The sequence below is a fragment of the Aristolochia californica genome, unplaced genomic scaffold (genome assembly GCF_029961685.1).
Source record: "Aristolochia californica isolate CCGP_79_NKW_82.1479 unplaced genomic scaffold, dmAriCali1.0.hap1 SCAF_14, whole genome shotgun sequence".
Classification (NCBI taxonomy): Eukaryota; Viridiplantae; Streptophyta; class Magnoliopsida; order Piperales; family Aristolochiaceae; genus Aristolochia; species Aristolochia californica.
In genome coordinates, this window is record NW_027181815.1 from 436,234 (window position 1) to 705,000 (window position 268,767).

At 38.3% G+C, this 268,767-nt stretch overlaps 35 protein-coding genes, 2 long non-coding RNA genes and 1 pseudogene across 63 annotated transcripts in view; 18 read left to right on the forward strand and 20 right to left on the reverse strand.

The window, feature by feature from the left end:
- The first annotated feature begins 6,930 nt into the window (after positions 1 to 6,930).
- LOC137949739 (uncharacterized) lies at positions 6,931 to 8,707 on the forward strand. Its single transcript, XR_011111886.1, has 3 exons — positions 6,931 to 7,271; positions 8,209 to 8,303; positions 8,620 to 8,707. It is a non-coding gene; the product is annotated as an uncharacterized lncRNA (long non-coding RNA).
- A 1,944-nt stretch (positions 8,708 to 10,651) lies between these two features.
- On the forward strand, positions 10,652 to 14,126 carry LOC137949737 (vacuolar-processing enzyme-like; annotated as a pseudogene).
- A 1,592-nt stretch (positions 14,127 to 15,718) lies between these two features.
- On the reverse strand, positions 15,719 to 23,115 carry LOC137950707 (phosphopantetheine adenylyltransferase 1). The gene is made up of 7 exons (XM_068797308.1): positions 22,891 to 23,115; positions 22,197 to 22,329; positions 21,991 to 22,062; positions 21,805 to 21,864; positions 18,019 to 18,113; positions 16,996 to 17,065; positions 15,719 to 16,171 (listed from the first exon to the last, which is right to left on the reverse strand). The coding sequence occupies exons 1-7, from the start codon at positions 22,917 to 22,919 to the stop codon at positions 16,076 to 16,078; spliced, it is 555 nt and encodes a 184-aa protein (XP_068653409.1). The 5' UTR covers positions 22,920 to 23,115; the 3' UTR covers positions 15,719 to 16,075.
- A 1,075-nt stretch (positions 23,116 to 24,190) lies between these two features.
- On the reverse strand, positions 24,191 to 28,657 carry LOC137950130 (vacuolar-processing enzyme-like). Its single transcript, XM_068796510.1, has 13 exons — positions 28,331 to 28,657; positions 27,975 to 28,124; positions 27,813 to 27,932; positions 27,619 to 27,745; positions 27,395 to 27,504; positions 26,373 to 26,537; positions 26,119 to 26,275; positions 25,764 to 25,849; positions 25,479 to 25,678; positions 25,280 to 25,332; positions 24,980 to 25,185; positions 24,679 to 24,885; positions 24,191 to 24,582 (listed from the first exon to the last, which is right to left on the reverse strand). Exons 1-13 carry the CDS (start codon positions 28,655 to 28,657, stop codon positions 24,400 to 24,402), a joined length of 2,091 nt encoding a protein of 696 aa, XP_068652611.1. The 3' UTR covers positions 24,191 to 24,399.
- A 1,309-nt stretch (positions 28,658 to 29,966) lies between these two features.
- On the forward strand, positions 29,967 to 32,033 carry LOC137950923 (uncharacterized). Its single transcript, XR_011112021.1, has 4 exons — positions 29,967 to 30,324; positions 30,987 to 31,105; positions 31,483 to 31,549; positions 31,644 to 32,033. It is a non-coding gene; the product is annotated as an uncharacterized lncRNA (long non-coding RNA).
- A 2,006-nt stretch (positions 32,034 to 34,039) lies between these two features.
- On the forward strand, positions 34,040 to 36,732 carry LOC137950565 (uncharacterized). Its single transcript, XM_068797110.1, has 3 exons — positions 34,040 to 34,352; positions 35,019 to 35,177; positions 36,212 to 36,732. Exons 1-3 carry the CDS (start codon positions 34,095 to 34,097, stop codon positions 36,560 to 36,562), a joined length of 768 nt encoding a protein of 255 aa, XP_068653211.1. The 5' UTR covers positions 34,040 to 34,094; the 3' UTR covers positions 36,563 to 36,732.
- Positions 36,733 to 38,189: 1,457 nt separating this feature from the next.
- LOC137950131 (probable protein phosphatase 2C 12) lies at positions 38,190 to 39,674 on the forward strand. Its single transcript, XM_068796511.1, has 5 exons — positions 38,190 to 38,363; positions 38,598 to 38,900; positions 39,010 to 39,127; positions 39,199 to 39,422; positions 39,492 to 39,674. The coding sequence occupies exons 1-5, from the start codon at positions 38,190 to 38,192 to the stop codon at positions 39,672 to 39,674; spliced, it is 1,002 nt and encodes a 333-aa protein (XP_068652612.1).
- A 176-nt stretch (positions 39,675 to 39,850) lies between these two features.
- Positions 39,851 to 41,975, reverse strand: LOC137949951 (large ribosomal subunit protein eL31-like). Of its 6 annotated transcripts, none has more exons than XM_068796228.1 (3): positions 41,902 to 41,975; positions 40,982 to 41,083; positions 39,851 to 40,273 (listed from the first exon to the last, which is right to left on the reverse strand). In XM_068796228.1, the coding sequence occupies exons 2-3, from the start codon at positions 41,062 to 41,064 to the stop codon at positions 39,994 to 39,996; spliced, it is 363 nt and encodes a 120-aa protein (XP_068652329.1). In that variant the 5' UTR covers positions 41,065 to 41,083; positions 41,902 to 41,975; the 3' UTR covers positions 39,851 to 39,993. The 6 variants fall into 6 exon arrangements, with proteins under 6 accessions (XP_068652329.1, XP_068652331.1, XP_068652330.1 ...); XM_068796230.1 differs by having other exon boundaries at positions 40,982 to 41,080; positions 41,902 to 41,965; XM_068796229.1 differs by having other exon boundaries at positions 40,982 to 41,089; positions 41,902 to 41,957.
- Positions 41,976 to 43,026: 1,051 nt separating this feature from the next.
- Positions 43,027 to 45,027, reverse strand: LOC137950721 (uncharacterized). Its single transcript, XM_068797327.1, has 7 exons — positions 44,862 to 45,027; positions 44,589 to 44,650; positions 44,413 to 44,496; positions 44,174 to 44,228; positions 43,689 to 43,827; positions 43,457 to 43,507; positions 43,027 to 43,351 (listed from the first exon to the last, which is right to left on the reverse strand). Exons 1-7 carry the CDS (start codon positions 44,992 to 44,994, stop codon positions 43,252 to 43,254), a joined length of 624 nt encoding a protein of 207 aa, XP_068653428.1. The 5' UTR covers positions 44,995 to 45,027; the 3' UTR covers positions 43,027 to 43,251.
- A 1,474-nt stretch (positions 45,028 to 46,501) lies between these two features.
- LOC137950880 (uncharacterized) lies at positions 46,502 to 49,297 on the reverse strand. Its single transcript, XM_068797537.1, has 4 exons — positions 49,023 to 49,297; positions 48,138 to 48,243; positions 47,139 to 47,282; positions 46,502 to 47,040 (listed from the first exon to the last, which is right to left on the reverse strand). Exons 1-4 carry the CDS (start codon positions 49,283 to 49,285, stop codon positions 46,777 to 46,779), a joined length of 777 nt encoding a protein of 258 aa, XP_068653638.1. The 5' UTR covers positions 49,286 to 49,297; the 3' UTR covers positions 46,502 to 46,776.
- Positions 49,298 to 50,387: 1,090 nt separating this feature from the next.
- On the reverse strand, positions 50,388 to 55,041 carry LOC137950092 (phosphoribosylformylglycinamidine cyclo-ligase, chloroplastic/mitochondrial-like). The gene is made up of 9 exons (XM_068796465.1): positions 54,874 to 55,041; positions 53,335 to 53,789; positions 52,527 to 52,621; positions 52,345 to 52,446; positions 52,134 to 52,193; positions 51,484 to 51,656; positions 51,264 to 51,375; positions 50,958 to 51,116; positions 50,388 to 50,670 (listed from the first exon to the last, which is right to left on the reverse strand). The coding sequence occupies exons 2-9, from the start codon at positions 53,660 to 53,662 to the stop codon at positions 50,500 to 50,502; spliced, it is 1,200 nt and encodes a 399-aa protein (XP_068652566.1). The 5' UTR covers positions 53,663 to 53,789; positions 54,874 to 55,041; the 3' UTR covers positions 50,388 to 50,499.
- Positions 55,042 to 59,630: 4,589 nt separating this feature from the next.
- LOC137949829 (IAA-amino acid hydrolase ILR1-like 1) lies at positions 59,631 to 63,650 on the reverse strand. Its single transcript, XM_068796027.1, has 5 exons — positions 63,145 to 63,650; positions 62,904 to 63,029; positions 61,000 to 61,314; positions 60,256 to 60,384; positions 59,631 to 60,169 (listed from the first exon to the last, which is right to left on the reverse strand). Exons 1-5 carry the CDS (start codon positions 63,490 to 63,492, stop codon positions 59,762 to 59,764), a joined length of 1,326 nt encoding a protein of 441 aa, XP_068652128.1. The 5' UTR covers positions 63,493 to 63,650; the 3' UTR covers positions 59,631 to 59,761.
- A 6,596-nt stretch (positions 63,651 to 70,246) lies between these two features.
- Positions 70,247 to 75,135, reverse strand: LOC137950772 (uncharacterized). Of its 3 annotated transcripts, none has more exons than XM_068797388.1 (7): positions 74,760 to 75,129; positions 74,439 to 74,519; positions 74,232 to 74,353; positions 73,117 to 73,388; positions 71,339 to 71,642; positions 70,785 to 70,862; positions 70,247 to 70,655 (listed from the first exon to the last, which is right to left on the reverse strand). In XM_068797388.1, the coding sequence occupies exons 4-7, from the start codon at positions 73,350 to 73,352 to the stop codon at positions 70,605 to 70,607; spliced, it is 669 nt and encodes a 222-aa protein (XP_068653489.1). In that variant the 5' UTR covers positions 73,353 to 73,388; positions 74,232 to 74,353; positions 74,439 to 74,519; positions 74,760 to 75,129; the 3' UTR covers positions 70,247 to 70,604. The 3 variants fall into 3 exon arrangements, with proteins under 3 accessions (XP_068653489.1, XP_068653490.1, XP_068653491.1); XM_068797389.1 differs by having other exon boundaries at positions 74,756 to 75,129; XM_068797390.1 differs by lacking the exon at positions 70,247 to 70,655 and adding an exon at positions 71,051 to 71,121 and having other exon boundaries at positions 74,760 to 75,135.
- Positions 75,136 to 75,761: 626 nt separating this feature from the next.
- On the reverse strand, positions 75,762 to 82,435 carry LOC137950389 (glycosyltransferase BC10-like). 2 transcript variants are annotated; one of them, XR_011111940.1, is made up of 3 exons: positions 81,219 to 82,435; positions 76,057 to 76,842; positions 75,762 to 75,909 (listed from the first exon to the last, which is right to left on the reverse strand). XR_011111940.1 is itself a non-coding variant. In XM_068796831.1 (2 exons), exons 1-2 carry the CDS (start codon positions 81,726 to 81,728, stop codon positions 76,180 to 76,182), a joined length of 1,173 nt encoding a protein of 390 aa, XP_068652932.1. In that variant the 5' UTR covers positions 81,729 to 82,435; the 3' UTR covers positions 75,939 to 76,179. The 2 variants fall into 2 exon arrangements, 1 of the variants encoding a protein (XP_068652932.1); XM_068796831.1 differs by lacking the exon at positions 75,762 to 75,909 and having other exon boundaries at positions 75,939 to 76,842.
- Positions 82,436 to 83,208: 773 nt separating this feature from the next.
- Positions 83,209 to 84,090, reverse strand: LOC137950586 (small ribosomal subunit protein eS30z/eS30y/eS30x). Its single transcript, XM_068797143.1, has 3 exons — positions 84,003 to 84,090; positions 83,743 to 83,880; positions 83,209 to 83,399 (listed from the first exon to the last, which is right to left on the reverse strand). The coding sequence occupies exons 1-3, from the start codon at positions 84,004 to 84,006 to the stop codon at positions 83,353 to 83,355; spliced, it is 189 nt and encodes a 62-aa protein (XP_068653244.1). The 5' UTR covers positions 84,007 to 84,090; the 3' UTR covers positions 83,209 to 83,352.
- Positions 84,091 to 94,450: 10,360 nt separating this feature from the next.
- Positions 94,451 to 103,344, forward strand: LOC137949969 (uncharacterized). Of its 2 annotated transcripts, none has more exons than XM_068796260.1 (12): positions 94,451 to 94,882; positions 94,972 to 95,214; positions 95,362 to 95,526; positions 95,789 to 95,898; positions 96,252 to 96,360; positions 96,672 to 96,827; positions 101,350 to 101,465; positions 101,577 to 101,743; positions 102,402 to 102,532; positions 102,618 to 102,765; positions 102,862 to 102,949; positions 103,044 to 103,344. In XM_068796260.1, exons 1-10 carry the CDS (start codon positions 94,574 to 94,576, stop codon positions 102,723 to 102,725), a joined length of 1,614 nt encoding a protein of 537 aa, XP_068652361.1. In that variant the 5' UTR covers positions 94,451 to 94,573; the 3' UTR covers positions 102,726 to 102,765; positions 102,862 to 102,949; positions 103,044 to 103,344. The 2 variants fall into 2 exon arrangements, with proteins under 2 accessions (XP_068652361.1, XP_068652362.1); XM_068796261.1 differs by having other exon boundaries at positions 102,869 to 102,949.
- A 1,448-nt stretch (positions 103,345 to 104,792) lies between these two features.
- On the forward strand, positions 104,793 to 106,113 carry LOC137950655 (protein transport protein Sec61 subunit beta-like). 3 transcript variants are annotated; one of them, XM_068797238.1, is made up of 3 exons: positions 104,793 to 104,936; positions 105,448 to 105,538; positions 105,664 to 106,113. In XM_068797238.1, exon 3 carries the CDS (start codon positions 105,681 to 105,683, stop codon positions 105,921 to 105,923), a length of 243 nt encoding a protein of 80 aa, XP_068653339.1. In that variant the 5' UTR covers positions 104,793 to 104,936; positions 105,448 to 105,538; positions 105,664 to 105,680; the 3' UTR covers positions 105,924 to 106,113. The 3 variants fall into 3 exon arrangements, with proteins under 3 accessions (XP_068653339.1, XP_068653338.1, XP_068653337.1); XM_068797237.1 differs by lacking the exon at positions 105,448 to 105,538 and having other exon boundaries at positions 105,661 to 106,113; XM_068797236.1 differs by lacking the exon at positions 105,448 to 105,538.
- Positions 106,114 to 107,152: 1,039 nt separating this feature from the next.
- LOC137950132 (protein neprosin-like) lies at positions 107,153 to 109,524 on the forward strand. Its single transcript, XM_068796512.1, has 8 exons — positions 107,153 to 107,206; positions 107,324 to 107,584; positions 107,711 to 107,797; positions 107,966 to 108,208; positions 108,289 to 108,450; positions 108,545 to 108,598; positions 108,682 to 108,828; positions 109,034 to 109,524. Exons 2-8 carry the CDS (start codon positions 107,399 to 107,401, stop codon positions 109,400 to 109,402), a joined length of 1,248 nt encoding a protein of 415 aa, XP_068652613.1. The 5' UTR covers positions 107,153 to 107,206; positions 107,324 to 107,398; the 3' UTR covers positions 109,403 to 109,524.
- Positions 109,525 to 109,993: 469 nt separating this feature from the next.
- On the forward strand, positions 109,994 to 112,223 carry LOC137950827 (protein neprosin-like). The gene is made up of 8 exons (XM_068797455.1): positions 109,994 to 110,070; positions 110,195 to 110,382; positions 110,484 to 110,570; positions 110,655 to 110,879; positions 110,970 to 111,137; positions 111,276 to 111,329; positions 111,432 to 111,578; positions 111,705 to 112,223. Exons 1-8 carry the CDS (start codon positions 110,052 to 110,054, stop codon positions 112,083 to 112,085), a joined length of 1,269 nt encoding a protein of 422 aa, XP_068653556.1. The 5' UTR covers positions 109,994 to 110,051; the 3' UTR covers positions 112,086 to 112,223.
- Positions 112,224 to 113,042: 819 nt separating this feature from the next.
- LOC137949581 (protein neprosin-like) lies at positions 113,043 to 115,393 on the forward strand. Its single transcript, XM_068795662.1, has 8 exons — positions 113,043 to 113,147; positions 113,285 to 113,472; positions 113,582 to 113,668; positions 113,773 to 114,000; positions 114,096 to 114,266; positions 114,385 to 114,438; positions 114,557 to 114,700; positions 114,839 to 115,393. The coding sequence occupies exons 2-8, from the start codon at positions 113,293 to 113,295 to the stop codon at positions 115,217 to 115,219; spliced, it is 1,245 nt and encodes a 414-aa protein (XP_068651763.1). The 5' UTR covers positions 113,043 to 113,147; positions 113,285 to 113,292; the 3' UTR covers positions 115,220 to 115,393.
- A 97-nt stretch (positions 115,394 to 115,490) lies between these two features.
- LOC137949579 (protein HEADING DATE 3B-like) lies at positions 115,491 to 123,766 on the reverse strand. Its single transcript, XM_068795661.1, has 4 exons — positions 122,504 to 123,766; positions 121,015 to 121,991; positions 117,047 to 117,098; positions 115,491 to 116,938 (listed from the first exon to the last, which is right to left on the reverse strand). The coding sequence occupies exons 1-4, from the start codon at positions 122,723 to 122,725 to the stop codon at positions 115,904 to 115,906; spliced, it is 2,286 nt and encodes a 761-aa protein (XP_068651762.1). The 5' UTR covers positions 122,726 to 123,766; the 3' UTR covers positions 115,491 to 115,903.
- Positions 123,767 to 124,276: 510 nt separating this feature from the next.
- Positions 124,277 to 128,895, reverse strand: LOC137949996 (single myb histone 3-like). 3 transcript variants are annotated; one of them, XM_068796316.1, is made up of 7 exons: positions 128,679 to 128,895; positions 127,853 to 128,052; positions 126,671 to 126,755; positions 125,398 to 125,481; positions 124,994 to 125,255; positions 124,836 to 124,906; positions 124,277 to 124,741 (listed from the first exon to the last, which is right to left on the reverse strand). In XM_068796316.1, the coding sequence occupies exons 1-6, from the start codon at positions 128,826 to 128,828 to the stop codon at positions 124,875 to 124,877; spliced, it is 813 nt and encodes a 270-aa protein (XP_068652417.1). In that variant the 5' UTR covers positions 128,829 to 128,895; the 3' UTR covers positions 124,277 to 124,741; positions 124,836 to 124,874. The 3 variants fall into 3 exon arrangements, with proteins under 3 accessions (XP_068652417.1, XP_068652418.1, XP_068652419.1); XM_068796317.1 differs by having other exon boundaries at positions 124,828 to 124,906; XM_068796318.1 differs by lacking the exons at positions 124,277 to 124,741; positions 125,398 to 125,481 and having other exon boundaries at positions 124,748 to 124,906.
- A 235-nt stretch (positions 128,896 to 129,130) lies between these two features.
- Positions 129,131 to 140,551, forward strand: LOC137950269 (THO complex subunit 6). Its single transcript, XM_068796657.1, has 13 exons — positions 129,131 to 129,430; positions 129,627 to 129,658; positions 129,744 to 129,854; positions 130,405 to 130,481; positions 130,767 to 130,812; positions 132,169 to 132,229; positions 133,369 to 133,422; positions 133,611 to 133,691; positions 134,160 to 134,199; positions 136,024 to 136,136; positions 138,197 to 138,307; positions 139,312 to 139,428; positions 140,155 to 140,551. The coding sequence occupies exons 1-13, from the start codon at positions 129,230 to 129,232 to the stop codon at positions 140,242 to 140,244; spliced, it is 1,134 nt and encodes a 377-aa protein (XP_068652758.1). The 5' UTR covers positions 129,131 to 129,229; the 3' UTR covers positions 140,245 to 140,551.
- A 1,669-nt stretch (positions 140,552 to 142,220) lies between these two features.
- LOC137950494 (transcription factor bHLH87) lies at positions 142,221 to 144,252 on the reverse strand. 2 transcript variants are annotated; one of them, XM_068796985.1, is made up of 3 exons: positions 143,991 to 144,252; positions 143,493 to 143,868; positions 142,221 to 143,396 (listed from the first exon to the last, which is right to left on the reverse strand). In XM_068796985.1, exons 2-3 carry the CDS (start codon positions 143,816 to 143,818, stop codon positions 142,412 to 142,414), a joined length of 1,311 nt encoding a protein of 436 aa, XP_068653086.1. In that variant the 5' UTR covers positions 143,819 to 143,868; positions 143,991 to 144,252; the 3' UTR covers positions 142,221 to 142,411. The 2 variants fall into 2 exon arrangements, with proteins under 2 accessions (XP_068653086.1, XP_068653085.1); XM_068796984.1 differs by having other exon boundaries at positions 142,221 to 143,868.
- A 2,561-nt stretch (positions 144,253 to 146,813) lies between these two features.
- On the reverse strand, positions 146,814 to 154,771 carry LOC137950037 (uncharacterized). The gene is made up of 10 exons (XM_068796382.1): positions 154,495 to 154,771; positions 152,998 to 153,173; positions 152,036 to 152,167; positions 151,895 to 151,945; positions 151,701 to 151,797; positions 150,082 to 150,128; positions 148,743 to 148,959; positions 147,925 to 148,054; positions 147,764 to 147,806; positions 146,814 to 147,086 (listed from the first exon to the last, which is right to left on the reverse strand). The coding sequence occupies exons 1-10, from the start codon at positions 154,550 to 154,552 to the stop codon at positions 147,012 to 147,014; spliced, it is 1,026 nt and encodes a 341-aa protein (XP_068652483.1). The 5' UTR covers positions 154,553 to 154,771; the 3' UTR covers positions 146,814 to 147,011.
- Positions 154,772 to 155,181: 410 nt separating this feature from the next.
- Positions 155,182 to 157,687, reverse strand: LOC137950541 (mitochondrial dicarboxylate/tricarboxylate transporter DTC-like). The gene is made up of 6 exons (XM_068797073.1): positions 157,243 to 157,687; positions 156,911 to 156,994; positions 156,758 to 156,819; positions 156,331 to 156,692; positions 155,564 to 155,778; positions 155,182 to 155,479 (listed from the first exon to the last, which is right to left on the reverse strand). The coding sequence occupies exons 1-6, from the start codon at positions 157,357 to 157,359 to the stop codon at positions 155,423 to 155,425; spliced, it is 897 nt and encodes a 298-aa protein (XP_068653174.1). The 5' UTR covers positions 157,360 to 157,687; the 3' UTR covers positions 155,182 to 155,422.
- Positions 157,688 to 158,288: 601 nt separating this feature from the next.
- Positions 158,289 to 165,701, reverse strand: LOC137949778 (glutenin, high molecular weight subunit 12-like). Its single transcript, XM_068795961.1, has 7 exons — positions 165,241 to 165,701; positions 164,136 to 164,533; positions 163,846 to 164,031; positions 163,171 to 163,266; positions 162,878 to 162,949; positions 162,679 to 162,795; positions 158,289 to 159,826 (listed from the first exon to the last, which is right to left on the reverse strand). The coding sequence occupies exons 1-7, from the start codon at positions 165,488 to 165,490 to the stop codon at positions 158,585 to 158,587; spliced, it is 2,361 nt and encodes a 786-aa protein (XP_068652062.1). The 5' UTR covers positions 165,491 to 165,701; the 3' UTR covers positions 158,289 to 158,584.
- A 1,452-nt stretch (positions 165,702 to 167,153) lies between these two features.
- Positions 167,154 to 168,143, forward strand: LOC137950696 (uncharacterized). 3 transcript variants are annotated; one of them, XM_068797295.1, is made up of 2 exons: positions 167,154 to 167,438; positions 167,590 to 168,143. In XM_068797295.1, the coding sequence occupies exon 2, from the start codon at positions 167,612 to 167,614 to the stop codon at positions 167,939 to 167,941; it is 330 nt and encodes a 109-aa protein (XP_068653396.1). In that variant the 5' UTR covers positions 167,154 to 167,438; positions 167,590 to 167,611; the 3' UTR covers positions 167,942 to 168,143. The 3 variants fall into 3 exon arrangements, with proteins under 3 accessions (XP_068653396.1, XP_068653395.1, XP_068653397.1); XM_068797294.1 differs by having other exon boundaries at positions 167,154 to 167,369; XM_068797296.1 differs by having other exon boundaries at positions 167,414 to 167,493.
- A 1,736-nt stretch (positions 168,144 to 169,879) lies between these two features.
- Positions 169,880 to 189,775, reverse strand: LOC137949583 (diacylglycerol O-acyltransferase 1-like). 5 transcript variants are annotated; one of them, XR_011111876.1, is made up of 17 exons: positions 189,278 to 189,775; positions 188,282 to 188,362; positions 188,117 to 188,190; positions 187,935 to 188,010; positions 187,223 to 187,293; positions 186,710 to 186,833; positions 175,960 to 176,058; positions 173,107 to 173,208; positions 172,878 to 173,014; positions 172,627 to 172,708; positions 172,458 to 172,478; positions 171,236 to 171,298; positions 170,929 to 170,976; positions 170,766 to 170,828; positions 170,582 to 170,639; positions 170,334 to 170,466; positions 169,880 to 170,254 (listed from the first exon to the last, which is right to left on the reverse strand). XR_011111876.1 is itself a non-coding variant. In XM_068795668.1 (16 exons), the coding sequence occupies exons 1-16, from the start codon at positions 189,695 to 189,697 to the stop codon at positions 170,384 to 170,386; spliced, it is 1,599 nt and encodes a 532-aa protein (XP_068651769.1). In that variant the 5' UTR covers positions 189,698 to 189,775; the 3' UTR covers positions 169,881 to 170,383. The 5 variants fall into 5 exon arrangements, 4 of the variants coding, with proteins under 4 accessions (XP_068651769.1, XP_068651770.1, XP_068651768.1 ...); XM_068795668.1 differs by having other exon boundaries at positions 169,881 to 170,466; positions 187,223 to 187,290; XM_068795669.1 differs by having other exon boundaries at positions 169,881 to 170,466; positions 173,107 to 173,175.
- A 1,113-nt stretch (positions 189,776 to 190,888) lies between these two features.
- On the forward strand, positions 190,889 to 197,907 carry LOC137949867 (probable plastidic glucose transporter 2). 5 transcript variants are annotated; one of them, XM_068796092.1, is made up of 16 exons: positions 190,889 to 190,998; positions 191,746 to 191,897; positions 192,210 to 192,318; positions 192,451 to 192,518; positions 192,613 to 192,745; positions 193,372 to 193,471; positions 193,570 to 193,682; positions 193,776 to 193,869; positions 194,721 to 194,874; positions 194,983 to 195,126; positions 195,370 to 195,443; positions 195,560 to 195,648; positions 196,395 to 196,509; positions 196,980 to 197,166; positions 197,440 to 197,465; positions 197,594 to 197,907. In XM_068796092.1, exons 2-14 carry the CDS (start codon positions 191,804 to 191,806, stop codon positions 197,160 to 197,162), a joined length of 1,470 nt encoding a protein of 489 aa, XP_068652193.1. In that variant the 5' UTR covers positions 190,889 to 190,998; positions 191,746 to 191,803; the 3' UTR covers positions 197,163 to 197,166; positions 197,440 to 197,465; positions 197,594 to 197,907. The 5 variants fall into 5 exon arrangements, with proteins under 5 accessions (XP_068652193.1, XP_068652189.1, XP_068652192.1 ...); XM_068796088.1 differs by having other exon boundaries at positions 197,440 to 197,907; XM_068796091.1 differs by lacking the exon at positions 197,440 to 197,465.
- Positions 197,908 to 199,010: 1,103 nt separating this feature from the next.
- On the reverse strand, positions 199,011 to 200,807 carry LOC137950703 (extensin-like). Its single transcript, XM_068797303.1, has one exon. It carries the CDS (start codon positions 200,555 to 200,557, stop codon positions 199,220 to 199,222), a length of 1,338 nt encoding a protein of 445 aa, XP_068653404.1. The 5' UTR covers positions 200,558 to 200,807; the 3' UTR covers positions 199,011 to 199,219.
- A 9,047-nt stretch (positions 200,808 to 209,854) lies between these two features.
- Positions 209,855 to 216,866, forward strand: LOC137950003 (protein EMBRYONIC FLOWER 1-like). Of its 2 annotated transcripts, none has more exons than XM_068796330.1 (4): positions 209,855 to 210,242; positions 211,610 to 211,772; positions 212,199 to 213,663; positions 214,701 to 216,866. In XM_068796330.1, the coding sequence occupies exons 2-4, from the start codon at positions 211,618 to 211,620 to the stop codon at positions 216,216 to 216,218; spliced, it is 3,138 nt and encodes a 1,045-aa protein (XP_068652431.1). In that variant the 5' UTR covers positions 209,855 to 210,242; positions 211,610 to 211,617; the 3' UTR covers positions 216,219 to 216,866. The 2 variants fall into 2 exon arrangements, with proteins under 2 accessions (XP_068652431.1, XP_068652429.1); XM_068796328.1 differs by having other exon boundaries at positions 211,613 to 211,772.
- A 622-nt stretch (positions 216,867 to 217,488) lies between these two features.
- LOC137950107 (cyclin-dependent kinase F-1) lies at positions 217,489 to 220,991 on the reverse strand. The gene is made up of 2 exons (XM_068796489.1): positions 220,345 to 220,991; positions 217,489 to 218,949 (listed from the first exon to the last, which is right to left on the reverse strand). The coding sequence occupies exons 1-2, from the start codon at positions 220,837 to 220,839 to the stop codon at positions 218,002 to 218,004; spliced, it is 1,443 nt and encodes a 480-aa protein (XP_068652590.1). The 5' UTR covers positions 220,840 to 220,991; the 3' UTR covers positions 217,489 to 218,001.
- Positions 220,992 to 222,721: 1,730 nt separating this feature from the next.
- On the forward strand, positions 222,722 to 227,399 carry LOC137950788 (cytochrome c-type biogenesis CcmH-like mitochondrial protein). Of its 2 annotated transcripts, none has more exons than XM_068797407.1 (4): positions 222,722 to 222,915; positions 225,433 to 225,606; positions 226,459 to 226,590; positions 227,019 to 227,399. In XM_068797407.1, exons 2-4 carry the CDS (start codon positions 225,463 to 225,465, stop codon positions 227,199 to 227,201), a joined length of 459 nt encoding a protein of 152 aa, XP_068653508.1. In that variant the 5' UTR covers positions 222,722 to 222,915; positions 225,433 to 225,462; the 3' UTR covers positions 227,202 to 227,399. The 2 variants fall into 2 exon arrangements, with proteins under 2 accessions (XP_068653508.1, XP_068653509.1); XM_068797408.1 differs by lacking the exon at positions 222,722 to 222,915 and adding an exon at positions 224,387 to 224,397.
- A 378-nt stretch (positions 227,400 to 227,777) lies between these two features.
- On the reverse strand, positions 227,778 to 230,182 carry LOC137949666 (rac-like GTP-binding protein ARAC7). The gene is made up of 8 exons (XM_068795789.1): positions 229,838 to 230,182; positions 229,358 to 229,445; positions 229,117 to 229,226; positions 228,861 to 228,924; positions 228,695 to 228,759; positions 228,530 to 228,595; positions 228,234 to 228,334; positions 227,778 to 228,002 (listed from the first exon to the last, which is right to left on the reverse strand). The coding sequence occupies exons 1-8, from the start codon at positions 229,934 to 229,936 to the stop codon at positions 227,969 to 227,971; spliced, it is 627 nt and encodes a 208-aa protein (XP_068651890.1). The 5' UTR covers positions 229,937 to 230,182; the 3' UTR covers positions 227,778 to 227,968.
- Positions 230,183 to 237,721: 7,539 nt separating this feature from the next.
- LOC137949736 (probable CoA ligase CCL8) lies at positions 237,722 to 245,714 on the forward strand. The gene is made up of 17 exons (XM_068795901.1): positions 237,722 to 238,041; positions 238,696 to 238,865; positions 239,098 to 239,310; positions 240,517 to 240,685; positions 240,782 to 240,870; positions 241,608 to 241,676; positions 241,756 to 241,809; positions 241,945 to 242,052; positions 242,149 to 242,247; positions 242,533 to 242,625; positions 242,782 to 242,859; positions 243,067 to 243,171; positions 243,390 to 243,480; positions 243,899 to 243,972; positions 244,234 to 244,413; positions 245,278 to 245,331; positions 245,413 to 245,714. The coding sequence occupies exons 1-17, from the start codon at positions 237,876 to 237,878 to the stop codon at positions 245,449 to 245,451; spliced, it is 1,851 nt and encodes a 616-aa protein (XP_068652002.1). The 5' UTR covers positions 237,722 to 237,875; the 3' UTR covers positions 245,452 to 245,714.
- A 14,529-nt stretch (positions 245,715 to 260,243) lies between these two features.
- LOC137949749 (lipoyl synthase 2, mitochondrial) lies at positions 260,244 to 263,395 on the forward strand. The gene is made up of 4 exons (XM_068795922.1): positions 260,244 to 260,793; positions 261,671 to 261,882; positions 262,677 to 263,056; positions 263,279 to 263,395. Exons 1-4 carry the CDS (start codon positions 260,342 to 260,344, stop codon positions 263,393 to 263,395), a joined length of 1,161 nt encoding a protein of 386 aa, XP_068652023.1. The 5' UTR covers positions 260,244 to 260,341.
- Positions 263,396 to 263,665: 270 nt separating this feature from the next.
- LOC137949748 (probable CoA ligase CCL8) overlaps positions 263,666 to 268,767 on the forward strand; it is a 7,968-nt gene continuing 2,866 nt past the window's right edge. The window contains exons 1-10 of the mRNA XM_068795921.1: positions 263,666 to 263,753; positions 264,721 to 264,890; positions 265,123 to 265,335; positions 266,538 to 266,706; positions 266,803 to 266,891; positions 267,629 to 267,697; positions 267,777 to 267,830; positions 267,966 to 268,073; positions 268,170 to 268,268; positions 268,554 to 268,646. Of these exons, the coding sequence (XP_068652022.1) occupies positions 263,729 to 263,753; positions 264,721 to 264,890; positions 265,123 to 265,335; positions 266,538 to 266,706; positions 266,803 to 266,891; positions 267,629 to 267,697; positions 267,777 to 267,830; positions 267,966 to 268,073; positions 268,170 to 268,268; positions 268,554 to 268,646 (1,089 nt within the window). The 5' untranslated portion in view covers positions 263,666 to 263,728. The remainder of the gene's footprint in view (positions 263,754 to 264,720; positions 264,891 to 265,122; positions 265,336 to 266,537; positions 266,707 to 266,802; positions 266,892 to 267,628; positions 267,698 to 267,776; positions 267,831 to 267,965; positions 268,074 to 268,169; positions 268,269 to 268,553; positions 268,647 to 268,767) is intronic.

A 268,767-nucleotide genomic window follows, 5' to 3' on the forward strand; every position in this document is an offset into this window, starting at 1 on the left:
TTACTTCAGATTGTAGGTGGGAATCTTACTGCCGTTTGCGTCTTTTAAGTATCATTCGAGATGACTTAAAAAGCCTGACTCATGCAACCATTGATGGTAAATTCTATAGAGGAAGTGGAAGATGAGAGCGGGAGAACAATAGTTTCCTATTTTATGTTAGAATTTTCCTAATCATCTCCTTTTTTTTTTAACGAGAACGCATCTTTCCTATCTCGAAATCTTCCTTATTCTAATTAATTTTAAAATATTTTAAATACTCAATTCCATTGTACGAATTGCTGGTCGATGGTATAATTTTTTAATAATATTAAATAAATTTATTAACTATGTTGTCATCTTATTATTAATTTTTTTTATTATCAAATAGATTATTTGGATTATTATAAATTTCTTTCTATCAGTCTACAATACGATCTAATAAATAAGAGATTAGTTGGGAGTTGATGGAGGTTCACACACGCGTCTCACCTTATCCAGTCTTCTGGTAACATCGCCTTCGGGAGAGTTGATCGGGCCTGCTCCTTATTTCTCCGCCCTGTCAGACGAATTTACTTCGCTGCAACTCCTAATCTGAGATTTTTCACTTAATACAACAGAACGACTCTAATTTGTATTGTTTATTTTAGTCGTAAGCGTGTTGTTTGTCTTTTGCTAATTTTACTTCTCGGTTAAGGCCTCGTAAAGAGGGATTTTTTTTATAAAATTTCTTGGTTAAATAGAGGTTAGAGGTGTTGAAATTCGAGATTTTTTCGTCTAAGTTAATAGTATGATTTTAGCTAACTTGGGAATTTCAGTTTGCATGAGTTATAATTCTTCCTTTTCACTGAATTCATTTTGTTTGAACCTCGTAAAGAGGGGTTTCTACTTTTGATTTGATGGAGGTTAGAGTGGCTTAAAATTGAGGTCTTTCATCTAATTCAGTAGGATGATTTTGAGCCTATGTTGGGATTTTTAATTTGCGTGGATTGAAATTCTTCCTTTTTGCTGAATTGATCTTTGTTTAATGGATTAACGCCAACGTGGATGCTCATCTGAGCAGAACCAACTGATAATCAGGGCTGGATCACCATCTGCCTCTAAAGGACCTGAAAAGAACTACGGAAAAAATTTATAACCACGAAGGAGAGCACAGAGCTCAGCCCCAGTATCGTCACAGTGTCCAAAAGGAGCAGAAAATACACAAATAACATTATGCAGAAGAATCTCTGGAAAACCCCTTCCCCTGAGAGGGCCTGGATTTCCTGTTGAGATTCCATTAAAATTGAATTTTGAATTAACGGAGATTCCATTGGGATAAAGGCACATAGCCATGTTTCTCCTGTCAGCTGCATTTAACTTTTTTCTTTAAAAGAATATTTACAAAAGTATTTATTCTATATTACTAAATAATATTTTTATTAAATAATAAATATATAAGTAAAATAAATATAAAATTTTGAAAACCAAATTTTAAGTTATTTTAATTTTATTTTATATTTTAATTAAAATTAAATGTATCTAATTCAAGTTTGATCCAAATTCAAACCTGCTTGATCTGAATACTTCAAAGCTGTATTCTATTTCACTTGTCCGTTTTCTCATCTCTATGAAATGCGTTTTTGTTCTCTTCGTTTTTCTGTTCTGCGTGCCATTTGCTAGTAACTGCGCTTCAGGTTGGTCTCCTTACAAGCGCATAGATCTATCTTATGTGTATTTCTCTAGTCTTTGTGTTCTCTTCCTTGTTCCGTGCATCGTGTCGTTTTTTCTATGAAAATGCAGTAGTCTAATGTTTTTGTAATACAGTACCAATTGTTACGAGTTAGGATGAGCGAATGTGTTTGACATCGATTTGGGGCATTCGGAATAATTAGATCGTCAATTTTATTGTCTTGATGTTTATGTCACTCTGCATTTATGAAATTTTGATCTCCAGTCGTTTCCAATGAATTCCTTGTGTTTATTGATGAGAATGTGCAAGAGCCTGATGATATAAGCAGTTCCGACCCTATTTTGTTTTGAGTAGAGGTCCGTTCTTCTGCATTGCTGTGTTTTCAAGGTGGGCTTCTGTTGTATGAGTATTTACTGCATGCAAAACTGAGTTAGGAGTTGCTTGATGAAACTTCGTATATGATCTTACAGGAAATATTACCTGTTCTCCATGATCTTCATTTCTATTTTTGCAATTCAATAAAGGACACATCTCAATAAATGCGATAAGTAAGTTTCTGCATATTTATATGTGTCTCTTCACCATTAAAATTTGTCTATATCAATCCCTGTTTTCTTGTGACAGGGGAATAAATCAGCATTGCTCTTGAAACGTAAGAAGCTCGTCAAGACTCCAGACTCCAGCAAGAGACATATAAGCCATTCCAACAAAAGAGGCTCTCTTATTTTAAATATAATAAATAAGGAAGAAAAATGTAAGTTGGCTGAACCCGGACTCCAGACTCCAGACTCCAGACTCCCGACTCCCGACTCCAGCCGAGACCTCTCGGCTTTAAATTATAAACAGATCTGCGAAACCTCGTCGGTTGGTTAACAGACTCTAAGATCCGACTTCCAAGGGCGGTCGCGAATCAAATTGCAGGAGCTAGTTTCATATTTCGCGTCTGCGGTACCGTCTCTCGTCTGTGGGGATTTCAACTGGAAACGGAGGTCCTGCCCCTGAAAAAAACTTTCAAGGAGAGGAGTCGATGAGTAATAATCCAGAGGAAGAGGTTGCTGGTTCCTTCAACCCCCGGCATTCATTGTCTTGCACCAAATGCTTCGATGCTCTGTGGTTTTGTTATTGTAGGCATCTCTCCTCCTTTCTCTCTACCTGTCTTTTCTTCACTATTGCAGCTTAATCGAAAACGTGAATCCTGCTTTCCTTAGTTTATTTCGGGAAAGAAAAAATGTGAGTCTGGCATTGTATATCAGGACCCTAACTTGTCCATTGCCTTTTTCCTGTCCTAATATTTATCTGCCTTCGGCTATTTTATTTTGCATATTTAGTTCTCCACTATTAATTCAAAAGGTTTAACTGGAATTCGAAGTTCCTGATGAGTTCTAAGCAAAAAATCACTTTTCCTTATTTGAAAGAACGGAGCTTTTGGAGCTTGGTTGGCGTATTATGTACTTCTGCCACATTAGGCATATTTCTGATGAAATATCCCACCCCGGAACGTAGATCGCTGCCAATATTGGTGTGGGAATTTGGCTTCCCCGAGACAATTGCATATTTGGTGTGATGGCAGATACAAACCAACACAAAAGCTTCCATCAACCAGTGCAGATGATGCAATTTGGAATTATGATGCAAATACTTGGAAGGAAGAAAATTTGAAAATAAAGTCTGCTGAATTCCGATATCTATTGATATTATTTCATTCATATAGGGAGATTGCATAATAGCCCGCCTAACTTCTCATTCCTCATATGTTTGTCAAACTTCTTGAGGAACTATGGCTTCAAATTGATGCATGATGCTCATGTTGCAGCTCCTGTACACCAGATGCAGCAATATTATAGACATGGATTACTTGACAACTGTAATGCTAAGTGGAGCGCTCTTTTTGACTGTTTGAATTTGAAGACCAAAAGATCATCTGAGTTGCAGGTAAGGTTTCTTTGCTTTTGTATTTATCTTTAGCATGTTACGTAATTGAGTATTATTTTTAACAAATTTTATCTTGATAAGTATGTCTAAATTTTTGGGCAATTATTTTGTTGTTTCTGCGATGTTTTAAGGTTATTTAAAGTACAATAGCTGCTTTGAGCCTTTCCTACTTGCTTACTAGATTGACTTAGGTTAGCCAACTGGTAAGATAATAGATTTTCAGAAACCCTGTAACGGAAGAACGAGATTTTGGTTTTAAGTTCTGAATAATGCATTCTCAGATAACAACATTGAGATATTTGTGCAGTACTTTGTTGGCTTATTTGTGCTGTACCTGTCTTCTACTATTACTCGATGATTAATGGTGCGTCTCAGTGATTTGTCACAGTGAGAAAATGCTGGCATTGGGCAAAAACGTTGCTTTAATGTCTTTCTAACCATAGAAGAGAGAAAAAGTAAGCAAATTCTCTGTTTAGTTAACATTTCAAATAGTGGATGGTATACTATTGTCATGAAAGGGGATTCTCATGCTGCTGAGGCTTTAGATAGGTATTTTCTGGAATAAGATCTTAAATAGGTATGTTGTGATACAAACACAGCAGAAGATGATCCATATCTGGAGCATTCTGTGAAAGAAATAACAGGCATATCCACCTTTAATGTTGGCTCTTGCTGAAGACATTCTTTTGTGCCTGCCTCTGTGAGCATTATTAGCATCCGATGGCCATCACTTCACTTAGAAGATCTTTCACGAAAGTGAGTTACGAATAGACAGCTATTATTTTAGGTTTTTACTTGGGAAGTTATACCCTTAAATTCTCACTTGATCTGTTATATCTTCTGTCAATTCGCACAAGCTACTTGGGTGCTCATGGAGGTGGGAAAAGAATGCCATTTTCCTAGATAGTTTAATATCCTGCTTTAGTCTGCATGAGTACAAGCCAGAAGTAAATCATTCAGTTACAATAGATAGCTCCTCACATTCCCTTTTGGATAGGAAGTTGAATACTCTTTATAACTATTGGTATTTCACCCTCCATTGTAAGTGTATATTGTGACATGACTACCTCAGTAATCATGGTTTGCTTAGAAGTTTCTATAGTCTCACATTTTTTATCTTTGTGTCCTTAAAATTAAAATTAATGTGTATGAGGGACGTAAATCACATTGAATGAACTATCCACTTTTCAAGGACATTTACATTCTTGGGCACTAACGAGTCCATATGCTAATTTGTTTGTTAAATATAGGATGGCTCAATGGTTAGATTGAAGTGTTCAAGTAGGAGGTCCTGGATAAAAGTGTTATAGGTGTCTAGGACCCTGGGTATTTTGCTGGGGAGGGGGGACTTAGGGCTGCAAACAGGTCAGAAATGGAACTGGTAAGGGGTATTTTTTTGTTGATTTACCTGATTACATATAATATATGAAATGGATAAGTTAAAGGTTTAAATTATAATTTATAAAACTAAAAGATATTTCAACAAAACTTAAGAAATAGCATTAGAAGTTATAAGAAATATGAAAAATGCCAATGAGGTGCATTATTAAGTTATCTTCCACTATACATTATTTTTTATTTTTTTATTATTTTATTTTGAAAAGCGAGTGTCAATTGTAAGTTATTTGTCATCAAGTCATGCATTATTAGAAAAAAAGCTTTTTTTTACACTTGCAGGGAGAAGGTTGAAAATTAGAAAACTGGCACACTGTTTATATCTGGGTACAAAATGACCTTTATCCATTTCATTTCATAAGTAGTATTAGGGTAAATAAGTAAGCTTGACTGCATTCTTATGTTTGTTAGGATTTTTATTTCATAAACATTTCTAAGCGGCTGTGTAGGATGGTAGAATGTATATTCAGGTAAATTTGTCAACCTTTTTTGGAAGGTTTGGGGTGGTGGGGGAAGGAGGCTTGTATTAGCAAGTACTAATAGATATAATTAAGTCTGGAAGGAGATAGATGATGAACTGGACAATCGAGTAGTGATGGCTGAACTGGATTTGGATGGTAATCTGCCAAATTCAGAGGCAGGAAAGAAAAATCACTTCAGTAAGTGCAGGTCATCATTAATCCTAGTTAGAGATGTTGTGAAGATCTTTACCTTGAAGCTTGGAGTGACTAATGATTTCTGTCCCTAAATTGGTTTCAGTAAACAAAAGACAAATGTTTTAGATATTTTTATTTTGTGCTCAGGAAAACTACAGCTTTCAGGTTTCATTAATATCACTGCTTTTTAAAACGAGTATATTCATTTGTTAAAGCATTACTAGTAGCTGTTCCCTTGCACGTTTTAGGATCTATTATTTGTAATTGAATTGGTATGAAGATCTCTAAGTTGCTACGTCCATCTAGGGGTTTTAACCATGGTTCACCAATTCACAGGGTCCACCCGGATTTGGGAGGGGACTTGTTGGATCAGGGGCTGGAATGTTCCCTCTTATTTTCCCGTGAGCCCCCCAACCTTGATTTTCACCGGTTTTGGGGTGATCTGGCTCGGATTTCACTAGGTCCTGAGTTGGATCCCAAGCCTGGGTCACAGAACCCCAGTTTTAAGTATGATTTAGCAGATTGAAGTCTCAAAATCATGGGAAAATCAAGCTAAATTATCTGCTGAAGTTAGCAGAACTGTTCAGTTTTTGGGACCCTGATTGGGGTACATAAACCACATTTAAAACCATGTTAATGGTAACTTTTAAGTTAATGACAACCGATTGCTTTCCTCCCTCTGTAGTTGTAGACATTCAATAAGTGGACACCTTTCATTTTCACTATCTTTTTTGAATTTTCATCCAAGTTATATTGAAGTTAAAAGTCAACATTTGTGTTGTTCATAATTATGTGCCAAAAATCAAGACGATGATGCCGTGAAACCAAAAGAAGAAAAGGGAAAAAGGAAAACAGCTCATAGAAAGATGAATGAATATTTTCACTTTTTAGGTAGGTGTATACTAGTTGTTATCTACCAGAAAACTTAAAAAAAGAAAAGGGTAAGGAAAAAAAAGGTAGGCCTACTTGAGAGGTATTCCTTGGGTTTCAAAGCTAGTTCCCTTTCAACGACAGGATAGTGGCATTAGTTTTGTTTAAAAGTACAATCTTTTGCTTTTTGAGAAAAAGAGGGACTTACCAGCTCATTTAAGATTTGATTATCCTGATACAGCTTTTGATTATTCCGTCGTTTATGCTGTTTTCAAGTTGATTTTTGGAGATACCCAACTCGTTTTTAGATAAAAGCAAGTTGTTACGACACTAAATCATTTTCAGGCATTTTGCTCTTGTTGAATGCAACGCCTTATTGTAGACATTTATTTATTCTTCTCCTCCCATCTTACTTCTTCTGATGCAGGAAATTCTACATGCTCGCGAGAAAAGCAAGAATCATATTTGGTCTTTCAGAACCGTGGAAGAAGCTTCTGCTCACTGGGAGGAACTCTTCGGTCACGTCAACAACGAATAATCTCTTTAATCTTTTCTTTCTGTCAGAAATTTCTCCATCATTCCATCTCTCGGAGCTTGTAAAAGTCAATACTTCGATAATTAATCCCCAAATGGAGCAACTATGAAGAGAAGCGACGGAAAATACGACTATGGTTTCCGAATATAAGGAAAAACTGGGTTTTGATTCATCCAGTTCAGAGTGTTTTTGCTGTGTCATTGCAGATGAATGATGGCTTTATGTCCTCATATCGGTACCGTAACATCCGATTTGGACTTTTTAGTGTATCGGTGTTATACTATACTCATTGTGCAAGCAATCTAATATAAAAGGGGATTTGTGGGCTCATTAGATAAAAAAATTGATATTTTCTCTGATCCAAAATTTCGGTAGTCTGATTCAAGATGAATTTGAGGGTTTTGTTGGTTTCATTCACTTGAAAGCATCCAATAGTTGTTTTAAATGTTTTTTTAATCTTGAAATATGTTATTGTAGGAAAGGGTCTGGATAAGGCATGCTGACTAATTCTGGCACATAATAAAACTTTCTCTTTGGTTCATGTGGACATTAAGACTTCATATGACCATCACATAACGCTTTCCTAATAGCACATAAAACTCCACATAGTAAAGCATCTAATATGAATCTCACAGTTAGCACACTTTACAATTTGTGATCAAGTTGTCTCCTTCTTAAGTGAAACACCCTGTTGCTTGCATCTTACGGAGTCTGATGATCATGTTTGGTATCCTCATAGTCATAATCCCTGGAATCAGTGTATGTGTGGGAGCATGTAAGCTTTTGCTGCATGACATATATTGAAGGACTCTGAAGCATCCAATTGCTAAGAGCAACTGAATAGAGGAGTTTGACTCTTGCACAAATTTAGTGCTTAGGGGTATCTGTCTTATTTGAAGTGTGGTGCATGACTTATATACGTTCTATTGAATCTTCTGTTCAATATGCATGTGGTAGCTTTATATATATGTTTTATGTTATATTTGTGCTTGGAATATATGATACTTAGGATCTGAAAAGCTCTTCCTGTAGAGTTTGATCGCTTCCAGTGTGTTGGACAAGTTATATGAAGATTTGCATGCTTAAAGCATACAGCAAGATTTCCTTTGAAATAAACAACATTTATTTTTTACATTGTTATCATTATGGTTTTTTCTTTGGACTGTCCCTAGTCCATCAAACCAGGACTTACGGTGCATGTGGAGCCTATTACTGATCCTTATGGCCCTTCGATTGTCGATGACAAGTTGGATGCCATTGTTGTCAGGTAGAATTGCACTTCTTGTTCAAGTCCAAGGGCCTCATTTTAGCTGATTATTTTCCTTGGATGCTGAAGGCACCTTCGAGATATACACTCTTAGCTGCTTTGTCGTTTTAAAACTTCACTTGTACATTAGGTGGAAACACACCAAAGGATGAAAGTCTTTTAAGTTTGTTTTTCTTATCGAAGTTTGTACTATTTAATTATTCCACATGAAAAATAAACTAATTTTCTGTGAGTAGTTTTACTGTTGGTGCCCACCTTTTTTTTCTTTCTCTTCTTCATTTATTTCTCACATGTTTTTCTCAATTTAAAAATGCAGCGTGTCATTAGACCAAGGGGAGGAATAAATGAATGGCTCCTATGGCTTCCAGTGTCGCTCCATAAAAGGGTAGATTACATCATTAAGTGGGTCTTTGGCCATCCTCTGCATCAAAGGACATTTGGGGGTCAGAAACCGGTTCCTCTTCCTGCTGAAAATGGTAGGAGCATTGGCTTGTCATCAGTTCTGGAGCCCGACTCCAAACACATTGCAACATTGGCCCGTGAGACATTCGATAAGTACGATAATGATTTCATTTTCCATAAACCCTATGTTAACTTCTTTCTTTGACATTCATTATGTGTAAACGGGGAATTTTTCTTTCCTTCAGGGAAGGCCCATTACTGGTGGTTGCATCTGGTTGGGACACCGTATCTCTTGCAAGTTTGATAAAACGTTTGGCTCCCCAAAACGTCTTTGTTGTTCAGGTTTGTGTTTGATAGCTTTCTTCTAATTATGGTAAACTTCTGTCCTATTAAACTTGATCATGTTGAGTAGCTGGTGCTCTTATATCCGCTTGGATCCTTGCCAAAGTGTTGCTTTACGCCATCACCCATTCCCATTATTTATCTTTGTATGATTCAGCTGTTAGTACCTTAATGTTTTATTTTATTTCAAATTTAATCTGGGAATTAGGTTGGATGGGTAGTTTAGTCTCTATTTAATTAAATGCTAGAATAAACATGTAAGTTTGAGAAAGACACATCCATTACTGGGGAGCAGGATTATTACAGGTATGTTTTTCATTACCCGCTAGATTTAATTTGTCGAGGGGATGGCCACTGACTTGTGGGATCCACTAAATTGTAAAAACTCATGGGAAGTATAATACTAAGCATATCAGTGGGAAGTATTGAACGCCCAACCTTTTTTTTCTTCTCTTTCTTGTGTATTTTATGGCAAACCATAAATCCTAGCCTATACCCACACCAAACTCACCATTATTCATGCCAAGACTTGAGCTTGAGTTTGGATATTTTGCACTGAGCTTAGGTTCATAACACGATGTTACTTGTGGAAAATTTCATCTATGTGCATGAACAAATTGTTAACAGTTGCTAACATGTTCCAATCATCAAAAATAGGATTTCTTTTTTGGATAAATTGAATATTCTTGTTGACTGGTTTAGTAGACTCGTGAAATTTTGATAGGACACGAAAGAGTGTATGCTATGTTAGTGGCAGACAGTTATACATAAGATAGGTGGATGGATTCCCTTTATTGGCTATTCAAAGTGTTTTCTTTTATAACTTGTAATAGGTTAAATTTTCTTTAACTAGGTCTTGGGTTCATGTCTCAGGGGGACTAACTTTTTTTTTTTTTTTTGTATGCGTATCCAATATTCAGAAAAAAAAAAGAGGTACTGTTATTTATCCGCAAGCTGTATAAAATTGATTAATGTAGCTGTTTCTCTAAAGATTTGTCTCATCATCAAAATTTAGATTTTATTTTCCCAAGTAGAAGAAAGGGAGCTGTCGGTTTGTTCTTCTTGCTGTTTAATTATGACATATGCATTTCTCATCCAGTGTTCAGATTGGTATCATCTTTTGTTATTGTTTTTACAGATACAGCATCCAAGAACACATCTAAACAGGTTTAACTTGGTAGTCGCTCCTAAGCATGACTACTACCCATCGACTCCTCAGGGACAGCAAGAGACCTCTCAGTTCTTGCGCTGCTGGATCACTCCAAGAGAACCACCTGAGAGGCATGTGGTATGTTTATATGTTGTTCTGAACATTTTCACCTGGATGTTGGATTCATTGTTGGCTGATCAAATTGAAATTAATGCATATGAAATTGAGACCATAGGAAGTGTGGATGTAGAGTTTCATCTATTAGAATCAAAGCAAAAGTTTGAACATGCCCTAGTACTATTTCACCCATTGAATTGGTTGTCATTTACTAATTTTTATTAGCATTCACACACTGCTGACAGATTTTAAAATTTGGAATGTCAGGTCCTCACAACTGGAGCATTGCATCAGGCAGATGCGACTGCTCTTCGAGTTGCTGCAACAACTTGGCATGATGAGTTGGCCCCACTCCCAAAGCCCTTGCTTGTGGTTAACATAGGGGGTCCTAAAAGTAAGTCGCTACACTGACTTATTTCTTTATATTTTTTATTTTGTGTATAGAAAATATCTCTAAGAGAGGGAAACTAAAATATTGAGCGAAAGATCCTGAAAGGAAAATGCCGAGTTTTTGATCGAGATGTGATCAGAATGCCATGGGATGGAGCGGATGCAGCCGGGACGAGGTGGGCAGTCCTTGTCACTGGCTCGTCTGTTTATTGGAATTATAGGCACCAGGTGGATATTTGTTTAGTTGAAGTTTTGAATTTTTCTGTTTAGGCATTTTCTTTTCGCTGTTAAATTCTTCTGTTTTGAATTCTTTTGCGATCTCTGCGTTCTACTGAGCTTATGTTGGTATTAGTAGACTTTTGTGTTTTGTTCCTCCTCTGTTCAAATCCTGGAGTGCCTTTGTACGCTTATTCTCTTGGTTGATAGAGATTGCTTATTTGTTTTCTATTTACAGCTATAATTGGCTTGTAGTGGTTTCTCTGCATCTATATAGTGTTCATAACTCAGATTTAGTTAAGACTTGCAGTGGACATTCTTCAAGCTCTAGATACGTTATTCTTATCAAAATATCTTTGGAGGCAAGTTACTCTTTCAATTTGAGGAAACCATGCTGTCTATCTTGCATGCTTTTGTTGTGTAATACTTTTGATTATTATTGATCTTACAGTTCTTCCTTTAAAGATTATTTCAGGTCTTTTAAAACTTAGGACTACTCATACTCTTCCATTAACAGGGTAGTGTCACTTGTCTAGTGCTAACGATTTTAAGTCTAATTTTCATTAGTCGATAATGCTCTTCTGCAAAAAAATTTAAAATATCTCAATCGCTGTCTACTAATCATTGGTGAAGTTCGCAATAGTTGAGGTTCTTATGTGTGTATCGCTTGAAGATAACAGTGTCTTGTCAAGTCTAAATACTCTTTCAACCTTGGAAGCTTTCTAAATCGTAGTTAATTATGGAATTCCTGCCTTTGTTGACATGATATGTTAGATCACTTTTCCTTGTTGAATTGTGTCTGTTCTAAGATGTAGATTTAATTCTGGCTGATTTTAAAATTTTACAATTTACTATTGAAACATATACAGGCCGATGTGTGCCACGCATACCAGATCATGAAGAAAGGTGGTGTGAAAGATGAAAACATCATAGTTTTCCTGTATGATGATATTGCTTACAATGTGGAGAATCCTCATCCTGGCATCATAATAAATCACCCACAGGGTTTATGCCGGAGTTCCCAAGGTTAAACTTTCACATTCCAAAGCCTCTTTTTGTTGATGCATGTCATGTATTACTGTGTTTCACTTGTGTTCTCAAGCTTAAGGATATCCAATTGCAGGATTATGTAGGAGATGAGGTAACTGTTAACAACTTTATAGCTGTTCTCCTTGGGAATAAAACGGCTCTTACTGGTGGCAGTGGGAAAGTTGTTGATAGTGGTCCCAATGACCATATTTTTGTGTTTTATTCCGATCATGGTGGTCCCGGTGTCCTTGGTTAGTAGTCCTTCTACTCTCATCATTGGAAGTTTGAGTTACGTTTACATCTCTATTCAGATTCTTGCTCAAATCCACTTCGACTAAAAAAATTGAATAAAGAGCATGAATATCTGTAGTAAATTAATTTACCATATCTTAATCAGCATCACACTTCCAGGTTAACTTTCGAGTTTGACCTTGACCCAAAGCTCATTTTCATGAAAAGAGGAAAAACATATTACTGATTTGAAATGCTTTTCTCTAAAAAATATTTAAAAATTTTCAGGGATGCCCACCTATCCTTATCTTTATGCTGATGATATTATTGGGGCATTAAAGAAAAAGCTTACTTCAAAGTCTTACGAGAGCTTGGTGAGCAACATTTCTTATCTAGGTTTATTGCTTCCACTCTTGATTTCATGAAAAGAAAAAAAAGTTATGATTCAACAATGTTACAGGTTTTCTACCTTGAAGCTTGCGAGTCGGGGAGTATCTTTGAAGGCCTTCTCCCTGAAGGCTTAAACATTTATGCAACCACAGCTTCAAATGCTGAAGAAAGCAGCTGGGGAACTTACTGTCCTGGGGAGATCCAAGGCTCACCTCCCCTCCGGAGTATGATACTTGTCTGGGAGACTTGTACAGTATTTCTTGGATGGAAGATAGGTTTGTCATGTTATAATCTTCTTTTATTGTAAGCAATTGTTTCCTGTTGTACATGTATTTTTTCTTGGTACAATTCTTTTTTTAGTTGAAGTTAGTTCAACGCATTTTGGTCATATGTTGGCAGTGATGTACATAACTTGCAGACAGAGTCTTTGAAGCAGCAGTACGATCTGGTGAGTGTTCAACTTTGTCTTCCTTTTCTCGTTGTTTTGGTGGAATCAATTTCAGGATCTGAGAGAGCTCTAATTCCCTTACCCTATGTAGGTCAAAGCCAGGACCTCAAGCATGACGTACGACTTGGGATCCCATGTTATGCAATATGGGGATTTGGATCTTAACACGAAGCACCTATTCTTGTACATTGGTACAAATCCTGAAAATGAAAATTTTACTTTCATCGATGACAATGCGCTAACCTTACCGCTAACCTTACCTTCAAAGGTCGTGAACCAACGGGATGCTGATCTTGTTTATTTCTGGAATAAGGTTAGTTTGATTTGCTTGATTTTTGGGCTCTCCACTTTCAACACGCCAATTGATTTTCTTAATCTGTACCTTCTATTTTCTTTTTTATGTTAAGTTCCGGAGAGCCCCTGAAGGTTCTCCAAAGAAAGTGGATGCTCAAAGGGAGCTGCTTGATATGATGTCACATAGAATGCATATTGATAGAAGCATCCAGCTCATCGGAAAGTTACTATTTGGATCTGTTAAGGGCTCGGAGGTGTTGAATGGTGTTCGACCAGCGGGCCAGCCTTTGGTAGATGATTGGTCCTGCCCTAAGACGATGGTAAGTGGCCAACACCCATCCTTCTTCAACTCCAGTTGTGAAATACTACCCTATGTACCTGAATTGAATTCTGATGTGTATGAATTCCTGGTCCAGGTACGATCTTTTGAAACTCATTGTGGTTCCTTGTCTCAGTATGGCATGAAACACATGCGGTCCATTGCAAACATTTGTAATGCAGGAATCAATCAAGAGATGATGGCTAAAGTCTCGAAAGAAGCATGCGACAAGATTCCATTGAGCCCTTACAGTTCTCTTACAAAGGGATTTTCTGCGTGATAGTCATATTCATTGAATCTTAGCAGCCATAGGTGTGCTCAAGGTTATTGGTCATTCTCTATTACCCCAGTAAAAAAATAGCTTGGGAAACGACAAACAGGTTGATGAGGCAGTTGATTTGTGTTTAGTCTCTGTGGTTATATATATATATATATATATATGTGTAAATACATGGATCCCACTAGCCATAGTGAATACAATATTTATTCCTGTTTTGTTGTTATTTACTTTTATGTTGATTAGTTTTTACCTGCATGAAGGCTATTAGACCGTCTCGTTTATTTGGCACTGGCAGATTCCCTTTCCAAAGCTCAAAGCTCAAATCTATTATCTTTGGCATAAAATGAAAATGGTATTAATTAATGAATTAAGGAAGTTAGCCTCTGGGGAGTTGGTTTTTTTTTAAACCAGTTAAATAGTAGATTCCAACAGCAACAAGTATTGAAGCCATAGTCATATATTACTCACATAAAATATGGCCAAGCAGTTTGCTATCAATATAAATTTCTGATAAACCAAAGTTCTAGCTATATAAAAATCTACATCCAGTTTATGAATCAATGTAATTTGCGTGTTACTTCAGATTGTAGGGGGGAATCTTACTGCCCTCTCTCATATCTACAAGGGTCATACTTTGTCTTTTGTCTAAGATTGTCCAAGTTCTATGAGTTTGACTCAAGAAAAAATATGAGATAGTTTTTTCACCCCATTAAATCTTCATCAATTTGTTATCGAGCTCGAGCTGAAACATACATTTAAAAATTTTCAAAAAATATATATTAAATAAATTATATTTAAAATTATACATATATTTTACATAAAATTAGGTACGACCTCTACATACAATTAGGCATAACCTATATATATAATACATGTATAAGATTGAGGCGTAACTCTTCTTAAAATTGAGTATAATTTATGCATATAATACCTGTATAAAATTCGGTATAACCTCTACTTAAAATTGGGCATAATCAATATACATAATACCTGTATAAAATTCGGCATAACCTTTACTTAAAATTAAGCATAATCAATATACATAATACCTGTATAAAATTCGGCATAACCTCTACTTAAAATTGGGCATAATCAATATACATAATACCTGTATAAACACTCCATAAACACTCCATAAAATACCTGTATAAACATTCCATAAACACTCTATGAAATTATTTATACACTCCATACACTGCATAACATTATAAATAAACTCCATACAATAATCAAACACAACAAAATTAAATGAAATATCACTATCAATTTACAATCACCCAAATAAAAACTATAAATCCATTATAAAATTACAAACTATAATTGTTTCTCTTAATGCTAGAAAATAATATACGTCCCTGCATGAGCAAAATCTACACCTTTGATAGGTTTTTCACCCCTTAATCTTCATCAATTTGTTTTTATTTGATCTTCTTTAAGTGCATCAGTCTAAGCTAGTTCATTAACTTGTCTCGTCTATTTTCTTCCGTAGGATCTTCATTTCAGTTCTCTCTCTGTTGGTCTAAAGAGGGAAAGCAAAGGTATCCTTTTGACAATCTCTCCCTTGAAAATGATCCTACTTAGGTAAACAGTTTTACCAAAAAATGACCACTAATACTCTTATTATCAATTTGCTAGAAATAACACGCCACCCTATAGATTATCAAAAACTGAATATCCAGTTCCTACTTCATCAGATACTTATCCCAATTCCAATAATGAATCCAAAAACCTGACTAACCAATCGTGACGAATTGAATAAACTTAATGAAAGAGTAGCACAAAAACAAAAAAAAGAAACCCTCTTGAATTACACAAATTCTTTTTATTAAAACAAATATAGAAGAATAAAGAGAAGTGGAAAAACAGAATAGAGCTTACCATTTTAACCAATATCCACTAAGGGATACACATTCAAGGAAAGAAATTTCAATAAAAATATCCCAATATCTACTCCGGGACTTGTGATTCCAGCCTTGTCGGATTCCTTTCTGGAAAAAAATTATTTTTAATCTTTTATTGTCAACCTTGGATGATCAATTGGTTTTATTCACTTTGTCCCTCTCAAGGGAATCAACTTAATGCGAGCAGTCTCACCATGCATAAGCATAATTGTGTGATACATAACTTGTCATTGGCTTTCATGGTAGTTGAGAGTGGTCTGCTGTTACAATTGCTCTTTTTCTGCCTCAGCTCTTCTGAGAGCAGATGAACTTAGTTTTTCGCCATTGCCCCCTTCTATTAAAAGATCAATCACCTCAACCTGGGAAAGCATTCACATTACGGAAAGAGAGATAAGCAGAACTTCAAAGCCAAACTTCTGATAGGACAAAAGACAAGTAAGTTCATAACAGTTTGAGCAGTAGCTTTGCAGGTTACGGGAAAAGAAAGTCACTGAATGCCAAATATATACTCCTTTTCCTTTTCATCCATCTTCTAGAGGAAGTCAAATATTGAGGCTGATACTAGTAAAACAGAAGTTCCTCATAATATATATAATGCTAGACAAAGCATACAAGTCAGTTTCAAAAAGATTCAAAAGAGAAGCTCATCAAATATTGTACAGATTCGGAACAGATTTCATGCCTCTGACTTTTCTTTGTTTTTTCCTTATTGATTTTTTTTAGAACAATCTAGAATTTAATAAGAAAGAGTATTCAAGGTATGGGGAAAATGCAGCTCAGAATTCCCAGCCATCCTCTTCATTACCCAGTTGGTACCATCATTTCCTAAGAGCTCCACACTCACTCGGCCTCTCTCATACAGGACCTCCCTCCACCACCAACTTTGTTACAAGATAGTGATCTGATAATTTCCACCCACATATATTTTTAGTTCTGTTAAGGTTGCACAAAGGAGATGTCAATTTGCCCTCCCCAACAAATAAATCTGGTTAGTGCTACAATATCTAAAATTGGAGGTCTAATTTAAGGTAAAACCTCTTATATTTGGAAGAGCAATGCTTGCATGAATACCTTCGTTACACGTGCAAAGAATTCTAATCAAAAAATAAAAATAAAATAAAAAAACTTTCAGGAAATTAAATCTTGTGATGAAATAAAAGAAGAAAATTAAGCAACATTGAACCTTCAATTGCGGTAGACCTCTCTCAGCTCTCTTCTTGTTGACTGACAGTCCACCACCCAAAGTTTCTTTACTGAAATTTAGGGCCAAATGACACATCATTAGTAAGTAAAATATAACATAAACCACCAATAAGTAACTTTTAAGCCTTTCAGCCAAACACTAGTAATGAACCTCTGCGAACAATCAAACTGGCTTTATTAATCGACTAAGTTTGTATCTTAGCAACATAAACAAGGGCTACCCAACATAAACAGGGGAGTGGAAGAAAAATATGGATATTAATTAATGCAACTAGGGTATGTTTACATGGATGCTCCTCTGAATATACACATATTTTACAGTGAAAGCATCTCAAAGAAAAAGTTTTTTTTTTTTATTTTCTTTTTTTGTCATTACCAATTAAAAGCACATTATTGGATTATAGAATGAAAATATCTAAGTTTATCCAGAAATTTAGTGTGCTGATCTTTGTAGTCTGAAGCATATGCATCCCACTGCAATGTTGGACATCTGTGGAGTCCCAGCATATGCTTCAGTGTCAGCCAGTATTCAATTGAAAAGTAACCCTGCACATCTATTCAGAGACGCACAAAGGGCACAGAAAACTAAACCTGCTAGCTGGAGGAAACATAAACACATGGCAAGATAACAAGCTGTATCTTCCTCTCCATGTAAAGAAAGGAAAACTGGCAGCATACAAGCTAGCTGAATCATCAAATCATATCTTTCACTTTCCAGACAAACTATTTTTTTTTTTTCTTTCTTTTGAATTGACATTCCAGTAAAACTACCCACAGAAAATTAGTTTATTCTTCATGTGGAATAATTAAATAGTACAAACTTCGATAAGAAAAACAAACTTAAAAGACTTTCATCCTTTGGTGTGTTTCCACCTAATGTACAAGTGAAGTTTTAAAACGACGAAGCAGCTAAGAGTGTATATCTCGAAGGTGCCTTCAGCATCCAAGGAAAATAATCAGCTAAAATGAGGCCCTTGGACTTGAACAAGAAGTGCAATTCTACCTGACAACAATGGCATGCAACTTGTCATCGACAATCGAAGGGCCATAAGGATCAGTAATAGGCTCCACATACACCGTAAGTCCTGGTTTGATGGACTAGGGACAGTCCAAAGAAAAAACCATAATGATAACAATGTAAAAAATAAATGTTGTTCATTTCAAAGGAAATCTTGCTGTATGCTTTATGCATGCAAATCTTCATATAACTTGTCCAACACACTGGAAGCGATCAAACTCCACAGGAAGAGCTTTTCAGATCCTAAGTATCATATATTCCAAGCACAAATATAACATAAAACATATATATAAAGCTACCACATGCCTATTGAACAGAAGATTTAATAGAACGTATATAAGTCATGCACCACACTTCAAATAAGACAGATACCCCTAAGCACTAAATTTGTGCAAGAGTCAAACTTCTCTATTCAGTTGCTCTTAGCAATTGGATGCTTCAGAGTCCTTCAATATATGTCATGCAGCAAAAGCTTACATGCTCCCACACATACACTGATTCCAGGGATTATGACTATGAGGATACCAAACATGATCATCAGACTCCGTAAGATGCAAGCAACAGGGTGTCTCACTTAAGGAGACAACTTGATCACAAATTGTAAAGTGTGCTAACTGTGAAATTCATATTAGATGCTTTACTATGTGGAGTTTTATGTGCTATTAGGAAAGCATTATGTGATGGTCATATGAAGTCTTAATGTCCACATGAACCAAAGAGAAAGTTTTATTATGTGCCAGAATTAGTCAGCATGCCTTATCCAGACCCTCTCCTACAATAACATATTTCAAGATTAAAAAAACATTTAAAACAACTATAGGATGCTTTCAAGTGAATGAAACCAACAAAACCCTCAAATTCATCTTGAATCAGACTACGGAAATTTTGGATCAGAGAAAATATCAATTTTTTTATCTAATGAGCCCACAAATCCCCTTTTTTATTAGATTGCTTGCACAATTAGTGTAGAATAATTCAATCAAATGGTATTGAGCTGCGGCCATCTGATTCTTATTCTCGAGGGCAACTCCCTAGTTGTCTATTTTGGTGCTGTTACCTTAGGTAATGGCTAAAGTAAATGCCTATTGATAAAAATAAAAAAAAAATTGTTCTTTTGTGCCTACTTACCTTCTCCATGATCATTAGAAGCCCTTGAGAAGGTTTTTCTATCTTAAATATGTCTCCTTTATAACCTTTGACTACCAACATCAGTTATTTTGTGATTGATGTTATATTGGTCTGTTGAAAACCCGGTGCCTGTCTGTGTGTCGGTGCATATTAGACATTTGACATAATTCTGAAGTGAGATAGTAGTTGCTATGGCTGAGCCAAGTGATATTGTACTTGCGAAGATTGATGAGAATGATAGCCATATTACTCAAAGTACTTCATTTAAATTTGTTAAATTTATGGAAAAGAGAAAAACTTCATTGACTTTTTGTAATCAGAGTACATGAACCCCTATTTATAACAGAGGAAAGTAGTAGAGTCCAATTACAATTAAACCACCTTGTCCCAATTACACCCAAATTCTATCACTTAAAGATAAGTCCCAACATGAGTCATGTAAGAGGCCTTCATATATTTTCTTCAACAAAATTGAATAAAAAAAACTACATAGATGGGCATAGATTGTTCAAATCTTTCTTGGCTCAAAGAGAACACTAAGGTTTGTAAGAAAGGATCCTCCTGAACTCAAACAGAATGAGAGCCTGAAGATTACACTATATTGTCATGGTTATTAAATAGTATAGAAGCTCAATTGGTCAAAATAAGATTGCTAGAGGGATATGGACTACTTAATGGGGTTTTGGAAAGATGGGAACATGTCAAGGATCTATGACCTGTACATCAAGGCCTTCACTATGCAACATGGCAAGAAATCTTTGACAGAGTACATCAGTGATTTATATAGAGTGTTGAACTCTTGATATATCATCTGCTGGTGGGGAAAGCCCTTTGAGCAGCAAAGAGAGGCACTTCAAGTTGTCAGTATTTTGCGAGGAATCAAACCAGAATATGATGATGTGCGATCTCAAATTCTGGTCAGTGTCACTTCCAAGTCCTTTGAATAAACATGTGCAAGCTTGTTAAGGGCTGAATCTACAGTAGTTCCAATTCTTGATGCACCCAAAGAAGATAACTCTTAAACACTTAATACCAATCTAGATAATCATCAACTTCGTGGCCACCATTGGATTCAGAAATCTCCACTTTAAAACTAGAAACCCATTTGGTATTTGAAGTATCTTGGACTCCTTTTCAGCAAATTATAATCATGACTTTGCAGATAAAGTGCTCTTTTTGGTCACGGTGGCTGGGATCAAGTGGCTAAGGGGTCATGAACTCCACTGCATTATCTCGAACTTGAGCACTACGAGTTCCGTTAAGTTTTGAAAATTGTTGAAGAATTAAGTCAAACTTGCTGGCCATTTTCGCTTGTAATTTCTCTTGAACGTTCTAGAACTCGTGATTGTATTTTGACTCGCCTCCATATTTTCAATTCAAGTATGCCTTGAATCTGACCCAAAGCACGAGCCTTAGCTCTGAAACCAATTGACACAGCACATTGATTTTGATTCAAGCAATGAGAAGGCAAATGCCTCCAATAAAGTCTGGGTGACCTTGATTCTAAAAACAAGTAAAAATCTACAACCTCGATTCAAGTGTAATAGGCAAAACTTGAAGGACAGAAAGTAGGGTTTTTGTGGCTATTAAGAGAATAGCAAACAGAGAAAATAACACAAAGGATAAGTTTATCCTGAGTGAAAGAAAAAAAAGAATTTTATTCAATTGCAAAAGAGACTTCTGTGTTACATATGAAGGCTTTTTATAGGCATACAAATTAACAAAAACAAGAAATTACCACTCTGGCCACCTTAGGAGATAGACTCCAATTAGGACTTTCTAAGTCTATATCTACTAGCTGGAAAAGAAATCAAAACAGGAAACAGTTTCTAGCTTAATGACTTGTTAACCTTAGACTACACTAATTTGGAAACAAGGTCCAAAGCTAAAATAGCAAATTATTACTTGAAAAACTCTGAAACTGAAGGCTATAACTAAAACAAAAAGTTGCTTGTCTAGTTAGAATTTCTAATTTCAGCATGCTTGAAATAGGAAATTGCAACTTAGATAAAATTTCCAATTTAGGACATTTTATATTGGAACTTATCCTAAAGAGGAAATTCAAACCTCTTACATTAACTATTTATATTTTTTTCCTCTTCTTTCACAAACATGAGTGACTTTGGGGTGATTTCTTGTGCTTACATATTCCTCAACTAGATCATCTACATTAATAATATACTACACCACCTACTCAAAACAGACAGTGGCCTGAGATATAAACAACACAAATAGGTAATAAATTAAATGCAGAAAAAATTAAGCCCAACAAGGCCGACATGCGAAACAGAATCCTCAAGTAGAATTTTTTTAATAATGATGAGAATGAATTTCACTGAAGGGAAACTAAACTACAGCTACTCCCAAAATAGAAATCCCGAAGCAGATAGGCTAAATGAGACCTAATTGCAATATGCAATAACAAAAAAGCAATACAAAAGGAACAATGCTCAAGTGAAATTGTATAATACAAAGTTACACCAAGTAGTCATCTCTATGACTAATCTCATTATTTCATCTTTTTTTTTTTTTTGGCATGGCATATTATTCTATCCTTTGACCATCCAATATTTTCTCTTTCATGTCATTCAGTAAAACCAATTCCATCTTTGGATTAAAAAAAAAAAGAACTTGGAGATATACCTTGATGTACTCTTCAACAGCCTTCATTCTGGTCTCAATAGGCTGAATTATATCAGCTAGCTGCAGAAATTTTGATTTTATAAATCTTTAATTCTTTAATACCCAAATTAGCATTTTGCCAAATAAGTGAGCGAGAGAAAGAGAGAGAGCGAGCAAAACTATAAGAGTAAAACTAAAATATTGTACCTCCTTCTTTGCTAACATAGGTCCTGTACATACACCAACCACGATCCTATCTCTAGCCAACTTCGTTGAAGCCTAAAACTCCACCAAACATTGATGATAAGAGATATGAAAATAAAAAAATCAAAGAACATGAGGATCTCTTTTTGAATGGAAAATGACTTCTGCAATGTAAGAAAAAAATCCAAAAAAGAATAAAATGAAAAAACCTCTAAAAGCTGACGGTGGCCATCATGGAGCCGATCAAAAGTTCCTCCAAGCACAACTGCACCATATGGTTCAGAACCTAATCCTGGCTTGAAGGATTCACGTGAAGCAGATGGCTCCTCAATCATTGCCATTCTATGACAGAAAGAAAGCCCAAAATCAACTTATAAATATGACTATGGCTTCAATACTTCCTGCTGTTGGAATCTACTATGTAACTGGTTTAAAAAAAACCAACTCCCCAGAGGCTAACTTCCTTAATTCATTAATTAATACCATTTTCATTTGATGCCAAAGATAATAGATTTGAGTTTGGTCCCTTTGAGCTTTGGAAAGAGAATCTGCCAGTGCCAAATACACGAGACGGTCTAATAGCCTTCATGCAGGTAAAGACTAATCAACATAAAAGTAAATAACAACAACAAAACAGGAATAAATATTGTATTCACTATGGCTTGTGGGATCCATGTATTTACATGGAAACCCCACTTTACGAGGATAAAAAAAAAATGAATTCAGTGCACATGCCCAACGTAAGCTAAAATCATACTATTAACTTAGACAAAAAAATATCGAATTTCAATACCTCTAACCTCTATTTAACCCAGAAAAAAAAATCCGTCTTTACGAGGTCTTAACCGAAGAAGAAGAAAAATACGATTCGGAAAGGAACAAAAAGGAAGGGGGAAGGCTTACCTCTTTTCCTCCACTTCCTCCGTTACCATCACAGCTCCCTCTTCCGCTCGCTCTCTCTCTCTGATTTCCCGTTCTCTCCGAAACCGACGCCTCCTTTACTTCGATTTTCTTCACAGCTCCCTCTTCCGCTCGCTCTCTCTCTGATTTCCCGTTCTCTCCGAAACCGACACCTCCTTTACTTCGATTTTCTTCCCTATTTACCCTTTCTTCTGGACGTTACCAAAATGTCCCTCTCGTTTCTCTCTTATCGTACACGTACCCTTAAGCAGGGAGGGTATGACACAAGTAAGGAAGAAGGCAAGGAGATAAATGAGATGCAGGGCGGAGAAATAAGGAGTAGGCCAGAACGACTCTCCCGAAAGGATGTTTACCATAAGACTGGATAAGGTGAGACGCGGGTGTGAACCTCTATGAGCTCCCAACTAATCTCTTATTTATTAGATAGTATTGTAAATTGATAGAAAGAAATTTATAATAATCCAAATAATCTATTCGATAATAAAAAAATTAATAATAAGATGACAACATAGTTAATAAATTTATTTAATATTATTAAAAACCAATAGACCAGCATTTCGGACAATGGAATTGAGTATTTAAACATTTTTAAATTAATTATAATAAGGAAAGATCATCTCGTTCAATCAGACATGCTTTCTCGTTCAACAAAAAAGAGATGATTAGGAAAATTCTAACATGAAATAGGATACTATAGTTAAGTCACATCTTTGAAGCTTTGTTTTTCTCTGGAGTAAGTTCTCCCGCTCTCATCTTCCACTTCCTCTAGGCTTATGTTGTTATGCCCTAGAATTACCATCAATGGTTGCATGAGTCAGGCTTTTAAAGTCATCTTGAATGATACTTGAAGATGCAAACGGCAGTAAGATTCCCACCTACAATCTGAAGTAACACCCCAACAGCAAATTACATTGATTTATAAACTGGACGTAGATTTTTATATAACTAGAACTTTGGTTTATCAGAAATTTATATTGATAGCAAACTGCTTGGGCACTTGTCTCCATGGCCATATTTTATGCTAGTAAATATGACTATGGCTTCAATACTTCCTGCTGTTGGAATCTACTATGTAACTGGTTTCAAAAAATCCAACTCCCCAGAGGCTAACTTCCTTAATCCATTAATTAATACCATTTTCATTTGATGCCAAAGATAATAGATTTGAGTTTGGTCCCTTTGAGCTTTGGAAAGAGAATCTGCCAGTGCCAAATAAACGAGACGGTCTAATAGCCTTCATGCAGGTAAAGACTAATCAACATAAAAGTAAATAACAACAACAAAACAGGAATAAATATTGTATTCACTATGGCTTGTGGGATCCATGTATTTACACATATATATATATATATAACCACAGAGACTAAACACAAATCAACTGCCTCATCAACCTGCTTGTCGTTTCCCAAGCTATATTTTTACTGGGGTAATAGAGAATGACCAATAAACTTGAGCACACCTATGGCTGCTAAGATTCAATGAATATGACTATCACGCAGAAAATCCCTTTGTAAGAGAACTGTAAGGGTTCAATGGAATCTTGTCGCATGCTTCTTTGGAGACTTTAGCCATCATCTCTTGATTGATTCCTGCATTACAAATGTTTGCAATGGACCGCATGTGTTTCATGCCATACTGAGACAAGGAACCACAATGAGTTTCAAAAGATCGTACCTGGACCAGGAATTCATACACATCAGTATTCAATTCAGGTACATAGGGTAGTATTTCACAACAGGAGTTAAAGAAGGATGGGTGTTGGCCACTTACCATCGTCTTAAGGCAAGACCAATCATCTACCAAAGGCTGGCCCACTGGTCGAACAGCATTCAACACCTCGGAGCCCTTAACAGAACCAAATAGTAACTTTCCGATGAGCTGGATGCTTCTATCAATATGCATTCTATGTGACATCATATCAAGCAGCTCCCTTTGAGCATCCACTTTCTTTGGAGAACCTTCAGGGGCTTTCCGGAACTTAACATAAAAAAGAAAATAGAAGGTACAGATTAAGAAAATCAATTGGCGTGTTGAAAGTGGAGAGCCCAAAAATCAAGCAAATCAAACTAACCTTATTCCAGAAATAAACAAGATCAGCATCCCGTTGGTTCACGACCTTTGAAGGTAAGGTTAGCGCATTGTCATCGATGAAAGTAAAATTTCCATTTTCAGGATTTGTACCAATGTACAAGAATAGGTGCTTCATGTTAAGATCCAAATCCCCATATTGCATAACATGGGATCCCAAGTCGTACGTGCCATGCTTTGAGGTCCTGGCTTTGACCCACATAGGGTAAGGGAATGAGATCTCTCTCAGATCCTGAAATTGATTCCACCAAAACAACGAGAAAAGGAAGAGAAAGATGAACACTCACCAGATCGTACTGCTGCTTCAAAGACTCTGTCTGCAAGTTGTGTACATCACTGCCAACATATGACCAAAATGTGTTGAACTAACTTCAACTAAAAAAGGAATTGTACCAAGAAAAAATACATGTACAACAGTAAACAATACTTATTGCTTACAATAAAAGAAGATTATATATCATTTGATGCAGAACATGACAAACCTGTCTTCCATCCAAGAAATACTGTACAAGTCTCCCAGACAAGTATCATACTCCGGAGGTGAGCCTTGGATCTCCCCAGGACAGTAAGTTCCCCAGCTGCTTTCTTCACCATTTGAACCTGTGGTTGCATAAATGTTTAAGCCTTCAGGGAGAAGGCCTTCAAAGACACTCCCCGACTCGCAAGCTTCAAGGTAGAAAACCTGTAACATTGTTGAATCATAACTTTTTTTCTTTTCATGAAATCAAGAATGGAAGCAATAAACCTAGATAAGAAATGCTGCTCACCAAGCTCTCGTAAGACTTTGAAGCATGCTTTTTCTTTAATGCCCCAATAATATCATCAGCATAAAGATAAGGAGAGGTGGGCATCCCTGAAAATTTTTAAATATTATTTAGAGAAAAACATTTCAAATCAGTAATATGTTTTTCCTCTTTTCAAGAAAATGAACTTTGGGTCAAGGTCAAACTCGAAAGTTAACCTGGAAGTGTGATGCTGATTAAGATATGGTAAATTAATTTACTACAGATATTCATGCTCTTTATTCAATTTTTTTAGTCGAAGTGGATTTCAGCAAGAACTTGAATAGAGATGTAAAAGTAACTCAAAACTTCCAATGATGAGAGTAGAAGGACTACTAACCAAGGACACCGGGACCACCATGATCGGAATAAAACACAAAAATATGGTCATTGGGACCACTATCAACAACTTTCCCAATGCCAACAGTAAGAGCCGTTTTATTCCCAAGGAGAACAGCTATAAAGTTGTTAACAGTTACCTCATCTCCAACATAATCCTGCAATTGGATATCCTTAAGCTTGAGAACACAAGTGAAACACAGTAATACATGACATGCATCAACGAAAAGAGGCTTTGGAATGTGAAAGTTTAACCTTGGGAACTCCGGCATAAACATCCTCACCCTGTGGGTGATTTATTATGATGCCAGGATGAGGATTCTCCACATTGTAAGCAATATCATCATACATGAAAACTACGATGTTTTCATCTTTCAGACCACCTTTCTTCATGATCTGGTATGCGTGGCACACATCGGCCTGTATATGTTTCAATAGTAAATTGTAAACTTTTAAAATCAGCCAGAATTAAATCTACATTTTAGAACACACAAAATTAAACAAGGAAAATCGATCAAACATATCATGTCAACAGAGGCAGGAATTCCATAATTAACTACGATTTAGAAAGCTTCCAAGGTTGAAAGAGTATTTAGACTTGACAAGACACTGTGATCTTCAAGCGATACATACATAAGAAACCTCAACTATTGCAAACTTCACCAATGATTAGTAGACAGCGATTGAGATATTTTAAAAATCTTTGCAGAAGAGCATTATCGACTAATGAAATTAGACTTAAAATCGTTAGCACTAGACAAGTGACACTACCCTGTTAATGGAAGAGTATGAGTAGTCCTAAGTTTTAAAAGACCTGAAATAATCTTTAAAGGAAGAACTGTAAGATCAATAATAATCAAAAGTATTACACAAGAAAAGCGTGGAAGATAGACAGCACGATTTCCTCAAATTGAAAGAGTAACTTGCCTCCAAAGATATTTTGATAAGAATAACGTATCTAGAGTTTGAAGAATGTCCACAGCAAGTCTTAACTAAATCTGAGTTATGAACACTATATAGATGCAGAGAAACCACCACAAGCCAATTATAGCTGTAAATAGAAAACGAATAAGCAATCTCTATCAACCAAGAGAACAAGCGTACAAAGGCACTCCAGGATTTGAACAGAGGAGGAACAAAACACGAAAGTCTACTAATACCAACATAAGCTCAGTAGAACACAGAGATCGCAAAAGAATTCAAAACAGAAGAATTTAACAGCAAAAAGAAAATGCCGAAACAGAAGAATTCAAAACTTCAACTAAACAAATATCCACCTGGTGCCTATAATTCCAATAACCAGACGAGCTGGCGACAAGGACCGCCCACCTCGTCCCGGCTGCATCCGCTCCGTCCGACAGCATTCTGATCACATCTCGATAAAAAACTCAGCATTTTCCTTTCAGGATCTTTCGCTCAATATTTTAGTTTCCCTCTCTTAGAGATATTTTCTATAAACAAAATAAAAAATATAAACAAATAAATCAGTGTAGCGACTTACTTTTAGGACCCCCTATGTTAACCACAAGCAAGGTCTTTGGGAGTGGGGCCAACTCATCATGCCAAGTTGTTGCAGCAACTCGAAGAGCAGTCACATCTGCCTGATGCAATGCTCCAGTTGTGAGGACCTGACATTCCAAATTTTAAAATCTGTCAGCAGTGTGTGAATGCTAATAAAAATTAGTAAATGACAACCAATTCAATGGCATGTTCAAACTTTTGCTTTGATTCTAATAGATGAAACTCTACATCCACACTTCCTATGGTCTCAATTTCATATGCATTAATTTCAATTTGATCAGCCGACAATGAATCCTACATCCAGGTGACAATGTTCAGAACAACATATAAACATACCACATGCCTCTCAGGTGGTTCTCTTGGAGTGATCCAGCGGCGCAAGAACTGAGAGGTCTCTTGCTGTCCCTGAGGAGTCAATGGGTAGTAGTCATGCTTAGGAGTGACTACCAAGTCAAACCTGTTTAGATGTGTTCTTGGATGCTGTATCTGTAAAAACAATAACAAAAGATGATACCAATCTGAACACTGGATGAGAAATGCATATGTCATAATTAAACAGCAAGAAGAACAAACCGACAGCTCCCTTTCTTCTATTTGGGAAAAAAAAAATCTCAATTTTGATGATGAGACCAATCTTTAGAGAAACAGCTACATTAATCAATTTTATACAGCCTGCGGAAAAATAACAGTACCTCTTTTTGTTCTGAATATTGGATACGCATACAAAAAAAGAAGTTAACATAGGGTTTATGGAAAATGAAATCATTATCATACTTATCGAATGTCTCACGGGCCAATGTTGCAATGTGTTTGGAGTCAGGCTCCAGGACTGATGACAAGCCAATGCTCCTACCATTTTCAGCAGGAAGAGGAACCAGTTTCTGACCCTCAAATGTCCTTTGATGCAGAGGATGGCCAAAGACCCACTTAATGATGTAATCTACCCTTTTAAGGAGCGACACTGGAAGCCATAGGAGCCATTCATTTATTCCTCCCCTTGGTCTAATGACACGCTGCATTTTTAAATTGAGAAAAACATGTGACAAATAAATGAAGAAGAGAAAGAAAAAAAAAGGTTGGCACCAATTCTTATAGCCTATCAGAGTTTAACAAAACAAGTACCAATTTTCCAAATACGATTAAATGTGGTGCACATGGAAAGTAGCATACCCAATTTACAAACAAGAATAGTTCCCAGCACAACAGAACCAAAGCAATGGCAGTATACAGCTTATCAAGCAAGTAGCAGCTCCAAAATATAGCACAAAGCAAAAGGAGGTGGTTCTTGAAGTCAATAAATGAGAACAAGAAACTTTGTGACAGAATTATTGTACAATGGGTGGCTTGTGGGGATGAAACGTGAGTGAGTATTTTTGCCACTTAACCATTTGAAAAGCCCACCAATACAAGCTATCATACAGGCTTTGATGCACTTCAATCTCTCCCTCTGTATTATGTATTAGCCTTTTAATGCCCACACCTACTTTCTTTTAATTTGACTACTCTTTTGTCACTTTACAATACATATCTTTCAGCCTAGAAGATTGAGCCTTCTGTGTTTCGTTATACATTGTAACCACAGATGTCAGCATGTTAAATATTGAAGAAACCAGATCAGCTTGGACTTGGACATGGTATCAATTTGGCAACTCATGAACAAAAACAAGAGAAAAATATGTTATCGATATCTAAATAGATCTTGTAGGGATACGTAGGAGGCATTTTCAAGGCCTAGTAATCCACCGAAGCCTGCAAATTACATAAATTAATGAACAAAACCCGACACTGAGCATCCCTCAGTTCGATAATGAATTGTCAAATTTCTATGACTCACAAAACTTGGGCACTTTCCCTTTCCAAAGTTGCAGACTCGGATACTTCAAGTAATAGCTGGAGTAAACAACTTGGATTACCCACAAAAACGGATAACGAGGAAAATCATTTAAATACATTCAATTAGCCCTAAAGTTCTTCGACGAAATTAAGAAAACACGGATAGTTCCTTAGTCAAAAAATCTTTAAAACGGTATAAAAATCTACTCACATAAAACGAAAATCGATTAGCAAGCCCAAGCGCGCGAACCAACCCGATACATTAATTTCCCCCCTTTTCCATTTTACTAATTTACCTCCTTGATTTTAAGTGGAACAAAAATTCTTATGAAATGAACTATGAAGGTAAGGAAGATTGCCATTCCAACAAAAGAGGCTCTGTTATTTTAAATATAATAAATTTTAAAAACAACGTTCAAATAAGGAAGAAAAACCTAAGTCTGTTATTTTCAAATAAGGAAGAAAAACCCGGACTCCATACTCCAGACTCCCGACTCTAGCCTCTCGGCATACTCCCGACTCCCGACTCCAGCCTGTGAAACCTCGTCGCTATTTGTGACTCTAGCCTCTCGGCTTTAAATTCGTCGCTATTTGTTGGTTAACAGACTCTCAGATCCGACTTCCAAGGGCGGTCGCGAATCAAATTGCAGGAGATTGTTTTATATTTCGCGTATGCGGTACCGTGTCTTATCTGTGGGGATTTCAATTGGAAACGGAGGTCCTGCCCCTAAAAAAAACTTTCAAGGAGACGAGTCGATGAGTAATAATCCCGAGGAAGAGGGTGCTGGTTCCTTCAACCCTCTACATTCATTGTCTTGCACCAAATGGTTCGATGCTCTGTGGTTTTTTTATTGTAGGCATCTCTCCTCCTTTCTCTCTACCTGTCCTTTCTTCACTATTGCAGCTTAATCGAAAACGTGAATCCTGCTTTCCTTAGTTTATTTCGGGAAAGAAAAAATGTGAGTCTGGCATTGTATATCAAGACCCTAACTTGTCCATTGCCTTTTTCCTGTCCTAATATTTATTTGCCTTCGGCTATTTTCTTTTGCATATTTAGTTCTCCACTATTAATTCAAAAGGTTTAACTGGAATTCGAAGTTCCTGATGAGTTCTAAGAAAAAATCACTTTTCCACGGGGCTTTTGGAGCTTGGTTGGCGTATTATGTACTTTTGCCACATTAGGCATCTTTCTGATGAAATATCCCACCCCGGAATGTAGATCGCTGCCAATATTGGTGTGGGAATTTGGCTTCCCCGAGACAATTGCATATTTGGTGTGATGGTTGATACAAACCAACACAAAAGCTTCCATCAACCAGTGCGGATGATGCAAATACTTGGAAGCATCCCCTGGAAGAAAATTCTAAAATAAAGTGTTCTGAAATATCTATTGATATTATTTCATTCATATAGGGAGATTGCATAATAGCCCGCCTAACTTCTCGTTCCTCATATGTTTGTCAAACTTCTTGAGGAACTATGGCTTCAAATTGATGCATGATGCTCATGTTGCAGCTCCTGTACACCAGATGCAGCAATATTATAGACATGGATAACTTGACAACTGTAACGCTGAGTGGAGCGCTCTTTTTGACTGTTTGAATTTGATGACCAAAAGATCATCTGAGTTGCAGGTAAGGTTTCGTTGCTTTTGTATTCTTTAGCATGTTAAGTAATTGAGTATTATTTTTAACAAATTTTATCTTGATAAGTATGTCTAACTTTTTGGGCAATTATTTTGTTGTTTCTGCGATGTTTTAAGGTTATTTAAAGTACAATAGCTGCTTTGAGCCTTTCCTACTTGCTTACTAGATTGACTTAGGTTAGCCAACTAATAGATTTTCAGAAACCCTGTAACGGAAGAACGAGATTTTGGTTTTTAGTTCTGAATAATGCATTCGCAAATAACAACATTGAGATATTTGTACAGTAGTTTGTTGGCTTATTTGTGTTGTACCTGTCTTCTACTATTACTCGATGATTAATGGTGCGTCTCAATGATTTGTCACAGTGAGAAAATGCTGGCATTGGGCAAAAACGATGCTTTAATGTCTTTCTAACCATAGAAGAGAGAAAAAGTAAGCAAATTCTCTGTTTAGTTAACATTTCAAATAGTGGATGGTATACTATTGTCATGAAAGGAGATTCTCATGCTGCTGAGGCTTTTGATAGGTATTTTCTGGAATAAGATCTTAAATAGGTATGTTGTGATACAAACACAGCAGAAGATGATCCATATCTGGAGCATTCTGTGAAAGAAATAACAGGCATATCCACCTTTAATGTTGTCTCTTGCTGAAGACATTCTTTTCTGCCTGCTTCTGTGAGCATTATTAGCATCCGATGGCCATCACTTCACTTAGAAGATCTTTCATGAAAGTGAGTTACGAATAGACAGCTATTATTTTAGGTTTTTACTTGGGAAGTTATACCCTTAAATTCTCACTTGATCTGTTATATCTTCTGTCAAGTCGCACAAGCTACTTGGGTGCTCATGGAGGTGGGAAAAGAATGCCATTTTCCTAGATAGTTTAATATCCTGCTTTAGTCTGCATGAGGACAAGCCAGAAGTAAATCATTCAGTTACAATAGATAGCTCCTCACATTCCCTTTTGGGATAGGAAGTTGAATTTTCTTTATAACTATTGGTATTTCACATTCCCTTATGCATGGTGAGACTGCTCGCATTAAGTTGATTCCCTTTGAGAGGGACAAAGTGAATAAAACCAATTGATCGTCCAAGGTTGACAATAAAAGATTAAAAATAATTTTTTTCATAAAGGAATCCGACAAGGCTGGAATCACAAGTCCCGGAGTAGATATTGGGATATTTTTATTGAAATTTTTTTCCTTGAATGTGTATCCCTCAGTGGATATTGGTTAAAACGGTAAGCTCTATTCTGTTTTTCCACTTCTCTTTATTCTTCTATATTGTTTTAATAAAAGGAATTTGTGTAATTCAAGAGGGTTTCTTTTTTTTGTTTGTTTTTGTGCTACTCTTTCATTAAGTTTATTCAATTCGTCACAATTGGTTAGTCAGGTTTTTGGATTCATTATTGGAATTGGGATAAGTATCTGATGAAGTAGGAACTGGATATTCAGTTTTTGATAATCTATAGGGTGGCGTGTTATTTCCAGCAAATTGATAATAAGAGTATTAGTGGTCATTATTTGGTAAAACTGTCTACCTAAGTAGGATCATTTTCAAGGGAGAGATCGTCAAAAGGATACCTTTGCTTTCCCTCTTTAGACCAACAGAGAGAGAACTGAAATGAAGATCCTATGGAAGAAAACAGACGAGACAAGTTAATGAACTAGCTTAGACTGATGCACTTAAAAGAAGATTAAATAAAAACAAATTGATGAAGATTAAGGGGTGGGTGAAAAACCTATCTCATAGTTTTTCTGAGTTTATTGAGTCAACTCACAGAACTTAGACAATCTTAGACAAAAGACGAAGTATGACCCTCGTAGATATGAGAGAGGGCATATATGATATTCTTGACGAGCTTCTTACGTTTTAAGAGCAATGCTAATTTAATTCCCTTGTCACAAGAAAACAGGGATTGATATAGACAAGTTTTTGGAGAGAATTTTTTTTTTTAATGGTGAAGAGACACATATAAATATGCAGAAACTTACTTATCGCATTTATTGAGATGTGTCCTTTATTGAATTGCAAAAATAGAAATGAAGATCATGGAGAACAGGTAATATTTCCTGTAAGATCATATACGAAGTTTCATCAAGCAACTCCTAACTCAGTTTTGCATGCAGTAAATACTCATACAACAGAAGCCCACCTTGAAAACACAGCAATGCAGAAGAACGGACCTCTACTCAAAACAAAATAGGGTCGGAACTGCTTATATCATCAGGCTCTTGCACATTCTCATCAATAAACACAAGGAATTCATTGGAAACGACTGGAGATCAAAATTTCATAAATGCAGAGTGACATAAACATCAAGACAATAAAATTGACGATCTAATTATTCCGAATGCCCCAAATCGATGTCAAACACATTCGCTCATCCTAACTCGTAACAATTGGTACTGTATTACAAAAACATTAGACTACTGCATTTTCATAGAAAAAACGACACGATGCACGGAACAAGGAAGAGAACACAAAGACTAGAGAAATACACATAAGATAGATCTATGCGCTTGTAAGGAGACCAACCTGAAGCGCAGTTACTAGCGAATGGCACGCAGAACAGAAAAACGAAGAGAACAAAAACGCATTTCATAGAGATGAGAAAACGGACAAGTGAAATAGAATACAGCTTTGAAGTATTCAGATTTGAATTTGGATCAAACTTGAATGTAGGAAATAAATTGAATTTATTTAATAAATATATTATTTAGTTATATAGAAAAAATACTTTTATAAATATTCTTTTAAAGAAAAAAGTTAAATGCAGCTGACCTCGTAACGGGCTAACCAACTAGAAATAGAAACAAGGTGGGCCTAGATGGCTGGGTCGAGTCAACTGGGCTGATCCATACGGACTCTCGTTTTGCCTAATCTCTTACAGCAAGAGCCATTGGAAGAAATGCGAAGAGAAGCACAAAAAGGACTCTGTTGAGGCAGAGGGCAAACTGAAGGAAGACAGAGAAATGAAAGCAGCACGCGGGGAGCCATCCTCCCGACCGTACACTCTCCTGCCTTCACGAATCTGCAGCGAAGATATCCTCTTTTGCGTCGATGTAGACCTGGAAGCGATGGTCGAGATGAAAGGCTCGGGCCACAAAGGCCGTGTCTTCACGCGGTTGGATTCCATTAAGCAGGCAATTCTTCTCTTTGTGCACTCGAAGCTCTCCATTAATCCCGATCACCGCTTCTCCTTATCCTTGCTTGGCCAATCTGTCTCTCGGGTAATACTGCAGTTATGATTTTCGACCGAATTTAATGGTTCTTTTGTCTCTCAACAAGTGGCATGATTTGCATAGGCAGTATATGCGTGTATGTTGGGGGTTGGAATTTTATTAGTTGCTTGTTGGTAACATATAATATTTCTTTCTCCCTGGTTCTACTTTTGTTGAATCGATCCTCAGTAGACCGAATTTCCGATTCAAGGTATTTTCAGTTAGTTCGATGGCGTGGGTCCCTTTTCTTTATAGTTTAAGGACGGATTGTTGTAGATTTTTGGGTTGAATGATAAGCTGACATTTTGTTGATGAGCTTTGACAAATCTGTCAAACCTTTCAATGCGTTGTTTAGGAACAGGCCAGTTCCCAAAAGGAATTCACAAAAGTGCTTATGGGCATGCTCTCAGTATATTGACATTTTCATGTATGTCTTAAAATTTTTGCTTATTTATCTGAATTATAAAGATTTGTACTTGTACTATATTCATTTGTTACCAGCACATACTTCAACTGCATTGGTTTGTGCTGATAAATTGGTTTTGATGTTTGTGCTTCAATCTCCTTCTTGCTAGGTGAAGGCATTGATCACCAATGTTGGGTTGGTGCAAGTTTTGTTACTCCTTATTGTTTTTTCTGATCGTCTTTTTGTTTTATCTTTTGAGTAAAATGAAGCCTCGGAAGGAGTTCAGCAGCGATATAGAGTCCATCACATCTGTACTGCGATCGCTCTCAGCTGATGCAGCATATAGCCATGCTGATCTTACCCAGCTCTTCAGAATAGCTGCCCATGAAGCAAAGAAATCCCAGGCTCAATCTCGGATTCTCAGAGTTGTAAGTTTTGTTAGTGTAATTGATCGGTATCTTTGTCTATCTTACAGTTTAAAACTCCAAATTAATGCAGTGTGCTTTTAAGTTTGAATATAGGAGAAATTTTGATATTTGTCACACATCCTTTATGACCAGAGTATAAACATGCTTGAATTTAATCATGGCGATGGGTCCTGACATGCAGTTGGCAGACATTCTTATTTACTGCCAGTAGATGGTTTTGGACAATTTGATAAAAAAAGTTTTTATTGGTGGACGACTCAGAGAAATCTTGGTAGAAGACTGGCCCCACTTGTATAGGTTGCAGAAAATATTCCCAGTCAATTTGGGATTTTATGAATTTTTTAATTGATCAACAGAAATGATTCTCTAGAAGATGTTTCAGGAAGGGGGAAATATATATTAGTTTTGAAAGACTTCTGAATTCATATTGTGCGGTGCCTAGCACAAAAGTTAGCTTATAACACCACAAAATCTAATAAAGTGTCTGGACTTTTAACTCTCATTCATGAAATGAAAACCTAGATGTTGGTATTGGGTGCTGCTATCATTCTGTTTCTAAAGCCACCATAATGAGCTGATTGAAGATATTCATCCGTGCACTGTAAGTTTTGCTTATTTGAGGACCTTGGCTAGTCCTCTATTATATCATCAGTATTTTTGGCATAGCCTCTGGCTCAAGAATGTTTAGATGGATGTGTGGCAAGAATAGGGAAAACAAAGTTCATGCAGGTGAGTATTAGAAAAATATAGATTATTCATGCAGCTGTCCAACAATGTTGGGACAAAAATTTGATGGTGGTGGTGATGATGATGATGATTCTATTGTTTGTCATTAATTTTCTTTATTCATACATGTCGGTGACAGAATTTGGACTCATAAAATGTAGCAAAATGTTACCAAATGCATAAACCCACTGATACACACTAGGAAAGGTTGGAGAGAGTTCTGTCAGGTTGAATTGCCTAGCAAATCTTATTATGAGTCTCTAGTATACTGCATAGCTAATTCTAATTGCCTATAATGTTTGCTGCAGATCCTCATATACTGCAGATCATCTGTTATGCCAGAACACCAGTGGCCTGCAAGCCAAAAGAACTTCTCCTTAGATGTCATCTATCTCCACGATAAGCCCGGTCCTGGGAACTGCCCCCAAAAGGTGTACGATGCACTAGTGGATAACCTAGAGCATGTTAGCGAATATGAGGGATACATCTTTGAGACCGGGCAGGGTCTTGCACGTGTGCTCTTCCGCCAGATGTGTGTGTTATTGGCACATCCACAGCAAAGGTGTGCCCAGGATGATCTTGACATACCCAAATCTCTTACTAAGAAGGTCGCCGATGCATCTCCGAGTGAAGATGGTCCCACAAATACCAGTCAATGAGACTTCATAGCTATCTGTGCAGCACAGTTTCTGTTCTGTCTTGCTCTGTCTTATATCCCCATAATGGTGTTTAGGGTGGCCATACTGTGATTTTTATCAGCTAGGTTCTCTTGATGTTTCCCGAATGTATTGTACATTGCAAATGCTTATTGAAGAATATCTTAATGTGACTTTTACTTAGTGCGAAGCAGGTGAATGAATACCCATTGTCATACCTTCTCTCTCCCCCATTGTAGAGAGGTTTTAGCTATGAGTGCAGAAGCATAAAACAGGCGCTTCATCTGTTTTGCTGCTCTTTCAGGGAGGCAGCAATAGTCCTCTTTGACAGCATCAAAATGTATCCGAGTGTGATGCAGTTGGGTCTGGGAAGTCAGGTCCAGCCCCTCATTGGATGATTATTAATGGTCTGCTCGAGATAGCCCACGGTCCATTCAGTATGGGATCTTACCCTGGGAGGCAGAAAGGTTAAATCTGCAGAAGATTTGTCACTGAAAATAATGTTACTTCTAAACCAAAGGTTGTACTGTGAAAATTTTGGCCTACGAGGCATATCTTATCAATCAAATCAATATCGATTATGGGATAAAATGTCATCGAAAAATTTGCCCATTGACCTATAAATTTAAAATTTTTGTGTCAACTATTTGGACGGAAATTTTTTTATTAAAGATTGAAGAGGTTGAGTCTCAGGCAAAAAGATTGTTTGCTTCTGTCGTTATAAGAGAACTCTTCTTCTATACCAAATTCCAATGGAATTTGAGCATCTGACGTGAATGTGATTCTGCCTGCCGGTCAGTTAATTTTGACAGTTTCTAACAAAAATATACACCTTTCCAGCGGAGTCCTGTCATCTGCATCGTCTCTGCTTTCTTTACTTTAATGGTAAACCGATCGGTTAGCTGCTTCTCGTTTTAGCCGTTCAAAGACACAGAGAGACCATACACAGAGTTCACCTCTTCACCGTCGTTTGCATCTAATATTGAGCAATGGGAAGTCAAAAGATCATTTGGGTGTTGATGCCCTAACTAGCTTGTTTGTTTTAGTTAAAGTTTCTGGGAGATTATTCAGCTTCATAGCCTCATACTTGATCAGCAACAAGGCTTTTTGTTTTACTTTAAACTAAGTATCAATCTGAAGCTGTTCTTCTCTCATTTTTAGGGTTGTCGAACTTAACTGCTGATCAGTATGCAAGAAATAAGCTATACGAGGAAATGCATCTGAGTGGAAGTACCATCTGTGTTCAACGAGCTTATCAGAAGAATTTTCAACAGATTTAATCTACGTCGACTTACCCACAGAAGTGTTCTTGTTGTGGTAGATAAGCATGACTTTTGGATGAGGAGGAATTGCAGTGAACCAGTCTAGAATTATCTGCTTATCTGGAGAACCCTGGTAGCTTTTCTTTCTTTTTTCTTTTGCTTTGACCATTGGGCAAGTTCCCTTGCTGGCTACACATCATATGTCCTTTTGGTGAGGCTGGGAGACAGTCTTGACTTCTAAAATAATGCCGAACCAGTACAAGAAAGCAATAATGGAACGGTAATAGACCAGATTTAAAAACTGAGAAATGCTAACCCTGGGGAGATATATAGAGGGTTGTGGAAAAAACAAAAGGGATCTGTTGGAGATGGGAATCTGTATATCCTCTGCATCTGCAAAGGATCATGAGAGTGAGGTGATTCCCCAGTATTTAGACTTTGGAGAAGAAAACTTGTGCTCATGTAGAATTCCTGGCCTTGCTTCTCTTTATTCTCAGGAAGGAAAGAAAGGTCCTAACCAGGATTCTGCTATAATCTCTCAGGTATACATGGACTGTGTTGCATTCGATAGCTAGCCCATTTCAAGATCTGTTGTCTTGGTTTGGGTTCCCTTTTCATCTTAACAAACTGTAGTTTGCTTTCAAACAAGATTTATTTCAAGATCTGTTGTCTTGGTTTGGGTTCCCTTTTCATCTTAACAAACTGTAGTTTGCTTTCAAACAAGATTTATTTGCAAAGTTACAGAGCCTGACTTTGAGCTTGTTCTCTTTTTGAAGGGCTATTTATTAGAAGATGGAGTCTTCTGTGGAGTTTTCGATGGGCATGGGAGAAATGGACGCATAGTGAGCAGACTTGTGAGAGATCGGTTGCCTCCACTAATCTTGAGCCAACACAAGACTCTGTCTTCTCTTTATTCCAATACTGGAGAAAGACTTGAGAGAGATGAATCAACCTCCAAGTTAGATCAATGGAGGGAGGCATATATCAGTGCTTTCAAGGCCTTGGACAAGGAGCTGAAGCTATTAGAGCAATTAGACTGCTCTTGCAGCGGCACCACTGCTGTTACCATCATTAAACAGGTAAGAGCAACAAGAGAAAATCTGGATCAACAAAGAGAAACCTATCTTCTGATTTAATGGGTACATGAATTCTTATTGTTTTTTTTTTTTTTTTTGTCAAAATCAATAGGGTAAAGATGTTATTATTGCAAATCTTGGAGACTCCAGAGCAGTATTGGGAACCAGATCGCATGAAGGAAATTTGATGGCTTTTCAGCTTACAACTGATCTGAAGCCCAGCGTGCCTGGTGAGTCCTCAAACTCTTAACCAGTTCACTAACTAGAAATACTCAAGGTTTTGGCAATGGCATCCATGCAGAAGAAGCAGAACGGATAAAGAACAGCAGAGGCCGAGTTTTTGCACTCAAGGAAGAACCCAACATTGAACGAGTATGGCTGCCGGACGACGACACCCCAGGGCTCGCCATGGCCCGTGCTTTTGGCGATTTCATGTTGAAGAGCTACGGCATAATCGTCATTCCCCAGATCTCTCACTATCGCCTCAGCGATAAAGATGAGTTTCTTGTTCTGGCAAGTGATGGGGTAAGACTAAAACTAGGAGCTGCATCTTCCTGTTTTCCATTACAAAATCTAACCAACGGGAACGTGCAGGTTTGGGATGTTCTCAGCAACGAGCAAGTGGTGTCTATTGTGTCATCAGCTGAGAGTGAAGAAGCAGCGGCGCAAGCATTGGTCGAAGAAGCTGTGTGCGCATGTAAACACAAGTTTCCATGTACAAGAATGGACGACTGCACTGCGATTTGCCTCTTTGTGAGAGAGGCAGCAGGAGGATGAATCCAACTGAAGGAGAGTAAACGTACACAGCGTTTTGTTTGACAAGTTTTTTTCCCATGAATAATTTTTTCCTCCTGCTGGGCAAACCATTTCTGGGGGCAGAGCCGTAGATATTCATTTAGGAGAGAAAGATGATGGGATCCCAATATATCAGTAGATAATCTTCCAAGTAGTGATCAAAACAAATACCAGCATATTATCCCAAAGAAACTTAGTTCCAAAACCATAAAATTTTGCATGACTTTCTTTCCCATTCTCACCTAATTTACAAGATGGAACAAGCAAAAAAAAATTAACTAGGCTAGAAAAATATCTTAACCTAATCACCTTCCTCAATGACCTTTGTGCCCAATCCTTTGAGTCCCTCGGGTGGGATTTCAGCAACAGTGACAAGAGAATAAAGCTCTTCCTTGGCATCTTCCTCTTCATTTCTCTTTCGAGCAATACGAACCCGCACACGCCTTGGGACACTTCGGATCCCCCTGCTCCAGATGTGCTTGTTCAATTTCACATCCACCCTCACATCCTTTGTCCCCATTGCCTTCTCTGCAAACTTTCTGATCTCTTTTATGGCTTTAGGTGCCATCTTCTTGAGAGTGCTGTCATTGATATTATCCAGTTTACTGATTTCAGCTTACAATGACCAATGCATAATTCCAAAAACAAATCTTAGAAACCAAGTTTCTACTTAATTGTGACTATCTATAACTTTTGCATCAATTACGGGGTACTTATTAAACTCTAGAAGAAAACAAGGTGGCAGACCCCTCTGGTGTTTTCATTCAAGAGTGGACTTATTGATAATTACTGAATCGGATGAGTCATGCAGAGAGAAACTCAACACTACTCAGGAAAAGCAAAGAGGAGAGAGAAAAAAGAGCAAGAAAGCACCACCCTTCACATACATTTCTATCAGTCAAATGATTGTTCTGACATTCCTCACAAATCTAAAGAAATAACAGTATTATCTGGAAAAAATATAAAAAATTTCATAAAGATAATTAGTTAAAAATTTGACCAAAATAACCTGACTAGTTGCAGAATAACATCTTGAAAACAAGAAGTTCCTAATGGAAAATGGACAAACTCAGTTAACATATAACTGTAATCAGTTAGTGTGTTGCTTGCCAGAGCAATTTGTAACTACTCGGAAATGTACAAAAAAAATGTGAACAAATTTAACCAGTAACTGGACTTAGGTAAAGAGCATTACAAGTTCATAGATCAGTTGGGAGATGAAATGAAATATTAAATAAAGAATGGTTGTGCAAAATTAAGTCATCAGAGGCAAGAGTAAGACTACAAACCAGCCATGCAGGCGTTTGTGAAGGTTGATGGTGTATTCCCTTGTAACCACTTCTTCTTTCCTTCCCTTGCTTTTCTCAACCATTGTATCAACCGTCAAGCTGCTGTTGCTACAAAGTAAAATTTAGTACCAGCACAATACAACTATCAGCTGAAAACGAACTTCTTTTCTAAGGCAGTAAATTCAACCATATTGGCTCCATAATCTATCAATGAAAATGCAGAGAAACAACCATATTAAAACAATTAAGATACTTCTAAGCGAAAGCTAGAGAAATAAATTGTATAGTCCCCGTTGTTCTCAGATTTTCACTCACTGTGACATAAAAATGATGGTTTTTAGATATATCAAAAGCAATGGGAAAAAATACATACCCAATTGATACATGTGCATGCATATTAAAAACAAGCTACACATGGTTCGTCATTGCATAACCGTAATATTCCAAACAACATTCAGTAGTTCTGTTCTTTCCCTAGGCTCATTACTAGACACGGAAGGTTAACACTCAACATACTAGTCAGTTGCCACAAACATCCACAGGCGCTTGCATTGTTAAAGGAACTAGCCTTTTTCATTTCACTTTCTTCTCTAAAATAGTAGTTAGAAGTCCAAATGCCATTCTCATTGTCTCCAACAATAGGGGCCCGCGGAAGATACCGATCGTGAAGGTGCCCTATCAGGGGATACAGTTGGAACGTCTTAGGATCAGACTTACAGAGAGACGAAGACTTTAGCATCATTGAACAATTAGGAAGAAAATCTATAAGGATAAAACAACTATACTCCGGCAAGATTAATGAAAAAACCAAGAAGAATGAAGAGTACAGGTAGATTCTGAGAAGAAAGATGAGGAAACTGCAAAAAATGATTTGAACAAATGCTTTTTAGTTTTAAAAACAAACAGAGACGAGAGAGTACCTTGAGCGGGGGAGAGATGAAAGAGAAGTGGAAACAAGGGTCACTACTGCTCCCCCTGCTTTGTAGTGTAAGAAACCCTAAAGTTCTGACTCGCGAGTCTCGAGTATAAAGAAGCCGCATACTGAGGTACGCTAGCTCGCATGAGAATGGTCCGCTAGACGCGATCTCAGACGTCGATCTTGTAAGTCATATGATATCGAATGAAAAAACGCGATCTCAGACGTCGATCTTGTAAGTCATATGATATCGTATGAAAAAAATTCAAGAATTTGTATAAAAATTAATAAAAAAATATTTTGAAAAAACCTTTATTTAACATATGTGTACAAATTAACAAAGTGTTTAGGGTTTAAGGTTTAAGAGATTAAGGTAATCTCAGGATCAAATGAATTTAGAGCAAGGTTTAGAGTGATCCATCATCAATACACTTTAGAGTTTAATGCACTTTGCATACACCAATGATCCAATACGAAAAGTTATTTGGTGTGAATTGGTTATCTCAACCATTGATTGATCGGACGGCTGAGATAATGTTTTGCATGAAATAATTTTTCTTATTGGATCCCTCTGGTCTTTTGAAGCACATTTTTATGGTCTTCAGAACACGAAATTCTGAATTCGAGAGAGGAAGATTCTTTGGTTCAAAAGGTTTCTTCCATCTTACTATGTTTTCTTTTGATATAATTTCTTCTTCGTGAATTATCATTATCTCGTCTGTAATTGGCATAGATTAACAGATTTGGCCTCTGAATATTGGAAATTCGCTAAATAAAACCAAAGATAATCACAACTGGTTATGAGTTCAAAACTGGTCCTCTCTGTCACAAGAAAGTCACTCGTTTATCTACATCCCCATACCTTGATCACACTCTAGGTAAATCATGGGGTACTAAAATAGTGTGTAAGAGATGTTGGTTTCTGCAAACTAAATTGAACCAGCCAAATCAGATTGGATTCAGGGGTCTGATCCGGTTTTCTATACCGGATCACAGAACTATGTTTACAGCAACCATTCTTGGAGCCACCAAAGTACAGAATAACCAACCTTTTCAGTTTTACATCTACAGGAGAGGTGATCAAGATCTTTGAAGTGTTCATAACATTTCATAACATCAAACTGGGAACTTGAGGGCAAGGAACATGAATAGCCTATTACATATAATACATGGTGCTAAAGAAATCAGCCAAAATTGATAAAGTAAAATTACACGAGAAAGCATGTCTGATTGAACGAGATGATCTTTGAGGATTAGCAGCAATGTTGTCAGAAATTTCTTTGTAGACCTAATTACAATGTCAGACCCCAAAAATTTGCAAAGTTTCCCAACTGGTAATCCACAAATAGAAACTTTAGTTGCCTTTGTATGCATACATGTAACTGCGCAGCTTCCTTACTTCTTCAAGAGACACCATTAGCAGATGGTCCACATAGAGGCAAAGTCCAGCAACGCTGCAGTTGAATTTCCAATCAAGAAAGCTAAAATATTTCAGAGCATTCATATGAGAATGCCTGTGGAGAGAGAGAGAGAGAGAGAGAGAGAGAGAGAGAGAGAACCTCAGAGGACCAAGTGGAAGCCATATCGCATCCCATCGAAAACTTGGCATCCTAAAAGATGGAGAAAATTCAAGACAGTAAACCTGATCAAATTGTTCTCTACAGACCTATAACTGCCATGCTTAAATAGAAATTTTATAACCACAGAATACTTCCTGGGATTGCTGAACACCCATATGGAGTCCCAATGAGAGAGAAACGTGAACAAGGGGACATCAGGAACCCAATTTACCTCAACATGACATAGAACCAGAAAATGGCCAGCAAAAGGCCAATGTAGCTTGAGTACCAAATCCACTTCTTATGGCCTGTTGAATTGTGGACTGCAAATCCTTTGAGTGCCAACAAAGATGCCAAAACAGCTGTGCTCTCTGCGCAAGTGGAAAACAATAGCATAGATAACTGAAAAGATTTTGAAACGGGCTCAACTAGTTTTAACAAATCCAGCACTGTAGCACTAATTGTTGTTTCCAACAAGAAAAGTGATTGGCTCTCCTTCAGTAATTGGTAAAAGGGAGAATAGCCATCTTTTGCAAGGACCATTAAACTGTTAAAAGAAAAGTGATGATAAAAAGAACCATCTTATTAAGAAAATCATACTGATATAAACACCAAAGAATTAAAAGAGAAGCATCCATAACAACATTCCCATAAATGAAAGTTGGATGATGTCACTATCCAATATGTAATACTTGACAATAGTTGAAAATGAAAAACCTGCAGAAACGACCATCCATGACTCCACTTCGTCCATGAAGTATGCATGGTATCGCTGCACAAAAAAATGATTAGGAATGGATTAGACCATTAAAACTACGATAATAGTGACACTATCTCTAATATGAGATTCAAATGCAAAAAAGTAATCACCAATGAAATGAGACCAAAAACCCGTGAAAATCAGCGCAGTAGCTGCAAAATGAACCGCTATAACTAAGTAGGCATGCAATACATACCAAATCCCAGGGTGACAAAGTCTGACTAACAATGGAATAGATTAGAAACAAGGCGAAACAAAGAACCAGAATGGAAAAAACAGCCTGCAAGGGAGACCAAAAAAAAAAACCATAAATAAAACGGTTATCAATTCCATGGATGTATAACAAACAACCAATCGTTCCTGAAAAATTACCCTCCATAGGAACTCTTGATGCCCATGTTTCTTCTCAAAAGACAGAACAATTTCTTCTTGCTCTGCAAGATCATAATAAAATGAACAATAAAGGGCAAACACCAAACGACAAACTATGCCAGAGATTTATACTATTTATCACGAGAAGTAGAAGTAAATAAACGATAAGGAATGCAACTCTCTGATTTCCCCTAGGAAAAGAGCAACGATACTCGTTCGATTGCAATAGCATCTGAGAGAGGACAATTCGCAGGAGATAAGTGCAAACCTAACCTCGAGTATCAATTGGCTGAAAGTCGTCACGAGTCGGAATGAAATACTTATCGTCTTCGGCTTCGCCTCGATGAGACGGTCTCCATCTTCTCGACAGCTTTATCATTGCAAATTGCCGCAGCAGCTGCCGCATTGAACTGGGAAATAGAAATGACAGGCCCGCCGTTGCGACAAACACTTGAAGCCTGCGTCGTCATATCCTTAACGAGTTAGGACTCTTTGAATTCTGGTATTCCGACTCGCTATAGAGGAGAGCGAGTCTAGTTGGGGGCAGAATCGTCCTAAGAATTCCGACTCGCTATAGAGGAGGGTCTGTGTCCATGTTATACTTGACGAGTTAGGACAGTTTTAATCCTGGTTTTCGACACGCTTTAGAGGATGGCGAGTCAGATTGAGGGCAGAATTGTCCTATATGTGCCAATTCACCACGCTCAAAGTAGCCTAAGGGTAATCTAAATGGGAATTTTGGGATGGGAAACCATATGTTTTTTAATAGATATTTGATAATTGATATCGTAATACTTTCAATCGAAGTATTGTACTATATAAGATTAATTATTTCTATTTATTTCCCAGCAAAAGTAGATTCATTTAATTTTTCTTTAAAAAAATAAAAGTTTTAATCTAATTTCCTTGTAAGACATTAATGGGATTTTATCAGAATTTTTTTTGAAAATGTATATCATAGGAAAACATTTTTAGTTTTTCTTGGGATATAAATTTCTAACAAGAGACACTAACTGGGCCATAACGTTATGAGTTTGGTTATATTTAGACACATAATATCTTGAAGTGACCAATATTGAACCGCAACATTGAGCATCATGTTCATAATAATTGAAACTCAAAATACCTGGAGTAATACTATCCTAGATATTATGCATAAACTATTTTAAATGCGTAAAAAATAAGGCCCGATCCAATACGAAACCCGATTTTGTGAGAAAAATACCAATAAGTTATCACAACCATTAGAGAACCAAACACCTCATCCTTCCGTTTCTAAAATTCCTAGAACCTTTTTTCCAAGTTAGCTTCAGTTTATCATCATAAGAGAGCCTAATCACCATAAATATGTCTTGGTTAATTTATATTCAGTTCCTTTAAGCAACCATGCATGCATGTTAGGGTTTGGCCATTGTTAGAAGCTGAAAATTACAATTTATGGGAGTCTAATCAACAGTAAAAGATGTCTTTGTTTATCTATCCTCAGTTCTAACTAAGAATGAATGCCACATACCCTATTTTTTTAGCAATAATTGAGAATATTTTTGTCCTCTCATTTAAAAATAGGGAAAGGAGAAGAGTGTAATGATTCTAGGGAGGTGAGTATAACTCTACATTTTTTTATGTGGGACTAATTAACCCTTGCTAGATGCACTAGTAGCAAGTAACATATATTTAATAGCCGACTTCTAGGAGCAATCTTTGGCCAGTGAGATTGTTGAGATTGAGGCTAATTCCATGCAAAAATAATTAGTCACTTAGGAGGAGATCTATTGTTTAACCTTATAAATCAAAAAAATTTCATAACACTTATTATGTAAAACTCTTCCACTAACACTCTCCCTCATGTCTAAGCTTACACATTTGGATAATATGTTTGAGACTTGAATAACACAGTACAAACTCAATAGTGTAAATAGGGCACAGATCTAGGCAAATAGCCCCGTTTGTTAGCATACTAAGATTGAGTTCAGTTTCATCCCAAACTGTTAAGAGACCTATTCCTTTGAAGGAATATTAGGGACATTTAGAAAAATAGAGAAACAAAAAAACTTATTTAAGAAAATAGAAAATTTTAAAAAATATTTGCAAGGATACCGGATTTTTTATTTCTTTTCTTTCTATTGGTATCAAGCCAAATATTAACATTACAAAACTGAAGCCAAAAGTAACAGTCGCCTCTACCTGCTCAAAACTGGGCAATATCTTCTTTTGCATCCTCTCCCAATAAATCATCATCATATGTGACAGGTACCCTTATCCTGTTTAGTATTGACACGCGAACTCCCTCCCCATTAGTTTGTGGAGAAGGCAGTGGTCTTGAATCAGGTGCAGTCTGAGAAGCACTTAAGATTTGATCAGAAGCACCATCAGATGCATTAGTAACACTGACAGGGCCGGATTCACTGTTTTCCTTTGGAACACCCCTTGTGTATTGTTGCCTGAACTGCTTCTGCAACGAAGATCTAGATTAAAACTACCGAATCATAAAAAGTAGATGTGGGAAAACAAGCTTGGTGGAACCTGGTTGAGGAGATGAGAATTTCACACCTCAAATTCCTTGCCTTTCTTCATTATTTCTTTGTAAGAATTCGGTTCCCGTGTCTTCAAAATGTTCCATAATATACCACCACCATTCCTAGAGCTTTTACCATCGGCCGTCAACTGGCCACCACAATTTTGGATGGTGTCCACCTGCAGAGTGTACATCTCAATAAGATGTAATTCCTTCTAGATGGGATAAAATTTTCAAGACTGCTAAAAGAATGAATTATGAGTTTGATTATATTGCCTTAATGGAAGATGAGTTGATTACATAAGCTCTAATACTCCCATAACATGCTTTGGAGTACACTGCATAGAAAGTATAAAACTTCTAAATACAAGTCACCAAGAACATGTTTTATACTCGTAATTTGGCAAAATGTAGCAACTCAAAGAACCTAGCCAATTTTACTTTTTTCTTTTACAGACCAATACCTATATGCAAGGTGAGACGTGATTCTGTAGAGAGCTACTAAGTCAGTTCAGCCACATGTAGAACTTTAAGTTGGCATGAATTTCTTGATTGAACCCAAAGACTGATGGATAAATGGTTGGCCAACTTAGCAATTCAACTCAGTTTTGCAAAAGGCCTAATCCATGAAGTGTAAAACTTTTCTTTTGAAAGATGGAAATGCAACACTTTGAAAACATAAGAAAATAAAAAGCACAAAAATGATATTTGTTTCCTATTGAGACATGGGTACTGCAATGAGCAATCAATTAGCAATTGGAATTTTCTAAGACTTCTACGAACATCATAATCATCAGAGCTTTCTCCAAATTTTGATCATAGCAGTAAACAACAACTGAGGGAAAGAAGGAGAGAGCTTACACGTTAGGAATAGTTTCATTATTACAGCTCAGGATATATATCATTTAAATCTACAGATCATGTAATTTAGTTTTAATTGGCACCAATCTGCTTATATTTATAAGCTTGTTGTTCACCCAAATTGCCAGAATCCATAATTAAAATATACAGAGAAATGCAATTGAAAATATTACCTCTTTGACTAGCTCTCTCATGGCAGAGACACCAAGGCAACCAACAGCATTCCAAACCAGGTATGATTTCTTTTCTTTCAAATGCCTACAGGTGTCAATGACAAACCTACAGCAGTTTCAATAGTTTTCAGAGATTGAAACTAGACCAAGTTGCTCATTTTGAAAACAAACAAAAAATTATTAAAATTTATCTTGAATCCTAAATCATTTAGAACTTTGTGACTGAGAGAACTGGGCAAACATGTAAGAACAATAAACAGAACTGAACAAAAACACCAAGTGCTTTTCTACTGTAAGGAAATAACTTCAGAGGAAGAAAAGCATTATTTTGCAAAGTATCAATTCGGGAATCCAGCTAGCCTCAGCAAGAATAATTTATGATGCCTTGAAGTGAAGCAATCAAAAAATTAACAGCAAGTGCTCTTTCACTTATAAACCACAGGTTCACACATTTCAGTCTCATAATAAAAAAAAAAAAATTGTTTTATACTTGCATCATATTTAGAAAAACCACGTCAAAATTTAAGCCTTGATAAAATATTTTTCCAAATTTGAAAATCCCAACAACAATTAGTATCTCAGAAATCAAGAAGCTTCTACAGTAATTCATTTTCAGTTAAACTTATTGAATAAATTTCAGCTTTTAACTGTGACTAATGGCATAACTCGTGAAAAAGTGAAAAATCCCAGTAAATCTAACCTGTGCACTACACAACAAGACTATGGATTCCACTGTACCAAAAGTTTTGAAAGTCCATTGCGAATCCACCAAGAAAACTTTTGGATTAATAGACTTCTTCTATTCGGATTCCACTGTCACGCTATTTGATGAAAAACTCATAAAAATAACTCAATAAATATAAACGAAAGATTCAGATAATAAACCTATTAATATCGGTAACGCTATTCGATGAGAATCTCTTCTTTTTCTTCTTCCTCCTTCTCTCCTTCTTTTGTGGATTCTTAACGCCCGGAGGCTGTTGCTTCTCTGTTTTCCCGTTTTCCTCGAGGCTTCGAGCAGATTCAGCATGGGAGATCGCAAGTTCCGGATCGTCGATTTCCGCATCAAGCATGTCTACGTCTTCATCCATATCATCCAGAGTTTCTTCTTCGAATAGAGCCGGCAAGATGCTCTCGCTTCCCGCCATGAGTTGTTCGCAATTTGGGAGGAACAAGAGTGAGAGTTTCGAGCTTGGCTTGGTATTTAAGTGACTATGGCATCAGTGTCCTATGTTCCGACCCGGCGAGTCGACTCGGATACCTGAACAGGCTGGTCGGATCAGGGTCGGACTTCCCCTACTGTTAATTGTTGACTCAGTGGTCAACTGGTTAGGATGTTTTCTAACTTTTTATGGCCAATGATATTTAAATTTTTGGGTTTTTTATTGCCAATTTAGTTAGAATATGTTAGAATGTTAAATTGTAGTTGATTATTTGAGTTAATTAAATCGTTAAAATATTTGTAAATTTAAACATCGAAAGAGTCGATTTGTATTAGTGTTAATGTGTATTAAAGTGATTCGCTTCAATCACCTGAAGAAGATGAAAGAGATAAAAGATTTTTTTTGTTCTTGATCTTGAAATTTGATTACTCACACAAAGCTCCATTTTCTTTTCTTTGAAATTGGGTATTCCCTTGTGTAATTGTGCCAACTGGTAGGAACAAAATTACTTGATTCATCTTTATTCCTCTTGGCTTTAGGATATGTTAAAAATAATAAGAACCTGAGGTTTCTTCTTCTCCGATAGGAAATTATTGGCAAAAGAATCCGAGAAGAGTTTTAGGCAGAAAAGATCATGTCTAGATTTAATTTAAAAGTGAACTAAACTAGTGAGAGAATGCAGCAGAGACCTTGCAATGCAAGAAGAGTTTCAACTTTCAATTCTTTTTATGAGGTGATAAGGGGTGCAAATACTTTGCATGGCCATTGGATCAATCTCATTTCTTTGACCACCAGTTAGAAACCGAACCTGTTTCAAGCACTGCTGCAACATTCAAACTTCTCTACATGAAAGATGGACAGACCACCTACTGTTCCAAGCTCCCTATAACTATGCCTCCCAAGCCTATAGGACATCAAATAGCTGGCACATGGCTTCTATAATCTCTGGGCTACTGATAGCATTCAAAGAAATACATGCACGACATCACATAGATCGTGATTTGTGTCATTCAACAGTGCCTCCAAGCTGCCTAATTCAAATGCAACAATTCCTTAAAACAAATGATCAGCTCCAAGCACATAGATCTATAATAAATACCACTACATTCAAGATGATACAAACAACATAATTGGGAAGATGTATGATTACACTTTCTCTCTCTTTCATAATCTCAACATGACAAATATCACTGTATGAGTTACAAGTAGGTCACACCATCACCATGTATAACTTCACCAATTTGGTAGATGGTACACCCTTCAGTTCCTTCCTCTAGTATCCTTGCAGCAGCCTCTGGGCTAACAACAAGAACCATACCAATTCCCATGTTGAATGTTCTCCTCATCTCAGCTTCTTCAATTCCACCCACCTATAGCACATGAAAGCATGATAGATTTGGAAAACAGCAACCAGCTAACAATATTAATGAACATATATGTATTACAAAGTTGCCGCTGTTTGCCCCTTCTCGTAGAAAGAATACGTAAATGGAGCATTCATAAGGTTTCATCTTTTACCATGAAAAAAAGACACTTAGAAGCCCCTTGGAGTTACCTTATTCACACGAGTGGCTCCAAGCTTTGAAGTTAAATTGATAAAATCTTGATCCACCAAACTAGCCATCTTTTAAAATGCAAATTACCAAGTCAATCTTACCTCTTCAATCCATCTGAACACAGCAGGGACTTCCCATGAGTCGTTGTAAATGGCAGCTCCAAGGCCTTCAGGGAATACTCGAGGGATGTTGTCGGTAAAACCACCACCTGTGATGTGGGCTATCCCTTTCACACCCTCCTTTTCAATTATGTTAAGCACCTATTATGGTAACAAAAGATAAGCACCTATTATGGTAACAAAAGATAAGCACCTAAAAGTTTCACCGTAAGAAGAGATAGTAGCTGGTTTACTTTAAGAAAGAAAAAAATACATAAAAACATCTCTTATTGTCAACATGTATCTGACCTGCTTAACGTATATGGTAGTCGGGGCCATTAAAGCTTCGCCTAAGGTGATTCGTTTGTCATTGTTTCCAGGTAATTGGTCCTTCAAAGAAAGGTCACTTTTAGCCACCACCCTGCCAAACAAGACAAAATTTAATTGAGAGGGATTAAGAGTGAACTGCAAGCCAATGTTCTCATAAAGATAAAAGGAAGACATCATTTTCTTGATGTGATCATATAACCTTCTAACAAGAGAAAAACCATTAGAATGAACCCCACTTGATGAAAGGCCAATGAGAACATCTCCAGCTACAATGTTCTTTCCATCAATGACCGAATCCTTCTTGACAATGCCTACAGCAAATCCACTGAGATCATATTCTCCATCAGCATAGAAATTTGGCATTTCCGCTGTCTGGAAATCAAACATGGTTCCCAAATTAGCACGAAGAGATTTCTTTCTGAAATTCAAGTAAAGTTGACTAGCAAATTTAAGCTGTTAATTATCCACAACATAATCTGGCAACTTATTTCCTTGAAGCATTTTAAACAGGTGATAAGTGACAAAGCTGAAATTTATGGTAAAAGAAAAACTATAACATTTTTGCAATAATAATAAGATCATCATGTGAGTTATTAGGTTGAATACCCAAATCATTCACTTGTACTTCATAGCAAAAAAGTGTCTGATGGAAGGTGTATCAAGTTGGTTATTCTAGATGTGCAACTCCATACTTACTGCATGTTAATCTTTTGCTTTTTCAAGTTTCAATAGCATTTTTAATCCTTCTCATCGTGGAAATAAACAAAGAATATAAGATAATGGTGATCAATTTTTACAAGCTTCATTAGAATCAAATAAAATGCAAAAAGCTTGGGTAAATTCAGATACCTCCCCTCCAAGAAGTGCACACTCGGACTGTTTGCATCCATCAACAATACCCTTTATCACCTGAAAAATCATGAAATTTGCTTTTACCATTTAGCGTTGTTTCAGAAATTGGTGGCCGAGGAAAAAATAAACAATTTGCAAGATAAAGATGAGGAAGCTGCCTTTACAAGATGGATGAGAAAACACAAAAACCGAAACTATTACGTCATACCTTTTCAGCAAGATCAACATCAAGGTGACTTGTGGCAAAATAATCAAGGAAGAACAATGGCCTTGCACCAGAAGTAACAATATCATTCACACTCATAGCCACCTGAAATGTTTTAACATAGTCTTAGCTACCTAGAAAACGGTTCTTATTTATTAGTATGTAAGATGGGTTACAGAAATTACAAGATCAATTCCGATAGTATCATGGATCCCAGTTTCGAATGCAAGCTTAAGCTTGGTTCCAACACCATCAGTACCAGCAACAAGGTATGAATCACCTGTTTCATAAAAAACAAAAAATAAAAGGAGTCTATAAAACTCTCCAAAGTGCAGCTTCGAAAAGCCAATCTTAAGTATATGCTTGCTCAAGCAACTTCCCACATGACTAAAATAGTTAGTGATGTTCACCAGTAACTGTAAAGATAATATGTTCAACAAATATGCAGCAGTTTGACTGGAGCGTAGTGTTGGAATATTTGTTTGTATCGACCGGGTCAGTCCTTGTACAAGATTCCCACTGAATTTGTCCTGGGTTTTTCCAGGAATTTGTCCCAGGTTTTTCCAGTGAATTTGTCCACGGGTTTTCCCCGTACGGGGGAGTGTTAGAATATTTGTTTGTATCGACCGGGCCAGTCCTTGTATAAGATCCGTGGGGTTGCTTTCCTAATAGGTTCGAGCCTTTTAGCGCACTGGTTTCAACACGTAGAGTCTAAGCACTCTTATAGAAGAAGAGAAAGAAGGAAGAAAAGTTATAGTATCTAAAATGCTAATAACATTAGATTAACATGGTTCATTGAGAATTTTCAAAAAATAAAAATTATACAAGATTTCTTGAAGATGAGTCATAAACTATTACAAGGTCAGAAACACCACAACAAAATAGCCAAGTTGGCAAAGCTGAAAGCACTCTTTACTTAGAGAACTTCCTCATTGCAAAAATACCAAAAAAAATTAAAAAAAAATTTGTAGAATAGTCAATGAAGAATATTACCCAGTGGGAAAAGACCTCCAAAGCCACCAATTCCTGAGACCATTTTTGAGATTCTCCTAACAAGTTCAGCTCCTGCATCAATATCAACTCCTGCATCCTTGTATGTCAAACTTTCACCTTTTCCTCTTTCGCTCTTTAAACAAGAGACCACTGAGATTCTTTTCATCTGTTTTATTTTTGTTTTTTCATCATTAGAAGAGGTCATCAAAGAAAGCTGTGATCCTTTAAATAAGTGTGGCCTGAATGTGGTGTTGAACTGGAGTGTTGCTTTATTAGTGCTTATATCGCTGCTGAAGAGCTCAATGGAAGGAGCAAAGCTCGCTCTCATGATGATATACAAGAGAAGCAGGGATCTGGCAGGAGGCGTTAACAATCAAAGTTTTATAATTTGGGACACAGCAGAGGGACAACTTTTCTCAGCTACTAAAGGCCAAACATCAATCTGTCAATAATATCTACAAAATGAACAAACAGAAAAATTAAATAGTTCACTAAGGAACCTATTTCCTCCAGAGAAGAGAACTTTTAAAACAATAATATAATGGAAAAATAACACTAGACACAAGCCAAAATCCAGGAAAAGTAGGGGTGTTAATGGTTGCATATCAAAACCAGTGAGGGACGCAAGCCCATACCTGTAGGTTGTCATCATTTACTACGGAACCTATTTACTATAGCAATAATTCATAATTTCTTTCTCTGCAATATCTTTAATAGCTAAAGACTTATAAACATTTTATTCTGAAGGTAGACCGTCTTATGGTAACAACTGTGCAGTTAGAAAAGGGCAAGCATGGAAGAAGTTGACGAGAATTACAAACTGTTCTTACGGATTCACTAATTCTTTCACAAGTTGGTATTGGAGCTTCGTTCTCAAAGAGAAAGGATAAAAAGGATAGGAGAAAAGATCTAGAGAAGACAAAACCAGTAGTAAAATAAGTAAACGGCAAGACCCTCAAGCAATTTTAAGATAACCAGTAGGGAGCGCAACAAAAAAGTAGAAAGGAAAACAAACACTCGTGCTAGAGTCAGTAACCTAAAGGGAAAATCTCCATTCATGATACATTTGAAACTATGTCTCCATTAGATTATACATTTGCTACAAAGATCGAACTCTATACGATATCTTGAAGGGTTCCTTCGCAGAAACTCTCCATATAAGTTTTGCTACTTTTTTCTCATTCAAATACGAAATACTTCAAGCAGTGTCGTCAGCGCACTACCATCAAGCCCCTGCTCTAGCCAGTCCATCATATTATATTATTCGTGCTAATTTACAAGCTGACGACTAGTGCCAATGCAATGAAAACACCATTGTGAATAGACTGGAGAGAGCAGCGATGAGCTATCAAAGCAAATACGAAATTTCTCCAATACACAGTACCCACGAAGAGAAAGAGAACCAGAGGAAGAAACAAAGAGGCGGGAAACAAACTATTCAGAATGCTATGGAGGTCGCCGTGGAAGAATAAATGGCATGCAAAAAATCCACCGCCTAGAGTAACAGGATTGGGGAAAGCAGATAGTCAAATAGTTTACCATCTATGAGGACGACGGGAAGACACCGGTGATGAGAACAGCGTCAGACGACGTAAGGGTGAAGGATTGAAGGCAGAGCACACCGGCGGTGATCGTCGAGGATTGAAGCTGGAAGCGGAAGCCTTTTTAGGTTTAAAAAAATTTTAAAAATGGAAATAATCGAACGCCGTAAAGACATAAAAAGGCTCCAAAAGCGTTAGTGCGCGGGAGAGTGAGAATAAAATTAAAGGGATAACCAATAAAATTAGAATAAGGAGACATCAAAATTTAAGTCATTCAATTAAAATTATTGATTTATTTGAAATATCCTAGGCTTTATAGTATAAATAATATTTTCAAATAAATGACATTTTAGAACATCGGGGAAGTAGCTCACATGGTAGGCGCTCGCTTTGCATGCGAGAGGTACGGGGTTCGATACCCCGCTTCTCCAATTAATAAAAGATGTTTTAACCGTACTTTCTCGATACGTCTATTTTAGGATGGACGTTTCTCATTTAAATATGGAAGCACATGGTGAATCTTCTCAATCGAACATGGTTTGCCGAAATTTAAGAAGCAGACCCATGCTCTCCCTTTGCTGTTACGTCAAGTCACCCATTTTGGGCCATCATGGTTAACCCATAAATTGTAAATACCCTTAATGCTAGACAACATCCAATGGTGCAACATAATACACATGGTCTGATCAGACCTCTAACCAACTTTGGTTGCACCCATTTTATCTTATTTTTAAATTGTTTTATTTATATTTTATTTTAATTATTACATTTATATTCATTTTATTATTAAACATTTAATAAATTTAAGAATATCTTAAATGAATATCAACATTAATACATTGGATAATAGAAAATTAATTGTTAAGCTAACAAATTTATATTTAGTTAAATTAAAAATTGGGTTCACCCAAACTCACATATAGGACTAAGAAAATCAAATAGAGTTGTATGATTTAGCCTTCTCCTAACGATTAAAATCTAATCAAAATAATTAAAGAGATTAATGATAATTGAACTACTTATGGAACGTGACCTTCCGCCTCACCGCTGGGCCCCTCCACCATGTGGTCGACTTTCTACGCATCTTGTTACCTGACACGTTTCGAGCGGACGCGTATCGACAGGGAGGAATCCGTGGCGCTGAAAAGAATCGCAGCTTTTGTCGTCCACTGCGGGAAATCTTGCGCCACGCGTCGTCTGGGCACAGATTCTTGGTAAGGGTAATAAAGTCATTTTTGGTTCTGAACACGGTCAAATTTGTATTAGGTCAGTCAGTGAACGATTTTTTCTGTAAAATTTCAACGAGGTTGATGGTATTTATGTCCATTCGATAAAAAAGACTGGCGCTGTTTTCGATTTTATCAGCCACGTAGGTTTTAGGAAAAAACATGGAAAATGGCTAAAATGAATTTTAATATTCCGTAAATGGTCGGAAATCGTTTAAGCGGTTACGATAAATAGAGCTGATACGAGTTAATAAAAAATTAAAGGAGGGTAAGTTCGTCATTTTGTTAGGGTGTGAGAATAAGTGGGGACCGGTGGAAGCCAACTGTCACATGGGTAGTAGCCGCAAAGACAGGCTGTCTCTTCTGGGCAGGTGTGAGGTCACGGTCCGGTTTCCTGCCCTATATAAACTTCCTCCTCGCCATTCAAAAACCCTGCTCTGTCTTTCTTCTCCGGCTTCCTCTGCACGAAGCTTTTCTTCGCGGAAACTCAAAGGAAAAAAGAACAGAGCAGCAATGGAGACTTTCACCGCCAGAAACTTTGCTTCTTTCTTTGCGGCCCTTGTCCTCACGGCAATCGCCTTCGCAGGCGAGTCGTTCGCCGCTGATGCTCCGGCTCCGGCTCCTGCTTCATCCGCTACTGGTGTCTACCCCTCCCTTTTCGTCGCTACTTTAGTCTCATTGTCCGCCTTCTTCGTCGGATCTTTCTTCTGCTGAAGCCTCCGTCTGGATCTTGGCGGTTCCCTGCTGGTTTGGTACTTATTATGACGGGAATCGTTTAGGTGTTTTTTTTCTGTGGTCTTGCGTGTGGTAGGCGTTTATTCATACGTTTGGTGGTAGATTTTTTACAGCGACGTTTGGATCTTCTATTCTTGCGGTTCTTCGGAGATTTTGGAGGCGTTTGGAGTCAGATTTCTGTTATGGATGCCTGTTAGAGAAGGAGATCGGAATGTTGGGGTATGTTGATGGATGGAGCTGTACTTAGGGAATAAGGTGCCGTACGTGGCATCCGGTTGATGATGTATTGAACATTACATTATTATGTAGAGATATTTCTTTGTGCCATATTGTTTTATTACTCTGATGCTACTTTTTTTGTACATGTGATTGTTGGATTGATTTTTTATGCTTCGTAATCGTAGTTCTCTTTTCGCGGGAGTCAGGTTCCAGTTTGGCGAATAATATTTGTTATCCGAAATTGCTGTCGTGTTATTTTCTTTGAATAGCAGAGATCACACTTCGCAGAACAGAATAATAATCTAGCAAAAATAGATTTGGATTTGTTCAAGGCTAGAAAGGTGTTCCGGTGTTATCTTCGTAATTGCAGCATTAATACATCGTAGATGCAGCGTTATGTAAAAAAAAAAGCTTCATAGTTGCGCTAAAAATTTTTTACGGAGTATCCTCCATTAAATTCAAGAACTGTATATTTATATGCAATGAAAAACATTGCACTTGGACACTTCCATTTCTGTAATTGCATAAAAAATAGTTCTAGTTGAGCATTTTCTTCCACGCAAGTCATGCCAGTTGTTCATTTTACGAAGAACGAGGATTATTTTCCTGAGCAGTGCAGTATGTGTTGGAGCACTAATGCGCGAACAATAGTTTTTATATGATTCTTATGGGTCTGGATTCCAGAAGCTTCTAATGTGGCTCTCCTATTGGGGGAGACTACAAGTAACGGCAGCGATCCTGCGTGGTTTTCAAGCCTGAAAGAATGCCTAAGGTGGCCATATACCGCTTCTTCCCTGTCGTTTTCGTTTTCTTTTCACAGAATGTTAATGACCCACGTTACCCGAGCAGGCTAAAACAAAACACTGGAACATTCGACTTTCTGGCTGCGTGTCACCTGACCAGGTCAGCCTTATTTAATATTATTTAATTTCGTTGTTTTAGTTTGTTAATGCATCGCCTCTCTAATAATACCTTTTAGCCAAATTTGAAATTTTGTGATGCAAAGCTAAAGAAATGGTATGCTTAATGAGGGATTTGGTCACCCTCGAATTTGGAGTTTGGACCACGCCTTGCCTTTTTTTTCTTGTTCTTTATAAATAAGAACTTGTGGTAAGGCTTTAACCATGCTCTATCAATTGGTTTTTGTTTCATATTTAAGCATGTCTTTGTCGTATTCTTCACTGTTTCGTGGTTTGCTAAACTGTTTTACCTAAAACATGCCATAAATTGAAAGAAGATTGATCTACATTAGCTTCAATATCTTTCCCGTATTGAATGCGAAGATTATGCTGAAAAAAAGCAATTTTGAACGATTAACAGGATTCAACATCCATGTTAACAAATTTATCTGAAAAAAAAAAAAAAAACTTCCATGTAACTTATTAGATTAACTTCTACTTTAAACCGTTGCCTACATAAAGATGCATTTTTTTCTCCCATTTAAACCGGATATTTCTCAAAGTGAATCAACAACATTATATTGCGCAAGCAGAATCTGTTCTAGCATTAGTTGATAAGAATGGGTCTTCTTCAAGCCCTGAAGATTTTCCGCGGTTCCACGGATCTAACTTACCAACCCCAGATTCGACGTTGAGTCTTTATTGCGAGAATAACAGAAAAAAAAAAAAAATATGACAACATTTAGCGATTTTTCTGATAGAATTAAGAAAAGGTTGAACCGTATCATTTTCCCGTAGTTCTTACTTTTCTGTACTCTATAATAAGATAAAACCTGTTCCTTCAATTTAGTTACACTTTTACCATCAACCCGACTAGCCTTAGGGAGAGACGAATTCATGCCGCATGAGACAATTGAACTGCAGCCCTAAGTATCCCATAAATGTTTTTAATGATGGTGTTCGGACCTGGACTCCAACACTAAGAAAACCAAGTGTGATTGCCTTAGTTGGTAGTTGGCTCACCATCCAGACTTGCCGGACTCTCACCCAGAAGAGATAGAAAGGCAAGTCTAAACCCTGATCTAACCCAGAATAGTGGGCCGATTTGCCCGTGCTTCTGATAGGACATCAACAGCTCATCAGAACAATCTTAAAAACAATATTTGGAGCAACACACACTTTCTCGAGGGTCAAAGAAGCTAGACAAAACAATGCCTCGTCTCGTCTAGTCTTTTCAGTGCTATCTTAGTCCGGGAATCCGTAAATTGAAAAAAAATAAAAAAAATAGCGGCTGCCCTTACCAGATTCTGAATTAGAATAGAGAAAATAATTGAGACTGAAAAAGCATCTTTAGCAGCCAAATGGGTTGAGATGTCCGTTTGTTTCTTTCTGAATAAATAAAAAGGATGAGAGCATCATGTGAGTTGTCTTCTTCTCTGTTTTTAAAGTGCACAGTAGCCATGTTTGTTATTTTACCATTTCCAACTGTGGTTTCAGGGGTTGATGGTGAAGATGATTTGCAACACCAAAACCATCTTTCCATTTATGCTATATATATATATATAACATTTTTGTAAGTTTCTCATGCTTCACTTTGGAAGATCTCACTAGTGCCTGCCAGCATTATGAAAGCACCAGACCATGCCCTTCAAAATTTGATCAAGAAATCAAAATGCTAAAACAAAATGTAGATCAGTAAAAATCCAAATTTGGCAACTATGAGATTCTTACACTTACAAATGCACTTCAGCAACTCATAAGGTGCTGATTAAAACTATGGGATTCACAAACTATAGCTATGACATCCTTATAATTCATCATGAACATTTACCGTGGAAGATTGATTAGATGGCTGGAATTCAAGCAGGTACCTTGTAGCCAAAGATGCATGCATTGCTGCACCGTAAGGAAGCACATCTTCATTCACAGTGAAGAAGGGAGAATGGCCAGAAGCAAGCGGCCCACGTGTTTCGTTCTTCATTCCAACAAAGAAGTAATATCCAGGTATCACATCAGAGTAAAATGCAAAATCCTCAGATCCCATTACAGGCTTGCTCTCTCTGATGTTATGCGTCCCAATCAATTCAGTGGCAACGGTCCTGAAGAGCTCGTGCAGGTTTTCACTGTTAACAGTCACAGGGAAGAAGGGCTTTTTCTCTTCAAGGAAATTCACATTTGCAGTGCACCTCTGTACAGCTGCTTGTCCCACTATAACCTATCACACAGCAATAAAACAGGGTCAACACTGAGTCAAACAGATAACTTAACAGTGGGATAAACAAAGAAACAGAAACTTGTTACCTCTTTTATTCGTTGTTTAAGCTGCCAGAAACTTTCTTTGGTAAAGGCCCGGAAAGTTCCACCAATCGTTACTGAATCAGGAATAACATTGAATGCACCACCCCCTTGGAATTTTGCAACAGTCACTACCTGAAAGTAAGAGGTTGCATCCCAAGGTTGTGAGTTATAATGTTCTGTAAGTTACTTGTACACAGTAGGTAAAATTAATGGATACCAATTATTCCCACCTATAATACTCAAAATATTCAGATTGTATTCAGAGGGTACCAATTGGAAGAACAGTGTGATGCTTAGTGTAAGAACTATGGCAAAATATACGAGGTAACAGTCACCAACAGAATTGCTTTACACAAGCAAGAAGCATATCGATATTCATATACCCATGCAGCACATCAATCAAGCTTGACGCCAGATGAAATGCATGTCAAAAGACAGAAATTATGAGGGAAGGAACGTACAAGCAGGGAAGAAAACCCATCAGCGAGTATTCTATAGACTAGGTGAAATAGAGAAAGAAGTAACGTCCCAACAATGTTTCTCAAAATGAGGACAGTAAGAGAAGTTCTAATAAAAATGCAGCAAGCAAACATTTAAAACTTTATAGAGTCTGTCTTAAAAAACAACGTCACTCAATCAAATATAAAATCGAAAACCCATTGCATCAAATTTGAAAGTCCCCTGGGAATAGCAGAGGGTAATTTATTGGCACAGGAAAAAAAAAAAAAAAGGAAGAGGAAAAGGTACCTGGGAGTCTAATGGATCTGCTTCACGTGAAATAAGATGCTGCAAGCTGACAATCACATTCGATGCCGCCAAAATTGGGTCAATCGTGTGCTGAGGAATAGCCGCATGACCTCCCTTTCCGCTTATAACAGCCTCAAAGAAGCCACACCCTGCCATCACTGGGCCAGTCCTGGATGCTACCGTGCCAACAGGTGTGTCCGTGGCCACATGTAGCCCAAAAATAGCTTCCACATTTTCCAGTACTCCAGCTTCAATCATTTTCTTTGCTCCTCCAAGTCCTTCTTCACCAGGTTGAAAGATTAGGGCAACAGTTCCCTGTAGAAATTAAACCATAGAAAGATTCTCATAATCTCCCACATGGAGCAGAAAGTTATCTACCAAATTACCAACTCTCTCATTCATAAGACGATGGAATTCCATGACCTAGAATATTGGAGAGATGAGCACACATCAAGTTTGAGACTCATATGTTTCCTTTGGAACTAGGATCGGTAGCATCCTAAATCTAGGAGTTGCAAAGATCCAGCTTGAGACAAAGTTTCTTAGGATCCCTTAGTTAAAAAAAGTCAAATAGAACTTGTCCAGAAGGCTGTATAGAGAATGAATCTAGGATGACAAATGCAAAAGGAAAGACACTGATAAAAGATAAGACAGGGATTAAGTCAAATAAGCATTATATCCAAAACCTCCACCAATTAATAGCAACAAAAATGAGCAAAATAGCCTTGAAATGTACATCACAGAGGAGAAGATTCAACTTTTTCAATTTGGCAAATTAAAGGATTACGGATAATTAGGATCAGTACTACATCCAACTCATTAATACTTTCTTTTTTTTGATAAAGAACTCATTAATACTTTCAAGAAGGTAGCTTATGGAAGGGAAGTGACATAGAGCACATGTAAACTACAGTAAGATATTAAACACTTACTACTCAAATTATCTAAAGTCAGCTCAGATTTGGAGAGCAGGAGTGGTGTACTTCATATTCCAAGCTGCTGCTTCCTTGGAAATAATGTAAGGGCATAGCTACTACGTCTACCAGTCCAACCATCTATTTGACCCCTCCCAAAAGATAGAAGGAAGGAAAGAGGAATCCTCTAGGAAACAACGTATTGTGTAGGCCATCTCTGAATTGTCTTGGGAATGGATGTCTGCCGACATTTATTAACAGTCTGAGATATTTCAAACAGAAACATTGCAGAAATTTTTTCCAATCAATTGATCAAAGAGATGATCAGATTTCAGAGTGGGAGGAAGTTACTTGTGACAAGTACAAGGTACATGAGAAATGTTGGTAGATGACTACTATCGTGGTTAGAATGACATTTGGACGGTCATTGGCTCTTCAACAATAACAGAAACTAAAATGGAAGACAAGTAACCGTTTTAGGAGAAGTTTGGTCAGTATCAAAGGATGCAACATTGGGAGACCCACTCCATGACACAAATTTCGGGAATTAGGAGTTCAATGTGAACTTTTTTTGTGTTATCTAGTACAATCTGGATACAGACGCTTGATCCAAAGTCTAAACATAAGCAAGGATGATTGACATGGCACCAACAAGGCAACAAGTAAAACAAAATCCAATGCAGGAGCACCAATAATCTAGAAATGTAGACCAAAGTGCTCAAGAACAACTTGAGTTTCTCAGGTAACAAGTCTTAAAGAAAATATAACATGAGAAACAGACGCGTTGACTCAAAAGAAAAACCGCAAACCCAATGAATAACTGAAGATCTAATACCCATAAGCCAAAGATTAACCTATCAAGAAATCCAAACAGTTCCACAGACCAACTACTATAAGAAATTGCAGTGGAGCACCTTAGAAATCAAAACCAATGATCGTAGCGAAATAAGAAGTTAAAATTGATTACAAGCGAAATCGAACAAAACAGACCTTTAATTGTGAACGATTCTCTTGAAGAATTTTCGCAGCACCGAGCAGCATCGCAACATGAGCGTCGTGGCCGCAAGCATGCATCTTACCGGGGATTTTACTCTTATGTGACCACTCAACAGCCTCCTATATGAAATAAAAAACACATCTTTAAGTCCATTGCAGAGTCTCAAAATTGAGAAACGTCAGTTTTTCAAAAAAACAACAACAACAACAACAACAAGGGAATAAATCATCGAACCTCCATAGCGAGAGCATCCATATCTGCTCTTATCGCGACGAAGGGAGGGCCGCCGGTCCCAATATAAGCAACGACACCCGTGACGGCAACAGGGTGTTTATACTGAACACCCATATCATCAAGCTCCGCTCTGATGAGTTTACTGGTCTCAAATTCCTCAAAACCAAGTTCAGGACTCTCGTGTACCTTCCTCCTGAGATTCACCATCCAATCCGCAAGCTGCGGACTTTTGGCATAGTCAAGGAAGTCGAGGCCGGATTCAGATAACGACTCCCGACTCGAGGAAGACGCGGCGAACACCGGAAGTAAAAGAAGGAACACGGTGAGACCCAATTCGCTGTGACCCATCACGATGACTCTCTAACAAATCACGGGTAACAACCACTCCCCGGAAGTTGCAGAAGAGAAACCTGCCGAGTATGTCAACTGGGCAATTCGAGTCACTTTAAGTACGGAGCGGTTGCTCACTTGCTCTCGAACAGGTTGCGTTAAGCGAGTTCAAAATCGGAAAGAAAAGGAAGACCTTCACCGACCCATATGCCCAAATTGGCGAGAAGTGAGGACATGCTCTGCTTGGCCTGGTTTGCAAAGCCAAACTGAGACGGACATGGTCCCCCTGACGTTTGCAGATCACTGTCAACCAAGCAACCAATTTCCTACAAGGAAAAACCTTAGCCCAAGGGATTCCGTGTAGTAACATCTTTGGTGATTAGGAAAAAATGGGTGTTACATTGGGTATCCAATTCTTCATGAGATGTTCTTTCCTTGTGCTTCATTTTTCTTTCTTTCTTTCTCTTTAATTGTTTGTTATTAAGTGACTTGTTGAAATATAAACTTGGGTATAAATAGATGTAGATTAAAATATTATAAATAATAGTAAATAAAAAAATTAATTTAAATACTTTTCCTTAATTGGGTCAGTAAATTACACCAAAATATATATAATTTCATATTAAAATGATTTTTTAATTTACATAATGGTAAATTACACAGAGAATTTTATTTAAAAATATATTATAAGTAAATTACTTTGGAACAAGATTTTATGAGCAATCGATAATTTTTTCAATGTGAAATATCTAAATTTATCAAGGTTATTTGGGTTTCATGAGAAATTTAAATCTAATTGAGACGCTTCCTTTACAAAGAGAATTACTAAATCGTGAAATTTTGATTAAAGTTTATAATTACCCGAATGAATAAAAAAAACTCCTAATTTATACTAATCGATTGACTAATCTTAAGTTTTTAATTATTTTTTAAAATTAATTAAAAAATATCATAATTAATTTTGTGCAATTATATTTCTTCTCTTAACATATTAAAAATGTTAATAGCCTGCATAAAAATAAAAGTAATTGGTATCTTCACAAAACATCAAAAGTATCAACCTAGGAATTTAACGCACGTGGAGAAAGACAATTAAGCACGTGAAGATCAGAGCTGTGTGATTTGTACTTACGACACACGTGGCAGAGTCTCCGTGGGCGCTGATTAAGTGACTGCGGTCCACTTCTTTGTTCCGGACGACACTCCAATGACAAAACGGAATTTTGTACTTTCCAGTCGGTGGGGTTGCCAAAGCATCTCATGTTTTTTAAATTTTCTAATTTTTTAAAGAGGATAAAATAGATTTAAATTAGAGACTTTTAGATTTTTACCCAATTTTTAAAACTTAATTAGATAAACGACTACGGTTTGAACTTATTTAGAAAAATACCCAACTTTGACCAGTCAACTATACATGAGTACAGTCAAAAGTTACACGTAGGTTTTGACCGATTACGCGTCGCTACATCATCAGCACTCGGTGAGTCGATTGACATGTCGACTGCCACATCACCATTCTGACATATCAGCACCCAAGTAAGATGCCACATCATTATAAACTAACACTCATCATGCCATGTCATCTTGTGCCACGTAAGTCGTCATTGCCTTCTTATTTTTTTCGTTCTCTCTCTCCCCCCACTTGATCTTTCTCCTCTCCTCTCCTCTCCTCTTGCCCTCTAGTTGTGCCAGCTGTCAACGCTCCCTTACTGCCACCACTCCCCATTGCTCCCCTACTACTGCCACTGCTCGACGTCCCCCTCTTAACCGCCCTCTCTTCCTCTCAACCTAGACTTCGTCTTAGGCACATCTCTCACTCTTCATCCTCTCGCCGCCTCTTTCTCAAAATCGAAACCTATCATTTCATCTCCTCGTCGTCCCCTCTCTCAAAATCGAACCATATAATTTCTTCTCAGCGTCCCTCTCTTAATACCCTATCATTTCACCCTCTGGCCGCCCCTTCTCTCAAAACCGAAGCCCTACTCACCCTCCAAACCCGAATTTGAATTTTAGAAGCCGATTTAGTAGGGTGATATTTTAGGTTTTTTTAATTGAATTTAATTATTGTGTTTAATTATCATATTGATTTTAATTTAGGTATTTAATTACTGTATTGATTTTTTGTGTGATTTACTGTTTAATTTCTGATTTTCTGTTAATGAAATTTCTATCAATCACAGAAAAATTAAAATTATTGTAAAGTTTAATTAAAACTTGATGGAATTGATCTTTGTATTTATTAATTTTTTGTATTTTAGTTTATGGATTCCTATGCCATTGAATGTTGTATTTTCTGAAGTTGCTAGTTTAATTTTAGTTTAATTTTTTTATTTATGAAGTTGCAGTGTACTCTATTGAGATAAGACTTGTAGGATTTTTAGTTGCTAGTTGTTGTTAAATAAATTTAAAGTGTCATGGAATGATCATGCCATGTGGTGAGGAGATATGGGTGTTATAAATATCTACCACATGGTTTTTTTTATTTTTTTTATGTTTTCTTGTATTTGCCCTAGTTACTAGGATGGGTACAAAGTCTGATTAAGAGTAAGTTGGGTAATGGAGGGTGGGTTGAGTCCAATTCAAACTAGGCTGAGTTGCATGCACGAACGTCTATTAGTCACGTCTATTAGTCAACGAAACCTGACCCCCATCACTGATGAGGTACGATTCGTAGTGACTGCGAAGTTATATGGGGCTTGACCAGGGCTGTTCGGTGAATTTGGATTTTTTTGCATTGTTAGAACTAGTAATTTGCTATGGAATTAGTTCGATTAATTTTTAAATATTGTAGAATATTGTAGAATATTGTTGAATAATTTTGAAGTGTTACAAAATGATTTTGCCATATGATAAGGAAATTTGGGTATTATAAATAACCACCACGTGATATATTTTTTTTGTCTATGTTTTATTGTGTTTCCATGTGTCCCTAGGGATGAGTAGAGCGTCTGATTAAGAGTAGGTTAGGTAATGGAGGATGGGTTGAGTCCGTTTCAAACTAGGCTGAGTTGCCTGTATGGGCGTCCATTAGCCAATGAAACCCAACCCCCATCACTAACGAGGTACAGTTCGTAGTGTTCGGTGAATTTAGACTTAGGTGTGTTTTTGCATTGTTAGGACTAGTCATAAAAATTAGGACTTAAATAATTTTTTGCATAAATAAACTCTTACTAATGTATATAGATTTTGTAGATAATATGGTGTCAATTGTTGGGTTCATCTGTCGATACAATGGAAAATTGAAGGAGAAGTTTGTATATTTTGATAGTTATGATGAAGGTCAATCACGAATCAAAAGGATTGCAGTTATGACTAAGTATAGTGAATTTTTAGTAATGATGTACAGAGTCACAGGGTGGGATGGTGATACTCGTCCAATGATTATAAAGGCCAAAGTTCCATTTTTTTACGGGGTTTTTATTATCTTAAATGTGGAAGATGATCATGATTTGACTAAATTATTTGAGATGGCTTCAAGTAATCGATTTATGGTTGAGATTTGCTTAGAAAAAAAAATATTAAGACAAAGAGCCCATGGAAGGGAATATATGAGGAATCAAAATTTTATTGGTAAAACATCATATTCCCAAGAATTACCACGCATAGAGGAGTAAGTATTTATGTTTGTATACTTATGATATGAATTGTTATGCTTACATGATTTGTTTTTTAATTACAAACTATTATCTATATAGGTATAATATACAAGGGTGCGAAGTGGGGTTTTTGAACCCCTTGCCTATTGCATCACTATCTAAGTGTGGAACATCTTCTCCCATGTAATTTTTTTACCCTTTCATTGCTTCTCTGTTGGAGAGGATTCTCTGTTTCTCGTGTATGAATTTGCACAAAATGGTGCATTGAGTAGTCATTTACATAGCCCCGGTACTAATGGTCTATAGTTTAAATTCTTTCTTTGCTACTATTTTGTTTTCTTAGTATTTTATTTAGATATATTCGCGATGATTTCCTTTTTGGCAATAGCTTCAAAATATATGTCATGTTTTTTTGTTCAAGATCACTGTGGTGAATTGCTCACAGTTTAGCTCGGGGTGTTCCAGGTTCTTCTCCAATTTCATGGACCACTAGAGTTCAAATTGCTCTTGATGCAGCAAAGGGACTAGAGTGTATACATAACCACTATGTTCGCCGAGATGTGAAGACAAGCAATATTCTTTTGGATGTCTGGTTTCAAACTAAGGTCAAGAATCTGCTCTATGATATTTTATGGTATTTGAAACATGTTAAATACCAAGCCTTGATTTGAGTGGTTGTGTCAAGAATAATTAGCATGATAAATATGAAGCTATCTATATGAAGAAACATGACGTTCTTTTTACTGCATTAGCACAAAAACAACACTGGCAACAAGTATAACATAATAGTATTATTTTCATCATGTCATAGTGGGAGTGTCTGTTGATCAGTTTGCGAATTTTTGTACAATTTATTTAATTTTTGTTTATTCAATATATGTAGATTATCTGAATGATGATATTTCTATAGAATTTAGTGGAAATATGGTGGAATTTTTTTAAATTTGATTCTAAATCAACCTATAATGATCAATATTTGTCCAATTAAATGAATTTGAACCAATGTTCAATTCAAATATTATATGAAGTGGAGATGAATCCTTGTACCTTTGCCATACTGGCAAAAAAAAAAGTGATTATATGAATCAAATTTCTTCCTTGTTTGGCAACGGTGATTGAGAGAAAATGGGTATTTGGGGAGAATCTTCGATTTCTTAGTATCAGTCTCAGTCTCCGATTTCTTCCTCTTAGTCTTAGTCTTCAATTTCTTCCTCTGGTCAACTATACTATTCTGATGGGTTCTTTGTTGCATTTTGCAGTAGAAACAAAAGCATATGAAGAGACTCAAGAGGAAACGCTGAAAGATGAGGTAGAGATTGAAGTAGAAGTTTTGTTGGGAAGGCAAGATGGATTTTCTCCTTCTACAGTACTCAATGCTCACGTCGGTGTTTCTTGTGTCGGCCCGCCCCACCTTTCCTTCTTGACCTACTGAGACTGCTATTAAAATGGATAATGTTTGGAGTACCCAAACCCTCTTCCCTTATTTCAATAAATCCCCAACATATCCTTCTCTTCGATTGACCAAACTACCCCTCTCTTTTACTGCATGTAAATTTTGAAGAGAATATTTCCCTTAAATTTCTTTTTTTTTTTGTATACAAAGGAGTAAAATTTAAAATATTTAATCTTGTTTTAAAAAATTACCTTTTTGCTATACTTTATTTGACACAAATTTTTATATTCTTTGACATTTTGATGTAAGTCAATTATTAATATATGACGTCCTTATACATCCATCCTTGTTTATTTTTTTAAATATAAGGTAATAAAATGTGTACCGATAAATTTGATTTTAAACTCTAAAATAAAAAATTTAAATATTTTTTTAATTAATTAATATTTTAAATCAATAATAAAGAGTATTAAATAGGTAAGAGTAAGATTTTTAATTAATTAATATAATAATTTTATCTTATATTATTTTATATATAAGGTAACAAAATGTGTACTGATAAATTTGATTTTTGAATAATTTTTTAAATTAATAAATACTTTAAATCAATAATAAAATGTATTAAATAGGAAAGAGTAAGATTTTTTAATTAATTAGTATACTTATTTTATTTTTAATTATTTTAAATATAAGGTAATAAAAAGTATACCAATAAATTTGATAAAAAAATATACTGGTAAATTTGATTTTTAAACTCTAAACTAAAATTTTCAAAAATATTTTAAATTGATAATAAAAAGGTGTTAAATAGGTAAGATTAAGATTTTTAAATTAATTAATATTTTTAATAACTTATTATTTTAAATATAAGGTAATAAAAAGTTTACCGATACAATTAATTTTAAACTCTAAAATAAAATTTTCATATTTTTTCAGTTAATAAATATTTTAAATTGAAAATAAAAGGTATTAAATAGTTAGAATAAGATTTTAAATTAATTAATATATTTTTTAATAATTTATTATTTTATAAATAAGTTGATAAAAGTGTACCGGTAAATTTTATTTTTAAACGCAAAATAAATTTTTGTTATAATTTGTTCAATTTATAAATATTTTAAATCAATAATAAGAGATTTTAAATAGGTAAGGGTAAGATTTTTTAATTAATTAGTATACTTATGTTATTTTTTATTATTTTAAAATAAAAAGTAATAAAAAGTGTACCGATAAATTTTATTTTTAAACTCTAATATAGAATTTTCATATTTTTTTAATTAATAAATATCTTAATCTATAATAAATGGTTTTAAATAGGTAAGAGTTTATTTTTTAATTAATTTAATTTTTTATAATTTATTATTTTAAATATAAGGTAATAAAATGTGTTTTCTTAAATTTGATTTTTTTAAATATAAAATTATTTTTTGTCATTTAATGATGTGGCATCTTACTTGGGTGTTGATGTGGCAATCGACATGTCAATCGACTCATTGAGTGTTGATGACGTAACAACGTGTAATTGGTCAAAGTTTATGTGTCACCTTTTGACTGTACACATTTACAATTGGTTGGTTTAACTCCAGTATTTTTCTACATAAGTTCAAACCTTTGTTATTTATCTAATTAAGCTTTAAAATTTTTGTAAAAGCCTCAATTTCCCTAAAAATTATTCAATGAACTAATTGTGTAATTTTATCTGTTTGCCATTTCCCATTCTATAAACGGAACAAAATCAGGCGTACCCTATAATATGGGAAGAGTGTGACCCTTTCATCTATAAACCGAGAATACACGTACAAACTATAATTGGTTAATTTTTGTTAGTAGATAAAATTTTGTAATCTCTCTTTTTTTTTTTTTTCTGAAACGGCGAGGAATTGGCTCGACTTGTATTCAACAATGTAAATTAGAAAGTTACAGCAGCAAATGAGAGCCTCGGGGCTCCTTTCCTTGACCTTCTTGGCATTAGGAGTTGCAGCAGCATTTTCAGTGAAAATGAAGGAAATATCGTTCGTTTAGTTGTACAATTAATATTAACACGAAGAGTCGCCAACCGCGAGGAGAATAGCATTCCACTTCTTGAAGAGGAGGAACCTCATCTCTCTGCTCAGCCGTCGGAACCACTCCTTCCTATCTATTTACTCCGAGTCGCTTTCCATGTTTCCCATTGCCTTCAGCCCTCTCGGTCTCTGCCAAAATGAGATCAGTGAAATTTCCGTTAAGGAGACAAAGAACCAACAACTATCTCAACTCTCTGCAGTTGGGAGTACACGTAGAGGCAGCAGATTCCTTGATTATTAGAATAATTAGTGTGTTACCTTCTTGGAAATCTTCTTCTCCCTAACCTCGTATCGTTCTAGGGTCAAGTCGCAGAGCCACGTACCAGGGCTGACTAACTGCACCCAAAACAATCCTTCCCAGATGTTAGTACACATTGAAATTAATCATCCAAATCGTCCAATCAAGCATGACAGAGAGAAAATTGGTTGAGAGTTGGGATTCTCTATTATGACTAAAAGCTTTCACTGACAAAAAACCTGAAATAGAAGGGATTAAGGAACTGTTTTTCAAGTTCAGAATGTACATCTGTGATTCTCCGATGACAACTCATTCTAATGGTGGCCGAAATACCTTCGGATTAGACTTGTTCAACACCTAGATCAGGCAAAGTTATTATGCATGAGATTATTTTGAACGAGAGGCCGGAGCATCGCAGATCAACAACCATGTCTATGTTTTCCTTGTTATTTAGAAGTACGCATTAAATAATTCATTACCGCAGACAGCATTTTCTAGCATTTAAGAAGAATAAAATTATAAGAGAAAAACCAAAAATAACACGGAACAGAAAAGAAAGGGCAAGGAGGCTAACGTTGAGGGTTCTCTGGATGAATTTCGATCTTTTCTTCGGTCTCTGGGGGAGCTTGGAGCCTTTGATAGCCCAAAAATCCTCCTCCTTCTCCTTGTTCGTGAGCGCCATCGTGAACTTGGGCCATACTGTTGCTTCGCTACCCGAGGACGACCCCGTACCTTTCTTATCATGTGCTGTCTCCGACGATCCACTTCCTCCGGCGTTGCCGTTGTTGCTATTGTTCATTCTTACCTCCACCCTCTCAGGCGAAGCCCCTAGTACACCGTTGCTTGGCCCTTTCATCGCAGCGGAGCTCTCCGAATTCCTTAAAGAATAAAAGTATAACAATTGAGTCGAAGAAAAGGAAAGAGCTTCACGCGTTAGAAAAAAAAAAAAAAAAAAAACACTATAAAACATTACTTTTCCTTTTCTTTGAATCTTGTCTGTAGCCTAACTTGCCACTCGATCAAACTAATCTTGGGAAAAAGAAAAAAATTACGGAATCGATTGAATGACACAAACACCCTCCTGAGAACCGTGCCCACCAGCTTCAAAGGTAAAAAATGCTGACGGCTGCGGCAAGGAAGGAGCTTCAGCGATCGAGTAGGAGAATAAATCGACGGACGACGATTACGTCAACGAGGGACCGGAAAAGAGCATATTAAAAAAATCACAACTGAAAGAAGCGGGCGGATTGCAGGTGAAGGGGCCAATGTGATCCGTCCGGAGTGCATCATAAACTCGTCGCCAACTGAGATTTACGGGTGGCACTAAATGCAGACCACGTTTCTCCATCATGACGTGCTTCTCTTGCCGGGCCATCCATGCTGCCTTGGTCCAATCCATCCGAAGCGTAAGCTCAACTAGCACGTTGAAGAAAACAGTCGAACAATCGGAAACTTTTGATGGAATAACCACAGCGCCCCTTGATGGTAACTCGATGAGTTAAATCACCCACCATGTGGGGCTGGGCCAGGTTGCTGTTCCATCGTAGAAGGAACAGATAATGATTAAAAGCAACAACAACCATTATGAAAAAGTTTAAACCTACTTTATTATAGAAAGACTAATTGCAGTAGTTACAAGACCCATCCACTTAAATTGTCTTTAATCGATAACCTGAGAAGAGAGAAAAATATTTTAAAAACCCGCTCCGAAGCTTTGGTTGTCAAAGACTGGCTGAAGAGCTAGAGAAAAAGGTGGGGAAACAAAATCAAAAGTACTCGGCCAGCCGAGCTTTTTTTGCACGTCTGGTTTCGGCATTATGAGTGGAGGAGGATAGAAAGAAATGAATAACAATTGATAATCAATAAAAGATAACCCCAAGGCTAAGTTCGGGATTTCGAGTGCTTGGGGTGGTTACGAACAACAGGGCTTGAAAACCCAACCTAATCTTTTTCCAACAAACAATCCAGCTGTTGCTAAACCACACCTGACTCGGGAGTCCAACCAGAACAGTGAGGTTCGCGCGGAGAGACTCCGAATCTGATGGCACTACACTGGATCAAGTCTGAATTTCTCCGCCTTAATCGGAACTCGTTCAAGAAAAGCTATTTTTTATGATTGCAATTATTTGTACTACTATCCACGCTTTCCACACCGGAAGGAAGAATCTATAAATTCTAAAATTACGAGGCACGAAGATCTGTAGTTTTCTAAAAATTTTCATTATTTTTTTTATCAAATGAATTATGTATTTGATGATCTTATGACATTAATCTAAATTCCAGGCAAACGATAACATTCTAAACCAAAAAAAAAAAAAAAAAACATAAACGAATAAGTTAAGTTATGATTACCTAAGAACGCGATGAGGTGAAGGGCGCCGCAAGAGGTTGGAGTCCTTGTCCGCTCTGACGACGCGACGGTCGACTCGAACCGTGGTTTTCTCCTTGCTGTCGTCCTTCACCTGAACTTTCACGCACCTCAGCCGCTTCCGATTTCCCCACTGTAAGAAGAAGTCCGGTTCAGCCTGAGCACCTCCTCGACATCCTTCCCCACCTCGCTGTTGCTGATTCCTCACCACCCTTTCCATCTTCCTCCACTTTTAGAATATATCAAAATCCAACACCTGGCCAACCGTTCGTTAACCATGGTTAGTTATTTCCATATACCTGAGTTAGGTTATTCCTTTCTGCCGAAAGGAGACTCTCTGGAACATCGCATTTCAGATAAATCAAGACAGCATCTTAGTTTAAACAAGATCAAAGAATTTAACCAGTCGCTAAATTGGACGCAGACGTTTTATTTGCTAAGAGAATTAAACCAAAAAATAAAAGGGATAATTAATGTTATCAAATAACAGAAGAGAAAAAACAAGAATCCCAACCATATTGATGAAAGTTTGCAAATCAGAAATTGAAGAAGCGGAAAGAAGTTGGAACTCATCTTCTATCCCTTTTTTTCGTCAACAAAGTAAAAGAAGGTCGAACTTATCTTTCAAAGAAGCAATTGGATGACGATACAAGGAAGAAGACAGTCAAAACTGACGGTTTTAGTTTCTCGCCATTAATAAAGGAAAATAGACTTCAACATTAGAGCAAGTCGAACTTGAAAAAATGGAAAAATCAATGGTTACATGGAGAAAAGAGATTGAAGCAAGAAACCTGAATATAAAAGGAAGATGATTGAAAGAGCCAAAAACTAAGACCGTTGAGATGATTTAGAATTTTAAAGTGAGAGAGGAACAGAGAGGAAAAAAGACATTTTTTCTACTAGTCAAAATTGAGAGAGCCTGCTAAAATCTGAAGATAAAATTTCTGCCAGATAATCGGCTCGTAGTCTTGTTGGAATCTCGCTATATTCAACCAAAGCTGAGGAGCGGAGAGGATGTCTCAACCGCGGGGACAAGCTACAATGAGGTACAATGAAACCTGCGATCTCCATGAAATCGAAACTATTATCCTTTTTATACCTAAATTTGACAGCTTGCTACAGGTCTCCGAAAATGAATCTGAGATTTGTGAAGTGTTCGCCTTCAAAAGAGAAGGTTGCAGAGGAACCAGAAGTAAAAGCGCTTACGTCGATCTCCGGAAACTGCAGAAAGAGAGGATTCGAAGAAAGAAAATCAGCTCTCAACCTGAAATGTAAAAATCTAATACTCAGCAAGAAAACTTCAAACCTCGAATGCTGAAAATTCGCCATTTTCTCTCGTATGCCTCATAAAACTACAGAGTCCACGGATCGCTTCAGCTCCCTGCTTCTGTTACAAAAGAATTAAGAAGATATCTCAGAACTCCAACCAAGTTGAGGCATTCGAAACACACGCATCGAGATCATTTATTGCAGAAAGAAATTTCTCTTCACGACCAAACATCGACTCGCTATTTCCCTGAAAATGTCCACTACGAGTCTAGGATTACAAGAAAACAACACCGACGCATCAATTAATAAAAAATCAACAGAAAGAAACAAAGATGACAGACAGTTAACAATTACCAACCGTAAGCTCACAATTCTCTCCTGCTCTCAGCAATTAATCAACGAATCTCAACAGAAACAGCCAACTCCGATAATTTATCAGCTATTCTCCAGCAAAACCGCAAAAAACAAGAAAAAAAAAAGATAATCGAGCTTCTTCTCAAAAGGCAAGGCTGCTTCTTCAAGAACAGAAACACTCATACATTCCAGTTTTTGAATTTCTGCTCCATTCACTTAATTCTAAGTCACTCGACACAAATTTCTGATAAATACGAAGGGAGAGAGGGAGAAAGACAGAGACAGAGACGAAGAAGAGAAAAACAGGGACGCAAGGAAATGCCCTCTCTCCCTTTCAAAACCGGACTTTATACCCTCTCCCATCCTCCGTTTCTCTCCCCGTTCACATCTGCCCGTTGCCCCACTAATCGACGGAGACCTAACGAACGGGGGATAAGTTACGGCGTTCCGATACGGATCTGGCATTTGACGTCAAACGTCCGGCGAACGTGACGCCGTTGCGGCTCCTCTATCCCAATTTTATAATTTTAGAGGGATCAATAATTATCTTCTACTACCGACTTTACTGGGATAACTTAACTAGGGTTTCTTGTCAACCCAACTGTTAACTCCTCTGGTGGACGCGACCGAGGCGACTGCCAATCAGAATGCTGCGTATCTGTGGGCCCAAAGTACGGAGGAACTTTTCCCGCTAGTGAGATGGAATTACTAAAAAGCCTACGGTGACGACACTGGGATACCGATTTTCAAACCGAAACCGCTCATGGATTTCAAAACGGGCAATTGCGTCATTACGCTGGCCCACGTGAACAACAATGGGATCTTCCGGCCCACCCACTTAAGTAATTTTTTCAAAAAAATGAAAGGCGATGCCGTCTATCTTGTGAATTATATACTTTCGGTGGATTCTGAAATAATAATTTTGTAGTTTTTACAAAGATTTTTTTAATATTTTAAATTAAAATACATATATTTAAAAATAATACTTCAGTCTAAATAAAACCGGTGGGTTTAAGATTTAGGGTTTAAAGTTTCGAGTTGGCATGCTTGTGTTCAAACAAAGCAGGCACAAAAGTAACAACTCTCCCCCATTGAAGGCAAAGCAAAACCCATCAACCTGCAAATCATACATAAGAGAAGACAGACCCATCAACCTGCAAATCACACATATTACAAATCACAGCCTATCCTCAATAAATAATCAGAGTGAAATAAAGAGCAAAGATCGCCCAAAACTCGAGCCGCATATCAATAACACTATATAGAATAAGATACGAGAATTAATTTGCTGTACAACTAACCGTGTATGAAAAATCCCTATAGACCTCAGGGCTTTTAGCACCAAACTTATCTCAGAGCCTACATGAAAATATTATGTAAGCATCACAGAAAGGAGATGAAGTAATGAACAGAGAAACTTTCTCTCAGGACTGTTTCTGCTGTTTCTGACCGAAGCCCAAGTAGCTGGGTGCAAGATTCAATAGAGGCTCCAGTGCACTAGGAGCAAACTTTCGAGCAAAAAGAAAACAAACAGAAGAGGGCTGATTATTGTAGATACAGCTCCGATCTCCAATCACTTTCTTTAGAAATTCTTCTGTAATATCTGCACTCCCGAAGGTTGCTGGGTGTGGTCCACCTCTTGACCAGTCCACCCAAGTAAAGCTTCTGTTAGCCAAGAGCTGTGGAGCTCGTATGGATAGCATTGTTGGGAAGTAATGCTCATCCACATAGCAAGGGGGTCGGCAGAACTCTTTGAACTTGGGGTAGAAAGTCGTGTCTTCGACTATATTCACTGCAAGTGTCCGAGTGACAGCAAACCACTGGGACCCTTTTCGCCAATCTGTGATGTTTACCTCAGGTAACATGTTTCTATTATAACGGCCCCTCCCATGAGGCCCAGGGTCATCGAACGAGCCGACAAAACTATGCTGGGATTTTGTCAAATATTTGTATATTATGCTGAAGTTAAAGAGAGGAATGCATGACTCTGACAGGAGTACAAACCACTCGTTGGAGAGGTCTAATAATGCATTTGCAAGAAGTCGTCGTTCCGCATCACACATGCTCATCCGGCCCCACTCTGATACCTATAGAGCATATGAATTTATTCAATATATAAGATGAAGTAATGATAAAAGAACAATTTCAACACTTGAGACACTTTTTTTCAAACAAGCAACAAAAAATAGTCCAGCGAATATCAAAATGTAAACTAACTAACCCAACAATTATCAATGCCAGTGTCATGACCAATCTGGAAGTGATTATCATAAGATAAAATGACTAACCCCACAAATTACCAGTGCCAGTATCATAACTAATTTAGAACACTGCCTGGATTGAAGAGAATTCTTAAGTTCCAAAAGCGATGTCATCTGCTGAAACTATCTCCTTTCAATTCGCATCTTAATTGGAATTCCAATTTGATGCACACCCTAGTGTTCCTATCCAAAGCAACGACCTCCTTATTCTAATCCCTAACCATTTTCATACCACTGTTTGAAATTCTAGACACTACCAGTTTTATAGGATGTTTTAAAATCATGGTAGCTCCTACCTCAAACACTTTTACCCATTGTTCCAGGACATGTCCGCCTTACTCGTTCTTCATTTTTTTTTTTAGAGAGGCCATGTTCCGTACATTAATGAGATATAATCAAAGGAACTGTTAATGAATTGCTATCATCCTATATCCTATCATAAAGTGTTATATTCCTCCTTATGATCTTCCCTTGATACCAGTAAAAAACTAAAAATAGATAAAAAATGTTGGAGAAAACAAGTAATGAAGTTGGGCGATTTCCTCCTAAAATGCCTAAAAAAAAGTTAGAAGATCTCTTCCTAACACAAAAGCAAAGGAACATTTCATGCCCAAAGCAGTGTAGGACTATTCTCCCACCAACAATAACTCTCCTTCTTAGACAACTAGTACAAGGCGCGGAGCACATGTAAAACTATAAAATGGTGGACCTTTTATCCACCGACAAATCCTTTCCTAGCAAGTCACCTTAGGAAATCTTGATCCCAAAAAGATTAAACTCAGTGAGAAGATTGCAGGAATTTCCAAAGGATAGATGTTGTTGTTTTGGAACCAATCTTGATTGCTCATTAAATTTTACATAGACACATTGATGTTCTTTCCTTTCCTATTTACAAATATAAAACTGTTTCTTTGGATGCTAAGAAATAGCACCAGAAGAATTTCCCAATTTCAAGATGCATACTCCACAAAATCTTCCTAACTTACTTCCTAACTTAGAACCTTTTAGGAGTGTTTTCAGTATAAATGCAACAACTCACATCTGCAATTGGCAGCTTGCATTGGAGATGAAGTATTCACCAAGGTGCAACCTCTAAATAACTGTCATAGAATAAATGGCTGTAGCCAGGTTTTACTATGTCCTTGTCATGATGGCATGTTTTGACAATGCTTACCTACAAACCACATGCACTATCTTTGATAGTGAAGCATGAATATAGAATAAACATTAAAAGAATGCTCTTTTAGTTTAAATCAACTTTATCAGAAACTAAAAGAATCAGCACTAACCTAGATAAAGGTACAGATTAACAAGTATGGGAAACCAACCAAGGCCAAATTGATACATAAAAGTTTATAGTCATGAATCGAAGAGCTAAATCTGAAATAGAACGTCCCAAATAGTAACACAGTGTGTGTTGACATTGGCACTCATAATACTAATTAGTGAAGCATTTTATGCTTTCATGATGAACTTTTCATACATAAATATTCTTTTTTTTTAAATCTTAATTGCTTCTCATGGTAAGATACATATTCACTAAACCATCTCTAACACTACAACATGCAAGATTCTGAAAATACCATTAGAACTATTAAAATAATGGTTTCAAGAAATCTGAACAGCTAATATCTTTGCATATAGTTACAAATGGATGATCCACATTTCAAATGCAAGAAAATCTTGAAAATTTTAAATTGAATCAGTTTGCAGTACTTGCATCATTTCTTTCTTGAGTAGCGGATTCACACAACATAAATCGAAATGGATTACCAAAAGCAGCCTTTAAAGTGATCAAAGCCCACACATCATTTATTTACAGCTTCATTAGACAATAAAGTGTTGAGATTATAAAAGAAATTTGATTAAATCAACAGTCTCGATTCTTTTATTTGAAACTATCCTTCTTCTCCTATTTTTAAGTGATATATTACAAACTAATACATCAATCTGCCAGGTTCATTTATGAAATTTTTTGGACATATTCATAAAGGCATTTCAGATCAATACAAGGTAAGTTTTTTCTCAAAAAGAAATCAATACAAGGTAAATGAGAAAGTATCCAAGACCAAGTTCACAAACTTGAAACAAATAAAATACTCTCTAATAAAAAATGGCATGTCAAACCTTACACATCAAGTGGAACAGCAGCAGAATGGAATTTGGTGAATATTCAAGACAGCTGTTCACAATTCAAGGAGTTGTTCGCAATAGTAGTTCTAATCAGTTAAAACTACATTACAGAACCTGGAATTGACTGGCCAGTTGAACCAGGACCACATCACCTCACCAGGTCAGCAACTGGGTCGATTTTAATAACATTGTTCAACAGTGTTTGTATAAATTAATTATATTTCAATGGATTATCAGTCTTAACCACAAAGTAGGTTTTACAGGATGCTGAGAGTCATGCATTCAAATGTGAACGTTTGGATCCATCCAAACAGGTTAGGCTCAATTGGGTTGTCTCTGTCTTAGTAAAGTGTTAGATCAAGTGCCATGATGACACCCACATGTGACAATCATTGGGAGTATCCATCATAAAGACTGGATGAACATAACATGTGGAAACCGTATATTGAGACTTAAAAGGTCAACCCAGAAAAGGAAAAATCATAAGAATTTAAGGCTATCCAGTAATAGGTAGACCATGCTTTTAGAACCATCATTCTGAGATCAAAGTTTTATATCGGAAATGTCTGACTAATAATACAAGGTAGATAAAATGGTTACAAAAACAAGAATCAAGCTCAGGTTTACCCTGTGGGCAGTGGTTTTTTCAACACAAAAAATATCACTTGCATAGTTTGTTTTTTGAATGCTTGATTGCACTGGCACAGTACACCCCATAATCCCAGTGATACTTGAACTCAAACGTCATTGTTATGGCTAGATAGATTAGCTAATCTTAGGGCAGAAGCATTGGTTTCCACCACGTAAAGTGATTCCACAACTCTTGATGGTTGTCTTCATAGGTGAAAACAACGGAACAGGGACTGACGATAAAACACTTTAAAAATGTGAACTTGGAGAACATGAGCTGTTAAGAGAGAAAACTATGACGATTCACATTTAAAAGAAAAGGACCCCAGGGAGAGGATTTCACGACATTGGAGCCTAGTAATTCTACCAAGGTGATAAAACACTTAGAAAATGTGAACCTTCAGAACACGAGTTTTTAAGAGGAAAGAACATTCACATTCAAAAAACAAATGATTCAAGGCACAGGATTTCGCCACATTGGAGCATTAGTAATTCAACCAAAGTTTTTTAATAGAGAGTACATTTTATCCTATCAATGCAAATAAGGGGATCGAATGAGTAGTAATAAAAAATTTAAACAAAAACAGAGTTTCTCTTGGTCAACTCGAGAAGGCAAACTATTCCAGGTGGTAGAACTGTCTAAGCTTTTTCCATAGAGTCCATATATGGACTCCTGCAGCACAAGTGTTCTTATGATAATAATGAGGACAAATCATTAGGGAAGTTGCATTCTTGACCTTTTCAATCGCTAGAAGTGTAGAAATTAAATGGTTCAAGTTCATAGTTGAAGTATTTCATGCCACTTAATTCAGTTTCTCTCTTGATGGCAATGCAGACCAATACTGTGTAGAACGATCAACAATGTCATCAGTAGTACGTATTGAGTTTCAGATTGTAACTAATGCTGAAATCAGTAATAAATTATTGAATATAGATTTAACTCTATCAACTTTAGTAGTTTCTTCAATTTATTTTTTAGTTCGATCCTGCCAATCTGATACTCTATAAATCTAGAGTTTTCACCCACTTTCCGATCTGCAAAATTTGCTCATTTTACCAACCCAACAGTTCCATCAGTATAACATTTCATAATTCAATCCAACCATGTAATATGGCTTGAATCTTCATTCTCATTTGTAAAGATAACCATTTTCTTTTTCATCATATACTGTAAAAAGAACCTTCTCCCATCATCAATAAGAATGTCAATATTTAAAGAGTCAATTAATCAGTCAACAAACTAAAATTTTGAAAATAAAAATAGAAATAACCCACTTGACCATCACAATAAAGAGATTCAATGAAGAAGAAATTTGTTGAGAACAAGATATTCTGATAACATCTAAACATAAAAAAAGAAGCATGCGGAATGATCTTCAGCTCGTTTTTCATAAGCAACTACTTAATAGCAACCATTAGCATGAATAAGATAATCTTACCTGACTGGGGATTTGCCTCTGGTAAAAGACCGAACTTGGTGGAAAGTTGGCATGGTAAGATGGTAATGAATGAACATAGATCGAGTAAAGCCTTTCATGACCCCTCAGAAACTCCTCCCACAGAGGATATAGTGGCAGTGGTCCCTTAGCCAAGAACATAAAAGCAACCTTCGGAACCCTCCTGAAAGGATACTTCTTCACTCGAGGTACAAAGGATGCCCTCCAAAATAGCTCTTCATCATTCATTGAGTGCATCGAATTAGAAGGGGGCTTAATCCACCTATTGAAATTGTTTGGTTCTTCAAAGCAAGGCCGGTAACTGGGACGAGAGGTGGTAACTACATTTTGAACTCCAAAATATCTAGTCAAGTACAAGCTAAGTAAGGAAAAGCCGAGACCTAAAGCGAGAAACAGAAGCAAAATTTTGAGAAGGGAGAAAGGGAAAGCCCTGAAGTGTGATCTGGTGGCTCCGTCTTTTGCTACCTCTGCTGAAGGAACCCTAGGCAGCATCTTCACCACTAGGAATTCAGGGACAAGGGAATTAGTCTTTCTAGCTGGTGGGTATTCCACTTCCGTTTGTTTCAACGGAATCCACGTCTTTCCAAGACCTGAAGCTCACCACGATAAGGGAACTTCCCGACTGGATCGACTTAACCCGTTCTGATGCACAGATCAAATATTGCATCTTCTTTTAGAAGCGTCGGATATTGTTTTCTGCGAACCAGAGGACAAATAGTTCCACCGAGCTCAATGCCCCATCCTACATCTAAAACGAGAACGACGTTCAAACAACAACAAGACCCAGATTTGAAAATTCCGGATTCTAGAGTTTCTGCGTACTTAGACCTTCCGACGCGGATTCGAATATAGTCTACGCTGAACAACTTAGAGCACCCAGACGTGACTTTCTTGGTTCTTGTCCTCCTTGAAGAAGGAAACCTGACGAAACTTCACCTTCTCGTATGCTCAACTCGAGATGATTCAACAAAACCACGAAACCCAGATGGAGATTTGCAATCTTTTTTATGTAACACGTTTCCAGCTTGTCCCACAAAGGTTTTTACCAGCAGTGAAGTAAAAAAAAACTGCCGTCTCTACGTTCAACAGTTGAAAGCAAAGTTGGCAGAAGAGCTCGATGACACGTCTCACAACAGTACAGGAAGCTATAGAACAGAGGAACAGAGATCAGTGACGAAAGAAAGCGAAGGCAAGAAGAGGCTCCGAGAGATCAGGAAGCATCAAAGACGATGCCCACTTAAAAAAAACTTAAAAAGGAAGAACCCAAAAAGTGTTGGTGGAGAAATGCAGAGATCGCAGAAGACAGGATTTCCACGGGTGTATGAGTTGGATATTATACCATCCCAGATTGTTTGGCTTCTTAATTTAATTCGAGGGAACGTACCTGATTGTCCGATGTTGGTATGTTTTGCTTTGAGAGCAGTGAAGCTCTGATGAATTGACGATTCGACTCCATTGGAGGAAGGGAGTTGGCCAACAACATGTGGCTCCAGTGGTTCAGATCTCATCTTCTCGAAATTGATTATAGATGCAATGGATGTGGCAAATTTTCTTCGAGTTCAGAACTACCTGAATTTTTACAAGAACTGTGTATCGTCATTGGTTTTATCAAATTCTGTTCCAAAGGAAGTTGGTTTTACGTATTTCAAAGTTGCTCGCCCGACAGCCTTGACAAGCATCTTAGCTTACGAGGTGAAAATTCTTAGATTTTCCCGAGATTGCACAAGAGAATTAGAACCGTGATCTTGGACAACTTCATATTTCTTACTGAAGTTCCCAACCCTTGTGAAGCAGTCCCTCATTCACATCTTCTCAATTTTCAAACTGGCTACTTACATTTTCAATCTTCTCCAGGAAAGAAGCAAGATGTGAATTACGCAATCTATCTTTAGAATAGTTTTTCACAACTTCAGTTCAAGTAACATTGTGCACTAATGAAACAAATTCAGATGACAGCAAACAACGAAGGGCAGAGTGCCACAAACCATCTCAAGAGTTGTCAATTAAAGTGTAAAATTTCCTACATGTTCATGTGTTCAGTAAAATTTGCCAACAAAAATACCAAGTGCAAAACATCAAACTATAGGAACCGCTACATCTACAAAAATCCTCTCGTTTACTTCTCCGACGAGTTGGGTCCCCTCTTCTTTCCGAATCCGACCACTGCACTCAAAAGAAACAATCAAGATAAAATATGAGAAGCCTATAGATAAACTACCAACAGATTAAAGAATTTTAGTTTCCCTTCACTTCTGTGAAGTCATGGGCAGTGCAAAAAACCCGTTAAGAATCTTGAACTATGAAAAGCACAAGCTAAAAACCCGCAGGACCGCCTGAAAGTTCAGAATCTGACTGCTTAAAACTTATAAGTGAATACTGCCCACAGTTTCTTAACTGAACCAAACAGCTTCAGATAAACATCCAGCTGCGGACCATGTTTGTTCAACCACATGTACTAAATAAACATGTCACAAACTAGACAAGATAAGAAAGAAACAAGACGTACCAGCGGTGACGAAACGCCGGTTGTACTGCATCCTCTTGTGTGCCCTCCCTCTGGGCTTCTTCTTCTTGTCCTGCTTGGCGACCTTAGGGGTCTGCCCTCTCACCTTTCCGGCACGAGCCAATGATCCGTGAACCTTTCCTGCAAAAAAATTCAACAACTTATGAGATTCAACAAGAAAACAAAAGAAAATCGAATGAAACTAATAAAAATTTCTAATCAATTGAAGTCTAAATATTAATGGGACGTTTGCCCTTGCTTACCCATGATGAATGATTGGAACTCCGCAGTAGCAACGCCGCGCTCCGCTCCTGAGACCTCTCTCTCCGCTACGACGACGAAGGACTGCGGATTAGGGCTTCAAGCACTTTCCAGTCGAGTATTTATACCTCTGAAACCCTAACTCTTTGCCGCGACAGCGCTAGGCGCGTGCGAGCCACACGAGTGAAGGATAAATATTTATCCAAGAAGTAGACCGGCTCCGGTCCGGTTTTCAATCCTTCATCGGATTCTCATTTTTTACGTTGGTAATGTACCGTTCTTATATTCTGTATTTTCTAATACGGATGAAATAATAATTATTTTTTAATTTTAATATTATAATTATTTTTTTTTAAATCCCAAATTAATTAAAGAAAATATTAATAATATTTTAGATTTACCGAAAAAATGGCTAAAATATTATTAATATTAAAAAAATAATAAAAAATATTTAGCTAAATATAAATAGAATAAAAATAGATAATAGTTATTACGCATCCAATTATCTCCTCACTTAAATAAATAGATAAATAATTTTATAAGTTTTAAACTCTAAAATGTAAGAAAAATATTAGCAATGCGCCAAGTGAAATTAACAGGAGAGAAAAACTCCTTTTTACTATTGGTTAGATTTTCTGGGCCCACGCGCTGGTCGATCACGTTGCCCGAGTGAGCAAGAAAGAAGACGAGCTGCTCTGTTTCCGTTAAAAAGGCCTAGGCGCCCGGAGGCAAAGATTCATCCATCTTCAGTCTTCGTCCCCTCGGCGAGGTGCAAGAAGAGGGAGGGAGCGCTTCTGTGAAAGCTTCCATGAAAGAAACCAAGATCTCAATATCTTTCCAGTTTCCTTCTCTCTCACCCTCCAACTACTCCAGACCCCTTTGGTAAAAGAAGTTGCAGGGGGAGGGAGAGGATAACTGGAAAGGAATTGCGCTCTTGGAAGGGCGTCGAAGAAACCCGGCCCGGAGCCGAGCAGGTGATCTCTTTTACCACTCTTTCTTCTTCATCCCATTCTGCCTTTCGTTTTTTTTCCCCCTCTTTTATCGAATTCATACAGAGCCCGGATACCTTTCGGTTCTCTTCCTCTTTCTTATTCATTCATCGTGTTCTTCTTCTTTTCGTCTTCCGCTGTTTCTTATTATTCATTCATCGTGTTCTTCTTCTTTTCGTCTTCCGCTGTTTCTTATTATTCATTCATCGTGTTCTTCTTCTATTCGTCTTCCGCTGTTTCTTATTTTTCATTCATCATCTTCCTCTTCTTTTCGTCTTCCACTATTCTCTTTCTCTCCCTTTGTCATGTCTTTTTTATCTTTAATATCGATATATCCTTCGTCGGCCTGCTGGAGTCCCCGGAGCGTTTGAAATCACGGATGCATGGCTGGGGTCGGCCTTCCCCACGCAAACGGAAGATCCTCTGCCTTCCGGTTTTCTTTCTTTTCAATTTCTCTGCCCTTTCATGGAGCACCTCCGACGGCCGGCAGAGTCACCCTTCGGTCTAAACATTGTGGCGCTCTACATACTCTAGTGGCAGACCGGTTCTCTTCGTCATCGTTTTCTTTTCTTCCTTTATTTCTTATTTTCCTCTGTTTCCCTCCGATGGCCCGAAGGATGTTAATGTAAATATGTATATTTATCTTTATTTGTTTTTTTTGGTTTGTCCAAGGGTATAACTGTAATTTTCTCTTTCCCTCTTCCTTTCTAATAGGGTTTCTGATGAACCCGTCGGCATATTGTATTTTTGAGATTTCTGAGTTGCATAAGAAAAACTCTCTGAAATCAGAGAGATTTACATGGTATCAGAGCGGGAAATCGAGCGATTTTGCTTCGATTTGGTTCTCTAAGGTGATTTGGTTGCTCCCGCACTCAAATTTTTTCTCGTTTTGCTCAGATTGCGCTCATTCTGCTCGTCTTCGGCTTCACGGCGCTCGTCTGCTCCACGTTCGGTGATCTAGGGTCCTTGAAGACGTCTCGTCTCCCCGCAAAACCCCTGTCGTTGGTTGCATTGTAGTTTCGGCGCCATCAGAGGTCGGTTTCCATCTTTTTCTCGGTTCTTTGTGGTTGTGTTACTCTGTTTCGTCGATTTCTGGTGCTCGTGGTGCGGTGAGCGTGGATTTCTGCATTCCGGGCTCATGAAACTCTAAGATTTCGGTAGTAGACTTACCGTTGAAGGTTATTGAGTTTGAAGGTTCAGAGTGGGATTTGGCAGCAACTCTGTGTGGCTGTTTGACGTTCTCATGCTTCTGGTTTTTGTTTGAGAAAGTGTGATTTCGATTTGTGTTGCGAGCAAGGTTGATTAGTGTGGCTGGATTAAGAATTGGCTTTGGTTGTTGCGTGTGGCGCTTTTGCTATTAGACTTACAGTTCTATGGATTCAATTAGCCATGATCTGAAGGTTATCTCTGTCCGGTTAAATGGGAGTAACTACTCCCTTTGGAAGTTTGTGATGCGAAATTTTTTAATTGGAAAGGACTTGTGGGATTACATTGATGGACAAATCACTGCTTCAGAACCTACATCCACTGACTTCATCAAAGAAAATAAGAAGTGGTTGACTGATAATGCAAAGATCATCACTTGGATTAACAACTCTGTATATCCGTCTATCAGTTTGCAACTTTTGAAGTATGAGACTGCAAAAGAAATATGGGACTACTTGGAAATTCTGTATGAACAGACAAATTTTTCTAAAAGGTATCAAATTGAGACAGAACTGCGGTCTGCTAAGCAAGGTGATCGTACAATTCAAGAATTCTACTCGTTTATGACACCTCTGTGGGATCAACTATATATGATGGATCCACCCTCCTTTCAAAAGCTCCCTGAATATACCAGAGCATGTGATGATCGCAAGCTTACCGATTTCCTTATGGCTCTTCCCAGTGATTTTGAACTGATAAGAGGATCTATGATCCATAGAGTTCCACTACCCACCTTATCTGCAGCTGTATTTGAATTGTTGGCTGAAGAAACACGATTGAGGTCTTTGGGTGGACTTTCTTCCAGTAAGACATCCTCACCTGATATGTCCTAGGTACTTGTTTCTGGCACCCACCCTCATCCTTCTCAACCATCAGGGGGCATACTTGGTTCTGGAACACACTCTCATACACATCAGTCATCCGGGAAGCCAAAAATACTAGTTCCACAAGATGAATGTTCCTACTGTCATGGTAAAGGTCATTGGAAACACCAGTACCCCTCATTACAAAGCAACACTAAACATCAAAGCAATTTCAAACCTCCACAACATCATGCCTCCAGTCATCAACATCAAGGCCACTTCAAATCTGCACCACATCATACCTTTAGTCGTCCACCACATAGAGGTTTTCGTCCATCTGCTGCCATTGGATCGTTGGATTATTTAGAGACACCTCCTGCACCAGCTCCCCCCAGCAGTGATTCTACGCCTGATATCTCATCGTTAGCTGCCGAGCTCACTCGCATTCTTGGCAAGTCGTCTGCTCCCAGTACTCAATTTGCATCCCATGCAGGTATGTCTTGTTTGGCTAGCTCCAGTGACACTCACAAATGGATCTTAGATTCTGGAGCCACACACCATATGACCCCCCACTTGTCTCTTCTACATGATTGTGTTAAGCCTTCTCACCCAGTTAACATCCAAGCTGGTAATGGCTCTTTCATGCCACTAGCCTCAGTTGGAACTGTCTCTCACTCTACTTGGTCATTATCTGATGTTCTCTATGTTCCCCATCTCGCTGTTAACCTTCTTTCCATTGGCAAACTTACTGATTTAGGTCTCTATGGCATACTCGTTTAGGACATGTTTCTGCTTCTCGTTTACAGTTTATGATCACACACAACATGTTGGATTCTACTATTAAATATTCCCCTCTTAGTGATTGTGTTGGTTGTCATCTTGGCAAACAATGCCATTTACCTTTTACATTAAGTCACTCAGTTACTTCTTCTCCTTTTGATCTTGTTCACTCTGATGTTTGGGGCCCTGCACCTGTACCCACTAAGGGTGGGGCTCGTTTTTATGCATTGCTTGTCCATGATTTCACTCGTTTCTCTTGGATATTTCTTATGCATCGCAAATCAGATTTTTATTCTATTTATGTTCAATTTTGTGCTATGGTGCGAACCCATTTTTCTACTCACATTAAATTTTTTCGCTCTGATTCGGGTAGTGAGTATATGTCATCTTTATTGAATGATTTTCTGAAGTCTGAGGGCACTATTCATCAGTTGTCTTGTCCTTACACCCCTCAACAGAATGGTGTTGCAGAACGTAAACATCGTCATCTTGTTTAAACTGCTCGCTCCTTATTGCTCCATGCCTCTGTCCCTCCTGAATTTTGGGGGGAAGCTCTTCATACTGCCACTTATTTGATTAATCGTATTCCTTCCTTTGTTTCTGGCAGTATCTCCCCTTTTGAACGGTTATATGGTGTTCGCCCTACCTATGAACACTTGCGTGTCTTTGGCTGTGCATGCTTTGTCTTATTGCCCCTTTCCTATCGCACTAAATTATCTGCCAAATCTGCTTTATGTGTGTTTCTTGGTTATGGTTTTGGTCAAAAAGGATACCGATGTTACCACCCTGAGTCAGGTAAACTATTTGTTTCTCGCAATGTTAAGTTCTTGGAGCAATTTTGTTACTTTCGGATTCCCTTGTCTACTCCTAGTTTGCATGATCCAGAATTGTTACACATTGATCTTTTTGTTTCTGATGAGCCCCATGATGACCAGTTAATCACTCACCATCCGTCCCCTGATTCACCTCTCAGTCCAAAGGCTTCCTCTAGTCTGCCTTCACAACAGTCACATGTAGGTACTGACTCACCTTCTCCCATGGCGCCTCTCCCTCTCGACTCTCTGGACTCTAGTGATCCGCCTCTTGCCACCCCTCGTGTCTCCACTCGTGTACGCCGTCCACCTCAGAGGTATAGTCCATCTTCATATTTGTTCTCTTCTCCCTATTTGACTTTTTTTGTCTAGGATTCATTCTTTTGTTAAGCCTAAGTCCTACAAGGAAGCTGCATCCGATGCAAATTGGCGCCAAGCCATTAATGATGAGCTCACTGCCTTGCACCAACAGGTACCTGGGAGTTGGTGCCACTTCCTCCAGGTAAGCATGTTATTGGTTGTAAATGGATTTTCAAAGTCAAAACTCAATCTGATGGTACACTTGAGCGCTACAAAGCTTGGTTAGTTGCTAAAGGGTTCTCCCAAACTGAAGGCCTTGATTATGATGGGACTTTTGCTCCTGTTGCTCCTGTTGCTCAAATGAAGACCATTCGTACCTTGATCTCTATTGCAACAGTTCACAGATGACATCTTCATCAATTGGATGTTAAAAATGTTTTTTTAAATGGTGATTTGACCGAGGAGGTATATATGCGACCAGCACCAGGCCTTTCTCATCCTGCTGGTTACGTTTGCCGTCTTCGGCGGGCTTTATATGGTCTCAGACAGGCTCCTCGCGCTTGGTTTACGAAGTTTAGTTCCTCCTTGCTTCGTCTTGGCTTTGTTGCTTCCAACTATGATTCTGCCATGTTCATTCGTAAAACTGCTGTAGGGCATATTGTGGTCCTTCTATATGTTGATGATATGATTGTGACTGGTACTGATGAAGATGGCATTGCAGATCTTAAACATCAACTTCATTATCTTTTTGAAATGAAAGATCTTGGCTATTTACGGTATTTTTTGGGTATTGAAGTTGCCTATTCTCCTGAAGGTTATATTTTGTCTCAGTCAAAGTACATCTCTGAAGTGATCAGTCGCGCAGGATTGACAGATGATAGGATTATCGACTCTCCCATTGAACTCAATCATCGCCTTGGCCCTACAGATGGTGACTTGTTGTCTGATGTTACCCGGTACAGAGAGGTTGTTGGGTCCCTAGTTTACTTGACGGTCACCCGTCCTGATATTACCTATGCTGTTCATGTGGTTAATCAGTTTGCTTCCGCCCCTCGTACCACTCATTGGACTGCTGTTCTCCGCATCATACGTTACTTACGTGGCACTGTGCATCATGGCTTACTTTTGTCCTCCACCTCTGATTTGGTTCTCACTGGTTATTCTGATGCTGACTGGGCTGGTAATCCGACAGATCGCAAATCGACTACTGGGTATTGTATCTTCCTTGGCAATTCTTTGGTGGCTTGGAAGAGTAAGAAACAATCCGTTGTCTCTCGCTCTTTTGCCGAGGCAGAATATCGGGCTATGGCGTCCACTGCTGCTGAGTTAATTTGGTTTCGCCGCTTACTTGAAGAACTTGGCTTTCCTCAACTGTCTGTTACTCCTATGTTTTGTGATAATCAAAGTGTCATTCAGATTGTCAGGAATCCTGTCTTTCATGAGCGTACGAAGCATATTGAGATTGACTGTCATTTTGTGCGGCATCACTACTTACAAGGCTCTCTCACCTTGCCCCATGTTTCCTCCACATCTCAACTTGCTGATGTCTTCACCAAATCGCATACAACTCCTCGTTTTCATCATTTCATCAGCAAACTTATGGTCCTTGCACCTTCATAAGTTTGAGGGGGGTATTAATGTAAATATGTATATTTATCTTTATTTGTCTTTTTTGGTTTGTCCAAGGGTATAACTGTAATTTTCTCTTTAGGGTTTCTGATGCCGTCGGCAGATTGTATTTTTGAGATTTCTGAGTTGCATAAGAAAAACTCTCTGAAATCAGAGAGATTTACAAGGGATTCGCCGGCACCATTTATTGATTTACCCTTACGAGGAAATATGTTTTCAGGTATGAACTATGAAAATTCGTAGTTAACTTTCACATTTGTTCTTTTATGAGTAAATTTACATACTAAAGCTTGTTGGTCTTCTTTTTTCTTGTTTCTTTTACCCGTTTTTCTTTATCTTGATGTGTTCTCCTGCAGCCTGCGGGAGTCCCAGGCGTATTTGGCACTCCCGGAGGCATAGCTTCAGCCAATTCTTTCCCCACAGACAGAAGATCCTCTGCTTTCCGTTTTCACTTTTCTTTCTTGGAGCACCTACGACGGTCGACGAAACTACCCTTCGTCATCTAAACATCCTTCCAGCCACGTCTGGTGGGCGTAGGTTTCCCTCACACGGAGCGGAACTCTCGCGTGCGCGCAGGGACGATGATGGCCGTCTTCCCCCCGGGGGTTAGTCCCCAGCATCAATTTTTTAAGTTCAAGAGTTCATGTAAAACATAAAGATATCTTCGCACTTCTATTGATGCCATAAAACAGTTTAGAAAAAAATAAAAAACAGATAATCCTCGAACCCTTATTACTACACGAATAACTTATTTAATGTATAATTAAAATATATTAATATATTTATTAATTGAATAAGATATATTATTGTACATTAATATGATAATTACATGAGTCAATGAAATACACACATGATTAATTATAAGTAATAAATAAATAACGTTATAAATAACAAAAAAGAAAGTAATATGTTTAGCTATTAATTTATTAATAACATATGATATACTATAGCCTGAAAATAAATAATTTAAGAGGAAAATTGATCTAATTATAACTTTAATACACTATATATTTGTACGTAATATTACCACTATTAAATCACTAATATAATACAATAAATAAAAAATAAATATAATGAGTAAATAAAGAATTATTTTATTTAAAACGTAATATGGCGTAGTATTAATTAATAATATATTTTCACAAAATTAAAATTAATCAATTGATCAAATGCATATTGTAACTATATTTTATTTACCAAACTTAAATATCTAGTTTAATATAGTAATAAAATTTAATAAATATAATATATAAACAAATATACAACTTTATTACTAATGTAATAAAGTTTTATTGTAATAACCAGTTTGTGATTAGTATTAAAATCATCAAATTACAAGTTTACATAAGAACAACACATGTTAAAAAACAATAAAGATACAATCATCAGTTATCATTCCTCATGCAAGTCGTTATGTCATCTCAAAATTGTGCGGCTCTTGTGGATTCTAATGCACGTTATCTCCGAAAGCTTGTTACTTGGGTATCCTCTTCCACAAGACCATCGTTATCATCGCTGTCTGTATCGTCCATTGCACGTAATTGGACCTCATCATCACCTCCTCCACCGAACTCGTCATCTTCCGAATCAAATATATCATTGTAATCCTCTATATAGGAGTTGTACTACCACTCCCTATGGCTATTGTGTTTCCGATTAGCATAGCCAATTTGTCGTAAAGGGGGTAACCTTGTTGTCTATACTTCTCAGCATCTTTATGCTCCTTCAAGAATAAAACATCATTTATAATGGAATAGAGTTCTTAGTAATGCGAAACAATATAAACTGTTTTACAATATAACATGATTTACTAACCTTAATGTAGTCTTGTCATACAGAATGACATGCAGTAACTCACTGTGTGGTTGCATCCTAACCAAACCCACTAGTTTTGAAATAGCTCATTACCGTTTGATATATTTTCTTCCATGATCTTGTTCGATTCTTAAGCTGCTCAACAGTTTTTTAATTGATTGCGTCTTCATTGAACTTATTGACACATTCCGTATATACCTCGTGCTTCCAATCCCCATTGGGCAACTTGTTCCCCATATATACTTGCTCGACTAAAAGATCAAGCATTTTGTTGTGTTCTTCAAAGCTCCAATAGTCATATGATCGACCACTTGGTTGTTTTCTTGCAGCCATTGTCAATCTAAATCCGAGATTGTCCTCATGGAAAAAACTTTATTAGACAACTATTACCCGTCACGAAAACAAAAACCACAAATAGGAAAATACCATGTGGTGGATATTTATAACACCCGAATCTCCTCACCACATGGCAAAAACATTTCATATCACTTCAAAATTTTTAAACAACATTCTAAGACATTCCAAAATTAATCAACTATTTCCATTGGAGATGCACTAAACAATGCAAACACACACACATCAAGTCCAAGTTCACCAAACACCCCTGGTAGAGCCCCATATGACTTCACAATCACTATGAACTGTACCTTGTAAGTGATGTGGGTTGGGTTTAGTTGGCTAATGGACGCCTGTGTAGGTGACTCAACCTTGTTTGAACTCGACTAAACACCGTAAACAGTAATTGAGAACCTTAAAAAAACCCTAGACCCCATACCCCCAAAACCTCCTAAACCCTAATTCCAGAAGTTAAACAAAAAACCCTAGATCTTAAAAACCCTAAACCCTATCACCCAATAAACCTTAAATGAAAAAAAAATTGAAAAAAAAAACTAAACCCTAATTCCAGAACCTAAACCCTAACAATACCATAAATCCTTAACCCTAAACACTTAACCCCTAAATACAGAGCACCAAACCCTAAAAACACTAAACCCTAACCCTAATAAAAAAGTTAGACCCTAAACCGTAACACTAAATCCCATAATAATGCACAAATAACCCCAAATTATGCACTAAAACTAAAATTAAATCAAATACAACACTCATTTAATCAGAAAAAAAAATTTACGGTTTAGTCATACCTTCTGAAATTTGGGAAAACTGAAGCCGACGGCTAAAATCAAAGTCGAATGGGGAAATCGATGCCGAATCGAAGTAGAAATTAAGAAATCGAAGCCCAAATGTCAAAATCGAAGAAAACAAAAACCGAAATAGGGGAAATCGCAAGAAATCGGAAGGTATTTTGGGGGAAAAGATAATAACGAGAGGGAAAAGGGAGTGAGATGCCGAAAGGGAGAAAACAAGGAGAAGAGATAGAGAGAAGAGAGGGAGGCCGTAGAGAGGGAGACCGGAAAGGGACGATGGAGACGAGAGAGGGAGCAGAGAGCTTGGGGTTTAGGGAGACGAAGAGGGGCTGCGGGAACGAAATGAGCGAGACGGTGTGCGCCAGAGAGAGCCCCGCGCATGAATCATGTACATGATTCTCAAAATCGGGCAGAAAACACTTTTCGCCATTTACTATTGGGACATGATTTCTTGAGTCATGGATGATCATGTACATGATATGAAGTTTGGTGCTCCCTAACGACCTCAAGACATGAACTGAATAATGCGTATGAAGATCATGCCCTGAGTCATGTTGACTAACCCCCCTAAGACCAAACGGATCGTCATCATAAATAAGGTACGGATACGATGGCACATCCGCTAAGATCGTGTTTATTTATATTTTAAATATATATTTATGAAGAAAATAAATCACCTTAACAAAGAGCTTTCGGAGAAAGTGGTTTATTCATCGGTAACCCACATTATTCAATAAACAAATTATTTTTTAATATTAGTAATACAGTTTTATAATATTTTATACAGTTTTGTGAATTAATTTAACTTTTAATTTTTTAATTATTTTCAGCTATTTATTAATATGTTTATATGTTTTTAAACGATATATTAAATTGTCTATTAATTTACCCATTTACCCTTTTATCAAGGGCTTCGAGAAAAAGCGGCTTCCATGCTCAGAGCAAGCGCAATCCGCGAACCTCCTCCGACGCACAGGAAGCGCGAGATACATTTGTCTATTTCAGCAACATTTCGGTGATTGCGCGCTCTGTTTTTCTCCTGCAACTTCACTTTCATCCTCACGAAAACAGATTACGCACTCTCATTGAAAAACATGGCAGCCATTCCCGGCTGCAGCTTCCGACGTTTTAACGCGAGGCCATGGTTTCGGAAGTTTCACTGCAACGCCAACGGCGCTTCTTCACCCTCATCCTCTTCTACTTCAACGGAATCTGTTCAGAATCCTCCTTCTTTCTTCCCCAAGAAAAACCAGACTCTGGAACTAGTTTGTGAGTCCTTAGCTTTCAAAGGGAAAGGCATCTGTAAAGTCGCTGATACCGGCTTTGTTGTTATGTGCGACCGGGCCCTTCCCGGGGAGAGATTCATAGGCCGGGTTACCCGCAAGAAAGGAAGCTACGCGGAGGTGCATATTTACTTAATGTTTGATTTCTATTCAGAAGTATATCTTATTTTTGCGTTTTGAGTGCTTTCTCTTGGTTGTGCCTAATATAGGTGAAAAAATTGGAGACCATATCCCCCCATTGGGATTTCGTTGATGCCCCTTGCGAACATGCTTCGCATTGTGGAGGTTGTAAGACGCAAAATCTGTTGTATGAAGCACAAGTGAGAGCAAAGGAGGAGCAAGTACATGACTTAATAATTCATGTGGGGAAATTTTCTGACACTGACCCAGATTTTTCTGCCGTCATGAAACCAATTATTCCATGTGATAGTCAGTTTCACTACCGCAACAAGGTCAGTTCCTCTTCGGACCCTCTCCTTCTCTGTGTTTCATTTTTTCAGTTTTCAATCATGAATATGTATCACTACACGATGGCAGTGATGTTATCACATGGTTTGAAAACTATTTGTTACTTAAGCGAAAGACATCCGGTTTTGCAGATGGAATTTTCGTTTGCAACTCAAAAATGGGTTCCTGGAGACGCCCTGTCTCGGGAACAAAGGCAGGATGAAGATGGTTATGCTTTGGGACTGCATGCTTCCGGCTTTTTTGATAAAGTCCTCCATGTTGAAAAGTGTCTACTGCAAAGTGAGCCTGCTAATCGGGTTGGTCTGTTATCTGTTTACACTGCATGGTTATGCTGGTTTAAATTGCTAAGTTATTGATAACTTCAAATGTATTTGTTCTACCGTGCGTCGCTCTTGCTTCTTCTTCTTTTTTTCTTCTGTGTGTTGAACTTGCTTACGTGCTTCCACCTTGAAGCAGAGCACTTTTCATCTTGGAAACCTGTCTGACTTTATATGTCCAGTCTGTGCGGTGACAGTTTTTTCCTCCTTCTGAGTTGGAGTTCTTTCTTTTCTTATCTAGGTTCTTGCAGTTGTTCAAGATTGTTGGAAGAATACACAACTTGGTCTGTCTCCGTATGATGTACACAGTCATATGGGATTTCTTAAGCATTTGATGATAAGAACAGGCAGGTATAAAAATTTTTTAGTAAACAAACTTTTGTTGGTTAATTAGCTTTCATTTATATCTGTCTGTATATCTTTTCAATTATGAAAAAATAAAATAAAATAAAATAAAGTGCATCTCCACTTTTCTAAAGGAATTTAGCATTTTACTAGTTAGAAATCTCTTGCACATCCTATCTTGTTTTTGGGTGTATTATTATATGGCTCTTCCTAGCATATTTTTCAGGTAGGGTTCTAACTATGTTATCGATAGTCGGAATCATCTTTTTTTTGGTTCTATCTCCCCATGTCAGTATGACATACTGCTTGTCTGGGTTGATGATGAGTTAAGGCACTGAGGTGATCATCTTTGGTTTCAGGGATGTGACGACTAGCCTGCCTGAATTAATGGTCAATTTTGTTACTTCGTCATATAGGCCGGATTTACTTAAGCCCCTTGTTGAAAGGATTTCAGCTATTCCTGAAGTGGTTTGTGCCATATCCTTTTTATTCTCATTTAATATGTAACTCATTCATGTAAAACTTTCACATTTAGAGCTAAAGTTGTTGTGAGGACTAATGCTTATATCTGTCACTGAAATTTCCACAAACACCATTTTCATATAAGTAATATTTAGGCTTCTCTGTGAATAATATCTTTTAAAATATTTGGATAATTTTTCTTTCATATGTTCTGACATGTTCTTATTACTTCAAATTGCTGCTTTACCTGCTCGATTTGAGGTCTTGCTGGATTAGGTTCGACTAGGAGTTGATGCATGTGATTAATTGTCAAGCAGGTAAGCATCGTAAACAATGTGAACACTTCCATTGGTAACACATCTGTGGGGGAGGAAGAGTATACCTTATATGGAAGAGCAACTATCACTGAGGTCTTAAGAGGACTTACATTTCAAATTTCGGCTAACTCTTTCTTCCAGACAAATACCAATCAGGTATCTTTCATTACTATGGGCTCGTACACCTTTAATTAGATTGCTGATCTACATGCATGAGTGCAACAATTCTTTGTTCATGCAGTCTAATTCCACCTTGCTGTTAGAAAGGTCTGTACTTGTTTAAACTATATAAAATGGGAAATAAAAAATGAGGTTGTGGATGTTAGTTCACCAGGTGTAGTTTCCTTTACCCAAAAAAGTAATATTTTCTACTGAGAGTGGATCAGGCCCTTTGGCTTAATGACCACATAGGAGGGTTTCTGATGTGAAGTCCTGGGTTCAAGTATCACTAGGGGTAAAGGTAGTATATGTATGTAATTAACAGTCCCCAAAAAAGAAAAAATCTCTAGAGGGTCTCAGATCTCCTCTGTGGAATGTGAACCATTCTAATATTGATGATTCATTTAGTGCAGTGGCTGTTGTTGCTCTGGAAGGTCTACAAAGAGGTGATACTATCCACCACCCTACCCAAAAAGTGTCGCTAGTTTAGGTTATTTTTTGAAATAATAGTAGGTTATTTAGGATTCCCCTATTTTAATTGATGAGGCCCTTGACAAATGGTTATTGAGAGGAGAGTGAAGGTGAAACAAGTGGGTTATTGTGGGCCTCTGGACTAATCCTTATTTAAATTGAGTTCATTAAATAAGAATTGTAAAACCAATTAGAATGTAGTGTGATAGGGTCATGTAGCTAATTTTGCAATGGATATGTGTAGGCTAACACCCATAGTATACATTCCAGACTTTATTTTTTGATAGCATGTCTATCCATTATACACAAATTAAACAAAGGGTGAAGTGAAATATTTATTTTAAATACATTCTAAAAGTGATCAAATCACTTTTTACCTTGTAATATTTCTGAGTTTTTAGAAATTGGGGAAGAAGATGGTACGTGAATGAGTGTATCTTCAAAAAATGTGACATCTGCGAATACAAATAATTTTCTTGTAGATGGATAAAAACACTTGTACCCCTTTTGTGTACGAGAGTACTTGAGAAAAATACACTTAATTGTACGAGGGGATAACTTATCTTTGAATGATCCCATAACATGAGTAAAACAAACACATCCAAAGACACAAGGTGAAACTAAGAACAATGGAGTTGAAAGCCCCAAAATTTGAATGGGAATTTTACCTTCAAGGATAGATGAAGGCATCCTATTGATCAAGTAGCATGCAATAAGCACTGCATCACCCCAAAAGTGCTTAGGAACCTTCATATGTAACATCATAGTGTGAGCTACTTCTTGTAGATGACGATTTTTACGCTCTACGACTCCATTTTGTTGTGGAGTAAAAACATATGAGGTTTGATGAATGATCCCTTGATTTTGACAAAAACTGTCAAACTTATGATTCATAAATTCAAGACCATTGGCAGTGTGCAAAATATGAATAGAGGCCGAAAGCTAATTCTTTTTTTTATTGTAAAAGAGTTTGAATACATCGAAAACTTCAAACTTCTCCCAAAGGAGATAGACCCAAGTACACCTACTAAAATCATCAATAATTGAGATAAAGTACCTAAAGTCAAATAGACTTGTTACAAGACAAGGACCCTAAATATCTGAATGAATAACCCCAAATAGTTGACTTGTCTTATGATGTGAGGTTGGAAAGGAGCTCCAATGATGCCTAGTCGACATAACTCGCACTGAAGTGTAAGATTGGAAGGAAATTCTGGAAAGACATGAATCAATTTTGTCAGCAAAGGATGATCTAATTGTAGACGCCAATGGAATGGGTAGCAAATTTATGAAGTGCATGTAGTGTATTATCTAACATGTGGCTCTCCAAATAATAAAAACTACCTCTCTCACGCGCATAACCAATCGTCCTTTTCATCGAGAGGTCCTGAAATAGACAATGAGTGGGATAAAAAGCTAAAGAATAATTTATAGACTTAGTTAATTGGCTCACTGACAACAGATTTTAGGAAAATTTAGGAACTAGTAAAGCAGACTGAGGAGACAAGAACGATGTAGGCATAACAGTACCAATACCCTAGACTGAGGAAACAAATCCATCAACTAAATTTTACTTGCTTTATATGTGAGGAACTAGTAAAGCAGACTGAGGAGACAAGAACGATGTAGGGAAAACAATACCAACACCCTAGATTGAGAAAACAAACCCATTAATTAAATTTACTTGCTCTATATGTGATGACTCTTTCATGTTAGAAAACAAAGATGGTATATTTGACATGTGAACAGTAGTTCCAGAATCGATAACCTAGGTAAGAGAAGAGGACATATGAAGAGCGGACATACCTGAAGTAGCCAGATTAGTAGCAGGAGTAGGAGCATGAACCATAGATACTGAAGATGAACCAACTGATAACTGAGCTAGACACTGCATTATCTGTTGTTGTTGCTGAAATAGTTGTTGTACCTTATCAACTCCCCTAAGGGGACAAAAGCAACGACCTTTGATATTGTTCCACTAGTCTCATGGCTGATAGAGTTTGCCCAGGCATGCTTTCAAAATTTTATCTACCATCTACCTGAGTAATGGTTATCTGGTCCACAATGGACACACTTCCTCTCGAACTTACCATCACCTCTGTCTCTACCTACGCTTGAACCGTCTCTACCTCTACCTCGCCTAGAACCTATCCGACCTCGAGATGAATCTTTTGGGCTAGGACTAGGGCCCAAAGTATTAAGTGCAACATCATTTGTCATCTTACATCCTTTTTCTTCTTTAGATACCAAAGTTTTTTCTACCCTCGCAATTCTGTTGAAAGTAGTGGGTAATGAAGTTACCTCTTTTGAAGCTAAGATTTGTGACTTAATGCTGTCAAACTCCCCACCTAGGCCATAAAAAAACTTCACCACCGGTAGTTGGTTCTATTGTTTTCTTAATTCCTGCTCATCCGTAGTAAATGGATGATATACATTAATTTCCTGCCCGAGTTCCACAAGTGCACTGTAATATTGTATAACAGTCTTGTTACCCCTTTTTAAACCAAAAAAAATTGGTGTACTATTCATAAACTCTGAATAAATTGCTCTCTTGAGCATACAAATACTCCAAAGAAACCCACATAGCCCTAGTTGTTTCACAATGCATCGCTTGATTCCTTAATGTTGAATCAATACTGTTGACAATCTAAGTCATAACTTGGTTGTCTTCAATTTCCCAATCAACAATCGTTGGGATTGGAGGATCATCTCTGATGTACTTTTCCTGTCCTTCAAAAACATTCTCACTGACTTGGCCCAATTAAGAGAATTTGGTCCTGTCAACTTTTTAGATGTCATAAACACTATATCGCTAGATGGTACATAAACTTCACCCAAATCAGCCATAGAGTAAGTATAGAGTCATAAAAAATATTCAATGTTAATATCCAAATACTTTTGCAAATTCCAAGATGTGGACAGGGATGAGATGTGCGCAAGTGATATATGCTTAAATCAACACCATGTATCAAATAGATAGAAGATCGTCCAAGAAAGACCTTAATTAGGGCTGATGTTGGCATGCAAACTGATGACACAAGTGTCAAACGCCTAGCTAATACAACCCAAAAGACCGGTCTATTAAGTGCGAAAAACCAAATACCTAACCCATCAATGGTGGACAGAACCACCCAGCTCTGACACTCACCGCTTCCGCCTAGATTCGAACGCGGAATGTGGTGCCCAACTCTGATACCATATCAAATGCCTAGCCAATACAACCCAAAAGACCGGTTTGTTAAGTGCGGAAAGCCAAGTACCTAACCCATCAGTGGTGGACGGAACCACCTAGCTCTGACAGTAGGCATTGGTCTAAGGATAATTGATGCACATCCCAAGATCTCTCAATAAGAGCCCCTTTTGGGCAATCAAAGCATGAATAATCCTTTAAAGGATGAAAGAACCAGTAACCCTAAGGCTATGGCAGAAGAATAGAGTAAAAATTGAATTTTTACCAACTAGTCACCGAGGAGATTTGAAAAAATCTTGATTTTGTGAAGACGTCCAGATAAAGAGGAGGTTTTCTGACTAAGATTTACTCCCAACAACGATTTTTACTCTGATACCATGTGAAAAGTATGAAAAATCTAGAGAGAGAAGGAAAGAGAGAGTGAGAAAGAGGAGAGAAAAGAGGCACAAGTTTTGAAAGAGCTACGTTGGGGGTTTGTGCACGACCAGCAATGCTATTTATCAGGTTTTAAGTCATAAATTACAGAATAACAAAAATGCCCCTCTTACATAGAAAACACTTAATTCCCTTATAACTCCCATTCTACACTTCCTATGAATATAAAAATTTGTACACAGACTAAATCAAACATGCTGAACAAGATAGTGCCATAATATAAAAAATATCCGATCATGTAAAATGACCAAAATACCCTTGAGCCGATTTTCTCACATATATATTATATATAAATAACATATATTATATTTGGTGCTTATTTTCTGTTATGTTATGATGATAGGATTTTCTCGTGTGAGTTATATGTTTAACAGGCTAATGGTGAAGTATGATTGATTTTGTTTAATTGATTCATTTATTCAGGCAGAAGTCCTCTATAAGCTAATAGAAGAGTGTGCTTCTCTAAAAGGAGATGGTTCTGAAACTGTTCTCGATCTCTTTTGTGGCACTGGCACCATAGGTTTGACACTTGCCAGAAGGTGGATATCTTTTTGCTCAAGTGAATTTGCAGTACATTACATAACATAAGGTTTCAGTTCTGTTTTTCCTGTCATCAATTCTAATTACCTTCTGTGACTTTTTTATAACAGAGTGAAACATGTTTATGGCTATGAAATAGTGCCACAAGCAATATTAGATGCTCGTCAAAATGCACACTTGAATGGGATCAATAATGCCACATTTATCCAAGGAGATCTAAACAAAATCAGTCAGAATTTTGGCAATGAGTTTCCCAGACCTGACATTGTGATTTCGGGTAAAAACTATCTCTTCAGCTCGTAGCATATACATTCTATAAATTTGATACTTAAAGAGTTCTTCCCGGCACCTCTCATTACCTTGAAACAAAGTTTATTGGCTTGATCTGACCTTTTTATGGAATTGTCTATGTTGATAAACACACCGGAATGTTGGCAGTCTGGAGGGACCTATTATTGTTTGGTGTGGGAATGATTGTGGACCTATTCTTGTTTGGTGTGGGAATGATCTTTGTACTCGTGGACTGAGATTCTCCTATTGCAGTTAGACATTGCTTCCTGTAATGGGTCATTGTTATTAAAATGGGTGGAAGTGTCTTGCCAAGGTGTACACAAATGCCTTTTAAAAATCATTGGAGTCTCTTGGATGTATTGGTTGTTTTATTCTGATATTAAGAATCAGTGTATATTAAAAAAAGAATGCCTTTTTTATATTTGTGTGTTTTCTTTTGTTTTTTAAACATTGTGGATCTCCTTTTTTTGGCAAGTCGGTCTTCTTTTTCTTTCTTCCTGAACAATATTAAGAACATTATTATTATTTTTTTTGATAAAGTATTAAGAATATTATTAATGTTCCCATTGGTCACTTTCAATGTTTTGAAGTGCTAACTCTGGAAAGTACTTGCATTCTAATGTGATATACATTCAACTCTGCAGATCCTAATCGGCCAGGCATGCATTTAAAGCTGATTAAGTTTCTACTTAAACTGCAAGCTCCTCGCATTATTTATGTCTCATGTAATCCTGCAACTTGTGCTCGTGACCTTGATTACCTCTGTCATGGTTTAGTAAGTATCAGGATCGGGTTTGTCTTCTCAAAATTCTGTTGAAGTTGATGGTCGCCTTGACTTTTTCCTTTAATATGATATGTAGGCAGAGCAAAATATAAAAGGGTGTTACCAATTGAAGAGTTTGCAGCCAGTAGACATGTTTCCTCACACTCCCCATATTGAGTGTGTTTGCTTGCTGGAGCTCAGCTGACCTCAGTGTCCATATTATGACAGCATGATCCCAGTTTGCGGTAATGGTACAGGATTGCAATTTACTTTTTTTTTACAGGAACAATCCTTTCTATCATTTTATATTTCATTGAAACATGAACCCTCTTCCTTGTTAGGCCCCAGAGTAGTTCTTGATGCTGGTGGATAATGAAAGATGTAAAATGGAGGAAGATCAGGTCACCATACTGGTGAGCAGATTCTAAGGTGCCAAAAGATCCATTTTACCAATAAGAAAAAAGTTTTTTTATCTGCCCACCTATATGAGTGAATATTTTTATATTTTTTGGTTGTTTTTCAGGTGACTGGAAATAAGTCTTATGAACAATTGCAGGCTGTGCTGTACATTTTGTTCTCCATACATCAATTATTTTTGTATGCAAAATAATAAGAAACTTGCATGGATAATGAAGCATGCCCTAAGAGCCGGCAATATTCTTTGATCACATCGCCTTTGGACAGGTTCTGTCATTTTCAACAATGTGGGCTCTTTGCAGTTTGCAGCATGTGTTTGCTTCTCAATTGTGTAAGCTTTATGCATCGCAACATTTTGTCTTTCTCTCTTCTGTTCATGGATTATCGAGTGATAAAGAACTTTTCTCCTCTGCTAGCAAAACCTTTTGATTTTCTACTTTATTGATTTTGGTATCTAAGGAAAACGACTAAACTTGATAGCAAGCCTGCACAAATTAACGCAGAGGGAGTTCCTGTATTAATAATGATTTATTGGGAGAAGATGAAGACGGATTTCCACCTATTTGCGTTGCATTTCTGCAAGAGGCAAAACCAAAAGAGCCACATTTTTGGTAAACAATTTCGAAACAACTACGAATTTTCATAGTTCATACCTGAAAACATATTTCCTCATAAGAGGAAATCAAGAAATGGTGCCGGCGAGTCCTTCTGGTCGTCGGAGGGAAACAGAGCACTGAGGAAAATAAGAAACAAAGGAAGAAAAGAAGACGATGACGAAGAGAACCAATGAGCCCCTAGAAGATGTAGAGCGCCACAATGTTTAGACGGCGAAGGGTAGCTCCGCCGGCCGTCGGAGGGCTCCATGAAAGGGAAGAGAAATTGAAAAGAAAGAAAACCGGAAGGCAGAGGATCTTCCGTTTGCATGGGGAAGGCGGGCTCGAAGCTATGCATCCGTGAGTTCAAACGCTCCGAAGACTCCAGCAGGCCAACGAAGGATATACCAAGAATAAAGATAAAAAAGAAATGACAAAGGGAGAGAAAGAGAATAGAGGAAGATGACGAATGAAAAATAAGAAACAAAGGAAGACGAAAAGAAGAAGAACATGATGAATGAATAAGAAAGAGGGAGGGAGGAAAAGAACCGAAAGGTCTCCGGGCTCTGTATGAATTCGATAAAAGAGGGAAAAAACGAAAGGCAGAATGGGATGAAGAAGAAAAGATAATCGAGAAGGAGAAAGAGTGGTAAAAGAGATCATATGCTCGGCTCCGGGCCGGGTTCCTTCAACGCCCTTCCAAGAGCGCAATTCCTTTCCAGTTATCCTCTCCCTCCCCCTGCAACTACTTTTAGCGAAGGGGTCTGGAGTAGTCGGAGGGTAAGAGAGAAGGAAACTGGAAAGATATTGAGATCTTGGTTTCTTTCATGGAAGCTTTCACAGAAGCGCTCCCTCCCTCTTGTTGCACCTCGCCGAGGGGGCGAAGACTGAAGATCGGAGCAGCTCTGCGTCTTCTTTCTAGCTCACTCGGCCAACGTGACCGGCCATGTGTGGGCCCAGTAAATCTAACCAGCAGCCAAAAAAAGGAGGTCTCCTTAACCGGGTCAGTGGTAAAACCCAAAAACTTTTTTTTAAGTGTTAGATCGAGTTGGTTTCTCCTTAACCAGACCCAATGGGCGATGGGATAGATGCGAACGACGGTGTTCACCGTCCGAGTTCTATCTACGTGGGGTCTCAAATATTTTTCTATTGGCACGGAAACATCAACGGTTTAGATCATCCCTCCCCGTGGAATTCATCAGCCATGTCACGTGGTTTGCCCTTGGCGGATTAGATCAAGTAAGATCTCGACAGTAGTACCGTCCACCGCCACCAGGTGGACTTCGAAGTCTGAAAGCCGAGCAGAAACAGACGTCGAGGCCTCTCGCTGGTTGTCGAAGCCGAAGGATTCGAAGCTCCGTTTCTCTGAAAGTTCTGCAAAGAGTTTCGACAGAGAGTCGATTCAGGTGAGTCAATTTAATTTCTTTTTTTTTTCCTACTTCTTTCTTCTTCTTTACCTTTTTTTTTTAATTTTTTTGGCCATCGGTCGGTCGAAATCCATCTTCGTCAGGTTTATATCATCATCATTATTATTATTATTATTATTTCCTTGTGTTATGCTAGATCTGCGTTGAATAGATTTCTGTGTTTCGAACGAGTTAGAGGCAGATCTGAAGCGGATCTTAAAGGATCACTTGAAAACGTGTTTTAAAAAAAAGCGAGGATGGTTTTTCAGTTTTAATTTAGGTGAACATTTTGTTGTTTACTGTTTCTCTGGGTGAAACTTTGTATTTGCCTTACCCTTTAAATTGATTTGAATTGCTTAACTATACGAGATGATCTATCTTAAAGGTTTTACCTGCGTTTGGTTCTATGGTTTGGGTTTAAATCTTAAAATTCTAGGTTTTCAGATGAATAACTAATGCGTTGCTATGTTATGTTGTTGCGGATATGGCTCTTGGTGTCTCATGTATTAAGAGTCCTTGTTCCCTGGAGTTGCGAAACAAGGCATGATTCCCTCTGCTATTGTTTCATTAAGCTATACAATCTCCTTGAAACATGCGAGAATGTAAGACATTGGTGGATCTTCCTGTGGGTTTTGTTTTATGGTGAATTGGTTTCCTCTACGCCAAATTGCTAAATCTGGTTTCTTGAGTTCTTTTAATATTTGTTCTATAATGAAATATTCAGCAGGTATTCGAGAGTAGAGAATGGTTGCAAACGGTGGAGCTGCTCCTAGGGGCAGCGCAGCCGGAGCGGCTAGCATGCGTAGAAGGAGAGCGGCGACTGCAGGTTCTGGAGGAGTGAACACGATGCTCCAGTTCTATACAGACGAAAACACGGGTGCAAAGATTGCCCCCAATACAGTCCTCATCATGAGCATTGGATTCATAGCCTTCGTAGCTGTTCTACATGTTCTTGGCAAGTTCTATTTTGTTCCCAGGGCGCAGTAGTTAGATGAATAAGTGGGCAATGACTGAAGATTTTGTTGAAAATTTTATTGCCCGGATTACACCCCATTTGGAAAGGGATTGATTTTGGTATAGAAAAATATAGTTTTCTTCTCCTTTCTTTGCGTTAGCCTGTGGATTTTTCATTACGGATGCACTCTGATCTGAAGTTTCTTCCTACTATTTGCGCTAATTGGCAGCCTATTTGTTCGGATTTTAATAGTCCTTCCAAAATTTCATTTGACTAATGTAAATCAGTTCAGTCAAATTTGTTCGATTACGTTCCGATTACATCAATTACAGTGGCTATTGGTAGACGATTCTTCCATGGAAGTCGAGGGGATTCTGGACGTTGGTGGAGATTTTGGTGTCATGTATACCGTCGGGGATATGAAAGATATTTAAATAGATAAAAATATGATTTTTAATTAATTAATATATAAAATTTATATTTATTATTATAAAAATAGGTAATAAAATTTGTACCAATAAAAAATATTTTTAAAAACTAAATTATTTTCTTACAAAATTTGTATTAAATTAAATAATATCTTAACGCGATAATGCAAGGTATTAATTATATTAAAAATATAATTAAAATTTATATTTTTATTATATTAATTTGAAGGTAATGAAATGAAATGGGTAAGATTTTTAAAATCAGAAATTAATATTTTTAAAATATTTTTTAATTATAAAAAAATTAAATAGAAAAAAACAGGTAAGCTCACATGAAAATGGGATCAGATGAATAAGCATGCCGTGCATTAACTTGCTTTCACTGTTTCTTTTACAGGAATCAACGAAGAGACGAGCCGCATGCTGAGAACGTCAACTCAATAAATGAACAATCAATCCCGTTTTGGGGTTTTAGAGACGGAACCGATTCGGCGAGTGGCATGTATGGCAGGAATATGATCCTCAGCTTTTATTTGTTTTTCCTATATTTAGATTCCATGATCTGGCTTTTCAACTCTCGTATCACTGATGAGTAACACCAATCTTCAGAACTTCGTAGAATTCGCTCCCTGCATTAACAAGTTCCTATAAATTAAGGATATGCAGAACGGAGAAGAAGAAGGTCCAGCCATGATACAGGAGGAAGCACAAGGAAAAAAGATTCTCTAATGCGGATTATTAGATGTGTCTCTTCGTATAAATCCAATGTTTCCTCTTTTCTGGATTTCTGTTCGTTGATTCCTTGACAATATAAATAGACTGGTTACAGGCCCCTGAAAAACATTCTTCCTCGCAGTCCCCACTGCTGCCTGAAATCTCTGTCGACTGTATGATTTCTCAACTCCTGGGTTTCAGCAACTTTCATTCCTATTCACTAATCGGTTTATTTGCAGGATTTCTAGCAGGATTCTCTATCATCTTTTCATTCGTCAGTTCCTTTGCAGGGTTCTGCTTTCTTGAAACTAGTATTAGAAGAAGAGACAGACTTGCAGGTCTGAGAGGTTGGAGCACGGGAGAAAATGGGGAAATTAAGGGTGACTGCCAGTGACTTGTCCTTCAAGGGAAAGGCGTTTGTAATAGCAGTAATGATTTTTGTTTTGAGGGATGGAGTAGATGGGGAAAAGATACCGACTCCAAACGAGGAAAATGAGGTGGTGGAGCGTATATTGAGGAAGATTAATAAACCTGCTGTCAAGAGCATTCAGGTAAAATCTTTTCTCACCATTTCACCAGTTTTATGATCTGTAATAAGGTTTAGAACTTTAAATTTGTTTTTTTTTTTTCTGGTAAGATTTGAATATCAGTAATCATGTAATTCGGTTGTTCCTTAGAGTGAAGACGGAGATATAATTGATTGTGTTGATATCAACAAGCAGCCCGCATTTGATCATCCCCAACTGAAAGACCATGTTGTACAGGTATGCTTCCCTTGCAAACACTAGCTTTCAGAGAGCAGAGTTTGTCAAGAATAGATGTAATTTGATGAAGCATGAACGCCCAGAAAAAAAAAAAAAAAAATTTCCATTCTGTTTGAATCCATCCATGGGTGATAACCAAATGATGCAATTCATCAACTAATGATGCAGATGAAACCCTCATCCTCGTTCGTTCCCGCGGAGCACAAAAAGCCATCGCTGCCGCCGGAGACTCTGCAACTGTGGCGGAGAAACGGAAGTTGCCCAGATGGAACAATCCCCATTAGGAGAGTCAGCAAAAGCGCAGTACTTCGAGCACCTTCTCCAGAAAAATTTGGAAGGAAAATATCTCATTACATCTATCATCCAAATTTCACCAAAGAGTCTGAAAATGATGATTTCAATGCAAATCCCGTAAGCCTCGAACCCTTTTATTATCTCTTAATCACTCGGATTTGAGCTTTCAACTGATTCAAGTTTCAAATCTGTATTAGACAGCAGTACTGTTCACATCAGGATTCAACTACAACGGAGCCCAAGCTGATGTGAACTTGTGGAATCCATACGTGGAGTCGCCTGACGAATACAGCAGCGGTCAAATTTGGCTACGTGGTGGTCCTTACCGGACGTTCATTGCCATCGAGAGCGGATGGATTGTTAGTTTGCTCATCCTGAAAAAAACCAAGTTTTCTCTAATCTGTAAATTGTTGATTCCATTACTGAACATTAAACGGATTCAAACTTCGACAGGTGTTTCCTCAGCTATATGGTGATACTCGAACACGGTTTTTCGCATATTGGACGGTAAGAATCGATCAAAAATTCCTTCTGAATTGATCTTTATGTAAACATTGATTGAATCGAGCGTCAACTTGGAGGTGTATCAGGTTGATGGATCACAGGGCACTGGGTGTTTCGATCTTCTGTGTCCTGGGTTCGTGCAGACTAGCAAAGATATTTCACTGGGTGCTGCTTTCGATCACACTTCTTCGCTTTTGGGGTATCAGTTTGTACTACCTCTTTCCATTGCTTTGGTAAGAACAAAGATTTCTTCTTCTTCTTCTTCTTTTTGTTTTTTTGTCATTCTGACCAGTAATTTCACTGGATTTTTACTTGAAGTGAACAAGAATATTTCTCATTCTCCATTATTCCATAAATTATACTTTGGTTAAAAAACAAGTTTAAGTAGAAATTATAAGAAATATAACAAAAAATTACCGGTTTCTTCTGCCAATCCAGGATCCAAACACTGGAAACTGGTGGCTGCAGTACGACGGCCGCACCAACATAGGCTACTGGCCTGGAGTAGTATTTGACAATGGGTTTCCCTTGGTTCTCTGGGGAGGCCAGGTGAAAACCCAGAAGACAAAGAATCCGCACACAGAAACAGCAATGGGCAGCGGCCGTCTCGGCACGCAAGGCTACTCGCTCGCAAGCTTCATGACCACCATTCGCATCAGAGACAACTCCATGATTTGGCATTTCCCGCAGTTCTACTGGATTTATGGGAATCAATACGACTGCTACAACGTCGCCTTCTCCAAATATCCACCGGATGCCAATTACTTCTTCTACGGCGGCCCCGGGAAAGGGGAAAGATGCCCCTGAGCTCCAGCCATGGCTGTTCTTATTCTCTGTACGAGATTGAATAACGTTTTGAAGTCTATAAATCTTCAGCAGGAAGAAATTAAAGCTGATGAAAATAGATGTAATTCTATAAACGTTTGTGCCGTTTTGGGGGATAAAAAAATGTTCCTTTTGGTTCTTCCCGATTCCTTTTGCCAAATGTTAAAAAAGGATAAGAAAATGAGTTTCTTATTGCTGAAACTATAGGAAATATAAACCAATAAGCACGAAAAGAGTTCTTGGTTTGTTCTTCTTTGACAAACGATCTCTTAATTCACTATAATATTCATTCCACGGCCTTTCGTTTTCATATTCAAGTGATATTAACAGATAATCTACTTAATTATAAAATATTAGGGTTGGCTTTTTGGACTCATATGCTCATAACATATTAAATAAATGAATATTAAGAGTTGAAATTCCATTGGATTTTCCTTGTGTTTTTGGCTCTCTTCCAATCAATTTAAAAATAAGCCAGAATGTGTCAGCTGACATGATGAAGAGGAATCGGTCACCATTGGCATCTGGTTTAAGTTTAAAATGAATTTTCTGGAAAAAGAATAGCGGTAACATCATAGAACCGTTCTCGTACAGATTTTCATGAATAAAATAAGTCAATCTCTGAAGGCTGATGCAGCAATTGACCGCAGGTTTTATGGGTTCAGATTGAAACATTCGAAAGTGTTTGCTCTTCTGGTTGTAAATCCGCTCCTGCTTTTTCGTTTTCGGCACGACTGTAACCTCTGAAACGATTTGCTGGTTTTGGGGTTACAGGGATTTTCATGGAGAGGAAGATCGACTTGTCTGGGTGCAAATTCGGACATACTGCACTTGTCATGGTGGTGATCTTTCATGCAGTGATCAGCCATGAAGTAGTTGAAGGAAGGAGGTCATGGAAGACGGATACAGATCAGGCTAGTTATTTGCATCAAGCCGACAAATTTGGAGTCAAAACGATGAAGGTTCTTTCCTTATCATATCCCACAATCATGGATACCTTCGGCTTCCATGTTTCTAGCTCTGAAAAGGAGGGAATACTAATGATTGATTGATGTATTCGCAGACTGCAGACGGGGACATTATCGATTGCGTCGATATCTACAAACAACCAGCTTTCGACCACCCTGATCTGAAGAACCACACCATCCAGGTCTTTCTCATCCAACTAACTGCAGCTTCTGTAATAGTTTTTCTTGATGGATGGAAAAAACTCAAGTGATCTTTTCTTCAACAGATGAAACCTCACATCTTTCCATCTGGGTTAGAACCAGAGAAGGTTTCTTCTTCCTCTCAACACCAACGAAAGCTACTGCAGAGGATCCGGAAGTGCCCAGAAGGAACAATTCCTCTACTCCGAACTCGAACTTCGGAGACTGTCGCAAGAAAAGGAAGAAGAATGGCAAATGTTAATGCGGAAAACGGTACCGGAAGTGCTAACATGCCTTATTCTGGGCATGAGGTAATTAAACAAACCATTTTCTCCAGATCATATAAGCGTGAATTCGTTAGCTCTCCAGTTTAAACATATTGATTTGCATCTTTGAATCAGTATGCTGTGGCTAGCGTGATCAACGGAGAGTTTTATGGAGCCAAGGCAGATATTAATCTGTGGAACCCATATGTTGAAGGGCCTGAAGAGTTCAGTCTTGCGCAGATTTGGGTTATGTCAGGCGCATATGAAACCAAAGATATCAACACCGTTGAAGCTGGATGGATGGTATTTCAACATTTCATATGGTTTTCAACCATTGTTTTGTTAAATCTTTCTTACCTGATCAGTTTCGATGGATTTCGAATTGAAGAGTCATTTCTTTCGATTAAATCCCACTCTAAAGAAAAATGGAACGATCCTCAGGTCAATCCAGCTTTATACGGCGACAGGAAGACACGACTGTTCATCTATTGGACTGTAAGTTTCATTTATTCGGCTTCTTGAAAATCCCAGAAAGCATATCGTCGTTATTACAAGACCTGATTTGCATTTTTTCATTCTCGGGCGAGTTTGTTTCAGAACAGCACATACCAGGGTCCAGGCTGTTACAACCATAGGTGTTCTGGTTTTGTTCAAACAAGCACGGAAATAGCTCTGGGCGCTGCAATTACCAATCCTTCCACCTACGGAGGCGAGCAGTATGAAATAACCATTGTGATCTTCAAGGTAAGAATTGATCAGCTGCCCATACTGAAAGATTCAAGAACCCATTAGCAGGACTGATCTAACAGAAGAAAAAGAAAGTAAAAATGTTTGTGGAACTAATGGTAAAGAGACGATTAACTGTTGCAGGACAAAAGCAGTGGAAACTGGTGGCTGATGATCCAGGACATTCAGGTGGGATACTGGCCTGAGATTTTGTTCAAAGGCTTAGCTCACAGTGCATCAAGAATAGACTGGGGAGGAGAGATTGTGAACGACGGAAGCGTTGGGCATCACACCGGAACCCAGATGGGCAGCGGCCATTTCCCCAGTGAAGGGTTCCGCAAAGCAAGCTATTTCAGGAATCTTTTCATCGTGGATAGCTTTAACAATTACATGGCTCCACCTGCAATTGGCAAAACTGCCGGGACTTCCAAGTGCTTTGACATTGAGATTAAGGTTGATACAGCGTCCGACTGGGGCAACTATTTCTTTTATGGGGGACCTGGTAAGTCTCCAAATTGCCCATGAAAAGGTGAACCAGAGATTGTTACCTGAATCTGAATCAAACGAATGACAGCCTTTTCATTTTGTTAGGTAGAAGAAAGAATCTGTAGTCGGAAATGGAAGTGAATTTGTGTCTTGGTGTGTGTTTGTTTTAATGGAAAAATGTGGTCTCTCCCCCCGGTTCTTTCTTCTTGCGACTGCGCTTAAGGCCAGCACCATTTTTTTATTAGGCGTCGTGACTTTAAGATTTAGGGTTTAAGGTTGACTCGCAACCATTTTTTTTTACACATGTTGCAGAATCATTCTGTGCTGCTCGTAGCAGAAAATCCCAAATGCATCCTCCTCAGGCTCCCTAATTATATCTAAATTTTGTTTCCTTTCTAATTCCAGACAAAATTCAATCCATTTAGGTAAAAACCCATATAGCTGTAAACGTGAGCTTTGAGAAGAAAGAAAAACCAACAGGAATTCAATAATCCCACCAGCCTCATAAAACCCACCCAAAAAAACAAACTGAAAATGCTAAAACCCCCACGAAAAACTGCAAAGCTTCCTGATGCAAAAGAATCAAATCAATGAACAACTGTTAGCATATCTTGCTTTTGAAACTGATAAGCTCAATTATGAAAGTCACCTGAAGTCAACAAGAACAAACAGGAAGCTGATTTAAGTCTCTTTATCACCAAGGTTCTGCCATTATAAGATTCTATTTTAGGTAGTGAGTCCCTCAGCCATTCAATGAGCTTCTACAAGGAACTGTTTTTCATATCTCTCTGGTTTTCCTTTGCAAACTATTTCAGAGGTAACTAATCAGGACAATCGTAATGAATAGCAAACCCAATTTGATCAAACTGACCCTTAATAGTTTTAGCCTGAAACCACACAGGGTTTTGTACCAGTGATCAAACTACCCGATCAGGCAGCTTTTCTGTTACTACTGTCCGTTCGATTTCTTCCAGCTATTCAGTTCAGATTCATGCATAGGAGCTAAGGATTGCTTATAAATTAGAAGGCTTCCAGACACACACAGCTTGAGTTCATTGCGCTTGGATCCAGTCCATTCTTCATTTTATTCTCTTAGTTCGCGTAAATTCTAGCTATAATCTTCTTCTTCTTCTTCTTCTTCTCTTATTTACTTAAATCTCTGGTTCGAGGGTCTCTCGATCGTGTTTCATTTCTTTTCTTTATGGTTCTAAAATTATTCAATGGTTTTGGGATTGCAGAGATAGTTATGGGGGGAAAGTTCTTTAATCTTTCCGGATACGATGTCGGACGTACAGCACTGTTCGTGGTAATGATCTTTCATGCACTCAGCCATGGCGTTGTCGATGCAAGGACGCCACTGAAGAAAGATAACGATCAAGAGAAGCGTCAGAATCGCGCCCACAAATTTACGGTCAAAACCATCGAGGTTCTTTACCACTTCATCGTCTACATTCATCATCTGCATTACTTCCCTTTCTTTTTCTCTGCATGCAGGAAATGCTTTAGTATGTTTAATGGCGAATTGATGTTCGCAGACTGCAGATGGGGATACTATCGACTGCGTCGATATTTACAGACAACCAGCTTTCGATCATCCTTCTCTCAGGAACCACACCATCCAGGTCTTCCTAACCTTCAGTAAAGCCCCATTTCAGCTACCTCTGTTACAGTACATTTGCGTGTAGTGGATTACCTTCGTTTAATCCGAGTGAATTTTCTTCACCAGATGCAACCTAGTACGTATCCAACTGGCTTCAAATCGGCGTCCTCTCGACATCCAAAACTGCTGTTGCAGAGGTTTAAAAGTTGCCCAGAAGGAACAGTACCTATTCTCCGGACAAAGCCATTGGGTGCCGCCGGGACCAACGCGGTGGCGAGGAAAGGAAGAAGACTATACCAAGTTAACACTCCCGATGACAGTATAAACGAAGAGAGAGTTCATCATGGTCACGAGGTAAACAAAAAAAAGATGATTTATTTATGGTGTTCTGACCCGCCGAATATCTTTTGAAGGATCGTTTAAGAAAATTCTTTGCATGCATGAACCAGCACGCAATTGTTTACTTGGATGATGGCAAGTTCTATGGAGCACAGGCAGATCTAAACGTATGGAACCCAGTTTTGGAAGACGCTAAGCATGAAATGAGCTTGGGTCAGATTTGGCTCCTCTCAGGCCAAATGAGAACCAGTGATCTCAACTCTGTTGAAGCTGGATGGACGGTAATTCATCTCTTGACATTTTTTGAGTCGCGTCGTCTCAATACAAAACTCACATGAATGAGCAATTCTGATTCTGATATCATACTGAAAACACTTCTGGAATTTGAGAATTGCTCAGGTACTTCCATCCACGTTTGGTGACAACCAGACGCGATTGTTTACCTTCTGGACTGTAAGCTGCATTTTTTGTTTCGTTTACTCTGAAATTCGATTCAGTTTAGTAGAAGTGGTTACGACGACTTCTGAAAACTAGGGTTCTCACATTTGTTGCCGCTGCTGCGCTGTTTCAGAATGACAGTTATAACACAGGCTGCTACAACCTCCTGTGTCCTGGTTTTGTTCAAACAAGCACAGAAGTATCTCTTGGAGGTGCTCTAGGACCTGTTTCCACTTACGAAGGCGATCAGTACATAATGAGTCTAATCATATTCAAGGTAAGACACGAACCGATGAGGTTAAAAGATGCAATTCACCTCTTATATTTTCAGCAAATCCCTTGAAGAAAACTTTTCTGCTGAAGCCATCTTAGTTTGTTCTTGGCCAATCTTACCACGAAAAGAAAATTGTTGCAGGACCCACAGAGTGGAAACTGGTGGCTAACGTTTCAGGACAGGTCGGTGGGATACTGGCCGAGTTCTCTCTTCAAGGGGTTAGCAGATAGCGCCACCGTGATAGAGTGGGGGGGAGAGATCTTCAATGACAACCCAAACGGAATGCACACAGCGACACAGATGGGTAGCGGCCATTTCTCCGGTGAGGGCTTCAAGAAAGCAAGCTTTTTCAGTAACCTCCAGTATGTTGATGGTTCCGATGTTTTACAGCATCCACATGCACTCAACCCATTTCTTAAAGCTCCGAAGTGCTATAACATAGACATAGGAAAAAATAAAGGTACAAACATGGGTTCCTATTTCTATTATGGAGGTCCTGGCAGGTCCCCTGACTGCCCATGAGATAAAGCCAACAGCAAAATGAAGATTGAAGACGGCCGTATCTTCCTTTCACTGGATCTGTATCATGGCTACATAATAAATCAAGGATTTCTAGCATTGGATCTTTAGACCAAATATGGTTCATGAGTAGTCACTTCCAGAAGATTTAACAGATGAACATGAGAATATTATCAACGGACAGACATCAATTCTTTGCAGCAAACAGTAGATTTTGAGATGCAAGGATAGTGCTCTAAAGAGAACAGAAAAATGCATAAGGTTTCACCCAAAATATGAGAACCAATCTTTAATCCACAGGTCAAGATGCCTTTCTGTTTCCTTTTATTTCAATAATTGAGTACATGACAAAGTCGAAATGAATTGACTAAATAAAAAGACAGTTACCAGGAACCCTGTCTGCTAAAACACTAGCACAATTGCTCAACCATCTCAGTAACCTTCCAAAATTTTACCATGCCACATTGGGATTCTGTTCCCCAAACACCTATTAAACACTGCAGAAAGTAACGCGCACAACACTAGTCCTCCTCCACTCAGGAATACATGCTATGTACAAAAAAGTAACACAGTAAAGCAAAACCAAGTTGTACAAAGTATCAAACAACTGACACCCACGAGCATGATCTTGCGCACCTGATAATGATTCGGACAGGTCAAGGGTTATGTCCTCTGCCTTGTGTAAAGTCAATGTGAGTCTTGTTGTTGTCGCTCTTCTTGTATAGACTGGAAAATACGTGCCGCTGATTCACTTGCAGACCTTCGATTATGTGGCACAACCTTGATAACCCTTGTCTGCTGGTTGCTACTTTGGACATGTGGGGTTACACCAGAGCCCTCCACTGCTGGAGCCATGGGGAAAAGGGGAAGTGAATTCCCGCCCTCTGAAACATGACATCCACCTTGTCCATTATCACAAGGGCTACTAGCTGTACTCCCATGCACTTCACTGCCTTTTGAGCTGCGGGGCCTCCAACCACTGCTTGCGGTGCCTTCTCTCTTCCTGTTACCCAAATTACGTGAGACTCTAGAGTTCACATTGAAATTGGCCTCCCCAGTTGACAACTGTTCATCTTGCCCATGGGAAGAGCGTGCTGCAGTCATCATGTTCACCTGTTCAACAGCTGCGGTGGACATACTAGGGTTCATGACTGGAAACCCGTAAGGAGGATAGTAATTTAGAGTGCCTGAGACAACCCCAACTTGATGCTGTTGTGGAGCTGGGACCCTGTAGGCATGATCCATGAAGTCACGGGCCATGTGAGGCAGACCAAGAGTACTACAGCCTCCATAGACTGGGGGCATGAATGCCCCAGGCGGTGGGCATGGGCCTGTGTACGGCTTGAAAACGAGTCCTTCAGAAGGGGACAGCACAGGAACTAACCACGGGGGAAAAGACCAGGGGGCAGCTTTATTATCGGAGCCCATTGGTGTTAGCGGCATATTTGGCATATAAGGTCCACAACTTGAATTTTGACTGGCAATCAGTCTGTGGACTCCATCTTCACCAGAAGGAATAGGAGGTTTCCCTGGTAGGTTACTGCCCAGGCATCCTGTGGTCTGGCTCATCCTTTGAGAGTCATCTTTTTGCTTAGTATCTGGTGGTAGAGATTTCAGAAGGTTCTCGGAAGGCAATATCTTCTTCGGACAGACCTTGGGAGATCTTAAGAATGGGTAATCTTGAAGTAACATATGTGGGGAGCCAGCGATCAGCCTCTGCACCTGTTCAAAGACTATAAAACCAAGGATCAGCATTGTATGGAATGAGTATTTACAGTTTATCTGTTTTTTTCATTTTCCCTTTTGAAGGAACGAAACCAAACTGCTTGCCTTTATCAATCTATGCAACTCGAACACTTGGAATGCAAAAGCCTTCTGCTGACTGCAAACAGGAATAAGAAACCAAACTTTAACGTTTTACACAATCATATTGACAGAAGTCATAACATAAGAACAGAAAGCACTATATGGAGAAGTGAGGAAATCCAAAATCATAAACATTAAAAAAAGGCAAGAAGAGACGCTCTGCAATGGCACACAAAAACCCCTAGAGGGGGGATGCCTATGGTGTATCCATCCTTTCAGCATTCTTTTGTTTCTCATGAAATCTGAACAATGGTAGCACTCATGAGTACCACACAGTAACAAGGAAAAAGAATTGCATTTAAATAGAAAAAATGCAGAGAGAGAGAGAGAGAGAGAAAAGAAGGACCAGAGGGAAGAGGCTTTCAATCAGTTCAGCCTTCCTTTGTTTCTTTCCAATCAAATCTCATCCAATTGAATTTAACAGAACAATATACAGGGATACAAAAGTGGGAGAGGTCAAACCAGTATGAGAAAAAGCCTTAAAAACATCTCTATTCTCAAATTGAACTTGATTCCCAACAACAACAATAAAAACCAATTAAGCAATCCGAACAAAACCAGAATAAGTCAAATCACCTTGGCGAAAGAAATCAAAGATGATCAACTAGTGCTGGATGCAAGAACAAATCAATCATCTTGGCAAAGAAACCAAAGATAATCAACTAGTACCGGATACAAAAACTACATATCACAGGACAAAATAGTATTATGACCCTGACCTTACCACAAGATAGGACAAAATAGGAGACACTATCATCAAGTAATTGAAACAGGTGTCTACTCTTACATTTTATTCTAGCACCTCTTAAGGTTAACCACTTCCCTTGCTGTGCCTCCAAAGGAAATATCTTAACTACCAATCAGCTCATTAGAAGGGGCCAGGCAATTGAGGATTTATGTTGCAAGTTTTGTGGTGTTCAGGCTGACACAGTCAATCATATATTCAGTCAGTGTCCTTTTGTTTTCTCGGTTTGGGGTGCTTTACTATCTAAATTTGATTTTGCCAGGTGCTTTCCAATGTTTACTTTGGTTTTATTGTTAAGTTTTTAAAGAGACCATTGTAATCTCAAGGGCAAATTTTGTGACAAACTGCTTTAGAGGCTAATGTTTGGGCTTTGTGGTTGGTAATGGTCTTTTGGGGGAAGTAGTAGAGCGCATTATTCACAACATATGTTTTTGGGTAAGTCTTCAAGGGTTCATCCTCTTCCCAGTACTGTTTTGAGAATACATTAGAGAAACATTGTTGCTTCCTCTGATATTCAACCTCCCTCTACATTCTTTGGTCTCACCCTCCTGAAGGGTGGTTGAAGTGGAATTTTGAAGAGAGTTCAAGGGGAAATCTGAGCCCCTCCTGGAGGTAAGGGTGTTATTAGGCACTGCAGTGGTCAAATCCTCCAGGAATACTCTGCAAATTTTCAGGTCCTTTAGTGATTGAAGGTGATTTTTCCGTAGTGGTCTCTTGATTCCATTCTAGAAAATCTCCTCCATGGTGGCTTTTTCATATTTTTTATGAGATCGTGAATTGAAGTAGGCAGTAAGAGATCACGTGGGTTCATTCGCCATGCAGTACTAATTCCATTTCTAGCTTGTCGAGTGGATCATCCTGATCTTCTAGGATTACCAGTCTGACAAGGAATCTTTTCATCCACATAAAGTAACAGGTTCGACTCTGGATAAGAAAATAATAACCCTTTAAGCACTGGATAGGCCAAATTCAGTACCTCAGAAACTCTCATAATGCTCCAACACCTGGCCAAGATTCTACTCAACCATTTCACTGTCGACCAGCAAGGGTGGTTTTCACCTTTTAATTTCACTGCTCTTTCCAGAAAAGAACTGATAGCACCACAACAATGATTCTGGTAGATTCACTCTTTTTAATTCCTCCTTACTATTCTCTACTTCTTTTATTTTTGCAATCATCCTTTCAGACTTACTTGGGCTCACTTCACTCCTTTAATGACTCGTGCAAAAGCTCCCTTTCAAGATTCCTCTAAGCAATACACTTCAAAATGTTGTGAAATTAATTTACTGGAATCATTATACCACCAAGTGGCACTTACCTGTAAACCTTATATCCACCCAGTCACACCAAATTCAAGAACTTGACTATGTTCTCCCTTTGTCAACAATCGCACATCCTCTATTTGAACCCAATGAAAATGCGTTCCAGACAAACTTGGTTTCAATTTAATTTGATAGGCATCAACTTCTTTTTACCACGAGAGAGTGCATCAAAAGAAGAAAGATGAAGTGGAATAGATTATCTGTTTGTGATGATGGCAGAAAAAACCTATCTCTTTTTTCTACTTCATAACTAATATCTATACACATTAGCAGTCACATATGCTATAGGCAGAAGAAAAGACAAAAAGGCTCCACAATGGAGGCACTTCTCTATGGTCTCAGGACATATGCTGACAACTTCTCATAACCCTGCTAGTTGATGGAGAATAAAAAAATTTCACCCACCAGCCAATCAAAATGTAAAGCTTAGTTTTCAAGATCATAACAACAAGGTTACATGGAGCTCTGTTTCTTCCTTCGGGACTTCTCTCTCTAGATCCTTTTGAATATGCTTCCATCTTATACCAAAAAAATACTTTGATTTTCTCGAGTTCACCTGGTGTGAGCAGTGACAAAATAGGCAAAGGTGTCTAATTTAACAAAGACCAAGACCTGGTTTGAACAATGACAAGGTCTGCAAAGAAGTCTAATTTGACAAAGACCCTAAGGAACACCAACCCCCCACCCCAACCGAGCTTCTAGAACTAACAAACATTTTTACAGCAAGCAAACCACTGTTTCCTATTCAATCACTTTCCCAAAGGACTTTTAAGTACTGTTGAAAATAACATAACAAAATCATCTCCAATATTGCTTGCACGAAGATGACAGCTTGCATCCTACAGAATTGAATAATCCAAACTTCTTCTGTGTTACATATCAGGTGGACAATGTAAGTAGCAACATGACTCCCACAAAGAACAAATCCAACAAATGCCATTAGGTCATTAAGACTTCTTCCTACTAAACACCTGTAATAACTACCCGAAAATCTTTAGTTCCACAGCATCTAAATATTGTCAGCTCAGGAAAAAAAAAAAAGACTTTCAGTAGATGGACCAAACAGCACCAAACAATAGATATGCATCTAAAAGTCCCCCTAAAGGAATACGCAAAAGGCTTAGATATGCACTCAATCATCAAATTCTTATATTTTCCCAGGATACTTGGTTCCAAAAAGCAAAGAAAATGCAGTAACCTGGGTTACAAAAAACAGATAATACTCTTTTTAGAGCTGTAGGTTTCTGCAATATTTTCTTCTCACTGTTGGTAATGTTGCAAAATCCATAGCCTACATGCAAGACGCTCTAGAGCTCTTCCCATGGCATCATTAATTTTGATTTGATATCTTTGAGGAGAAGGAATAAGGAGGGTAGGGCACACAGAAAAGTATAAAAACTTGTGCCGTAGTATGACATCATCACGACAAAATTTTCATGGTCATATCTCAAATATTCAACACTGCGAAGTGAGAGCATCTGTAAATTGGGCAGATTAATTCACAAGGGACAAACAATCACAAATAAGAATGATTGTTCACACTGTGATGAGTGCAGTGAGACAAAAAGAACGGAAGCCAAACAGCACAGACAAATTAAGTTTTAAAATAAACACATAAAAGCCATTCAAATAAATAAACACGTAATAGACGATGCAGTAGTATCAAAACCAATAATGTAAATGAAACAACAGTATTAAGCCCCATGCTTTAAATAAAGAGAATAATGACATCTACTTTTAAGCTGCATAAAGTTTCATTTAGCAGCATCAACCAGCTTATGATCCACAATCTAAACCAATTTCAAATTAGATGTGCAAACAATTACACAAAAGAAATAGCAGACAGAGAGAACATGGATACTAACTTGACAATTTCTCTTCTTGCTTTCCAGAAAAGCTTTGGACCAATAACCCCCACAACATCATCAGGAGATATTTCCATTCCTGGAAAGCAATCCACCATGGAGGACTCTGAATCATCATTCCCCTCCCCAGTACTGACATGTTGAGACCCACAAAAAATTTCTTCACTTTCCATACTATAATTTTCACCCTCCTCATGATCCCTATAACAATTGGCAAGGAATATTTTGGTACCTTGTTTGCTTCTCATCCTCAAGACATTTTCCCTGGCTGTGTCTTGCTCTGGGTGTGACCACCCTAAACTTCCAGCATTCTCAAATTCATTAACCAAATCTCTTGGTATTGTCTCAATTAAAGATTCCTTGGCACATCTTAAGGATTCCATAATTCTGCCTCCACCAGATGCACGTGAAGATGTTTTGTCATTAGCGCTTTTATTTTCTGGGATATCCTTAGGGCTGTGATCAACTGTGTTCCTTCCATGTTGTCTTGGCTTCAATTCTGAGGGACTGTTCCGTTTCTGGGGCTTATTGTTTAGATCCTGGAGCTGGGATGAGTTACAAGCAGTCCTGACATTTTTTCTGGCACTGTTTGCTGTAACAAGCGTGGCTTGGGCAGGATTTATTGTACATAATGGTGTCTGCCTTTCTTCATCCTGCCCATCTGGAGCTCCTCCTGAATGAAGAAAATTTGGAACACAAAAATCATCTTCATCGCCATATTTCTTCTCAAAAGAGGTCTTTGAAGTAGAGAGACCATGCAGGTGACGGGAAGCTTGTTCAGCAGTTTGAGAAATTTGCCCCTTGAAATTAGAAGGTTTACTACTAGAATTTGTTGTTGATTTTATTTCAAAGTTGGCATCGGTATTGTTTACATTAATACCCTCTGCAGATCGAGGACAGAGCTTCTCCGTGGAATGGGCAGGAGGTGTTGAAGGAAAGTAAAATGAAGGCAATACAGTCATTTCATGGCCAATACCCTACATCAATGAATTCCATCACTGGTTCAGCAACAAAGAGTACAATAAAAAGTCCACAATCTTTAAACATTGTCCCATATAATAAACATTGTTCCACTGTAGAACCAAACTGGAATACTTAAAACAGTACCAAGAACAAACGATTCAACAGATTAATCATTCAACTTCTGTAAGAAAATGAATAACCACCGACCCAAGATGATAACAGAATCTGTAAAGTTTAGTATGTGAACCTAAACACTAAATCTTATCTTATTTTTTCATAAAAGGTTCCAGTCTAATTCTGATATGCTGTTTCTCTTCGTGAAACCATCAATTAACAAAAATTCAAAAAAATAAAAGCATATATGCCTCTCACTTTTCGTAAAGAACAAGTCTACGGATGAGATAAAAGTTAAAATCGAGGTTTTCAATGAAATTCCTAACCCCAAGCTAATTCGAAACTTATATCCAAATAGAAGTTGAAGAACAGCTCAGAAGCAAATCAAATTAGAGAAGCTTTCTAAACGAACCTGACTTGAAGATGCTGAAGGAAGGCTGGAGTTTGCGGCATGAGGTGGGTGAGGGAGCGCTGGTCCCCCCGGATTGAACCTCTGAGAAGGTATACTAAGCTGCTCGTAAAGCGCCATCTTGTTCCTAGGCGGCGCACGCGGCCCACCTTTCTCCGTGTCGTTGACATGAAGGCGAGGAAACAATGGCCCCATGATCTTCTCGTCATCTTTTCCGCCTTTCATGATCCCTTTCAGTCTTCTAGAGCGACTGACACTCACAGCGTCCAATCGTTTCACAAGAGTCGCCACAGAATCCCATCAGTCCACCCTCAACCGAAATTTAATTTCGATCCGCAGGTGGTCACTCCTGAACCCTAAAAAATTTGCACTTCCAATCTCTTCACTAAAAACAGAAAAGGAAACCCGAAAACCTACAACTTCAGCTTTAACAGGAATTCCAGCCTGTTACAAGCACACCCAGAGGGAGTAATAGAATTCCTGAAGGACCAAGGTCGAAATCTCTCGCAACCAAGCTTCTCAGCCAAAACCCAACTCTAAAGTCCGATAATCTCAACGAAAACGAAGCAGAACAAACGCAACCCTCTAAGAATTCCCCAACTGCAATATTGCAACACCACGAGAAAACCCTTTGGCAGAGTCAATTTCTTCCTCGAATCTCTCCACTTCCGAAAACTAAGGTTACCCCGTGCACCCACAGTCCCATACCCAATACTTCCTCGAAAAAACTACCCAAAGGGGCGAAACCCGCTCCGTGTTTCTTTCCAACAAAACCCAGTTCCGGAATCCCTGTCTCCAATCTCAATCCGATTCTCTCGAACCTAAAAAAAGCTGACGAAACAAAAACCCTTGGTCCAAGTTCGAAGACGACGATTGCTCTCTAGGAAGGAGGAACGAGATCTAAAATCTAATATCTGAGGCGGACTTGCGAGATAGATAGATTCGAGTTCGACGAGCAGGCGTAACCGCTTTAGTACAGCTCGGCAGATCCTGATCCAAAAAAGCGAGAGAAAAGTGAAAGCACCAGGTGGGTCCTCGCAGAGTCGCAGGGATATCCACACAAAACACCAACCCGCTCACGCACTCATCCAAATTCCAACCTCCTGACCAATTGGGGTTTTACAGAGACAGCCAAGAGAGAGAAACTGTACAGGGGGGGAGAGGACAGTTGGACAAGCACCACATGGAGGGAGTTCTCTTCCCAATAAGCAACGCAAGCCACACTCTTGATTACCTGCTTTCAGTATTAGATATTGCTGCTCATAAACGGAAAGATTTGGCAGAAGTGATTGAAGAACTGGGAACCGAGTAAATGGGTATGTTTCCTCAGTAACTGAATTCAAAGAGAAGATAAAAAAACTAAATTAAATGAAACTGAAAAAAATAGTCATCACCTTCATTGGATTCCCATCTAACTGTAGACAAATATGTCTTTGTTGTGACAAGCTTGTTTCATGGTTAATGTCAACACACGAAGCTAGCCTTTGTTTGTTTAAGATTTGTTCTAAAGCAACAAATACGTCAACGGATAAGGTTTACATGAAAACTTCGTCTTATAATATGCTGGCTGTTTATCATTTCTTCTTTCTTATTCGCCCAACAAGCTTAGTGACCGATTAGAAAATTGTTAATCAAACGTTAATCAATTCCAGAGAGCAAATTAGGATATTGAAGCATCCAACCTGACCAGTTCAACTTGGAACAAATTCTAGAGTCTGCTGGGAAGTTCTCATCATTCTAAACTATAATGATGCTGTCACTAATTAAAAAATTCCCTTAAGACAATAATCACGGCCATTCATTTATGTATATAGCTCTTGCATCAATGGATAACTCTGACGGTCGTCTCGGCTGAAATCTGATAGTCCTAGTTAACTCCATGGAACTATACTAAAACAGCTTGTAGATTATGTGAATACTATCTAAATTAAATAGAGGGTCCATGACGTCCCATATCATAGAGTGCAATCTACGAGATTCTTGTTATTGTCGTCATTTTGTCACTTTCTGCTATGTGTCACGCCCATGTCCATTCTTTTGGGACACTTTAGATCAGAGCATATAAGGCCCACTGTACCTGAAGTAAGTCCAGGGGCAGGATTGGTGTCACTGGAAAACTGTGTTCCGGAATAGTAAAGCATGAGATAGAGAAACAGGATTTTCAGATCAAGGGTTGAAGCTTCACAGAAGAGCAGAGGCAAGGCAGCTTTCTCAAGCTGGTTTCATTTCACATTTGTACATCTACAAACAACCACCAATGGGCTTTGCGGTTAGTCACCAGGCAAAGCTACTTACAATTTATGCTTTCTGAAAGTAAAGCTACTTACAAACTTACAGGATCCTTCACAGTCTGGTATCTCCCAAAACCTGCAGCTCAGGCCATGCTCACAATTTCCCCTCGCAGACCTGTAACAAGGAGGTGATGACTATGTTGTTCAGAGAACATGTATAAAGCACAAAAAGAATTTAAAACCATAAATAAGGAGTGTTTACATTGGTCAAATATCTCTTTCGCTATCTGTAGAAGAGAATCTGTTTCCTCAGCCATCCTTGAGACTCTTTCTGCTTCCTTGACTGCTTGTGATGCTAAATATGACTTTGCTTCAGCATCTGCAATTTTGTATGCAGCTGTCATCGTTGCTTCCTCTGCAGCATCAGCAGCCCTGTTAAAGCTAGAAGTTTGAGGCAGACGTGATTTTGGTGTTGGAGTTTTCATTGCAAATGATGGATCTTTCAGCTTGTATCCATTAGGAGCCTGTTATATAGAAAATCATGTTAGGGTTACAAATTTGTGATTTTTGTTTTTACCTTTGTTTCAATGGCTAGTCATGCATAAGTCGATGTTTATAATTTACTTTTCCAGCATGTCAACAGAGAAGGATTGGAAATTTCAATACCTTCTCAATTTTATCTTGCACAATTAACCGCCTCAACTTGGAAGTAAGCACCCTCCTAAAAGTTGGAGGCATCTTGTGTTTTTGCTGTACCAAATGGAATAAATTGTTTATAAAGAAAATGAAAATATGTTCATCTAAATGTGTTAGCATGAAAATAGCATACAGCAGAAGGAACGATGTTCCTGATTGCTCCGTGATTGTGCTTTTTATTCGAGTAACTTGATACAGACATAACCATGACTTGATACATGCCAAACCCAAATAGTTCAGGAACATAAACTGTGTTTAGCTCCACTGCCCAAATGGTGTTTTTTGCCAACTGATAAGCAGTTCAATGACATAGTAAAATGCCAAAATACTATAAAAACAAAAAATAAAATATATTGACCGGGTCCCTTTATGTGACACAACTCATAGGCATGGCTAATATCACATGCATTGCATATTGGACGAAAAAAAGATGCTTCAAAGCAATAAATTCATCAAAAATCTCAGCAGGAACATAATTTTTTTTCCTTACCATGAAAGGACCTTTAGCAAAAAAAAAAAAAACCCAATCAGCTTACTGTGGTAAGATTTGACCTAAAACACTCGACTTTTAGCAGCAAAAAAAAAAAAAACCTAAAACACTTTCTTCCTCATCTCCAATGAATTTCACAGATTTAAACTCACGAGAGGCAACAAATACATTTTCTAAAACAAGCTCTATCCAGAAAGCTTTCTTTTGATCCAAGTTAAATGATGTTCCAGCTCTAACATCGCCCAATCCTACCTTAAATCCAGACAAGAGTATCCAAGAGAAAAAGGGAGACCGAAACTTAACAGCTAATCCAGGCCAAGGGTCATTATGTTCTGTGTCATCAAGCTACATGTTGGAACTTAGACACCAATTAATGTATTGGGACCCTTCAAAGAATAAATTGACTCTGCCATTTCATAACAATCAACAACAACCTGACAGCACTAGCATGACTCGTTCAATGCACGGCTAGTCACTTTACCAGCACTGCATCTATCTCTGGAATAATACAAACTAACCAGCATCAAACCATTACCTCAAGGTGATTTCAGCTTAAGAATACTTTACAAATGACATCCCAAGACAGATCAAAGAATCATTACAATGACCATAAAAGTAGAACAATATCTAGTTTAAGCTAGCTGCAAATGCTAGTCTGCTACGAATTTGAAATTCCAAGAGTCAGGCCAAGTCAAGAGGCAAGCACTTGCTTACATAACCACCTAAGCATAAAGAGAAAAGATAAGTATTGACCTCAATAAAGTGGCAGATAGCATTGACATCTGATCCATTTGGATCTTGCAAGGCGGAAAGTGCTTCCATGATTACCGCGTTGTACCTGATAGGAGAAATACAACTAAAAAAGATAAATTCAAACAGGCCCAGATGGAATTACTAAAAATAATGAGGTGCAATATCAATATGGCAAATATCAGTTTGAAGAGAACACAGCTTCAGTAATGAGGCAATCAAGGGATTCTCTAAAAAGCATTCAACTAAACACATATTGGAATTTATGCCTATGCTTGATCTCAAAATAAACTAGAGGTGACTGCTTACTACATTCACGCCTTTCATTAAGAAACATGCATATGAAGTTATTACGCTCCCCACTTAAAGAGAAAAACAACAGAGACCTACTTCCAAATTAGTTCTTATTTGAGATTTGATCCAGTCCATCCACAAGATTGAAGAGTCTTTAATTTCCTAACGTTTTTCCCCTCCCTTCTCAATCTCTTTTGGTTTGTCCAACTGTAGCCACAGAGACTCTTGACCAGGACAATTTACATAGAAAACAAAACTAGAAACTCTTTCATTTGTTAGTTCTAAAATAATAGACCAACACTTGGTTGAACACTTGGATAATAAATTAGCAATCCACTCCGAAGTCTCTTCCACACCATTAGGAAGGCTGAACACTTGGCTTGAGAGATTTGATGCAGCCTTTGACAGTTTTTACATCAGTACTTAACCATAGATTTAACTCTTCCTCAAAGCTTGACTCTTCCCTTATTCTTCTAAAACAAGTGAAAGGGAGAGGGAGAGAGTATCAGTATAGATTTATCAAACTTGGATATGTATCCCTAGGGTACTCATATGAATTACACAATCCCATCTGGCAGTTTCCACCAATTCTCAAGTTCAACAAATTTTTATTTTCTCAATTACGCTGAAACTTTGTTCATGTCCTGGTAAACGCAAAGGCCTAGCATTCTCTGACCTACTCAAATTTGCTCCATTTCTCTTCTTTTTAAATATGAAGCAGTATGGAAGATTGAATTCTCACAACTCATTTTTTCAAAATATATTTCAAGACTATTAGCTCTAACATAATTCAGACAAGAACCAACATTCCAGAAAACAAAAAACAAAAAGAGAAGAGCAATAGCAGAAAAAGACTGTGACAAGGGAAGTATGAGGAATAGAATGGCTAACATAAGTGGGCTTTTCGCTTCTTGCTGGCCTTTCAAAGTTTCTGATCCGGTCGGTTGTGCCTCTTGAGCAACTGCCAGGGAGGTAGAAGCACTTGGAGTTGAAGTGAATGGAACCAAAGCAAGAGACTTTGATTTTGGAGCTCTGACTTTCTCACGAGATCCTTGGCCGCTGGCACTAACGCTCATATTCCTCCATTTGTCCTAAACACATTAAGGATAGAACTGCCTCAACAAAACGGTAATTTTCTCTTGTACGCAACAAGGTAAATATCAAGCAAAGGTATACAAGGCCAACTTATATGGCTAAATTATATAAGAGAGTACATGACAAGAAGTTCCTGGAAGGAAAGAAGTTGTACTAAATGCAACAATCAATCATCAAAACTAGAGGGCCAAAGACACATTTTTAGATTTTCTAGGATAACTCCAAAGAAAAGAGTTTTTATCCATTTATAATTGGAAAGAGCTTGCTTTGGAAGTTCATGTCAAAACACGTACACATAACAGTAGCTTCACTTATGAGCTAATATCTAAACACGTACACCCCCATGTCGCATACACAATTAATAGGCAAATCTCACAATGTAATGCAGGAAACAGAAACATGAATTTGAAACTAAAACTCATGGAAAAATAGAAAAGAACACCCGCCAAGTTTCATAAAATGTCACAGACGATAAGCAAAATCTGACCTAAAACCGAAGTACTAATAAGAATTAAAAGGGTGATTGCTTGAACGAAAAAGGAGCTACGGTCACGCTTCCAATTCAAAGAAAATCAGGATAAAATAATTGATGGGATGATAGAAGAAAAAATAGGAAGAATACCTTCAGATCTATGTTGGACCGCGCAGCGAGGCAATGGCCGAATTCTGGGTCTTTCTGAATGGTTCTCCATTTTCCAGCGCCGTGCTTGTCGACGCCAGCTCGCAGAGCTTCTTCTTCCTCCGTTGTCCATTTCTGCTTCGGAGCTCCCATTGCTACTCAGGGCTTTACTGGAGCTGAACCCTTTTTTTCTAACCGTAACCGAGTTGAGAAAACAGTATCGAGGAGAGAGAGAGGGTATCAAACAGTGCTACTCCCGTAGAAGCCCACGGGAGAAAAAGCTTTCGAGTAGATTGAGTTCATTATTCGTACGGAATTCGGAGTCGGCCCAGCTCAATCAGGCCCAAATTCCGAATTTTATTTAATTATTTTAAAATAATTTTTCTAATTCGAAGCCGGACTACCAATTCTTTAATTTCTTGTAATTCGAAGCCGGACTACCAAGTACCAGCGAATTTGGTGACTCTCAACTACTTAATTCTGCTGGTCGAGCGCTTGGGAACGTGGGCTATCGCCGAGAAAGCTGCTCTCAATCCTTGAGAGTTGAGGCAGGGATGGGAGAAGGGAGAGACGTTCGTGATTGGGACGAAGATGAGTACAGAAGCAGCATTTTATTAGACAGAGACGTGCGGTCTGGGAACGTTTTCAAAACTGCTTTCGCGCCATCACAAGAACCGAATCCCGACATTCTCGTAGTCGCTTCCAGTGATGGATCCGTTGCATCCTATTCCATTTCCTCTTGTGTTTATTCTCGTGTAATTTCTCAAACTTCTTCATTTGCTTCTGTTGATTTCAGCTTAATTTTCCTCATTTATAATCATATCATCAAGATTCGATTCTTCGGTCCGAGCTGTTTCTGCTTTTGTGAATGGGTCGACTTGTGTATCCTCTCGCTGCAGTTTTCCCCAGCTGTACTAATTTCATTTTTTTTTCTATGATCTTATTTTGCAGCCAAAGTGCTCGACTAAGGGGCAGCAGCATTGGTAAGTTTGCTGACCGTGCTTCCAGTGCTGTGCACTTAATGTCAGCTGCTGCTTGGTTAAACTGATTAAGATTTGTCATGTGGAGGTCTATGCTCGATTTTTCTGTAGCGGAACCAATCTGCGTTCTCCGAGGACACGACGGCCCTGCTTATGATCTGAAGTTTTTTGGAGATGGGGAGGATTCTTTGTTAGTGAGGTTTGTTGTAAATCCACTCAAGCAGTGTACCTGATTTCTTTGAGTTGGGAGTTGGAGGCCATAATTTATTCATGTTTGTCATTCAGGCTCTTGAGCTCACTTAGTTGTTGAGGAAGGTTCTCTCCGTCATTTTTACCCTTTCCTCTGAACAGTGCTCAATAGATTCCTACCACTGTATCATGGAGGTTGGGTTATGTACACTTACTAATAGACCAACAAAACTGAATTATCTAATCTTTGTGGCAAAATTGGTGGTTGTGCTTATTCTGTTTTTCTTGTCTGAAAACGTTTAGGGCGTGTTCTTTGCAATCTTAAAATCATTACCATCACACTTTTAAGCTGTCACTACCATCTTTTAAAGTACTTCCTGTCGTACTCTTGGTCGTTTACTCCTTACTGGTTCAATATCTATGTGAAGGTCCAGAGATACTAAAAATTCTGCTGACTTAAAAACTGCAATTGATTCGAGTGTAAAGACAATGTGAATATATGACAACTTCATGCGCATAATTATGTTGACTTTGACTATGACTAATCTTATTTTATATAGTTGTGGAGATGATGGTCGAATTCGGGGTTGGAGGTGGAAAGAAGTTGCAGGCTTAGGTATGCCTATGCCAGTACAAGGTAAGCCAAATTGAGCAGTTTATGTCTTTGCTGGAAGAAAAGATTTGTTTCTGTGACTCTTTCTTGTTACTTTATGTCTGTCTTCTATTCACAAATATGCCTGAAAAACACTTGCTACCATCACATAACTTTTCATATCTTTATCACTGGAGATAATTAATATTTCTTCCTATAAGAGAGATGGGTGTTTTTTCATTCTTTCATCTATTTATTATTGTATTATTTCATCTATATTTGTATCTTCGTCACTGAGGTCATTTAATATATTTCATATTTTTTTTACAGGAAATCATTTGAATCCTGTGCTTGATTTGGTGAACCCTCAACACAAGTAAGTTTGCTTAAACTTGTTGTGATATAGATTTATTTTTTCCATGTGGTTTACCGATGTCTCAATTTGAAATTGTAACTTGCTGATCGCAATAAGGTCCAAAAAAAAAGGTCCATGTTCTTTTAAATGTTGAAGAAAGTGTAGATGTTGTCACTTTACCTGCAGGAAGAGGGTGTAAGTTCCTTCACATGTCTCATTCAGTAACTCCCACAAGTTGATCTTTTTTTAAAGGTCATACATACATACATACATACATACATACATACATACATATGGATTGACATATAGATGTTCATATTTTTATTTATCTCTACAAACACATAGATAGAACTGTTATCTTAACATTTTAACCATCTTATGTTGCTCTTCATGTGGCCTCCTGATGAGTCTTTCATGTGTTTCATTGTTCTTTTGTGTTGAGTACCATGCCCAACTCTATGGATAGGCTTCACCATGTGCCTTCTCACTTTATTGTACCTTAAGTGGAGAGTGTTGCAAGGTGGTCAGGAGAGGTACCACCTCATGGGGTTTATTACCAACCTAATAGCAAATTGCAAGAGTGGGATTCAGGATGTTCAAAGACTTGCGAGTGTCAAGTTATCCCATACAAAGAATATTTTTTATCAGAAAGAAAAAAAAAAGAAGGCTGAATGGTTTTGCTCTCAAATGGCGGCAAGCATACCTCATTGGAAATGGACTTTTTGTCAAATAAATCTCTTAGATAGGTTACTTGTTGCAGTGATTATAGTCTTCTTGTGTGGTGTTTGTTTGTTTCAGGAATTTGTTAATCAGGAAACTGCTACATGATTAGCTTCCTCTTGGAGTTTGTCTATTGTCCAATTTTGGTTAACAGGACGTGGTTGCAATTGATGCATTTTTTTTTTTTAATTCTACATCTTTGGATGTTGGTGAACCAAATATTCAAAAGTCGTAAACAGGTATTTCCTTTCTTCTTGAAAATATATAAAAGTTTATTTGGAAGGTCTCACCAGCTACCATTAAGAAAGGTTAAGAGTCATGATCTTACAAAAGAAGAGAGCCTTGTTTTCTACTCACAAAACCAAAAGAGAATAGTAGATTTCCTTTCTTATCTTTCTCAAATCTAGTTGTAACACTCCTTGTGACTGGACAAAATGCCACCAAGATTATAGCCACTACAGTTATCAACATTTTCAGAAAAAAATTCTTTGAGGTCTATACATCCTGCATAGGCAATCTAATATGCTTTCTGGATTCTTAACCATTTCCTAAATACTGGCGTGTCAATGTCTTCTCTTTGTTATGCCCCTGCTGCTTCACTGGTTTTTAGAATGTTTCAGAAAAATTCAATTTATATAGCTTCTGATTTTTTTTTAGAGGTCCGTGGGGTGCACTTTCTCCAATTCCAGAAAACAATGCAATTGCAATTGATACTCAGGTTTGTGATTTTTAGTTACTTAAAATATGTATTTTGATTGTTATATTTTGAAAAGAAAATAAAATGGGGCGACAGGTAATGAACAATATAACTGGCTGGAATAGTCTGGTCAGGCAAAAGTTACTGGTTTAGGCACAATGTGGCCCAAATATCTTTATGTCTGCATTGTTGACCTGTAGACAAACTGAGGAATGACAATGAGGTGACTAATGTTTTAATGCTCCATTTAATCATTTCGAAAGGTTTAATGGTTTTACAGTCTCTTCTTTTCCTGTAGATAATTTTTGGAACAAGCGACTTGCATTATCCAAAACGCAGAAGCTTACCTGCATGGATGATAGCTTCCCTACTGAATGAAACTTTTCCTTAGCTCCCTCTCATTCAAACATATGGTCTATTCCCATAGAGTACAACAAAATTTCTCAGATGAGTTTCTAAGTGAAAAATGCTAAACAGAACCCACAATCATGCCAAATTTGGCCCCTCATGTGTGGATATATTGTTCCATAGGGTAAAATCTGCAGATGTGCTTGCCAAGCAGGGAGTTACCCTACAATCGCTGGTTGTAAGGGACTTTCTCCCTCCAATTTTGTAATTTCTCTCGTTTTATTAATTCATCTTTTTCAAAAAATAAAAAGGGTATAATCTGCATCATCCAGCCAGCTCTTTTAATCCTCCACTCTTGGTAAATCATATAATTTGTTTCAGATTTACCAGAACAATTGACAATGGGGAGGAAAGAGGCCAAAAAGGGTCCGTTTCTTTTTTTTTCTTTTTTTTTTTCTGAAAGGAATGAGAAGTAGAATTAATTAAAAATAACATCTTTTTCAAGCCCTATTGTTTCAGCTCTTTATTAGAGCCACCATCTTTATAGTAAGAGAAATTAATGAAGTAGTAATTTTGCTCATTATGCTAGCATTTAGAGGTTTAGTAATAATAATATTCAGAATGTGAAAGATGGGTGTGATTACAATGGTCATTGTTTAGAAAAAAAAAGTTGCCAATTTCCAAAAGCTACAATCATTTTCTTATCATGTTTGTATTTGTTCTTATTGAATGAACTTAATTGCTCATAAAACTTTAGATGAATTTGCATTTTCCTTAATATTTGATGTATCCTTTTTGTTTTTTCCCACTAGGAGGGGTCGATTTTTGCAGCTGCTGGTGATTCTTGTGCTTACTGTTGGGATGTGGTATGTATTGTCCTGAGGTAAATTCAAGGGGCATGTTTCTTCTTAAAATCTTTTTTATTTTTGATACCGATCCTCTTAAGATCAATTAAAGACTTATCTTCAAATATCCTACTTAGTTTCTACTTTATTTAAAATGTTTGTAGTCTCAAAATTATCTTACTGTATGTGTTGGCATTGTCATTTTTCAGGAGAAAAGCATGTGCAAAATGGTTTTCAGGGGCCATTCAAACTACTTGCATTGTATTGTTGCACGTGAATCAAGCAATCAGGTTCATATTTTATACGACCTGCACATTAAAAATAATAAAAAAATTTAAGAAAGAAAATCTTTCTAATCTAGTTTGAAACTCTCTTTCTGTAAAATGTAAAATGTGAGAGGCATGTGCACCAATAGTTTTCTTTTGCCATGTTATAGAAGTAGCATTTTTGTGTATGCTTTCTTGCAGTTTGACTTTTTTCTCTGTATCTAACATATAATATAATGGTAGATTTAGTGACAGCTGAGCTTTTTATAATTAGCAATAAAATATTAATCAGGTTATAATTTATCCCAGAGAATGTTTACCAAAAATATATATGCTATAAGTTTCTGTCAGTAGTCAAGAAGATTTTGCCTGTCATTTTATAGGTGCTTAAATCTCTCGATTTTTGGGATCATGCTTTCTTATCTATGACTCTTGTTTTGGTAGTTATTTGCATCTTCCCTGCTCTATATAAGGTTTGATTTTCTTTTGTAGATCATAACTGGTTCAGAGGATGGAACAGCTAGAATTTGGGGTAAGATTCATTATTTGGTGCTTTAATAACTACCACCCTTTGCTTCTTGTTGCTTCCCTGTATGCACTTTGTGAAGTTGGGTCCAAAGCCTATCCTAAAATGACTAGTCAACTTAGGAAATCTCTTTCCTAACTAATAAACTCAAAAGCTTTGTACTCATTAATCCATGTGGGTCTATTCCTTAACACTCCCCCTCTTGTGTAGGCCCTCTTTTGTGGCTCTACAAGTAGATAGTTTTAGGTGGAGGCCCTCTTTTGTGACTCTACAAGTGGATAATTTAGGTGTAGGCCTACATATGAGTACCTGCTCTGATACCATGTAAAGTTGGGTCCAAGGCCCGTCCCAAAATGACTAGCCGTCTTAGGAAACTTCTTTCCCATCTAATAAACTCAAGATCGTTGTACTCACTAATCCATGTGGGACTATTTCTTAACACACTTGATCCACATTATTGGCAGTCGGTTTGGTGCTTCCTCACAAAACTTTGTTGAACAAAATTTGATACTATATATCTGTCTATTAAAATGTTAAATCAGAGGAACAGGAAACTTAGGTAGCATCTATGTTCAGGATTTCTCACGGTAAATTGTTCATTGAAGAATTTTGAAGTTGCTTAGGGATAAGTGGTCTGTGTGGGTACCATGAAAGAACTACATGCCTTAATAAAAAAACTTGATAGTCTCTTTGCTCATGTCTGAGGAGGAGGTTAGGAGTTCCTAAAATAAGAGTCCCGGTACAAGGGTCCTGGTAAAAGCACACATTTACCTATAAATAGAGGGCTTGTTATTCAACAGTATGACATGACTACTTTATCTGTATTGACCAGCATCAACAGTGTGGTGCCAGGTAGATATATATCCAAATATATCATATATCTACAAAAACACTCTGAATTTTGTGAATGAAGTTAACAAAAAAGAAGAAAAGATAGCATACAGATTTATGAAATAAAACTAGATTCGTTTGGTATTTTGGATTGATATGGATTGCGTGGGACTCGAATTCAGAACTACTTGGATGGAGTAGATAGTATCTTTCCTTACTGTGATAGGGGAAAAGATCCCTCCTCAAATTGTGCATAAATTTTCTCATTGCCCTATGTATACATCTTAAACTCAGTTTCCTTGAAAGGATTCTAAGAAACTTGAGTTCTCCAGTCATTTGCTAAAAAAGAATCTAACTTTATTCAATTTATCCAATGTTTCTCTGATAGGCTAGTCTGTCACATAGCTAGTGAAGCTTGCCTAAAAACACCCCAGATCTCAAGATGCCACAACATAAACTGCTCAATTTATCACTTCTCAACCTATTCCTTGGCTCCATTTATTATGATCACAAGTTTTTAATGATCATCCATTTTACTATTTCACATCTCTTTGCTTTTTATTTTTTATTTTTTTATATTTATATGCTATATTGGCCCTTTGGAACCAAGAGGTTGAGTCTAGCCTCCTAATCATTCTTATAAGCAGCTTAGACTTGTACTACTCTAGAGTTTCTTTTAACCTTTGAACGATCAATAAAACTATAGTTGAATGGTTTTGGAAAAAATTGTTACTTTTGTTTTTTATTTTCTTCATAGATACAAGACATTCGATGCTGATCTAAAAAAGATCTTATCCTGTAGGCTTTAACTGACATTTTTCATTCTTCGTCCAGTCCTTTGTAGCGTTTTGAAAGTCAACCTAACAGGTTACTTTGGAAATGCACTAAAACAGGCCTATAAGTTGCTGGAATATCCTCAATGATATATGCTACTTTTGATCATAGAACTGCTTCATTATCATAAATTCATATTATATTCTTGGTGAGATGTGTTTACAGATTGCAGAAGCGGGAAATGCATTCAAGTTTTAGCTCCAAAAGGTGATCCCAAGTCAAAGGAAGCTTTCTCATGGATTAGTTGCATTGCTTTGGATAAAAGTGAAAGCTGGTTGGTAAGACACATGTACAGATGATCTGCTTTTGATGCTCCCATGTTCGTTAGTATTTTCTATTGGAGTCATTTCTACCTGTGCATGTGTAAGTGACACCTAAGTTCTGGTAAATATCATGAAATTTTCTTTCATAAAAAATGCTTCTTATTTGTTGAAAAATCATTTTTTTAAGAATGAGAAATGTAAATTTTTGGATTTTCTATATGTCATTGTTAGCAATGAAATTAAATTGTTTAAAAAGGGTAAGTAGTAGTGGATAGTTTGCAAAACTATAACAGCAAGGAACTTATGATTAGTTTACAAATGGAAGGTCAGATATAAATGGAAAGGATACTGCTGTCAAAATTATTGTTACTGGTGAATTGATTTCATGAGGTTGTAAGCACAGTTCACTGAAAACATTTTTTTCAGAGACAGAAACAACAAATTCCTGGTTCTTTTTCAAAACATTTAACTTTTTGGAAAATTCCCACAAATGCTCTGGAAGTATTTTCTAAAAGTTGGTGGAACGTCTCCACAACTTGTGGGAAGCATTTCTGGAGAACACCTCAGGAACAGTTTCTGAAAACATTGAAGAAAATTTTCAGCATGTACTGGAAATATGTAAAAAATGTATTAGAAATCTTCAGAAAAATATCTAGAAATGAGTGGAGTTCTGAAAAATGTTGCATGGAATGTACAGAGTGTTATATAAGCAATTATGAAGTTGTCTCTTAAAGTTTCTCTTTGAAAACATTGATACAGTTGGAACAAAAAGAGAAGATGAGATGGCCCTGCCCAAGGATGGCATAGAGAAGTTTATGAAGAACTTCCGTTATAAAAATAGTGTTTATGGAGAAATTCTAAAAATATTTTCTGAAAAAGAGAAAACATTTTCAACTTTTAAGTTGGAACTTAAAAGAGAAATTGTTTGAGACTGAGAGAATGACAGATTCAGTTGTCAAGAGAATATCAAATAGAAAGAATGTGCTGGGAGAGAGAAGCAAAAGAAGGTTGGCAATTGAGAAGGATGTACGTTTGAGTGAAATCTCAGAGAGCTATGCTGAAATTAATCCGAAGGTGTTGATACCCCTTTTCCTTTTAGAATCCTAGCATGTTCAGGTTTTAAACAGGAAATACAGATTTTCAACTATGTTCCTCGAATAAAAACATAAATTGAAACAGAATTTGCCATGTATGTAGTTCTATCTTCTTGTTATTTCTGACATTAGCATTTCCGTCATTTCTGCCATTTTCGCCATTTCCACCATTAAAAAAAGACATTGGTATTTCTATCCCAATCTTGTGATTCACATAAGTCGTTTGGTCCATTTCTTGGTTGATTACTTAGATGGAATGCAACATTGATGCCATGTTAAAGGTGATTCTATCATTTTGTTTTTTTGTATATGTTATGGAATAGTCCCACATGGATTAGTGAGTACAAAGATCTTGAGTTTATTAGCTAGGAAAGAGGTTTCCTAAGTTGGCTAGTCATTTTGGGATGAGCCTTGGACACAACTTAACATGGTATCAAAGCAGGTACTAATATTTGGGCCTACATCTAAACTATCTACTTGTAGAGCCACAAAAGAGGGTCTACACCTAAAACTATCCACTTGTAAAGCCACAAAAGAAGATATACACTATCCACTTATAGAGCCACAAAAGAGGGCCTACACCTAAACTATCCACTTGTAGAGCCACAAAAGAGGGCCTATATGTGAGGGGGAGTGTTAAATAATAGTCTCACATGGATTAGTGAGTACAAAGATCTTTAGTTTATTAGTTAGGAAAAAGGTTTCCTAAATTGGCTAGTCATTTTTGGGATGAACCTTGAACACAACTTAATAGTATATCCTTGGACCTTGGAATCGTCAAATGAATATCCTTTATATATTTTATTTTCATCTCATTTCTTTCAAATAAAATTTTGCCATTCCATAAGAAAGGGGAATTAACCATTTGGAGTCAGGATTTTATGTTGTTTGTTGATGAATTTTTTCTTCTGTTTCTTTTTCTCTGTTTTCTTTTCTTCTACTATGTTCTGCTCAGTTGGTCTATCTGACATTGATACCTAGGCTTGTGGTGGTGGTAAAAGTTTATCGGTTTGGAATCTTCCTACCTCAGAATGCATTTTGAGAGCTGAGACTCGCCACCCAACACAAGACATATTGTTTGATGAGAACCAAGTAAGTCTGATTGCCTTCCTTGCAAAAAATCAGTAGGAGAATTGTTAATTATTATATGTTTGCCTCATTTCTTACTTGTCATTCCCCATTGCGATTTAACACTAGGGCCCTGTTTGGTTAGAGAAAAAACAAGAGGAAAGAAAGTAAAAAAATTTCCCTTATAAATGATAAATAATCTTTATTTCTCAATTCCTATGTCCTGTTTTTTTCTCTTTTGCATTGACACAAAACTGGGGATTGAAGAATGGTGTTGAGGGAATGATGCAACTGCTTCCTATGCAAAAATATGGAAATATTATCTGTAGGAAAAAAAAATGCATAGCCATGGTGCACGACTGTCCTCTATGGTGTAGCTATAGATAAAACTAAAAAGATTGACAAATAATGTAGGTTATGCATCAGCTGAAGAGGGAGCTGGTCGTCAATCTCATGTTGTTAGGCCTTCTCCCTTCCAATTGTGTTACTGGCTCTTTCCAGCCTTACCTTTGGCCTTAATAATACCATCCCCGTTCCACGGATAAAAAATATTTTGCATATAATTGCTGCCTCTGCCATTTAAACTTTGAATCTTCATTACTGGAGTTTATAGACCAACAAAAAAGAACAAATAAGAATCTGTTTGATCCCACAAAATGATTTATTCGTATGTTTAAGAATTGTCACGCATCCACAGAAGCATCTTGGGTCCGTTTCTCAAAATGTCTTACCATAGATATTCGCTAATAAGTACCCTGCATCTTTTATTCTTCTTCTAATTGGATAAGCTAGTAAAGACATAAGCTGTGCTTGTAATGTTAGAAATCATGAAAACAATCTTTCATATTTTTATGTTGGTTTGGTCTCTGCACTGCAAGGATGTAATGCAGACATGAATATCTTGATTCGAACTCCATATTTTCATCTTGCGAAAAAGTTCATTAGAGATGTCCTTTTATGGGTTAATTGATGAAAGTATGCTGTATACATTAAGGAGCTTCTAACATTTCTTTTTGGCTTACTCTCAGATACTGTCTGTTGGGGCTGAGCCCGTCCTAACACGTTTAAACATTAATGGGATGGTTCTATCTCAAATTCAATGTGCTCCTCAGTCGGCATTTTCGATCTCCCTTCATCCATCTGGTGTATGTTACTCTCCTCTTCATTTGAGTTTGATTTTATAACCGATGCTAATACAGCAACATGTATTAAAATTAGAAATGTTGTAATGATGTACTGGAGACTCACCTTTGCTCTTTTCTATGACTGAAAAGGACGATCTCTGATAATCTTAAGTATTTTCCTGAGAAGATCACTTACCTTGTGCTTCTTGTTTCTCTTTTGCAATGAGTGACGTTTCTGCCAACAATTTTTTCTATACCAATTTGAAGGAACTTACTGTCTCCCCTAAATGCTTACTGTGATCTTTCAATGGTACTTGAGAAATGTATTTACCATGAAAAGCAAATTCTAAAAACTGCTGGAGCTGTTTCTGTAATTCTGATTATGCATGTAGAACTTATGTTTTTTGAATAATTGGAATTGGTAGATTGACGGGCTTGTCACTAGTAGGGACATTGTGATTGACTATGCCATAGTCTGGTGAATTTCTTATTCCTGCTTTTTCTTTTCTTTTATTATTTTTTCATGTGTGTGTTCAGCGTGGACCTTAATTTTTTCTTTGTTATTATTTTTTTTGGTCCTAATCTTTCTGAACTGGCAAGTACATGTAACTCATGGCAATTTTTAATTGTTTTAGCATGATGATACTCCTTTTTAAGTGTTTATAAATACATTCTGTTACTACAACTAAATCTGGTCATCATGCTGCTTATGTTTTCTGAATAATGGCGACACTAATTTGCTCTCAGGTAATGGCTGTTGGGGGCTATGGAGGACTTGTGGATGTGATATCAGATTTTGGAAGCCATTTATGTACATTCCGTTGCAAAGGTGCATGAGTAACTCTTTTTTTTTGCAAGTTTTAAGCAGCTGGTTAGCCAAAGGATTAGGTCTAGTACGAACTTGCATTGAACCTGTCCAGTGTGGTACCTATCAAAACAGATGAAACAGTTCGATACTGAAGATTCACCTTCTTTCTAACTTTTTAACTGATCTTTCCTAGTGAACATTGCATCAAAAGACTTTTCTCTTTTTTGTAGAGAAGATATATCAGTATTCTTGAGAAAGACAGCTTGTTTACAGATGTGGTGTCCACCTGTGAATCAGGAGTATCTCTAATGCAGATTCAATGCGTATTAGTGTTTATCGTATTTAACGCTTACGAGCGGTGAGAATTTGAGCTCATGAGTCTGCTATTCTCACTTGTGCCGGTGCTTTTGGCCCCAAAAATCTTCATCTGTAGGAGGGAACTCAATGCTCTGGTGCAAGATCGCGCTTCCTAAATCTGATGATACCAACACAAATGGCCAAGAGAGAGTCAAATTGATAAAACACAGCAGTTCATCAAAACAATTTCTAAAAGCTTTTGGAACGAATGGATTTTTGTCTCTACAAAAGCTTTGAACCCAAATCCAACCTGAACCTAAGCCCTTTCAAATAAATTACCAAGTCTGAAGAAGTTGAAAATAGAAACATCTGCCAGTTAGAAACCCAATTTCCTCTTAAGATTTCACATATAATAGACTCAACGTGGAATCTAATCTGTTTAAACAGTTCTCCACATGAAAGAATTCCAGAGAGGTGACAAGCCTCAGGCATGAGGTGAAGTTCATCGAGCCATGGACAGTTACAGTATAATCTTGCACGAATTAAATAACAGTACATAACTACTGCTAGAGGTTTGCAGGTTCGTTATCTAAAGCCATAAATGTGCAGGGTCCAGTTTAGCCCGCGGTGGTGATTATCATTTACTCTTTCTTCCGTGCATGGCAGAGTCTTCTGGAGGTTAATGTCTTCTTGTACCTCAAAGCCAACGAAAATCGCAAAAAAAAAAAAAAAAAAAAAAAGCTGTTACGGCTGACAATTGTTTTGCTGCTTCAGTTGCAGAATTCTTACAAGACGTTTGTTTCCACTCAAGCTCTATCTAGTGACCAGTCAATGTTCCCATTTCCCTGAGCTTTCTTACATCAACGCTTTCATTTGATTTTTAGGATTGGGAGTACTTTCGAGAGTGAGTTTGTATGAACACGGAGAAAACTTTGGGGATTGAGATAAAGAACAGACAGAAACTTGAAGAGAAGGTCGGAGAGAATTGGAATCAAGTCAAGCGAAAGTTCCGGGTTTTTCGCAAAACAGAATTTGCTAATTTTAGCAAAGAATCGTAATCAGAAACCTCTCTGGTCCAATCTTAACGACCAAGATCGGAAGAAAGTCCAACAAATCCATTTGCAGAAACCCAGATCATCGGCCTCATCATCAACGACAATAAAGAGCACAGAGAACAAATTCAGTTTTGTTACATCAACTATGGAGAGCTTTAAAGAAAGAAGAAAAGGAAATGGAGAAGATAGAAAACTTGACTGGTTTCCTGAATACCACGTGCAAACCACTAAATGGTGAAGACTGAAGAGTTTTCCCAGAGCACGCTTGGCTCGAATCAAGGAGACAGACCGTCTGTTCATGGCTCACTATTCCTAAGAGAATGTCCCTTGCATTGGTTCTCCAACATGCCTCCATTAAAAAAAACTCAGAGATTTTTCAGTAGAACTGAACAAGAGCACATAACCCAAGAATTTAAAAAGGGAGCATAGGAAAAAGAATAAGAAATACTTGGAAAGCCATGGTCACTTACTTCCACAACTTTAATCTTAATCATGGATGCAATAATTAAAACTTTTTTGTCTTCATGATGGTGATTATGATTAACTGATGTTATGAACTGATGATGAATATTATGATATGGGTTTTTGGACGGAGGTAATGAAACCAGGTTTCCATCTTCATTCTGCAGTGACAAATCTTAATGCTAATGGAAAATATATGGCAGTGGAGTTGCCTGTTTGTCTGGGCTTTTTGGTTTACAGGCCAAAGGGTACACGGGAGACCGAAACTAAAACTGAAAACGATGATGAGATTGATATAGTCAAGGGATTAAAATTTTGATTTTTCCTGTTCTTTTTCTTTCTGGGTTGTTTTCAGCTAGGGTTTCTGGTGGGGTAAAAAATTTTACATGGGGAATGTGTGGTTGAAGTTCGGTGAAAATGTGAGGGTGGCATTCATGGAATCAAGCTTGTGGCCTAGCTTCTCCAATGCAGTGACTTGAGACTTGAGGAACTTGAGATAGTTTGCAGCTTCATCTAGCATGGATGCAGTATCCATCTTGTTCCCACCGGGAACGAGCCTCTGCAAAACCCTAATTCTCTGGCTTATTCTCTCTCTCCTTTGCCTAGCAGCCACTGTCTGCGGATCGCTCGATATCCTCACGTTCTTCCTCTTAGGCTTCTCCTCCACCTCTAGTCCGAAATTCACAGGCCTGAACGCCGCAGCTCTGTATATCATCTCCTTCATCTGCGCGATAGCCTCCGTGTCAGGCTCCTCCGCTGAAACAACAACAGGAGACTTTGGCTGTCTGAAGCTGATATTCGAACACCTCTCCGGCTTTTCTGATCTGGGTTTCTTCGGCCGAGGTGGGTTCTCTAATATGAGCCGAAAATCACCTTCCTTTGTCGAATCGTCAGATTGGAGAAGGTCGAAATAGTGAGGATTCGAAGCTGAATTCGGCCCTTCCCCTCCATGGCTTCTCTTGGAACTGAAATCAGCTCTAGTACCGTTCGAAGATCCAAGATGGTTTGCGTAGAAGTCCGACGAACCTTGAGAGACTGTCTCGTCGGGCTCGCTTCCTCTCCAATTCATATCTTTGCTGGTCTCGTAAGAGGCATTGTTCTCGGTTTCTCCCGACGAAGCAGCACCCCCAAGTTTTAAATTCCACAAATGCTTGCAGTCGGAAAAGAGAACAGAAATGCCATCGTCTTCCACGGATTTATCCGTGCCACTGTTCGTTGCAGACAGTAAACAATCAAGGGACTCAATGGAGTCGGCGGCAGAAAATCGTACCTTATCATCTTCCAATCCGTTCAAGACCAGCAACCTATCCGGCGGGCTGAAATTAGACGTCTGACCATTTAACGAATTGGCGATGAAATTGAAGGGCCTGTTCATGAGAGGAGAAGAACAAAGCTTAGCCATGAGCGCTTCTCCCCAAGTTGTTCCAGCTCCTGATTTATCGAGCAATGTATCTACCACTAACCTCGTCGCGTCGTGGTACTGAGACAGATTCAAATTCGAGGCCCCATTGATCGAATCTAGTCCCGGAGCTAACTGCTCAACCATGTCGCTTACTGTATTTGAATTTGAATTCGGACATGTGTTGGTTGTCTCGGTACCTTCCGGTACGACGCCACACGGGTTGAAGAGAGCTTCGGTTAGATCCATGTCGCTGCATATGGCAGTATGATCCGCGCTAGAGTCCATTGAATTATCACAGTTCTCTCGCAGCTGATTGACCCAGAGACATGGCTGAAGGGCTGTCATGTTTGAGGTCGTTTGCGATTTCTCCCAGCCCAGCTTCTCCATTGTTAGCTAGATTCGGATGCGGAGCTCTGGTTGCCGCCGAGCGTTCTCTTCTGCAAAACCCAATTGAAGGCAATTCATGTTACGTCTATATTCTCAAAATTTAAACCCAGGAACACGATAAAGAAACAGAAATAGACCCAGACAGATAGTACATAGATACCAGTCTTCCTACCTACACCAAAATGCAGCTATAGAACTGTCCACCCGAAACAGAAGCAGCAGCAATCTGCAGAGAGACAGATTGAAAGAGCTAGTTCCGAAAGAGATCTATTCTGTACCAGTGAACAACGACGAAAAACCCAGAGCTGAGAATCTCCGTTAGACAGCCTGGATAGAACCGAGCTATCGAGTATATGAACATCTATGGTTATCTCACAGATTACTGCAACAGGCGCCTTTGGCCAGACCGAGGGATGAAGAGGGAATCTTCTATCTACAGCTTCGAACGCGGAGGAGCAACGCGTCGAGTCTATGAGCAATGCCCCCGGAATGATTTGCTTATAAAGACGACTAAAAGATGGTCCCGAGCAGCTGCTTGTAAACAAGGAAAGGGAGCGAAGTCTACAGAATATAGAAATCAATTATACAGTCCTCTTTTTTTTTTTTTTCAAAAGAGCAGTGTTGGGTTTCAAAGATAAGGCTTTTGGGCAGTTTTGGTGGGGGGCGGAGAGGATTTCTGCAGATGGGAAGCATGAGATTTCTGAGACCCATTTGAATAAAAATAAGAAGGAAAGGCCTGCGCCTCTTTTGGTTGCTTCTGTGTTCTTTCATGCGCTCTGCCAACTTTCAGTAGGCAGCAGTGAGAGACTCCATGGAGCTAGCACTACCTCTCTCATTCCTCCATAAAGTAACATTAATCATACTCTTATCATAACCTTCTTTAAACTCCTAGTTTTCAATTCTTACCGCTCTGAGTAACTGTTGCAGAGACCTAAACACATCACCTGCAGATTAATTGGAAGGTAAAAGACCCCTTCACAGAACAGATTTTCAGGAACAAAAAGGCTTCCCTAATTCTTACTGGGGAAACCTCAGACTTTTCATCTGTTTACAGAGCACAGATAGATACTACAAACTACAAAAGTACAAACGCCATTACTGCTGAAACTTACTGCATTTTGTACTATCGTAGATCCGTAGAAGTAGAAACCAGAAGCAGTACCGGAATGGTGAAAAATAACTTCTGAACGACAGGCGCCATATTCATCTGATCGAAGTGCATGTGTACTTGGGTTTGATAGTAAATCAGTATTCAAATCTCCCAGTGACATAACTGAAAGTCTGTAAGATTTTCAGTTTGATATCAAAGACAGATTTTATTGGTATGGGTTTTAATATAATACTGCTTGGTAGGACATTAAAAACAGTTGCAAGAATCAGAAGCGAAGAGAGCCTGCAACTTGCTCCTAGGATTTTTGTCTTCATATAAATATTTTTTTACACGAAAAAATGTGTATTGGTTTTGAATAGGGTAAGGGTATCTGGGTTCTGAAGGCTCCCACATGCTTACCATGATTACAGCTCAGTGAACGGGTTGCCATGGCTGTTTCTTGTATCCAAAATGTCCATTCTTTCTTCTTCTTCTTCTTCTTCTTGTCTTACAGCATCTTCCAGAAGATAAGTTTTCATTTTCATCACCCAGTTGATAGATTTCGAGCTGCTTCAATGGGTTTTCCAGTTCTACAGAGCCGATCCAGTGAACTTTTCAGATAAACTGTAAACGACTAAAAGAACGACAGAAAGCAAGGTTTTTAGGAAAGAACAAATGGTGGCGAAAGAAAGACGTTTCGGTGTCGATATCGGAATTAATGGTGGCGTAGGCATCGCTTTCGCCATTTCTACAGTTCATGAGCTGTCGGCTCAGATGATGTCACACATCCGCTTCACGGCTTGGCGGCTCCAGAACGGACCGAATGAAAGGGCAGTTTTTTGGGTGGGGCCAGGGTAGTCGATTATTGTAAAAGGCAAAGAACCGACACGTGACATTTGCAGGATTGAACACCTGGCGAAATTCGATTCGTTAATACGTTACCGGATCGCGTTCCGTCACATGGCTGGCAAGTCCGAGTACAGGACCATTCTCTTGGCTATGGCTGCTGTCGCGGCGTAGTGGCTGGATCCTTGATTAAAATTGGAAGACGTAATTAGAGTAATTAAGATTGGTTAGGAACACATAATATAAGAGTGTAATTAGGGGGCTAGAGTTGATCACAATGAAGTTGGTTAGAATATCGAATCGACATCGGCATCAGAGTTGGCAACTAGTCGATGGTCCGAACAGAATGTGCTGCAAATTGAAGATTTGTCCAAATGTAAAATGGGTCTTCAAACTACTTGGTTTCACACTTGTTCAAATGGGCGACTTGATTAGATGGTCTACTGGAGTCTACCTTAATCCATGGCTCTCTTCTCTGTTCTCTGTCGGTCACTCTGGCTCGTTCTAATTCGATCTGTATTTGCTCAGCTGAGACGAATCAATTCAGATTTGGGGAGGAGTAATGATAAGAGATTGTACCAACTGATTTAGCCTTTTTGGTTTTCTTTTTTATCCAAACACTACAGGGAATCCACAACCATGATCAAAATCCAGTCTATCATGAGTGGAGTAGATTGGTTGAATTGATTGATAGCTGCCCGTAGCTTTCTCTCGCCAATTCTATGAATGAATGCTTCATCTGTTCATGCACAACAGTTGAACTTTTGTCACATTCATCTGGCTTTCCCCAATGGATCCGTCACTTTCTCCACATCTCTCTCGAAGATGATCTTGCAAAACCCTAATCTGCACTCGTACAATCTTGACAAACCCTGCACACGTGAATGCCAACTGATCGACTTTTATCTCCTGTGTTCGAGTTGGCACAACGCTCTTGAAAGCAACCTCTTTTCACACACACACCCTCCATTCCTTTCTCGACTCTTTCTTCCTGCACTCAACCAGAAAATCTGAAATACGTATGGGACTTCATCAAGTACCAGGGGGAACACAAGCCTCGCTTTAAAACAGGTAAAGAAAACACTTATGTCTATGGCATGGTTTTTAATCACAACATCTCACTCTGCAAATGCATGCTAGAGGGAATCTTATGTACAGAGAAGTTTGTTGTAGTTGAAGAAACTTTGTCATGTCTGAAAATTGTAAAGAGGTAATAATGCTTTCAGTAGAAGCATGACACTACTGCTGAGAAGAGAGCTACACTTCCAACAACCTTCCACGAAGAATAGCTTCCGCCTTTCGCACCTGCTTCACTGGCCCGATTATGAAAACCTGTGGTCAAGATCTTTCTTTAGTTTTTATAAAAGTATTCCTTTATTCCGTATGTTAATTCTAGCCCCAAAATATTCCTCCAACAATTCTTGCAAGTCTCCAAGATGATTGATAAGATTAGCAGCATCAGAATTTTCATACTAATTCCGGATAGGAAAGTTTGTGTTAAGAAACTATCATGAGGATCCATTCATGCAAGTAAAAGGTAGATATGGATTGATATAGATTAGAATTGAAAAAAAAAAAAACACTCCGGGGTAGTTTACACCTTATCCTCAAGTGGGCCCCACGAGTAAACTAGACATCTTAAAGGAGAAAATACAATTTACATTGAAGTAGACTATTTAATAATCAGAGATAAAAGGTTAAAAAGCAGAGAAAACTACTCAGCTTTTGGAAGGTTATATTTATAGTTACATATAATTACAGCCACATACCATATGATGCCAATGGAATTTCAAACTTTACCACACTGAAAACCATCCATGTGCATAATAATTCTCTCATTTCTCAGAAGGTCCATTTCCAGTAACTAAGAGACTAGATAAAGAAGCAAGTTGTGAATGTCCAAGACAAGGGAATTCAGAAGGGCGTCATTGAGTTTGTCATTTCATGGAAAGAATGGAATAAAAGTAAAGAGGAATCATAGAGTTTTGTCAGTTTATGACTAGAACTACCTTATCCGGCGGTCCTTTAGCACCTCCAATAAAAATTTCTGCACTGAAATATGAATTTTTCACATTAGGTTTTACTTTTAATATTAAACAAACAGAGCTTGAACAACATATCCTGATCTGAAAGTTCCAGGAAACGTATAATCACAGGAAGAGTTACTCACTCGCAAGATTCTTTAATTGACATGATAGAAGCTCCTCTTCTTCCAATTATAATTCCCATTTTGCCTGGAGGAACATTGAGCACAGATAAGATCTCCTCTTCAGGTATATTGCCTTCAGTAACCAGGTTATCTGCCAAGACAGAGACACCTTCAGTAGGAACATCAATGCATTTTCACTTACTTCAGAAAATCAAAATCATTCACAAGGAATCTTTCCTTCAAATGATTCATAATTTGCAAAAGTAACACATTAGTGTTCTTTAACTAAATTGTATCGAGTGGGAAGACCTACCAATCGGTTCACATCCATCAGGCATCCAACCAAAGATTGTACAATCAGGGAAGAAGAGAAAACAGATTTAATGAGACTAAACAATGTGGATTGGGGCTTTGGCTGAATGGCTACATGGGTTAAGTGTGATTCTTGAGTTCAAGTCTCATCATATGCATGTGTAATCAACAGTAAAAAAAAAAAAAGTTTATAACTGAAGACCTCGTACGATCCTGCCTCTAGTTCATAATGCATATCATCACACGAACAATAAAAAACATACTATCGATCAGTTTTATATCTGAAATAAGTTTCCTTAGATTAAAAGATGAATATAATTGGGTTTACTAAAACAAAAGCCACTATAATTATTTAAGAGCCACGTCTATATCTTTTCAGTGAACCAATAGTCTATTGCCTAGTTACGATAGAAGAACATGTTCATGCTAAAAGTGTTTCTAAAATCATTTTGTATCTGTTTACCGAAGAAGTGGTTCACAAAGAGCCATCCAGGTTTAGTACAAAATTCGATTAAAATAAAAAAAACCTGGAACAGATGGAAGAGATGGCCAATCTTCATAGTTACTATCATTGATGCAGAAACAACGACAATATAGTGAGCCCCGCAATGAAAGAAGCCACAATGATCTCTTGTTCAACTCCTCCATCATTTTGTGGTAGATGTATAAGAGAAATCGAACATCATCGCCTGCTGCCCGGACCATTAATTCAGATAATGGTCGGTATGTCCAGAACAAAGGATCCTGTAAAGATGATTAAGACTCGTCAATCAAAAGTCAGCAAGACTTCAAAGTGAATTTTTGCATGCAGAGAGAATCTGAGAATAAATTTATTATTATTATTATTATTATTTTGAGAGCAATAAGAAAGGGGAATTCATTAAGAAAGACCAGAAATGGTGTAAGTACAAGGAAGACAGAGCAGACAACCACTCAAATGAAAAAATATAAGCTGAAAACAAAAACAAGGGGGAAAAATGGTTGGAATCTAGCAACAACAACAAAATCAAGGGGAAGGAAGTGCCAAAAGCAAGCTGCCAGCAGAAAACTCCCTCCCTAGCAAGCTATCTGTGACTTCATTGGTTCTTCTAAGTATATACTACCAATGGATGGACCTAGATCTGCTAATATCCTCAATCTCATCAAAGTACTCCAAGAAGCATCTACAGCTGCCATCAAAACTGAGTTTCAGCCAACCCCCAAGAGGAGAGACTGAGCGATCAGCTGAAATATAGTGTGGGTTGAATAAATGATAGATTGTCAATTCCTTCTAATGTGCTAGGCAGGTGGGAAACTACCTTTTGCTTGCTAGCCCAAAATAATATGCAATGCAGTGCCTTCTCAATGATTCCTCCTAGACATTTAAATCTTGACTGACTGCTTTGGAAAAACATTTCTTTCCTAAGACGAGAAGTCTCACCATCACTAGAAAAACTTGTGAAAACCTTTGTGGTCTAAATGAGCACTGTGGCGGAAAGCAAACTTCCAAACAACAACTTCGCTGAAATGACCTTACGTGCATAGAAAAAAATCTTTGATAATGTCAACAATCTTTTCCTACCAATTATACTGACAATATCAACAATCTTTTCCAACCAAAAATAACAGGATGGATAAAATTTTCCAACACTGTTCAATTACAAATAGGTATTGCAAAACATTAAAGTATTCAAAGGTCAATTAACATATTTATCCTGATTTTTCATATGATCAGCTAACGGACCATTTAGTGCCTATAATACAATAAAAATATAATGTAAACTAAGCTTCTCAAAGACTGAAAGAAGAAGACACATTTTGAGAAATATCTCTAAAATTTGAACATTCCAGACTGAGTATACTGCATTAAAAATGAGGTAAACTTACCTGTCTCAGAAGAACTCGGACTTCCTCCTTCTCCAGATATGATACACCTACATGCATCGTAACAAGTTCAGAGCAGATATCAACCAGTTTTGCATAAGATCAATGTGCATTTAACATAGCAACACCATCAAATTACAGAAATAAAGCTGATAGAGAAAGTTGGAATATGGGTAATCAACCTTTATCTTTTTGACTTATAGAAAATTTCTGGCTTTCAAGTTACAAGGGAAAAACTTGAAAATTCTGGTGCTGTTTTATAGCTAGCAGTAGCTAGCTCAAAAGAAAAATACACTAAGAAATTATTCTCCAAAAAAAAAAAAAAAAAAAAAAATCGTGGTGCTCCAGCAGCCAAAGGGAAAATTTGTAATATTCTTCAACATTTTGTGAAAGTTACAACATATCTCCCAATTACTAGACTCTAAAACGTTGCCATAATATCACTTAGGTAGATTTTTTCAAGGAATAGTCTTCCTAATTACAGTTTAATTGAGATTTACTAAATTGAAACCCACTTGCTGAAAAAAAAAAACTCTTCCCCCATCCTGCTGGCTGTATGTCAGCCTCTTTTCTCTCCTTTCTCTTCTTTTCTCTATTTTCCCTTCAATTTCTCCTCTATTTTCCTTCTTCATAGAATAGCTTCAGAAGGAACGGTATATGCAAGCCAAACCTGGGATTTTCAGCCATGTTGATCTACCTTACATGGTAATGTGTGCTAAAACAAGGGTCTTCTTGGCAAATCCTCTGCTTAAGCTTAAGTTATCAAGCTACTTTAAGTTGTTTTTTATTTTCAGATTTACCCAGTTTGTTTTAAGTATTTGTGACTTGTAAGTTATCTTTATACATAGAGTCCCTCAACTTTACAGCCTCTCCCCTTTTCTTTTCTTCCTAATCCCTCACCTATTCTCTCTTGTCTTCTCTTTGTTGTGTTCTCCTTTTCTTCTCATTACACATCCCTTCCCAAGTGTTAACGACACTTTCTCCAGTTTATGCTTCATCTCAAGTTATGGAGCACTAGGCATTACTATCAAGTTTATTATACGCATCCATTTAGAAGTTAACTTGCCGACGATATACAAATCATGCAACCTCTAAAATACCTAAGGACAACCAGTGGATCCAATATTCAATTCCTCAAAACAGAAGCTAAACAGTATATATGTTTTTCTTGCTGGTTCGTTTTTTTCTTTATTAAGTATTTAATTTAGAAACATAAGATTCTTTATGATGTTAAGGATTATTCACAGTAAAATACCGAGTCTAAATTATGACAAGAGAGTACATTTATCTGAAATTATGACAAATCTGCAACAAAATTTATCTGAGATTCAAAAATAATGGTAGACCAAATCTTGTTGATAATGATGAGAGTGAGAGTGTGCTAGGTTGCACACAATAACAACTTGGTACTTGACCCCTGGTTTTCTATGAGTAACAGAAACACAATTTGAATGTGGATATAACACATGAATTATGAATTTAAATAGGATACATTGACACCATGGCTATATTTGATTCATGAACAACCCTACATCTCATATGAAAGAGACACAAGAAACAAAGTCAAATCCACCTTAAACTACAACTAGAGAGAAATATATACGTAGTAAAGGAAGTAGTACCACAGTAGCGTGGGTCTGCAAGTAGGCCAACAAAAGATATGTAATCATCAGGAATTTTTCTCCTTCCTTCCTGCTCCTCTAACAAAGAGTATGCAATCTGAACAAAACAGTGCACTGGAAGTATGAAACTATGATCTGAAAGAACATGTTTCAATTTCTTACAGCCACTCTCGATAAAAATGATTCTTGCTCACCTGAGTATCCATAACATTGTGTAATTTGATTCCAAATTGAAAATACAAGGCCTACACAGAAATAGAAACATAAATGTCAAAACTTAGCAATTGTAACTTATTGGATAGGGTAAAACAAATAATTAAAATACTTAGTGAGACCTCACTGTCACGTTTGCAATCGTGAACAACTTTTGTGATATAACTAGATTCAAGCGCAGGCTTACAGGCTTGCATTAGCATTGGCCCACCCTGAATTGCATCAACCAAATAGACAGCATCTGGAAATGCAAGCTGCCAAAAGATAAATCAGGTACATTAGTACTGTTTTTTTTTTTTTTTGAAGAAGATGTATTAATAAAACGGAAGAGAATTACAAAATTTGTGGGAGCACCAGGTACATAAGTACTTAAACATTTTTTTTTTTTTTTTGATAAATGAAAGTAAGTACTTAAACATAAGGTGCAAGAGATTACATAAATGGGTTAAGCAGGATGGACAATGGGAAATATCTTCCCATGTTCCATAATATGATAGAAAATGACAAAATCAACATAATTTTGAAAATAAGCTTCAGGAATTATGTCCAACAGATTCTCCTGAAGAAATATAAAATAAAGGCACATTTTCTTAAAAATAAAATCTGGAAAAAGAAAAGAGGAAAAATCACAGCAATAGATTGCTTGGTGTTTGAATAGAATAAATGGGAACATTTCCTCACAGCTGGAGGGCGAAACCGAAGCTTCTATTTTACTGATATGAGCTACATAGTTCTTCAAAGCTTTTCGAATAAAAATAATAATTCTGCAGAGGATAGGGTGTTTGGCTCAACAGCCACATGGGTGGGGTGGGGGGTCTTAGTGTGATGTCTTCAACCCTCACCTGATATAGGTTCAACGTTCAAAAACAAAAAAGAAGTTCCACAAATCAGGACAGTTCTCAAAATTTTTACACAAACCTAATTGCAACAACAAGAATAGTTAACAAGGTCCAATGAAACACTGTAATCAGAAGTTGAGCTTTTTCTTGTGCTCCTTCAAGCTTTCATTTACAGTAAATGCTCATTGTCATTGATAAAACAGAAATTCCAAATCAAACTCATAAACTAAAGCATAGCTATTTACCTGCATGATACAAAGAGTGCCATATCGACAAAGGTCAACACCCTCACAATCAAAACCAACGACCAGCTTCTTCTCTATAGAGGGCTCCAGAAACTCAGGTGGGAGCTGAGAGGGATGGGTGACAATATGAATGGGGACCTCTGATAATAAGGCATCAAGTCCAGGTTTTTTGTCACCTGTAAAATGCCAAGATAATAAAGGAGACGGACAATGAAACATTAAAATCTTGATAAAAGAGGGATCTCTAGAGGGGGGGGAGAAGGAGATATAACCCTAAAAGTAAGCACCAGCTGACAATCTAATCCATTCATAGAAGCAAGATAGCAACTAAGGATAATACTGAATCATATAAATCCCAAAAAGACTGCAGAAAACTCCTGTACTGAGGAAAATCCATGAACCTCAGAGTAGTAGCAAAGAATCAAAGCGAACTAACCCCAGCATCCCATGACAAGTTGCAAAAGTAACAAAAAGGGGAAACCAACTGTATTCTAGGACAAAGAGAAAGTAAATCACCAAAGGAAGATGAAGTGACTGTGAATTTAAAGGGAATCCAAATTCCATAAAGTAAGGTACTTTCCAAAGTAGGCCATATGTGCAGTGGCATGGCTTCATCTTTTAACATGAAATCAAAGATTGTGACTACCGACGACATAATGCCACATCTATTTACTTGAACTTTTGCAAAACAATTGAAATTGCCCCTGTTGTGCTATTCCCGCTCAAGCAGGGTGGAGTAAATACCCTAGATGAGGCAATAGCGCTTGCTTACATACACAATAACGCGTTTTTGTACAATTCTCTCAGCCAATTCCTTCCGTCCAGTCACATTACCAATGCAGAGAGGGGTTTTAAAATTCAAAGCCCTACATCAAGACAATCAGCCTCAACTACTAAAAGAAATCAAATTCAATCCAAGGACTAAAAGAAAAATAAATAAATACACCAAGGAAATCTTCAAACCCATAACTTTAAATAAGTCTCAAATTCAATTTCCAAGATCACTACAATGAATAACTCAAGGTTACCCAAGTCAGCCTGATAAGAAGGGGTAAATAGGACTAATAATACCACATAAAGGCCCAATAGGACCATGCTTTTACAGTTAAAAAGACAGCAGCAAAGGAATTCCATACTCAACAAAAAATTAGGAAATGCACCTCTCGAGACAACTGCATAATCCGACAACACCAAGACGACCAGACCAACAACTCCATGAAAAGAAATTGGAAGGTTCTAGACACTCCACATTAAGATAACAAGCACCACAGCAGAAATAAGACCGAGCAAAACGCACCAACCAAACGACAAAGACGCTTACTAGCAAGCGATCACCATCTAATGTCGCGATCATAATACACAGCAACTAAATAAAGGTAAACACGAAGAAGTATAAGTCATTGGAAGAAAAGCTATAAAACAAACCTAGGAAAAAAAACCCAACAAATTTGAATCGAAATAACGAATGGTCCCCAGAGAAGAAAGAGAAAAAGTTACCTGTACCCCCCGAGTCTGAGGGGAGCGGAATACAAGTCTGTTGAGTTGAAGAAGCCATTATGTGATTGCCACTCCCAGAAGGTCAGTGACAGTCATCCAATGCTAATGCCAAAATATGAATCGATCTTCTACGGCTGCTTCACATCGCGTTTCACTCAATCGGTAGAATTTTCCCTATCGCAAACACGAACTCAAAGTTCGTCAAGCACTCTTAAAAAATTTCACCGATACCTTTTCTCTTCTGCTGCAATTAGACGCAAAAATGGAAATGGGTATTGCCAGAGAAGCACCTCGTAAACATTACTGTTTCCCACTTTCCACTTTGGCGTTGAATTGTAGGCGTCCACGTTGACTGTGCAGTAGGAACTCGTATCGGGCGATATTAAGAATGTGTCGGATCATGAGCTGCCTAGTGCACGGTATATTTTTTAAATGGGGATTAATGTTTCGCATCAAATTCCTTTTCGTATTAGAACAGAAGTACGATTTGTAAAACCAAATGGAAAAATTGAACATATAACAACCTTCATTTTCATATTTATTAAAATAATTAAGAAATTAACATACTGATTTTTGTTTATTAAAGGTATATTTATACTAATAAAAAATAAAAATAAAAAATTTCTCATTTACTATTTTCCCCCCCTCTGTTGGTTAGAATTAATAAATATCAAGAAAATGCAACAAACTTGGCTTCAGAATTGATCTCAAAGACAATGTTAACTGTGGACGTTACAATTGCAGTTCCAATCTCAACTTCTGCCTCATTCAACTTTCAGGATTGAGAAGAAAAAAGGATAAAATGAATTGGGAGAGGCGAGCAGGAAAACCAGATGCTGCTGCTCATGAGAGTCAGGTATAAATGTAGAATCAAACTGGGTGCTTCAGTTGGAAGAACACCAAAGAAAAACCGAGTGGGTCCTGTTCCCTACAAACCAAAACTCTTCTCTGTTTTCTGAATTTGGTTTAAGAATATCCATGTCATCTGCAAAAGCATGAAACAAGAAACACATTAGGAACAAAGGCTAACATGTAACAAATAGAAAAAATGTACTTGTCTGTGCATTACCATAACATGTGGAGCAATTCGGATGCAGTAAACTGGAAAACCTGTGTAGAACTTGAAAGGTCCCCCAGCCTTTAATGTCTTCATCGCACAATCAAAGGATCCAGTATATGGGTATTTTCCATTGGAATCAGGCTGCATTTTTTGTACTTGAGTCTTCACAAAATCAAAGGGAAGACTGCAAGCAGACGCAAAGAATCCAGACACAGCACTTGCTCCTGCAACAGATTAAAAGGTTTCTTGTCTGATCAGAATGAAATGCTGGGATAAATCACAAAACTCGTAATTTCATGCACTAGCACAAGTTAAGTACAATCCACCCTCCTGAAGAATAAATCTAATTAAATGGTTCAACTCAAGCAGTAAACACAAAGGACCATAACATGCATCAGCTGCAACTGGAATAAGACAAATGTCCTGGAGCATTTTTCATGATCTGCTCACGCAGGATGCTGTGCAAGACCACAAAACGAAAGCAGACTGCCATGAAAATTCAGGATAGCCTTGATGACTACCACATATAAGCTACTTTGAGAAAGCACATGAATCTCACAGGATGCTCTGCAAAACCAGAAAACTTAAGAAGGATAGCCGTGATGACTACCAGACATGAACTACTTGGGAAAGCACAAGAATCTAAACCCATTGTAGAGACTCTAAGCATGTGCAGACCCTCCAAAAAATATGAGTGAAACTAAACTTGACACAGAGGAAAGAACGAGATGAACACCACATACAAGCAAAAGATGTCATATATGAACAGGTCTTACCAATTACAGTGGTGGTCTCAGAGAACCCAAGATTACCCTTGAAAAATTCAACAGACTGGTCATAAGAGGCAAGCATGCCCATATTTAAAGCCATAGCTCTGACTACAGTGGGACCAGCTCCTTTCCACAATGCCAAAACACCTTCGTCAGCAATAATACGGTAGAGTGCATGAAAAGCATTTGTATAATTACGGCGTTGTGCAACTGGTAAAGTTGCATCAGCCTGCATTCGGATGAGAGCCAAATCTGCAGGGCTACCAACACATGCACCAAGAGCTCCAGCTGAAAGTCCACAAAGAGCTTTTTGGTAAAGAGGGAGGGGTTTACCCTCATTGGCTTCGATAGCTTTGTTCGTTATGACTCTATTAGAGTTAGCAATAGAGTTAGTACCAGAACATCAATGAGGAAAAAAAACAGAAATGCTCACCTAAATGAACCAAATCGTGCAGTTGTGTATGTAGCTTGACGGAGTAATCCTGCTGATAAACCCTGCACAACAACATCAATGTAAATCACAGATAAATCAAAAGAACCAAGTAAGGTATGAGACAATAATAGACATACTTAAGTAAACGCAGACCTTGTAAAAGGCGCCCACGCCTTCTTCACGCAACATGGACTTCACGACATGCAGTCCAGAACCTTGACCAAGCTGGATCCGAACCTGATACAGTGAAAGAATTCAATAACCACGATGAGATCAGAAAGGAAATGGAAAAGAAATCAAAACTGAACCTTTAGAATCACAACGTATGGGGCTTCAACAGAATAAAACCCAGAAATGAAAATGACAAAGCAAGAAAACAACAAAAGAAATCGAAACATCTCATCAAATGACATAACAAAAGCTTTGAAACAATTAAAGGTTCAAAAACAAAGATCAAAAGTAGAGAAAAAGCAGCAGCTGTAGACCTTGACCATATCGACCGGCTGAATGATACAAGTAGCAAGCATACCGGAAACTCCTCCATTAACGAATGGCTTCACGGCCGGCCAAATGCCCAGAGCTTCGGGTCTCTCTTCTCCCATTTCGCTATCCGATCGAAGCAATTCGAAGAGGAAAACGGAAGGGAGGAGAAACCACAAGAGAAGGAACGACCTTACAACAGAAGAGACTACATTTTCTTCTGAATATACTTAATATATATCGTGCCATTCTGCTGCGGGAACGTCTCTACCGGGAATACTCTTTGACTTGTCCCAAAAGGAGACCCCGACTTTGTGCGCCATTAAGGGGGGAGTTGTTTACTGGAGCTCTCTGCAGATACGGGGGCGTTTTCGTCTCAAAATGAGCCAAATTTGAACATCTCTTCGTTGTTCCGACCGTCTCGGTTGGATCGTCTTCTCTCTTGCTGGGTTCCTCAACTGGAGGCTGTCAAAAACCTGAAACATTGCCCGATTATCAGTCCACTCCCTCGTGTTCTTGCAAGATAATATATTTACGAATTGCTGTTGTATTCGGTTCCGACTTGAGAGCTTCAACTCCGATTTCTTTCCTTTCGGCCAAAATTTTGATTGTTAAGTGTGGTACACAAGTTGTTCGGATTCACTGTCGGAGAAAAGATTCAGTCCAAAAGAAAACGGAGGTCTAAAGTTTCGTGCTTCAATGAGCATTTGACGATTTTATCAAGTTCACTACTTGGTATGGTATGTATCTCTCAAATTTTCAAACCAGATTTTTTCCCTTCAGCTTTCACTGAAATTCCGACTGATATAACAACTCATCTTTCTTCTCCTGTTAACTTCAAAAAAAAATAAACGTCTAATTTGCACTTAAATGGAATAAGGCTGTCATTCATGTTAGACCCAGGAAAACTACCGAGTCAAAAAGTTCAGTGACTCAATCGTTTAAAGTACGCAAAACCAGTAAAAGTAATCGCCAGCAGAAAATCCAAAATATTGGTGCACCATCAGGTGCTTCATTGAGCATTTCCCAATAGTCACTCATGGTTCATAAATTAAACCCAGCATTCAAGGCCGTTTCAGTGACCGTCTTCAAATATAATAATAATAATACAGCTCATTGATACAAATGCCTCGAAGCGACCATCTTTGCAACAACAGCAAAAGTAAACCAAGTATTTCTTTAGCCACAGTGGGCTGGAAAAAAAGTATTAACTGCGCATACTAAATCCATCCCTGCACTGAAGTTTTAACTCAAGTGTAACAAACCTCAGGAAGCATCAAAATAAAATAATAGACAGCAGATTCACTAATACACCTACAGAGTTTAAGAAGTACCAATTTGAACATATTAGTGGTGACCCTGAGCATACAACTGACCATCAGGAGCAGTTCCGGCTGTCGCAGTGGTTCCAGCATATTGGGCATATCCAGGCTGAGGAGATAAGCTCTTTGTGTAACCAACTTGGGCAGCTCCTGCATGAGTCCCATACCCTGCTTGAGCCATCGACTGGTCATAGGTAGGGGGGTTTGATGGAGGCTGAACATAACCCTGCTGACCACCTGGTGGAACCCCATAAGCTGATCCTGCACCACTAGCATAACCAGCATCTGTAGAACCTTGATACCCACCATAATTAGGATTGCCTGGAGTCTGCTGTTCCCCGTAGCCCTGCTGTCCAGAAGGATACTGCACATAACCACCTGCTTGTCCACCTTGAGCGTACCCAGTTTGACCAGCTCCACCTGTTGGTTGACCGTAGGAAGTGGGTCCACCTTGCTGACCATATCCAGGTGCGGGAATAGAGCCAGCTTGTGTATATCCATCGTTTGTTCCAGCTGTGGGACCATATGGATATGGCTGTTGTGCTGATCCATTTGCCCCGTACGGATACGACTGTTGAGCTGGTGGTCCAGTGGAGGCATAGGAAGGAGCTGTAGACATTGGCGGCCCTTGATACTGCTGCATATCCCCAGGTTGAGTGGCTCTTGGTGGGCCATATGATTGGGGTGGGGGGCCCTGTGCTGGGGGCATCCCATAAGGTGGTCTTCCATATGGTTGTGTGTAGCCAGAAGGAGCACCAGCTGGCAGTGAGTAACCTTGTTGAGAAGCTCCATAGGGATGCTGAATAGGAGTATGGTTTTCATAGGCCTGTTGTGGAGGCACAGATTGTGAATAACCATGAGGCTGCCCATAATCTGAACCTTGTGTTTGTCCATAGTTATAGTTAGAATGAGCTTGGGTGGGTCCAGGTGCAGGGACAGATGCAGGCGGTGCACCTCCTTGTCCATAGTAATCATAGCCACCACTTTGGGGAGGTGGTACCTGCGTTTGAGCAGGAGGCCTTTGCTCCCAACCAGGGCTATAGCCAGTTCGTGGAGCTGGTTGTTGGGGATAGCCACCGTATGCTGGGGGTGGATGTTGTCCCACATGTTGCGGGTACATACCTCTTTGCTGATAATCATAATTAGTTGGTTGAGCTGAGGGTGGTGGACCACGAGAAGGGCCCCACTGAGGTAGTCCAGGAGGCCCACGTGGACGGAATGCCTGTTGAGGGTAGCCACCAGAGAGAGGCGATGGCTTCAGCGGAGTCTGACCAAATCAAAAAGGAGAAAAATACATGAGCAACCAAAACAAAGTGAATAAATAAGCACGAGAGGAGAGAAAAATACAAATGCAAAATTTCCTATCTGGAGCATATACACAGAAACAACCACAATTATATCAAAAAGCATACAGCACAACATAATAACATCATCTTGTTTGTCACTAATGAAAACAAAAGGAAGCTGAAAGGTATCACTGTTATCATTTCATCAAATGGTAGCATGACCTTACAGAAAATCAGATGATTTATATCAACCACATCATGCATGTAGCACAGCATTTTTTAAATTCTCCAAATCATTCCATATTGAACTAAATATACATGGGCCATGTATATAAAGAATGAAATATGTATTCTTTGACTTACACTTCTCAAGAAGGTTGACCTAAATCCTTAACAACATTGTATCATGATAATGACACATCGAGGGGCCTAACTATTGAAAATACAATGAAAGATTAGAAGTTTCAAATACTTCATTAAACCGACCAGTTAATGGAATCATTAAATGAGGAATAATCTCTTTCACAAGGAGATATGTCCAAGCAAAGGGTAAACTAATTATTTTCAGAGGACTCTGACACAAAGGATCATAAACCATGTCAAGGAAGCCCATTCTAGGGGACCAAACAGCACTGTCAACCCAAATTGAGAGTGACAAAAGGATCACCTCTTGATTTTGACATCTGCCTAGCTCCATCACACCAGAGTTTTGAATAACAAGTGGAATAAAAAAGAAGGCAATTTGTGCAGGTTACATTAATCATGCGTATTCTTGATACGTATATAGCACAGTCTGAACTGACAAGAATTGATGGGGGACATTGAAGCCAATTTGTACAGGTTACATAAATCATGCATATTCTGAAGACATATATAGCATAGTCCGAACTAACTAGACTTGATGGAGGATAGATATAAACCCTCACAAGCTAAGAACACAGCTACAACTCAATCAGTAAATACTTTCCAAAATGTGCCTAGAATAACATAAAAATCAAATTTGTAGGCAGCTGAAGCTTTAAAAGTTGTAGAATAAATACCCACATGGCTAACATGCATATCAGCTTCCAATTAGAGCATAAAGCCTCCCACTCAGACAGGGCAGACTCTAACAACACTTTCACTGCAACCCATAAGTCAATTCTAGGTCATAAACAGATTTCTTCAGATGTTTCAACATAGCATGAGAAGGCATATCTTGGGAAGAGATTGATCTCATGAATGACGCATGCATGCAGTGCGGGCCTGACTAAATTATACTAAGCCTTTATCATGAATCTTTGATTCTTCAAGTCTCAAAGCAATCTTACCAACTATAAATGTTCTGCAATTCCAAGAAGGGTTAAAGCCTGACCGAAATCCCCTCTTCAGTAGATGAGTGAAGAATGGTTGTTTATTGGTTCACCAAGATACCAATGTTGTAGACTCCATGTGAAAGGGATATGGCCACAAAAATCTGCATTGATGAAAGCCAACCAATTCGAAATTGGCAAATTAAATAAACCAAATTTTCGTATTCAGCATCTTAGACTGAATGGAAGATCTTCCAAACTGCATTCAAGTGATTTTCACATGGTTCATCATGCAAGAATCTTTCTCAAGTGTGACTCAGGCAATAAGCTCCTTTTTTTTCAGGTGACCTTAAATGACACATTGTAGAGGCGAGCATTATTCTCCTAGAGGGATAACCATGAGGACACTGCGGCGCAATATATCTTCTTGAAGGTAGTCATGCAAGTTCAATACATCAATTACATGGAATAAAATAATATATTCCCTCAAATGCTCTGAACCAATCAAATAAGGAGTAAAACTAAAGGAGTAAAACTAAAGGCCACAGATTATCTAATCATCCTCTCAAGAATCACTGCATCATGGAAGCTGCTTTACACTCTTTCTCAAAAAAAAAAAAAAAAATGTTTAGCATTTGAAAAGAATAACATAAACAAGCATCAAATGAACATTATCTCTTCTGATACAGACATGAACTGTCGTTCTTCTAAACACTAATAATATGAAAAATGAAAATTTAGACCACCCACACGTATCTTGGTTACAATTTCTTGCACCAGGAAAAGCTGAAAGATTTTTAAGACTAACAGGATAAGCAGCTTATATATTTGAAAGTGAAGACTAACACCTAAACAGGACCCAAAGATAGTGAGTAGTCAAAAGGTAACTTGTTCCTCAATCACCCATTGTCTTTCTTTCTTGAAAATCATACTTGTATAAGATCAAGCTTTTACAGACATAGTTCAAGGACAAACGGTAAAAGGACAAACAGAAATGGGTCTCAGGCTGTCATAACAAAGTAAAACATAAAGTTACAACTCTAAGCAATACTCATACAGTAAATATAAACACCAAAAGAAGAATGTAAAAATGGTTCAGGTGTTTCACATCTTTTCAAGAATGGGAGGCAATCCAGGTTGATGATGGATCTAGTACAGACTTACATCACAAGATTGTTCACTTAATATACAAGACACTGTTTTAAGCTTGATCATTGAGGATATGAATCTTTAAAGTCTAGAACCAAAATATTCCTAACGTTCCTCCATAAAACTCTAGAAGCACTTCCCAAGATCAGTAACACAATAGCAAGAGGACCCAATATGAACACAAGAGTTCCAAATATGGAAACTAGAAATATCACAACATAAAGAGAAGAAACTACAAATACTCTCACATGTACAAGGAACTACCTTTGAATGTAAAATACAACAATAATGGCATTATCCAGAAACACAGGCCCATCAAAGGACAAGTAAATATAACCCATGATTTAACACTCAAAACACAAATAAAAGCATATAAGGATATAGAGAAAGACCTGACTCATAACTTCCTTGATCATTTCCCTTGCAATATCAATTTGCTTTTTATTGCCAGTCACTCGAACAGTTCTCTCCTTGGATTGATCACCATCCGGAAGATGTTGTGGAATCAACTGCCCATGGGAACAGATTGTTAGCCTTTGACAGACTATATGCTGCCTTCATAGGATGTAGAATCAAGACATCCTTTAGTACCTGAATTCGAGCCCCTGATCTGGTCTGCAGATTTTTAATGGTCTCCCCCCCTTTGCCAATGATCAAACCCACCTGCATAATTGCATATGAGCGATTCAGTGATACAGTGATAATCAATTTAAGGTATCAACTGGGATAAGAACACAAAAAGATCTGAAACAGGGAAATGAGGTCCAACTGGACCACAAATAAATAAGTGATTCAGTTCACAGGTTAGAAAAATGGGCACTCGGCACAGACAGTTATGGACTAAATTTTTTTAAATATGCCAAAACAGTAGCTAAAAATATAACCTTTTCATTTGGGACTTGAATCTGTACTTGCTCTGAACCAGTTTGGGCAGTACCAAAACCCCTCGCCACAAGTGATGGGGAGCCACCAGCATCAGCCTGCAGAACACAAAAAAAAAAAAAAAAAAAAAACACTAATAAATAATTAAGAATGATCTACACAAGACCAACTATGGTTTCAAATTAGATGTGTTTGTTCACAGCCACTTAAAATCTTACAAGTATAACTAATTCGTGGTTAAAAGCTTTAAAAGATTATGACCAGCAAATGTCCAGCAAGTTAGAGACATTTTTCCAACTACAACATCCATGAATATTCCACGATGATGCATGACAGACAATTAAAGATTCTAGACATTCACAGTAGCGTGAAATGTGCTTTAAAAACACAGACAAAATAGTCATGTTATAGAAACCAGTTTTAACTTGTACTTGCCCACTCTTACAATCGACTGACATATCACCTAACTTAATTCATCCAGTGAAATTTCCCAATTGGCTAGATCAGGCAAGATGAACTCAAGGCAAACATAACATTAGAGCTTTAGCTGACTGTTAAGAACCAAAGCTGGCCATGCAAACCACTTCTACAGATCACTAATTCAGCAGATATAGCATCCTATCCAGATAACACTTAAAAGACAATAGAATGCAAAGAAGGTCGCCTATGCTGCTAACCTCAGCAATGACGTCCTTTATCAACTGCTCGGCCTTAGTGATGCTTTCCAGAGAACCTATCAGTTCTACGGGGCGGGAAGCAGCATATGGATCTGCTTCAGCATCCCTTGTAATTTGGATCTTGGCACCAGAGTTATACTGTAATAACCTGATGGTGTCACCAGCTTTACCAATAAGGACACCAACCTGTACCAAATTGCCAACGGTTCTTCCATAAGAAACCACAAACTGGAGCCTCAAGATACATCACATGGAACTGGTTTTCATACAAAAGACCACTTATTGCTAACCTTATTGTTAGGTACTTCAATTTTTCGAGAAGTTGGTTGAGTAAGATCCTGAGGCTGTTCTGTAGATAAGACAGAGGCATCAGGATGATGGACATTCCTCACAGCTGCAGGGGGGAGCTCATCACCACCATCTGGATGGACATTCCTCACAGCTGCAGGGGGGAGCTCATCACCACCATCAGGATGGACATTCCTCACAGCTGCAAGGGGAAGCTCATCACCACCGTCTGGATTGACATTCCTCACAGCTGCAGGGGGAAGCTCATCATCACCGCCTGGATGGACATTCACTGTAGTTGACACCAGGCCTTCTTCTGCTTCCTGGGCAATCCCAGTGGAAACTGGTTGAGCACCTTCCCCAGAAGGAGCCTCTGTCCTCTGGTCTTCCAGGCTGGGCTCTGTTACAATACAAATTAACTAACAAATACTTATAAAAGGCATCAATAAAAAATCTTCAACTGTCGAGCAGAGAAATTTCAACTGAAGACAAGACATTCAAATCACTATAAAATCCTAACGAAAGCAACCCTAAATGTAATTGACGCAAAGAATACAAGATGATCATATAAGCATGTACAATCTTTTTCAACTATTATTATAATTAATACGAAAATAAATTTAAATACAAATGTAGAGCATGGTCCACAAAAATTCAAATTTTAACTAATTCTAAATTTTTTATAGTACTTCTGGAATGCGATCAACTAGAGCTGGCATTGCCAAAAAAAAAGCTTTCACCAATCAATGATTTACTCCACTAAAAATTTCGAGCGGCAATAGACCTATTTCGTAGTAGAGGGATTTCACTGGAAATCTGTATCTAGTTACCAAAAATAGATACCAGGAATGGTACATTACATATAGCTTCTCTCATTCGCCTAAACAACAGAATGCAACAAAATAACCATTCTTTGTTAAAACAGTCGATACACAAAAAAATCCCTAAACGAAAAACATAATAAGCATAAAAGACCGTTACTGATCACTCTCAGAATCCAACCGACTCAAAACAGAAAAAATGCCAACCACTTTACATGAAACGGGGAAAATAAAAACCAAAGTTTGATAAAATCTACAGAAATAAAAACAAAAAAACCAACAATACCAGCATCATCAGCTGATTCTTCTTCCAGCCGCGGCCTTTTAACTTCCTGAACATCCGAGCGCCTCGTTTCATCCTCCTCGACCTCAACGGCTTCCAAAACCCCGTCCGGTTTGCCGTTGGTCTCCAAAGCTTCGGTCGATGGCGGGCTAGAAGTGTCGCGGTTCGGAGCTTCGGCCTCCAAATCTTCGAGTTTTCTCTTGTGATCTGAAGGAACGGGACTGGTAGATGGGGCAATATCTTCTTCCGCCATCGCTCAACGGCTGTCAAAACGACCTGAAATGGAACCCTAACGGGACGAAATAAGTAAGACCCAGAGCCCAAACAACGATAATCTCGAAAAGGTAAACGGAGGATTGGTGAAATGCTGCAGATACGGATAGTGAAAGACAGGGCAGGGTTTTGCCGATGGGAGACCTGAATAATCTGAGGCAGCTCGCGTGCCTGCTGAGAGGGTTTAAGGTATTTTATATGTAAGGGAGGGACGGGTGCCCTGGCCTTGGATATTTGTTGGGGATGAGACCAGTCCACGTTCGGGCGCTGGATTGCTCTGTTAAGATCTCAGCCATTCATAACATAAAATGATCTCCACCGTTGAGGGCGTTGCCTGGGGGGGGGGGGGGGGGATAACTAGTGAGGCTTAATTGAAAGCCCAGATACAGCCCACTTTGTGAAATCTGGATTGGGCCTCACAAATAGCCTGCTTTTAATTTGGCCCACAAGCTAAAGGGCCAGACGAATGCGCAAACACAAATGGGCTTCCATGCTTAATTTGAGATTTGATTTGATTAGGCAGAAAAGGTTTTACACTTTTTGTGTTGGTGATGGATTTATAGAAACTTCACTTCAAAGATTACTTGATAAATAATTCAACTTCTACGTTTAAACAAAGAGAAAGATTGCAAGAAAACGCAATTATTTTACAAAATTTCACTTTATATCATTGATAGTAATAATCATACATCTGAATGCTATGAAAAAAATGGATGATTTTTGTTCTTTTCATTAATTTCTGTGGAAGTGAAGAAAACATGATTTGTTGAAGTGAAGAAAGATGAACTGGGATCCGTTGGTTTTGATAGAGAAGGGGAGAGGCGGGGTTCGTTTTGATCCGTTTTGTGAAAACCAAATGTTTGTCGTTGATTGGCTCGCCTATAGAGTTGCTAATCCGAATTCTTCCATCAAGCTCCCATCAAATGTGTAGTCATAGCTGCTAAGATCATCTTTCAGTGATCATCTACTCATCTTCTGGTTTACAGGAAGAAGAAGAGGTTGAGAATCAGTTCACGGGTTCCTAGTAATCCATCTGCATGGAATTGTCTCCTTGCACCTAATTAAAAAAAAAAAAAAAGACATGGGAATCTAATGCTCTGTGCGAAGACACAACACTTGATAGTTGGAAACTTCTGTTTGTTATCGTTCGGATTTTCTTGCAGAAAAGCTGAGTTTAAGTAAATCATCCGGTGAGACCACACTGTAGTCGAATGAACGGATTTAGGCCGAAACCGGTTTTCCCTTTCTGGGTTTTGGAAACATCGGACTGACTCTTCTTGATTTATCGTTTTCTTTTCTGTCTGTTGTAATTTTTTAAGCTCTCAGCATCAGCCATGAGAAACTGTGATGGAAAGTAAAAGCCAAGGCGGTAGAGGAAAAGGACAGATGAAAAGATGTTGGGATTTGATAGATTTCACTTTGTTAATTTCTTTATGCAAAAAATTATGGTCACCAAGATTACACCGACAAGTCGCTCAATCAATTTTCACCGGTCAATAGAACAGAAAAATCCAAGTCCAAACTCATTTAATGCAATCTGAACAAAAGAAAAACCCATTTTTTTTCAATATTTTTGAAATTACTGGGATTTCGGAATCATTTCTCAGCTTGCGTAGAGCTGAGCTGTCTGCAGGACTTGGTGAGCTTCTCGTTTGAGGGGTCTCTCTGAATGTCTAGAACCTTCATGAATTTTACAGATAAAAAAGAAAGGAAGCAGACTTGCTCGTGAGGAGAGGAAGTCAAAGATTGAACCGATGGAAATATTGATGGAAAAGTGAAAGCTTCTCGGTGAATCAAGCTTTCTTCTTTGGCAGTAATTATCTCAAGGCGAATCAATCATTCAAGCTGTTTTCGGTTCTGTAAGTAGATCTCCTGCAGTTTTCATCTCCTAATTTGTGAAGTCAACAAAAGCCATCAGCGACGGCGTGGTAAAAATTACAGAATCTGACCCACAAAGAATCCATATACCCATTCATGCGTTCTGTGAGCTGTTCTTGACTAGAAAAAATATATATAAAAAGGTCGGAACAACTTTTTTTCCCTCACTGATCTCTTCTTCGTGCCATCCTTTCCTCTCAGGCAAAGGTCTTTTCGCTTTCAAATGGACGATTTTAGATCCAAGTCATGTGGGGATGGGAGGATGCAGATGGAGAGCTACGGAGACATGCCGCCTGCTTCTGGGTATGATTTGAGGTGTTACAGCACTTCTTATGCTTCCACTCAGGTGCCCAAAGAGATAAATTTCAAGAAAGGGAAATCCATCGGGTCCTCTTCAAAAAACTGGAGCTTCAACGACCCGGAACTGCAGAGGAAGAAAAGGGTTGCGAGCTACAAGGTTTATGCTGTTGAAGGGAAGATGAAGGGCTCCTACAGGAAGAGTGTTAGATGGCTTAAAGACAGATACACCCAAGTAGTTTACGGATGGTGGTGATTCCGGGTATTTTCTGTTTCGTGTCTATCTATTATTAAGTTTTGCTGCGTTCGGTTTGTGTGTTTTGGGATCCAGAAACTGATCAGTTCACAATTATGAACTTCTGGGTCTTTCATAAATATGAAGAATCGATTGTTTTGCTAGGGATACTTCGTTCTGTAAATTTCGTCAGCGTATTGTGAAAGATGATCTTTGCTTCTTACCGACCAATTTTTATGTCTTCAATCGTCTTCGAGTATTTTGAAGACACTCGATCACTGTAATTGTTTCAAAATCAAAGATCCATGATGTTTAAAGTGATTTGATAGCTAGATGATCGATTCTTATCTTCGGAACTGATATGCCTGCCTGATTTTTTTTTCTGATCAAAGCTGGAGATTTGACTCCATAGAAACGGTTCTTCTTAGTTTTTCTGCTCTAAATTTTGCTATGCAACCTGATTCTTCTTCTGCTGTTCAACTTTCTTTTGTGGAGGTAGTTGTGATGACCGACTTTTCCCTTGTTTCCCAAATAATTTCAAACTCAGCAATGAGATGAGTATCTGTCTCTGTTCATCCCTCTGGAGATGGTTGTTCTTAGTGAAGAATGAAGGGAAGTAGGGCTTTCTCCAGCTTCCCTACTTTCCTTTATATACAAAAATCAACTGATACTCCATGAAAGTTCATGACAGGAGCTTAGAGTGATTAACAGGGATTGAAGTCCAAAATTATGGAGAAAAATTCGTACCAACATTTCATGGCTACCAGATCGCTGCTTCATAAAAATTTGAAATTTGGTGTTCTTCATGAAAACCTTGACCCAAGTGTGGTTATTTAAGACCTTAATAAATGCATTCAGATTCTAGGAACAACAATACATGAAACCGTCCTTCAACCAGGGCCTACTGTTATTAGTTGTTTGTTGAGCGAACCATGATCTGTCTTGTGTTTTGCTGTTGATACACCTAATTTTGGTCGAGAATTGATTTTGGTAGTGGGATTGGTCTCTTTCAATCCTTAGAAAGGTGAATAAAACCCATTGATATGGAGGGATGGGTCTCATTCAGTCTCTCCAATTGAGTAAATGAATATGGACCAGCAATTCCACTCCCACCTATCCTCACAAATTGGGGATTTGGTGGGATGTAAATGAATGCTTAGTTGTTGGTTGTTACAAGTGAGACTATTTTACGCACTAAAAACAGACTAAAACACATTGATTTCAAAGTACAGCAACGCTCCGAAGAATTCACTGATCACATTTGTAGATAGATCTACAGTGGCAAATTTGGAATCGAGGACTGCAACTGCTATTTGAAATAATTCGATTCTCGAATGGTCCTATCGTTCTTCTTCAACGTAATAAAACTACTTCAGTGCTTTTAGCTTTTCGGAAGTTTGACCAAGATAAATGCGTCTTTAACAAAGGTGGAGGCAACTGGTGCGCCATGATTTCATGCTTCCTTCCATCACCAGTCACGGCTCTTTCAGTGCTGTTCTGTCTTTTTTCCTCCACGTGGGAATGTGGGACTCGCAAAGCAATTTGCCACCCACTCGCATAGAGAGATACGCATGCAATGGTCGTCAACATTGGCCTGGGTCATCTATGACGGATGGCCCCTAAACAGGAGTTTTAGCGGAACTCTTTCTTACTCGAGGGTTGGAAAGTTAATGCCAACCACCTCAATTCTGATCTACATCTCTCTTGATGCCATCTGTTCTCGAGGAGAACGCCCAAAGGTCAGAACCATAAATATACTGTACTGGTGGATTGATGAATCCACCTCCATCTAGGCAGTACAAGCAATCCACCTCCATCTAGGCAGCACTTGTACATGATCAAACCGATTTTTAATTCTCTGCTTCCATATCGTCTTGATTATAGTAAAGATCCTTCAGTGCTGTCCATTTCCCATTTCCCATTTCCCATTTCCCAAGCACAGGCGGAATAAAAACGAATTCATGGAACTGACTTGAATAACAAATTCACTTTTCAATGATGGTTGTCCATCAATTCAACAGGGATGCAAATGGTATAAAGGTAATATTGCGCCCAGCGAATGGGCAGAGGACGTGCCTTGGTATCATTATGCAGCACCAAAGGAGCCATCCAAAATGGGACTACAGTGTGTATTCCAACCAACTAATGACTTATGCAGCCGGAGAAAGGAAAATATTTATAAGCAAAGGCAATCATGTGAACGCAGAAGAAAACAGTCTGCGAGGAAGACGATGATATTGCCGGACGCTAGGGAATCTGGAAAGGAACTTGTTCCCGTCTTTGGATGCTCCGATGCTCTGTCCATTGCTCAAGAGACACCGAGGGATCAATTCCCTAAACATATGTATACAAATCAATTTTTCTATCGTACAACAATGGGGTCATTTTTGAGACATCAAATGACTTCGCTTACAGATTTCTCTTCTCCGATCCCTAGGCTTCTTGTACTGTAATTCCTGCTTCCTAATTCATCCAATCATGGTAATATAGGAGAACGCACATCGGTTGTCCAAGAATGCAGAAAAACAACCAGAATATCGTGTTCCCTACCTGCAGAAAGTATGCAACTAGTGAGGTCGGTGGCTTCAGCGACCATTATATTAAGATTTCAACTTCCAAGAACTCGTCTTTCTAAAACTGGACTGCGAGAGAATTGAAAACCTACCATTGAATTTCTGAACCTGGCCTGTAGAAAGTTGGTGACAAGGACTAGGGGAATCTGCTACAAAGGCCAAATAAGAGCAGGAGAAAGAGAATACACAAAAAAAGTGCACAGGGATTTACAGTAGGATATGACGTTACTAAATAGAATTGTCAAAAAAATCATTAAACAAGACTCACTCACCTGGAACATTATTCCTATGAAAGCCCATAGCTTGAAATTCCGGCATGGGACACCAATGCAAAGCTGCAGATTATCGATGGAAAATTGCAGATCATTGCTAGAAATGTCACTCTTTCACAAGCTTAAAACTATCGTGCACTATGAACAACATAGGAAACAATACCTCATGAAACACCGCGGAGACAAAGAAAGCTATGAAAATGGCAACTCCCTACAATAGAAACCGGAAAAACAAAATATCAATCACTTCATTCAAATGCAGAACCCTTTTAAGTGAACAAGAGAAGGAACTCTGACTATACAAGAAGTAACTGACTGCTTACGTATTCACAATTAAAAATAAATAGTCAAAGATAAGAAGATGAGAGCAATACATAAATTAAACAAAAAATGACAGAGACCATAAATGTCCTGTTGAACAATCAAAAGACAAATCTTCTTAAACAATTTTCTGTTTAAGGCTCAAATACCTTTGGTATCCCATTCCTCAGACACGGGAAATAAACATGACGAACCATCCACTTGTGCACAGGCTGCAATACATTAAACTTAAATTAGCTGACCTATTAGCCATTTCTATGCCACCTTTCCAATGGAAAAGAATACCATATTTCAAGGAAAATCAGTAAAAGGCAAAACTGTATGTACGCTCCAAACTTGGCACATTTGCATTATGCAAGTGCTGTATAGTTTTTCAATTTGTGCATTACTCTTCTTTTCCACTTCTGAAATATGGAGGTTCTTTTTCATTCATAATAATCAGAAGACACGTTTCCTTTTGGCAAAATCATATTTTCAGAAAAAACACCAGTTTCAGAAAAGATCTTATTAAAAAAGCATTCATACAAAAAGTGGTAGTCCTTACTAGCATCATAATCATGAAAGTATAGAAACTTATGTCCATGGGCATACCACAAAATACAGAGATGGCAGTGAAAAGTAATGAAGAACAACACAGTTGGGACAAACTGCTCATGCATCCGTCACCAAGTCCAATCTTTATATTTGAGTTCAGGGGAATCAAAGAATCTGGCTTCGTAGGAAAGTATGATGTTCGCTTCTTGAGAGAAAAGAATTATTAACTTTCAAGAAGTTGCTTGAAACCAAGAGGGGCAAAATCAAAGGCAAGACCTAACCATTAGAGTACACGGATTGAGAGGAATAAGAGAAATCCTCAGGAACTTTGGCATGGTAGGGAAAACTGCCAATGAATTTTAGATTCACATCTTGAATATATCCTTGACATAGTTCACCTATTTATGTAGCATATCAGCAATAATGGTCACTCTAGGGAACAAGAAAAAGCAGGGTTAAACAGTACAAACATCTTTGATTACCCTCTTTGTATTATTGCCAGTTATTACATTTTATAAACATCATTTATTTTACATTTTCCAACTTGTTTCCGTTCATTTCACTCTATATTTTGGCACCACTGCTCCAGATTAGGAAAAGCAATTTTACTGGAAGGAACTTGTTAGTAACAAGAAAGCATTAATAACATTACACTATGTCACAGATCATTCATCAAGAATGACATTTGACGGTTTACTTGTCCAAATACTCTTCCAGAAAATAGAGTAAATAACCAAACTGCCACTGGGACCAAATCATCACAAAAGAAAGAGAGGGATGGTAGAGAATTCAACTATCAAACTCATGCACAGGAGGTAAAAGGCTAAGAATATGTACCATGTTCCACATTCTCCAATACTGATGATAGCTCCATGAAGAGAAGCAATATGGCAAATTGATATGGAAAATTTCAGAAACCCATTAGATACTGTTAAACCTTTCTGCATATGACTAAAAAGAAAACAAAAAAGCTCATTGTTACAAATTAGGAATAACTTAGGCAAACCTCTTCAATAGTTTTTGCATTCCACCAGTCTTTATAGAACTCACGGGCACCAAAACGAAGGATCTCTGCCAGAATGTTCAACCTACAATGACATATTTCAAGTCAGCCCAATAGTGCAACAGTAAGGAAATCGAAAGTATCTCATACATCCAATAAAAGAATTAGTGTATGACAGATGAAACAATAATACAGCTATTAAACAAGAGCTACATGCAAATAAAAAAAAATCTAAACTAGGGAAGAGAACATACCAAAGATGGAAAAAACAATAGAACATGCAGAGCCACACGTAAAGTGTTGGAACTGATAGCTTCAGAACCCTCTCTATAGCATATAAGAAGTTCCCGTTCAATGGGTGTTGGGAGTTCTTGACAATTGGATTAATATACTGCAAAATCCTTTCACCAAAGTTATCTTAGAAACATTGGTTATCATCAAGTCTCAAAAAGGAGTAGGAAGGACATATGAAAGACAACTTACTTGTTCAATGATAAAGCCCATAAATCCAGTAAATATCACCAATTTAATAACCTGTCGGGTCACCCAACCCTTTCGGATATTTGTACCACGAGGATAGGTCAGCTTCAAATAGTAACAAATCATTATGATCATCTGAAAAACACTTATTGCTAAATATCCAAAAACTTTTAAACAAAAGCATGTATACAAAGTAAGAATCATGCACGTGACCTTGAGGAATACAAAACAAAGTGAACATCTTTAGTACTGTAACCTGGACTTCTTGCATGGAAGTGGCGAAACCACCCTAAACTAGAAGCAATAAATATCACCAAAGCAAACAAAAAGAAATGTAAGAAATTGTGGTTCTGACATATTAGGAAATAAATAGTAATTCAGCACCTTCAAAGGTTAAGACATTTATGTGGAAGGTATTAAAAGGTAAGTTTCCAACATGTGAACTTCTTAGTAGACAAGGATTTACATCACCAGAACTACATTGCCCGTTCTGTGATACTAATCATGAAATTCATAGACCATATCTTTCTGGATTGTCAATTTGCATGGGACATCTGGAACTAATACATGAGGACATTAGGAATTTCTTTATGTAATCCATCAAATGTTAATGATTAGATAGCTAAAATTCTCTCTTTTCCTTTGCCATCAAAGGGGAACACACTTCGGAAAATAGTTGCTGCTGCTGTCTTGGAGGATTTGCGGCTTGAGTGAAATAGGAGTCTTCTCTCAGGAAGCAAAGTCTTTTGGAGCTGTCATTGAGAAATCCATACATCTAGTGCTCTCGTGGACTAGCTTACTGATGAATTTATGGACTATACAAGATCTCTTCTGGGTTAACCTGGATGTAAGAAGCACAGTAGACCCTCAACATTAGAAGTATGAAAACCTCCCCATTGCATTCTTTAAAGCTTAACTTTGATTGGAGCTCCAAAGGTAATCCTAGGCCAGGTGGAATTGGAGGCATAGTAAGAGATCACAAGGGTTGGATTTTATTATCCTAGTCAGGACCACTTGGGGTAGTCAATTCTACAGAAGCAGAATTAAGGTCAGTGCAGCAAGGATTATTAATTCATTACACCCATTTTAACCATCTGTTAATTGCTGAAGGCAATTTGGCTATTGTAATTTCATGGGAAATGGGAAAAGTGATCCACCTCAGAGATTTGATCAGACATTTCTTCAAGTCTTAGATCTAACTATTGACAAGCAGAGTTCATGGGCACACATTCCAAAATCAGTAAATTCAATGGCAGATTATCTAGCAAAGGAGGATGTACCATTACAACAGTTGGTTGTAAATTTTAGTCATGCTAATTAGGGGTGGGCAAGGGGCAGGTTTCCCAAAACCCAAACCTGAACTATAAACCCGAAACTCATAACCTGAAAAAAGCCCAAACAGGATTGGAAACCAACCCCCCCCCCCCCCCCCCCCCCCCCCCCCACCCCGTCCCCGACGGCCTGTCGTTTAGTTAGGGATCTAAAACGTTAGAACGAAAGTTAAATCAAAGATAAAATTAGGGATTTGAGGAGTAATGAGTTAAATCAAATATTACTTACCTTTTATGTGACAACCGGCGGCCTGGCAGAGGTGGTGACTCTCCAGCCGGCACAGAATGAAAAGGCCAAATACAGTCGGTGCGGGATGGGAAAAATCCAAGGAGAAAGGGAAATGAGAGAGTAGAGTAAGAACGACGGCGGTGGCAGCACAGCTGGGGAGGGGATGGACTGCGAAAAATAGATCAGAAGGTAGCCGACTGAGGAGGGGACGGGTGGCAGGTTGGGGAAATTTTGGGTTTCGATTTTCGAAAGGGAAAGCGGAATTTGAGGAAAAATCGGGCCTTCTGGAAGCATGGCTTTTTCTTCCATAAAATTTAATACCTATGCTTTTAAGAAAGAAGCTTAGGATTTATTTTAAAAAAACAGGGTATTAAGGTCCATTAAAAAGTCACTAAGATAAATATTTCCATAAATGCCCTGGATAATGGTATTAAATCATGTGACTTTGTTAATTACCAATATATCATTTAAATTTTAAGTAAGGAATTCATGAGTATAAAACCCTGCAGGTCGGGTATGGGCTTTGGTGAAACCCAAACTCGGTAGGAGTTTTTTTGAACCCCATCCCCAACCCGCAGGGTGGAAAATGGATCTCGTCCCCGGGTTTCGGGGAACCTGACCCGATGCCCACCCTTAATCCTAATTGATTGTAATGTTTTATTTTACTTAAAACATTTTTTATTTTATGTAATTATTTCTTCTTTAGTGCAATGAAGCTTTTACGACATTCAATAAAAAAAAATAGTAGTTTAGTGAAACAACAAAAGGTTTCCTTTTTAGAACAAAACATGCAGATCTACATAGTAATAGCCCAAAAATATATGTTCACTTTCTATTGCATATTTTGTCATCAAAAGAGGTTCTCCAATTGGTCATGGTGATATCTCCAGTAAACAGCTTTGGTTCATTTGAATATCAACAGAAATGATCACAGGCTCCTACACAAACGTATCCAATTTTCTTTTCAGAAAACTGCTTTCATGAAACAATTCTATGAGAGCTTGCATATGACTATTGAAACTTGTCTCAACAAAGAACTATATAAGATTGTACTAAAATATCAATTAAAAAACTATCAAAGGATCTAACCCCTCAGTAAAGCATTGTCTAATCAAGCTGCACCATACTCTATAAAAGCTTTATTCATAATATGAATGTTAAATAAAACAAAGCATTTTCAAGGAGAAACAACAAGTCCATGGAATGAAGAACATGCAGGCATAAAGAGATCTCTGTGGAACTCAATTAGAAAATAAATCCTGAATTCATAAAAAAAAAGAAAAAGAAAAATAGTACCTGATAACACAGTGTTGGAGCCACCATGAAGTATGCCAAGCTCTTGAAGTTAACGTTGTAAGAAAGATCAACATTCAATGTACCAAGAGATGCATCACCCTACATTACAAAGGAAACACTGAACAGAAAAGAAAAGAAAAAGAAGGGTGGAAGACAGCAATTGCCATGACTGCTATTTTGGTTGCTTTAGAGGAAGAACTGTCCGAAGTTGCATCTTAGCATCTATTCAACTCCAAAGAATGCATACATTCACTCATTGTCATGTAATATGAGGGCTAAGAAAGCTACTCACTGATTCCCTCAATCTGTATAGGTCCAAATACTTAAATTAGGTAAACAGAAAACATCAATTGTAACTATTATTGCAAGGTTGCATGTCCTTGTTCTGTGTTTATTCAACTTTCAGCAATAATAAACAAAAGATCAGTGAGTTTTGTCATTCAGAAATAACAAGAGAATGTGATCATACAAGTTCTTCCCAGTTCGAAATGGCAGACATAATGAACTCAAAGCTCCAGCAACTGATCACCCCTACTCCACTCTTTTCTGCAGTATGATATCTTTTCGATCAGACATACTTTGACCTTAATCCCCATTCCATGAGCCCTATCCTTCATATAATGAGATCTGGAGATATTTTACAGATTTATAAACGTTAGACCCAACCTTAATGCCTTCCCCACAAGCGTGTCCCCCCCAAAATCTGCTAGATTATTCGAGCATCCTTTCTCAAATAATGAGATTGAACAAAATGTTAATCTGATTGACGGTTGATCATGCTACAGGAACAAATGGCTTCAATGGTGAATTTTATCAGCCAGCTGCCCTTTTCTTAAAAAATATCGTGGTGAAGATGGAGTTCTATACAGAGGGAATTACCTATAGGATCATGGGTGCTTCATTTATGCCCTTGCTCCTAAAAAGAGAAATGTTGAAAAGCCACAAGATTTTAGACCCATCAGTTTGGTGTCAAGCACTTACAAAATTATCACATAGATACTTGCACAAAGACTTAAATCTGCTCTCCTACCAATCATTCACCTAGGCCAAAGAGCTTTCCTCAAATGAAGGAATACTCTTAACTTTGCCGTGCTGTCCCTGAGATTATGGACAGCTTTAGAAGAGGTTTCAGACCAATATTTGTGGTTAAACTTGATTTTGAGAAGGTGTTTGGTAAGGTCAATATTGGAAAACATTACGATGCTCATGGGCTTTGAAAGTAAGAGGAATGATTTATAGTTGTTTTGTCCTCAGTGATCTATTCTGATCAATAGATGTGTTTGTGGTTTTCTCAAGGGCTCAGACTCTCGCCAATTTGAAGGAAAATCTTCCTCCTTGCTCAATTTTCAGGTTTTGTTAAGTGTTTCCCCAGAAATGGACTTCGTACTAAATTTTGCTCTGGTTGGTGGTTAGGAGAAAAGCCATTGATAACTCCTTTTGCTCCCTCTCGAGCCTCTCCAATCTCCCTTTAGCTTCGATCGCTGATATTTGGCTTCAATCGGGAGACTGGAATATGCAATTCTGAAGATGCTTCTCGGATTCTCTCTAACCTTGCCAAAGTCAAAATTAGAACATCCATTCCAGACGCTTTAACCTGGATCCCTTGCCCAAACGGTTCTTTCACTGCTACTTCTGCCTACAACCACCCAGTTGTTGTGGCATGGTCTTGTTAAGTTATGGAGCCTAATCAATGCCCTACGCTGAGTCGGTACACGGATCGACCTTCGCAGTAGGTTGTCGTGGGGATTAAAAGGGGGGTGGAGCCCCTGTCCGGTCCATGATATATTAATTGTTGTTTCATTAAGGGCAATTTGGGAATTTTACTCTTGTATCGCGGTTGCCTTAGTTTCCTCTTTATATTTGGGGAGCCGCTATTAGGGTTATATCATCCGAGGAGCAATAGTTGCAGCCGAGAGAGGTTAAAGAAAAAACCACCTATAAGTGTGTGTAATTTCTTTTGTAAACTATTTCATCTTTATAGATGATTACTGTAGTGGCGGAACACGGGACGTAGTCTCACCTTGAGGCCAACCTGTATAAATCTTGTTTGTTCTTGTGCTTGCTTTTCCTTTCTTCCGCAATTATTATTATTGCTCTCGTTAGTTTGGAATTAGGGCGTCTAATTCCTAACAAGTGGTATCAGAGCTTTGGTTCGTGAGTGAGAGAAATGGCTGGCAGAGAAGGATCGACACTTGGAATCAACAAGTTCAATGGTATAGATTTTGCTTTTTGGAGGATGCAGATCAAAGATTATCTGTACAGTAAAAAGTTGCACGTACCACTTCTAGATATGAAACCAAAAGGTATGAAAAATGATGAGTGGAACCTCCTCGATAGATAAGTGTTGGGAGTAGTCCGGTTAACACTATCGAAGAAAACTGCTCACAACGTGGTGTCAGAGAAAACCACAGCGAGGATGATGAAGATTTTATCTGACATGTATGAGAAGCCTTCCGCAAATAATAAGGTACATCTCGTAAAAAAAACTCTTCAATTTAAAGATGACAGAAAATACATCAGTGGCATCACATTTGAATGAGTTTAGCACGATTGTCAATCAATTGACCTCCGTTTAAATTAAATTTGATAATGAGGTTCGTGCTGTAATTCTTTTGGCGTCTCTGCCAAATTGTTGGGAACCTATTAGGGTTGCAGTCAACAACTTTGTAGGCAACGGGAAGTTGATTTTTAATGATGTTCGGTATACCATTCTTGTGGAGGAAGTTCGTAGAAAGGACTCTGAAGAATCGTTGACATCTAATTCTGCCCTAAGTGTTGATACTAGGGGCATGAACTTCGAGAGGAATTCCAACAAGGGCAACGGTAGAGGGAAGTCAAGGAATGGAAGAAGCAAGTTCAAATTCAGAAGGAATGTGGAGTGCTGGAATTGTGGCAAGTCTGGTCACATAAAAAAGAACTGCAGAGCACCAAAGAAGGATGAAAAGAAAAACGATGTTGCAAATGAGGTAACTGAAGAAGTACAAAACTTTTTACTCTTGTTGGTTGATAGCCCTATTAACTCTTGGGTGTTAGATTCAGAAGCATCTTTTCACACCACCGCACATCGTGAGATCATAGAGAATTATGTTGTTGGAGATCACGGGAAGGTGTATCTTGCTGATAGAGAACCTTTGGATATTTTCGGTATTAGTAATGTCAGTTTGAGGATGTCAAATGGGTCAGTGTGGAAAATTCACAAGGTGAGACATGTACCAAAACTTATGTGTAATCTGATTTCAGTAGGGCAGTTTGATGATGAAGGTCATAATGTGACTTTTAATGGTGCTGCCTGGAAAGTCACTAAGGGAGTCATGGTTGTTACACGAGGAGTTAAAACTGGAACTCTTAACAGCACTTCCAATTGCAGAGACACAATTGCAGTTATTGATGTTGTTACTGATTCTGACTTGTCGAATTATAGGCTCGGTATCATGAGTGAGAAGGGAATGAAAGTGCTTCAGTCCAAAGGGAAGCTACCAGGGTTGAAACTGTAAACAAAAATTTGTGTGAAGGCTGTATTTTTGGCAAGTAGAAAAGGGTTAGCTTTTCTAAGGCTGGAAATGAGCAAAAGACAGCAAAATTGGAGTTGGTTCACACAGATGTGCAGGGGCCTTCAACTGCTACTTTCCTTGGTGGTTCTAACTACTATGTAATATTTATTGATGATGCAAGGCAGAAAGGTATAGGTTTATTTCCTGAAAAGGAATTTTGATGTCTTTGATACCTTCAAGAGATGGAGAGCAATGGTTGAGAATGAGACAAATTTGAAGGTGAAGTGTCTGTAGTCAGATAATGAGGGAGAATACACAGATGATGATTTCAAGAGGTACTGTGCTAATAATGAAATCAAGATGAAGAAGACCATTCCTGGAAAACCTCAACAAAATGGTGTGACTGAGAGGATGAACAAAGCTTTGAACGAGCGTGCTAGGAGCATTGAGATTACATGCAGGATTACCAAAGATGTTCTGGTCATAGGCTATTAATACTGCTGCCTATTTGATCAACAGAGTCCCTCAACACCATTGGATTGCAAAATACCAGAAGAGCTCTAGAGCGGCAAAGAGGTAAACCTTTCTTTCTTGAAAGTTTTTGGTTGTGTTTCTTATATTCATATTGATTCTGCTATTAGAAATAAACTTGATGCTAAATCTAAGATATGATTCTTTATTGGCTATGGTGGTACCAAGTTTGGTTATCGCTTCTGGGACGACCAAAGTCATAAGGTTATCAAGAGCAAGGACGTGATCTTCAATGAAGGTGTCATGCATAAAGATAGGTTGAGAATAGAGTCTGAGAGCACAAGTGATGAAGCCAAGAAGTTTGAAGTGATTCAGTTGAGAGATATTCCAGTAATTGAGATGGAGAATATCGCTCGAGAAGACCAAGAAAAAATACCCCCAAAAGTAAATCAAGACATTCCTGTGACTGAACTCAGGAGATCTACCAGAACTAGTAGATCACCATAGAGGTACTCCCCTGCACTGGATTATATTTTATTGACTGATAAAGGTGAACCAGAAAGTTATGAGGAAGTCGTGCAAGTTGATGAATCAACCAAGTGGGAGTTGGCCATGAAGGACAAGAAGGATTCACTATTATCAAATCAGACATGACAGTTGACCGAGTTACCAAAGGGGAAGAAGGCTTTGCAGAATAAATGGGTGTACCAAATAAAAGACGAACATGATAGCAGCAAGCGGTACAAGGCAAGACTGGTGGTAAAAGGCTTCCAACAGAAAGAGGGCATTGACTACACTAAGATTTTCTCTCCAGTAGTGAAATTGACTATTATTAGAACAGTGCTTGGACTAGTGGCAAATGAAGACTTGCACTTAGAGCAATTGGATGTAAAGACAACCTTTCTTCATGTTGATTTGGAGGAAGAAATTTACATAATGCAACCACAGGGTTTCAAAGCACAAGGAAAGGAGAAAATGGTGTGCAAACTTCAAAAGAGCTTGTATGGTCTTAAACAAGCTCCAAGACAATGGTATAAGAAGTTTGACACCTTTAAGAGTAGCAATGGTTTCTTGAGGTGTCAAGCATATAATTGTTGTTACGTGAAGAAGCTTGATGACTCCTATATCATTCTACTGCTATATGTTGATGACATATTGATAACAGGCGCTTGCAAACATGAAATAAAAAAGTTGAAAAGGGATTTGACCAAGAAGTTCACAATGAAGGATTTGGGTGCTGCAAAACAAATCCTTGGGATGAGGATTACTAGGGATATTGATGTCTTGAAACTGTCACTAGAAGAATATCTGAAGAAGGTGTTGAGCAGATTCAACATAAATGATGCAAAACCAGTAAGTACTCGTAGTCACTTTAGGCTATCTAAGGAGCAACCACCTTCTACAAAGCAAAAGGGAGCCAACATGGCCAATGTGCCTTATGCTTTTGCTATTGGCAGCCTCATGTATGCCATGGTGTGCACTAGACCAGACATAACTCATGCAGTTGGAATTGTGAGCAGATATATGACTAATCCAGGTAAGCAACATTGGGAAGCAGTGAAGTGGATTCTCAGGTATTTGAGAGGCACTACAAACTCATCCTTATGTTTTAGAAAGTCAGACTTGGGATTACAGAGTTATGTAGATGCTGACATGGCTAGAGACATTGATGGCAGGAAGAGTACCACTGGATATGTATACACATTGGGTGGTACAGCAGTTAATTGGGTCTCTAAGTTGTAGAAGATAGTTTCTCTTTCGACTACTAAGGCAGAATATGTCGTTGTGACCAAAGCCAGCAAAGAGATGGTATGGTTGCAGTCTTGCTAGGAAGAATTAGGTTTCAAGCATGGGAAAAATGTGTTGTATTGTGACAGTCAAAGTGTTATTCATTTAGCAAAGATTCTTGTTTATCATGCCAGAACAAAGCACATATAGGTGCGTTATCACTTCATCAAAACGGCTTTGGAGGATGGAGTCTTAGCACTTGAGAAGATTCAAGAAAGTCAGAATCCGGCTGATATGTTGACAAAGATTGTTACGATTGAGAAACTGAAGTTGTGTGCAACTTCAATTGCACTTCTCTCTGAAGATTGAGAAGTTGTTGTCGCTGTAGAGGAGATATTGACGATGGATTAGTCTCCAAGTGGGAGATTGTTAAGTTGTGGAGCCGAATCAATGCCCTACACTGAGTCGGTACGCGGATCAACCCTCGCAGTAAGGTCACCGTGGGGGTTGGAAGGGGCGCAGAAAACCCCCCTCCCGGGGGTGTGGGGGTAGAGCCCTCGCCCGGTCCACAATATATTAACTGTTATTTCATTAAGGGCAGTTTGGGAATTTTACTCTTGTATCGTGGTTGCCCTATTTTCCTCTTTATATTTGGGGCGCCGCTATTAGGTTTTATCATCCGAAGAACATCAATTGCGGCCGAGAGAGGTTAGAGAAAAAACCACCTGTAAGTGTGTGCAATTTCTTTTGTAAACTATTTCATCTTTATAGTAGATTACTGCAACAGCGAAAGACAAGACGTAGTCTCACCTTGAAGCGAACCTGTATAAATCTTGTTTGTTCTCGTGCTTGTTTTTCCTTTCTTTTGTGATTATTATTATTGTTCTCGTTAGTTTGGAATTAGGGCGTCTAATTCCTAACAGGTCTCCCCAAGCTCCACCTCGCGCTAAATTCTATGTTTGGTGTGCCTGCTGGAATAAGATCCTCACCTCTATTGCCTTACTTCAGCACGAGACACATGTTCCTGACCCATCCTGTCCCTTTTGCCATAACTCACTGGAAAGTGCCACTCAAGTGTTGCTCCATTGCGACTGCGCCCGGTTGATTTGGGCCAGCCCTCTGAACAGAAGCGTCATCCATTATTGTGTCCTCCATGACCTCCCATCAATGATCCAATCCCTCATCAGCTCTCGACTCCCCAAGCTCGGCAAATTGTTTATCTCTAGTTGTGCAGGTCATATCCCCTAGGACCTCTGGTAGGAGAGGAACAAAATAAAATTCCAGCTCAAGTCTTCCTTTGTCTCTGAGCTTGCCGAATCCATTGCTAGACAGGTCTCCACTTGGCTCCTCACAAAGAAAGAATTCTTATACCTCAACAACTCCCATCTCTGGGGGAATTGGCTTCTTGTTGCTGCAATGGCAGGGCCTTCTCATCCTCCCACTATGGCGGTTTAGCCCCCTCCTCCCAGCTACTTACAAGTTGAATTTTGACGGCAACGCCTATGGATGTCCTAGGCCTGCGGGGTTTGGACGAGTTATTCATGATGATTGCAGCAACCTTCTTCTCTCCTTCGCTAGTCCCTTGGGCATTTCAGACTCCACCTTTGTTGAGCTCATCAGTTTGCTTCATGGCCTTAAGATCTACTATGATCGGTTTTCTGGTCCCCTCATCATTAAATGTGACTCCAAAGTGATCATTGATTGGTGCGCCAAATCCAAGATTCCTCCCTAGCGACATTGGGACATCTTTTGTAGCATCACTTCCTCCCTTGACTGTATTTGGGCTCATGTTCCTAGGTCCGCAAACACCTTGCAGATTCTCAAGCTAAAAGAAGCACATCCCTCCAAACCCTTGATGTGGTGGGAGGCCCTCCTATTAGGTTGTATCTGTTTATGTTCTTGTTTTAATAAAATTCTCTCTTCATCAAAACAAAAATTGTTGGTGAGAGTCTCTTAGCACTCTTTTACCTCTAGCTGGCTTACTCCTATCTCTCAAGACCTGACCCTCGACATCCTATTTTACAGTTGACAACACCTTTATTTTTGTGAAGGTAACGAAGATCTAATTCTTAATCTCAGAGCCATACTAGCAATTTTTGTGTTAATTTCCAGCCAAAAATTAATTGGCTAACTCCACTCTTCTCGAACTTAACTTAAGAGTAGCCCGAAGTTGAAGCTATGACATCTTCCTTCGGTTGCGTCTTGGGCTCCCTCCCAGTTACCTATGTTGGCCTCCTTCAATTTTTCAGTCAATGTGACAAAATTTTCTAAACTCCTATCATTGGAAGGCTTGAAAGGTGTCTCTCAGCTTGGAATGGTAAGCTGCACCTAGGGGTGGGCACGGGTCGGGTTTTCTGAAACCTGAACACCAAACCCAAAAAAACCTGAAAAGTCAAACCCGACCCCAACCCGAACACCGTCCCTGCAACCCCATCCCCACCCCATTTTATGTCCCCGTCTCATCCCCATGGGTCGGGTTTGAGGGAATCCATCCCCAACTCGAAACCAATGGGTTTTTTTCCCACTCTATCCCCAACCCGCAGGGTGAAACCCAAACCGGAGTTTTTGGGTCGGGTCGGGGCGTATTCCCCATGAAACCCAACCCGATGCCCACCCCTAGCTGCTTGCACCCTATTCAAAGTTGGAAGCCCCACCCTACTCAAGTCCTGTATTAGTGATATCAGCACAGTGTTTCTCTCTTTCTTTCCTAGCATGATAAGCATAGTCAATAGAAATGAAGCTCTCTTGTGGAGGCTCTTGTTGAAAGGCACAAGAGAGTTTTTAGTATCATTTGATTAAAGAGGCTGATATATGTAAGCCCAGGAGGTTGGGAATTGGGTGTTCAGAGTATTAAGGAGACGAATATGGCGTTGATGACTAGGTGGTGTTGGAGAATTATTTTGGAGGAGAATGATTCTGTCCAAACTGGGTGATGTAGAGAACAATTAGTGGTTTGTCGTTTGTCCCTCTGCCCTTCCCCCTCCTGGAGCTATATTTTCCAGCTTTACCTCCAAACAGGCTGATGAGCTTGCTTCTATGTGGGTAGTGATGAGAATACCTGTTTCTGGTATGATTGCTAGGTTGATATTGGGCCTCTTCAATCCCAATTCCCCAACCTGTTTCTTTTGGCGAGAAGTCCTGATGTGTGGGTGTCTAATGCCATGGTTTGAAAGTGACAACCTCTATGGGTTGAATACCAAATTTCTCAAAGTCTTAATAAGAATGAAGCTAAGAGAGTTGGTGACCTTTTAGAGATGTTGGAATCTACTTACCACAAAAGAGCTCATTGTGAGAGATTGGTCTGGAAGTGCTATTCAGCTTGGAAGTTTGCAGTGGCTTCTTACTATGAGCTGCTTAGAGGCTTTCAGCCTGCCAGTATTCACCATGCCTCAATAATCTGGTCCCTTTCTGCCCTCCAAAGCTGAGGTTCTTCATTTGAAGAACCTAAGAAGAAGACATATGCCCACTACTTGCAGCAATTGTACACTCAGCAGTGCGGAGGTGTAGAAAATTGACCACATCCTTGTGCATTGTCTGTTTGCCAAGGGTGTCTGTTCTTTCTTCTACAATAAATTAGGTATCAGTTTTTGTGTCTCAGCCTCTTTCAGCACCTTTTGTCTCTCAGGGACTAGGTTTGACTACTTTTAAATTGGGTAAAACTCTTCTCAAGGCCTGTTTTGCTTACATTCCTTCAAACATTTGGTTGGAAAGGAGCAACCAGCACTTCAGTGGTACCACTCACTGCCCAGAGGTTGCTGTTGTTGGAATGGGTTTGTCTTTAATATGCAAGTTGCACCTTCGCTAACAGACCGGTCTTTTGGCGCAATGGTAAGTAACATGGTATCAGAGCAGGTGGTCTCGAGTTTGAGTCCCGCTCCCCCCGTTTGTTTCGTCCCCGCATAGGTGGGACTTTGTCTTTGGCCGTCCCCGTATAGGTGGGATTGTGCATTTGTATTTGTACACGGGTGTTCCCCATGCGGGGGAGTGTTGGAATGACTTCTCTTTAATATGCATGTTGCGCCTTCGCTAACAGACCGGTCTTTTGGCACAATGGTTAGTAACATGGTATCAGAGCAGGTTGGTCTCGAGTTCGAGTCCCGCTCCCCCCCTTTGTTCCGTCCCCGCATAAGTGGGACTTTGTCTTTGGACGTCCCCGTATAGGTGGGATTGTGCATTTGAATTTGTACACGGGTGTTCCCCGTGCGGGGGAGTGTTGGAATAGGTCTGTCTTTAATATGCAAGTTGCACCTTCGCTAATAGGTCGATCTTTTGGCGCAATGGTTAGTAACAGCTGCTAGCTGCTTGTCTTACCCTACAGGAGACTGTTTCCTGGGTCAACGCTTTAAAGGTATTCCATGAATTGAAGGGAGGGGTCACTAGAGACTGCTGGAGGATGGTTGCAGGCCTCTCTCAACCTAAGCAGCATAGTTCAGGAAAGAGAACCTCCTGATTTTGGCAGAATCAAGCTTAATTTTGATATTTTGATGGCTGTTCATTGGCAAACCAAGCCCTACAGGGTTCGGAGGAGCGTTTAGAGATAGCAATGAAGAGATTCTTGCTCCCTAGGCAGGCCCTTTGAGAGTTGTCAACTCAACCATTGGTGAGCTGCAAGCCCCCAAGCATGGCCTTCTAAACTATAAGAGCAGATACGAACGGCCTCATGGTCGAAGGAGATTCCCAGGTCATGATCAGTTGGTGCAACAAGCAGAAAGATCGCTCTTGTAAATCTTGACTAGTCAACTCCCTTGCTAAAGAGGGAGATCCTCCTCACTAGTATTGTTCCTCTCTGTTTTGGCCTCTGGGCCTAAATAAATGCACCTTCATTTGATAAAAGGTCGATGATGTGGATCAATGGCCACATAGAGCTATTTCTAGCAGGAGGTCTTGAGTCCAAAGCTTAACGAGGGGTTTCCATTGTAGTGTACAACCTTTTCAAAATTACACCTTCAAAAAACAAGTTAACTTTCTCCTGTGGCATGAACAGACATGACAGCTTCTCCATGGATGTGCATTTTGTACTAGTGGCAACTGTAGGAGGTAATTATAGAACAGGTCGTTACCCTCTCTGCTGCCTTGGCCAGAGACCTTAGATCAAAATTGGTGTGCGCATAAGAAACCAGCTTCAACCAAACAATGCAAGCAAAGAGCATCAACGTGATGCCTGATAAAACAGCAGAATTGCACCTGAAACATTTTCAAGCAAGAAACAGGAAACAAACCGATTTAACAGGGCTCCACTAAAAATACATAAAAATATAGTGAGAGAGAATTCTCATAACATAATGGAAGTAACAACTCATGGCAGTGAAGAGAGTAGATACAAGTTATATTTTCGAGAGAACGTGTCTCCATCACTCTTTGCTAGCATCATCTCTAATAATAGATCTCCTTCATGGGTCACAATTTTTCTATAAAACTAAAGAGAAGCTAGAGCAACTAGGTCAGACAGTAGTCCCAATACATTGGAAATCAATGGAAAATGGATTCTCTCTCTCTCTTCAGGATGATCAATTAAGATGTTTATTAGTAAATGATTACAAAGTACATCACCAACCAAAAGAAGCAAGGCTAACCTTAGAATCACCACAACAGGGCAAACAATTGCTGATGTAGTAATCAAGAGATGAAGAAAACCAGCAACCTGCTGTAGATGACAGTAAGTTCTCCATGGGATATAAGAAATACCTCTCAACTATAAAATGAGTTATGGACCCTTGTAATTCTCATTATTTATTACAGATCAACTATATATATATATATGGAAAGAGAGAGAAAGAGAAAGCGGACGGACTTAAGTGCAGCCAATTTGGCTGTGACCAACTTTTTCATCCTAGGAAAAGTCACATTATTGAAAAGAACGCTATTTAATTTATTTAAATTAAAATAATACAATTATCTTTATTTAAATTAAAATAATACAATTATCTTTATTTTATGATTAAAATTGATAAAAATAAGAAAAAATATCAAATCAATATTAATCATGAATGCAGGTATAAAGAATAAATTAAGTTATTCAATTCAATTTTGATGATATAGATAAAAATAGTTTGACTTAGGTCCATATTCCCCTTTTCCATTTATATATATATATGTACACATACATATTGGGCATTGGAGATTCCTCAACAAACTTTAAGAAGAACAAAGAGACAAATCCTAGCCATGCAAATCATTCACAAGATTTTTCCATGAACTATATGTAAGAAACATAATTTTAGGAAAAATAAGGACAGAATTGTCCAACATGAAAAGTAAAGGATGATACACAAAGTAATTACTTACCACTTCAAAGATGAGCTTATGCTGAACCAGCTTTTCAACCATTAAAGAAGCAAGAAATAGAAATGGCAGAGTGAGACTGCAATTTAAAAAAGATATCAGAAAGAGTTGAGTGAAAGAGAAAACTACTAAAAGATTACATGAAAATGTGGAACAAAGAAACAAGATTGTTGGAGTCTAATTACCAGCACATAAGAAGTGGCCAATCTCTTAGTGACCATGAACTAAACCAAAATCCTGATCCAATTAATAAGCCATACTGCAAATCAACAATAAAAAGAAGTTAACCAGACAAACAGAAAATTTTTAAAAATGTCAAAATAGCACCATCTCCTTGAACAGAGAAAAACCTTCATTAGATTCTCAATGATAAGCCTGCTATTGACTGCAACAAGAACCACAATACAGAGATTGAATAGGCCTGCATGGCTCTGTCACAAAAGTGCCGGATCAAATTCAGACTTAAATGGCATTTCAAAAATAAAAATAAAATCAGAGTCAAACACAGTTGACAATGACAGCAACAAGAACAGCTACAAAACAAAACCATGCCGCCCCAACAATTATTTTTCTTCACTAGCTAAATTGAACAATATAAGCATGTTCAGTATAAAAATCAAGTTCATCTAAACTTTTGGTAGCATGTGAGTTTTTAAGCAATGGGAAGTTACTATCATCAGCTAAAAGAATGACATAGATATATGAATCCTATGCTGAATTTATCCCATGCCAATAGGGTAGAGGGCTGAAGGTTCATAAGGAGAGCCTTTACAATTAGAAGAAGATAAACCAAAATCAGATTCTCCCACTAGGTTGCGGTGTCCCAGTACTTCGATCAATGTAATTAAATGACGCTTTTATATTTGTCTCCAAGATTAATCAAGCTTCGTCCAACTCGGCTGTCCACCTCAGCATAAACTCAGTCCTAAAAACAAGTCTCAATGTTTTTGAAGAGGATTTAAAAATTCAAACTAGCGGTCCTCCATCGAATTCAAGATGACTTGAGAAAGAACTATCAAAATGAAGCAATGAACAGGTAAACATAACTACAAGAAGGACATCGAAGACTGAAATCCTTCAAGAAATAAACAACCAATAATTACCATAAAAAACAGATGCCTGTCTGCAATGAATGCTCAAGAGAGATGCAAAAACACTATTAAATCTAGCAAAAGAAAACAAGCAACAACCGATACAGAGGAGTACTGTAGCATGGTTATGCAGTAAATAAACTTGTTTATCAAAATAAAATTAAAATAAACTTAGACACACAACAAAATGTAGCACGTCACCTCAGAAACCGAAAATTCAATTACGACCTGCTTACAGAATTAAAGAAAACAAACCTGCTTGAATATGGCGTCGGAACTCAACGGACTCTCCTGCACTCTTCTATGCGCAGGCACAGCAGGCCTGTAGGTAAATCTAACAGAAACGTCCGGTTCTCTCGTACGATCTTCACCATCCGCGACCTTCTTACCTGTATCCTCGGCATGAGTCCCTCCGTTCCGATTCCCGTTACTAGCACAATCCTCGTAGTCAGAGTTGGTCCCCGTGGAGGACTCATCGCCATTGGAGGTCGAATTTCCATTGGCTTTTGAAGAAGAATCGGGAACAGACGATGTGTTCGGCCTCCGCCTCAGGGAGTGGCCAAGATCAGACGACTCCGGCTTCTGCCCTGGACTCTCGTCCGGAGGGTTTGCGATCGCCATTGAACGGAGCTCACGAGTCACGCCTCTTTCAATCACACATGCACTTATGCACATACAGAGGAGAGAAGACTGAAGAGATTGAAAAAGAAATGAAAGAGAGCTAAAGTGTTGATGCGGTGAAGTATTTATGGACAGATTTGGCGGCTACGAGGAAGCGAACAGCAGCTTCAATTTTCTCACCTCGACATGCTATGTAATGAGTGAGAAAATGCTGTGGACCCACATGCCATATTTGGAGACGTGGGCCCTACTGAAACGTGAACGTGGCGCCCAGTTGGCAGAGATAAACGCTGCAACTGACTTATGATCCGCATCAGTACAGGCATGTGACATAGTGACTGATCGTCACCGTTAGATCAAAAAGGCTGAACGGTGGACAGATGAGATTGCTTGGTCCGAAAATTTGACCGCCGCTCGTGTCCGAAACTGCAAAAAATCACATGCGGTAAGTAACTACGCATGTAATTAACTGCGTTATTACTTATCTAATTCGACTGAGAGGGCCGGGCTTCGTGGATGTGGTCCAGTAAGTGCCTGCCCAAAGCCGTGGTTCATCCGACCGTTGATTTTTATCAACGGTTGAGCGTTTGACTTGACGTCTGCATTTTATCGTCTTCTCACTGTCGGTTAGATGGATTAAATGGCATCTATATTTTATATGTGATATATATTTTTGTAGAATAACATGGTATCTATATTTTACGATTTTATAAGAAAATATCAAATACTTTTATTGGAAATAAACATAAATTTAAAATAAAAAATAATGACAAAAATGAGAGCGAAAGGATGATTAGTTTCAGTCCAATTGGTTAGACCAGATTTTAACCATTTAGATGCACGTGTCGAATATTACGTGTGGATTCATTCCTCAGAAAGCCATAAACAAATACTAAAACATGCATCTCCGGGTAGCGCGAAAAGTGACATGCATACACGTGTCGCAGCTAGGCGAAGCCAAGCAGTTCAGGACGCTACGCCGTCGGTGTCGTGTCGTCCTCACGGTTCGTGCCGGTAAAAACAGCACCGTTTTTAACAAATGACTGTCATAATCACTATTCATAAAAAAAAAAAAAAAAAAACATGTCCTTTACTGGGTTTATTCATTAAGAATAAACTTTTTTATCAGGGAGTAAAATGTAAATTCGTAAATCCGTATCTGTGACGGAAAGAACATGCATGTGGAAGAAACTATTTAAGGAGAGTTGGAGACCGGACAACATAGTCTCCAGACGCTTCCTCGACTTTCTGCGATCTGCTCCCTGCTACAGTGACGGTTCTTGGCTCCAACTACCACGCTGCGCGTCTTTTTTGGGATGCCACTTTGCTCAATTACTACGCGCTTTGCTGGAACGGTAAGCGAAACGGAAAATTTGACGCGTAGCATGCGATTCTTTCCACTTCTCCCCAGTTTGTCTGCAGGTGTGAATTATGACGAGACAACCTGAGCGCAGTACTGTTCAAGTGCTCGTTTCCTCCTCGCTCTCTGCTGTTAACTCTTTCGTTTCTCCAGACAAACCGTTCTTTATCAGGAATATTTTTTTTCAATTTCTTTTAAGACAAGTTGTGAAATTCGGCTTCTGTGTCTAGAAAGGATTGCAGATCGCGGTTTTAGCTCATCTGAGGTGAAGGCGAAACTATCCTTTTTTTTGTTTTAATTCCGATTTAGGAGCTCTTATCGTTATTTTTGAATACTCTGATCCGTGTACAAAAGAAACAAAAAATATCTTATCTTCAGCTGAGCTATCAAATTTTATGTTTTCCGATTTAGAAATCGTTTAATTTTTACTGGTGTTTGTGACGAAATAAGTTTATTTTTTATTTTTAAATATTTTAATGAATGAATCTTTGGACTCATTTTCTTCCTCCGTTGGAATTCTTTTCCTCGACACTTAAAAATATACTTCGACCTATGTTGGTTGAATTTTTATTTTAGGTTGAACTTTTATTTTCCTAACGCCTTGGCTATTTACATGAAAAAAAAATCAAGCTTGACTTGATTGGGAACCATAAATTAGTAAGCTAATATGAATTCCAACTACGACATTTCCCTAGCATTGTACGCAAATGGCGCAGGATTGATGTTAATTTGGCATTGGCAGGTACTGTGGTTGAGTACCAAAACTTCAAGTTTTAGTTGGATGCTATATTTCTCTTGGCATGCGGGGTCGTACTGCTTTGCGTGAATCTTCTTCTATTTTCACTCGAATGGCACCGGAGGACTATAAGAAATTGCTCGATAAAGACCATTCAGGTGAGGCCTCATTGCAACATCCTTTCCTATTTTATTTTTTCTTTTATCCAGCCACATTTGTATGTCATCCGGGAAATATACGGCGTCATCTCTTTTACTTTTTAGTGCGTTTTTTAATCTACACTTGACTGAGATATCTAATCTGGAAGGGCATAAATTTGGGTAAACCTTCATTAAGTCAAAAATTCATATAATGAAAGTATCCAAATTTAGCTGAATATCTGGCACTTTTTTTTAATGCTTTTGTTTTCTCTACATTAATTGACTGAATCAAGTTACATAGGTTTGCACTAATCATATAAATGGTTTCAGGCCGTTCGCAGAGTATGGGAGTTGAAGGCTTAAACCCGTCCTGGACACATTCATTGCCTCATGTTTGCGTGGCAACCATTTCATCATTCTTATTTGGCTACCATGTTGGGTGTGTGTTCCACATCTGGGCATCTTGTTATACACTATATCAATACTACTATTTTCTTTTCTATCGATAACATTTATTGTCCTTTATGATCAAGTTTATATGGGCCTAATTCAATTTTATGTCTTTCGTCAGAGTTGTCAATGAACCACTTGAAACCATTGCTTTTGATCTTGGGTTCGGTAGGAATACCTTGGTTGAGGGTAAGTGTTTTAGTGGGATCAATTATAGCTGTAACCGTTTAAGTATTTACTTGGATTGAGGTTTGAGAGGATCTATGTCTTATGTTGGCAACAGGTCTTGTGGTTAGTATGTGTTTATGTGGTGCCTTTATTGGCTGTCTCTTCAGTGGCTGGGTAGCAGATGGCATTGGACGTCGGAGGGCATTTCAGTTGAGCGCTTTACCAATGATTATTGGAGCTTCTGTGAGGTAATGTGATTGCAAACACTCTCTATTCCATTTTTTTTTTTTTTTTTGTCATCATTGTAATCATCATCAGAGACTTCTCCGGACCAGATTTCAGTTAGCGACACAAATCCCTTCCCTCATCCACCCTGCCTACTCATTTAAAGGATTTTGAACAGTTATTTCATCAAAATACCTTTCTCAAGAACAGATGAAGGATCTGAAGCCAATTTTCTATTTGATGGATGTTTGTGTTAGAGGATTGGTGATTATGCAAGCTTTTAAATTCTGATAGTTTCTTCAACTTAAATAGCATGGAAGAGGAACAGGTCAGAGAAATGACTAAGTTGTGAACATGTATTCAGTGGCAGAACTTGAATTTATTCTGCCTTTCCAACTGTGAGAAAAGCTGTTACTAAGAGTTAGATGCTGGGAAGGATACAAAAGAATATGCGTGAAGCTTACAGTTTTCATCACATTTTATGCCTCACTTTTCTGGTGTCATTTCCTTAATGATACTAAGGAGATATCAATATTTATATTTCATGCGCATCTTGAATTCGCATATGCAGCTTTCTGTTTTTGCATATTGGTCTTTGAATATTTCTGTATTATTTTTTCCATGACAATGTGGGTAACATTGTTTTCAGTGCAACATCAAAAAATCTGGAAAGTATGATTCTTGGGAGGATGTTAGTTGGAGTTGGAATGGGTCTGGGGCCCCCAGTTGCTTCTCTTTATGTGACAGAGGTATGCAAATGGACCTGCTGTAGATTTTTGAATTCATGAAGTCATGAAATTAGTGTTTTGGCACGGATCTTTATCAACTCTCTCTATGTCATAAGCAGGTCTCACCTTCTTTTGTAAGGGGCACTTATGGAAGCTTGATTCAGATAGCAACATGCCTAGGACTTATAGGGGCCTTTTTAATAGGAATCCCAACAAAGGAAATATTTGGCTGGTAAATAATACACATAAAACACAGACTCTTCCTGATGTGTAAATCTCTTATAATATCTTCTTGTTGGGCTTCCTTGTCCTGAAATTGTTACAGGTGGCGGATATGTTTTTGGGTTTCTGCCATTCCTGCTGTTCTGCTGGCTCTTGGCATGGAATTCTGCGTGGAGAGTCCTCACTGGCTTTATAAGGTCATTTAAATTCTTCAAATAACTTCTCTTTACAGCTGTACTAACTGTTTTGTTTTATGTATGACTGTTTTATATGTTCGGTTTTCCCTGTATTACTCCAATATTGTAGGTCATCAGCTCACATACATTTTGGATGAGCTGATTATCACCTTTTTAGTTCATGTATTTGTTACATAAATCAGAAGGCCGTCTGTTTCATTGTGAGCAGATTTTTCAGGCAGATTCAAACATATGCTTATAATTAGCATTCGTTCTTTCTTCTTGGGATGTACATCATGTGACATACTTATCCATTCTCTGCACTGGTTCTAAAAACGAGGTGCTTGGCACAGGATTGAAAATGGATCAGTTATTGGTCGAACAAAAAAAAGAGATTTGATTGTTGAGCCTGAATAGCTACTGCTTGTTATTTGTTTGAGATGTGTTGGGATATTTGGTAGCTTGTCACTTCTTGTGAGAAATTTAGTAATGTGAAGATTGTTTATGATTATTTTATTGCTTTTTTTAACTTTTTTATAGTCAATAAAGAATGACAACTAGAACTCGTATGTTGTTTCAATAACATTAATAGATGCAGGACTCTGAATCTATTGCAAGTTTCCCCATAGTCAATCTCGTTATTCTAAGAAAAAGTTCTCTGTAGACAACCTACATTGCATGACATAAACATTCAATGGCTTATTTTTATTTTCTTGTTTATTGGCCTGGGAGTATGTTTTTTAAATATGCACAAAACTTGAGCATGTCTACTCGTGCAAGTTATTTGGTCTCTAATAAGATAAAAAGCAAAATCAGGCTGTGCTAAAAAGTATACAACTCAATCTGTTTTATTTCTTAATGACGTGTCACAGAAAGGAAGATGTGCTGAAGCTGAGGCTGAATTTGAGAGGTTGTTGGGGGCATCACATGTGAAATCAGCCATGACAGAACTTTCACGAACAGAGAGAGGGGATGGCACTGATACTGTAAGGTTCTCGGAGCTAATTTATGGACGCCACTGCAGAGGTAATTCTATCTCTCTAATGCATGAATTCTGCTTCTAATTTCTACGTGATCAATTATTAAAGAATGAATATTCACTTCATTGTGTTACACTTCTTTTCCCTTTTGCAGTTGTCTTTATTGGATCGGCGCTATTTGCGTTGCAGCAGTTATCTGGTATAAATGCTGTGTTCTATTTTTCTTCAGCAGTCTTTAAAAGTGCAGGGGTACCCTCAAGTGTGGCAAACAGTTGTGTGGGATTTGCTAATATCTCAGGTACTATCAGAATGAATTAATGAGGTTTTGGATAAAACCCAAAGGAGCTGACAGAAGTAGAGTAGAAACTAGCACGATATTTGCTAGGCTATAGAAATTGCTTATTTTAGTTTTTCAATTTAGTTCACCTTGATTTCTTAGAAATTTTCTTCAGATAAATGATCATCTTTGTTTATGAGGGGATTCTATTTTGATTTTATCTGAAGGTGGTTCTGAAATAGTTTTGTGTCCTGCTTGTTTCAGGGTCGACTATTGCTATGCTTTTGATGGATAAGCTGGGGAGGAAGTTACTTCTTTTTGGAAGCTTTCTAGGCATGGTGAGGAAGTGTAAATGATGAGAATAATTTTGCAGATGAGTCTTTGTTATTTAGGGCGGTTTTATACTTATTAAATGTCCGGTATGACCATTAATTTCTTTAACTAATTGATTCAGGCACTAGCAATGGGATTACAGGTGCTCGCTGCAGGCTTACAAGCCAAAAGCCCTGTCTCCTTGTATATGTCTGTAGGTGGAATGCTAATGTGAGTAATAGTAAGACCTTTTCTTTTTGCTCTTTCAGGTTGCTTTTTCTTGGTCTCTTTCATGGATAAGCAAAATATTTTTAGACTTTTTTTTTTAATCCTGCAAACTATGTATTAAGTGGTCTACTTGGGATATGAAACTGTTCTGTATGGCATATTTTCTGTAGTCAGGAAACTATCTGGATGACCTGTTTCAGTTTTTTGAGATGAGGCATCTGTAAGTTTGTGAAGTCAACAACATGTAGATGCATTGGCAGATAAATTTTCCCTGCATACAATCAAATAATTGGTCTTACAGGAATTTTTTTGGGGACCAAAATACCTAGCAAATGCCATTTCATGTTTGTTTTTATGCTTCTGTCAATTATAAAATGAAGAATGCTTTGAAGACGCATAACGGAAATAAAGGCTTAAGATATAAGCTGGCTTAGTGTTGCTGAGATGATAAAGAGAAAACATTGAAGGTTAAACGTGAGAAACTGTGTGCTAAATTATATATTCTTATATGTTGTAGTGGTACATTGTTTCTATTGTTCCCACACTATGGGTAGGCATGTGCCCAAGAGAATTAATGTAGGTGGTTTATAAATATGTAGGAGTCAATGGACAACATGTAATTATGCTTGCTGGGCCAATCAGCATAAGATATAAAACTGCTAACTTGAACAGTTATTTAATTTATGAAATTCTAGATTTTAACATATTTTTTACTGTATTTACTATAGCAAGTGTGTGCTTTTGTACAGGTTTGTTTTCACATTTGCTCTGGGAGCTGGTCCAGTGCCAGGTCTTCTCTTACCTGAGATTTTTCCTAATCGAATACGCGCAAAAGCCATGGCAGTTTGTATGTCTGTCCATTGGGTAATGTTCTTATTCATGATTCTTCTTCAAATCTTTCAATTGGAAGTTTATGATAGTCTATTATACTGCTAAGCATAGCTGCAAGCTTCACTAAAAAGTGAGATAGGCGAGTAGAGTAGCCTTTTTGGTGGAGAAGACTTGCTTGCCATTGTATTTGCGAACGAATTTGGCCCAATGGCCCAAATGCTGACTGCGCTAGTATTTGAATTCTTAATTCACCAAGTGACAATGCAGAAGTGCATTATTAATCATTGGATTTTATGTTGATAATGTGAGGACCCAACTAATGTTTCATGGTGATTGACAAACTTACAGTAATTACCAACTTCCGGGAAATTTGTTCATTATCTTGCATCAACTTGAACCTAATTACATTCCCCCGTTGTCATCTTCTACTGGTTACCCAATATTTTTGTTTCAATTTTATTGTGGATCATTTTTATGTGATATTATTTTGTTGGGTGTTTCAGGTGGTGAATTTCTTTGTTGGCTTGCTTTTCTTACGGTTGTTGCAGCAACTAGGACCACAGTTATTGTATACGATTTTTGCTACCTTCTGCTTGATAGCAGCAGCTTTTGTGAAGAACAGTGTGATTGAGACAAAAGGGAAGTCACTCCAGGAGATTGAGATTGCACTCCTACCGCCTGAGTGAACAGGTAACCTATACTCTTTTCTTTTTGGTCGTTAAGATGGGTTATCATGCACAATTTTTGCAGTGAAAATCTTGAAATTCAAATTGGCAACAGTTGCTTGTGGTCTGCTTTGATCTTTCTGGTGCCAGAAATATGTAGGAAGCTTTGTAGCGGTTTGTATGGCCCAGTGTAAGATACACATGGGTGAAAAGAAACAGCTCAGCTGCCAATGCTTCGTGTTACTTTCCTGTAATCAACCACCTTTACTGAGGTTATTCATATCTTAGTAATGTGCAGGTACTCGCAAAAATCAATTTAAATTGGTAAGAGGCCGAGACCCGACTTCATAGCAGGCGAATCACACATGGTGTGCTCGTGCATGGATTCTTCTGCGTCTCTGACCTGGAACATCTGTTTTTTCCGGTGGCTGATTGTATGGAAATTTTGGCAGGTGCACATATAAGGCGTTGATTTCTCAAGTTTACTCAACAGCGCATTGGCAAATGAGCAGTAGACATTTTCACAGCTTTGAGGATATATTTGATTGGCGATATGGACTTTGATGTAGGGGGAATAATGTAAGCAGGATGATCTACACAAAGCCTTAGTTTCCTCCATGGTGACAGCATTAACATATGGTTGGGGTAATTGCTTTTAATGGTTTCTTGCGCGCTCCCCCCCCAACATTAGAGATCTTGTGGTTCCCGAGAGGGTTTCAGATATATTAGATAAAGATAATAATATGATTTTCTAATTTCGAAGACAGTCTACTTTCTAACCAGTCATTTCTTTGACGGTAAAGGAAGATGGGTTTTTTCCCTAGTTATCTGGGTCATTTCTTGACGGTAAAGGAAGATGGGTTTTTTCCCTAGTTATCTGGAGAATCGTAAAGCAGGATTTGAGTTTTATTTTCCAGTTAAATTCCTTCAGATTCGCTTCGAATCTAATCATCTGACCGGCAGGTCTCAATTCGATGTAGATAATCAGAGAACCTCGTTAAGAGAGAGAACAATCAAATAGCACTGAAAAATGGGAAATTTATTTTCCAATAAAAAAACCATCTCCAGTGAGACACCTAGGTAACCATTGGTCGATTGTTATTTTATAACCAAAAATAAAATAAAAAATTCAGATACGGGATTGTGGAGGCGCGAAGAAAAGTTGTCGATTGTATATTGATTCTTTGCACGCATTTGGCCAGGTTAACTAGGTCGGATAAATAGTTTAATAAGTTGAACGTACAAAATCTTGCTTGGTTTATTGGGTCTTGATCCAATCTAGCTCCTACTGAACTCTAATTTGAACATAAAAAAATTATTAAGTGGAATCCTTGGAAGAAATGGGTTTTCTTGAACGAGGGTGGATACGAGGTTGAAGCTCCTTTCCAGTGAAATGCTTCAACTGAAGAAGAGATGAGAGCCAAAGGGCAACCAGACAAATCCACCCTTTCTGATTCATCCCTCTTGGCCTCAGTACTCTTTCGTTTCCTTATCAGGATCTTTCGTTAACCCTCAAACCTTCTCCTTCTGCAGATTCTCACGATTTAGCTTACTTATCAAAGTCGCACTTTATACGCTTCCAGAGGAGAGTCTTCCTTTTCTGGCCTGCTTTTCTGCAGGCACACATATAACCCGACTGAACTGGCCAGGGCATATTTGTTGCGTCGGTGGACACTAAGCTCCTCGCACAAACTGCTTCGTTACCCATACTTTCCTCTTCATCCCTAATTTAATTGATGATGGAATGCCAAATATATATTTTCTTGTTACCGCTGATACGATGTAACCCGTGCAAGACTAAATTAAAATGCAATTCTCTCTCTCTTTTTTTCTTCTTATTTCTTCTGCTTTGTCTCACAATGAGAAACGAGCGGGAATCATCTGTCAAACTCTATTACTATGATTTATGAGGACAACACAAGAATCTGGGAGGTTGGCAGGCCAGGTCCAGATCCCTTATTCGTTCTACAGTAGTTTAGGGAGCAAGTAAATTAAGAACAATGGCAACATTATAGTAATAATAATGTTGAATGTAGTACTTCTGCTGCCTTTCTTCCTCTCTCTGGATATCTCTCTGCCTAGGAGTGCTGGTCATGATGACGGTGGCCATTGGCGGGGTCCTTGCGGCCACCGAAATCCTGCCTGGACAGTGCCAGGTGGACGCCGGGGCTGCCGTGAGTGCAGGAAGTGTTGAAGAGGATGGAGTTGTTGACGCCCTGGACATTGCTGTTCACGAATGCTCTAATGGGTGCTGCCGCCGGGTTCGTCTTGTCTTTGTCCTTTTTCGTCGCGTCTTCCTCCTTCGCTGGGTTTTTCTGCTTGTTCTTGGTGGAAGTGGAAGAAGGACGACCCAACTCCATGATCGCGCCCTTGTTTTCTCCCGCAATGGTGATCACTCTCATGCCCGTTTTTTCGTCGTCTGAGAGGTTCCGCGCCGAGTAAGTGTGGCTCTTGAAGCCTTGGTGATAAGGTTCGGTTTTGGTTGGGGCTAACTTCTGCTTCTCTTGCAAGTGCGGCGATGAGGACGTCTCCGCTTTGGGAAGCTGTCGCTTCGGTTCGGGCTCCGGGTGGTCGGGTTTGAGTTGGGGGGAGGGAAGGCGGAGAGGTGGCGGAGGAGAGGAAGGTTTGATGGTCTTTGGAGATTTGAGTGGGGATCCCGCAATGGCGGTGACAGACGGCTTCGTGATTATTTTGGGCGACGGCGGAGGAGATTTAGCAGCAGGAATGGGAGAAGCCTTAATGGTCTTCGGGGATTGGTCGGCAGCAGAGTCGGTTGCTTTAGGTGGAGGAGACTGCGGCACCGAGGAGATCCCACCTGTCGTCTGCTTTGCCGGTTGTGGGTAGGAAGGCGGCGAAGAAACCGCTGGGGCGGGCTTTGGGGCCTGGAGGGACTGCGGCAATGAGGTGGTGCCGCCGTTTGTCTGCTTCGGGACGGTTTTTGGCGACTGTGGCAAGGATAAGGTCCCACTCTCCGTGGTCCTAGGAGCGAGGCTGGGAGCCAGCCGGGGAGACTGCGGCACGGAAGATGTCCCGCCATTGGTGGGCCTCGGAGCGGCCGTTAGCAGCGGTGACTGCGGGACCGAAGCGGTCCCTCCAAAGAGTGTCCTCGCCGGAGGCCGCGGCGACTGGGGCAGCGAAGACGTTCCTCCGACAGTCGCTGGCCGTAGCACCGGTGATGGCGGGAGGGAAGCGGTCCCGCTGGTGGGTCTCGGAGGGATTTGCGTAGTGGGCTGAGGTGGAGCAGCAGGCATCGGGGGCAGGACAGACTGAGTACGTACGAGAGGCGGCCTTAGGACGGGCTGAGGCTGAGGCTGCGGCGGAGCGGGATTTGGGTCCCCTCGAACCATGGATCCTAGCCGAAACCAGGAACGGCCAAGGGTCGGTGCCGGTGGCTGCTGCTGCTGCTGTTGCTCCATCACAGAAGATCAAGGCTCGTGGAAACGCAAAAACTCGCAGGAAAAAAAAACACGTTAACGGTAAACTTCTCGAGTTCGGTGATCTTCTTCTTCCTCCAATTCCAGTATTTGTAGTAGTCGTGAACGAGGAATCAAATGGACGGATGATGGCTTTGAGGCAGGGTTTACAACTTCAGGCAAAACAAAAAAAAAAAAAAAAGGGTAAAAGGGCTAAAGAGCTAAAGAGGAAAAGCATCAGATTCTGAGAGTGAGGAAGACAGCAAAAACCAACGGAACTGGGGTATGCATTCCTCTCTTCTTCCCCAGTAACTACATCCATGGCGGATAAAAAATCACCAGAATCCCAGAACAAAGAAAATGAAAAGTTCTCATAGGAGTTTTTTCCTTTCTTGCAGCTGACTTTGCTTGCGTTCTTTCCAAGACTAAGATGCTATCTGCTTCCTCGCTGCCTTCAGCTACTCTAAAGGCATTAGAATCTCCACTGAACCCAGCCTCCCAACCTATCATATTCTTTTCACACACACGCTTTTTCTAAGCTCCTAGCTTCTTCTTCTTCTTCTTCTTCTTCTTCTTCTTCTTCTTCTTCTTCTTCGATCTTCCACCCTTGGTACTACAGCAATCAATGCAGCTTCTTCCTCCACCTGCGGCTAGCGGAGATTCTTCTTTACAGGTTCATTGTTTCTGAGCGTGTTCGTGCATGAGAGCTCAGGTGGTTTAATGTGGGAAGGCAACGCGGGATTCTGAGTCGGGTTCCCTTGTGTTTCTGCTCGTCAGTGCAGGTTCCGTCTCCACTTTCATCCGCTGAAAAATCTTAAGAGATGCTCTGGATGTTAGAGTGGGTGACAGAAAAGATATGATTAGAGACTTGACCACCCCCTCCAAAGACAAAAAAGGAAATTCTCTGCCTTCCTGGTTCATTTTTATTCTTCCCAGCAGCTCTGTTTACCTTTTGATTCAAACCGCTGTTTCTTTTAACAGTCAGATCATCACCCTCATGGATACAATGAATCAGCCTGTCGGCAGCAGATACATTAGGTGCTTAATGAAAGTTTATAGAAATTATATGGACCTGTTAGTGTTTTTTAGGGAAATAAATAAAAATTAATAATCCAAAATTTCATACATTATCATGCTTATTATCATAAATTTTCAGTAAAATAAAAATTTAAATACAAAATTATATTAAGAAATTATCTTGTGTCGAAAGTATTATAGCATCAATTGTCAAATACTAAATCATTTTTTTTCATATGGTTTTCAGTCCAACTTAGTTGAAAAATTTTAACTGAAAAATTATATTATTTTCTTAGTAAGAATTTTCAACTAAAAAAGTGTTTCTAAGAAACATAATACACTAATGGTCCTTAAAAAAGGTATTTCTACTAGAAATACCTTTCTAACGTTTCCTGGAAAAAGGCACTAACAAAGCCTTATGTTACTTTTATCTATTAAGGACCTTAATTAGTTTTAATTAAAATACAAGTATGTCTATTTTAATTAACTATTTTTATATTCTTTTTATTGAAATAGACCAAACTAAGGGAAATTTGTGCCATCATAGAGAATAAAATAACAAAAAAATCATTTTCCATTTAATTTTTTTTATTAAAATATTCCCGTTAATTAGTTTTCTTCCATTTGTACTTCCATTGGAAATGACAGGAAAATTAATATTAATTTTCTGTTCCTACTAGAAATAAATTATCTTTTTATTAATAATAAAAAATAAGGTTAGAATAAGAGGTAAGTGATCGAGAATTATTTTAATATTTTTTAATTTATTTTTTTTATAGTGTCTTATTAGAGCAACAGGAAACTCATTTTCTTACCCTTTTTAACATTTCTTAAAGGTAAGAGGAATCAAGCATAAAAATTTTCCTTCTCCAAAAATAGCACAAACAAGAAAAAAAATTGGTCAATGGGAAAGATTTGCCATGAAATTTTCTCCTACATTTGCCGATTGGCATTAACATACTCTAATGAAAAGCTATGGAAAATTAGCAGATAAATGGGATCCAACATTTGATCTCTATTTGCTTTCCCAAGTTACATACGGCACTTAAGGAATGATCGAAGTTATGGTGATTGAAGATTAGGATATCTCTATTACCACCATTACTACAAATTTGATAACTTCAAAACTTAAATTTTAAAGTACGGTTGCGGTGGACACTTAAGCTAGTGCTTAGAGTTGAGTTTTAGTTGGATTGGTTGATATTGTGGAGAAATTGAGGGTTGTCTCTTATCGCACGAATGTAATATGATATTATATTACCATATATAACGCATGAATGAGACTTCTTCACATGTACGCAAAGTATTCAATATTAAACCTTTAAGAATATTTTAAAGTTTTTTCTTTTTTACTGTCCCTAGGGCCAATACTTCTTAAATTCAATTTTGTAGCCCTAGTGTAAGAGATTATCAATTGGAATTTAGTTGGAGGCTCCCATCTTGAACCAAAAGTAATGTAACATTTGAGTTAGTCACCCTACAATCTGCATAAAAAAACACATGTTTTGTAGGAAGAACAGCAAATCTTTGAACTGCGTTTGCTGTTCTTTATTCCATCGTCCAGACACTCAACAGTCAACTCAGGAAGCCCCAAAAAGAAAATAATTTTTTTCTTTGAAATTCTTTTGATTGATGTTTGTTCTTCTATCAAATCTAAAGAAAAAGAAAGCCATACTGGAGGGCCCCGTCCCAGTCTCAATTCATTTACAGCCATCAGTTTGGTTTCTTTTATCATTTTCTATTTCGGTTTGATTCATGAAGCATCAAATGGAACCTAAAAAACGGAAAGAAAAAAAAAAAGCTGGAAAGTTCTGTTTGCCGCCTATTGAATAGCCTTTACGATCTGACGTTGTTCCTGTTAGAGGTATTCCCATCTCGCAGATTGTGTAGGCTTTAAGCTTTCGTTCTACGAAACCTCATTCGAATCGGATTTTTAAAGGGACGAAGTGCTTCTTGAAGTTCCCTTTCTGGGTTCATCTACATGCTTCCTTTTCTTTTTACCGACCGCGATGAGTAATACTTTGGCTTTGAAACTTGGAATGGGTCTTGTTTAAAGTATCAATCCAGTGCGTAAATATAAATTCCCAGCTCTCAAACCTTTCTTTCTGTTTGACGACTTAAGAGATTCTATCTGGTTTGTGTTTTCTGTTTGCTGTAATCTTTTCGGAAAGACGTTAATAGCTTTCCAGTTTTCTTAATCCTAATGCAAGAGATTGCCTCTGAAACTTACCTAAGGCTGTGTTTGTGTCAACAGGAAAGTAAAATTTTAGAGGAAAAATAAAAAAAATTCTGCTTAATTCATCCTGCCTTTAAGAAATATGAAAAATGGTAAAAACGAGATTTCTATTACTTCGATAAGGAAACCATGGGAAAAATAAACCAAACTGCTACAGTATTGTGGGCTTTGATTACTTATTTTTTACTCGAAGAATACGATAATTTTGTCGTTGGCATCCCTAAGAAAAACTCCTTAGTGAAGAACTACAAATAAGAAATCCCTAAGAGGAACTGCTTAGTGGAGAATCACAAATGTGTAAATGAATAAGTTGATTTGTTGGACTCCATGAATTTAGCTCACGGAGAAAAAGGGAAAGAAACTCATTGGGAGAAAACAGGAGGAAGAAAAGTTATGGAATTGTTGATTCTTATCCTCCCCCCTGAAGTTCTATTTATAGATTTATGAAACTACGATATTATAATAATACCCCTGAACTTAGGGTTTAGGGTTTTAACCCTGAAACTTTAACTTAATTACATCAATGTCATCTCTATGAGATGACTCTTTATTTATCATCCTGCCATTTGTATGACTTTTTTCGTTTTGATTTTACTGAGGATTTCCTCGTCTGAAAGAAAGCTCAGACAGCAGCTCACACCAACAGAATAGCCTAATCTCACACTATGATTTCTGTAATCTATAAATTAATGAAAAATAAAGAATAGTTTCAAGAGAAAAACCACTGTGATATTGACTGGTTGAATAGGTTACACGGAGTGAAACAACGGAAATTTTTGGTTCATGAGAGATTCCACAAATGTTTTGGCGTCGGATTGGGCTTAATTATGTACTTTTTAATGAATTCATTTCCAGTACTTATTCAAATTTGTACAGATTAATTGATATTTGCAGTGAATCTCTTTACTGGAGATTACAGCAAGTAGACGGAGGATCTGCCTTTTTGGTTAGTTTTCTGATCAAATTCAAGAAGAAGGAAGAAAAATGAGAAAGATTCCAGTCTAGCAAAGATGTTGAAATTGCCAGAGATGGAGGCAGCTCTGAGCATTCTGAGTTTCTGACAGAACCCAGATGGGTGATGTCAACTAATCCACCCAGTTGCCATCTTTCCAAAACCATAAACCCCTACACCATCACAGCTTCGTTACGTCAAACTCAACTGTGATCCCATTCAAAGTGGAAGGAGAGAAATTATGCTAGGCATTCAGCCAAACAGATGCGTTTCATTTTCCCAGACAAATCCAGAACCTACATTTGTGACCTGGCCCCTGAGCTGTTAGCCTGGACTCTCCTATAGGGATAATGTTTCTGGGATCCAGACAGCTTTGGAGACGTTCGGTTCACGAAGCGACAAATGCAGATCCAGTCTGGGTTGTTTCTTGGTCGGAAGCTTGTGGGGGGGGGGGGGGGAATTGCCGGAACCGACAGACGAGGACAACCAGAAAGATGGTTTTTCTTCAGAGACGAAGCCGATTCATGGCGGCTCTCGGTTAAAGGTATCAATGCGATGCTGTGATTAAGTCGATCCTCTCATTACCAATTCTAATCGGAACGCCTGCTCCGGTATGTTGATTGGTTGATTCGTTTCTGTATCTGTTTTGATTCAGTGGATTGATCTTCTTCGCCTGAGCCTCTTGAGGGGAATCGGATTCATGACCATCAACCCTCCCAAATCTCTTGATTCCCTAACCAGGGCGATGATCGTGAACAAGACGCTGACGATTTCATTAGAGTCATCATCAGGAATTTGAAATTACTTGATTTATTCAATTGATCAAATTGATTTCCTCTCAGGTCTGTAGTACTTGAGCGTCTTTCCCAGAAACAATATGATCAATAAGAGTAAATATATGAACCTCATAATGTGTGGATCATCTTCATTAAAAATGGGATTCAGAGAAAGGGAAAAAAAGGGTGATCATGACTAGCAAGAATCAATGAGCTTCATTGTGCAAATGTTTGATATATCAAATCCATCTTGTTGAATGAATTAATGCTCACCGGAGGCATGAAATGGTTCTTAGAAATAAGCACGAGAAACTGCTACAATAAATAGAAAGTTCTTACCCTTCTTCTTAAGCTGCTATTTATCGACGAGGGACACCGAGGATTTATTAGTCTATAAAACGGTTTCACTAGACATCGAAGCTAATACTTTCCAATCATACGAAAAAGATGAATAATGTTTCTATCTGTTCATGACGATGAATCTCATTACTTGCTATATGATCGGAAGGGACTAATCGTAATGCTAATTCCATCTCTTAATTTCATTTGCTACTAATTGAAAAAAAAAGGATATTTTTGTTATTCTAAAGCAATTTTTTTTATCCCCTTCAATTCATGTTTAAAATTTATTATGAGAATCTCAAAGATACCCATTTCTAGTTGCAGGATAAGATGAACACTCAAGAAAGTAGCAATGCCAAGCTTTGAAGAATCACCATAATAAATTAATCTAAGTTTCAAACAAGTTAGCCTTTTGATATAAACAAATCAAAACTTAAATAAGGAATTGCTGCAATCATATTTGGATAAGTATTCATAATTTGTAGTTTGGCAATCTTAAATAGAATTATTGAAGTTACTTTATAGTTAATAATAGGAAGTTTAAAGCTCATGCATTCTCAGATTTCTTTTCTGGAGTGTTTAAGCTTGCAGATTGACGATCACAACTCTTTTACTTGTTATTTTTTTTAATCTTCTTCCAGCTTTACTGAATCAGGTTAATCACAATGCAACAAATAAACGCTGTCTCTGCTTCTGCTGCTGCTGCTGATTTCTAGAAAAACCCAATGGGTTCTGGCTCGTTAAGGGCTAACCTCCATGAAACAGCTCTGGGTTTTTACCCATTTTTCTAATCAAAGATTAGAGGCTTCTGCTTCTTGAGATCAACCATAAAAAGAACTCCTCTGAGATCTGCAACGTACGGGATCTTTTGCCATGGTTACATCTGTCGCCGGCGTCACCCACAGCGAGACATCTTTAAGAGGTGGGACCTGAAATCCGACATGTCTGCAACAATTTAAGCCTTGAGTGGAGCTTCCACTCAAGAGTGGCTTATAATTACTTAATACTGTGGCTTGTGATCACCTGCACCAGATCTCTCTCCCTCTCTCTCTCTCTTAATTGCCACCACTTTAGCTTGGAAATTTTTTAGGGCATTTGAGAGCATTTTTCAGAGATATGATGGGACGGCGAAGATGATGAGATGGGGAGAGGGAGCAGAGTGGGGGAGGAGCGTTACGTTTTGATGTGGTTGTTCCACATGGTGAGGAGCTAGGGGAGGGGAAACCTAAAGGCCTGGTAACCAGACAAAATGACCCACAGAGACTGGCCTCTATCGCCATTTTTCTCGCTGGTTTGTCCCATTGCCAGCCTATTGATGGGTTCCAGACAAAACGTTATGGGGCTAGGCAAGAACGTCTATGTACCCAGCATGTACATTCACATGATTCTCATCCATGGTCATTCATACATGATGCATGATGCTGATGATAATCAGTTTGACTACGATCTTGACCGTTTGGGGAAGAAGAAGATTAGGAGACGGGAAAATGGGTATTCTCCTTTCTTGGGTGATCTTGTCTGCAACTCCTGGTTAACCGATCAGCTATGCTCTAAGATGAAAAAAGAAAGAAAAATGGAAGTAAAGGCCCGTTAGGATGCGGAATTGGCAATTCATGCACGTCATTTATGAAAAACTTACGTAAGAAATTAAAAAGATTCGTACACGTCTGTAACGCTTGTAATCTGCCAGACTTCTGCGGATAATCCGGCCTCGGTGATTCACTCGTCGTAATTTCTGAAAGAGAAGAGTTTACAGGACGGGTGATAAATACAATCTTATACTCTGGAAAAATCTACTCCCCAGATTGATTCTCGACTTAGTTTTAGTAAACTGAACGAGCTCTCCAGAAAGCTGCAACCCAGTGACCTCCGGTGCCGTTTCAAGCGAAACAATCTCTTCTGTATCGAGTGCCTCGTGTTTCTTTAACTAAAATGGTGGTTAGATATGGGACTTACGGAGCCAAACAAAATACTGCAAATGGGGTTTGTCTCTGCAGAGAGAGATTTTCAGTGAAGGATTTACAGACTCGTTGATGATTGAAAAGTTTAACAAAAACCACTGGGACATTATTTGCTTTCGTGGAAACTGAAAAGTTTCATCAAAATATAAACTGATCAGAAAACATTTCCAAGTTTCGATCCGAAGTGTCCTGTCGATGGCCATTTTTTAAGGCAAAATAACTCACGTAAGGAATCCGTTTCTGTTTTTTTTTTCTTTTTTCTAGGGTTCATTCGGAGTTTGAACACTCTGCCAGAGCCATAGTTTTAGGAAAGTGAGGAAGATGGTACTGAAGGGAAAGAAGCAACGAGAGAAGGACGCCAACAAAAGCCAGAGAATCCATTTGTTAAAACTTGTAAATTTACAGCACAGCGAAGTTAAAAGCCTGCTTTCATTGTATTAAATCCACTTAAAATTGTTGGTTAATAAAAGAATCTCCATTTGTTTAATAAAGCACGTATTCATCTGTCTCTGTATGGTGCATGCAATGAATGGTTTGGTAAAAGGTCACCCACCCTTGTTGAGCTTTTGATCTCTCTCTCTCTCTCCTCTCTCTCTCTCTCTCTAAATATGAAATTAAAATCACATAAACATATGTTAAAAGGTAAGAAGAAAATTTTAAGGTAGAGAACTGAAGGACATAATTAAATTGTTAGAAATTTTTGTCTCATCTTTTTGCTAGCTCTATTGTATCATTTGTAGTTCCAAATATTTCCAATAGTCGTCTTCACTATTGTTACCATCGAACTTTTTAAGCTCTTCCAATAGTCGTTTTCACTATTGTTGACACCGATTGGTTTGCTAAGAGATTGCAAAGAACATAATTACGCGCAAAACTTTTTCTAGCATACAGTATAATCATAATTGCCTAATAATCTTCAAAGGGTCCATCATAATTGTCAGGTAATCTCTTTTCACATGGAGTCGTATAATTACAAATCCTTAAACCTCGCCGCGTATCACACACCGCGTACAAGGGATGTGTTGTATCATAATTACCCAAAAGTTAACATTTTCAATGTTTTTTTTAAAAAAAAAAACTCAATTTAAGCTAAATAATCCCATTAGTACAAAATGAATATTGAAACACCATGTTGTATACTCAAAATGTATGAAAGGATACTATATATGATATAGTTTTCTCATTTTCTAAAGACTAATCAAAATCACCCTTTGGGAAGTTTCATCATTTAAAACCAAAACCTACCTCATGATGGTGAAGCTTAATCTCAACCCCCAACTTGTCACTAGTATTAAAACAAACTGGAACATCTCTACAACCTATGAACCATTTAGACAATTTAAAAAAAAAGTACTTGTAAGTAAACAAAAATGGTCTAATTAAGTAGTTTAAACCATGGATTAGGTTAACTATAATGTACTTTAGTTAGATCTTAAGAGGTTGGGGAACATGGTAAGTGCAGCCCATGAACATAATAGGGGCACAACCAACCTTTTTTTATCCTACAAAATTGGTAATGGGGGATGGTATATACACAGAGGTTTAGTATATAGTAGGTGAGAGAGGTGGGGGAAATGGGAGTCCCATAGTGGCATAGTGTCACTTAAGTCTTGACAAGACACTAAAGATGGTACATATACCAACTATTGTCATCAGTGCTTGAAATAAAGTATACGGTGGAATCATTTATAATGAGTTCAGAATTTTAAAAGAAGGCTGAGGCCTTTTCTTTTCTATTTCTCGTCCTTTTTTTGCAGTTTGAATTGTGAGAGAGAGAGTCTGAAATGAAATGGGGGTGGACGGATGGGGAGGGGCGTATATTAGGGTTAGGGTTAGGGTTAGGGTTTAGGGTTTTGTGAGGAAAAGGGAAGAGGCGAGGGGGATTTTAGGGTTTCCAGCGAATAAGGGTAAGGGGGCGGGGGGTGGTGATGTGGAAAGCACCGAGAACGCTGGATAGGATATCGCCCGTTTCGCGGCACGCTCTCTCATTTTTTCTTACATAAAACGTCATGCCATCTGGTTTTCTTACACATGAAATGGCATGACATGGCATGGCGGGATTTTAAAAAACCTGCGAAGACGGAAGCGAGAACATTAAAGAAAAAGGAGATTACCATTACCCACCACAGGATGCTCTCGCTCGTTCTCGCTCTCTCTCTCCTTCACTCTTAACCCTAACGAAAAGCGCTAGGGTTTTGGGGGACTTCCGCGTCGGAATCTTCGACCAGGCAGCTGGAATTTCCTCGTGGAATTCACCGCTGAAACTTTTCCGGGTGGACGATCGCTGTTTTGGTGCTGGATCGCTCGTTTCCGTCGGAAATTGGCGTGGGTGACTGAGCTGATTGACGATCATTTGGTCGGATGTTGTTCTGAAAGAGGGAGCTTCCCTTGTGGTGCTTTATCGGTAATTTTTTGGTTCTGGAAGAGTTTGCGTTGGAATTCAGCTTCCTTTTTCTCTCTCTCTCTCATTGATTTTTCTTTACTTCTTTTTCTGTCTTTCCGTTTCGACTGTTCTTACTTTCCATTTTTGTGTTTCTGGAAATGACGATGTGGCTTGAGCATTCTGTAGATTCTTTCGATTAAAGTTGCATATGATGGAGGGGTTTTTTAAGATATGTAGTTTAGCTGTTGTTTGGCTTCGGGTCTTTCGTACCCGTTGATGGGTTCGTGTTCGATGATAGAATAGGTTTAGTGTTTCAGCCTCGCTACACTTTGCGGATTATCTCCCAAAGATACTGGCTTCTGTAAGTGAAAAAAAAAGTATCATTTTATGATGCCGTGGGCGTTTCTCTAAGCGTTTTTTTTTTTTTTTTTGTTAAATCATCCGTTATATTCTATGCTGCAGGTAGATAAAGTAATCCTTGCTTCAAGTTTCTGTGTTCGAAACCGTGGATAATATATGGTTATTGCCAAGTAATTTTATGTGTTATTTTATGATGCCTTTGATATTCTTCGGGAGTGCGCTTTTAGTTACTGTATCGGCTCCATCATGCTTCTCGAAAGTGAGGCATGTTCTCAAATCCTGATGGGGCTGCCATCTACTTGAAATTTATCTTAACATGCAGGCACTTTGCTTTTCGATTGGTGGCTTTATCTGTATGGCGGAGCTTCTGAAAGTGTTCCTTGCTGTTTGAGTAATGTCCTTCCGTTTAAACTTAGAAAAACCAAAATAACGCTAGAGATGTTATTCGACTTTCCATTTTATTCTTCAATGTAAGTTTGACTTCCTTGTCATTTATTTCTTAAACTTTATAAGAAACATTTTTTTTTTTTTTTCATTTTCATGGTGTTCTTTTGGTGAGTAAATAACGCTTTCTTTTTTTATTTAGTGCATGATTTGACATTTCATTCAGATCTATTGGTAGAGTAATACTGTGATGAAGAAACATTTTCATGTTAGAACTTAGAAGTGTTGAATTTATGGAAAGACCAGATTTTGACACTGCTTTGTGGTGTTGGTGTCTGAAAATTTTCATGTGAGTTTTGATTGAACTGTTGATTGTTATAAGTTGGAAGACAACTAGACTTTCAAAGTCAAAATGTTCCCAGTGTTCTCTTTGCTAACAATGATTATATTTGTTTGTATGTGTGAACTGTATCTACTTTGTCTTTCAATGCCTAAACTATATATCTCTTTCTACTCTATGAGATTCTTCTAATCAGGAGTACTTTGAAGAAAGACTTGTAGCGAGTTGCTGCCACTACAAACCAAGTATTATTTTCATTTTTTCTTTTAGGAATTGTTACTTATTGGACTATGATGTGATCCAGTAGGTCTTATGGATGATGTTAATGAAGACGACCCTAATACTGGAAGATGTGAACGGGTTCATGTCTCTAAATCTGGAGGGCTTCTCACTGGATCAAAACCTTTAGAGCTTGACAATGCTGTTGAGAAGCAAGAGACCGGCAAGTGTGGACATTTCTCAATTCGGTAAGTTAAAAATTAAAATTAGTACTTTTAAGTAAGATTTTTTTATATTTTTCTAAACATAAATAGTTTTCTCAGCAAAAGCAGTGGAATAGTGTCTTGCAGTCAATGTCTTGTTGCAGCTTTTTCTTGGAAAAAAAAAAAGAAATTTCAGTTGTGAGACAATGTTGATACTCATCTTTGTTTATGTAAAAGATGGTCAGTTGGGGGCCTCACTTAATCACAGAGGTACTTATTTTCCAAGTCTATGGTTTGTGAACAGATATGTTGGGTCTCTATAACTGCTCATGCCTCTTATAAGTCATGTTAATTTTATATGCACATTTTTTCTTGGACTTGTTTTTTTATTGATGAAATATATGATGTTAGGAAATAGTAGGATATTATAGTTGTAGTCCTTTGATTAAGTCTATGATGCATTGACTATAGACGCTATGTTGCTGAGACCCGCAAGAAAGATTGGAAAAGTTGCTGGCCTTTTTGGAAGTCTGAGGACCACCATAAATTGGAGCAAGACCCTAAGCTTCTACCTCCTTTATCAGTTCCTGAATTTAGATGGTGGGACTGTCAAAACTGCCTAAAGAAGAATGGCACTGACAGAGCTGGAGAGGTTTCGACAAATTACTTAGGTGACCAAAGACCAAATATTGCTCTTGTCGATGGGGAGGCTCTCTTGCCTTCTGATAACTCAACCAAGTTGCTTCATGGAGTTGATCAGTCACCATCTGGAAAAAGCACTTGTAAAGAGGGAGATGTTGCTGAAAATTTATTGAAGAGTAGTGCACTTGAAGAAGATGTCACATCTATACACCCATTTATTGGGGATCCATCAGATAAGATGGTTCAATATGCTTCTCCAGACCGAGATAATCAAGTCCCAGAAAATAATGTGGATCAAGTAAATTATGGAAAAATTTGTGATGTAATTGATGCTGAACCATGCAAAAGAGGGCAAAGTGTTACGGAAGAGACAGGTGAAGTTACAATTACCTTTGATCTAAATAAGCCTGCATGTAACCTATCCTTAAGTGAGCCTACAAGTACTTCTGATCCTGTTTCTTGTGAGCCAGTGGTTTCAGAAACAGCAGTTACCAAATCTCTAGGAAATGGAGAGTGTTCCCAAGAAGTACTTCCAAATCAGAAAATTTCTGTTATGAGGCCACATCTGGCGAGTCCAGCATCCCTGGACAAAGGAATAGCAGAACCTAACTACAAAAATAATCTTGCAGTTGGTGTTGAAATTACTATGGAAAATCATGGAAGCCTCCAACTTGCTGATGTTGTCACAGGAGAAACAGGAGAAGATATATGCCATAATGCTGCTGCAATTCCAGTAAATGAGCTTGCTTTCCTTGGATTAGCTGAAAGTGATGATGAATTTCCTCCAGATATTTACAACTTGGACTCCAGTGAAAGTCCATGTGGCTCTTCAAATGGTATTTGGCAACAGAAAAGAATAAAAAAGATGCGATTGTTGACTGATATTTTAAAAAGTGAACACTTGGTTTTCTCAAATGAAAACAACAGGAACCCAAGTAAGGGTAAAGGAAACAAGCAGAAGAAAGAGTTTGGAGTTGAAAACAGTGATTCTTCTCTCATGTGTAGACCTGAGGACATGCTTGAAAAACTTCAGGGTCAGGTGATAGGTGATGAAAGCAACAAACCTGAAATTGATGCTGAATCAAAGACTGAAGAAAAAGGTAAAGATTACATCTTTTCAGAGAATGACAATGATGGGATGGCAAGGGAAGAGCGGCAACATTTGACTCTTGGCGAGGATGACTTTTCTAGAGAGGGAGCGGCTAAGAATAATGACACTGCCCAATCAAAGAATATTATGAGCAAGAAGACCAAAAAGTTGCCCAGGATTGATGATCTTAATTCTTTGCCACAGGTAATTCTTCTGCTGATGTTGTATTTGGTAGAATATACTTTTCTTTATGGATGGATATTATTGAAATGTTGTGGATAACTTCGTATTTTTCATGTTCAAAAATGGTTTTAGACCTAGTGGTATTAAGATATTTGTTCATATTGAATACTATTGACATCTGTGTTAGTCCAATATAATAATCAGGGATAAGTATAATGTTTCTCAATTAAAAACATATGTTATGCCTCCTCTGTCATATTTATAGAAGCAGGTAGTGCTTTACTAATTAGAGAAACTTCTAAACAGGATAGAAGCTTCCCGAATGCTTAAAATATCTTCATGAATTTCTTTAGAACAAGAACATCTGCATTTTTCATGAAAACATGTGCACAGTCTATGTCAGTTTCTATTTTCTGTTTTGGAGAAGAATTATCTGAAGTTTTCCGCTTCGCTGGTGTGATCAAGGAGTTCAAATCTTATTATGCATGAAAAATAACTCCAATGTTTTTCATTTTTTTGGGAGAAGTGGGTGAACCATTAGCCCTGATGATTCAGTTTAAGTCATTTTTCTCCGATAACAAATGAGACCATGTGAAGGAACACCTTGAGATTCATGATTGGGAACCTCTATGTATCTTGTTTCCTAGTAAACATCTAAAACATGCTGTCAGATATTTATATCAATTCCAATTTCGATAACTAGCAAGAGAAGTTAATATACACCTGCAAATACTAAATCACAAACAGACTGCTCGATCATATATTGAGAACTCATGTCATCCCTCTAACATGAAAAAAACATAAAATGTATCTGCATTCCTCACCAACTCGAGATATTGAGTAGGAACATATTAGCTTTCTTTCCTTTTTCTTCATTTTTTGAATATATTTAGTTACATAATTCCACTTGTTTTCAGCAAAGCTATTTACTTTGTTTTGAAAGGAATCAAATATTATAGTTTGTATATATACGCTTTTCAAAAAAATATAGTTTGTTTTCTTCTAATCATTGTAACCTACATTTAACTAAACAGAGCCCTCCCTCCCCTTTCAATCAGGATTCCCCTGGCATAGGCAAGTGCAGGTCAATCCAAGATTTTCAACTGCCTCAGGAGGTCTCAGGCCACAAGAGAACAGCTCAAGCAAACAGTAGACATCAAGAGGCTTCTTTGGATGATATCCCCATGGATATTGTAGAACTCTTGGCCAAAAACCAGCATGAAAGATGTCTTCAGAATGCTGAAGCTGCAAAGGTGGGAAAAGTTGACAAGTTGGTAACAACTCAAAATATGAGCTTCAACATAATAGATTTTATTGGGAAAAGCATGGAAAATTATGAGAAGAAACTTGATAGCCCTTATCATACAAGCGGCAACTTGAACGATATTGGCTTCAAACAGCGAGAGAGATGTACTCAAGGATTTGTTCCTTGGTCACAATCAAAGCAAAAGACAACTGGAATTCAGTTCCGCTCTCCCGATCTTAGTAGAGATCATGAAAGAATGTCTCTTACTTGCTCCCAGTGGCTAGAGCAATGCCACAAAAATCAGATGGGTTTGCCAAAAAGTTCTTTTGGACAACCCAAACATGGAGCCTCAGTACCATTGCATGCCATCCCTCATGATTATAGTTCCACCAAAGCAAGCTCTTCTACTAACGTAGATGGTACTAGTCTGAAGTCGACAAACCTGGATTTTTGTCTTCAACCTCAAAAGAAGAAGGTGAAGTTTCAGGCTCAGATGAACAGGGAGCACTTTGCACCTTACTTGTATCCTAATGCAACTAAAGGTCGAAACACAGGCGTTCAGATGGAAATTCCCACGAGTGACACAATCCCTGCCATGCACTTGTTAAGATTAATGAATCAGGGGGCACACTCAAGTACACCTACCCCATTAAGAATGCATGGAAGCCAGGGAAATTTCCTCCAGAAAAATCATTTTGGCCATAGTCAAGCTCGTAAGTTTTTTGACCTCCAGAGTGGTGGAGTAACTGAGATCAACAGGGCCTCTCTACATCACAGATCATTTCAAAGTATTCATCAAAAGCAGCAACAAGGGAATCCATTTGAAATCCTTCCTCCAGTGGCTAGGGTCAGCTCAGTTGGCCCTCTTTTACCTGATATTCCCACCCATTCTAACAGTTACAGGCTACCAGTTGGGTTTACTTCAGGGTTTCATACCGAAATGCAGGCTTCTTCTTCCCAGGGTCATAGGAAAAAGAAAGCAAGAAATACTCAGTCACTTGCACAGAGTACAAACCTGAAACCAAATAATTTTGTGCCTTCTGTGAACATCTCATCACATACTGAGACTTTGCATCCAAGGGCTGTTATGATAGGACATACAATTGAACAAAATAATAAGAAAGCATTGGCTCTGCCTGTTGAAAGCAGTAACAACAGTGAGCCTTGTAGTGTCAACAGAAACCCCGCTGAATTTAGCATACCTGAAGAGGGAAATATTTATATGATTGGAAGTGATGACTTGAAATGTAGAAATTTGTCTCCTTTGAAAGATCCAGATGCACGTAAGAGGCAGAGAATACTGAAGCTGACAGCTATTCAAGGGTACTAAAAGTATTAAAAGTGTTAAGGGACAGATATTGGATCTGAAACATGATGGATGATGCCTCAAGGAACCATAGGTGAGGTTTTCTCTAGTTGTTTGGAGAGTGGTATCTTAAGCGCATCATGTTCTTTCATCTTGTCAATGTCACTTTACTAACTGGAATCGGGTTTACATGGAATGAGACCTCTGGTTCATGCTGCAAGTCTCTGTCAATTTTAAAGTCTTTGATTGCAACCAAGACCCATGTTTCATGTAAATCTGGCAGACATCTTGAAGAAACAGCAACAGTTTACTGGCTACTTAAGCCATACTTTGATGGAGTTTTTGTCGGGGTGAAGTGTGGAGGAAGGAACAAAGATATCATGTGGACTAAGAGTGTTGATTGGTGTTTTCCGATGCAGCTTCCGACAGATGAGATGGTCCGTGGGGCAAAGTTTAATGAAATTTAATGATATCTATGTGGGGGCATAAATATTTTGTTATGGTATGATAATAGCTTAGTTAAAAGAAATTAGTGGAAAATCAGACAGTATAAATGAATAATTATAGAAATAAGTTGTTCTGTTGATTCTTAGCTGATTTATTAATGTAAAGTAAGGCCTATACTTCGATAATTTCATCCTGCGACTGTAAGTCTTATAATATCTTTTACCAGATCAGAGTATTTCAGTAAGCTTTCCATGGAACCCATGTTTTATATTCATCTGTAATAAAACATTTTAGCACTACAATGCCTGGAGTCATTTTAGGGAAGAATTGCTTATGTTGCTGTTCGTGATACTTATTCTTTGGTTATGAACCTTCGGGCTTCAACTACACAGCCTGACCCAGAGTTCATGCTTGACCAATTTGAATGTATCGCCAGCCTGATATAAAACAGTCTTCTGGTTGTGACATCTCTGTTCTTTGTCCACAAATGAAGGTTACAGTCAACAGCTCATTTGGCTGAACAAGAAATGGGAAAATATGACACAATACTCATAAACCCTAATTGCTTATCAAATACTTGTTGACTGTGCAAATATCAAATAAATACTTATAAATGTTTAGTATAAACCCTAACTCTCCCCATAAATGAAAGAACCTCAAATGGTTGTTTCAGGATGTTGAGTTGCTGGTAGTGATTTAGTTTACTTTTTTAAGTTTCCCATTGGCAAGGGAAGTTTTGCCAACACTACATGTCAAATAGATTTCGCAGAGGAGAAGAAAGAAAGAGAGAAAAGGCGAGACAAAAGGCAACACCTCGTTAACAATTAGCTTTCGCCTTGCTTGGATATGTCCGACTTTAATTAATCTGTTGCATAACGCTATCAGGGAATATAAGCCTAGAGTAAATATATATCTAAGACTTCCACATCTGTTCTCTGTGATAACATCTTTAGACCTGAAAAAACTTCACGCACGTATCCGACACTATCGTTTCTCAAGTACAAATCTTCTTCATCTGTTTTCAAACTTCTTCAGTCTTGACCAGAGCACTAAGTAGCAGCTTCATCTTTGCACTGCATTGAAAGTGAAAGTAATACTGAAAGTCCTGTAAGCTTTACTAGAGCTTCTGTTCTACGCATACTGAGCAATGGTGAGAAGTGCTCGGATGCTCTTGCATGAATACTGCATAAGGCGACAGATCCTGGAGCAAACTTGGGTTCTTGACCATTGCCGCCGCTCAGGGGGCCTGGACATGTCCGCTGAATGGGATTCCAACATCCATAATGAACAAGGAAGACCGAAATAGATTAATAGAGATTAACATTTTACATGGTGTTTCTGACCACTCGTAAATTGCTCTTTACAAAAACCGGATAGAAAAACCTGCATCACTTTTCATGATATCCACGCCAGTAAAGCCAAGATCAGAGTCAGACTCTGGATCATTATAATCACCCCACCCTCTTGGGGAAGCCTCATCTTGCAAATCTTTTGAGGATGGAACTCTCAACTCACTGACAGGAACAGGTAAAGGATCTTCATTGAGATACCTATCCTGAAGCAGTTCCATCGCAGTAGCCCTGTTCATGGGATCATAGCAAACGAGTCTATTCACAAGTCCTATTTCAGATGCAGATCCATTTGGCAGACATGGTTCCAACCCAAGAGGGTTTTCAACCTTGTTAAAGAAAATCTTGCCATAGTCTGGAAGTTTTGAACAACCTGGCCATGTTTCTTCATCTATGTTGCCTAACACATTGATTATCCTCCCAATTTGATCAATGTCCGAATTTCCAGGGAAGAGAGGCTGTAGACTGAAAAGCTCTGCAAAAACGCAACCTAAAGACCAGAGGTCTATCTCTTGCCCATAATTTGTGGATCCATACAGTAGCTCTGGGGCCCTGAACCATCGTGTACCAACACACGAAGTGAATGCTCCAGATTTGTCTTCTTTCTCTTCCTCTGCATCATAAGAATAACAAGAGGTCTTGAAAAGGTCCTCCTCCACATCACTTGTGGTGCAGGTAGCCAGGCAAGATGCATCGCCGTCTTGATAATTTGTTTCTTTTTCTGTTTCATCCACAAATTTGTGAACCTTGAACTGTTCTATCTCTTTTAGATAGCTTTCTTCCTGAATACTTGACCCCATGAGTTCAACAGTTATATTTTCAGAACCTTCAGGGCATGAATTTCCTGCCTCTTGGATAACTTCTAGGTGTTGAGTCATGGTTATTTGGTTTTGAGGGTCCTCCTCAAGCAAGCTATTTTCTGCGGCAGGAAATGGAGGTTCCGGAAGAAGTATCCTCGACTGGGAAGAGAAAAGCAAACCATATCACACTCACATGGAGGCCAAAATACATTAACTTGAAGATTATCTAATGTGTTTCGGTAGACAATGAACAGCAGAAATATGAAAACCCAGTAAAACTGTATAGATATAAAAAAGGAATGACACAATCATCATCAGAGTAAATGAAAAGGATGTGGCTTCTCAAATCATATGAAGCATCTAAAGGGACAAAAAGCCCAACAATACATGATATTTAAGCAATGAGTTCAATTGAGACAAATGAGTAGTGAAACCAAACAGCATATTTCCTATAAGATTACTAAAGTGCCAATTGTCAATTTCCAACATAAAAGGTGTGAACAGTCTAAGCAATTCTCCTCCAAGTGATATTATTTGGCCATGGGTATTAATAACATTGACAGACCTTGAAATAGACCTGAGATGTACACAAGGGAATGGGGATGACAGGTGCTATGAGGACAAAATTAGCATCATAAAAAGGTCATAAGAACTTCTAAATGAATTGTTAAAAAAACAGCATGATTTCTACTCAGGCATTAGGCTCTGACAAGCTCCAACAGAAGCACTTAGTCCACACCAAAGGACCCGTTACAAGATGTATTTGGCAGTTGATAACTTCATTTACTTGGTCTTCATCATGACTCTACAAAGGCAAGTGACATCAACGGGGCACATAATCATATCAGTTCCCAAGAGTTTCGATTTGAGTGCATGGATCCCAAATTCTTCTATTCCTGCAAACCGAAATATGCACAAAATCTGAGTTTCTCCATGACCTAGAGGACTTGTTTTGTTGACTTCACCTTGGAACCTAATAATGCATCTTAGTAGGAGCTACCAATCTTCTTTGCTTGGAAATTGAAAATTTTGCACTTCGCTTCTACATGGTTGAATAGAGCATCAAATGGGAATAGGGTCCTCATCTGTCCCTCCTTATGCTCACTATCAAAGGGTGTTGTATTAGGCAAACGAAAGCAGATGGTTGTGCCCAGTTTTTGCGCGTGAACTCATGTTCAAGCCACACCCAAAACATTGTGAGCAAAAAGCTCCAGAGTTGATTTGATGACCTACCATCTGTCATCATAACGAAGCTTCCCTAGTCTCTTCTCGGATTCCCGATTCATAACACTTGTTTATCTTATCCATCCATCTAAACTAATGGTTTATTAGCTAAAGTCTTCAGAGTTTTATAAATTCATCTCATTTCGACATTCAATAGGACGAAATTAATCACTTCACAAACAGATAAACAATCATACGCTAATGAATTCCAACTCTGCCACCGTACGCCGTCCAGAAACCACAAAAGAAAGAACCAAATTGATTCATCAGCGCGCAGAAACTATAAAAAAATTCAAATAAGAAACTCGGTTGTCAACATACGAATCGTACCTGCCCAAAATCCGCCAATTTGAGTACGCCGCCGGCAGAAATCAAAAGATTCGACGGCTTCAAATCCCTGTGCACAATATAATTCCGGTGGCACGCGTCCACCCCTTGCAAAATCTGAATCATCCACCTCTTAATCTCCCCGACGGAAATCCCACCCTCCCGGTTCTTCTTGGCATCATGTATCACAGATGCGAGATCGGTTTCAAGAAACTCGAGTACGAGGACGGCGTCTTCATCCTCCCGCCAAAAGTACTCGTAAAGAGTGATGATGTTAGGAGAATTTTGAAGGATTTGGAGAGCCTCAATTTCCCTGAAGGCACTCTGGTAGTCGTGGATCTCCTTGAGGGCGACGGTAAGGCCATCGGAGAGCCTCCGAGCTCTGTAGACATCAGCGTAAGCGCCGGAACCCACCCGGTCGAGGATTTCGTATTTGGTGGTGATTTCCCGGCGGGTGTAGATGCTCCAGCTGCGAGACGGCGGAGGGCTCTCATCCATGGCGCAATCTTCTTTCGACACTTATTCATCCATCAAACCACCATTAATGATCGCTGAGAGAAAAAATAGGGGTTACTGATTCGAGCAAATACACGGGACGAAGTGGATAAGCTCCAGCGTGTTAGTAATTGCGCCGATGTACTCCGCTGGAATGTTTTGGCCACAAAGTCAATTTAGACGATCGGCCTCAGCGTTGAATCCTATTAATGGGTTGGACAACTCGGAGTAGGGACGACTCAGAGGTCGCTTCAAGCCGAACCGGCTTAGTTTGATTCGGTATCTCTAGCTTGAGCCGACCGAATCCACGTTCGGCTTGTTAACGAGTTGAATTGGGAGCAGAGGAGAAGGGAACGGGAGCCTCCGCAGCCGTCCCCCCGACAACGGAGATGATTTTACACGTGCGAGATCATAAAGTAAAAAAAAAAAAAAATCCTTAAACTCTCCTTCCTCACCGCTCTTGAAGAAATTGAAAATATATTTTAGTAGAAATAAGTCTTTAGGGACTATTAGTGTCTCATATATTTTTTTAATTAAAATTTATTATTAAAAACAAATCATATAATTTTCTAAGTAAGATTTTTTTGCCAAGATGGGCTAGAAAACCGTATAAAAAAATTTTGGAATAAATATTTGACAGTTGATGCTGTAATACTTTTAGCATGAGGCAATTTTTATTGCAATTTTGTGTTTGATATTTTATTTGATTAAAAAAGTATCGATAAGTATAGTAATATATTGGATTAATTATTAATTTTTATTTATTTCCCTATAATAGGTAATAAGAGGTTCATTTAACTTTTTTAAGAAAATTTTAAAATATTTCTTGTAATTTTATAATAAGTCACTAATAGTAATAAGATTTTATTTAAAATTTTTTTTGGAAATATGTATCATAGGAAAAACATTTCTAGTTTTGCATAGAATATAAGTTTCAACTAGGGGCACTAAGGAGGCCATAGTAAATTTATGACCATATTCAAAAATTACAAAACAAGTTAGACAACATTTGGTGTAAAAAAAATTAATATTGGTGCGTTTAATCCATTATTGAAATTCAATCCTGAACCTCCCCTATCATTATTTTTTTAAATATATGTATAATTTTATATATGATTTATTTGACATATATTTTATATAGAGTATTAAATGTAGGTTAAGCTCGAACTTGGGTAAAGCTCGAGCTCAAACTCAGTTAAAATTATCAGGCTTGAGTTTAATTACAATTTTAGGTTCGAGGCTAGGGTCTGTTTGAGCTCGAGTTCAAAATATTTAAATCAAACTCGGCTTAAACAAAGTTCGGACTCGGCTGGATTCGATGCCACCTTTATGCTCAATTTTAAGTAGAGGTCATTCTTAATTTTATGTAAAATGTATGCATAATTTTATATACAATTTATTTGACATATATTTTTTGAAAAGTTTTAAATGTATGTTGAAGAGATCGAGTTCGGCTTGAACTTGGTTAAAATTATTAGGTTCAAGCTCGAGTTCAAAATATTTAAATCAAGTTCGGCTCGAACATAGGCAGGTTCAGGCTCGGCTCGATGCCACCCCTAGAAGATGATGATGTGGAGCCCATACGTTCCGGTTCGACTCGGTAAAAAGGTTTAGGATTGAACCGGAATTCAGCCCGAGATCAAACTAGAGTTTCCTACAACTCAGTTCTTTAAAACCTGAACTGGTTTTCCTCGTGTCTGGGTTGGATTCAAGGCGAGTTAGAAGGGTGGTTTTCCCCCAAAAAAACGAGGCAGCGAATTCGACCCTCCCCCTTCAAAACCGAGTTGATCCGGACGAGTCTCGCCGAGTCGGAAAACCATGGATCTAAACGGATGCGTAATAAGAGCAGTCGGAATGCCGCGAGCTCAATCAGCGGCAACTCGACCGTATCTCGACCGTATCGTGTGTGAGACAGAGAGTGAAAATTATTCTGTTTTCCTCTACTTTCTTGTTATGCAATTGACGCTGCTCAAACAACGAAAACCCACTTTCCTGTCTCTCCACTCTCGAGCTATTAAGCTCCCGTCTCTATCGTTTTGCTATTCTGAAACCCAATCCAAGTTGCTGAAAGATAGACGGGTAAGCTATTTAGTGTTCCCTCTTTAAAGGAAGAAGAATGAATTTAAACATAGATGACATGTCTCGTCTAAGGGTCTTCTCTAACGTGTCTGTAACCCCTTATCCCCTTAAATTTATATTTACTCACGCTTTCGACAGCAAAAGTTGATGGCTTTCGATATGTTGGTTTTGACTTCCTATTTTTTTTTTTTTTTTTTGGGGGGGGGGGGGATGATCTGGGGAAGTGTGTTAGAATTACATACGGACCAGAGCCTTAGCATCTCTTCATTGTTATTAGAATTGGAAACAACATGACTACTGGTGCATAACATGCATTCAGCTCTTAGTTTGTCTATATTTCAAGAGCAAAGTCATTTCTTTGTGTTACGGGTTTTTTAGTCTCTGTTTCTACTATGTTGATTTCTTTTTCGGTTGTGCTCTGCTTTAACTTTGTTAATCTTTTTGTATCTTCTGTAATCTGCTGTTCCTGGGCCTCCCCCTCTCTCTGGAAGGCTCATTGTAACCTTTCTTCCTCTCTATAAAATTGCTTTGGAATTTAAAAAAAATAAAAAATAAAAAAGGCTTGCATGATGTGAATGTGCTCTTTTTGAACCTTTCAAGTTTCTATTTGACTGAAGATATCAGATATTACTGACCCCATCAGGCAACAAATTGATGTATATAGATTTACAATCTATCTACCAAGTCAGTATGTGCTCTGAATCTCCTGCACTGGTTGACTGTTCCATCGCCGTCAGGACATTTGTGATTAATGGATAAAGGAGGAGCTTGGAATTGTATTTTTTTTTTATCAACAAATTGGATAACAGATTAAAAAGTAGTCCAAGTTTTTAACTAAGTCATTGACATTTTTTAGTTGGGTTAGTACACTATGAAAATTTTATCCAGATTTGCCGTTACTATTGTATCTCTTAATGAAAGTTCCATTAATTTGGCTGGTCATTATAATCATAGAACATAAGCATTTAGTTGTTTTCATGGTTTTGTTAATTTGGATAGTTAACAAACATGGGTCTTTGTAGATCTCTTTGTACTAGCTTTGGAAACTTTCATGTTTTGGCATCACATGCGGAAGCTAGACGGATAAGAGCCGTGCTTTGTATTGATGTTGAAAAAATCTTATATATGATTGTAATAGGGCATGTTTGTTGGTTTGTCTTACCTTTAGATCATTTCTTTGTGTCCGGTTTCCCTTGTGTCTGAGCTGGATTCAAGGCGAGTTGGAAGGGATTTCCCCGAAAAACGAGGGAGCAAATCCAACCCTCACCCTTCAAAACCGAGTTGATCCGGACGAGTCTCACCCAGTCGGAAAACCATGGGCCGGAATGCTGCAAGAGCAATCTGTGGCAACTCGACCGTATCGTGTGGTTATGCAATTGACGAAAACCCACTTTCCTGTCTCTCCACTCTCGAGCTATTAAGTTTGCATCTCTCTCGTTTTGCTATTCTGAAACCCAATCCAAGTTGCTAAAAGATAGACGGGTAAGCTATTTAGAACATAAGCATTTAGTTGTTTTCATGGTTTTGTTAATTTGGATAGTTAACAAACATGGATCTTTGTAGATCTCTTTGTACTAGCTTTGGAGACTTCCCTGTTTTGGCATCACATGCGGAAGCTAGACGGATAAGAGCTGTGCTTTGTATTGATGTTGAAAAAATCTTATATATGATTGTAATAGGGCATGTTTGTGGTTTGTCTTACCTTTAGTGTGCCTTTACTTTGCTTGTTTCTGAAATCTCATGGTGTTTTACATGTGCTCTTACATATTTTGTTGTTTGTTTCACTCACTTTCTCTTGTAAAGATCTTTTCCTTTTATCTAGATGTTACTTCATTGGAAAGATCTTTTCTGTACTTGCTTTTATGGTTGCATTGTATGGCTCTCCTACTATAGGAAAATATATATAAAAAGAATTATGGTTCATTCGTATAAAAAGAGATTGATGACATCAGTTCTGGTATAAATAATAAATAAAAGAGAGTTTTTTCTTGTATTCATCATTTTCATATAAGGGTGATAAGTTGAGGTGTTTAAAAATAGTAACTTTTGTGCATATGCAATTTTCTAATACTCAAATTTTCACCATTTTCTAGTAAAAGGCATTAACTGCTACTGGGAAAAACAAAACAAATTCCAGGTCCGTTTCTTAATAAGGCACCAACATTTTCCAACTTGTAATTTTCCTAGGAAGTCTTAGTAAGGAAACTTGTTTCTACCCTTTCCCAGGGTATAACATTCCAGCCAGGGTCAGTGGCTTGGCCTTAATGTTATTTAGTTTTGTAATTTTCGTTGGTAAAATCTAGTGTAATGGTGGATAGATGTTTCATAAGATCTCTTTGCTAGATCATGATTTTTTTCAGCAGATGTTTTAGCTCACCCCTCAAAATGATGCATAAATCTAACTGCATTAGGTTATTAGATCCTATTAAGCAGTGAAAAATTCTTGGCCACCTCTTCAGCAATCAATATTTTTTTTACTCAAACCATTTGACTGACAATTTATTTAAATCTTTGCAGTTTCAAAGAGGCATCTGAATAAATTCCTGAATGGAGGGAGATGCTGATGCACTAAAGAAGGTTCAGACCGTAGAAGCGCGTGCTAGAAATATTAGTCACAATGTTCGTTGTACTGAATGTGGCAGCCAGTCCATTGAAGATTCGCAAGCAGACGTTGCTGTTCTTCTCAGAAAAGTGCATACCTCTTTCTTTTCTTACTGTATAAACTACTGCTTGCAATTTTTTTGTTGCCCTGTTTTAATAGGTGTCTCCAGAAAACATTTGGAATTAAAGTCTTTTTCTGATAAAAAAAATGAATCAGGTGAAGTTGATTTGCTCATATCTCTGACTTACAATTCTGTTTAAAACATTGAGTCAAGAGTGATTGAGATGAAATGGGAAAGTTATCTGTTGCTTTGGCATTTTAAATAGTTTCAGTTCTGAATATTACAAAATAGTAGGCATAGTGTGAAGTTCATTGAATTGGTTTGAGGATAGACTCGTAAAATGAAATCTAAAAACATTAACTTGGTGACTGGCTCCTTCAACTTTTAAATTGGTTATTTATTACTCTTTGTTATTTTCTGAGATTGGCTTAAATTCAAACTCCTGAAAAAGTGTAAAACAAAAATCTGAGTGGAAACTGATGTTTGTCCTTATCTTTGTCCAGACGGTTATCATTTCTAGTTGAGCCAACAAGAACCTAATTCAATTTTTTATTACAGCCCAAACTTGTAACAACTGGTTAAAGCTTCTTGGAATGGTCAATTTATCAGAATAAAATTGGCAAGTAGGGTTTAGGTATAAGGGTTTTAACAAGAAAAAAGAAACTTTGCTTCATATATTATGGGGGCTAGGCATAAGGAGTCTTTTACACTATGTGTATATTTGTGGGTATTAAATGTGTATAATATACTCGTTGAGTAGCTTGCGTAGCTCTAAAATGAGAGTAGTTGCATTTCTCTTTGTCTCTATGTATGTTTGGCTGTATTATATTTATATATAGGGTCTTTCTGTCTTTTTTGTTTCCTTTTTGCATTTACACAGTTGATTCGTGATGAGATTCGGGCTGGCAAATCTGATAAAGAGATCTTTAAAAAGCTTGAGGAGGATTTTGGAGAAACTGTGCTTTATACCCCTCATTTTGATCTCCAGACAGCAGCCATTTGGTTATCACCGGTGAGTTTCTCGAATTCAATTTGATACATTAACTATAGCATTGTTTCTTTAATCCATGACAAATGGCTATTCGAAAGACAATAATCAGTGGCAAGTATAACTATTGTTAAATACAAAAGCTTCTGTGCCAAAATTTTCATTTATTAGTGGAAACGCCACTGTCAGGGAAAGGTGCTATTCTGTTGTTGGCTGGGTCTGTATGTGCAAAGATAACTTCAGAACGTTTAAGATATAATAAGTAGTTGGGGTAAGTAGGGTTGCATTGAAAGTGGCTGGACTCATAGGAACCAGCAATAATCACTGAAGCAAGTATTCTTACTAAAAAGAAAGAGTCTCTAGAAATGTGAAAATGGACAATCAAGGTTCTTAATTTGCTCTCTTCTGGTAGAGATTGGAAACTCTCTTGACTATCTTCGTTTTCAATGCAGTTCTTTGTTGCAGGGACTGCAGCTGGTGTATGGGCTTACCGACGGCATAAATTGAGGACAAATGTGCACATCATGGCATTGAACCTTGTTAGAGGTGTACCTTTGACCCCAAAAGAGAAGCAAACCATGCTTGACCTTCTAACCCCTCCTCAGCCACAAAGGAGGACATGGTGGGGCATGTGACTTCCTTACTGTTCTGTGGTCTATCCGTAGCTTAAATTCATTTGACTTGTTTTTTTTATCTTTTCTCTTTTCATTCATATTCCTCGTTTCAGTAATGTGGATAACTAGCAAGGTCCAGTCTCCGGCTTTTTGGCAAATTTGAACATATTATACATTGTTGGTCCGAATTCGAATTTGATCTGTTAGAAATTTGTCTTGTCGAAAGAGTTCTGTTTCTTTCTGGTTTGTCTCCTTTTTTGTTTCCCTCTTGTAATCAAAATCTCCAGAGCGTTTAGTAACCTTCAAATTTATAATCTTAAAACCAATTGCTACAGAATGCCAAATTCATTTCCACATAATTTGTCAAACAAGTTACTGCTACTGCGAACTAATTTATACTGAAATAAGATTTTTGACCTTCAGCTGACACAGCAGCATATATTTAGATGCTGCCTCCATAATCATTTTGATCCACACTTCATTCTCTCCTTTGTTCTTTTGACACCTATTTGCACATTGGAACGGATGACTCTTGCATCAATGGTAAATTTTCAATACATAATCTTGTTTTCTTTGAAGATTTGTCTGACAGAAATATGAAAAATTAAAGACACATTAAGCTCAAACCCAGTAAGAAGTGCAAAAAAGAAAGGATACAGGGGCAAGAGAACGAATAATTCCCTCCACCCACAAAAAATTTCTTACTACACTGTTACAAGGGAGCTGAATAAACACAAAAGAGGTCACTGGGATGCTACATAACAAAGATATCGTCTCGGACTGAGTGCCTACGCAGTGCAGCCGCTTCCACACATGACATTACTGTATAGAAGAAGAGATCAGTTAGCAACCAAGAAGATGGCTCCAGGAGAACAGGGTGAAATAGAGTAAATGGGCAGTACTGAAGTGAAAATCTAATAGCAAAATCAGAGGTTGCAACTTTGTAGGCACAGATTTTCTTGATGGAATCAGTTAAAACTCATATTCCACAACCTTAAGACAAATCGGTTTCAAAATCAACTATCATTACACGAAATGAATTTAACCACTTACATAATGGAGCAGCCAGAACTCCTTTTTTTCTCTGCCATCTCTTTCCTACGAGGAGGTTGAAGCACAACCTTGATTGCAGTATCAAACACAGCTTTGATGTTCTATCAAGCAAAATGAAAAAACCGTCAGGAAATGTAAGCTAGACCTGAAACTTCTAACACAAAAGACAAGCACCAACTGAAGGATTTCTTCCTGCTTTTTTCTCATTTTTGTGTTTTGAGCAAAATGGGACTTCCTTTTTCACATTTATAACTTCTAAATAGTAAACCTTAGAGACAGAAGCTTCCAGAGCCAACCTGCTGAGTTTTAGAGCTGCACTCTATATAGGCTGCAGCACCAATTTGTTTCCTAAGCTCCTCTCCCTGAATTTTTTCATTTAATACACAGATACTCCCAATGAGTTCAGCTCGTTCAATGTAGAAGACAACTTGATTTCAAAAGACAAAAAAGACAATGCCTACTTGAGCTGATGTTATTGCACCAGAACGTATATGATCAGCAAGATATCCTTTGTCATCCCGAAGATCTGAAATAATGAGAATGTCATCCAAACTAGTAAAACGAGTTAAACAACATTAACCCAAAAATAGACAGCAAACTTAATCTGTCAGATTTTCTTCAACGCACCTAACTTAGTCCCAACAAGAACAATTGGAACATTGGGCGCAAAACGACGAAGTTCAGGCATCCACTGATCAACAAGACCAGAAATAAAATCACAGTCAATAAAATGCTGAATGCAGTTAGCCATTAAAGCATTTGAACATACATCTCAAGCCACATCGCTGGGTTTCCTGAACCTATTTATTATGCTCAGCAGAGCATGCGAAATAGAGAAAGAGAGAGAGAGAGAGAGGGAGAGAGAAGAGTGGTTTTTGTGTACCTTCTTGAGAACATTCTCGTAGCTTGCTCTGCTGAGCAGAGAGAAAGCCAGAACAAACACATCTGCCCCCCTGTAGCTGAGCGGCCTTAACCTGCTGTAGTCTTCTTGGCCTATACATTTGGAAAAGGATAAGAAAGTATTAAGAGACAAATACAGATTGTTTTGCCTGGAAAAGGAAACATGAACAGAATAACTCCCGAATGAGCACTATCATGGTCTTATTAAACGAAGATAATAGTACCTGCCGTGTCCCAGAGCCCCAGGTTGACAATGCTTCCATCAACAGCGACATTAGCACTGAAGTTGTCAAAAACAGTGGGTACATAGTCCTGCCAGGGGAAATAGTCAGAGGGAAGTCATTCGGAGCTGCAGCTCACTCGAAGAGGAAAACGAGTGAGGGAAGAAGTTCGGAAGTCTGAACGCGAGTGTTGGGGAAAAAAATACGAAAAAGTCTGACGATAACATAGCATCAATATCACATCTTTGCCGGAAATACTGGAAAAACATCACAACAAGCAATACAATACCTGAACGCATTACTCTCCCTTCAAGGAAAACATCCAAACACGGCCGGGTTTTAAAATCCAAAACAGATTTCAAATCCAAACCATAAGAAAACAAAATCGAGTCAAAGCACAAATTTTCTTTAGAAATTACTCAACAAATCCAGGTCCTAGACCACAAAACGAGCAATGTAAAGAGACACAGTAGAAAAACTCACAGTGGGGAACTTGTTGCTGGTATAACAGATGAGCATGCAGGTCTTCCCAACAGCTCCATCTCCGACTGTGACACATTTAATGAACTTCGAAGCATTCATTTTTCTTAGCTAACGCCTTGCCCAGAGAACCTGAATCTTCTGGAATGAAAAGCAGGACAACCCCAGTGCCGATTCAAGAACAACAGCGAGAAACGAAAGAGAACCACAGCACAAGAAGAAGTGAAAGAACTGAGACAGGACAGATATAATAGATATCTGTCTTGGGGATCAAGGCATAAAAAAATTAAAAAAGGAGCGAGGAAGAGGGAGAGAGAGAGAGAGACAGAGAAAGAGATCAGAGGGGAGCAGAAGATGCTACAGTCAAACAGTCTTCCTGCACTTGCATCCCTCTCAGTAAATTTCAAATCCAACAGAAATTTTTTCGAAATGCCGAAAGTATGATGTATGGGTCCCACTTCACGTCAAACGGCTCTCTCGGGCTTTCACAAATTCCACAAAATCACATCAAAGGTTCCACGTGTCCGTTCTCGCCTTGTAATGACCATAATACCCCCATTAATTTAATCGTAGCATCTTGCACGAGGCCAGTCAGGGGCAACATCGTGTCCGGAGCGAAGAGATACGGGGGTAACTTAGTCTTTCCATATTTCAAGATCGCCGATTAAAGAGGGGTCGGCTGCTCGCTCCGGTTCGAAATTCCAAATCGTCAAAAACTCGACGACTTCTCAAAAGATTCGACCAACTTCGACGCCAAAGCTTCCACAGGAAGATCCACTTTGGAACATTTAAAGTTTTCGGAGAGAGAATTTGGGCCCACAATAAGAGGACCTATTATGATCCCAACCGTTGATCAATTGGGCCCATCAGACAATTCAGCCAAGCGACGACAATATAAGTGTAAAACAGAGAGCCGAAAATAATAACAGAGATTGAACGAATGGTTTTCCGATGAGTTTATTCTTCTCCGTTAGGAGGCTATTTATAATACATTACAAGTTGATTTTATGATCAATTTAGATCCTAAAATCAAGGAATAGAATCAAGAATATAATCACTGGATCGGAGGAAACAATCACGCTATACAGTTTCCTCCGATCACGCTATACAGCTATACATTTCAACACTCCCCCTCAAGTTGGTGCATAGATATCAGTCAAACCCAACTTGTCAATTATACCATGAAATGTTTTCCCTGATACTGCCTTCGTGAGCATATCAGCCATCTGACTCGCAGATTGAATAAAGGGGAATTGTATAATCTTTGCATCAAGGTTCTCTTTGATGAAATGACGATCAACTTCGACATGTTTAGTGCGATCATGTTGAACTGGATTTTGTGCAATTACGATAGCTACCTTGTTATCACAGTGAAGATTCATAGGTTTGTCGTAGTCAATCCCTAAGTCTCTCAGTATATTCCATATCTATAACAACTCGCATACACCATGAGTCATACCTCGAAATTTAGCTTCAGCACTTGATCTTGATACTACCTTCTGTTTTTTGCTTATCTGTATACCCTTCAATACTAGAGATACCATTTTTTGAGAATAATAGACTTTTTCTTGGAGCACTCTTTAAGTATCTCAAGATCCGATAGACTGTTTACATATGTTCTTCACTTGGTGCATGCATGAACTGGCTCACAACGCTTACTGCATATGCTACATCAGGCCTTGTGTGGGATAGGTAGATTAATCTTCCAATTAATCGCTGATAACGCCCTTTGTCTACTGGAATTTGATCTGAAAGAATTCCGAGTTTATGATGCATTTCCATGGGCGTCTCTATTGGTTTACAGTCAAGCATTCCGGTTTCGGCTAGAAGATCCAACACATATTTTCGTTGTGAAGGGAAGACTCCATGTTTCGATCTTGCAACTTCAATCCCCAAAAAATATTTAAGTTGTCCGAGATCCTTCATTTCGAATTTAGTAGCTAAATACTCCTGTAAAGCTTGTATTTCACCTGGGTCATCTCCTGTCACGACCATATCATCAACATATACAATTAATGTTGTTACCTTTCCTTCTTTGTGTTTTATAAACAAAGTATGATCTGAGTTACTTTGTTTATAACCAAACTCCTTCATTGTAGCCGAGAATCTCCCAAACCATGCTCTAGGTGACTGTTTCCGCCCATACAATGACTTCTTCAATTTACAAACTTTACCTTGAGACAAAGAACCACTTTTTACCCCTGGTGGTAGTTCCATGTAGACTTCTTCTTCTAAGTCTCCATTGAGGAAGGCATTTTTAACGTCAAATTGTTGCAGAGGCCAGTCTCGATTTGCTGTTATAGATATAAGAATACGAATTGTATTGATCTTAGCTACTGGTGCAAAAGTATCCTGATAGTCTATCCCATACCTTTGCGTATATCCTTTTGCAACTAGCCAAGCTTTATATCTGTCAATGCTTCCATCCGGTTTGAGTTTCAATGTGAACACCCATCGACATCCAATTGTTTTTATTCCTTTAGGTTGGGGAACAAGTTCCCAAGTGGCATTTTTTTGTAGAGCCTCCATCTCTTCGTTCATCCCTTTTTTTCATTTTGGATCAGCTAATGCATACCGCACATTACTAGGAATAGAAACCCTGGATAATTGATCAACAGTAAATGCATACGATTTAGTCAACCTATGGGAGGACACATAGTTATTGATTGAGTATTTGGTCTTGGCTTCAAGATCAGGTTCATACTGTTTTTTTGGAGTTCCCCTATTCAATCTTTGTGGATATCTAGAGGTTATGTTTTCTGTAGGAAGACATGTTTCATTAGACTCATCAGACATAGGATTCGTATTTACCTGAGGAGGAACATTCCGGGTTGATTCTTCAGTTGTTGGTGCAGACGGGGGCAACTCTGGGGGTTCTTCAGGTGAAATTACTGAATCACAGTCTTGTTGCACATCATGACACTTAAAAAATTCATTCACCACTTCTAACTCAATAAATTCGGCACCTCTTTCAACATCTCTGTTAGTTTCATGTGGAACATTCTCTTCATTTGAACTCTCCCCCTGAAGAGATGTCCAAGAAACTCCCCCTGAATAATAAGGGACTGATTCATGGAAGGAGACATCTAAAGTCACATGGAGCTTGTTGGTGTGTGGATCATAACACCGATATCCTTTTTGAAAATCAGAGTAGCCAACAAATACACATCGCTTGGCACATGGATCAAGTTTATTTCGCAAGATCTTTGGGATATGAACATAACCGGTACACCCAAAAATTCGGGGTTCAAGATTTGGAAGATGGGGAATTGAAATCAGGGATTGCAGCTTGTGTAGAGGAGTTTGAAAATTAAGTACTCTAGAAGGTGTTTGATTGATGAGGTAGGCAGCAGATGTGATAGCTTCGCCCCAATAAAATCGAGGCATATTCATGCCAAAGAGAGAGGCACGCACTACTTCCAAAAGTTGTCTATTCTTTCTTTCTGCCAATCCATTCTGTTGGGGAGTATAGGTGCAAGAAGTCTGGTGACGAATTCCATGAGTGGTCAGAAAAGTTTCGAGAGGAGCATTAACAAACTCAGTACCATTGTCAGATTGCAAAACACGAATCTACTTTTGGTATTGAGTATGTATCATTGTATGGAATTTCTGAAATGTTAGACACACATCACTTTTTTGGATAAGCAGAAATACCCAAATCATTCTAGTGCATTCATCAATAAATGTCACAAAGTAACGAGCTCTAGAAATAGAAGGAATTTTGGCTGGACCCCAAACATCAGAATGAATAACCGCAAAAGGTTCAAAATTTTTATTCAAACTCGGGAAATAAGCAATACGGTGGCTTTTAGCCAATTCACATGTGTCACAATGAAAATGCACATCAGTCAAACCTGAAAAAAATTGAAGTCGCAATTTCTTAAGATAACCAAAGGAAAGGTGGCCTAATCGTCGGTGCCATAACCATACAGTTGTTTGAGCATTATCTTCACTGCTAGCTTGATTTGTCTGACTGATTTTCGATCCCCCGTTCTCTGTCAACTCCAAATAGTAGAGTTTGCCCCGTCTAACACCATAACCAAAAATCTTCCGGGTTAGAATGTCCTGAAAGACACAAAATGAGGGCCAAAAAGTTACAGTATAAGCAAGAGTGGAAGTAATTTGGCTAACAGACAACAGGTTATATTCAAGAGAGGGAACCACAAGGACAGTATCTAATGTCAGATTATTGGATAATATAACAGATCTTTCCCCAGTAATAGGAGAGGTACTACCATTGGCTGTTGAAATAACAGATTGTGGAAAAGGTAGGATGGATTGTAACTGACTGGGATCCCTTGTCATGTGATCGGATGCACCTGTATCAATAATCCAAGGTCTATTATTAGAATGTACAGAAAATACTAATGCATTAGCGAGAATACCTGGATGGGCAACATTTGCAGTAGGTAGCTCCTGATTATCTTCCATGGATGTCACCATAGTTTTCCCAGCAATCTTGTTACGGGGATTTTTCCAAAAATCCCGCCACTCCGGATAGCCAATAATCTCATAACACCGGTGTTGTGAATGTCCTTTTTTTCCGCAGTGAATACATACACGATTGTTACCTTTGCCAGAGGATTGAGGGTTTCGACTGTTTGATGATCCTTGTCGGTTTTGGTTGACTAACATCGCCGAGTTCTCGGAGACTGGGCAATAACTCCCCATTGTCTGTCTTTGTTGATATTAGCATCTGACATATGCATATGTACTCTCCAAATCAAGTTTGGGGTCTTTTCGCAAAATTTCTCCATGAACTTGATCAAACTCGGAGTCAAGCCCACTGAGAAAAATATGAACCCGAAGCCTAGCCATTGCAGAGTGCAACTGGATTAGCCCTTCGACTGTTCCTTCTTGAGATATAGTTCTATGATCAATCTCTTGGAAAATAGCAACCAGTTCATTGTAGTATGTGGATAACGATCTACCATTTTGTTTGGTAGAAAAAGATCTCTGGTTCAGCTCAAATATACAAGTTTCATCGGATCCATCATAGAATGTTTTTGATACTGCTTCCCATATCTCCTTGGCAGTGGAGAGGCGAATAAATCGCTGCATGAGCAACGGACTCATGGAGTCAATAAGCCAACTTTTGACTCTTTGATTGTCAGTAATCCATGCTCCAAGATTGGCATCACCAGATGCTGGTTTTTTTGTTTCGCCGATGAGGTATCCAACTTTGTTGTGTGTGCCAATTTGCATCTCCATGAGTTGAGACCATAATGAATAATTGGTCTCATCGAGGATAATTCCAGTTGGAAACGCAGAATTATCTTGGTGGACTATAATCTGTGGTGATGGGATAAGTTCGGTGGATGCGCCTGTAGTGGTGGCCATCGATCTGATTTTTTTTTTCTAATCCGGTCCGGTTCGGTTCAGTTCAGTCCGGTTCGATCTGGTCCGGTTCGGTACGATTTGGGTGGATTCAATTCTGGTCCGCTCCAGTGCTGGTCCGATCCGGTTCGGGTTTAGATCAGTTCGGTCCGATTCGATTGACCCGCCGGTCTGGGTCGGCTGGAAAAATAAAGGAACAGTACCTAAGTTTCAAAAAAATACCTTCGTCTTCGGCAACGACAGTGGAGCTTCGGTTTTAGTCGAAACAGGGTGGTGATGTCGTCGTCGGCGATCGTCGACACTCGTCAGCGATCGTCGACGACGTGATTTTGACTATAGGACCGTGGTAAGAGAACTCTGTTCTCTTCCGGAAATTAGGAACCTTCGTCTTCGGCAACGGCAGCGGAGCGTCGGCTTTAGTCGGAACAGGGTGGTGGTGTCATCGTCGGCGCTTGTCTTCGGTCTTCAGTGATCGTCGTCGGGCGTCGGCGACATTCTTTTGGCGTCGGGACAGCCGGAATACGGAGTTGCAGAAAAAACAGAGTTCTGCAACTCCGGCGGATTTTTTTTTCTCCTTCCTCCGGCTTCCTCCTTCGGCGATTACGGGAGCACTTAGCTCTGACTTTCTGCGACGGTAAAGAGAGGATAATTCTCCTGCTCTGATACCATATAAAACAGAGAGCCAAAAATAATAACAAAGATTGAACGAATGGTTTTCCGATGAGTTTATTCTTCTCCGTTAGGAAGCTATTTATAATACATTATAAGTTGATTTTAAGATCAATTTAGATCCTAAAATCAAGGAATAGAATCAAGAATATAATCACTGGATCGGAGGAAACAATCACGCTATACAGTTTCCTCCGATCATGCTATACAGTTTCCTCCGATTACGCTATACAGCTATACATTTCAACAATAAGAAAAAACACGGGATCAGCCTTGTTTTTTTTGTGGTCTTCGCTATCGCCACCTGAAAACGCCGCATTGCAACTTTTAAAAATGGCTTTCACGGCCTCGAGAAGAGGATCCACGGAACACGACGATTACAGATTTTACAAATGCCCTTAAACACTCATCTCCATGTCTGCAATTCACCGCCTTCTCCTTCTCTTCTTGCTTAAGCCAGTTCTGAAGCCCTTTGAGATTTCCAATGCCCTTGACGTTATGAAGAATCTGAACCAGAAACCGATGTTCTGGTTTATTTTAAGAACTTGAATGTCAACGGAGATGCAACGACGACATTCTTTCATAGGGGACTGGATTAAAGAGGAAGAGTTGACTCTTTTGATCAACTGAACGAATTTGAGAGGAAGATCAAGTTGCTTGTGTTCGAAACGATTCGACAAATTAACTTTTTAGTTGCCAAAGTTGCAAGCATTTTGAAATGGGTCGTTGGGTACGTAAATGCAGGCAGGCAGGCAGGTATGCATACTTAAAAGTCGTCTTGTTGCCTTCCGGCGTGCAGAAGTTGAGAAGCTTCTTCCGCATCTAGAATCAGATAGAGATCGACTTCACACGTACAGCACAATCTTTTTTTGACAGAATTGAGTTCATAAGTATTTGCGTTAGATCAGAGGCGGCTACAAGTGATGCTAACCCATCCCCCCACCATTCTTATTGTTTCTCATGAATTCTCTCTGCATGTCTAAACTTTGATATAGGATATACGGGCAATGCGTCTTATATCATTGGCATTAAGATCTATAGGGACAAATTACAAGATATCTTACGATTTTATCGAAAAATCTATATAAAAAAGTACTTATAGTTGCCTCTGCCTATGGTTCAATTTTGAAAGGTTTGTATTAGACTGGACATTGTATTTATAGTAAGAATATTAGACAGATATCAGAATAATCCTAGTATGGATCATAAAGAAATACAAAAAAAGGTCATATGATATCTTCGAGGGACAAAGAATTTCATGTTTACATATAGACGATTCAACATCTTGGAAATAGTTAGGTATTAAAACTCGACTTTTGCTGGGTGTATATTAGGATATATCTTCATGTTAGCTAGAGTAGTTGTATCTTGTAAACACACAAAGTAACCTTAAATTTTTGTCTACCATGGAAGCCGAGTTTGTTGCATCCCTTCAAATTGTTGATTTGATCTCTAAAACATTTAGGATTATTATGATAATTTTACTATTGTGTTATAGGCTAAGAATAATAATGTGAAAGTCGAAGTAAACGAATTGGCGTATAAGTAATTAACTATTAAGGAACGTGTCGAATCCAATAAAGTGCTCATAGAACACATGCATATTGAACAAATGGTTACAAATTCATTAACGAAAAGCATGCCACAGGGTTGACAATTTTATTAAAGGTCAGATATTTAGAAGGAAAATGACCTTCTTGCCCCGAGAAAAGAAAAAGAGAACAAAAGCGAGGCCTCAGAGCTTAGTCATGGAGGACACCAGTTTGATAAGATAATAAAAATGTCTCGAAATTACCCCTTTTGAATCAGGGAATAGAGTAGCAAGGGGAGTTATTTGGTCATTTCACCTGATTTAATTTTTTGCCGGACGGTGCTGCCATTTCTCTTCCAGGTTCCTTTCTCCCGATTTCTACATGTCCCACGCTACCCCTTGCCGCCATTAATGGTTCCGACGCCGCGAACACCGGTTTGACAGTTATTGTTCGACGGATAGCAGATGGAACGCCATTTCAGTGAAGTTCATTAATGAGCTCTCATGAGACCATTTATAGCTTCCAACAACTCCATCAATCTTCATTTTCATCTATGCGCGGGAACAGGAGAAGCTGTATTATTGTTCGGCGTCAGGGAGCTAGGTCTCTTTACGTATTGTCCGAGGACTGCCCCCAGAGCTTTCTATACCCAAACCCGCCTCTTCTCCGGTGAGTATGTGTTATATTATAATTTAGGGTGTTTCTGTTGGTAACTGTGTTGTAATTCTTTTCGATTGTGAGGGGCGAATCTAGGAGCTTTGGATTATCAAATGAGAGGAGTTAGCCAGACCTTTGAAGAATTTTGTCCTTTCTGACTTTCTAGATGAAAATTTGAGGTGTTTTTATTAAATTTTGTGTGTCGAAAACTATTTTAAACGAAAATTTTACATGTTGTTGATGAGTAATTGTGCATGTTTTATGGTATTCTGCTAATGAATTGTTTCTTTCTATTCACTAGAAGGAATGCAGTTTTATTTCCTTCTTCTTCTTCTTCAACTTTTTGGTTGCGACGAGATAAAACATTTGTGAATAAATAAAATATAAGTAAGAATCGTGTGTATACTAAGTTCCCTATGGAGGAGGAAGATTTTGGGTTGTTCTATTCATACTTTTGGCAAAGAAATCATTTCTAATTATGATAACATTACTAAAGCTCAGCTATCGAAGCTTCTCATCTCTGTTATGATCGAGGCAACAAAGAGGGTAAAGCAAGTTTATATTGTGGGTACAAGGGGAACTAGTCAAAGTTTTTATTTCTCCGAAAAATCTGAGTTTTCTTAATCCTTTTTCATAAATTAATTTTCTTCATAATCATTTCTATAGGATCAACATCTCTCACTTTCATGGAGGTGGTCAAAGCAGCCGCAAAGCATAGTTCCTCGGCACATGAAAGTATTGCTCTAAGGGTAGACCAGAAGAGCTATACCTATTCTCAACTCATTTCCTCTGCTTGGAAGATATCCAGCATTTTAAACAGCAGGAACCTTAAAAAAGTAAGTTGCTAGTGTTGGATCCTCTTACATTCAAGCATGAAGCATTTTAGCTTTACCCACAAACAAAGACCAATGTTTCTCCGTATGGTGGTGGAGCAGTGACCACCGTTACTTGTTTGTCTTTCCAGATGATGATGTCTTTCTTTAATCTGCATTCTGTTATGGTGATTGTTGTCTACATAGAAACTTCTTTTAGGAAGTTTACTAGTTAATTTTTCTTCTTTTGATTCAGACAGATGAGAACAATAAACATGAAAACTCCTCATCAGAAATAAATGTGTCTGGTGGAAGAAGATATCTGGATGGAGCTCGGATAGGCGTTGTTGCCAAACCTTCTGCGGAATTTGTTGCTGGAATGTTGGGAACTTGGTTTGGTGGAGGAGTTGCTGTTCCTCTTGCCCTTAGCTACCCTGAAGTGGAGCTCTTTCATGTGATGAATGATGCGGTATAATCCAAAGCACATTACTGTTTTCTTTTTCCCCAATGGATGTCTTGATTGTGACAATTCGTTGTTTGTAATAAGTAACATCTTGTTTACTCCAAAATGGTCAGTTAATTTTCAGTTACTTGGAGATTTTTACTATCTGGCCAGTATGGGTCTTAAATTGGTTCCAGAATCTTCTTGACTTCCCAAGCAATGGCACAGAAACCCCTATTGGGTCACTGGAATGGAAAGGAAAGGGATATCAAGATAAAAGTTTGAAAATGGGGTATCTACAGTTAGTGACAAGGTTTCACTGATGATATTGATCGACAATGAGTATCATTATTTCATAATATTTTTGGGTTATTGCCTAAATGTTTTGATAATGGCTGCTTTGGTGGTTGGCCAAGTGGGGGACTCAAGCATTTAGATTTTTGCCTTGGATAAGGTTTGATGCCTTTTATGTCTATTACATTAACACAGTGATCTTCTTTCAGAATCAAGAAAAAATTACAGTTAAGAGTTAGAAATCGGTTCATATATACTTCTGCCTCTCGTCCCACTTTCTCAGTTATTTGGCAGGGCTGTCTGTTACCTTGTTGTTTATGTATTTCATGGTTACTGAATGTCAGTAAACCTTTAAGCTAGGAACGTGATATGCTTGCAGTTGTTCTCAACTATTTAGTTTGAAAGAGCAGCTGTTGAGCAGAAACTGGATTAACACTAAATTTTAGAATATTTCTTTGGCACATAAAACTTTATTTTATTTAAAATAAAAGATGGATAATTTTCATTTAGAGAGCTCATTTATGTCATAAAACCTTGAGTGATTTAGGCAGTTGATCTGATTGGATTGGATGTGAAACCTTGGCAGAGTTCTCTCTAAATTTCAGGGTTTTTGGAAGACCTGAACTGTGGTTCAATTGGGTTGAATGGTTTGACCAGGATATGCCCACTCTCTAATGTGATGACCCTGTTTAGGTTGAAAACAGTGGGCTTCACTACCAGTTACTTGGTTTTAGCCTTTAGTATAAAAGAAAAATGACAGGCCTAATCTTGATTTAGTCTACATTTACCATGTGTATGCATTTATGATGAAGTATGATTTCATGATGTCTAATAATATCTAGTTTGATCTCCTTAAAAGGAGGGTTTTTAATTTGGAATAGATTTTATAGCTAAATCAGGAGGATGAATATTAAGACTCTTAAACTATTGAATTTCTAGGATATTTCCATGCTTCTCAGCACTGAAGAACATCAAGAGCTTATGGAGAATGTTGCTACTAAATGTGCAGCTCAATTTTCACTTATCCCTTCTGTGCCCAGTTTTTCTTCAGAGTCTAGCATGCCTAAGGTGGATGTTGAGGATGTTGAGACCTCTAGAACTCTAAAAGGTAATCTATTTTGTCTTTGCTTTAAATTTTAAAGTTGACATGCCATAAAGGATTTTTATCTACTTTAATATGTTTTTACTTTGTTTTATAATGCAGGAGAAGACCCTGCATTGATTATATACACAAGTGGGACCACAGGCAAGCCTAAAGGGGTTGTCCACACCCACCAAAGCATCTTGGCGCAGGTATATGTCCTGATGTTAGATTCATGCTGTTGCAAGCTTTGAGATATGATAATTATTCTTCTATTGAATTTAATTTCTTTCTTGTTCTGATTGCAACATGGCAAAAATGGTTTTAAGCAGAAAAAAGTAAGATGTGAATGTCTATATTTTATTCTTTCTGTGTTTCTTATTGTTGTTAGTTGCAATACTACCCAGCAGAGAAATCTTGGAGGTGATTATATTATTTATCAAAATAATAAGCACATAGGATACATGGGGTTATTTGTTTATTCCTTCTATCTTTGCTAATTGTTTCCAGTGTTGTCATTGACACTCTAAACTGCATTTAATGTGTAGCTCTGTCGCCAGGAGTCACTGCTGGAGTAGTCAAATTGGCAAAATGTTGCCACTTGAAACCTTTGTAATGAGAAAATGGTTAAAGGATGTTTGTTTTACCACCAAAACCTTTTTGACCCTGCGGCAACTGATCACCTCATTAGCCCACCCAGCAACAACTGACCACCTCAGTGGTCAAACCTTTCAGAAGAATTAGATAACCTTGATGGGGAAAGGGCCAAGTAGCTAAAGTGCATTAGGAAACATGAGATTATGAATCTGATGTTATCAGTATCATATTAGTTATTATTACTAATGTGTAACTGTTTCCTAGAGTACCAATAGTTTTACACACTTGATGTGCCTGACTAGTAAAATTTTGGTGTTTTTTAATTACTTCTGCTGTTATTGTTCTATTGCAGGTCCAAATTTTGACAAAGGCTTGGGATTATTCTGCTGCTGATCAGTTCCTGCACTGTTTACCCCTTCACCATATCCTTACAATGATCTTTGTTCCTATAGTAGAATATCCCCATCTAATGCACCTTGATATCCTTAACCTTTGACATACATGTGCATGGTCTTTTCAATGCTCTGCTTGCTCCTCTTTACGCAGGATCTGTGGTATGGCTCTGTGACTCTTAAAACATTTCCAATGCACATACTAAAGTTGACTTGGTCAAACTGAGATTTCAGCTGATAGTCTTCCATACAGTAATTTATGGTCTATTCTTCAAATTCTCTGGTATTTCTTTGCAGGTCGAATTCATGCCAAAGTTTAGTGTGAGGGGAATATGGCAGAGATGGCGGGAATCCTACCCAACAGATGGAAGCAAAGTTGATGGTGCCATTACAGTATTCACTGGTGTAAGTCTTAGTCTCTTTGGAAATGCCAATATTTTTCTTTTTGTATTCTCTTCTATTTTTTTTCCTAATCTACATGCTATTTTTTTGGATGTTCAGGTTCCGACAATGTATACTCGATTGTTACAAGGTTACGAAACAATGGATTCTGAGCAACAAGCTCATTCTGCTTCTGCTGCTTGTCAATTGCGTCTGATGGTAATCAGCATCAGTTGATTTTGTTGTTCTCTCTTCTATTGTATCTTATGGTAATCAGCATCAGTTCATTTTTTAGAAATCTCTCTGGTACTCGTGCATGTGCGTGCATTTTCTGAAATTATTTAGTAGTTTTTTGGTGCATCTTCTACCTTTTAACTAGTGTGTTATGGACAATAAGATTAGTGTTAATTTTGATATCTTTGCTCGAAAATTAACCGACTTCTTCATGCAACTGTCTCAATCAGAAGCTTTCCTGACAACACTTGTCCATTGTTATTTTCCCAGATGTGTGGCTCCTCCGCACTACCTTATCCTGTCATGTTACAGTGGGAAAGCATAACAGGTCACCGTCTTTTGGAACGCTATGGTATGACTGAGGTAGGTTATATATGTGAACTATTGTACCAACCTCTTATCATTGGGCACTTCTACTTCCTTCATATTCTTCTCCTTTTTTCCCTACCTTCTTATGCTTTTTCCTAGAAAGGTTTAGAAGTACCCCTGATGGGTTACTGAAAGAATGCTGCTTTACAGTTTGTCATGGCGCTTTCCAATCCTTTACAAGGTGTGCGGAAGGGAGGGACAGTTGGCAAACCGCTCCCTGGAGTGCAGGTTCACTTAAATTTATAACAAATTAACAACTACAGTCCCAATTTGTTTCATGTTGTCTGATTTGTTTGAATGCACGTTAACTAGTTTAACTAGCTGTATTGATATATTTTGTTGAGTTATAGTGAAGTTGAAACTGGCTCTTTAGTTTTTGTGGATACTTGAGTCCTGAAGATGTGCAGATTTGCTTGCCTTTTGAAACACTAATAGGTCAAGATTCTCTCAGAAGAAGGAAGTGAAAATGACTCCATGGGAGTGGGGGAGCTCTGTGTCAAAAGCCCCTCCTTGTTCAAGGAGTACTGGAAACAACCTGTGGTACTTTCTGAAAACCTCTTGAAGATAACTTTCCTCTTACTTATATTGACATCATGGCAATGAAATATTCACCATGCAATGGGTGGCTTATTGTCTTCAAGTACCTAGCTTGCTCGCTTTTTAAGTGGAGATTAGGGTTGTTCAGAGCACAATATGTTATCTAATTTGAAATCTCTTAGATTCTTGAATTATTTTTGACTTGATGTAACTGTCTTCAGGTAACAAAGGAATCATTTATTGATGAAGGTTTCTTCAAAACTGGAGATACAGTTAAAGTGGATGAGGAAGGATACTACATTATCTTGGGACGTAAGAGGATAACTTGTTTCTTATGCTGTTTATAAATTTCTTTATTGCAGTTGGCTTCTTGCTTCATGTTGCAGAAAATTGAATTTCTTTTTTAGTTGTTGATAATGCTTTCGAGAGATGGAAATTAGTGTCTTGGACCCAATTTCTTTTATATGGTACTTTTTGGCTTTTTAAAAAAAGCTGCAGTAGTTTTATGAAGCTATATGCCAGTGGTGAAGAATGAGAAGAAAATGAATTTGTTGCTAGCAAACTTGGCCTTTGAAGTATTTCAAAGTTTCTTCTGGAATGTCACTCAAGCATAACAGTGTCTCCTTTTAGATTTAAAATTGAAGCCAAAAAGAGACTTTGCCAGATAGGCCCATAGGTATTCATTATTCTTGAGTTATCATTTAGCCATGCTTGCTAAACTGGGTCGCAGGTACAAGTGCTGATATCATGAAAGTTGGAGGCTATAAGTTGTCAGCACTAGAGATTGAAGCAGTTCTATTGGAGGCAAGTTTGTTCTTTCTTTAACTTGGATTCTGTTTGTTGTATTAATGGTACATAACATGACACTTGTTATGTATCTTTTTCTCGTCCAGTCATTGTCTAGAAATTAGCTTCTTGCTTTTTTTAGATATCATTCGAGGCAATAGGATTTTTTTTTTTAAATGGCTAAGAAGCCATACGTGGTAATAATTGGGAAGTGTACAAGTGGATATAAGGTAAAAGAGGAAAGGAAAAATAGCTAACACATACTGTTTTGCATGGCAGCACCCTGTAGTGTCTGAATGTTGTGTGCTGGGTTTACCAGACAAGGACTACGGGGAGGTTGTGTGTGCAGTAATTGTTCCTGTGGCAGATGCAAAGAGGCGAGGAGCTGAAGATTTGAAGCCTGTTCTCAACCTTGGAGAACTGCAGGAGTGGGCAAAGGAGAAGCTTGCTCCATACAAGGTATGTATAGATTTTTAGCCCTTTCACCTTCATTTTTTAATATTTTTGTTGTTACTATTATTGTATTGGTTTTTATTATACAGAATTCTGACATGTGCTGTGTAGAATCAGTCATGCCTGAACCAGTCATTGCGTTGTGGATTGGGCCTTTGGCTCAATGATCACATTGGGGTTTTTTAGTGTGAGTTCTTAGGTTCAAGTTTGACCAGAGGGTTTAACATTCAAGAAATAAAAAAAAGAAAGATCGATGCCTGATTCGGATCAATATCAAAGAGCAAACGGCATTTGGAACTTATTGGAGATATTTCTACTTTATCTTGTTCTCAGTCCTGATTAAAATGGATTACAGTATCTTGAACACTTAATCATCCCGTCTTGCCACTCTGACTGCATTTTTCTCAGTTGATAGCTATATATTATTTAGTTTAGGCCCAATGAACAGTTAACAGACTTGATTCTTGTAATAGATTACTGACTACAGTGCAGATTTAGTGTCGTGGTCGAACCTACTAGGTCTGTTTTTGGTGAAACCATATATAAGTAGGACACCAAAATTACCGTATCTTCTATTTACAGTAAAATTGCAGTTTATTGTAGATGAATGTTTGAAAATGTCTCCTTTTTATTAGTGTTTGGATGGTAGAGCTCCACAAACCCAGTTGCCATGGTTATACTTAAGCTACATGTACTGGGTACTGATAACAAACAGTGAGCAAAAAGAGTTCCAACAATGTCCTAGTCTACTTTTCAATAGGCAACAAAAAACATGAATTGGTGTTATAGAGTGCAATAGATGTTCCTAACATTATTATTATTTCACCTAAGCTGAGGTTTTGTGACGTTGCTTGTTTAATTCTGTTGCAGATACCAACAAGATTGTTTCTGTGGGATTCGTTACCACGCAATGCCATGGGAAAGGTCCCTCTCCCCTTCTCTGTCTCCCTGTCTCACTCACCATTTTCATTCTCTCTCTGTCTCACTCACCATTTTTCCTTGTAGGTGAACAAGAAAGAGCTGAAGAAGATGCTGGTCAAGTAAGGTCAGGAACACGGGCGATTGAATTATTCACTCTTCTGCATTATTTGGTTACAAGGGAGAAATTAAGGAAATAAAGGGGGTCCAATCTGTCTTTGTTGATTCAGCTCCATTCTCTCTTGTTGTTACGCTATTCTCGTACTGTAGTTCATCAAATATACATATAACTAATATTTAGAAATAGATGTTGTTGACAAATAAGAATAAGAATATTTTGGTCATTTTTACCTTATCGTTATTTATATTTCTTGATGTAATCTTATTTTACATAATGAGACACAATAAAAAATATAGAGAATTAAGATTTTCACTTCAATTAAGGACAATGTTATAAATTGAGAAGAATTTTCAGTTTTTTTTCTCAATTTCTCTTGTCAAAGCTCTCTCCTTCTGGTTCTCTCTCTTCAAATACCTTTTACAGATGTCATTTGACTTCAGGGGATAAAAGGGGAGTGGCGATTAGAATCAAACAGCACTGAAATTGTAATAATTTGTCAGTTTGATTATACATGAGGGCAGGCTTTGAGAAGCAATAGGAAGAGCTGCTTAAATACTGGCTAGGACCTTTCTCAATCGTAACTGAATGTGTTGCACCAGGTAGCATTTAGATAGTTCGAACTGGGTAGGAACAATGATCAATTTTAGCTCGAATGGTTTGTAGGGGAACCCTACCCTCTCTGACCCATTCGACACGCGCAATTTCTTTTCCATCAATACGCCCTCCAATTTGCACTTGAATTCCTTTTGTATCTGCTTGCTCAGTTAATTCAATAACCCTTTTCATTGCCTTTCGAAATGAAACTCTATTCTTTAATTGTAGAGCTATGTATTCCGCAAGAATATTAGGCTTCCCATAAGGTTTTGGGATGTCAACTTTTCCACTATCACCCCCAAAAAACCAAACTCGGCCTTACGTAAAGTTGCCAGAGTATGATTAACCTCTGGATTTGAAATCACTGTTTATATACCCAACAAATAATGGCTTAAATCAAAGGTAGCAGCTATCAAAACTAAAAGACTACCATGGGTCCATCAGCTTGTCCACCCCCAGGCATTAAATGATAAAAATCTTTCTTCTCAGACAAAACCGTTAAATGATCAAAGTTTCTGCTCTCAGACATGAAAAGTTTCCAACTATATCTCGAGTTAGTAGTCCCACTCTCGCAGATTAACAAAGTTACCTGTTATTTGATCAGAAAAAGGTTGTCTGCTTTATAGAAAATAAAGAAATAAATTTGCTTCAACCAAACATGTATACTGTAAAGGTAAGTGTCCATGTAATCATACCCAGTGCTTCTATCAGCATCGTAGGTTTCAAAGTTTTGAGCTTCTGCACGGTCTCTGCAAAATGCCCACTTCCTTGATCAGGCAAATCATCTCGATCAACACTTGTGATCACCACATAATCTAGGCCCCATGATGCTATTGCTTGAGCCACATTAGAGGGTTCATTTGGATCTGGCGGAGGAGGAGTACGTGATGTCTTCACATTACAAAATCTGGAAAAGCATATAAAGAAAATATATAAAAAACTATAATCTTGCTTGTTTGCATCTTGAGGATCCAAACAATAGTATAATTCTCAAAATCTTCCCATGAAGTAGCACATAGTGGACTTGTTTCTAGCTCCAATCTGAAAGAGTCAATATCGCAAGAGTCAGTCCACTTCACATAACCTATAGAACTAATATTGTGGTATACTTCAGCAGAAGTTTGGGTTTGTGATTAGCTCTACTGAAATCTTAAATCAACTATTAATCTATCTAGTCCATCCTTCCACATGCAGGGTTAGTCTAGTTGACCCCGCCTTTGACATCAACTTTCTAGATTGTGTAATTTATTCCTGTTAGTTGCGACGATATTTTATGTAGATTAGTATTTTTTATATATAAATGTCTGCAAAGTAACTTGATTTGTACCAGTTCTACTTTAGATGCTATTTCAAACTCATAAAAAGAATAACTATGTTAGTGATTACAACGTCTGAACCTCAAAAACTGGTCTTCCATTTTCCTTATAAATCTCTGTCTTATTATTGGGGGTTATAGGTTAATAATCATTACTAAACTCAAAACATTGGTTTTCAAATTTCTTATATATTTTATGGTTAACACTTGAACTTGTAGAATAATTGTCCATTGAAACACCAGCACTTACCTGCATCCTCGAGTGCAAGTATCACCCAGTATCATGATCGTAGCGGTGGCGGTTCCAGTCTCCCCGCCGGACCAGCATTCCCCCAAATTGGGACATTTTGCCTCCTCGCAGATAGTATGGAGCTTCAATTCTCTTAACTTATTCTTGATTTGGGTATACTTAGACCCTCCAGGGATGGATTCCTTCATCCATTTGGGCTTGGAAAGGGGCTTTTTTTTTGTCCCAACTTCGACCGAGTACTCATTGTTCTCCCGGAGGCGGATGAAATCAGTGAGAGACGGTGAATCGGCGGTAAGCCGAGCGCACAAACCCGCAAGGGTTTGAGGGGGGTTGAGGGTTTCCTGGGAGGGGGAGGACGACGAGGAAAACGAAGAGGAGGAGATCACCAGACATTTGACGGAGGAATTCAAAGGTTTGATGTACTTCGCAAGAGAGAAAAGGCGTGGATACATCTTCAACCTTTCCTCGCTTCCAACCTCTTTCTCAGTTCTTGTTTCTGAAAGCAGATCCCAGATATAAACTTCTCAACTTGCCACAACAACCGCAAGAGGCTGGAAACTATTCATCGAATTGGGGACTAGGGAGCTTTTTCTTGTTTTTGGCGTGTGAGAGCCGTAGGATATTGTTTCAATGGTGCTTACTGCAATTGGATTGCACAGGAATTTAAATAATATTTTATATAACAAAATTTTAGAATTAACGAGTCTGAATTTTTTTTCAAAGTTCTAAAAAATTCAAATGAAACTCCAAACTTTGGTTTTAATAATAAAAAATAAATTAATATTTTAATAAAGAATATAATATATGTTTGTCCTTCAATTTGACAACCATCCAAGAATTTAACTATACAGTTTTACAAAGCTACAATCAATTGGAAGTTGTGTATTTTTACGGTTTTTCTATATATGCAACATTAATAACGCAACAACAAGCTTGCAATAAGCATGGGTTTGTATGAGCTCTTCCGCAATGGAAAGAAGAAACGATAATAGCTATTTGACACGAAATAAGATAACCCCGCTGGAAAAACCTGCCCATGATAGCAAGCACTTACCTGCATCCTCGAGTGCAAGTATCACCCAGTATCATGATCGTAGCGGTGGCAGTTCCAGTCTCCCCGCCGGACCAGCGTTCCCCCAAATTAGGACATTTTGCCTCCTCGTAGACAGTATGGAGCTTCAATTCTCTTAGCTTATTCTTGATTTGGGTATACTTAGACCCTCCAGGGATGGATTCCTTCATCCATTTGGGCTTGGAAAAGGGCTTTTTTTTTGTCCCAACTTCGACCGAGTACTCGTTGTTCTCCCAGAGGCGGATGAAATCAGTGAGAGACGGTGATTCGGCGGTAAGCCGAGTGCGCAAACCCGCAACGGTTTGAGGGGGGTTGAGGGTTTCCTGGGAGGGGGAGGACGACGAGGAAAACGAAGAGGAGGAGATCGCCAGACATTTGACGGAGGAATTCGAAGGTTTGATGTACTTCGCAAGAGAGAAAAGGCGTGGATACATCTTCAACCTTTCCTCGCTTCCAACCTCTTTCTCAGTTCTGTTTTCTGAAAGCAGATCCCAGATATCAACTTCTCAACTTGCCACAACAACCGCAAGAGGCTGGAAACTATTCATCGAATTGGGGACTAGGGAGTGTTTTTGGCGTGTGAGGGCCGTAGGATATTGTTTCAATGGTTTTTACTGCAATTGGATTGCACTGGAATTTAAATAATATTTTATATTAAAAATTTTAGAATTAACAAGTGTGAATTTTTTTTCAAAGTACTAAAAAATTCAAATGAAACTCCAGACTTTGGTTTGAATAATAAAAAATAAATTAATATTTTAATAAATAATATAATATATGTTTGTACTTCAATTTGACAACCATCCAAGAATTTAACTATATAGTTTTACAGAGCTACAATCGATTGGAAGTTGTGTATTTTTACGATTTTTCTATATATGCAACATTAATAACGCAACAACAAGCTTGCAATAAGCATGGGTTTGTATGAGCTCTTCCGCATTGGAAAAAAGAAACGATAATAGCTATTTGACACGAAATAAGATAACCCAGCTGGAAAAACCTGCCCATGATAGCAAGCACTTACCCTGCATCCTCGAGTGCAAGTATCACCCAGTATCATGATCGTAGCGGTGGCGGTTCCAGTCTCCCCCCAGGACCAGCGTTCCCCCAAATTAGGACATTTTGCCTCCTCGCAGACAGTATGGAGCTTCAATTCTCTTAGCTTATTCTTGATTTGGGTATACTTAGACCCTCCAGGGATGGATTCCTTCATCCATTTGGGCTTGGAAAGGGGCTTTTTTTTTTTCCCAACTTCGATCGAGTACTCATTGTTCTCCCGGAGGCGGATGAAATCAGTGAGAGACGGTGATTCGGCGGTAAGCCGAGCGCACAAACCCGCAACGGTTTGAGGGGGGTTGAGGGTTTCCTGGGAGGGGGAGGACGACGAGGAAAACGAAGAGGAGGAGATCACCAGATATTTGACGGAGGAATTCGAAGGTTTGATGTACTTCGGAAGAGAGAAACGGCGCGGATACATCTTCAACCTTTCCTCACTTCCAACCTTTTTCTCAGTTCTTGTTTCTGAAAGCAGATCCCAGATATCAACTTCTCAACTTGCCACAACAACCGCAAGAGGCTGGAAACTATTCATCGAATTGGGGACTAGGGAGTGTTTTTGGCGTGTTAGGGCCTTATGATATTGTTTCAATGGTTTTTACTGCAATTGGATTGCACTGGAATTTAAATAATATTTTATATAACAAAATTTTAGAATTAACGAAACTAAATTTTTTTTCAAAGTTCTAAAAAATTCAAATGAAACTCCAGACTTTGGTTTTAATAATAAAAAATAAATTAATATTTTAATAAAGAATATAATATATGTTTGTATTTCAATTTGACAAGCATCCAAGAATTTAACTATATAGTTTTACAGAGCTACAATCGATTGGAAGTTGTGTATTTTTACGATTTTTCAATATATACAACATTAATAACGCAACAACAAGCTTGCAATAAGCATGGGTTTGTATATGCTCTTCTGCATTGGAAAGAAGAAACGATAATAGCTATTTGACAGGAAATAAGATAACCCAGCTGGAAAAACCTGCCCATGATAGCAAGCACTTACTTGCATCCTCGAGTGCAAGTATCACCCAGTATCATGATCGTAGCGGTGGCGGTTCCAGTCTCCCCGCCGGACCAGCGTTCCCCCAAATTAGGACATTTTGCCTCCTCGCAGACAGTATGGAGCTTCAATTCTCTTAGCTTATTCTTGATTTGGGTATACTTAGACCCTCCAGGGATGGATTCCTTCATCCATTTGGGCTTGGAAAGGGGCTTCTTTTTGGTCCCAACTTCAACCGAGTACTCATTGTTCTCCCGGAGGCGGATGAAATCAGTGAGAGACGGTGATTCGGCGGTAAGCCGAGCGCGCAAACCCGCATGGGTTTGAGGGGGGTTGAGGGTTTCCTGGGAGGGGGAGGACAACGAGGAAAACGAAGAGGAGGAGATCACCAGACATTTGACGGAGGAATTCGAAGGTTTGATGTACTTCGCAAGAGAGAAAAGGCGCGGATACATCTTCAACCTTTCCTCGCTTCCAACCTCTTTCTCAGTTCTTGTTTCTGAAAGCAGATCCCAGATATCAACTTCTCAACTTGCCACAACAACCGCAAGAGGCTGGAAACTATTCATCGAATTGGGGACTAGGGAGTGTTTTTGGCGTGTGAGGGCCGTAGGATATTGTTTCAATGGTTTTTTCTGCAATTGGATTGCACTGGAATTTAAATAATATTTTATATAACAAAATTTTAGAATTAACAAGTGTGAATTTTTTTTCAAAGTTCTAAAAAATTCAAATGAAACTCGAGACTTTGGTTTTAATAATAAAAAATAAATTAATATTTTAATAAAGAATATAATATATGTTTGTACTTCAATTTGACAACCATCCAAGAATTTAACTATATAGTTTTACAGAGCTACAATCGATTGGAAGTTGTGTATTTTTACGATTTTTCTATATATGCAACATTAATAATGCAACAACAAGCTTGCAATAAGCATGGGTTTGTATGAGCTCTTCCGCATTCGAAAGAAGAAACGATAATAGCTATTTGACAGAAAATAAGATAACCCAGCTCGAAAAACCTACCCATGATAGCAAGCACTTACCTGCATCCTCGAGTGCAAGTATCACCAAGTATCATGATCGTAGCGGTGGCGGTTCCAGTCTCCCCGCCGGACCAGCGTTCCCCCAAATTAGCACATTTTGCCTCCTCACAGACAGTATGGAGCTTCAATTCTCTTAACTTATTCTTGATTTGGGTATACTTAGACCCTCCAGGGATGGATTCCTTCATCCATTTGGGCTTGGAAAGGGGTTTTTTTTTTGTCCCAACTTCGACCGAGTACTCATTGTTCTCCCGGAGGCGGATGAAATCAGTGAGAGACGGTGATTCGGCGGTAAGCCGAGCGCACAAACCCGCAAGGGTTTGAGGGGGGTTGAGGGTTTCCTGGGAGGGGGAGGACGACGAGGAAAACGAAGAGGAGGAGATCACCAGACTTTTGACGGAGGAATTCAAAGGTTTGATGTACTTCGCAAGAGAGAAAAGGCGCGGATACATCTTCAACCTTTCCTTACTTCCAACCTCTTTCTCAGTTCTTGTTTCTGAAAGCTGATCCCAGATATCAACTTCTCAACTTGCCACAACAACCGCAAGAGGCTGGAAACTATTCATCGAATTGGGGACTAGGGAGTGTTTTTGGCGTGTGAGGGCCGTAGGATATTGTTTCAATGGTTTTTACTGCAATTGGATTGCACTGGAATTTAAATAATATTTTGTATAACAAAATTTTAGAATTAACAAGTGTGAATTTTTTTTCAAAGTTCTAAAATATTCAAATGAAACTCCAGACTTTGGTTTTAATAAATAAAAATAAATTAATATTTTAATAAAGAATATAATATATGTTTGTACTTCAATTTGACAACCATCCAAGAATTTAACTATATAGTTTTACAGAGCTACAATCGATTGGAAATTGTGTATTTTTACGATTTTTCTATATATGCAACATTAATAATGCAACAACAAGCTTGCAATAAGCATGGGTTTGTTTGAGCTCTTCCGCATTGGAAAGAAGAAACGATAATAGCTATTTGACAGGAAATAAGATAACCCAGCCAGAAAAACCTGCCCATGATAGCAAGCACTTACCTGCATCCTCGAGTGCAAGTATCATCCAATATCGTGATCGTAGCGGTGGCGGTTCAAGTCTCCCCACCGAACCAGCATTCTCCCAAATTAGGACATTTTGCCTCCTCGCACACAGTATGGAGCTTCAATTCTCTTAGCTTATTCTTGATTTGGGTATACTTAGACCCTCCAGGGATGGATTCCTTCATCCATTTGGGCTTGGTAAGGGGGTTTTTTTTGTCCCAACTTCGACCGAGTACTCATTGTTCTCCCGGAGGCGGATGAAATCAGTGAGAGACGGTGATTCGGCGGTAAGCCGAGCGCGCAAACCCGCAACGGTTTGAGGGGGGTTGAGGGTTTCCTGGGAGGGGGAGGACGACGAGGAAAACGAAGAGGAGGAGATCACCAGACATTTGACGGAGGAATTCGAAGGTTTGATGTACTTCGGAAGAGAGAAACGGCGCGGATACATCTTCAACCTTTCCTCACTTCCAACCTCTTTCTCAGTTCTTGTTTCTGAAAGCAGATCCCAGATATCAACTTCTCAACTTGCCACAACAACCGCAAGAGGCTGGAAACTATTCATCGAATTGGGGACTAGGGAGTGTTTTTGGCGTGTTAGGGCCTTAGGATATTGTTTCAATGGTTTTTACTGCAATTGGATTGCACTGGAATTTAAATAATATTTTATCTAACAAAATTTTAGAATTAACAAGTGTGAATTTTTTTTCAAAGTTCTAAAAAATTCAAATGAAACTCCAGACTTTGGTTTTAATAATAAAAAATAAATTAATATTTTAATAAAGAATATAATATATGTTTGTACTTCAATTTGACAACCATCCAAGAATTTAAATATATAGTTTTACAGAGCTACAATCGATTGGAAGTTGTGTATTTTTACGATTTTTCGATATATGCAACATTAATAACGCAACAACAAGCTTGCAATAAGCATGGGTTTGTATGAGCTCTTCTGCATTGGAAAGAAGAAACGATAATAGCTATTTGACAGGAAATAAGATAACCCAGCTGGAAAAACCTGCCCATGATAGCAAGCACTTACCTGCATCCTCGAGTGCAAGTATCACCCAGTATCATGATCGTAGCGGTGGCGGTTCCAGTCTCCCCGTCGAACCAGCGTTCCCCCAAATTAGGACATTTTGCCTCCTCACAGACAGTATGGAGCTTCAATTCTCTTAGCTTATTCTTGATTTGGGTATACTTAGACCCTCCAGGGATGGATTCCTTCATCCATTTGGGCTTGGAAAGGGGCTTTTTTTTTGTCCCAACTTCGACCGAGTACTCATTGTTCTCTCGGAGGCGGATGAAATCAGTGAGAGACGGTGATTCGGAGGTAAGCCGAGCACGCAAACCCGCAAGGGTTTGAGGGTTTCCTGGGAGGGGGAGGACGACGAGGAAAACGAAGAGGAGGAGATCACCAGACATTTGACGGAGGAATTCGAAGGTTTGATGTACTTCGCAAGAGAGAAAAGGCGCGGATACATCTTCAACCTTTCCTCACTTCCAACCTCTTTCTCAGTTCTTGTTTCTGAAAGCAGATCCCAGATATCAACTTCTCAACTTGCCACAACAACCGCAAGAGGCTGGAAACTATTCATCGAATTGGGGACTAGGGAGTGTTTTTGGCGTGTGAGGGCCTTAGGATATTGTTTCAATGGTTTTTTCTGCAATTGGATTGCACTGGAATTTAAATAATATTTTATATAACAAAATTTTAGAATTAACAAGTGTGAATTTTTTTTCAAAGTTCTAAAAAATTCAAATGAAACTCGAGACTTTGGTTTTAATAATAAAAAATAAATTAATATTTTAATAAAGAATATAATATATGTTTGTACTTCAATTTGACAACCATCCAAGAATTTACTTATATAGTTTTACAGAGCTACAATCGATTGGAAGTTGTGTATTTTTACGATTTTTCGATATATGCAACATTAATAACGCAACAACAAGCTTGCAATAAGCATGGGTTTGTATGAGCTCTTCTGCATTGGAAAGAAGAAACGATAATAGCTATTTGACAGGAAATAAGATAACCCTGTTGGAAAAACCTGCCCATGATAGCAAGCACTTACCTGCATCCTCGAGTGCAAGTATCATCCAGTATCATGATCGTAGCGGTGGCGGTTCTAGTCTCCCCGTCGGACCAGCGTTCCCCCAAATTAGGACATTTTGCCTCCTCGCAGACAGTATGGAGCTTCAATTCTCTTAGCTTATTCTTGATTTGGGTATACTTAGACCCTCCAGGGATGGATTCCTTCATCCATTTGGGCTTGGAAAGGGGCTTTTTTTTTGTCCCAACTTCGACCGAGTACTCATTGTTCCCCCGGAGGCGGATGAAATCAGTGAGAGACGGTGATTCGGCGGTAAGCCGAGCACGCAAACCCGCAAGGGTTTGAGGGGGGTTGAGGGTTTCCTGGGAGGGGGAGGATGACGAGGAAAACGAAGAGGAGGAGATCACCGGACATTTGACGGAGGAATTCGAAGGTTTGATGTACTTCGCAAGAGAGAAAAGGCGCGGATACATCTTCAACCTTTCCTCACTTCCAACCTCTTTCTCAGTTCTTGTTTCTGAAAGCTGATCCCAGATATCAACTTCTCAACTTGCTACAACAACCGCAAGAGGCTGGAAACTATTCATCGAATTGGGGACTAGGGAGTGTTTTTGGCGTGTGAGGGCCGTAGGATATTGTTTCAATGGTTTTTACTGCAATTGGATTGCACTGGAATTTAAATAATATTTTGTATAACAAAATTTTAGAATTAACAAGTGTGAATTTTTTTTCAAAGTTCTAAAATATTCAAATGAAACTCCAGACTTTGGTTTTAATAATAAAAAATAAATTAATATTTTAATAAAGAATATAATATATGTTTGTACTTCAATTTGACAACCATCCAAGAATTTACTTATATAGTTTTACAGAGCTACAATCGATTGGAAGTTGTGTATTTTTACGATTTTTTGATATATGCAACATTAATAACGCAACAACAAGCTTGCAATAAGCATGGGTTTGTATGAGCTCTTCTGCATTGGAAAGAAGAAACGATAATAGCTATTTGACAGGAAATAAGATGACCCAGCTGGAAAAACCTGCCCATGATAGCAAGCACTTACCTGCATCCTCGAGTGCAAGTATCACCCAGTATCATGATCGTAGCGGTGGCGGTTCTAGTCTCCCCGTCGGACCAGCGTTCCCCCAAATTAGGACATTTTGCCTCCTCGCAGACAGTATGGAGCTTCAATTCTCTTAGCTTATTCTTGATTTGGGTATACTTAGACCCTCCAGGGATGGATTCCTTCATCCATTTGGGCTTGGAAAGGGGCTTTTTTTTTGTCCCAACTTCGACCGAGTACTCATTGTTCTCCCGGAGGCGGATGAAATCAGTGAGAGACGGTGATTCGGCGGTAAGCCGAGCACGCAAACCCGCAAGGGTTTGAGGGGGGTTGAGGGTTTCCTGGGAGGGGGAGGATGACGAGGAAAACGAAGAGGAGGAGATCACCGGACATTTGACGGAGGAATTCGAAGGTTTGATGTACTTCGCAAGAGAGAAAAGGCGCGGATACATCTTCAACCTTTCCTCACTTCCAACCTCTTTCTCAGTTCTTGTTTCTGAAAGCTGATCCCAGATATCAACTTCTCAACTTGCTACAACAACCGCAAGAGGCTGGAAACTATTCATCGAATTGGGGACTAGGGAGTGTTTTTGGCGTGTGAGGGCCGTAGGATATTGTTTCAATGGTTTTTACTGCAATTGGATTGCACTGGAATTTAAATAATATTTTGTATAACAAAATTTTAGAATTAACAAGTGTGAATTTTTTTTCAAAGTTCTAAAATATTCAAATGAAACTCCAGACTTTGGTTTTAATAATAAAAAATAAATTAATATTTTAATAAAGAATATAATATATGTTTGTACTTCAATTTGACAACCATCCAAGAATTTACTTATATAGTTTTACAGAGCTACAATCGATTGGAAGTTGTGTATTTTTACGATTTTTTGATATATGCAACATTAATAACGCAACAACAAGCTTGCAATAAGCATGGGTTTGTATGAGCTCTTCTGCATTGGAAAGAAGAAACGATAATAGCTATTTGACAGGAAATAAGATGACCCAGCTGGAAAAACCTGCCCATGATAGCAAGCACTTACCTGCATCCTCGAGTGCAAGTATCACCCAGTATCATGATCGTAGCGGTGGCGGTTCTAGTCTCCCCGTCGGACCAGCGTTCCCCCAAATTAGGACATTTTGCCTCCTCGCAGACAGTATGGAGCTTCAATTCTCTTAGCTTATTCTTGATTTGGGTATACTTAGACCCTCCAGGGATGGATTCCTTCATCCATTTGGGCTTGGAAAGGGGCTTTTTTTTTGTCCCAACTTCGACCGAGTACTCATTGTTCTCCCGGAGGCGGATGAAATCAGTGAGAGACGGTGATTCGGCGGTAAGCCGAGCACGCAAACCCGCAAGGGTTTGAGGGGGGTTGAGGGTTTCCTGGGAGGGGGAGGATGACGAGGAAAACGAAGAGGAAGAGATCACTGGACATTTGACGGAGGAATTCGAAGGTTTGATGTACTTCGCAAGAGAGAAAAGGCGCGGATATATCTTCAACCTTTCCTCACTTCCAACCTCTTTCTCAGTTCTTGTTTCTGAAAGCTGATCCCAGATATCAACTTCTCAACTTGCCACAACAACCGCAAGAGGCTGGAAACTATTCATCGAATTGGGGACTAGGGAGTGTTTTTGGCGTGTGAGGGCCGTAGGATATTGTTTCAATGGTTTTTACTGCAATTGGATTGCACTGGAATTTAAATAATATTTTGTATAACAAAATTTTAGAATTAACAAGTGTGAATTTTTTTTCAAAGTTCTAAAAAATTCAAATGAAACTCCAGACTTTGGTTTTAATAATAAAAAATAAATTAATATTTTAATAAAGAATATAATATATGTTTGTACTTCAATTTGACAACCATCCAAGAATTTACTTATATAGTTTTACAGAGCTACAATCGATTGGAAGTTGTGTATTTTTACGATTTTTTGATATATGCAACATTAATAACGCAACAACAAGCTTGCAATAAGCATGGGTTTGTATGAGCTCTTCTGCATTGGAAAGAAGAAACGATAATAGCTATTTGACAGGAAATAAGATAACCCAGTTGGAAAAACCTGCCCATGATAGCAAGCACTTACCTGCATCCTCGAGTGCAAGTATCACCCAATATCATGATCGTAGCGGTGGCGGTTCCAGTCTCCCCGTCGGACCAGCGTTCCCCCAAATTAGGACATTTTGCCTCCTCGCACACAGTATGGAGCTTCAATTCTCTTAGCTTATTCTTGATTTGGGTTTACTTAGACCCTCCAGGGATGGATTCCTTCATCCATTTGGGCTTGGAAAGGGGCTTTTTTTTTGTCCCAACTTTGATCGAGTACTCATTGTTCTCCCGGAGGCAGATGAAATCAGTGAGAGACGGTGATTTGGCGGTAAGCCGAGCGTGCAAACCCGCATGGGTTCGAGGGGGGTTGAGGGTTTCCTGGGAGGGGGAGGATGACGAGGAAAACGGAGAGGAGGAGATGGAGATCGCATATTTTATTGAAGGATTCAGTTATTGCTGAACAAAGAAAATTTTTGTAATTTGCATTAAAAAATAAAATAAGGATGAGATCAATTCCGAAGCACTTTTATTTGTTATTATAGCAGACAGAATTCCATTGGCTTAATTAGGGACTCCCCGATGCATCTTTACTCTAGCTACTCCACAAAAAAACGCAAAGCCGGGGGAATACCAAGTCAGTCCTTAAAATTTATTTGTGGCCATCGAGGAGCCGTATGAAGCGGAGGTCTCATGTACGGTTCTGGAATAGCGATAGGAACAGTGATGTTATCATCGACTATAATTATCTAACAGTTCAAGTACAATTGATATAGTTGAGGCACAGTCTAAATATGGTTTTTGGGGGTGGAATCTTTGGCGCCAACCCATAGGGTTTATAGTTTTTCTAGTTTCTTCCCTAGCAGAATGTGAGAGATTACCCTTCGATTTACCAGAGGCGGAAGAGGAATTAGTAACAGGTTATCAAACCGAATATTCGGGGTATAAAATTTGGTTTATTTTACATTGCGTCTTACCTAATTCTAGGTTCATAACCTCTATCAAGCAAGAGAAAGAAACATCAAATTATTCATGGATATCCACGATATGTTCCCTATGGTGACTGGGTTCATGAATTATGGTCAACAAACAGTACGAGCTACAAGGTACATTGGTCAAAGTTTCATGATTACTTTATCCCACGCGAATCGTTTACCTGTAACTATTCAATATCCTTATGAAAAATTGATCACATCACAGCGTTTCCGCGGTCGAATCCACTTTGAATTTGATAAATGTATTGCTTGTGAAGTATGTGTTCGTGTATGTCCCAGAGTTTTACGTGTTGTTGATTGGAGATTGGAAACAGATATTAGAAAGAAACGGCTGCTTAATTATAGTATTGATTTTGGAATCTGTATATTTTGTGGCAACTGCGTCGAGTATTGTCCAACAAATTGTTTATCAATGACTAAGGAATATGAACTTTCTACTTATGATCGTCGCGAATTGAATTATAATCAAATTGCTTTGGGTCGTCTACCAGTGTCAATAATGGGGGATTACACAATTCAAACAAACAATTATGAATATGAATTCCACTCAAATAAATAAAAATAGCCGCGGATAAACTAAACCCCTTTTCCTTTTTCAATAATGATAATGATTACCAAAATTACCAAATTACTAAGATTCTGTTTTGATCAGGGTTCTTTCTTATTGTTAGTACATCTATTTTCCTTCAATTCTATTTTTGTTCATATGGAATGTCAAATAATAAAAAGGTTTAGTTCTATCCATTGCCAATGCTTACGCACTTGTTATATTCGAGTCAATCAAATCGGTTAAAAAATTGTTGTTCATATTAAAATGAATCGAGTTAGTCAATGATGCTCGAACATGGACTTGTTTTGAGTGCCTATTTATTTTCTATCGGTATTTATGGATTGATCACAAGTCGAAACATGGTTAGAGGACGTATGTGCCCGCTGAAGCAGCTATTGGACCGGCTATTGTTTCGTCGATCCATCGTAACAGAAAATCAACTCGTATCAATCAATCAAATTTGTTGAATAAATAATCCTAGTCGTAATGATATAGATATAAATAAACACAGATATCCTTCATTATATTCCATATCGATAAATAGATATAATTTATCTAATTCTAAAATTAGAATTAACATGTCTAACTAATTCATGTTTGCCGAAACGTAAGAAATCAAAGTATCTTCGCTCTTTCTCATGAACAGATCCAGCAATCTATTGATTCTATTGATAAACCGTATCAATCCCTCCCTTTCCCACCGCCCCTCATCAGCTCCCTGGTGTTGAGAAACAAAGAACCGAGAAAGAGGTTGGAAGCGAGGAAAGGTTGAAGATGTATCCGCTCCTTTTCTCTCTTGCGAAGTACATCAAACCTTCGAATTCCTCCGTCAAATGTCTGGCGATCTCCTCCTCTTCGTTTTCCTCGTCGTCCTCCCCCTCCCAGGAAACCCTCAACCCCCCTCAAACCCTTGCCGGTTTGCGCGCTCGGCTTACCGCCGAATCACCGTCTCTCACTGATTTCATCCGCCTCCGGGAGAACAACGAGTACTCGGTCGAAGTTGGGACCAAAAAAAAGCCCCTTTCCAAGCCCAAATGGATGAAGGAATCCATCCCTGGAGGGTCTAAGTATACCCAAATCAAGAATAAGTTAAGAGAATTGAAGCTCCATACTGTCTGCGAGGAGGCAAAATGTCCCAATTTGGGGGAATGCTGGTCCGGCGGGGAGACTGGAACCGCCACCGCTACGATCATGATACTGGGTGATACTTGCACTCGAGGATGCAGGTAAGTGCTGGTGTTTCAATGGACAATTATTCTACAAGTTCAAGTGTTAACCATAAAATATATAAGAAATTTGAAAACCAATGTTTTGAGTTTAGTAATGATTATTAACCTATAACCCCCAATACTAAGACAGAGATTTATAAGGAAAATGGAAGACCAGTTTTTGAGGTTTAGACGTTGTAATCACTAACATAGTTATTCTTTTTATGAGTTTGAAATAGCATCTAAAGTAGAACTGATACAAATCAAGTTAATTTGCAGACATTTATATATAAAAAATACTAATCTACATAAAATATCGTCGCAACTAACAGGAATAACTTACACAATCTAGAAGGTTGATGTCAAAGGTGGGGTCAACTAGACTAACCCTGCCTTTGGAAGGATGGACTAGATAGATTAATAGTTGATTTAAGATTTCAGTAGAGCTAATCACAAACCCAAACTTCAACTGAAGTATACCACAATATTAGTTCTATAGGTTATGTGAACTAGACTGACTCTTGCGATATTGATCGAGTAATTGGCTTGCTAACTACCTGATACAGTGCTGTTAAGTCCATTCTTCTGTAAATGAACGAAGCTACTATTTAAACTGCCTTTACTTCATGCAGATGCAATGGGTTGTCAACCATCCTAGATAAGATAATTGTTTGGAGCTTCTTTATCTCATGTCAATAGATTTCATAAGTTGGTTTTGAGACTGATAATCAAAATAAGGTTCCATTGAATATAGCTTTCAGATTGGAGCTAGAAACAAGTCCACTATGTGCTACTTCATGGGAAGATTTTGAGAATTATACTATTGTTTGGATCCTCAAGATGCAAACAAGCAAGATTATAGATTTTTATATATTTTCTTTATATGCTTTTCCAGATTTTGTAATGTGAAGACATCACGTACTCCTCCTCCGCCAGATCCAAATGAACCCTCTAATGTGGCTCAAGCAATAGCATCATGGGGCCTAGATTATGTGGTGATCACAAGTGTTGATCGAGATGATTTGCCTGATCAAGGAAGTGGGCATTTTGCAGAGACCGTGCAGAAGCTCAAAACTTTGAAACCTACGATGCTGATAGAAGCACTGGGTATGATTACGTGGACACTTACCTTTACAGTATACATGTTTGGTTGGTATGTGGCCTTCATGAAATAAAAAATAAAAAAAAGAACACTTTTGTCAAGGAATCTTCAGACATTGACTATGCCAATGAGTGTGATTAAGCCTTTGGCTTAGTGGCCTTATGAGGGTTTTCTTACTGTGTCGCCTTGGTTCAAGTCTCACAGGGGACCCGGGTATTTGGGGGTGTATAACCGATATTGCAAGTATGAAAGGTTTTCCAGAATTTGAAGCAAATTTATTTCTTTATTTTCTATAAAGCAGACAACCTTTTTCTGATCAAATAACAGGGAACTGGTTGTGTTTAAGAAAAGGGTAACTTTGTTAATCTGCGAGAGTGGGACTACTAACTCGAGATATAGTTGGAAACTTTTCATGTCTGAGAGCAGAAACTTTGATCATTTAACGGTTTTGTCTGAGAAGAAAGATTTTTATCATTTAATGCCTGGGGGTGGACAAGCTGATGGACCCATGGTAGTCTTTTAGTTTTGATAGCTGCTACCTTTGATTTAAGCCATTATTTGTTGGGTACCACTAACTCTTCTTTATTTCAAGCCGCTTCAGGTTTCAGTTTCAGGTTTCTATTTTTGAAAGCTTCTATTTGCAAAGTCTTTGGCAGTATATCATCAGTATTTATTTCGTCAAAACCTAAGTTGCATTGAGTATTCCCTGTTTCTGTCGTCATTGTTAGATATCTCTACTTTTGATATAACTTCATTTCATTTTCAATCTTTCACTATTAGTTTATGATTGCTTGTGCAGCTCCTGATTTCCGAGGAGACCCAGGATGTGTGGAAAAAGTTGCAACATCTGGTTTAGATGTTTTTGCTCATAACATAGAAACTGTTGAAGAGCTCCAGAGTTCTGTTCGTGATCACCGAGCCAATTTCAAGCAATCAATGGATGTTTTGAAATTGGCCAAAGAATATGCTCCTGTCAGAACACTCACTAAGACTTCAATAATGTTGGGCTGTGGGGAAACTCCTGATCAAGTGGTAAGAACTATGGAGAAAGTAAGAGATGCTGGTGTTGATGTCATGACATTTGGTCAGTATATGAGACCATCGAAGCGTCATATGCCCGTTTCTGAGTATGTTACACCTGAGGCATTTGAAAAGTATCGAGTTCTGGGCATGGAAATGGTATGTGGTCTGAGGCCCTTGTATATTCACTTCTTTATATTCTGCTATAACAATTGGGTTCATGTCCTTGTCATTTAGTTTTGGTTGAGGTTAGAAAATCAAAACTTACACGCAATCCTGCCATGTTGACCCATATCAGAGGTGTATAGTGTTTAGGGAGGCTATCTTGATGTCATGAATTATACGTACCATGTTGTTGATTATCTTTTCTTGATGTGGCAGGGATTTAGATATGTTGCATCTGGTCCGCTGGTCAGGTCTTCCTACAAAGCAGGGGAATTTTATATAAAATCTATGATTGAATCTGATAGAGCAATGGCTCCTGTCTCTTCTGGATAAGGCCTTGAGTTCCTATTCATTTTTTTTTTATCAATTCTCAGCCAAAATGTATATTTATTTGTTCACATTATTCCATCACAATACCTATTCATAAAGAGGAGGCTGGTATATAGGACATCTTTAAATGCTACCTGGTGCAACACATTCTGTTACGATTGAGAAAGGTCCTAACCAGTATTTAAGCAGCTCTTCCTGTTGCTTCTCAAAGCCTGCCCTCATGTATAATCAAACTGACAAATTATTACAATTTCAGTGCTGTTTGATTCTAATCGCCACTCCCCTTTTATCCCCTGAAGTCAAATGACATCTGTAAAAAGTATTTGAAGAGACAGAATGAGAAGCAGAGAGCTTCGACAAGGTAAAATGACCAAAATATTCCTATTCTTATTTGTCAACAATATCTATTTCTAAATATTAGTTGTATGTATATTTGATGAACTAACCACATCAAGAAAAGATAATCAACCTCTTTCTCTGTTCTTGTTTCTGAAAGCAGATCCCAGATATTAGCTTCTCAACTTGCCACAACAACCGCAAGAGGCTGGAAACTATTCATCGAATTGGGGACTAGGGAGCTTTTTCTTGTTTTTGGCGTGTTAGGGCTGTAGGATATTGTTTCAATGGTGCTTACAGCAATTGTATGCACTGGAATTTAAATAATATTTTATATAACAAAATTTTAGAATTAACGAGTCTGAATTTTTTTTCAAAGTTGTAAAAAATTCAAATGAAACTCCAGACTTTGGTTTTAATAATAAAAAATAAATTAATATTTTAATAAAGAATATAATATATGTTTGTACTTCAATTTGACAACCTTCCAAGAATTTAATTATACAGTTTTACAGAGCTACAATCGATTGAAAGTTGTGTATTTTTACGGTTTGTTGATTAGTAATTGTGCATGTTTTATGGTATTCTGCTAATGAATTGTTTCTTTCTATTCACTAGAAGGAATGCAGTTTTATTTCCTTCTTCTTCTTCTTCTTCTTCTTCAACTTTTTGGTTGCAACGAGATAAAACATTTGTGAATAAAAAAAATATAAGTAAGAATCGTGTGTATACTAAGTTCCCTATGGAGGAGGAAGATTTTGGGTTGTTCTATTCATACTTTTGGCAAAGAAATCATTTCTAATTATGATAACATTACTAAAGCTCAGCTATCAAAGCTTCTCATCTCTGTTATGATCGAGGCAACAAAGAAGGTAAAGCAAGTTTATATTGTGGGTACAAGGGGAACTAGTCAAAGTTTTTATTTCTCCGACAAATCTGAGTTTTCTTAATCCTTTTTCATAAATTAATTTTCTTCATAATCATTTCTATAGGATCAACATCTCTCACTTTCATGGAGGTGATCAAAGCAGCCGCAAAGCATAGTTCCTCGGCACATGAAAGTATTGCTCTAAGAGTAGATCAGAAGAGCTATACCTATTCTCAGCTCATTTCCTCTGCTTGGAAGATATCCAGCATTTTAAACAGCAGGAACCTTAAAAAAGTAAGTTGCTAGTGTTGGATCCTCTTACATTCAAGCATGTAGTATTTTAGCTTTACCCACAAACAAAGACCATTGTTTCTCCGTATGGTTGTGGAGCAGTGACCACCATTACTTGTTTGTCTTTCCAGATGATGATGTCTTTCTTTAATCTGCATTCTGTTATGGTGATTGTTGTCTACATAGAAACTTCTTTTAGGAAGTTCACTAGTTAATTTTTCTTCTTTTGATTCAGACAGATGAGAACAATAAAAATGAAAATTCCTCATCAGAAATAAATGTGTCTGGTGGAAGAAGATATCTGGATGGAGCTCGAATAGGCGTTGTTGCCAAACCTTCTGCAGAATTTGTTGCTGGAATGTTGGGAACTTGGTTTGGTGGAGGAGTTGCTGTTCCTCTTGCCCTTAGCTACCCTGAAGTGGAGCTCTTTCATGTGATGAATGATGCGGTATAATCCAAAGCACATTATTGTTTTCTTTTTCCCCAATGGATGTCTTGATTGTCACAATTCGTTGTTTGTAATAAGTAACATCTTGTTTACTCCAAAATGGTCAGTTAATTTTCAGTTACTTGGAGATTTTTACTATCTGGCCAGTATGGGTCTTAAATTGGTTCCAGAATCTTCTTGACTTCCCAAGCAATGGCACAGAAACCCCTATTGGGTCACTGGAATGGAAAGGAAAGGGTCAAGATAAAATTTTGAAAATGGGGTATCTACAGTTAGTGACAAGGTTTCACTGATGATGTTGATCGACAATGAGTATCATTATTGCATAATATTTTTGGGTTATTGCCTAAATGTTTTGATAATGGCTGCTTTGGTGGTTGGCCAAGTGGGGGACTCAAGCATTTAGATTGTTGCCTTGGATAAGGTTTGATGCCTTTTATGTCTATTACATTAACACACTGATCTTCTTTCAGAATCAAGAAAAAATTACAGTTAAGAGTTAGAAATCGGTATATATATACTTCTGCCTCTCGTCCCACTTTCTCAGTTATTTGGCAGGGCTGTCTGTTACCTTGTTGTTTATGTATATCATGGTTACTGAATGTCAGTAAACCATTCAGCTGGGAACATGATATGCTTGCAGTTGTTCTCAACTATTTAGTTTGAAAGAGCAGCTGTTGAGCAGAAACTGGATTAACACTAAATTTTAGAATATTTCTTTGGCACATAAAACTTTATTTTATTTAAAATAAAAGATGGATAATTTTCATTTAGAGAGCTCATTTATGTCATAAAACCTTGAATGATTTAGGCAGTTGATCTGATTGGATTGGATGTGAAACCTTGGCAGAGTTCTCTCTAAATTTCAGGGTTTTTGGAAGACCTGAACTGTGGTTCAATTGGGTTGAATGGTTTGACCAGGATATGCCCACTCTCTAATGTGATGACCCTGTTTAGGTTGAAAAAAGTGGGCTTCACTACCAGTTACTTGGTTTTAGCCTTTAGCATAAAAGAAAAATGACAGGCCTAATCTTGATTTAGTCTACATTTACCATGTGTATGCATTTATGATGAAGTATGATTTCATGATGTCTAATAATATCTAGTTTGATCTCCTTAAAGGAGGGTTTTTAATTTGGAATAGATTTTATAGCTAAATCAGGAGGATGAATATTAAGACTCTTAAACTATTGAATTTCTAGGATATTTCCATGCTTCTCAGCACTGAAGAACATCAAGAGCTTATGGAGAATGTTGCTACTAAATGTGCAGCTCAATTTTCACTTATCCCTTCTGTGCCCAGTTTTTCTTCAGAGTCTAGCATGCCTAAGGTGGATGTTGAGGATGTTGAGACCTCTAGAACTCTAAAAGGTAATCTATTTTGTCTTTGTTTTAAATTTTAAAGTTGACGTACCATAAAGGATTTTTATCTACTTTAATTTGTTTTTACTTTGTTTTATGATGCAGGAGAAGACCCTGCATTGATTATATACACAAGTGGGACCACAGGCAAGCCTAAAGGGGTTGTCCATACCCACCAAAGCATCTTGGCGCAGGTATATGTCCTGATGTTAGATTCATGCTGTTGCAAGCTTTGAGATATGATAATTATTCTTCTATTGAATTTAATTTCTTTCTTGTTCTGATTGCAACATGGCAAAAATGGTTTTAAGCAGAAAAAAGTAAGATGTGAATGTCTATATTTTATTCTTTCTGTGTTTCTTATTGTTGTTAGTTGCAATACTACCCAACAGAGAAATCGTGGAGGTGATTATATTATTTATCAAAATAATAAGCACATAGGATACATGGGGTTATTTGTTTATTCCTTCTATCTTTGCTACTTGTTTCCAGTGTTGTCATTGACACTCTAAACTGCATTTAATGTGTAGCTCTGTTGCCAGGAGTCACTGCTGGAGTAGTCAAATTGGCAAAATGTTGCCACTTGAAACCTTTGTAATGAGAAAATGGTTAAAGGATGTTGTTTTTACCACCAAAACCTTTTTGACCCTGCGGCAACTGATCACCTCATTAGCCCACCCAGCAACAACTGACCACCTCAGTGGTCAAACCTTTCTGAAGAATTAGATAACCTTGATGGGGAAAGGGCCAAGTAGCTAAATTGCATTAGGAAACATGAGATTATGAATCTGATGTTATCAGTATCATATTAGTTATTATTACTAATGTGTAACTGTTTCCTAGAGTACCAATAGTTTTACACACTTGATGTGCCTGACTAGTAAAATTTTGGTGTTTTTTAATTACTTCTGCTGTTATTGTTCTATCGCAGGTCCAAATTTTGACAAAGGCTTGGGATTATTCTGCTGCTGATCAGTTCCTGCACTGTTTACCCCTTCACCATATCCTTACAATGATCTTTGTTCCTATAGTAGAATATCCCCATCTAATGCACCGTGATATCCTTAACCTTTGACATACATGTGCATGGTCTTTTCAATGCTCTGCTTGCTCCTCTTTACGCAGGATATGTGGTATGGCTCTGTGACTCTTAAAACATTTCCAATGCACATACTAAAGTTGACTTGGTCAAACTGAGATTTCAGCTGATAGTCTTCCATATAGTAATTTATGGTCTATTCTTCAAATTCTCTGGTATTTCTTTGCAGGTTGAATTCATGCCAAAGTTTAGTGTGAGGGGAATATGGCAGAGATGGCGGGAATCCTACCCAACAGATGGAAGCAAAGTTGATGATGCCATTACAGTATTCACTGGTGTAAGTCTTAGTCTCTTTGGTAATGCCAATATTTTTCTTTTTGTATTCTCTTCTATTTTTTTTCCTAATCTACATGCTATTTTTTTGGATGTTCAGGTTCCAACAATGTATACTCGATTGTTACAAGGTTATGAAACAATGGATTCTGAGCAACAAGCTCATTCTGCTTCTGCTGCTTGTCAATTGCGTCTTATGGTAATCAGCATCAGTTGATTTTGTTGTTCTCTCTTCTATTGTATCTTATGGTAATCAGCATCAGTTCATTTTTTAGGAATCTCTCTGGCACTCATGCATGTGCATGCATTTTCTGAAATTATTTAGTAGTTTTTTGGTGCATCTTCTACCTTTTAACTAGTGTGTTATGGACAATAAGATTAGTGTTAATTTTGATATCTTTGCCCGAAAATTAACTGACTTCTTCATGCAACTGTCTCAATCAGAAGCTTTCCTGACAACACTTGTCCATTGTTATTTTCCCAGATGTGTGGCTCCTCTGCACTACCTTATCCTGTCATGTTACAGTGGGAAAGCATAACAGGTCACCGTCTTTTGGAACGCTATGGTATGACTGAGGTAGGTTATATATGTGAACTATTGTACCAACCTCTTATCATTGGGCACTTCTACTTCCTTCATATTCTTCTCCTTTTTTCCCTACCTTCTTATGCTTTTTCCTAGAAAGGTTTAGAAGAAC

Coding starts and splice junctions, on each gene's coding strand:
- LOC137950707 (XM_068797308.1), bottom strand. CDS start 22,919: ATGGTAACGGAGGAAGTGGAGGAAAAGAG. Junction 22,063..22,196: donor GCCACCGTCAGCTTTTAGAG/GTTTTTTCATTT, acceptor GTGGAGTTTTAG/GCTTCAACGAAGTTGGCTAG. Junction 16,172..16,995: donor GAGGTCTACCGCAATTGAAG/GTTCAATGTTGC, acceptor ATGCTTTCCCAG/GTTGAGGTGATTGATCTTTT.
- LOC137950130 (XM_068796510.1), bottom strand. CDS start 28,657: ATGCAGCGTGTCATTAGACCAAGGGGAGGAATAAATGAATGGCTCCTA. Junction 26,276..26,372: donor TTTATGCCGGAGTTCCCAAG/GTTAAACTTTCA, acceptor ATCCAATTGCAG/GATTATGTTGGAGATGAGGT. Junction 25,679..25,763: donor CAAAGTCTTACGAGAGCTTG/GTGAGCAGCATT, acceptor ACAATGTTACAG/GTTTTCTACCTTGAAGCTTG.
- LOC137950565 (XM_068797110.1), top strand. CDS start 34,095: ATGAAAGCAGCACGCGGGGAGCCATCCTCCCGACCGTACACTCTCCTG. Junction 34,353..35,018: donor TTGGCCAATCTGTCTCTCGG/GTAATACTGCAG, acceptor AGTAAAATGAAG/CCTCGGAAGGAGTTCAGCAG. Junction 35,178..36,211: donor AATCTCGGATTCTCAGAGTT/GTAAGTTTTGTT, acceptor TGTTTGCTGCAG/ATCCTCATATACTGCAGATC.
- LOC137950131 (XM_068796511.1), top strand. CDS start 38,190: ATGGGAATCTGTATATCCTCTGCATCTGCAAAGGATCATGAGAGTGAG. Junction 38,901..39,009: donor CTGTTACCATCATTAAACAG/GTAAGAGCAACA, acceptor CAAAATCAATAG/GGTAAAGATGTTATTATTGC. Junction 39,128..39,198: donor TCTGAAGCCCAGCGTGCCTG/GTGAGTCCTCAA, acceptor GCATCCATGCAG/AAGAAGCAGAACGGATAAAG.
- LOC137949951 (XM_068796224.1), bottom strand. CDS start 41,517: ATGTTTGTGGCAACTGACTA. Junction 41,090..41,497: donor ATGTTTGTGGCAACTGACTA/GTATGTTGAGTG, acceptor TTTACTTTGTAG/CAACAGCAGCTTGACGGTTG. Junction 40,274..40,981: donor CACAAACGCCTGCATGGCTG/GTTTGTAGTCTT, acceptor TATCAATGACAG/CACTCTCAAGAAGATGGCAC.
- LOC137950721 (XM_068797327.1), bottom strand. CDS start 44,994: ATGCGGCAGCTGCTGCGGCAATTTGCAATGATAAAGCTGTCGAGAAGA. Junction 44,497..44,588: donor ATCAAGAGTTCCTATGGAGG/GTAATTTTTCAG, acceptor TCTCCCTTGCAG/GCTGTTTTTTCCATTCTGGT. Junction 44,229..44,412: donor CTTTGTCACCCTGGGATTTG/GTATGTATTGCA, acceptor TTTTTTGTGCAG/CGATACCATGCATACTTCAT.
- LOC137950880 (XM_068797537.1), bottom strand. CDS start 49,285: ATGGCGGGAAGCGAGAGCATCTTGCCGGCTCTATTCGAAGAAGAAACT. Junction 48,244..49,022: donor AGCGTTACCGATATTAATAG/GTTTATTATCTG, acceptor AAACTGCTGTAG/GTTTGTCATTGACACCTGTA. Junction 47,041..47,138: donor AGAAAGGCAAGGAATTTGAG/GTGTGAAATTCT, acceptor TCTTCGTTGCAG/AAGCAGTTCAGGCAACAATA.
- LOC137950092 (XM_068796465.1), bottom strand. CDS start 53,662: ATGAGAGCGAGCTTTGCTCCTTCCATTGAGCTCTTCAGCAGCGATATA. Junction 51,657..52,133: donor GTGCACTTCTTGGAGGGGAG/GTATCTGAATTT, acceptor TTTGATTTCCAG/ACAGCGGAAATGCCAAATTT. Junction 50,671..50,957: donor TGTTCAGATGGATTGAAGAG/GTAAGATTGACT, acceptor CATGTGCTATAG/GTGGGTGGAATTGAAGAAGC.
- LOC137949829 (XM_068796027.1), bottom strand. CDS start 63,492: ATGGGTCACAGCGAATTGGGTCTCACCGTGTTCCTTCTTTTACTTCCG. Junction 63,030..63,144: donor TGGATGCTCTCGCTATGGAG/GTTCGATGATTT, acceptor TATTTCATATAG/GAGGCTGTTGAGTGGTCACA. Junction 60,170..60,255: donor TTAAACAACGAATAAAAGAG/GTAACAAGTTTC, acceptor GCTGTGTGATAG/GTTATAGTGGGACAAGCAGC.
- LOC137950772 (XM_068797388.1), bottom strand. CDS start 73,352: ATGGAAAGGGTGGTGAGGAATCAGCAACAGCGAGGTGGGGAAGGATGT. Junction 71,643..73,116: donor TCACCTCATCGCGTTCTTAG/GTAATCATAACT, acceptor TTATTCTTTAAG/GAATTCGGAGAGCTCCGCTG. Junction 70,656..70,784: donor AGAAGAAGATTTCCAAGAAG/GTAACACACTAA, acceptor TCATTTTGGCAG/AGACCGAGAGGGCTGAAGGC.
- LOC137950389 (XM_068796831.1), bottom strand. CDS start 81,728: ATGCTGCCTAGGGTTCCTTCAGCAGAGGTAGCAAAAGACGGAGCCACC. Junction 76,843..81,218: donor AGAGGCAAATCCCCAGTCAG/GTAAGATTATCT, acceptor TATGCTCTATAG/GTATCAGAGTGGGGCCGGAT.
- LOC137950586 (XM_068797143.1), bottom strand. Junction 83,400..83,742: donor CCGGCGTTTCGTCACCGCTG/GTACGTCTTGTT, acceptor TTTTGAGTGCAG/TGGTCGGATTCGGAAAGAAG.
- LOC137949969 (XM_068796260.1), top strand. CDS start 94,574: ATGGCAGCCATTCCCGGCTGCAGCTTCCGACGTTTTAACGCGAGGCCA. Junction 96,828..101,349: donor TCCAGACAAATACCAATCAG/GTATCTTTCATT, acceptor TCATTTATTCAG/GCAGAAGTCCTCTATAAGCT. Junction 101,744..102,401: donor ACCTGACATTGTGATTTCGG/GTAAAAACTATC, acceptor TCAACTCTGCAG/ATCCTAATCGGCCAGGCATG.
- LOC137950655 (XM_068797238.1), top strand. CDS start 105,681: ATGGTTGCAAACGGTGGAGCTGCTCCTAGGGGCAGCGCAGCCGGAGCG.
- LOC137950132 (XM_068796512.1), top strand. CDS start 107,399: ATGGGGAAATTAAGGGTGACTGCCAGTGACTTGTCCTTCAAGGGAAAG. Junction 107,585..107,710: donor CTGCTGTCAAGAGCATTCAG/GTAAAATCTTTT, acceptor GTTGTTCCTTAG/AGTGAAGACGGAGATATAAT. Junction 108,209..108,288: donor ATGATTTCAATGCAAATCCC/GTAAGCCTCGAA, acceptor AATCTGTATTAG/ACAGCAGTACTGTTCACATC.
- LOC137950827 (XM_068797455.1), top strand. Junction 110,383..110,483: donor TTGGAGTCAAAACGATGAAG/GTTCTTTCCTTA, acceptor ATGTATTCGCAG/ACTGCAGACGGGGACATTAT. Junction 111,579..111,704: donor TAACCATTGTGATCTTCAAG/GTAAGAATTGAT, acceptor TAACTGTTGCAG/GACAAAAGCAGTGGAAACTG.
- LOC137949581 (XM_068795662.1), top strand. CDS start 113,293: ATGGGGGGAAAGTTCTTTAATCTTTCCGGATACGATGTCGGACGTACA. Junction 113,473..113,581: donor TTACGGTCAAAACCATCGAG/GTTCTTTACCAC, acceptor TGATGTTCGCAG/ACTGCAGATGGGGATACTAT. Junction 114,701..114,838: donor TGAGTCTAATCATATTCAAG/GTAAGACACGAA, acceptor AAATTGTTGCAG/GACCCACAGAGTGGAAACTG.
- LOC137949579 (XM_068795661.1), bottom strand. CDS start 122,725: ATGAAAGGCGGAAAAGATGACGAGAAGATCATGGGGCCATTGTTTCCT. Junction 121,992..122,503: donor CTTCAGCATCTTCAAGTCAG/GTTCGTTTAGAA, acceptor TCATTGATGTAG/GGTATTGGCCATGAAATGAC. Junction 117,099..121,014: donor GCAAGAAGAGAAATTGTCAA/GTTAGTATCCAT, acceptor TCCTGTTTGCAG/TCAGCAGAAGGCTTTTGCAT.
- LOC137949996 (XM_068796316.1), bottom strand. CDS start 128,828: ATGGGAGCTCCGAAGCAGAAATGGACAACGGAGGAAGAAGAAGCTCTG. Junction 128,053..128,678: donor GGTCCAACATAGATCTGAAG/GTATTCTTCCTA, acceptor TAATGTGTTTAG/GACAAATGGAGGAATATGAG. Junction 126,756..127,852: donor GAAGCGAAAAGCCCACTTAT/GTTAGCCATTCT, acceptor TTCTCCTATCAG/GTACAACGCGGTAATCATGG.
- LOC137950269 (XM_068796657.1), top strand. CDS start 129,230: ATGGGAGAAGGGAGAGACGTTCGTGATTGGGACGAAGATGAGTACAGA. Junction 138,308..139,311: donor TATTGTTTGATGAGAACCAA/GTAAGTCTGATT, acceptor GCTTACTCTCAG/ATACTGTCTGTTGGGGCTGA. Junction 139,429..140,154: donor TCTCCCTTCATCCATCTGGT/GTATGTTACTCT, acceptor ATTTGCTCTCAG/GTAATGGCTGTTGGGGGCTA.
- LOC137950494 (XM_068796984.1), bottom strand. CDS start 143,818: ATGGAGAAGCTGGGCTGGGAGAAATCGCAAACGACCTCAAACATGACA.
- LOC137950037 (XM_068796382.1), bottom strand. CDS start 154,552: ATGGCTTCTTCAACTCAACAGACTTGTATTCCGCTCCCCTCAGACTCG. Junction 153,174..154,494: donor CTCAGACTCGGGGGGTACAG/GTAACTTTTTCT, acceptor GGCATTTTACAG/GTGACAAAAAACCTGGACTT. Junction 151,798..151,894: donor ACAATGTTATGGATACTCAG/GTGAGCAAGAAT, acceptor TGTTTTGTTCAG/ATTGCATACTCTTTGTTAGA.
- LOC137950541 (XM_068797073.1), bottom strand. CDS start 157,359: ATGGGAGAAGAGAGACCCGAAGCTCTGGGCATTTGGCCGGCCGTGAAG. Junction 155,779..156,330: donor TGAGACCACCACTGTAATTG/GTAAGACCTGTT, acceptor AATCTGTTGCAG/GAGCAAGTGCTGTGTCTGGA. Junction 155,480..155,563: donor GAATTGCTCCACATGTTATG/GTAATGCACAGA, acceptor ATGCTTTTGCAG/ATGACATGGATATTCTTAAA.
- LOC137949778 (XM_068795961.1), bottom strand. CDS start 165,490: ATGGCGGAAGAAGATATTGCCCCATCTACCAGTCCCGTTCCTTCAGAT. Junction 164,534..165,240: donor AGAATCAGCTGATGATGCTG/GTATTGTTGGTT, acceptor GTATTGTAACAG/AGCCCAGCCTGGAAGACCAG. Junction 163,267..163,845: donor TAAAGGACGTCATTGCTGAG/GTTAGCAGCATA, acceptor TGTGTTCTGCAG/GCTGATGCTGGTGGCTCCCC.
- LOC137950696 (XM_068797295.1), top strand. CDS start 167,612: ATGGACGATTTTAGATCCAAGTCATGTGGGGATGGGAGGATGCAGATG.
- LOC137949583 (XM_068795667.1), bottom strand. CDS start 189,697: ATGTGCATAAGTGCATGTGTGATTGAAAGAGGCGTGACTCGTGAGCTC. Junction 173,209..175,959: donor CTCCAACACTGTGTTATCAG/GTACTATTTTTC, acceptor TACTATTTGAAG/CTGACCTATCCTCGTGGTAC. Junction 172,479..172,626: donor ATGCAAAAACTATTGAAGAG/GTTTGCCTAAGT, acceptor AGCTATCATCAG/TATTGGAGAATGTGGAACAT.
- LOC137949867 (XM_068796088.1), top strand. CDS start 191,804: ATGCGGGGTCGTACTGCTTTGCGTGAATCTTCTTCTATTTTCACTCGA. Junction 191,898..192,209: donor GCTCGATAAAGACCATTCAG/GTGAGGCCTCAT, acceptor AAATGGTTTCAG/GCCGTTCGCAGAGTATGGGA. Junction 196,510..196,979: donor TTTGTATGTCTGTCCATTGG/GTAATGTTCTTA, acceptor TGGGTGTTTCAG/GTGGTGAATTTCTTTGTTGG.
- LOC137950703 (XM_068797303.1), bottom strand. CDS start 200,557: ATGGAGCAACAGCAGCAGCAGCAGCCACCGGCACCGACCCTTGGCCGT.
- LOC137950003 (XM_068796330.1), top strand. CDS start 211,618: ATGGATGATGTTAATGAAGACGACCCTAATACTGGAAGATGTGAACGG. Junction 211,773..212,198: donor TGTGGACATTTCTCAATTCG/GTAAGTTAAAAA, acceptor CATTGACTATAG/ACGCTATGTTGCTGAGACCC. Junction 213,664..214,700: donor ATCTTAATTCTTTGCCACAG/GTAATTCTTCTG, acceptor CCTTTCAATCAG/GATTCCCCTGGCATAGGCAA.
- LOC137950107 (XM_068796489.1), bottom strand. CDS start 220,839: ATGGATGAGAGCCCTCCGCCGTCTCGCAGCTGGAGCATCTACACCCGC. Junction 218,950..220,344: donor AATTGGCGGATTTTGGGCAG/GTACGATTCGTA, acceptor TTCTCTTCCCAG/TCGAGGATACTTCTTCCGGA.
- LOC137950788 (XM_068797407.1), top strand. CDS start 225,463: ATGGAGGGAGATGCTGATGCACTAAAGAAGGTTCAGACCGTAGAAGCG. Junction 225,607..226,458: donor TTGCTGTTCTTCTCAGAAAA/GTGCATACCTCT, acceptor GCATTTACACAG/TTGATTCGTGATGAGATTCG. Junction 226,591..227,018: donor CAGCCATTTGGTTATCACCG/GTGAGTTTCTCG, acceptor TTTTCAATGCAG/TTCTTTGTTGCAGGGACTGC.
- LOC137949666 (XM_068795789.1), bottom strand. CDS start 229,936: ATGAATGCTTCGAAGTTCATTAAATGTGTCACAGTCGGAGATGGAGCT. Junction 229,227..229,357: donor GGGGCTCTGGGACACGGCAG/GTACTATTATCT, acceptor CCAAATGTATAG/GCCAAGAAGACTACAGCAGG. Junction 228,003..228,233: donor AGTTCTGGCTGCTCCATTAT/GTAAGTGGTTAA, acceptor TCTTCTATACAG/TAATGTCATGTGTGGAAGCG.
- LOC137949736 (XM_068795901.1), top strand. CDS start 237,876: ATGAGACCATTTATAGCTTCCAACAACTCCATCAATCTTCATTTTCAT. Junction 241,677..241,755: donor TGCACTGTTTACCCCTTCAC/CATATCCTTACA, acceptor ACCTTTGACATA/CATGTGCATGGTCTTTTCAA. Junction 242,860..243,066: donor AACCGCTCCCTGGAGTGCAG/GTTCACTTAAAT, acceptor AAACACTAATAG/GTCAAGATTCTCTCAGAAGA.
- LOC137949749 (XM_068795922.1), top strand. CDS start 260,342: ATGTATCCGCTCCTTTTCTCTCTTGCGAAGTACATCAAACCTTCGAAT. Junction 260,794..261,670: donor ACTTGCACTCGAGGATGCAG/GTAAGTGCTGGT, acceptor ATGCTTTTCCAG/ATTTTGTAATGTGAAGACAT. Junction 261,883..262,676: donor GATGCTGATAGAAGCACTGG/GTATGATTACGT, acceptor TTGCTTGTGCAG/CTCCTGATTTCCGAGGAGAC.